The sequence below is a fragment of the Ruditapes philippinarum genome, unplaced genomic scaffold (genome assembly GCF_026571515.1).
Source record: "Ruditapes philippinarum isolate M1 unplaced genomic scaffold, ASM2657151v2 ctg538_1_1_1_1, whole genome shotgun sequence".
Taxonomy (NCBI): Eukaryota; Metazoa; Mollusca; class Bivalvia; order Venerida; family Veneridae; genus Ruditapes; species Ruditapes philippinarum.
In genome coordinates this window covers 152,813-441,170 of record NW_026867197.1, presented here as the reverse complement: position 1 = coordinate 441,170, position 288,358 = coordinate 152,813, and the positions used below count along the sequence as shown (strand labels likewise).

At 32.3% G+C, this 288,358-nt stretch overlaps 13 protein-coding genes and 7 long non-coding RNA genes across 20 annotated transcripts in view; 11 read left to right on the top strand and 9 right to left on the bottom strand.

Moving 5' to 3' along the window:
- The first annotated feature begins 38,854 nt into the window (after positions 1–38,854).
- Positions 38,855–61,531, top strand: LOC132735251 (dipeptidyl peptidase 9-like). The gene is given in 18 exon segments (XM_060722187.1): positions 38,855–39,096; positions 39,374–39,559; positions 40,333–40,435; positions 41,479–41,593; positions 42,071–42,182; positions 42,184–42,265; positions 44,510–44,620; positions 47,261–47,364; positions 47,891–48,065; positions 49,616–49,766; positions 50,099–50,169; positions 51,973–52,211; positions 53,208–53,319; positions 54,162–54,264; positions 54,810–54,859; positions 55,430–55,572; positions 58,083–58,194; positions 59,431–61,531. Coding segments are annotated over 18 exon segments (2,262 nt in total). The 5' UTR covers positions 38,855–38,896; the 3' UTR covers positions 59,524–61,531.
- A 7-nt stretch (positions 61,532–61,538) lies between these two features.
- On the top strand, positions 61,539–63,815 carry LOC132735229 (uncharacterized). Its single transcript, XR_009626425.1, has 2 exons — positions 61,539–62,840; positions 62,902–63,815. It is a non-coding gene; the product is annotated as an uncharacterized LOC132735229 (long non-coding RNA).
- A 3,338-nt stretch (positions 63,816–67,153) lies between these two features.
- LOC132735224 (uncharacterized) lies at positions 67,154–83,486 on the top strand. Its single transcript, XR_009626422.1, has 2 exons — positions 67,154–67,292; positions 82,701–83,486. It is a non-coding gene; the product is annotated as an uncharacterized LOC132735224 (long non-coding RNA).
- On the top strand, positions 67,693–75,415 carry LOC132735225 (uncharacterized). The gene is made up of 4 exons (XR_009626423.1): positions 67,693–68,069; positions 68,688–68,738; positions 69,503–69,613; positions 74,320–75,415. It is a non-coding gene; the product is annotated as an uncharacterized LOC132735225 (long non-coding RNA).
- Positions 83,487–88,415: 4,929 nt separating the features above from the next.
- On the top strand, positions 88,416–101,682 carry LOC132735222 (acidic leucine-rich nuclear phosphoprotein 32 family member A-like). The gene is made up of 8 exons (XM_060722161.1): positions 88,416–88,588; positions 91,786–91,929; positions 92,712–92,831; positions 93,702–93,858; positions 95,048–95,104; positions 96,471–96,631; positions 97,105–97,186; positions 98,095–101,682. The coding sequence occupies exons 1-8, from the start codon at positions 88,535–88,537 to the stop codon at positions 98,151–98,153; spliced, it is 834 nt and encodes a 277-aa protein (XP_060578144.1). The 5' UTR covers positions 88,416–88,534; the 3' UTR covers positions 98,154–101,682.
- On the bottom strand, positions 88,583–91,546 carry LOC132735223 (uncharacterized). The gene is made up of 2 exons (XR_009626421.1): positions 91,191–91,546; positions 88,583–90,390 (listed from the first exon to the last, which is right to left on the bottom strand). It is a non-coding gene; the product is annotated as an uncharacterized LOC132735223 (long non-coding RNA).
- Positions 101,683–106,185: 4,503 nt separating the features above from the next.
- On the bottom strand, positions 106,186–117,287 carry LOC132735220 (ras-related protein Rab-11B-like). The gene is given in 6 exon segments (XM_060722160.1): positions 106,186–108,167; positions 108,911–108,991; positions 111,339–111,532; positions 111,972–112,055; positions 113,746–113,857; positions 117,020–117,287. Coding segments are annotated over 6 exon segments (651 nt in total). The 5' UTR covers positions 117,060–117,287; the 3' UTR covers positions 106,186–108,027.
- On the top strand, positions 117,257–120,184 carry LOC132735221 (uncharacterized). Its single transcript, XR_009626420.1, has 3 exons — positions 117,257–117,394; positions 119,288–119,390; positions 120,017–120,184. It is a non-coding gene; the product is annotated as an uncharacterized LOC132735221 (long non-coding RNA).
- A 322-nt stretch (positions 120,185–120,506) lies between these two features.
- On the top strand, positions 120,507–131,905 carry LOC132735219 (zinc finger protein with KRAB and SCAN domains 8-like). Its single transcript, XM_060722159.1, has 4 exons — positions 120,507–120,614; positions 123,627–123,736; positions 126,157–126,371; positions 130,349–131,905. Exons 2-4 carry the CDS (start codon positions 123,643–123,645, stop codon positions 131,069–131,071), a joined length of 1,032 nt encoding a protein of 343 aa, XP_060578142.1. The 5' UTR covers positions 120,507–120,614; positions 123,627–123,642; the 3' UTR covers positions 131,072–131,905.
- An 8,160-nt stretch (positions 131,906–140,065) lies between these two features.
- LOC132735227 (CDC42 small effector protein 2-like) lies at positions 140,066–150,109 on the bottom strand. The gene is made up of 5 exons (XM_060722162.1): positions 149,946–150,109; positions 148,889–149,448; positions 148,362–148,475; positions 144,061–144,171; positions 140,066–141,120 (listed from the first exon to the last, which is right to left on the bottom strand). The coding sequence occupies exons 2-4, from the start codon at positions 148,949–148,951 to the stop codon at positions 144,061–144,063; spliced, it is 288 nt and encodes a 95-aa protein (XP_060578145.1). The 5' UTR covers positions 148,952–149,448; positions 149,946–150,109; the 3' UTR covers positions 140,066–141,120.
- Positions 150,110–163,942: 13,833 nt separating this feature from the next.
- LOC132735228 (uncharacterized) lies at positions 163,943–167,977 on the bottom strand. Its single transcript, XR_009626424.1, has 2 exons — positions 167,464–167,977; positions 163,943–164,139 (listed from the first exon to the last, which is right to left on the bottom strand). It is a non-coding gene; the product is annotated as an uncharacterized LOC132735228 (long non-coding RNA).
- Positions 167,978–184,299: 16,322 nt separating this feature from the next.
- On the bottom strand, positions 184,300–186,296 carry LOC132735233 (uncharacterized). Its single transcript, XM_060722166.1, has 2 exons — positions 186,167–186,296; positions 184,300–185,961 (listed from the first exon to the last, which is right to left on the bottom strand). Exon 2 carries the CDS (start codon positions 185,947–185,949, stop codon positions 184,438–184,440), a length of 1,512 nt encoding a protein of 503 aa, XP_060578149.1. The 5' UTR covers positions 185,950–185,961; positions 186,167–186,296; the 3' UTR covers positions 184,300–184,437.
- A 6,850-nt stretch (positions 186,297–193,146) lies between these two features.
- On the bottom strand, positions 193,147–194,673 carry LOC132735250 (uncharacterized). Its single transcript, XM_060722186.1, has one exon. The coding sequence runs from the start codon at positions 194,671–194,673 to the stop codon at positions 193,147–193,149; it is 1,527 nt and encodes a 508-aa protein (XP_060578169.1).
- Positions 194,674–198,411: 3,738 nt separating this feature from the next.
- On the bottom strand, positions 198,412–200,142 carry LOC132735249 (uncharacterized). Its single transcript, XM_060722185.1, has 2 exons — positions 199,572–200,142; positions 198,412–199,448 (listed from the first exon to the last, which is right to left on the bottom strand). The coding sequence occupies exons 1-2, from the start codon at positions 200,140–200,142 to the stop codon at positions 198,412–198,414; spliced, it is 1,608 nt and encodes a 535-aa protein (XP_060578168.1).
- A 5,697-nt stretch (positions 200,143–205,839) lies between these two features.
- Positions 205,840–209,582, bottom strand: LOC132735237 (uncharacterized). Its single transcript, XM_060722170.1, has one exon. The coding sequence runs from the start codon at positions 209,215–209,217 to the stop codon at positions 207,487–207,489; it is 1,731 nt and encodes a 576-aa protein (XP_060578153.1). The 5' UTR covers positions 209,218–209,582; the 3' UTR covers positions 205,840–207,486.
- A 624-nt stretch (positions 209,583–210,206) lies between these two features.
- LOC132735235 (uncharacterized) lies at positions 210,207–212,821 on the bottom strand. The gene has a single exon (XM_060722168.1). The coding sequence runs from the start codon at positions 212,697–212,699 to the stop codon at positions 210,984–210,986; it is 1,716 nt and encodes a 571-aa protein (XP_060578151.1). The 5' UTR covers positions 212,700–212,821; the 3' UTR covers positions 210,207–210,983.
- Positions 212,822–215,783: 2,962 nt separating this feature from the next.
- On the top strand, positions 215,784–217,520 carry LOC132735248 (uncharacterized). The gene has a single exon (XM_060722184.1). The coding sequence runs from the start codon at positions 215,784–215,786 to the stop codon at positions 217,518–217,520; it is 1,737 nt and encodes a 578-aa protein (XP_060578167.1).
- A 9,054-nt stretch (positions 217,521–226,574) lies between these two features.
- LOC132735247 (uncharacterized) lies at positions 226,575–241,587 on the top strand. The gene is made up of 6 exons (XM_060722183.1): positions 226,575–227,070; positions 230,754–230,838; positions 235,748–235,810; positions 236,089–236,259; positions 236,834–236,998; positions 239,378–241,587. Exons 1-6 carry the CDS (start codon positions 226,741–226,743, stop codon positions 239,620–239,622), a joined length of 1,059 nt encoding a protein of 352 aa, XP_060578166.1. The 5' UTR covers positions 226,575–226,740; the 3' UTR covers positions 239,623–241,587.
- Positions 241,588–263,656: 22,069 nt separating this feature from the next.
- On the top strand, positions 263,657–266,511 carry LOC132735240 (uncharacterized). Its single transcript, XR_009626427.1, has 3 exons — positions 263,657–263,903; positions 265,715–265,777; positions 266,363–266,511. It is a non-coding gene; the product is annotated as an uncharacterized LOC132735240 (long non-coding RNA).
- Positions 266,512–275,047: 8,536 nt separating this feature from the next.
- The window catches only part of LOC132735239 (CUB and sushi domain-containing protein 1-like), a 15,545-nt gene continuing 2,234 nt past the window's right edge, over positions 275,048–288,358 (top strand). Inside the window, exons 1-7 of the mRNA XM_060722171.1 lie at positions 275,048–275,539; positions 280,447–280,531; positions 281,387–281,560; positions 283,230–283,292; positions 283,968–284,138; positions 284,672–284,836; positions 286,484–288,358. The exon at positions 286,484–288,358 is cut by the window's right edge and continues 2,234 nt beyond it. Of these exons, the coding sequence (XP_060578154.1) occupies positions 275,192–275,539; positions 280,447–280,531; positions 281,387–281,560; positions 283,230–283,292; positions 283,968–284,138; positions 284,672–284,836; positions 286,484–286,728 (1,251 nt within the window). The 5' untranslated portion in view covers positions 275,048–275,191 and the 3' untranslated portion in view covers positions 286,729–288,358. The remainder of the gene's footprint in view (positions 275,540–280,446; positions 280,532–281,386; positions 281,561–283,229; positions 283,293–283,967; positions 284,139–284,671; positions 284,837–286,483) is intronic.

Genomic DNA, 288,358 nt, shown 5'->3' with positions numbered 1-288,358 from the left:
TGTTTAAGTAAGGGAAATCTTTTTTGAGTCACACATAACTAAAGTATATGGAACATTATATATAAGTAAGGGTAGCCTAATAAAATTAGACTCAATACATTTCCCTGACTTTAAACATTTTGTCTAATATATTGTGGCATGTGTGACTCAATTAGGTTTCACTTACTTATATAAAATTTTCTTTATACTTTGGCCATGTTTGACTTTATTTAGGCTAACACTTACTTATATATAAATGTTCCATTTACTGTGGTCATGTGTGTCTCAAATGGGTTTCCATACTTAATATTTAACGTTCTATATACTGTGGCCATGTGTGACTCAAATAGGTAATTGTTTTTGGCAATTTAGTGGTCATTAGCCCGACGTGACCTATGGAAATTAGTTGCTCCCGCCCGCCATCTTGTTTGAACGCGAAGATATCCGAATGAACCCAACATAATTGTATGACCACTCAGCGCATTGTCAAATGACTTGTGCACCGAACAGTATATCATCTGAACTGAACATAATGACGGTATCACACCACAGTTTGTGTTCACTACTGAACATAATGACCTCTGCCACCAAACAGGATATCATCTGAACTGAAACATAATGACGGGATCACACAACAGTTTCTGTTCACTTCTGAACATAAAATGACTTCTGCAATCCGAACAGTATATTATCTGAACTGAACATAATGACTTCTGCACCGAACAGTATATCATCTGAACTGAACATAATGACCTCTGCACCGAACAGTACATCATCTGAACTGAACATAATGACTTCTGCACCGAACAGTATATCATCTGAACTGAACAATAAATAACGGTATCACACAACATTTTGTGTTCACTACTTAACAGAATGACTTTCTGCCACCGAAAACAGTATATCATCTGAAACTGAACATAATGACGGTATCACACCACAGTTGCGTTCACTACTGAACATAATGACCTCTGCAACCAAACAGGATATCATCTGAATTGAACATAATGACGGTATCACACAAACAGTTTGTGTTCACTACTGAACATAATGACTTCTGCACCGAACAGTATATTATCTGAACTGAACATAATAACGGTATCACACAACATTTTGTGTTCACTATTTAACAGAATGACTTCTGCAACCGAACAGTATATCATCTGAACTGAACATAATGACCGGTATCACAACCACAGTTTGTGTTCACTACTGAACATAAATGACCTCTGCACCAAACAGGAAATATCATCTGAACTGAACATAATGACGGTATCAACACAACAGTTTGTGTTCACTACTGAACATAATGACTTCTGCACCGAACAGTATATTATCTGAACTGAACATAATGACTTCTGCCCGAACAGTATATCATCTGAATGAACATAATGACCTCTGCACCGAACAGTACATCATCTGAACTGAACATAATGACTTCTGCAACGAACAGTACATCATCTGAACTGAACATAATGACCTCTGCACCGAACAGTATGTATCTGAACTGAACATAATGACGGTATCATACAACAGTTTTGTTCACTACTGAAAAACAATGACCTCTGCACCGAGCAGTACATCATCTGAACTGAACATAATGATAGCACTATTCAACAGTTCTATTTCACGACTGAACAGTCTGAATAAAGCACCCAACAGCATGTCATTGCAACTGAAAATAAATAAAAGGCATCACCCAATAATACACTGCCTCAGCCAAACGAAATGATAGTACCACTCAACAGTTTATTTTCATGGTGAACCATGATGAGAAGAGGCTATTTTTAACCGAACATAACAACTGTCCATACCTACAACATATCTTTTAACTCAACATAATTGTGTTACCACATGCCTGTTTGTTTTAAGAACTGAACAGAACGACTTATGCACCCGACAATACATTGACTTGACTGAATAAAATGTAATCAGCACACAACATTACACTTCAATAACTGAGCGCATTTGGATTTCCACCCAGTATATTGGGATTTTGACCCAGTATATTGTATCTCGGACTCAACAGAATCACATTTAACCATGTATATCAGTCATTCTACACATAAGACAGTCCAGGCGTTCCATACATTTCGAATACTTAGCAAGTCGATAATGATCACACCATTCAGTGCATTATAACGATAACTTTTTTCGTATGTTATAATTCTGAAAAAAAAGATTTGAATAACAAGAACAAAACTAAAAAGTTTAAATTGCAAGAAAAAAGCCTACCTTAATAACGTCAGCCTGGTTATGTAATGGCCTAACAAGTTTGTTGTATCTTGTATCATTGAACAAATACATAAGTAGATCATTCATTTCAGTATACGTCTCTCCCCTTGTCATAGTTGCAAATACAATTAGCATGTATATCAGCCAAAGTCTATTCATTGCAAAAACTTATGAGAAAAATTAATATCTCACTGCAACTTTTTTTTAGAAAATGAGAAAAAAGTTTTGTCGTAGATCCAATGCGTGTTTCGATTTCTATGTTCAGTTGAACGACAGCCTAGAGCGAATCTATTTCTCAATAAATCGTAAATTACTCGTTTTTATTGATGTTTACCAGGAAACAGTTATTGATAATTCTTTTTTTCTGTTAAAACAAAACATAACCCTCTACAAACCCGTTTATTTTGTTGAAAGAAGAATTTTGTGATCGGTAAATGATCACGCAATTATATGATTGCAAAACATTTTAAAAGATTAACAACTTTTCTAATTGTTTAGAAAGCTTTTATGATAATGATATTTATATTTGATTGAATGTACGGATTGTGAATGCTTTTTGGTAATTAATAACAAGAACATTTTTTTAACTTCATTATAACTGAGATCATTATTTTATCTACATGTTTTACTTTTCAAATTGTACTTTAATATTTTTAGATAAATTGTTTATGGCACGCGGCAAAAGTATAATTGATTCTTATATGTTTATGTTACTCAACATTTAAGGTTATCATACATACATTGTAACATTACATTTTCTCTTTATTTCTATTTAAAAAAACGCAATCGTCCGGATCATTTTTATTTTAAAAAATAGGGTATCAAGCTTTGTTTTTGAAATGTATTCCCATTACCCCTTAAGCTATTAAGATAATATTTGAAATGGCAGTTGTAATTACTATAGCCACTGATAAAGAGATTCAATATCATTTTACATTAATTTCAAGAACTTGTTTGCAAGATTGCAATATTAGCTTTCCCAGCATTAAAGCTGTTAATTTCATAAACGCATTCTGATGCCGAACTATAAACAAGTATTTGTTTGATATTACTAGCCAAGAACGCTATGGTTTAATAGTGATCAGAAAATCAGAGAAGAAAAACATCCAGAAATCAAGAAACCTTACAACATTTCATTGTAGATTGCTTTTTTTGCTTCTTTGTTGAACTAAACCAATTTGTAAGTTAACAAAGACATTTCTGGAAGAAATCTGGACCGAACAAATGACAAATTAATAGGCTATTAGCTGCTGTAACAGTATTTTTATTTAATCAGAAAGGAAAAATTGGAAAATCTATTTGTCTAGAAACAGTTCCAATTAGCATGGCTTTAAATGTTTTCCTTGCAACAATGTGTTACGAAAAGGTTTGTTGTTTTATAGTTGATGGTGTATGACGATCTTTTCCTTCTTTATTTTTTTTAGTTTCCTCCCCTGAATAAGATTGTTTTACGATTGTATCCATTTGATGACCACAATTGCACCAAAAGAAAAAATAAGTACGGATATAGCAATAAACACTGACCAAAAGTAAATTTTATCAACAACTTCGGCAACTTCTTGTCCAGTAATATCGTTACAAATTACAGTTTTAGACGAATCTACTGCTTTTTCATTTAGCTCGACATCGCATTTCAGTGACGCGAGTACATCGTCAGTAACAGTTTCAGATTCAGTCATCGAACATATGGAAAATTTTCTTTTTTTCATCACCACCTTTAATATGAAGCTTGGAATTCTCTTTGTATCAACCCTTTTAACATTTGCTAAGTGAACTATAAATATGCTCCACCCTACACCGATTGTATTTATAAGGTTAATCATCAGAATTTCGTATGACATGTAAGGCATTTTCAGTGAATTATTTGGAAGTGTGCCAATCGCTGCAGTTGTCGCGAAAACGAGAGACAAATATAAAGTTACTGCAACCGATAGTCTTTCTCCGGAGTCTGGCCTGACATAGCATGTTGCTAAATTTAGACTTGACATAAGTATTATAGGCGCATATATGTTATTGATAATGAACGTCGGTCTCCTCTTTAGAGTAAACGATACATCAACCATGGGGACTGAAATATGTTCAAATCTTTCTTCTTCAATGCGAAGTACCGCTGCATTTGTATTTTCAATATACCATTCACCGTTTTCTTGTAGCTGTTTAGTGTTAATATTTGCTGTTGGTAATTGAATGATCAATTCTTCAATCCTATGATTTGACACAATCACTTGAAGGTGACATTGGTGAATATCAAATGGGTAAAGCGTGGTATCAACTTCACATCTTGTACGGTATGTTCCAATATGAATCAGTGTAACGTCTCCATTGTAAGAAAGCCAGGGAGTAAAGGCACCGCTGCTGTAAACTGAAGACTCGACTTTCACCGGTTGTTTTGTCAGTATGACCTCAGGCTTCCAGATCTTCCCATTTGGTAATTGAATAATACTTTTTTCGCCATATTGAGACGGATCCCACGTAAGATATTCATCTCTCCAACTGATTTCGAAATATCCTGTGATAAGCACCTTCCCGGTCGAGATGTCAAAATGTTCGACGCTTAGTAGATACTTTATGAAATTAACCTGAAATTTCAAAATGTTTACATCCATCAATGACATTTGTATCAAATGTGCATTTAGCCTTTGTATTTGTAATGCACTTATTAACTAGGTTTTTATATTTAAAAATACCTTGTTGTTACACTGGCGAACGGCAGGAGGACGTTCGGTTGTTTCGGCGGGCGTCAAACAAGTTGTTTTCGGTTGACAACTAGAGTTAGAAATGAGGAATTGGAATCAAACTTAGTATATTGCAAGCTTATGTAGAGACCTCGCTTGGGATTGCTTTGGGGTACCCTTGGATTAAAATTGTTGTTACTAAAAGAAGAGAAATGGTTTCCGGTCCTAACTTATAAGAATTAGATATTCTAACCACCACTCTTCTTGCTTAATATTTGGAGAAAGAGACCTCATTATGGATTGCTTTTGGTTCACAGTTTCTAATAAACTTAAAAATGATTTCCGGTCAATAATTTTTGAGTATTTTTGTCCCTTTTTTATTGATGTCAATAAATTCTACACTTTGGCACTTATTCTAAATAAAATAGTTTACGCGTATACGAAATGGACGCCTAGGAAATTTAAAAAAAAACCTCCAATACAGACATCAGTTCAAAAACATAAATAGACGATTTTCATCATATTCCTTTTCTTAATAGAAAAAGCTAGTTTGGAAAATATACACTTAGGTGAAAGAACAAGCATAAAGCATATGGTTACTTTATGAGGGTTTAATTCCGACCATCAAACGTATACTGGCATTGTATTATGCCGGATTGTACACATATACATCATTTGGATATAGGGAAAAAAGATCAATTAGCAGTTGAAACATTTTTTTTGAATTTTTATGTAGCCATTTGTTTGTCAATATTGTTTTTCAGCATTTCGGGTAATTTTGACAGATGTATAGATGATCATAGTTTATTTATTTTTGATGTTGCGTTTTCTTTTAAATTTTAGAAAATAATCTTACCTTTATCACGTTGGATTGGTTTTGCAATGGTCTTAGAAATTTGTTGTATCTTGTCTCATTGAACAGATGTTCTAGAAGATCAATTATTTCGGTGTAAGTTTGTCCATGCGCCAAAGTCACAATATTTAAAAAAATCCTTGGCTCTTCTGTTGCCTAAACAAATAATTATTAACATTGCTTACTCCTTGTACAGTGACTTACATTAAGAAATATCTTATACACAAGTAGAACAAAAATAATGTTATTTTGCTATTCATCTTCGTTGTTCTGTGCGAAAGGAAAACAACAAGAGCATTTTGTTAAAAGTGCTAATGGCTTACTAATTTGTCATTTGTATGGTTGACGTTTCCTCTGCGCTTCCTCTGAATAATAATTAAATGGGTTCAATATCACAAAGGATCTACAAGCAAATATTGTTATTGTGAAAAAAAAGGTTAACGTCCAAGATAAGTAGGTCACATGTTCTACAAATTAAACCTACCAAACGTAAATATTTGCCATCGGAATAAATTTAAAACAAATATGAATGTTTTGTAGGTTTAATTTGTAGAACATGTGACCTACTTATCTCGGACGTTAACCTTTTTTTGACTTTGTTTTGTAGCTAACATGCTTGTATTTCCTTTTCAACAAAATCAACATACCGTTATAAAAGCCTAATGGCTTACTGATTTGTCACTTGTATGGTCCGTGTTTCCTCTTTGTGATGAAAATACATGATAAATGGGTATAAATTAACAAAGAAAGCAAAAAAAGTAATCAACGATAAGACGTATTTCGTTTCTTAATGTACCCTCATTTTTGATAATATTACTCTTGTATGTTGAGCCATAGGTTTTATTGTTAATGAAATAAGTAAAGTAGTAAAGTTATTCATGTGACAAATGCATCTAAATGTGTGCCTAGAATTCATGGAAAGCTATGGCCAATAAGACGTTTGGCACACCTTTTATAAAATATTCAAGATATCAATTTTACACCAGCCGATAACGGGTTTCCATTAAACATATACGCTCCTGTAAATATATATAAATAACAACGAAAAGATGATAATAAATTAAAGAAGACACTGATATGTTAACATGTTCAAAATATGGCAGTTAACGGCTGCATGTACTCGATGGAGATTGATAAGCGGTCTCATATTTTTCTGGTTGAGCATACATATTTGTAAAAGGTGAACATCCGGCTAGTGACATTATTTAAAGTTTAACTTCCTATATTATTAATTTCATATCATCAGATAATCACGTAAGATAGCTAATCTTAATCACGTGACTGTTAAGCAAATATCTGAGATTTTCATTGTATTTTGATTCAATATTGAAATATCTATCTCATTACATTAGCAATATCAATATTAGAATCTACATCGGACAATCCGATTATGATTGGATGGAAAATATCATTAAATCTACAATTTTTTTCTTTAGTTTCTTTAATCTGAAACGGCAATATTAGTTATGAATGTGACAAATGAAAAATACAATGGTCGTTTAGAGAAAGGTTTACGAGTGAGGGTTGCGTTCATTGGGCGCCGCCCTTTCTTGTTGTTCTTGTTTATCATATTTTTACAGGATGTTCCACTTTTTCATTATCCCTCATGTACAGACTCAATCAAACCGAATCTTTAATTTTCATGTAACTTTGTTCTAATTAATGTATACAATAAATGTAAAACGTATTCAAAATGGCTTTCTTGTCTTTTTTTTCTTTTGTGTCAATATTCATAGTGATTTGAGTTTTGATAGTATGATACAACTAGTGTGAGAGTGATCTGTTATGAACGGGCATGTAACCTTCATGTTTTATTTACATTTTTATTCTTCGACAAACTTTCGGTCGACGAATGGTGTTTATATTTGTACTACTGCTATACGTTATACTCATAAAATGTGTAAACAAAACAAGATGTATCTTCGAATGTAAGAGAAATTGGTTTAAAACTATAAATACTAAGGTATAATTCAGCGGTTACTTTGAGTACTTGTTCTTAAATAAGCCAAGAAAGATGTTCAGATATTTTGTGTTTGCTTGTTCTGTGTAGAGGTGTTTGAGTGTGTTTTTTGTTGTTGTTTTGTTGTTGTTGTTGTTTGTTTTTGTTTTTTGTTTGTTTGTTTTGTTTTTTTGGGGGGGGGGGGTGGTTATTAATTTGATTTCTTCGTTTCTTCGTTTCCTTTGGAGTGTTGTAATAGTTAAGAATGTCGAACGCCCAACTGACTGTTCCCTTGAAGGTTCCAATTCTTTTTAATCATGATTTGCGTTAAAAAGAACAATCATGTTACGTGTATTAACTTTTATAAAATAATAAAATAACGTGTAAAAATATAATTAGAGTATTTGGCATTACTTGCATGTTATCAATACAGCATAAACAACTAAGCAACATAATTCCTCGTGGTTCTCAAAATCAGTAAAATTTAAATAATCAGTACAAATTAAACTTTATCGGAATTCTTTATCATTTGAATATCCGGAGACTTTGTTTTTATTTTTAATTCGGATCATTTTTTTTCAACTACAGTATATCGTAATTTTATACCATAACTGCTCCAAACAAAATTTTGTACACGGGTCTTAGGGTATAAGGGATTCTGGTGTTTTTTGTTTTTGTTTTTTTTGTTGTATTTATTTTGACATTGTAATACATCATAATTCCTTTATCCAAAAACAGTTGTCTGTACTATTCCTTTTAAGATCTAGATTAAACATCAAGAAATTTCTTACGTAAGTTGTTAAAATAAATGGCAAATATACTTTCAATATGGACTGATTGAATAATTGAATATTGTTTTATCTTTCCGCACATAGACTGACTGACCAAGTCCTTCACAAAGTATGATAACAAAAATCAACAAGACATACGTGTACCGATATTCTGTTACACAGAAACGGCCAAAGAGGCACCCAGTAGGGAACCGAACAACAAAAATCAGGAGATACCTCACTCAATAAGTTGATCATGAAGGGAGCGTTCCAGTTATTGGAATCAATTAACAACCTTTTTATAAAAAAGATATAAAAAAACTATGCTGTCGTATGCATTTATTTTATTTATCTAGACTTCCTTGCATCAACTTTTGTATATAATTTGTTCTGTAAACGTCAAAATGCAGTATGTTTATACTGATACAAAAGGATTTGAACGTTTATGTACATGCAGGCACACTAAGTGTGAAAACTATTGCTATCGACCTCTTTGGAAGTTGTGTTAATTCAAATTTACAATGTGACATCTGACGGTCGACAAAGGAAAAACATCTTATCATCACAAAATTTTGTTTAAAACGTAGAAATCCTGTTAATCTCCAATAAAATATTATTTAGATACAAGATAACATATGCTCACATACGATTTTTTAAAAATGTCATATGAGTTCAACATCGACATAAAGTCTATGGTATTAAAACTTTGTTGTTTTTCTTTGATGTTGTTGTTTTTCTAAAATTTCCTATGAAAATTGTTACTCACCTTTCTTGTGCATTGTGTGACATAGACTAAATCGAAAATGTAAAATAAAATATCATTATCTAACATAAGGTAAATAATAATACATTGAGTGGCGGCGTCACAGAGTGATAAACGCGTGTAACTAAGAATCTAAGGATTTCTGGTCGCATGGGACCCGTCCTTGTGTAAAATAAAATTATACACTCATAGAAAATTAAAGATTAGTTCCCCGTATCTATAAGATTATAACTTCCTACAACATCAAACTGAAACAAATGCTGATATAATCAAACATGAGGACGTACATGTAAATGGTAAAGCTCTTTCTAAATTTGATGGATGCTTGTAGCTGAACGAAAACTGAAATAAATTAAAAAAATAATATATAAAACGAGTTATTTCATTTATATTCATGCTCATCCAATACAGATCAAAACACATTTTAGAACATCGATTATCAAAAACTGAATATCGATACTAACAGACAAACTCGTGCGCCTTAGTCATTCCTGACAAGAAGTATATATCCACTTCAGACAAAAAACTGGAAATGCATTTTGCATTTTACATACAATAAAATGGTAATAAATTATTATGAAATGGCTTAAAGTCTTCATTGAACATGAATTAAAAACATGAATTAGAAGGAAAGCATTTTGAAACAGAAACAAACTTTTTTTCAAATAAATGCTTTTTTTATTTTGAATCAAACAAAAACAATACGATATTTAAAATTGTGCTTTTTATGTGCAAAAAAGGCAAAAGAAAAACGACAATGAAAAACATGTACCATTTTTATATTCCATTGTGCATTTACGATCGTGCCCATTGGACTACAACGATTGCAGCAAAAGAAACAAGAAGTGCGAATATAGCGATAAACATCAACCAAAAGTAGATGTTGTCAACTACTTCAGCAAGGTCATGTCCAGTTACATCGTTCCAAATTACTGTTTTTATCGAATCCGCATCTTTTTCACATTTCTCGTTGTTACTTTTAACATCGTCATCTGTCGGTAAATCAATTGATCCCCCCACGGATTCAACATAAGTTTCAATCGTTAAACTCCGGGTCATTTTATTCCTTTTTCTCACCATTTTCAGAAGGAAGTTAGGAATCTTTTTTTGATCGATGTTCTTTATATTTGATAGGCGCACAATAAATATACTCCAAGCCACGCCGATGGTGTTTATGAAATTAATCATTAGTATTTCGTATGACATATAAGGCATTTTCAGTGAATTATTTGGAATTGATTCGATCGCAGCAGTTGTAGCGAAAACGAGGGACAAATATAATGTTACTGCGAAGGATAGTCTTTCTCCAGAGTCTGGCCTGACATAACATGTTGCTATATTCAGACTTGACATAAGTATTATAGGAACATATATGTTATTGATAATGAATGTTGGTCTCCTCCTGAGAGTGAAAGATACGTCAACCATGTCGGATGAAATGTAGTCCTTTATTTTAAAACCTGTAGGAACAACTACTACCGTTACATTTGTATCTTCAATGTACCATTCACCATTTTTCCTGAGTAAGTCGGTATCAACTGCTTTTGTTGGCAATCGTATCTTCAGATCCTCAACGCGATGACTCATCATAATAAACTGAAAATTACATTGGTGAATGTCAAACGGATAAAGTGTTGTGTCAACTTTACATCTTGTCTGGTACGTCCCAATTTGAATCAATGTAAGGTCCCCATGGTAGGTAACCCAAGCAGAAAATGCGCCGTTGAAGTAAACTGTGTTTTCAGTATTCACCGGTTGTAACGTCAGTACAATATCAGGCATCCAGAATTTCCCTTCGGGTAAATGGAGAATTTCTTGACCTCCATATTCAGACGGATCCCATGTGAGATATTCATCTTTCCAACTTATGTCATAGTAGGCTGTGATGACTGCCTCCCTGGTCGAGATGTCAAAATGTTCTACGCTTAGAAGATAAGCTGTAAAATCAGCCTGAAATATTACGATATTCACATAGAAAGTTATTAAATCGATCGGTGATGTTGTTATTATTGTATTTATTATACAATTATAAAGGTTGATGGAGCTGATATGGGAGTTTTGAAAATGCATTACAACACTATTGGTAAACCATTTCATAAACCTTTCAATGTTCACATACTTAAATCTCCTTCCACTTAATATTGAAATGGAAAATCGATGCAATTTTTGTAGCATCAGTAGTTGGGATAATCAGCATTTTAAAACATTTATTTCGCAGATTTAGCGAGCGTTTATAAAATATATACAGAATTGTATAAATGTTGTATAAAGAGAAAGTCCATGAATTGCTATGTTACAAATCTAGAGATCAATTGAATGAAAGTAGTTGCTTTTGTTATGAAGTTAAAATATTCTAGAAGAAGAAAACTACTTTTTCTACCGATAGGTTTGTCTATTTATTCCATTTCATATTTGAAAAACATATCACAACTAAGATCAACTGATTAAACTCGTGGCCGAAAATTAAGTTTGAAATGTGAATCTATAAAAGTGAGTCGCAGGCAAATCTTTGACACAGTGAAGTTGAAAACGAATACATGTAAATAAAAACACCAACATTTAAATAAGGTGTATTTATAAAAAAACATACCAAAAACATACCGAAAACAATAATGATTATATTGAAAACAGAAATCAAATGATTGCTTAGGCTTAATCATAATTCAGTCTTCAAAACTTGCAGTGCAGCAGTCTATTACGGCAGTACCCATACTTCAGACTGCCCCGGGATTACGACCACCCACCCCATATAAAGACACGGAATTTTCTGTTCTTTCTTTTAATCATCAAACATCCAGAATTAAGTCCACTCCGCTTATCTTCTATAAGCCCACCTTTTCCATTTCCGTATGTTTTACACTTTATTTGACGCCGCTGTTAAGACCACTGATATTCTAATTAACAGGTATTAAGAACGTAAGAATGATTGTCGTTATATGATCTGCCAGAATGCTCTAAGGTATAAAATTTTATCAAACAAAATATTGCAACTATTTTATTTAATAACAGCACATAATGTGTCTATTGATATTAGGAAATAAACTTACCTGCAACGGGACGGACTGGTTATGTAATGGTCTAAGAAGTTTATTGTATCTTGTCTCATTGAACAGATGTCCCAGAAGATCGTTCATTTCTGTGTACGTTTGTCCGTACGCCATCGTTACGATGTGAATCACTATGTAAATAAGCTGAGGTGTATGCATTTCGACAACTTAATGATAATCGTTTTACAAAATATATTTTGCAATAAAAACTGTTTATTTACAAATAATATTGCAATGATTACAGTATTTGATAAAATACTGTGTGCGTTTTAGTCCTCCCTGTCCAGTGGAACAGCTGCCAAAGACAATTTGCGTTTTCAATATAATATAAATCACTCGTCAATACGAATTTCTGCTGATGGAAACGGTAGGTGGTGATTCATTTGTTGTCAAAACAAATAACAGCCGGTATATCAATGATGCTGGAACTTAATATTGAACGTTTGATCACGCAAAATTAAATAAGAAACATAATTACGCGCAAAGTTTAGTTAGCATGATTTAAAGCATTACGAAAATTTGCCCGCCTTATTTTTGCATAATGGGCGAGCAAATACGCACATAAAAAATGACATAAGTATTGCTCAGATACGGCTTAAAGTCACTTTGAGAGTCACTAGAGCCAACATTTACACCACGTGTTACTACTAGTCTTTCACGTGTTTCAGTATATGATGGTGTTCTCACTAGGATGTCTTGGTAAGACAATATCCTAACAGCTTATCTCGAACGACAGTGAATACAAATTAGTATCTTGTCAAATGAACTGGCTTGCAAAACCGATATTACAATTTATTAATTTTCAATAATAAAAAAGTGCTGAACTAAAAGTTGCAAAAAAAAACAAAACAAAAAACAAGAAAAACTGTAAGAATAATAGTATCAGACTATTTCTATAACATTAATAAAATACATTATAATAAAACAATAGTTTCAAAATTCATAAATCAGCTATTTTTTGTAATCCCTCTTGCAATCGAATATTTGCGTGATCATATCCAATACTAAGTTCCAACACCGTTGAAAATCCAATTTATAGCAATTCTGTTTAAAAGGCTTAAGTATGACCCATTTGTTTTTCTCTAGCAGTCCAACCATACAGATGTCTCATTAACGATTTATTGAAAAAAGAAATCACCGCAGTTGGTAGTGAGGAAAGGAAAACGCGTTGGTTGTGGCAAGTATTTATTACCATGAAATTGCAATTTTTCGGTCGGATGCAGTCTGTTGTTTTCGGTTGGACTTCCTGTAAATTTAAAGGGAAGAACTGAATATTATAAAATTATCATTCGTCATTTTAAAATTACAATCTGAAATCTCGGAATCTGATTGGTTATTGTAAAACAATGAAAAAAAGATAAAGGATTTTTTTTCTGATATGGTGTACTCGTCTAATTTTTGATTGATCTAAAGGAATTCTAGAAACGGTCTATCTACATTGATAAGTTCTTTTACTTTCAAGTTAAATGTCAGATACTTAAGTTCTAATTAACCATGCCTTCTCCTTCATATTATAAGTTCTATATCACCATACAGTCTGCTACAGATTGTTTTTCCTGCTTACATTAATATTGACCAAACCACTACTTAATTACGTCCACGACCCCCGTTTACTCATGCGCATGAAAATAGCGAAAACACGCACACAAAATTAACATGGTATGTACCAACATATAATATGCATATGATTTCAATACTTCAAAAATGTAAGCTTAAAATAAAATAAAAGGATCATTCTCATTTATAATCCTTATTATTCTTTTGCCGGCTCGCCACGGCGAGCCGGTATTACGTTAGGATTTTACTGAAAAACAACCTAAAACTCCAAATCCATCCAAAAATTTAATCGAAGCTTGGCTTCCAGCGTTCTTCAGAATTTATCTATCAGGGCTAGGATCCAAAACTATTTAGCCAATCAAATTTAATCTTACATAGCGTCAAAAAACCTTCAATTTTCACGCCATTTTTTTAAAAGCAGCAAGTATTATTTTGAGCGCAAAGATATGATGATGATTAAAATGTTTGTTTTCATGAATTCTTTTCAAAAAATCATATTTACACTGACTTTTGTTTTAGCGATCTCACCTGTTCCTCTGTAGTAAGTGTTCGTTTGGTTAATTAACATAAGTGTACATCTGGTTCTGTGCATTTTTTTCGTTTTCCTTTTTTCCGGTCATTTTATCCTTTATCGGTATTTAGTGTATATCATTACTGGCCGGGGTCCGGGAGGCCCGGACTGGCCGGGATCCGGGATCGTATAAGATATAGAGGAAAAACTAATAAACTATATTTGTTTTGAATATTATCGTAATGAAAGGACATTAAACGTTAAGTTTTTTATTGTATGTAATGAACGTTTAATTAATCAAACTTAGGATATAAATATATTTTTAATGGTATTTATTAACAAACTTAAAATGCGGAAATCCCAATACTGATAATTATATGCCTAATTAATTGGAAAAATCAAAGACTACATTCTTGAATTGGTCAAATCCCGGGATCCTTTTATGTTTTAATGCGATCCCAGCTTTTCTGAAAACTATATTCTTGAACTGGTCAATTCCCAGGATCCCTACATGTTTAAATAGGATCCCGGCTTATCTGAAAAATATCTTAGACTAGTCAAAATCCGGGATCCCTATATTTTTTTTAATAGGATCCCGGCTTTTCTGACAACTTGTGTTTACTTTAGGACTTGTGTCTCTCACTCATTCCAATACTAAATAACATATTACAACTTCACTTCGTATAAAGAGACATCTTTATGAATTCTACCTATCTAAGATTTTTTTGGTCAAAGTCAACAGGCCATACAGTAAATGTGCATAGACATAGGGACTTCATTCTATCTGTTTACATGCATATTCATATATACTCATATTCCTCAATGTTAAACTTAGAGAACTGGCTTCCATAACTTTATTTCACTTTTATTTTGATGTTCGCTGAATTCTTTTCAGCTAACAGAACTATCATTTTTACATTTAAACGCACCCCTGGGAAAAAATTACGAAGCGAGTCGCTACTAGCTTTTTTAAAAGCTAACCTTGTTCCATGTTACCTTAGATACGATATGCAAGTTATTGAACGCAACAAAAAAAACCTAGCTTTAGTTCAGCCGATTATATTATTTCTTTACAAGATACTTCTTGTTTTAAATATGTCACACATTTTAATTAGAAAAAGTACTCGTAGTAAGGTATTTTTAACGTTGTTGCCAATAAGTTGTTGGTGTGCATACCTATTGGCCGGCTTACAGACTCAATCAAACCGAGTCTGTAAATTTCATGAACTTTGTGATAAATGCTTACAAAGGATTACCCTTTTTTCGGATTTTTACAAATTTGCCTAATTGTAAAACTAACGCATGCAGACAAACAGTAATGAATGATCTTATAGGACATGGTTCAATTAGATAAAAAACAAGAAAGTTCTTGGACCATAACAAAGCCGACTTGAAAAACAAACTTAAATTAATGAACTAATTATGTATGTCAATAAATGTAGGCACTCAAATCTAGTTTTGTAATTTTCACATTTTATTGTCATTAATCTACTATATGTCAGTTTTTTTTTCTCTCTTAGTATTAAGTGACAAGTGTTGTTAAAAGGAGCTGTAAAATCATCTTAGAAGTGTTATAGTCTGGAGGTTCATGATTATTAGTTTTATCACTTCATGGGAAAGGAACTGTTACACGAAGGATGGAAGTTTTCTTATAGATGAAATTTCTTAAAGATAATGATCTATAAAGTAGTTTTTGACACATAATACAAGATATAAGGCAAGCTTGATCATTAACGTTTATTTTAGCACCTAAAACTCACTTTTTAGAGATGAAAATTATCATTTTTGACAAGTGTTTTTTTTCCAGTATACACAAAGTTTTCCGACGAACACCGTTGCAGTTATCACAAGACATCCTGACAAGTTATCATAAGAACTCCATCCCTCGTGTAACAGTTCCTCCCCTGTGTTAATCCATGCGTGATTCTAGCGGTCAAGTTTCTTTGGCGGCTAGCAAATGTACCAGATATGGTCAAACAAATTTGAAACGGTGCTTTTACCACAACGAATGTTGCGCACTTATATGTCGCAACGTCATTAAATATCACGTCAGTGGTATTTAATGACAATAAACATTGAGTAAATGTTTGTATATGTGTATCAACTTTGGGATATAAAGGAATGTGCTGATCCATCTGCCGACTCAAAATGAAAAATGCTTTTTAAAGTATATCGGTCAATGGGAACATTTTCAAGAATTAATTTCAAGTATTGATAAACACAGAAGAAACATATGAGCCGTGTCACGACAAAACCAACATAGTGGGTTTGCGACAAGCATGGATCCAGACCAGCCTGCGCATCCGCGCAGTCTGATCCGGATCCATGCTGTTCCCTAGCAGTTTCTTTACTTGTTATAGGGTATGTAAGCGAACAGCACAGGCTGGTCTGGATCCATGCTGGTCGATCCGCGCAGTCTGACCAGGATCCATGCTGGTCGCAAACCCATTATGTTGGTTTTGTCATGACGCGGCTCATTTCTGCCTACAATGGTAGCACTTTTTACTTCGACTGGGGTAGTTTGAACGAGCGTTACATTCTTAAGAAAAGACACATTGTGTTGGTATTTTATATCCGTGAAATATAATGGTGATTTGTAAAACTGTAATCTTTTTTTGGCAAAATGATATTAAATTCAATATAATAACTGTAATACCGATAAATCGTCACGTTATCATGCTTATAGGCTTTCATATCTTTATCATTAAACTTGACATGCCATTGCTTTCCAAAATTAAAACATAAACCCTTGCTTCAATATTATCATAATTAATGACATATGACACAAAATATAAAAAAAATCTGATCTGCAGAATAATCAATAAATGTTTTAGCCGTATCCAACGGTGCCAAATATTCATTGAATTCGAAACTTTGCATTCAGTGACAAAGGAGTTAAAGAAAAAAAATTATGTGAGGCAACATTAAAAAATAACAGAAAGTTAAACTAAGAAAGAATCGAAACGAGCTAAAATCAGCAACTTTTGTCTTGTTTATATAAAACATGGAAAAATACAGTAAAATGGGCTGCGCATATATGTTTGTATATGTAAGGTGAATATCCGGTCACTCGCATCTCGGAATACATTGCTTCATATCAGCAGATCAGTTAGCTTAGATTGAAATAATAATATGATATGTAAATCTAAGTCACGTTACTGTTTGTTGAGGAAATATCTAAGATATAGGTTATGTACTTTTATTTAATGTATAAACATTAATTTTTATCTCACTGATATATTTAAATATCAATGTAGGAATGTCTATCCCAATACATGAACAATATTGATATAGAAATACCTCATTACTTTATTGAATTTATCATATTGTCATATCAATAATAATAAGAAATATCAAAATATTTAATGCATACATTATATGTTGCGGATGCTTTGTTAAATTATTAACTCGAGGGAATTCTTTCATCAGTAATGACTTAACATCAGGACGTAGCTTCATAAAGGCCGTGTAGTTCATAGACTCACCTGTTTTTCCAGGAAAGGAAAATGATTGTTTACCTGAACGTTCGAGCAAACCTCTTAAAATAAAAAGCTGTAGCTGGAAATGTACTAATCTAATTCTATGTAAAAAAAACGCATTTCATTCTAGAAAAAACGGGTTTATAGGAGCGAGTATGCCCCCGCGACACCTCACTCCACCGTCCCCACCCTGCAACCCAAAATTGGTCAACATATTAATCTAAACCAAGCTTCACCTCTTGACAAGTGAAACACTTAACCGTTTTTAAAACAACCATCTTTCGCTCAATAAACTGAAAGATTATAACTTGACGTTAGAATCTCCGTCTTTTAAACAATAAAAATCGAAAATTACAATGTTAAAAGTTTAATCTTGCCATAAAAACATTGAACACGTGTAAAAGGAAAAAGGAGAACAAAAGCAAATACATTATTTTCTAAATGAAAACATGCATACTAGTTATCGGGAATAAGCTACAATTACACTGTTTCCATTGTCGCGAAAACTGAAAAAATTTATTCGAATGGCCATTCATAATTCTTTGTGACGGAATATTTGCAGTGATTTTTAGGAAGCATCGATTAACAGACAAAAAAAAATATAGAAAATTATAAAATTCTATTGAAATAGTCAATAATATCATAGAAAAACAATTAGAAAATGAGGATTAATCATTCAAAAACTAAAGATAATGTAGTCTGTACATCCTTGTGAAATGTTTAAAATTTGGCCTTTGATTAACTTCAGATTTTAAAATTACTTTTTTTCTCAGAATGGACGGATAAATATAAATCCTCCCTGACAAGCAGTAAAACAAAATCAAAATTAATATCTAATTATTACTATAGAAACGGAACTAAAGAAATATTAAAAATTTATGAATAGGGAACGGCTCCGGAGGGATTGAAGAAGTGGAAAGGTTTTATAATCTATGTAGTATTTCCTCAATTACACTGAAAGGGTGTCAATTAAAAAAAATGATAACAATACAAAATTTGTGCTAATTTCTGATATTTATCATAAATGTAAACTAAAAAATACACTCAACATTTATCATTAAAATCAATGTCCGATTAATATGTAAATGTAATACCCTGCTTGCATCTACTTGATTACTTTTGCTTATCATATTTGAATCATAAAGTTTTGTGTGTATAGAGAAATACACTATATTTCGTGGTTTTTTAATTTGTTATTAAAATCGTTTTCTCGAAGTCCACTTAAATGAAACATAATAATAGATAACTGATAAAGATAATGTCTGCAGTTTGAAAACTTCTATGACAGGAACAATGAAAATTGGACTCTATGCTGGAACAATTTTTCAAGTCAAAATTGTAGTCTGTTTTTAAAAGATAGAATACAAAAAGTAATATTTTTGCCGTAGTTGATCCGCAAATTATGGGAACTAGTCATCTACTTATCTGTCATGTTACTTTTGCCCCACCAAAACAAAGTACTTTACAAATTCCAAAATTCAATCTTATATTTAACACTTACAATCTATTCCGCTTATTACAAGATCGCTTTTAACGAGGTCATTTTGATAATACAAATATTGTTTTCGAAATTCCTTTGAATGGCACTTTCTTTGTAAAGAAATTGTGCGAGAACTGATTGGATAAAAGTGCAAAAATTTCTTTTGAAGTTATTCGATATCAATGTATATCATTTTATATATCACTTTCACAACAGTTACTGTCAATGTACTGCAGCATGCATGTAAATGAAATGCTCACATGCATATCTGGATATTGTTTGGAAATATATTGACCTGAGGCTGCTTAATTTTCGGGAGGTTTTTCGTTAGTTTCCGTAATACATTACCATTTACTCATTAATTTCTCATGAAAGTAAAGTTCTCAATACTTCATTTGCATAATTACGACCCGATAGCCTTGTGTTAGTAGAATGGCATTGTAATCGCGGATCGCGAGTTCGAATGCTCGTTAATCTCGTTTACTTTGAAATCCCATGATTACCGACAAAAGGTCATTAAATATGCAAATGTCTAAATTCAATATTGCCAAACAATATCATATAGCAAATAAAATTGACAAACTTGTTTTTAAAATTAAAACTTGTGTCGACTGTTTAAAACTAAGAGAGGTAACATTTTATGCTCAAAAATAAAAAAAAATATTTTGAATTCTCTCCCTGTTTGTTGAAATGTTACAACGTGTGACAGCGATTTTGTATTAAAAGAGAAATACACAAAGCAATTTTACTAATTTATTTAAAACAGATTACCACTATTGGGCTACAGTAAAATTAGTTCATTCTATAAGCGTTCACTTTCAACCTTCACTTACATCGTTCATTTGTCCGACTAGACTTACCCGTACTTTGGACTCCAAATAAAGGAAGGGTTTGGTATACTCGTACATATTTGTCCCGTTTATTTCCTTATTAATGTTAAACTACGTTAATTATACGTTATTAAATTAAGTATGGAATTGATGCATTTAACAGTTTTAAGATATTTTGCGGTGACAGTTTCAACCATTTTGTCCGAAATTTGCTGAAGTCATAGAAGTATTTTCACAAGTTTTGTGTCTTACTTAACTCCTTGCAAATCATGATCGTGCAACTGCAGAACAAGGTTAAAAAATGGGCCTGGAACCGGGGAACTACCTAAAGTTTGTGCTTTAATGTCCGAAAGAAGTTGTAGGCAAAGGTTTTAGCTGATCCTTTCTACACGATTTACAGAGTTATTTATGGGATAATGTTACATATTAATCTATTTTTTTTTCGAAAACCATTTCTGATTTTGAATATCCGTCGAAACTAGAAAAATATTAAAGAAATGACAAATATGTTCATATATATTGCACGTGTCAGTCAACAGAGAGTTCATCTCTGATCTAATTCGTATATTAATTGTACATTTAATTAAGTTTTTAAAGTAACAAATAAGTAATTTAAAAACATTTTGAAAAAAAATAAACTAAAACCAAAAATAGCAAATATGATTTTTATAACTTTTATTATGAAATTACTTGTTCTATAACTAGCAAAATATAACATAATCCATACAAATGCGAGTTTCAAAAGAGAATCAGAAGTAAAAGGTCATTCAAAAAGTTTGCCAATAATAAGTACATATATTTTAAACAACTTGAGAGGGTCCTCGTTGCACATGATAAGGCTTATAGCCCTAACCCAAGGAACATTTCCAGGAGATCTCCGCATGGCTAGGTCATTTTCCAGCTGTATATAAATTTCGGAAAAAAAAACATCAATTTAACGAGCCTACCGTTCAAAAGCTATTTGACCAATTCCAATGCAAATTCAATTTTGTACAACTTGAGAGGGTCTTCTTTGCACATAATAAGGGTTATAGCCCTAACCCAAAGAACATGTTAATAAGATTTCCGAATGGCTAGGTCATTTTCCAGCGATTTGCTTTTTCTGTATATAAATTTCGGAAACAAACATCAATTTAACGAGCCTACCGTTCAAAAGCCATTTGACCAATTCCAATGCAAATTCAATTTTGAAAACTTGAGAGGGTCTTCTCTGCACTGAAAAGGCCGAAAACCCTTAACCAAGTAATCAGTCCAGGAGATGATTTCTGCGTTGCTTGGTCATTTTTTTTTTGCACCGACGATTTGTTCTCTCTCTATGTAAATTTCGGGAAAAACATCATATTCACGAGCCTTCCATTCAAAAACCACTTGATCAATTCCGTTGCAAAATTGATTTTGTACGGTTATATAAATAAAGAACAAATTGCAGGTCAAAATAGCGGCTATTGAGCCTGGAGTAGTTGCTCTTGTTTTCATTGAGTTAAATCTCTGTGCCTTTAAGCCTTATATAGGAGTGAAGAAGATCCTTATTACAAATACAATCTATCAATCTTTTTTGTTAAGTACGTAGCGTTCATTTTGTAATGGCATGAGATCAATTCCTGCAGGATCGAGCTCTCGCGAAGCAGCGGTTTTTGTCACACCACCAGAATGAATTTACATGATAATGAAAGTTGAAGACCACTTTATGAACCGGTTGGCTAAAAAAAGTGAGTTCTTTTGCTTCGAAAATTTATCACACTTTAATATACAAAAGAGCAAATCGCGGTAATGACTAGCCATGCGGAAATCTCCTGCACATGTTCCTTGGGTTAGGGCTTTAAAACTTTAAACATGTACAAAGACCCCTAGTAATTTTACAACATCAATTTCCAAAGGAATTGGTTTTAAATTGTTTTTGAATAGGTAGGCTTCGTGAAAGAGGGTTTTTTTTCCGAAATTTTAAATTATCGAGAAAGAACAAGTCCCAGTGAAAAAAAATTTTAAAAAAACCCACGGGGAAAATTTTCCCCCTGGACAAAATTACTTTTGGGTTTAAAAAGGGGGGCCTTTAAAAAACAAACCCTTTGTTAAAGGGTGGGAACCCTTTTTTCCAAAAATTTGGGGGTTCCCCCAAAAAAATTAAAAATTTGAAAGGGGAAAATTTAATTAAAATTTAATATTTTGGAAAGGGTTAAGCTCTTGAAAATTTTTGGGAGTTTTTTTAAAAAAATTTTTTTTATATGGGGGAAAAAAACCCAAATGGGCAGTGCACAAAAAAATTTGACCAAGCGGAATTAGTTCAATGGTTTTTGAACGCTATGCTCGTGAATATGACATTTTTTTCGAAATTTATATAGAGAAAGAACAAATCGCGGTGTAAACAAATGACCAAGCCACGCGGAAATCTCCTGGAGGTATTTCTTCGGTTAGGGCTTTAGGCCTTAAAAGGTTCAAAGAACACCCTCCAAAGTTGTACAAAATCGAATTTTCAACGATATTGGTTTGAATGGTTTTTCAACAGTTGACCGAGAAAATGATGCGACTTCTGATGAAATTTCTTAAGACTTAATATAAATAAAGAACAAATCGCAGGTCTGGTATAGGTCCGAATACCAGCTATTGAACTTAGAGTAGTAGCTCTTGTTTTCCTTAAGTTAAATCTCTGTGCCTTTAAGCCTTATATAGGAGTGAAGAAGATCCTTGTAACTAATACAATCTATTACTTTTTTTTTTAAGAACGTAGCGTTCATTTTGTAATGGCTAACTGTACATGAGATCGATTCCTGCAGGATTGAGCTCTCTTAAGCGCGTTTTTGTCACACGCACCAGAACTGATTTACATTGATATGAAGTTGGAAGACCACTTTATGAACGGTTGGCTCAAAATAATGATTTTTTTTCTCGAAAATTTATACACTTTATATACAAAAAGAGCAAATCGCCGGAAAATTACCTAGCCATGCGGAAATCTCCTGCACATGTTCCTTGGGTTAGGGCTTTAAAACTTTAAACATGTCAAGAAGACCCTCCATAATTGTACAAAATTTAATTTGCAACGGAATTTATCGAATGGTTTTTAAACGGTAAGCTCGTGAAAATGATGTTTTTCCGGAAATTTACATAGAGAAAGAACAAATCGAAATGCAAAAAATGACCAAGCCATGCGGAAATCTCCTGGACATATTACTTGGGTAAAGGCTTTAAAACTTAAAACATGTAAAGAAGACTCTCCATAGTTGTACAAAATCGAATTTGCAATGGAATTGGTCAAATGGTTTTTGAACGGTAGGCTCGTAAATATGATGTTTTTTTTCGAAATTTATATAGAGAAAGAAAAAAGAACAAAAACTGCAAAAAACTGACCAAGCCATGCGGAAATCTACTGGACATATTTCATGGGTTAGGGCTTTAAAACTTTAAACATGTACAGAAGACCCCTCGTAGTTGTACAAAATCAAATTTGCCACGGAATTGGTTTAATTGTTTTTGAACGGTAGGCTCGTGATTATGATGATTTTTTTCCGTAATTAATATCGAGAAAGAACTAGTCGCAGTGCAAAAAAATGACCAAGCCACGCGGAAATCTCCTGGACATATTACTTGGGTTAGGGCTTTAAAACTTAAAACATGTAAAGTAGACCCTCCATAGTTGTACAAAATTAAATTTGAAACGGGAATAGTGAAATAATTTTTGAACGGTAAGCTCATGAAAATGATGTGTTTTCCAAAATTTATATAGAAAAAGAACAAATCGCAGTGCACAAAAATGACCAAGCCACGCGGAAATCTCCTAGACATATTACTTAGGTTAGGGCTTTAAAACTTTAAACATGTAGAGAAGACCCTCTGTAGTTGTACAAAATCAAATTTGCAACGGAATTAGTTCAATGGTTTTTGAACGCTATGCTCGTGAATATGACATTTTTTTCGAAATTTATATAGAGAAAGAACAAATCGCGGTGCAAACAAATGACCAAGCCACGCGGAAATCTCCTGGAGATATTTCTTCGGTTAGGGCTTTAGGCCTTAAAAGGTTCAAAGAACACCCTCCAAAGTTGTACAAAATCGAATTTTCAACGATATTGGTTTGAATGGTTTTTCAACAGTTGACACGAGAAAATGATGCGATTTCTGATGAAATTTCTTAAGACTTAATATAAATAAAGAACAAATCGCAGGTCCGAATACCAGCTATTGAACTTAGAGTAGTAGCTCTTGTTTTCCTTGAGTTAAATCTCTGTGTCTTTAAGCCTTATATAGGAGTGAAGAAGATCCTTGTAACTAATACAATCTATTACTTTTTTGACCAATTCCCTTGCAAATTTAATTTTGTACAACCATGGAAGGTCTTCTTTATATGTCTTAAGTTTAAAAGCCCTAATCTAAGTTATATGTCCAAGAGATTTCCGCGTGGCTTGATCATTTGTTCTTTCTCTATATAAATTTCGAAAGAAACATCATTTTCACGAGCCTACCGTTCAAAAACCATTTGACCAATTCCGTTGCAAATTTAATTTTGTGCAACTATAGGGGGTCTTCTTAAACCGGTATTAAGTTTTAAAGCTCTAACCCAAGGAACATGTCCAGGAGATTACCGCATGGCTAGGTCATTTTTTGCACCGGCGATTTGTTCTTTGTGTATGTAAATTTTGGGAAAACATCATTTTCACGATCCTACTGTTCAAAATCCGTTTAATCAATTTCATTGCAAATTTGATTTTGTTCAAATACTTCGTATACTTCTTCTTTATATGTTTTAAGTTTTAAAGCCCTAAACCAAGTAATATGTCCAGGAGATTTCCGCGTGACTTGGTCCTTTTTTGCACAGCTATGTGTTCTTTCTCATCGCGTTTTCACCATCGTGCCATCGCGCTCTCACCATCGTACTATCGCGCTTTCACAATCGTACCATCGCGTTTTCACCATAATACCATCGCGCTTTCGCCATCGTGCCATCGCGCTCTCACCGTTGTGCCATCGCGCTCTCGCCATTGTGCCATCGCGTTTTCACCAACGTACCATCGCGCTTTCACCATCGTGCCATGGCGCTCTCAACATCGTACTATCGCATTTTCACCATCGTGCCATCGCGCTTTCACCATCGTACCATTGCGTTTTCATCATCGTACCATCGCGCTTTCACCATCGTACCATTGCGTTTTCACCATCGTACCATCGTGTTTTATAATAGACTTTTGCAGCTTACTCCGATGCGGACTGCGGACGATGGACTATTGATCAATTTCAGGGGTTTTCTCAAAATAATAATACTGTATATACTTTAAAGTTAAAGGGTAAGTAAATGATAATAAACAATACAGTTTTCAAATTTATGTTAATATTTCAAACAAATTTCTTTCCGTCTGCAAACAAGTCCGGAACATACTTAACCATTTTCTTGAATGTCTCCTCACCTAGCTTATAGCACGGTAAGACATGAGTTTGGAAATTGCATGTTCCACGGTCACTCTGTATGATTTTACATACCTATTATATTTTCTATTATGTGACCAAGGGTATATACCGTGTATATTAAAGAAAATAATTTTACAAACCCAGGACAAGTGAAATAATGAAAATTATAAATGTTCATTAAAATGAAAATAAAGGTTGAACATTATGTTTCGGCTATAGAAATAATAAATTCCTGAAAAATAAATGCGATAAAAGTCCTAATTATATAGATTGTTTGTTTGTTGTTTTTTTTTTTATTTTTACGGCACGTCAACACATAAGTGGCCATATCGTGCCGAATGCTATAATAGGCTTAAAATGTTATGTAAAACTTTGTAAATGACAATAGAAATGAGCCAATTAGATCCTAGAATACAAGTTTATCTCTTTCAAATAATCAATTATGTTTTTTGATGGAATTGTATTAAAGAGTTCTTTGAGTGAATTTACAGAATAAAATCTATTACGGGCCTGTGAAAAATCATGACATTCAAGAAGAAAATGCTTGACAGTAAAATTTTCATTACAACCTACACAAAAAGGGGCATTGTCATTTGTGAGGAGATAAGAGTGGGTAATTTTAGTGTGTCCAATTCGGCATCGAAGAAGAACTGTTTGATCACGGCGGTTCGACAGAGATAGAGATGGTGACACATCAAAAGATGGGTTTATATCGTGAAGTTTATTAAAAACGGCATTGTCCCATTTTGCTTTCCATTCAGATTATACGGGTTTATTTATAGCCGGTCTAAAATTACAAGCAGGAAACAATAAGTCAGTTTTTTTAAAAAAAATAATGGTGGTTTAGCTAAAGCATCTAATTATTTAGATAACCCGGACTCAGCTCTGATGATGAATGAAAAAAATATATAAATGCACCATGTCAAATAAATTATGACAATAAAATGTCATATAAATAATAACGTGTTTTTGTCATTATCACCAGAATAATTGTAACTCTCGATAGGCCCATGTATAGATGAAATAGTTAAATGTTCTGAATTTGGATTCTCAGTTTACAACCATTTTGAGAAATTCCCCGCAACATTTGTTCGTTATCAGATGTCCACTGTCCGCGTCAGAGTAAGCTGCAAAAGTCTAATATAGCTTGATATACACAGCTGCTGTCAATATATGAAGAAATCTTGTTTTGTTTTTTTTTTTTTTTCTTTAAAAAAATTAATTCTGTTTTTATTTTGTATAAATATTTCTAACAGGTTTTATAACCGTATATAAACGTTGTTTGCAATTTAACATATAGGTTCATTAAACCTGTCAAATTTCTTTATAATGAAATATATATATTAAATAAATTTGTCATAATGCATGTACATGTATGTGAAATCAGACTCTTTATACGTCATAATTATCCAATGAAAGGCGACGTGTTTTATATACACGACTGCTATTTATTTATAAAGAGATCATTTATATATACATTATATTTCCAAACAACTGTTTATATACGATCAAATAACATGTCAAAATTCTTTATTACTATTAATATTGTTGCGTCCCGTGTAGATGCTCTTTATATAACTGTCGTTGACTGTGAGGCCATTTTGCTAGAGATCTACATGTATTTAATCTGTTTAAGTATATACTTTGTATTTATAAGAGTCTGATCGATGTGTAACAGTCTATAGGCTCGAAACCTTGCAGTATAAGAATTTACAACATAGGCACAGATATATATATGCTGTATTATAGGCATTGTTTATATATTATTGTCTACTTTAAACTATGTTCGACACTTAAACACATGCAGACAGAAAACGACCACAAATAATTAATAAAAGTACTTAAATATAAATCGGTCCCCTTTGAAATTCCTTGCGCATCCGGTAGATGAAATTCCCTGGGCATCCGATGGTGCATCAAGGTCAGATGTCTTGACTCCTAGTTTTCGCCGGGTATTGGTTTTTTTTTCAGTCAGGGTTGTGATACGCATGCTCTCTAAAGGAAATATAAAGACGTAGGGCACTATATAGAGGATATTCAAGTTTTTTCTATAAATACATGATTTATTTTCACCGAGTGGTATGAAAATAAATATTTCATGAGTGGCGGTAGCCACGAGTGAAATATGGTAATTTTCATGCCACAAGATGAAAATAAATCATGTATTTATAGAAAAAACTTGAATTTTCTGTTTATTATATACATTTTTCTCTTTTTTGCGATAAAATTTGAAAGACTTTCCCTTAAATTTTGTGTACTGGCAGAATTTAAAAGAAAGTAGTCCGGCAAGACACCAGTGAAAATACGGAAAATATGTTTCACTGCAGTGAAAAATAAATTTTTACAGTGAAAATACGGAAAATGAAAATACGCATTTTATTTCATCAATATTTCTCAATATTTCATTTATAAGTATATAATAAATATATATATTGTTCTTACTTTACAGCGAATTTTAATTCGAATGGTCAATCGGAACACCTCGGGCGACTTCAAGAACTTGATGGAGATCGCCGAGTTGTTACGATTGTCGAATGGTGCATTATTCCGCCAGAAAAAACTCAATTTCGATAATCGACAAAAATACTTTGGTATTAGAAAAATAAATTTAGTTTGTTGAACGTGGGCTATTCTATGAAAAAAACATTAATTGTATCTTCCAAAAATTTTTCAATTGCGGAAATCAGACATATAAGTAACGTAGTCTATTTGTATAAAAATTATATCGTTTGTTTATAATCCAAAAAAACACGTTTTTTCTTAGGTAAAAGTAAAAAAGAAGGTTGAACTCAATTGAAAAGTGCGATATATGTCAAGTTAAACGCTTAAAATTCATATCTTACATGTATTATAGAGATGCAATAAACAGAAAATCTATACATTATTCTTATGATAAGGTCGTAAGACAGGGCGGACCGTGAGACAGGGCAGACCGTACCAGGGCGGACTGTATGTTTGGACGGGGCGGACCCTATTTTGGGACAGGGCGGACCGTGCTTAATTTCAAATTTAACATTGTTTTTTCATGCCCCCACAAAGTGGGAGCATATAGCGTTGCACTTGTCCGTCCGTCTGTCCGTCCGTCCGCACAAGTGTCCGTCCGTACGTCTGTCCGTCCGTAGGTCCCGAAATCTTGTGAACGCAACTCCTCTTAAACGGGATGGCAGATTTTGCTTAAACTTACAGGGATGAACAACCTTAATGTGTAGATGGTAGTAAAGGAAGGAATTTTTGCTGCAACCAAATTTAACAGAATTATGGCCCTTTGTTTATTTTTTCACTATATACTATGTAGAAATTTGCGAACGCAACTCCTCTAAAACCGGATGGCAGATTTTGCTTAAACTTCGTTACAGGGATGAACAACCTTAATGTGTAGATGGTTGTAAAGGAAGGAATTTTGCTGCGACCAAATTTAACAGAATTATGGCCCTTTGTTGATTTTAAGTTTTCAACTTGTGGCACATGTAGTCCAAAAAATATTTGACCTAGATTCATAAGATTGACAGAACAGTGGTGTGTGGGGACATCCGTGTCCTATGGACACATTTCTAGTTTCAATTTTTTTTATCTTTTGATGTATGTTTTGTGATTGATATTGTACCTGTGTGTATAGTAGTAGTATTTTGAGTTTATTTATAGACCTTTTTACGACGCGGTCCGTTGCTATGAAAAATCTACCGGAATTAGAATTTTCTCGCGCATGCGCAATCTGCGTAGGGCAAGAAATCCTTCGCCCTACATAGAAATATAGTAAAAGTTCATAGATAATTCCGAGTTAGTTAAAGGTAAACGGTAGAAAATTATATAAAATGTGGCGAAGAATGCCATAAAATGGCACGAAAAAGATACTTGTTTAAGAATTTACGATCACGGAACTGACACTGAGATCATTTTTGTTTTAAAGAAGATGTTGAATATATCTGTTAGCAAATGAAACGTCAACTTATTTGCTGTTGAAATAGTTCATTTAAAAACAAAAAATATTATATAACATGAAATGGAGATTAATTATCATTTAGAAAAATATCAGAACAGATGATAATGCATTTTTAGTGTTTCCGATTTGCCTGTGATGCAAACAGAAAAAAATTAAGTCACATAAATAGTTTTTAAACAATTGTTGTTTTTTTTCCAAAATCTTGAGATGTTAAGATGGGTTGTTTGGAAAAGATATCACAGACATTTTATTCGCTTCTTCGTAATACATGCTATTTTTAATAATGCACGTGACACAATTTTTCTCTTCTCAAAATCCATTAACACTGATCGGTATATTTAAAAGTTACATGAATTGCCATTTTAATAAGCGTAACTGATTAACTAAATCACGACATTTAAACGTCCCGGTTCAATGAACAAACGTTCGGGTGCCAATCTGTTTGACACTTGCCGCCTGACCAATCCAGTTATTTAAAGGAAGTGTTCAATATAAATTGTGTGATATTATGTAATGCAGGGGTAATAAAATTTTATCTTAAACACCCTGCTGTTTCAATTTAAATTACTAATGGAAAAGTCGTCTAATGATACCTTGAACAAGGTGCCCGTTTTGATCATTGAATTATTACTCCCGCACATTTTCGTAGATTTCTTAAAAAATAAATTTACGTTTTCTGTACTTACCGCCTTAAGTCATCCCAAAATTAATATTTTTCGGGTGACATAACATGAAACAGCATCTATTAAAGCCTTAAAGTATGATAAACTAGCTGTAGACATCGTTATTGCTTTCTGTCCTACGCAGAATGCGCATGCGCGAAATGCAACATTCGTTGCTATGGAAAATCGTATTGTAAAAAGGTCTATACTCGGCGCCGGAATAACCATATGTCCGAGATCATCCTTGCCGGTCCACTATGGTAGTCTCATCGGGGACGTCTTTGTCAAGCAGAATCTTCCTGGTAGCCCATTCTTCGTTCGTTGATGGTAAAGGAGACGACAATACTGTCAAGGCATCATGTTCCTGACTGACGATAACAAAAACGGCTCTCAATAGCGCCAACCCTCCAGAGTTAGTCACGACAGGTCAACCAGTCACCTCTGGTACTTAAGATGAATTGGCCTTGACCTGCCGTGTGCCTTCTCCGCGACGTGCACGCCTCTGGAGGGACTTGGAGAAGCTGTGTGTATACCACCCTTACAAGAATGTATCTATTATGTAAATAATTATGCAAATAAAACAAGTTTCAAACATCGAAGAATATGTAAAATATGTACTGCAAATATTTGTGCACATTATATGTAATCAGTAAGTTATGTGCATTAATTTCTTATTGGAAAATTTTACTGAGAATTTATAGAAAATAAATTTCTAATTACCTCCCTTTATTTACATGAAATGTTAAATTCGGTAATATCTTTATAAGTAATGCTTATTGGAACTTGCAATATTGACAAATCTTAATTTGAGCATTATATCTAAGAAATAAAACCATAAAAAAATGTTTTACAGGATCTTAAATGTCATCCAAAACATGTCATATATTTAAGGATTTTCAGACTGAACAGATTATTATTAACAATTGGCCATGCAATTATATGTATAAAATAGGTAGCGTAAAATAGTGGGAATGGATTGGTAAATGTCACATGTAAAAAATATTTATGATCATAAAAATCATTATTTTTATTAATTAATTCGTTACTATAGGAAAACCAAGACATATATACATGTATATCAATTCGCTAAACCACGGATTTATATTACATAAAATAATATAATATAAATCCGTGGCTAAACAGACAGAATCTGATATAAATTATCTCGTCAAAAGAATCAATATTGAGAAGAAGGCCACCAGTATCATGCAGTCAACAAGACACTTTCCAACAAAAAAATGTCTCGATAGTTGCGCAAGCCTTAATGGCCGTCTATAATTGTGCATATAATATATCGTGTGAATTATATGAATTTATGTGTAAGTGTATATCAATCGATATACATACGGTTTTTTAATAATTTTTTGTACAAGTAGATATGTTTGTCCATAAATCCGTGGTTTGTCTGGCTTCGTCATTATGTTTTAGTATATCTGTAAAATGAATACATGTAATTCATCTTTTCTGTGTACAATATAAAATTTTGTTTCCCCTTTGTGTTCATTTTGTAATGTCACTCATCATCATTTTACGCTATTGTTTTGTATTGTGTTTCAAATGTTAAACGTGAATAACAAGCCTTTTCTGTGTTGTATTGTTAAATAAAATGCTACCCTCTTATTATTTAACAAAAAGTACATGTAGAATCTCAACAATTGGTCAATTATCACCTGCATAATGCCCAAATTTTTGGTGTTATATTAAATTACGGTCTGCCTCGTCTCAACTCACGATCCGCCTTGTCCAAAAATATGGTCCGCCCCGTCCAAACATACGGTCCGTGGTACGGTCCACCCTGTCTCACGGTCCGCAATTCTATGATAATATCAGGGTGGGGGGGGAAATCCCGGGATCCGGGACGCCCGGGATCCGGGATCGTATTAGATATATAGAGGGAAAACTAATTAACTATATTTGTGTTGATTACTGTCGTAATGAAAAACGATTTTTGTAAACGTTAAGTTTTTATTTTTATGTATGTAATGAACGTTAAATTAATTTAACTTAGGATATAAATTTATTTAGAGCTATTTATTAACAAAATTAAAATGCGGAAATCACAATACTTATAACTATATGCCTAATTAATTGGAAAAATTAAGAATTGGTTTAAATTCTGGCCGTATGTGGCAAATTGAAGAAACTGATGAAATAAACAAACTGTTTGTGAAATTTAAGAAGTATTATTTCTAACTGTAAAGTAGTTAGATAATAAAAAAAGACACTAGACCACTGGTTATTTGAATAAGATATTTGGATCTCATTTGCAAAATGTATATGTAATTTAAATTAAATTACTTTTAATGTAATCTTATTCAGTTATTGTTATAAAATATATTTTATTAAGCACTGAATTGCTTTGATATGTATATGCTTTGTTAATGATATATTGAAAATGAAAATTATTGTGATGAAATTTTGATGATGTATGATATATATGCATGCGATAAAATAAATTTAACATTAAAACGGAAAATAAAATAAATTTTCAGATCACTGGTAACCGAATGTTGTTTATTTTGTTTTATTTAAGTCATGATAGTACATAAAATGGAAAGCAGATGTGTGCAGCATAGGGAGATCTTGTAGTGTTCCAAATTTCATCAAGATACCTCAAAAAATAAAAAAAGTTATGACATTTTTACTGTAAGTTTAACCATATTTCTTAACGCGTCGGTTCCGCCGGCGCGGCGCGACTATTAGGCAAATAATAAGAGGTTAATACACGGCAGGAGAGGGCCGGAAGGTGATAATCGGCCCGCAAAATGAATAATGGACCCGAGGGCTTTAGCCCGAGGGCCATTATTCATTCAGGGCCGATTATTACCTTCCGGCCCTACTCTGACGTGTATTAATGTCTTTAATACACTTGGTAGATCTAATAGTGGTCTAGCATTATAAAAAAAACCAACTGTTCTGTACAGAGATGTTTACTGTTTGTGTGTTCAAAGCAGTAGAATCTAGAAGCAAGTTTTATTTTCATTTTTTTTTGGAATGAATTTGTCGTATTATTTCTTCAAATTTCAATAGTAACAAAAATGTGTTTGTACTAAATACTCTTAAGCTCTCATAATAAAAATAAAGCGATTCGTGCTGACAACCTACTTTCACATTTAAAGTTAACTGTTTGATGACGTAAAATATGACGTCATTGTTTCCAGTTTGTGCACGTGCACATGTTCTGCGGGCTGATAAAACTAGTTCTCGGCCCCGGGCCGCAAAACTCATAATAGGTCACGTGACACTCATAATCAGTTGAAATCATAGGCAATTTTGTTACTATATATAGTAACAAGTGTATTAATATGCGGAAAATTCTGAAATTTCGCCATTTTCAATGAAAATTAAAATTGCATAACTTTTTTTTTTCTTCATCAATTTTAAAAAGGAAAACTGTTCTGAAAAGGTCTTTTTAAGACCTTTATAATGGTTTTAATCAACTTATCATTACTGATATTTGAAAAATTAAGCTTGGGATGCTAGTCAAATCCCGGGATCCCTACTGCAGTACAGTATAATATGTTTTAATACGATCCCGGCTTTTCTGAAAACTTTATTCTTGAACTGGTCAATTCCCGGGATTCCTATATGTTTTAATACGATCCCGGCTTATCTGAAAAATATCTTCTTAGACTTGTCAATTCCCGGGATCCCTATATTTTTTAATACGATCCCGAAAATCATGAAAAAATACGTTATTTTTAAATATTTTTATAACTACTACAAATCAAACTTATTCAGAAATCTCTTCAAAAACATTCAAATGGTGATGATAATAATAATAATAACAATACATACCGGAAGGTTCTGCAGTGTATACATTCAGATTCAGATTCAGAATACACTGAGAGTAGGTGGTCAATTCCCGGGATTACTATATGTACATGTATTAATACGATCCCGGGTCCCGGCTTTTCTATAAGCGATCCGGGGATTTTCCCCCCACCTAATATCAGCGAATTCGTCAGAAGATTAGTGCGTCCCAAATTTTCTCTTCGATCTCCTCGGGTTTTATGGTCCGCATAGTGAATGACATTGACCAGTTTTCAGCTTTCGATTTTCTAAAACAATATTCAGCTGATTATGTAAGTATTTTCCCGATATGTCTTTTTTTTTTTTACATTTTAGTATTTTGTAATAGCAAAGCCTTCTGCTCAATAAGATCCAAAGGAGGCCAAAAATATTCTTTTAACTGCCGGTCCTTTTTCAGTTTTTTAACAGTTTAACAGTTTAAGCAAATCAAATTTCTGTCAGATTCATCTGAGTTCGAATTCATCTACATTTATACATTTATCTGTCAAACTTAACATTTCTTTAACGGTGCATAAGACAAAAGACGAATGAGAAATAAAATTGGAAAGACAGAATAAAGACACAGACACATAAACAGATAAAGACACGGACACCACGAAATACCCAAATATAGTGGAACCTCATTGTATCGTGCTATTCATTGTATCGATCTATTTACAAATCTTTCGATTTCTTTGCAAAATGCAGTAGCTACTGATTGCTAACATTTACAAAAGTGTCACGAAAATCTTTCGCATTTGTTTTGTGCCGTAAAAATGGTCAAAATCAGGTTTCCAGTACCGTCAGACTCTCAGTCAGACTTTGTAGATAATAAATGGACTTATAAATAGTGTATTCTTATTAAAAACACATTTACTGTGTTGAAAGTTCCTAAATTTATGCTAACATTTTAAAACAGACATCTTTGATTCTAATTGACTGAAAAATCTAGCATAAAGATGGGTCAGACTTCCAAAACTTTGATTAAGTGAGCGATTCTCACAATGCATCGCTATAATGGCGTGACCTAATTCTTCAACCTGTTTGACATATCTGTATATGTGTATATTCCAAAGCTAAAAACTATATATCAGTGATGTTTGCCATGTAATATTTATGACAAAAGAATCAAAATAAATGATACAAAATAAAGATTCAGGGAAATTTAATGTTTTTAACTGCTGTTGTGATTTATGGGTTAATAGATCGATACAACGGGGTTCCAGGCTACACCCAAATATAGCAATATTTATTTTTGTTTGTATAAAATATAGATTATAATGAGAAATGAATAAATAAATATTTATAAAATGATATGACTTAGGCTCACTTAGCCTGCTATAACTTTCATTCATTCCGTTGAAATGGCCAGTTAAGATGTTGTAAGAAAATAAAGTTGTGACATTTGCTTATCTACTATATCAAGGCCGTCATCGATGGTCTGTCCGGTCCGGCCTTGGCCGAACCAATATTTTGGCCAAAAATGAGTAAACAAAAAAAAAACACGCATTGCTGTTACTTAAGTATTCTCCTAAACGTGTCAGTCTCTTCGAAAAACTTAAGCAAGATCTAGCACCTGAGACGCTGGGTTTTAGAACTATGTGCCCTACTCGCTGGACAGTCCGTGCAGCTAGTCTCAAAAGTGTGATTGATAATTACACTCTGCTACAGGACCTATGGGACGAGTGTAACGCTAAGGACTCTGAGACCAGGGCGTGAATACTTGGTGTTTCTGCTCAGATGAGGACATTTGAGTACTTTTTCGGTGTAATGCTTGTACACGACATCCTAGCATTAATAGACAACCTCAGCAAATCTCTTCAACAAGTTTCATTGTCAGCATCCGAGGGCCAGCGGCTAGGAAAGCGGACTCTAGATACAGTAGAGAACTTGGTTTTGTTTGTGATTTCTATGGTAACGATAATAACCGGGACATCTTAGAGGTGCAGCTTCAGCTGCTACGTTCACATTTTGACATATCAGAAAATAGATCTGTTACTCTACCTGACGTTTTGAAATTTGTGTCAGAACAGTCGGTGCTAGAACGAACATTGTTCTCTGAGATTGCTGTGTTGTTAAAGATTCTGTTAGTAATACCTGCTACTAATGCTACAAGTGAAAGGAAATTCTCGCCGCTCAGAAGAATAAAGACACACCTGAGATCAACAATGTACACTTGAACAATCTAATGGTGTTACATATTCATAAGTACAGGACAGATTTACTCAACTTATTTGTAATTTCCGATGAGCTCATTACCACCAGATGATTTTGGAAAATTTACATAAAATGAGACTCTGTTGTGTAAGAGTATTGTGAACAAAATACAAGTTACTGCTAAACAAATAGTGGTTATTGTTGACTCGTAATGTACTATTCTTCCATCATGTCATCGATTGTTAATTGTGTGATTTATGTTAAACAATAATCCACGTACTGTGATATTTCTTGTAATTGTTTATTTGTAATCATCTGATAAAAATGCATCTAAAGAATTATAACAACATCAGTTATTGTTTATTTTTCATTTGCCAATTATCAGTAACGTGTATTAATCTTTTATGTACACCTATCCGTCCGTTATGCTTACCTTAAATGTCACCCTTAAAACTTACGACGCGTTTAAATCTGCGGCAGACTGATAAATGCACCAAATATACGGGAAAACAGCCTTGAGAGCATCCTAGAATAGAAAAATTTTCCGGGGGAGCATGCCCCCGTATCCCCCTAGATTCTGACTAAAACCAACCAAATTGGCCGAACCAATCACAAAATCGTGACGACGGGCCTGTATATAGGTTCTTTATGAATGTACTTGCAATTTTAAATCAAGATATGATATTTGTTGAAATTACCCTGTTACATTGTCTACACTTACATTTTAAAGGTGTAATTTTGTTGAAATTTCATATCATATACAAGTGTCCATGTTATTTTTAAAAAATAGCTTTAATGGAGTACATATGCTGTATTTTGGTTCAAAATACAATGATAGGAAAATATATATGGGTATGTTTGATTATATCTTGGTGAAAGTGTATATTGTATTCATGATTAAAACAGCACTTTTCAAGTATAAAACATTCATTTTTAGTATAATTGAGCAATATTTGGGTATATTTAGGCAATATTTAGGTATTTCGTGCTACCCCAAGGACACAGGTTTTGGTAGAAAAGGTTCAAAAGTTGTACACAGTTACTTTTCAGCCATCTACTCTAGGCAAGACCAATCGAGCTTCTTTGGCGTTGACCAGGTTCGAGACCCTGCTGGCATTGCTCAAGCCCTTTAATTGGAAGTACTTCGTAACTGTGCATGCAAGCCCGGCAATCTCCTGGATTATACCCCTATGTATATTTCAGAAGTAAAACTTGTATATAATATTCTGTAATGGAATGAACCTTTTATATACTCCTGGTTTGGACCTGGTTTTTTTTCCAGGATATAGCCAAAAGTCCCCTTAAAAAGGTTAATTTAAACAGCGCATTCCTGAAGGATGCCAAAGAATGAGCCTCAGCAACAGATGCTGGCAGGTTGTTCCACAGAGGAATACAAGGAGGAATGAAGCTGAACTTCGTAATGTCAGTGGACATTGAATACTGCAGGAATGTGGTACTGTGTGGCGACCTTGGTCTTGGTTTAGTTGGTGTTAAGAAATGGCCGGGATCTATCTCCACAAGTTGATGGATGATTTTGTATAGCATACTGAGTTTCAGACAGAGATTTTGCATTCTGATTAAGATTTGGAGCTAAATTTAATTATTGAGGTTAGAGCTGTCATCGATATCGACAATATCGATGTATCGTTGATATTTTTTTGTCGATCAATAATCGATACACATTTTAAAAAATCGATACTTTTGACTTATAAATTAAATGTCTAGAAATTATACAATTCACCCAAAATATATGCAGAAACAATTATTTATATCAAATGTGATGCTTTTGTTATATAGTGGAATTATTTCATAGCAATGGTAACAAAAAATATTGTCTAGAAAAAATCATGCAGTGGACAAGACACTGTACAGAACATGTTTTTGACTGAAATCATTGAAACAGGTATGAAAATGAAAGACAGACAAGTGAGTATAGGATATTATCGATATATCGGTGTATCGTTGATTTTAGTTTCTTGATATCGATATATCGTTGATATGCTTTGCACTGAATCAATGACAGCTCTAATTGAGGTCTTACTCTAGATAACAGTTTACTGTTAACTTGTTTTAGAAATGACTGTCAAGATTGTCATTGATATATTTTTAGCTCACCAGTCACAAAGAGACAATGTGAGCTTTTATGATCACAATTTGCCGCGCGTCCATCCGTAAACTCTTACTTTGAACCCAAACTGGGGGTTGTTGACTTTCCTCATATGTATAAAGTAAAAACTGAAAAAATCTTATTTAAAAAGAAGAAACAAAAGAGCTAGAGCTTAGATAGTTATTAAGCATGAAACATCTTCTAGTGAATGTCTACAAAGTTTGTTCAAATAAAAGCCCTGGTAAAATGCCACCCTTGGGGGGGTTTCATTTTGATTTTCCTTATCATACAAGGTTGACACATCTTTTTGAAAACTGCTTTTTCCCATTTAACAATGAAGAACCCAGTAATTGTTTTTACACATGACTATTTTAATACAAATTTATGAATTTGTGATACCTTAAGATTTCGGCTTTTTGATTATAGTTACATTATATTACTTTTCCTTGTCATGGAGGGTTTTTAACTATTTCAGGTGAGGATTTTAGGTTCTCATGGCCCGTTTGTTTTATATTCAATTATAATAGTACCATAAGTGAACAATGGTTTTGTAATAAACTATAACTCTCACAAGTTATAATTTTGTTGTCAACTTATTTTTAACAATAATAATCGAACCATTTAACTTATTTTAAGCCCTTGTATCTTCTTTAAATGAAAGTTAATGCAAAGGAGCTGAATTTAAACACTGCAAAAATTGAGAGACCAGCCAAGAAACTAAAAATGGCTTCCGAAATGTTGGAAAGTCCCATCGGAGCCTCTGAACCATTTTTTGGGGAACAGAACAAAGATGGAAATAAAACCTGGGAGGAGATGAAACTGATAGTGAAGGATACAAGAAAGATGGTAAGCTCACTAGCCAGTAAAGTGCCCTCAAATTTCCAGTTCCGGACACAGGAAACGCCGGATGGTCCAATAACAAGGTAAAATCTTTGTTTTTATTTATGAAGTTTAAATGTTATTTTAACAGTTGAGTTTATACAATATACTTTGAACATTATATGAGCCGCGTCGTGACAAAACCAACGTAATGTGTTTGCGACCAACATGGATAAAGACCAGCCTGTGCATCCGCGCAGTCTGATCAGGATCCATGCTGTTAGTTTATCAACCCTATTACAAGTAGTGAAACTGATGGCGAACATGGAGAGCTAATAATATCTTATATACCCTTTATTATTTGACATCATTCTTTTTCAGACTATACTTTCTTGGCATCCCACCAAAGCAGAGAGAATCAACCCTGATGTATGTCAATGTCCCATCAGTTCCTATGAACATTACACCAATGTTACAGTGGTGCAGTCTATTAGAATCATTTTCATCTACTTTGTCCAACAATGTACAAATGTCGAAAGAAGAACAACTGCTGAGGGAAAGGAAAAGGTAAAATACTTAATGACTTTTATCTGCCTATCCAGCATTGTTTTAGAAAATCTCCAAAGTTAAAGTATAGGTGTGTCTTGTATTAACAATAGATAAAATAATATAAAAAAGATGTTATTCATTTAAGGGGGAGCAAACAATTTACTTTCCCCCTTAAGGTCAATGGTTAACGTGGTTAAATAGGTTTTACAACATTTTTTTGCATATCAGGCCACTGGCGTTTCCCGTTGAGTTTTTCCCCATGGTCCGGAAATTCATTCTGGCATGGGGGGTTTTCCAGATGAGTTCGCTGCTGTACAATGGAACGTTGTAGTGATGACGTCATCTCACTTACCGTTATGAATGAAGTCTTGTAATTCAACGTGTTGTCTAAGAAAGTAGTTACGGTTTGCTAAATATAAAAAATTTCAAGAAAAAAATTTAAAAAAATTTTAAAAATATAAGGAATTTGATAGAATAGCAAAAAAAATATCTGACATATGTTTGCGGTTCGGATCGGAATATCCGTCCCTCGCTCACTCGCCCATGGGCGGGTCACCTCGGGATGGATATTCCATCCGAACCGCAAAATATGACAGATATTATTATTCTCATATTTCACTGATACTAGTTTTTTACTTATATGAAATTTAGTTTAGAGCAGATTGGTTTAAATAAGCTTTAAGCTTTTATCACACAATCAAGTTAACATAAATATGTTTAAATATACAAATCACTAAAGTGTGTTAATTATTCCTACAGTTTTTAACAGCCAGTGTTTGCTTCACTTTCAGGCTTGGGGTATTCGGAATCACATCATATGAGCTAACAAATAAAGGAAAGTTGGTGTTCCCAGCATGCAATAGTCTGTTTTGCTGTTTTGACGAAAATCTTGCGGTAAGAATTCAATTTTAATTTTGACATTTAAAATTTCTTTTAAGAAAATGAATAGCATTTGAAGTTAAGTTTAGCTCAAACTTTATTCTATGCACTAACTATGATTATGTATTATACAGAATATTTAACACTATAGAATGAATTGTATTTACCTGTCAGCAATTAAATTTATCCCTAAGTTCCCATTTTTAAAACCATTTTTCACTTTCATCAGTTTTTAAATTTTGGGAAAGAAAGCATCTGCCCATTAAAGGGGTTTGGGGGCGTTCATTTCCCAAACCCATTTTGCCCCTACTGTTGGGGGTGTTGAATTTTTCGACAGGGACCATTAACCCTTTAACTTGGGAAGCTTTTGCGGGCTACCCTACAAAACATAAATAAATTTTTACTCAGGTACCTGACATGCCTAAAAAAATCCCAAAAGGGGGGCAAACTGGGGGTTTAAACCCCTCCACCCAAGTAAAAGCGGGACAGTCACCTTTATTGATCTTTTCTTTTGGTTTGGACAAAAATCCAACCAAAAAAACCCTTTTTTTGAAATTCAAAAAAATTTTAAAAATGACCCGGGTGTATGAAAAAACCAAAAAAGTGGTTTTTGCGCCCCAGATAGACCCGACCACCCTGCACTTTCCGGAAAATTTTCTGTTTTGGGGAAATCAATGCTTTTTTGGCTATTTTTTTTCTCTACTTTGTTATTTTATTTTTTAAGGGGAACAGCATTGTTTTTGATGGGAACGGGCGCAAAAGGGCAAGGCGGGTTTGGGACCATCGGGTCGAAAACCCTTATTTTGGGTTTTTGTAATGAACGTTTGTTTTGCTTTTTTGGGAAGGGGAAAAATTTAAATTTAAAAGAAAATTTTTAATGGTAAGGGTTTAAAAGGGGTAAATGGATAAAAATTTTTCCTAGTTTTTTAAATAATTTAAAACATTTATACTTTTAAGAACATTTAAAACTTTTTGCTGATATCCTTTCATGTATTATGTGCTTTTTTTTTAAAAAACAGACCCCAGTTTTTCCAAACCCAGTTATAAAACTAATGTAGTTGGAGCACGTAATGGATCCCCAGATCTGCCCGAACAACTCAGATCTTGTAGCTTTTGTTAACTCCAATGACTTGTGGGTAGTGAATACAAAAACTGGTCAGGAATTTGAGACTGACACACTCAAATAAAGGTAAGAGCAGCAATTTAACCCCTACAAATTTAAAGTTAACTTTAATGAAAATGTCCAGAATTGTACAAATGTTGTCAAGTGTAGGAATTCAGTGTTTATTCTAGCCGAAAGACACTTACTTTTTACAGAGATAGCTAATAACTGGTTAAAAATATGCACAAATCTCTCTCTTAATTTGTAAGTAACTTTGTATATTTTTGGTCATTGATATATGAAAACTCTGTCATAGTTTGTCACTTGTGTAAAATATTTCAAAGTTTCACATTGATTTATGAATATTTATTTACATATATTTTTATTTTTAAGTTTGGGTATTCAAAGGTTTGGTCATGTGATCATAAAAGTAAGGCTTCCTTAATTATTGGTTATACCTACATGTAGAAATTAAATTCATAAAAAGAAATTTAATCATAGAAATAATTTATTATCATTGACATATAATCTCATTTTAAAATAGAATCTGTTTACTCACAAGGTTCAGGAAACCCCTAAAGAAGACCCATACAGTTCCGGAGTGCCATCTTTTGTTGTACAAGAAGAATTTGACCGTTACACTGGTTATTGGTGGGAACCCGGTGAACAATCAATCAACAGAGAATAAAACATACAGGATCTTGTTTGAGGAGGTTGACGAATCAGATGTTGATATTATATCGGTATTATTCATATTATAGCTATATATATATATATATTTTTATTATATGATCTAAAATATCTGATTGGTCCAAACAGTAGTTGACAGAAAAAAATGTAAATCATAATCATTGGGTGAAGTGTCATATTCTCTGGCTGAATTGGATTTTCCTGGTCTAAAAATAGATTGAGACTCGCATTTAACTACCATACATCTTGGGTTGATATCTATGCCTGTGCATATCAATTTGTCACTGTTTTGTTCTTCATGGCATATTTCTCAATTCAAATATTGTTATTTCACTATAATAATTAAATATTGCACAGTGATTAAAAGTATATACTTTAATAAATTTTGTTTGTGCAGTGTTCGCGAAACTGTTGAACGTCTGATGTTGTCTTTTTATATAATCAGTTCAATAAAAACAAACGCTTTTCTTAAGCTTTCGACGTTTAGTCTTCTTCAGAAAAAATTGGCGTTTATAACATAACAAATGACAATTTTTTTTTATTTTTTTTATTTTTTTTTTTTGTCTTTTTATGACATATATGTCATTTTGACATTTTCCTGAGCTTCCTTGAAAAACAGTAGAAATTTGCTGTTTTGTAATTCCTTATTAATGCTTTACTTTTTGTGATTCTTTAAAAATCATATGCATTCATATACTAAAACAATTATTGATTAATGAGCCATTGAAAAGATGTGATTTTCAACAGCAGTATATATTTTTGTCATTCTGTCGGTGGATATCACATCATATTCACTGGCCAACTAGTCAATAATTGTATAATATTTTTATGGCTATATAATGTTTTAAAGATTATAAATGTATTAGTGTACTCTACCAGGTATTAAGATTAATGCTGGGTTAATTGTGCCACAAGAAATAACATTAAACAGTTTTTTTATGCCACCGCAGCATCTGCGATGCGGTGGCGTGTGTGTTTGTTTGTGTGTGTGTTATAAAGATTATATAGTGAACTTAAAAAATCTTCTTGTGAAAAACCACTAGTTCAATTTCAATCAAACTTGGCAGGATTGTTCCTTGGGTGAAGGCCTTCCAAAGTTGTTCAAAGAATTTCATTCCATGCAGAATTCTGGTTGCCATGGCAACCAAAAGGAATAATAAGAATAAATTTAAAAAATCTTCTTGTAAAGACCCAAAAGGCCTAGAGTTTAGATATTTTGCATAAGGCATTGTATGGTAGACCTCTACCAAGATTGTTCAAATTATATCCCTGGGGTCCAAATCGGCCCCGCCCCGGGGGTCATTGATTTTCACAATACATTTATGTACATATATTAAAAACTTAAAATACCTTCTTGTCTGAAGGTACCAGGCTTAGAGGTTTGATATTTGATATGTGTTATTATCTATAGGTACTCTACCAAAGTTGTTCAAATTTTGCCTCTAGTGTCAAAATTATCTTTGCCCAGGGGGTCATAGGTTTCCCTTATATATATAGTAAAAACTTAAAAAATCATCCTCTCTAAATTGACAAAGGCTAGAGATTAGATATTTTGCATGAAACATTGTGTAGTGAACCTCTAGCAAGATTGAACAAATTAAAGCCCTTGGGTCAAAATTGGCCCCACCCCCGGGGGTCATTGATTTTCACTATGTACATATAGTAAAAAATTAAAAAATCTTATTGTCTGAAGGTACAAGGCTTAGAGCTTTGATATTTGGTATATGATATCATCTAAAGGTACTCAACCAAAGTTGTTCAAATTTTGCCTCTAGTGTCAAAACTAGCCCTGCCCCTGGGTCATAGGTTTTCCTTACATGTATATAGTAAAAACTTTAAAAAATCACCTTCTCGAATTGACAAAGGCTAGAGGTGAGACATTTTGCAGTAAACATTGTGTAGTGAACCTGTAGCAAGATTATTCAAATTAAAGCCCTTGGGTCAAAACAAAAAAAATGTGTTCCTACATTACTATTTTAGTGTTGTATTTATGCGGTGGCATAGCATTTTTTACAAATGCAATCTTGTTTTAAGGCACTTTTTATTTCTCTGTCAGTAATGAATGACGAGATGCTGTGGTAGTTTAGCACGGAGGAAGGTAGTCTAGTACTGGTGTAACACTCCAGGAACGATGGTTAGGGAACTATCAGCCTATATGACTGAAATACTGTTGGGAAAAGGCGTAAAATGAAACAAACGAACAAACAAAACAAGCAAAATACATGTATTTTAGCAGAGATATATTATGAACATATGTTACAATACATAGCTAAATGGTATGATTGAATTTATTTTAGCTTCATTCACCAATGGAGGGCGTTGACCAGTACAGATACCCACGGCCTGGAAAAACTAACGCCAGAAGTTGCCTGAAAATCATTGAATTCTCGCTTAATGATAAAAATAAGGTATTTACATTTAATGAAGTTTGAGATATTAAAAAAAAAAAGATATAACTTTCACAATTTTCAATGTAAATTGTCAATGAACAAAAATTATGATACAGTCGAGACTGTCATATGTGACTTTCCAAGGGATCTTCAGAAAAAGGTCGCATATGACAGGGAGTCTCTAAATACAGTCTCAATATCATCTATCTGTCTATATACCAATGTGACTTACAGAACCTGTATGTTTTGTGATTGATATTGTTACTGTGTTCACGTAGCTTGCAAAAAATATATATGGATCTAATTATGCAAATAAAACCATTTTTAAACATCAAAAAATATGTAAAATGTTTATTGCAAATATTTGCGCACATTATATTTAATCAATAAATTACATGCATTGATTTCTTATTGGAAAATTTGACTTAAAATTTATAGAAAATAATGTTCTAATTACCTCCCTTTAATGGCCTTTATTTACATGAAATGTTAAATTGGGTGATATCTTTCTAAATTATGCTTATTTGAACTTACAATATTGACAAATCTTAATTTGAGCATCATATTTATGAAATAAAACCGTGAAAAAATGGTGTTACAGGATCTTTACTGTAAACATATCCATATCCAAAGCTTTTTCTGATTTGGTATCAATATTTTTTTCCGTATTAATTATGCAGCCATAGTAAGGTAAATTAAAAAAAATGTTGCCTAAAAAATCTTCCGTGAGCACTCTATAATTAAAAAAAAATCTAACACAAGTCTTAACCCAGTTTACTCAGTACATTACACACACATCGATTACATCATGCTTCCCATGAACCGACGCTACGTCACTTGGTACCTGCATGTATCTACATGCTAACTGTGTAATTGAGATACAGGTGTGTAGACTTTGTTTGCTACAATGCTGGATTATAATTGGACTTGATTATTTTGGCCCTCTGGGTGTTATAATAGGTAATCTTTATCTGATTAACGGACAATTAAAAGGTGTGAAAGTCGTTTAAATCAGACAAAACATTGCATTGGGACCAGACAATTAGGGTCGCTTGTCACATATGACAGGGAGTCGTTTAATTCAGACCATTTATATAGGAAAATACGTTGGGAGTACTGAAACAAGGTCGGATAAGACAGGGAGTCGTTTAAATCAGGGGGTCGCTTAGGCAGTCTCGACTGTATATATTTTTTGGTCCATGGATGTTGAAATGTATGTTAGTACATACCTGTGTAGTTTGTGTGACATTGTTTATAGTACATACTGTATGGACATGCATATGTTTTGACATGACAACATATTTGCGGTATACAAACATAGCAGTAAGTCACACTATTTTAATTCTTGGTTTGTGATTAATAGAATATTACAATCAAATAGTGTCGTTTTTAAATTTTAATTGAACTTAGCGATTAAGTTGGTATTATTCTAGCCTATAAAATTCAATATCCTCTATGAAACTGATGTTGAATAGAAAACAGGCGAATCTAACACTTGCATTGATGCCTAGATAATCTTTTATTGTAACCAAAGCAAGGGAGAACACCAATATGGAGGCAAAATAATTTGATATATTCAATATTATAGCATAAAATCGGCTATTTTTCCCTCTTTTGCCCATGTTATAACGGGACCAAAACCATGTGTTAACATAGTCACGCGCTCTTGTTATAGCCCGGTTTCACCTATGCGCAATACATACAGGGCCCCGTAGACAAACAAACAAAAAATGACGATTTGGCCTGTTTGCCGAAGAGTCATGCGCTCTTGTTATATTGAAATTTATTGATTCGAGGGCCTCAGTCGCATATTCCAGTAACTATGCCGGAAAACGGCGTATAGACATCGGTGCTAATCTTGGTTGTCGCCCTTTCTTAGAAACGGACAGTTGTCAATGTAAACAAATACAGTAGAATCTACCTGTCATTCAGTTTAACACTCCGATTAACTTACAAAACTAGATAACACAAAATTCATATGAGAAAATGTTTTTTATTTATGTTAATGTTGATAAATGCTCTTTATATTTCTTTGAGAGAATAATGCTTAGTGCCTGATTTTTTTATAAACTTGTTTGCTTGAAAAAAAAAACGATTCTGATGTCACTGTCACTGATCTTTTTTCTACCGTCAATCTGAAATCACTCTAAGAATTTCTGAGGGTCATGTTTTGTCTTGGGTAGAGGGTAGAGTAATGTAACGGTTTTTTTTTCTTGAGATAATAAATCTCCAAAGACCAAGCTTTGTTAAATCAATTAAAATTCAAAATTTCGTTCGGTTCCTAGAATTTTCCAAGTTGTTGGCCCCGGAAAAATGAAACGCATACGTAAAACATAGAATTGGATAAATACTGTCCAAGCACAAGAATTTAATGTAATTGTGTTTTGTATAAACTATACATCACGAATCTGTTTGAAAATTTTATGCTATAATAGCGTCAACGCACGTTTATTTCGTGTTATAAAGTCTGCAAAGTCCCTCGGAACTGTTGGAGCCCTCGCCCTACCGGGCTCGGGCACCAACCGTTCCTCGGGACTCTGCAGACGTTATAACACGAAAAAACGTGCGTTAACCCTTTTTAATGATAAATGATTGATGTATGCTTTAAAAATCAGTATATTTCATGTATGTTACAAGAATGTTTTTTTTGTCTTACAGTTTAATGAGTCAGTGTTATGCAAATGTTTATACGAGTCATTATCTTCACTGTTTCCGTCCATGGAATATTTGCTTAGAGCGGGCTGGACCCCAGATGCTAAATAGTAAGTAAACCTACATCATAGTAAACTTGATATAAAACAGAGGCTTTTTCTGTATTTCATATGTTACAACTCCTTTATCTTTAGTTTATAAGAATTTACTTCTTTAGTAGGATTGTGTTAGAAAATCATGTAGGAATCAGATCCTAGCAATACTAAGCAATGGATGTTAAGTTTCTTTCTCAAGAAAGCAATGACCTACTCTTAACAGAGTTTGATAGTTGTTGCTCTTAACATAAGAGCATTTACACCATATGGGTTACTCTTTAGTTTTTCAACAACATCTCCCAAAGACTGGAAGGTAGATTTTGACTAAATTATCGTGTGATTTTGGTCTGATACATTATCATAGAAACTGGAGAAGAAAAAAAATCAAAATAAATTCTTAAAACATCCTGTCATCTTTTGTGTTTTATATGGTCAATGCAAAACTCCATTCGGGTATTTCTGGTAAATGATTTTCGATTTCACCAAGATTCACCAAAAATTATAAAATATAACTGAAAACAGTGATGTTTATTTTGTGCAGCGTCCATTGTCAACTGCTGAATAGGAAACAGACAAATCTAACACTGGCACTGATACCTTCACAATGTTTTGTCGTAACCAAGGCAACTGATGATGTAGATATGGAGGCAAGGCAATCTGAGAAATATCCCAATATACATTTGATACATGAAGACACATCAGAAATATGGGTCAATGTAAGTTTACTTTACTTTCTTTGTTTGGTTTTAACGCTAATTTTAACACTTGATTATGGTCATATTTTATCAGTTGATCCACCTAACTGCCTGTCCTGGAAAACTAACAAGTAATTATCAATATCTGCATAAGTGGCCAGCCATCTACTAACCCAAAATTATTTCTGAATCAGCAGTGAGAGGCAAATGAACCTAGACTCAGTTTCTAAGATCAACCGTCATTGAGCTTTTCAGCCTTGCCCGAAAATTGAAACAACAACCCCTAATAACGAATCTGATGCTATTTTAATGAGCTGAGCAGATGGATATCTCTTTACTTTCTTATCGACTCAAGTTGATTGATGTATCACTTTCAGTAGTGATTTGTTAAATTTTCACGGGAACAGCCTATGCCTTATAATTTGGGAAAATTTAGCACATTAATTATGTCTGTTTATTGCCAGCCAGATGAGGATTTGATCCAGAGTTGAAGATTCACAAATTGAACCATGACATACAGTAGAACTTCTATGAGTCGAACTTCGATTTTCTCAAATGTCGAAGTAAAATGAAAGTCCCGATTTTTTCCCTTATAATTATATTCCTTATAAAAACCTATTTATGAGTCGAGATTTTATGTGTCGAATTTTTCGATATGTCGAAGTTTTTTCATGGTCCGTATTAGAATAAATCTAGAACAATTTACCACAAATAAGTCGAAGTCCTTCGATTATTTTGACACGTTCGATCTCAGACATTTTTCAACACCTTTTCTGGCCACGAAGACGATTTCCCGATCAACTTTAGTGACAGGTGTTTAATTACACAGACGAAGTGTTCAAACAAGTCCTTTGTAGCGTTTAAATGTGTGAAAAAATGCTTAAATAGTTACTACTTTAATTGCCCATAGTGGTAATTTGAAAGTTAATGTAAACAGTAAAGAACTATCATTTTGAGTGCTTCCGTGACCGGTGTCGCGTGATAATCACACGCGAAATATTTACTATTAAGCTGGTTAAGTTATTGCCCCCGTTTGGTTGTTACACCTTTTGTAACTTCATTGTATACGTCAACAGGTAGTCCAAATCATTACCCTGAAAAGTTACTTAACAATGTATATTTATCCCATTCTATAATGTAAAAATATCAGATTAAGAATGAAAGAAAACATGAAAAGGTTACGTTATAGATTCTTACTAACTTAGGGCTAGTCACAGGTTGAAATTTTGTTATGAAATTCAGACCGATTCATGAGTCGAAGTCCCGATGTGTCGAAGTTTTTACGCAAGTCCCTCCAACTTTGACTTACTGAAGTTCTACTGTATCTAATTGTTCTAATACTAACTGAAATTACATTTTTAATGAAAAACATTTTAAATGGAACATAAAAAGGCATATAAAAAACCTCACATACCTCACATTTCTGCCATTATCAACTACACTTCCCTTGCTGTAGGGTGGCCAACGTTACAAATGACTAGTGCACGAATAATATGTTTCAACATTTGTTTATTTGCTAAAATTAAGATGTGTATGGTTTCATAAAAAGTAAATTACAAATTCTGTTGCAGGTACATGATGTATTACACTTCCTACCCAGTGATTCACAAAACGAGATTAATTTTATTTGGATGTCGGAAAGTTCAGGGTACCGACATCTGTACAAAATATCATCAAAGTTAACCACACAGCAAGAGCTAGGACAATCAGAGTTGCATGATGGTAGGAGAATTTCTATACTTTTTTTTTCCGGAGCTCTGCCTCGGAATTCAATCATTTCTTATGACTGAATATAAATCTGAGCTTTAGTTTAGACCTTCACTTATTAATATTTTAGATATTTTGTATGTTGGTTCCTTCTGTGAACCTGTACTCTTTAAGTTGGGCTTCAGATGGGGTCAAGGTCATTGATGATAAAAATAGATTTGCCAACCTTTCTTTAACTAAAGATTAAAATTTTGTCAAAGAATAGAAGGGGAGTATGAGAAGGTGTTATGTATATAACTGTTAATTTTTGTAATAACCTATATGATTTATCTCTTTTATCATTACAGATGTATTGAAGTGTGAATGTTCAACAGTAACTGCAATAACATCAGGAGAGTGGGAAGTCTCTCCTAAAGAGGTAGATACTTAAAGAAAATTCTTACATTTACCAAACTGAACTGCCTTGTCTGTCATAAACTGTTTAAAAGCATTACATATGACAGGTAATATAACGTTTGAAGCTTCTCATAACAGCATATGTTTTGAGACAGGAATAAAAACGCTTTCAAAAATATTCTCATATTTCAGTTAGCGGATGTTAATGATATCCGTCTGTTAAGGTCCTGTAACACAATTTTTTATGATTTTATATCATAAATTAAGATTTATCAATTTTGTAAGTTCCAAAAAGCATGATTTATAAAGATATTACTGAATTTAACATTTCATGTAAATAAAGGGAAGTAATAAAAAAATTATTTTCTATAAAGTCTAAGTCAAATGTCTCAATAAGAAATGAATGCATATATTTTAATGATTATATTTATATACAATATGTACAAATATTTGCAGTACATATTTTACATATTCTTCGATGTTTGAAAATTGTTTTATAAGCATAATTATATTATATATATAATTTCACTTGAGTGTGGTATACAATCTCAATTTCAACAAACAGGATCTTTTTTTTTCAATACGGAAAGCATAAAAATTTTAATTACAGGGGGTCGAAGGTTTGACCCCTTTGGGTTAGAATTTTTTCTCATGACATAGTTTAACATGTTAGTAGACTTAAATTTTGAACCCAAAATTAAAATAATTTGCCCAAGCTACCTTTAAAAGGTCACTGATTCTTTTTCAAATAAAGATGGAAAACTCTTTCCCTGGGGTAATACACTTAGAGAAAATTTATAATGTTTGGAAAGCACCATATGTCTTTCTTCTTAAATGGGTGGGGAATTTTACTACTCCCGAAATCAATTTTTTAATTTAAATTTAAATTTAAATTAAATTTTTTAAAAGGGGTTTTTAAAGCTTTTCATATATCAAAAAACATGTACATTTTAAATTTCTTCACTCGAATACCTCCCGTTTTTTAAAGTAAAGATACCAAAAAAAATTTTCCTTTTGGGGAAATAGGTTTAAATGTGCAAAAGTCAATAAATGATGTTTATAAATCCCCGGAAAAGGGCGAAATTTGAGTACAACGTTTACTGAAAAATTTTATTTTTTAAAAATCAAATTTGTAACATTGATTTTTAAAAATTCTATTTTTAGATATGGGTTATGAAAGCCCTCACTTTTTTTACTTTATTTCGAAATTTAAAGGGTACGCCATTAGAAAAATTTATTTGTTTAAATATAGGCAGGCCAATTTAAAGTTTCCCCCAGGGATCTCTGAAAAAAATGTTTTCGGCAAACTGCCCAAACCCTACTTAAATTATAAAGGGAAATTTTTAAAAAATTTTCATTTTTTTTTATTTCATAAAAAGATATTTTAAATTATATAGCTGGGTATAAATGGTTTTGGTGTGTCATTTTTGCAGTCTTTCCAGACTCTATATTGTTGACAGTTCAAGCTTATTATTTCAATATTGAATTATCCAATGAAAATCAAATTTTCAAACATGCAGAATTATATGAAACTTCATATGCCTACATTTGTCTGTCATCTGTATTTCCAAGTCTACCTGTTTAGTTCAGTAGGCAAGTAAACCAGGGGTCACAGGTTTATTCCGCAGGTCATACAAAACTCCTCTGTGATGATTGACCTCGGACATTGAATCAAATATTCATTTGTCACTCGCCACTGATTTAGAACTCATTTTGTATTACTAGTCTTGTATTTGTATTGAGTTATCCAGAAAACCCTTCAGGTGGATTGACCGCCAGCCAAGATATGAAAAAATATTGTGTTAAAGTCAGCTTAAAAAACCAGGATAAACAAATAAAGCTATATTTCAGATATGTAACCTCATATGACAAAACCAGCGAGCCAGTCAGATTAACGGAGCTAGGGTATTCTCATAGTGTCTCATTCAACAAGGAACGATCACTGTTTGTGTCAGTGTATAGTTCTGCTAAAGTTACACCAATGTCCACGCTATATCAGATTACCCACATAGACAACAATGTGAGAACACAGCCTATTGGAGTTCTAATGCCTTCATCACGTAAGTTTTATGCAATTCTTTTGATAAAGTTATTACAGAGATATACTGAAATCAGCTGGAATGGCTGTCATCTGGAGGTATTTTGATCATATCTTCAGTCAAAGAAACAAAACATTAAAAAGGGAAATTCCACCCTTTAAAAAAAAAAGGGGAAAATTTTTCCAAAAAAAAAAATTTTATTACTAAATATAATAAACATTGGGATTTTTCTAAATTGAAACCCCAATTTTTCCCCGTTAAATAAAATTTTTTGTTTATTTTAAAGCAAAAATCAAAATTGGGATGTCAAAATCAATGATTTTTTTTAAGTTCCCCCCTTTTTGGGTTTTTGTTTTTGGCCCAAAACCCGTTCTGAATACCAATCCCCCCGGAACTGTTTTAACTTTCAAAAGTTTAAAACGGGGTTTTACCATGTACGGAAAAGTATTATAAACCCCCACAACTTTTCCCAAACCCCGGTTTTTAAAAATCCCACTGTATTGTTCCGTTTACGGTGGCCCACATGTTAAAAGCTGGGGTCAAACTCTTTTAAAGGGGGTTTTTGTAAGTGGGAAACGTTTTTATTCAAAATTTCTTGTTAATAAGTTTTGTAGGGTTTTAAAACAATAGGGTTTTCACCATTTTTCCCAAATTTTTTATTACGACACTTAGAGGGCATTGAGAAAAAGCTTTTTGGGAACCGAACCTCTTCATTCATCTGGGGATTTTAATGAAATGATAAATATCCAGATATTTTCCCGGATATTTCCCAGAGCATATCTCCTATATGCATATCTATAATGCCTACATCTCTGTCAAAACCTTTTGTGACGGGTGTATTTTGCGACAATGTTGTCCTTGTTTTTTTTAATGACACAATATCCACCAATGAACAAGAATTTTGCCATTCAACCTTTTAATTGTTGTAGTTTTTAAAAACTTAAAAGAAAAGACACTGTATGAAAAAGTAGTCAATACATGTATATCATTATGCATTAATTTCTTTCTGTGCTATTTATAGGTTTTTGAGATTACATACGCTAGCATCTCAGGGCTATGCTGTTGTTCTGATTGATGGGAGAGGGTCCTGGTGTAGAGGACTGAAATTTGAAAGCCATATCAAAAATAGACTGGTAAGTTATTTGATAGCAAAATTTTGGTGCCAAGGCATGAAACTTAAAAGCAGTATCAGCAAAAGTCTGGTTACTTATTTAGACAGCAAAATCCTGTTTCTTTGGACATATTTGAAAGTTACACATCATTGACAGACTTGAATTCTGACACTGAGCTCTGAAATGTTTAGAAAATGGCAGAACAAGATTTTTTCTTCTATGGAGTTATACCATACTTTAATGAAGCACTCTTTTGAAGAAAGCTTAAATGTGGTTAAGGAAGTATGTTTAAAAAGAATCTTTCACTGGCTGCACTGGCTGCACTGGCTTTGGAAAAACTGTTTACAGCAGTAACATGGCTCTGCGAGTTTCTACTTATCAGATACCAGAGAGCTATGTAATCCTGCTTGTTTGGACAGACAGTGTTTGATTCTTTTTCTTGCAGATTACAGGTACCCATATTTCAGAAACAAACTATGAAAACTGATATTTTTATATAACATTTTATTCTCATAGTATTTTTGTTTGTTTGTTTTGGGTTTTACGTCACATCGACACAGTATAGGTCATATCACGACGTTCCAGCTTTTACTGGTGGAGGAAGACCTCAGGTGCCCTTCCGTGCATTATTTCAGGCACGAACGTGTACCTGAGTAGAACCACCGACGTTTTCATAGTATCATATTGATATACAGTTTATTTAAGGTCAAGATTACTTCATCCTAAGCATGCAGTTAAGTTATAAAAGGCACAAAGAAATGATATTACGGTAGTTAAAACTAGTAAATCAGTAAAGTTACATATGACATACCTCACTTTTGTTTAAATTGATTATTAATGTTGATCATCATGTTTTTTTTCAGGGCACCACAGAGATTGAGGATCAAGTTGAAGGTTTACAAAATTTAATGTCCATGGTAGATTTTATAGATGAGAACAGGATAGCAATACATGGCTGGTCATATGGTTGGTATTAAATTAGTTACCTCCCCTTATTGAAAACACGCCATTTGCATCCGTATAGTAAATATAAGCTTTTCGGAAAAAGTAACTTCTTATCGAACTATTCAATGTTAGTAAGGGACCAACTGGCATTTTTAACACTAAAGGTATAGGCCTCAGGTAGGTCACGGTACATCTCTGTAAAATTTGGAATAACTATTAACAATCTGTTTTAGTTATCTCCCTTTTATTGGTATGAGGACATTACAGATAATTTACTAAATTCAAAATAATTAAAATGAACGTCTAAAATTAACTATTTCATTTAATAGACTTAATTCAGTTTACTGCTAGGTTATTAATAATCCACATTAAAGGTGTATGGAAAGGTAAAAATATTCTAACATCATGACAAGTGTTAGTTAATTTTGTAATGTGGTTTTCAGGCTGCTTTATGTTTATATGTTAACCTAGGATATATGCCTTTAAATTGTGTAATAATGTAAATAATAGGTACAGATTACAGACTGTAATATTTTATGATTATAAATGTTTTACTTGTTTTATAGGTGGTTATCTATCATTGATGGGCCTTGCTCAACGTCCTGACATATTTAAGGTAATGTAGTTATTGAGTTTTTATTTCATAATGGATAATAATGCCATTTCTTTTATGACTGGGAAGTTGGAAAATTGGTTGACTACAAATGACAACAGATAGGTTTTATTGTAAATGAAAATTTGAAAGAAAATAGAACATTTAGTAAATAAGAATTTAAAGAAATAACAACAAAATACACTTAGAATGGGTGTCCATGGCTAAGTGGTTAAGGTCGATGTCTTTGAACCAATTGTGTCACACCACCAAGGGTTCATTATCCTGACAGGGACTTCCGATTCTTATTTTTGAGGAAGCTATCTAGCTAACTTGTGGAATGTCAGTGGTTCTACTCGGGTGTCCCTGCTCAAGTCTGAAATTATGTTTGGGACAATAAGGTCTTCACCTTACCGATAAAGCTGTAAAGTGGCCAAATGACTTTTAAAAGTGTTGATGTGATTTAAAACCCACAAAACAAACAAACTAATACTCCACAGAATCTGTTTTTGTATAAATAATGTTGCTTTATTTTATTGTCTCACTCTCAGCATACGAGATGTATTGATAGTTTGTTATATATGTTTATTAAAGGTTGCAATAGCTGGTGCCCCTGTAGTTGATTGGCATCTATATGATACAGGCTACACGGAGAGATATATGGACGTCCCTGAGAACAATACATATGGATATCAGCAAGGAAATGTTCTCAATTACATAGATAGTTTCCCCAATGAGTAAGTTTTGTCTTATTATCTGTAATTTAGAAGTGTCTAAGTAAAGGTCACCAACAATAAACAACTTGATCCTTACAGCATTGGGTTTGAATCCCGCCAGGACCTTGATTGTATCATGTGAGGAAGCTATCCAGCTTGTTTATGGAAGGTTGTTGGTTCTACTCAGGTAACTGCTCATGCCTGACAAGATGTTCCTTATTTCTTACACCACCAGTTAAGTGGGAAAGATGCCAGATGGCCTTAATGACATAAAAACCCAACCAGATGAGAAAATAAAAAGGAATCTAATCCCTTTCAATTTAAAGAAAAAAAGTTTCAATTACAGGTATTACACAAATATATGGTAGAGGTTTAAAGTAGAGATGATAGTTATGCCTGTACTTCATATATAGAGTCTGCATACATGTGACATCCCGGCGGGATTTTAAAAAATCCCGATATTTCAACACTGATCCCGATTCCCGATATTACAGCTTGAATTCCCGATATTTAAAAAAAAATCAACATAAAAAATCAAACACAACACCTGTTACAGTAGTGTATCTAAAATGTAAACCGTCCCTCCGGGCATTGATTGTTATCTGTCCATATCCTAAATTATAGCGGATTAAATGTTGAGTCGCTAATTGACAGCAAGGTGACGTAATAAACAGTTCCAATACCCAAAGTTATTCTTACATGTTTAACTTATCACGTGTTGTGTGTCAGTCAATTGACCTCTTGTAATTTGGCAGTAGGTATTACTAGATATGTCCTAAAAACACAATTCTTTTTTTCACTGTATCCCACTGTAACCTTATGTAACCCTTGTATCCCTGTATCCCTTGTGGGGGTGAAAAAGAATTGTGTTTTTGTGCCATATATGGGTATTACACGCTACGTCATCAAAACTACCCTGTAAATTTACATGTATGAATTCGGCTCAACCTTTGATTTTCTTTGATTAGTGCCGCACTGATAAAGATAAAAGGTGAGCAGAATCATTTAAAGTGGATCATTCAAAACCTGTTTCAGATGTCTAATTAACCTATTTTTAGTGAGTTGGTAATTTTTTGTTTTGTTTAGGAATTACACAATCATCGAGGCAAAAATGTGGATTTAATTAACGGAACGATTCTTGCATTTATTTTGAGTGTTCTACTTATGACTTATGTTACGTTATTTAACTGTCATAGTCTTATGTTCATGAATAGTTGTTGCACGTTTTCAAATAGCTTGTGTTAAATTATTGAATGACTGAAAAGACATAATTCTTCAAACTGAAAATAATGAAATGTGAAAGTGTGACTGTTTTAGAAATAGCCTGTATGACAACACTTATTTATTTATCTATTTATTTTTTTTTTGGTGAAATAAATTAATATTGATCAACAAAAAAATCATAAAAAGTATAATCATTTAATGATTTTGAGGGTTATATAGATTCTTTGAACCAAATGTGCCAAACACGCATTGAAATTCGAGTCGATAAAAAAATCCAGTTTTGAGCCTCAAAATCCAGCTGAAAATCCAGATTTGGCCCATTTCATTTGTCACATGTATGAGTCTGATATGATTGCAGAAATCATTACCATTTTTAGCATTAAAACTGCACGCCATATATTTCGATAAAATCAAACCTGAGAAAAATGTACTAAGATTTTAGGAAAGGTATAAAGGTTCAAAATTCTAGTAAAGATTAAAATGTTATGTGTGATTAATGTCTGAATTTTTAAATATTTAAAACTTTATTTCTACTGCATTACAAACACAGTAAGGACTATTATGGCATATATTGACCTCTTTATAGTAATTAACATAGATTGTAAGTGCCATTAATAATGTGTAAATTGCATTCTTTTGGTTACTTTACAATATTATACTGTTAAATACTTTTTCAAAAATTTCATGAATTAGCATGAATCTGGAGGTGTGCTGCTTTAAAAGATTTATCTATAATCCTAGTAGAAATAATCATTTACCTGACCGATTTTCATGTTTACACAAAATTGATAAAGAACAGTTGATAGCATGATAATTCTTGCATATCAGACAGGATTATCTACAGTTTACACCAGTGCTAGTAAACACTGTCTTACACCCCCATGTAAGACAAGTCGCGTTCTTTTAAATGAGGTCATTGCCGCGCACCTTTTATGAATGAATTTCGTTCTTAGGATGATTTCATTTTACCATTATGAATGAAGTTGTAATTTCATACGCTTCTATAAAAAAAAAATGTGTAATGAGATAATCTGATTTCCTTATTTCTGTTCTGAAATAATTGATCTGTAATATGCAAGAAAAAGAACCAAACACTGGCTGTCGGAACAGAGCTCTCGGGTAACTGTTTTTAGCAGAAACTCAGCAGAGCCTTGTTACCGCAATAAACAGTTACCCTCGTGCTAGATATTCCGGTCTGTACTGTCAGCCAGTGTAAGATTCTGATAGTCTATTTCAGAAATTCAGTAGGTTAAACATATTTGGGAAAGATAGACAAATCTAGCAAGTATTGTTTCTTGATATTTCAGAGAGAACCGTTTGTTGATAATTCATGGTTTGATAGACGAGAATGTACATTTTCAACACAGTTGTATATTAGTTAATGCCTTGATCAAAGCCTGCAAACCTCATCAAATTCAGGTAAGTCAATTACTATATATGTTGGTTAATTCAGATTGTCTGAAGTCTGGTTCACCTAGTCTGTACTTCTACATAGGCTGAATTCAAGGTGTCTGAAGTCTAAATTTTAGTTCACCTTGTCTGTAGTTCTATATAGGCTGAAATCAAGATGTCTGAAGTCTGGTTAACCCAAGTCTGTAGTTCTTCCTAGGCATAATTTGTGTCGTCTGAAGTCTGGTTAACACAAGTCTGTAGTTCTTCCTAGGCATAATTTGTGTTGTCTGGTTAACCCAAGTCTGTAGTTTTTCTAAGGCATAATTTGTGTCGTCTGAAGTCTGGTTAACCCAAGTCTGTAGTTCTTCCTAGGCATAATTTGTGTTGTCTGAAGTCTGGTTAACCCAAGTCTGTAGTTCTTTCTAGGCATAATTTGTGTGGTCTGAAGTCTGGTTAACCCAAGTCTGAAGTTCTTCCTAGGCATAATTTGTGTGGTCTGAAGTCTGGTTAACCCAAGTCTGAAGTTCTTCCTAGGCATAATTTATGTGGTCTGAAGTATGGTTAACCCAAGTCTGAAGTTCTTCCTAGGCATAATTTGTGTGGTCTGAAGTATGGTTAACCTAGTCTGTAGTTTTACATAGGCTGAATTCAAGGTGTCAGAAAAGTCTGAATCTTAAGTAAAAGCTGTGGTTTTATTTAGGTGCAAGATTTTGATTTAAAGATATTGCATGAATGAGGTTATAGAGGGCACACTAATGCCAGTGATAGCCAGTAAGACAATATATTAGTCACAGTAAAGATATATGTAAGTCATCCATATTGTAACACAAAACATTTTATATGTCTGTTAAAAATATATAATTACTCTTCTTGTATACAAACTGCCCGAGGAAGGTTTTGTTTAGAGTGTATAATTTTTTGACTGTCAACAGAAAACAACAATATGATGTTTCTTTCTCTCTAATTTTATGTTCTTTCAGGACTACCATTAATAGAAGTTGAAGAGTCATTTACTACTGATTTTGGCTTGTAACTTCCAAAATACAATACTTTTCCTTCTTTACCTATAAAACGTTACTTCCAATATCAGAGATTTTGCAGTCACTGACATCCCAATTTTGAAACTTAATGGAAGCCCTGTTCTTCCATTATTTACTTTCATACATGTGTATAGTTTCTGTTGTTTACTGCCATCTGTCATACTTACCATTTCTTATACGTTAATTGTTCTAATTTAAAAGCTAAACGTTCTTTTCATTACAGATTTATCCGAATGAAAGGCATGGAATCAGAAACCCAGAATCCAGTGAACATTACAAAACCTTGTTAATGAGTTTTCTACAAAAAAATCTCTAGGATTTCTTTTACAAAAATGTCATGTACGTGTTTTGAATATACAGTCCTTGTTATGAAATATTTGGGAAATATTTTTAAAGCAGTGTTAAATGTTCTCCAGAATGCAGACAACAAATCAAAAGTAATAATGTCTTAAATGCAGACGATTTTTGTCAAATAATGTACCATAATAAATCTTGTTAAAACATCATGTTGCAGTCAACAAATGGAAAATATACTCAGTAGCAGATAAGCCGTGAAAAACTTCAGTTCATAGAGGATGACATACATTATCATATAATGTACATTACCATTAGCTAGCTTACAGAACACCAGTGCCTGGTCGTGCCTGAAATAATACTTAGAGGGACATCTTGCATCGTCCACCACCAGTGAAGCTGGAAATTCGCCGTATGACATTTACAGTGTTTGGTGTGACTGGAAAACCAACCAATCAAACATGAAATAATGTTCAGTATGAAGAATATGTCCCTAAGCAGACGACATTCGTTATTTCTGTAGAACACAACATGTAAAACATTACAATGTTGCAGAAGACATAAAATATTTTTCCTAAGCAGATGACATATAAAATCTTGTTCATTAGCAGACATACTTGTGTATAATTGTTTCAAGCAAGTTACTGCCTGAAACTTACTGTAACATATAGGAACAAGCAGATTTTTAATCTGATATAATTTTGTTTTTGTTTAAATGATTGTATAATATCTTCATTCTATTGGTTTTAACTTGTTGAAGAAGGGTCGTCTGCAATATATTTGGTCAGGATTTACATACAAATACCTCTTTGAAAAGTCTTGTTTGATTTCTAACATTATTAAAATTTTCATGTACTAAATTGAATCCTCAGGAAAAGATAGATCTAATCATTAACTTGTGATACATGGAGTTAAAGGCTTGTAAGATGTGTCAAAGGCTACAAAACTTGAGAGAGAACAGTCTTCAAATTGTTTTACAAAATTGGTTTATTCTTGTCCTATTTTTAACTTGACTATTGGAAAGATAGACGAGGTGTAAGTTGTACTCACCTAGGCATCGGCACCATACTTAAATTTTGAGTGCATGTTGGTATCTCCAAAATTACTGAAGGGAATGGGTTGAAACATCACATACTTATTTCAGATCATAATAGGTCACTGTCCAAGGCCAATAACACTTACATGGATTTTGACAGGATTATGGCTATTTTTGAACCTTATATTTCTACATTATTAAGGTTCTTGTTTCACTACCAAGCATTGAGAATTATATCAAAAGTTAAGCGTGTTGTCCTAGTTACAGCTCTTGTTTATGATTTGATTTTGACCAGTGGGGAGATTTGGGTTTTTTTTATTTGTCTAGGTAACCAAATATTTAATGTGAGGTTGTTTGATTGGTTCATAAAATACTTATTCATTATAATTTGCAACTCAACTTCATTACCATATAGATACACAGTTAGTTGCATTAGATTAGAGTTTGTAATGAACCATGGCATCTGATTGGTTGAAGTTCAAAATTTGAATTTTAAACTTACCAATGAAACAAGTTCATTACAGACCTCATAAACTGCTTTCACAAAAGTTTAGGACCATAATAATGTAGGGGTGATTGTGAATAGTTTAAAGTTAAAAGATTTATTATCAATTACCATTGACAATATGCAGTAAAATAATTAACTGCTTGAGATTTTTTATGTTGCTTTTTGTTGTTGTTATTGTTGTTGTTTGCTCACTAGAGCACAAAGTGCTTAGCTTTAAGGATTGCTGACTGTCTGTAAACAAAGTATTATTGAACACTTATTTTTTTTTTAGTTAAAGTAACATTACAAATTATGACCATTACCAGTTAATACCTTCTGTAATCATCTTCTATTTATCACGGGTCTTACAAATATTTGAAAGACCCTGATTTCTCACAGATTTTTTATATTTTAAATAAGTCAGTGTTCAATTGTTTTGGTAACAATCACAAACAAAATAAAAATTAGAATAACTTTGACCATTTTTCTTTCAAATAATTTGATATGTTGATTGTGTTTTGATATTTTACACATGTCAAACTTACGCTGTATGTTATTATTAAGAATTACATAGGTGATCTAACAAATTTACAGTAGGGGCCACATTATCAAATTCCTTAAAATTGTTCAACAAGGCCAGTAAAGGGTATTGGATTGGGGTAAAAATTGTTTCAAGGCCAATATTGGATTGGTTCTTTGACAGTTTATGATAAGAAATCGTTGCAAGGGTCAGTGACAGACCTGGGGATGATTATATTGATCAGTAATTGATTGAATTAAAATTACTTTTAGGTTTTGTTGTAATTGATTAAGTTTGATTACTCAGACTTGCCTCTGTAATCAATTAAATTACAATTACTTTAAGCAAGTAATTGATTGATAATTGGTTACATTCAATGTAAAGTAGAATTCCTACTTTAGATCACCCTGGGCAGAAATAAGACCATCCAACTATTAAGACCATTTTTAAAAGGTTCTTTATGTCAATGGTCACATGATCCAGCATTAAGACCACCCGCTTATCCACTTACAAGACCACCAGATTCAGTCCAAATTTCTGTTTTATTCTTAATTTGCAACTGATATTAAAGTCAACACCTGTCTAGATCTTTAACTTGTTGTTATGATCTGGTTGAATCCTCTTTTACATGACACTTGATTTCACAAGGTGTGAAAAATAGTTATTATTGGGTTATTGTATGAAATAAGGTCAAAAAGTAAATTTTAGAGTGGTTTAATGTTGCTTTCAGCACATTTATTTTGTGAAGAATTGAATTATATTAAAATCAGACTAAAGAGGAGATAATGTTAAATTTCTTCAGAAATATGCATTCCTCTCATCACGAGTCATCAGATTAAATACTTTTATAGTGTTTTTATGTTGTATTTGTAGGTAAAGATACATATTGTTTATTCATACAAAATGACTTAAAATGGCCATAAAGTATGTATGCAATGATAAGATAATCACTTTGGTCAAGGCCCAATGGTGGTCTTAATTGAAGATTTTTAACAAAAGTTAAACTGTATCATGTAAACTTAAAGTTGAATTTAAATAGTTTCCTGTTAAATCTGAAAGTAATCAATGTCAATCAAAATGTAATCATAATTACTGACTGAATTTAAGCTGTAATTGATTAATTACAATTAATTTAATCAATTTTTGGGCAAGATAATCAATTACATGATGATTACAGTGTAATCATGTAATCAATTACAAAATCAATGATTGCGATAAATGATTACCCCAGGTCTGGTCAGTGAATGTCAAAGAAACTAATAACCTCATAGACAATACTAAATTAGACTAGGGAAGGTTTTTCTTGATAGAAAATAGATCATGCTCAAATTAATGAATCAGAATTAGACTAGGGAAGGTTTTTTCTTGATAGAAAATAGTTCATGCTCAAATTAATGAATCAGCATTGATTTTAGATAATTTAAGAACTTTTGCACAAGGCAGTGAAGATATATGTAATCAGGTGAGCATTATATAGCCATCTTGATGTTTATTTTTCGTTTGTGATATTTTGTACTTGGCGTGATATGTAACATGTAGTTAAATTGATCTGTTTGGTGTAATTAAACCATTTTTTTGTGAATTTAGTTGAAAATGCTGGTGCTCTTGTACAAGAACAATCATAGAAAAACCTGCTGCTATAAATAGATTTGTGTATACCCGAGTGAGTTTGTACATCCATGCAGTACTACTAGAGTTTATACTGTTGACTGATTTACCCTCTCACTACTTTCCTGACTGGTATATCTGTCCCACTCTTTGTTCCATCACTATGTGAACTAAACTGGTAAACCAGTCCCACTCTCTGTTCCATGACTTTGTGAACTAGACGAGTAAACCAGTCACACTCTCTGTTCTTTCACTTTGTGAAGTAGACTGGTAAACCAGTCACACTCTGGGTACCATCTACTTGCAAACAAGAAAAGTATACCCATCTCATTTTCGTACCAACTATTTGGTACAAAAATCGTTTCCCATGGTCTGCACTGGTCGCACAAGTAAAATCTGTTATTGCCAGCAGTCAAATGGTTACAGTTAAAAATAACACATCCATCCATGTAAAATATTTATTATTGATATTCTTATATTAGATTTTTAATACCTGGAAAGTTATTGTATCCAGAAATTAGTTTATCATGCAATGTATTTTAATTGGAAAATTTATTTAAATTCTGTGATTTTTCTGTTGAGAAAATAATATGTATTTGTTTTCAATGATGTAAATGTAGTACACTATATTATACAAAAGAACAATATATAAGATATTTTTAATCAGTTGTCATGTTTTATTCAACTCAAATGGCAATGTATAGATGACATTAAAGGCATATTTTCTGTGCATTGAAGTATTACTAAATTTTGTTTTTGTTGATTGAGAATGTCCATAACAGGCTCTTGTAATGTTTTCAATTGTGCTGTTTTTGGTGTCTAGCAATTTATCAGTACAAATTACATTCACTTTTGCAAGGGACTTATAACTTCTGTATATGCCAAAAATGACCATAGAAAAGATTTCATGATCAGCCACAACGAAAGTGACCTTCACTATATTGGAATCAAACCAAGTATAACCAGGTCACAGTACAATGCTCTACATATTGAGCTAACCGGATGGTCTGACGGCGGTGCCTGTGTGATATGATTATTTATAGTAGCCTCTTCAAGATTATATTATTGGTGACTCACTCTAGAAGTCTGGCAGTAGTTTAATTTTTCAGAGAAATGGTGAAACTGATCCATATTCTAAATGAAACAACTGATATTTCTACACCACCTTGTATTGCCAGTTAACACGTGGTCTTTTGGTACTGAAATCCTTTAAAGAAACAATGATGAAATCTCAATTCTTTATACAAATTAGCTGTGAAAGGCAGAAGCTTCCTCTTATTTTGTTATAATCATAACACATCTAACCAGCCATACATAATTAATAGTTACCAAAGGGATGTTATTATGTATTAAATTATCGGTATTTCTAAAATGTTAAATTTAACCCCACCTTTGTTATCTCCCTTTTACATTGAATAGGTTTGTGATATCTGTTGAACATCTTAAACAAAAGTTTCTCTGGGATATCTTTAAAAAATCTTCATTGAGATATCTTCAACATTTCTTTTTTATCCTAGGATATCTCTAATGAATGTTCTGTTCTGTAAGACATATCAACTGTTTCTCTGATATATCTTGATCAAATGTTTCTAAGAAATCTGTAAATAAACATCTCTAGGATATCTTTAAGAAATTTTTAACAAATGAGTTTTTATATTAGCGAATGTTTCTATAGGAAATCTGTAACAGATGTTGAATATTTTCAAAATATCTGTGAAACATGTTCTCTGGGATATATTTTACTGGTGTTGTGAGAAATGTGGTAACATCTTTTTCTCAGAGATGCTGGTAAAAATATATTTTGTAGAATTCTGGTAAATTGTGTTTTCTAGAATATTGTTGTAAATGTAATCAGTAGTATCACAAATAGATACATATATTCATGGGTATAGGTAACTCCTGTAAATCATTGGTTATCCGTATTTCTTTTACTATGAGCACATGCCTACAAATTCACCAGTCGTTTCATCCTATTTAAAGACAAGCGAAATTTTATTGATTTTTTTTAATTTTCCTAATTGGATCTTATTATCGGTACAAATGATGTCAATCGTGTCTCACGATGGTCCAGTTTTTAAAATTTTGGAAGGAGTGTATAATGTCTTGACAAAGATAATTTAGTCCAATGGTTCTGTTCTATACATCATCTATGGAATATATTCATTAATTCATACAAATTTGGAAGTCAATGTTAGTTACTGTCACTGTGACCTAAGTGCACTGACTACAAAGAAAGTGATAGTGGATGAGAAGAAAGAAGTTCTCATGGCACGTGTCCCTATGACACCCTCATTTCACATCCGCAACAGTCGTTTCCTAAAAGAGTACATGTATTGGTAATCGCCAATGTATTCCGAGATAAACATTAGTTAAATGTCTGTGAGATCTATATGAAAAAGTCTTCTAATATATAATACCTCAAACAGAGGAGTTTTGAATGTGCTTTTTGTTGATTAAATTATAAGTCCCGCATATTTTCGTATATATGTTATAATTATCAATTCACGTTTTTTAAGTCATCCCAAAATAAATTGTAGTCATCGTTATAACGTTTTTGCCCTACGCAGAATGCCCATGCGCAAAATGCAACATCCGTTACTATGAAAAAATCGTATTGTAAAAAGGTCTTCTTGTATACATTGTATATATTATGTGTATATAATACATATACTATGCAGAAAATCAGTTTATTTACAAGCAAATTTTTGTTATAAATGCGGCTGTAACCATATAGCTTGCGAGTTTATGTTGACAATAATACATGTACATCTTATGTGATTCGATTACTTATTTCTGTATTGAAAAACTATAGCATTTGGTCACAGGTGAGTGATCTAGGGCCACCTTGGCTCTCTTGTTATGGAAACTACAAATGTGTTGCGTCAATTGTTTTGAAAACATTCGACTTTTTAAATAGATATATTTATACCAAGAATTTTCCGAAACATTCTTAAATGGCAACCATTAATTATATCATCGTTTTAAGTGCCTATTCTCTTACATTGTTTTCACGTGACATCATTGATTAACTTCACGTGACTCGCCAACGTAATTTGCATAATCCCGCCCTTTGTTTAATCTATAGTATATAATAAAATAGGCAAGGAATTTTTCATTCATTTAGGACTGTCAATAGTTCTTGTTTTAAATATCTTGTAAATTAAGCATCGTTTGATTCAAATGTATATGTTTGAAAATCTTCGAAAATAAAGCGCGATTTTATCATTGCATGTAAAAACGTGACTGGAAGTTATAGAAAGTGTGTGACCGCATTTAGTATTCAATCATTTCATCGTATGTGTCTTTCAAGGACGTGAGTAAATTGTTTACTAGTATCATATGATGATGACTATATACGTTAAATCACGGCGGGCATTTGTTCTACATGATCGACTCTAAAAAAATAAATCTAAATATGTACATAAATAAAAGTTTTCATTTTTCACATAAAGTAGTTTAGAACAGTTTTTATTTCTTTGGAAAACCTCGATCCTGTCTGTAGTGTTTGGATTCGAAATAAATTAATTTAATTTCGTTGAACAATTAATGTACGATTGTGTACGATGTACAAAACCTGAACGTATAGAATAACGATAGAAGAAAAATTAAACGTTTCATTGCGAGAAAAAACACTAATCAAATATATGAGTTCAGAACATGACATTATGCACCAGTGATTTTTTTATTCAGAAGATAATCTTTCAGAATGATGATTTTTAGTTTGCACTTCTATATAGTATTATTTGTTAGGATGCACACATATGATCAATTCTAAATGTATCAATTTTAAAAAAATCATGAAGTTGAACGGCTTTTAACAACAGATGCTACTATAAAACATGCATGTAAAGTTACGTTTTATTATAATTATCTACAGTGACGTAGATAACCTATATTTACATCCCTGTTATCTATTAATTAATATTGAATTTGCGACCGTCTGCCGAACATTTTGTTTAGTTGCTCGCCGTGTATGTATCATCACGCGCACGTAGATCAATGTACGTACATTAAACATACAATGTAATCTGAAAGCTAACATATAACATATATATGTAGTTATCTTCATTAAAAGTTTGCACATGAAAGTATCATACTCTTATAGTATCTCTTAATTAAAACACATATCGGATTTAAAACGTAAGTACAGAATTTTCAAACCATTGTTTTTCTTGTAAACCAGGAAATGAATTTGACCATTTTTAATGCGCATTTTCAGTTAAAGTGTACTTTTAGTAAGATTTTAAAAGGAAACAATGAGCTGTATATAAATGTGTAATTTCATGTTGTCTATTGTAAAGCGGATACTTAGTACTTAGTGGAATGAAAATATAATGATAAGCATTTAAAATAAACGAATTAAATGTGAAAATAATGTAAACGGAATAGTTCATAGCTAATTGTTGCCAACATTTTTTTCGTTGGATATAAAATTTAAGATTAAAAAACACGTTTTTTTGGGTTGACAAATAATTAAACGAGTCTTGTCGTTCATATGCATTTTTGAAACTGGCAGCAGTTTGTCACTTTTTGTATTCATTGTGCGAAGCAGAATGAATACAGAGTTATAAGTACAATCTCAAAAAAAGGTAGGCAGAGTGGATTTGCTGAACAGCATCCATCCGCTTATACGTCCGTGACATAAAGTAGTTCATGATTTGCACTTAAATCGCTTTAAGCATACGCTAAGCGATGACTTATCTGTCCCAATGTTGCAAAAAATTATGTTAAAGTTTTTTCTACCCGAAAATCATGCACTTTATTCATGTTTGACATCTAAAAACATCGATAAAAATTTCCTGTATTTCTACGCTACAAATTATTATTAACGCATGCGCAGACTCACAATAATTTATCGAAGAGAACAACACGTAAGAGAAATTGCTCAGGAAAGAATCAACAACCATCGCACATATTGTAAGTAAATATATTTGAGTTATTGTTTTTTTTCATTGATTATCACTTTATATATTTATTCATTACATAACTTGACGAGTATTTTACGGGAAATTTGAATAAACGGCCAAGTTCAAAAACACTTTGATTGACTCGGCCGCTCGTCATTTTGTCATTTACGTAATTTTCCCTATAATTCGAAATGAAAGTGTTAGAATGTTTCGATTTGAGACCAACTTATCCACTGATTTTGATCATTGTCATGTTTTTTTGTTGTTTACTCGTGTGTCACGTAACTTGGTCATAACATAAACACAAACACGAGGTTGACCCACTTTTGAGAATTGGCCCATTGTTGACAATAGCGTGAAAGGCGTTTGTTATTATCTATTTCATCACTTTCTTTTCGTTAGAAAATGTGGTTAATGAGCTGCTTTTTAGAGTTTTGTATTTGGTTGTGAAATATTAACAAATTTCATTATGTAAGGTTCGCGCCATAAACATGACTCATACCGGAAGTTCCTTTGTTTGTTTACGACCGGAAGTCGCTTATGTTCAAAAATTAAATAAGAATCAAAATTACATGAAGGATTTAAAGTTAGATTGATGTGGTAAATGCTGTATAATATTTATTTCCAGGTTGACTGTAACCTTTTTGTCGTGGGTATTGTAGCGGATATTCCTTGTGACGTAAGTAAATCTATATACTGGTAACAATAATTTTTTATTATGAAAATTGCAGAGGCAGTCGGTGTGTGGTTTTGATACATAAAATGATCATGATATCTGCCACTTGCTTGATGCCTAAGTTTAAGTTCAATTTGTTTTATCAACATGTATATTGTTGTATCTAAGCTAGGACAGTCGTCTGTGGTTTATATTAGTAGAGGTGATTCAGCCATCTTTGTTTTTTACTAACTGGGTCTTGCTAAAGTGAAAGTATGCCAAAATTCATACAAGTTTAGATTACCAATATCTACATCATACTGCTTTAAAATTGTTAACGATTACTTTAAGTATACATTAAAGAGCCAGCTATGAAATACAAGGGAATCCAGGAACCAGTATTTAGCTTTTATTGAATAGACCCCTTTGTTCTTTTACATGTCTGGATTTCTGAGTACAGCTCTAGGTAGGTTGGAAACACTAAAAGTGTCTCTAAACAATCCCAAGGGTGTAACCCTATATTAAATCCAGGATCTCGGGAGTGATAATCCTTCACTTCCTAGGGCAACTCTAAAAGAATCCAAATATAGAAGCTACTGCTGTGGTCAAAGTAGCAGAAAGTGAGAAATGTACAGAAGGGAGGTAACTCCTGTACCAGAAATTATTGATAAAATTAATATGGCAGATAATCATCGTATGCATTCGCCCTTTAAATATTTTTCTTATTTAAACAAGTAAAATGGTTTTGGATGGTTTTGAAAATGAAATCTCTAAATTGATATTTTCAGGGAAATAAAAGATTATTTACTTTAATATTCACTTGGAAAGGCTGGTACATGTAGCTAGAAAAAGTACAGTATAAGATTAAAGAAAGACTAGAAGATTATTACAAACAACAGGTACTTATATAATATTTAATGTATATTTCACAAACCAAACTGTTTTCCAAAAAAAATGAATGAAAACATGCATTTTTACCAGTGTCACCACGGGTCAGATTAACAGACCCATTCCCAGTGGCAAATAATGCCAAATATGCTTTTTTTCTTTTCCAAGTTTAGAAAAAAATCATAAGTCAAAATTCCGTTATCAAAGGTGACAATTTTTCTTCATTCCATTTCAATCCAATATGGTACCAGACAGATGATGTTCAAAAACACATTCCATTGTCAATTTTTTATGTATTTTTTATGCTTTGAATGATATACAATTTGTTGGATTAACAACTTTGTACATGGTACTAAATATTTTTCCCAATCAAGATGCAAAATTTCTTAACCCATTACTTCATGAGCATTTTGTGAAAATGGCTGTTTCCATTGAAAAGTCTCCCGTTACAAGTTCAAATTGCTATAATACTATAAAAACTGCTTCAACACTAATCAAACTTGGCACAAATGTTGACTGGACCATTGCCCTTGCAACAACATGCTCAGGCTTAAATTTTCTGTTCCCATGGCAACGAGGGGACATCTCAAAATTGCCCAAAATCACTACTTTGCCTCGATTTTTTCAGTCAAAATTGATTTCAAAGTGATGCCACTTCTCAATGGATTGAGATATAGTCAAATGCTTTTCAGCATTGGTTACACGTTACCTTATGATCAATCTGGGGTCATTTACAGCCTCTCACAAGTCCAAAATTTTCTTGGCATCATGCTTAGAATGGTTTCACACAGGTCAGTAAGACCGGTGTACACAATGTACTGTCTGCACATATGTGTCAGAAAAAATATCACAAAAAAGGAATTTAGTATTACCACGGACTTTAATTGACAAGGATCGGACACTTCCGATTGGGCTTTAAATCGGGCCGCGCGCATGCGCGAGATCTTCTCACCGGAAGAAGATGAAATAATGGCGTAGACCGAGGATGACATGTGTAAACATTTGATAAAAAAACTCGGTTTTTGCTGTTGATTGCGTTGTTTATACAACTTTGGTACACACTATTTGTCAAGTAAGTATTATTGAATATGTTTACATTAAGTATTTATTTTATTTAGCTCCTTAAACAATCAAACTGCCGTGAAAGTTAGTATTGTAATTTTGCTTATTGTAACGGTAAAATTATTCAAGATGGCGGTGAACACGAACGAAAATAAGCTGATTTTGCTGCCCAAATATGACGAAACAGGAATTTATTTTATGTTTAAATTGTAATGTTTATACTAACATAGTATTGATTTGTGCAGTCAGATAAATGGTTTTCTTAGAATATGGCTGTAGAATACCGCAACATTAGATTTAAATCACCCCTCGTTCAAAGATGGCCGCATAAATAAAAAAAAAATCTCCGAAATTTGCTTCCCGTTTCATAGAAGGGAAAACTGTTGTTGTTCAAAAATTCGTTCTAATTATTATCACCATTGTGTGATTAGTGCAACAGAAGTAAAAATTTGGGAATTACTTACAAACTTCCTTGGTAATTTTAGTTTGAAATTTGTCTATTTTTGGTTTATTACATCTAAGTTAATTGTTAATATTCTGTTCATATAACTTAAGTTTTACCCTTTTCCTGAAGGTCATGGAGGATTCAATGACACTCAAAATACATGTAGAAATCCTGGACAAAATTTACTTAAAAAAATAGGAGTGAAGTCTTGAATTTTTCATTTTAATGATAAGTATATGACCAGCATTAAATTAATTTGAGCTGGGATATAAATATTACAGATTGCATGAGTGATGTTTTGGTTGCTGTACATGTATTTTGCATATAAATCTGAAACACAATCAGGGACAGCAAAATCAGTTGTTCAACAGGGTTGTCAAACAAACTCATTTGTGTTATTGTCTGACTCAGAAGCTGTGTTCAAAATCTTGAAATAAATGGGATGCAGCAAAGCAAATAAATATCGGCTGAATTTAGAAGAAAATATTCCTGCAAGACACAAGTGAAAATATGTTTCACTGCAGAAAAATATATTTTTAAAAGTGAAAAAACTAATTTTACTTCATCAATATTTCTCAATATTTGATTTGTATGTGTTCAATTTTATGGGTATTTTATATATATTTTCAGATTATTGATCCTGTTACAGTCATTTGGTGATATATCAACATACAATCATGACAAGAAAAAAAGGACAAATTGGTAGAAAAATGAAGCGAGAGAAACCACGGAAGCAACATTTGTCAGCAGATGTTCTGGCGGAAGACCTCTTATCAAAATCGCTTGGTGACACATTCTTCGTTAAGGATGGTACTACAGAAAGTTATGAAACACCTTTAGAAAGAGTTGAGTGCTTTGACAGTGATGGATGTCATGCTGACGAGTTTTTTGTTATTCTTGACAAGCCTTACAGATATTGTCCAGATACTGGTCTTGATGAGTTTGTGGAAAATGAATCATTAAGGATATTTAGTGAATTCCGTGAGAACTGTAAAAGGCATATAACAAATGACAATTTCACATACATGAAATCTTCAAATGACTTGAAATTCATACATTTGTTAGAATAATTACATATATAATTAAAAGAAATTAAAAATGTGTTCAAGTATGTAAATAAATGTTTTCAAAAAATCTACTGTTTCATATTGTAGAAATATAGAACACAAAATTGTGCTGGTAATAGCATTGATACTTAAGTACTGTTATTAACACTTACTACCTGAATTTTAACGTTCCTTCTTTAATCAAGAAACTTCAAAGAAATTTATTCTTTAATTAAAAAGTTTTAGGCACGTTAATTTTAATGAGGTGTTTATGTATAATTTACACTTACCAGATAAAAAACGACCGCTCAATACCGACTCAAACTGTGAATGTCTGTATCAATATCAATTATCCCAAAAATGTTATAATGACTTCCAAAAAAATAATAGGGCCTGTTTTTGTATTTAAAATATGATTGAAAAAAAGTCAAGTAAACGCCCGTGCTAACCAAAAAAACAATACAATATAGTTGAATTGTTCTACGATATTACGGAAAATAACTGCATCTGGAAAGTACAAATCCAACTATTACTCGTACATCCCTTAATAAAAGCAACTTCAAATTCGCTCATTAAATAATAGAAGCTGTGGAATAGTCTGAAATGGTATTTTTTTAAAATATCCGAAAATCAAGTTTAATGTTGTATTTGAAAAAAGAAGAAGATTTTAACCGTTTGTACACGGCTTTGTCTTAATCGTCGGTATGAAGGGAGACGGGCTAGTTATATATATATATATTATTATCTAATTGACACCTATATTTGTAATAAAAATAATTTTTTCTCAAATATAATCTACAAATTTCCAAAATTGGATAATAAATGATACGCCAACAATACTTTTTGTACTGTAGGTATCAATTTCGCACACCCCGAAAAGTTAACGGTTAACTACTCCGAGTTTTCTTCGTATTTAATTTCTTAATCGTCGGTATGGACAGAACATATATATTTTTTAAGATAAAAATAGATGATTGCAATTAGGGACCAATTTTCTCAAAATGTTCCTTTTAATTTTCTAAATAGGATTATAAATGTTAAAGCAGCAAGTACTGTAAGTATCAATTTCGCACCCCGAAAAGTTAACGGTAAATTACTCCGGGTTTTCGTCGTTTTCAATTTCTTAATCGTCGGTATGGACAGAGAGTATATATTTTTTTCAATAGAAATAGATATTTGCAATAAGGGGCCGATTTTCTGAAAATGTGTCTTTTAATTTTCAAAATCGGATAATAAATGGTTAAGCAGCAATACTTTTTGTACTGTAAGTATCAATTGCGCACCCCGAAAAGTTAACGGTAAATTACTCCGGGTTTTCCTTGTTTTCAATTTCTTAATCGTCGGTATGGACAGAGAGTATATATTTTTTTCAATAAAAATTGATATTTGCAATATAGAATCAATTTTCTTAAAATGTGTCTTTTAATTTTCAAAATCGGATGATAAATGGAATGACAACAAGACTTTTTGTAGAGAAGGTATCAGTTTAGCGCAGGTATTTTACGCTTAACTCCGATAAACTAAAAATTATTGATCGGTTTCCCGATATCGAGTGTACAGGTACACGCGCGACAAGATATTTTAACGTTTTATATGGGTTTACTAGGAGTGTCCGATCCCTGTAATTTAAATCCGTGGTATTACTATGAGTATTTATTAAAGAAATTGTATTTCAAATATCAGGGCAAAAACACCATTTTTGGGGAAGGGGCCTCAGCCTTTTTCTTGGGGAAAATATGCGTGATTTTGGCATACTTCGGGAAAAGGGGTCTCAAATTTAACTTAAACTTTTAACAAGTTCTTCAAAATAGAAAAGCAAAAAGCACTTGGAAATACTAATAAGGCAGTAAAAGACCTTAATTCAACAGGATCATTTAATTTTGTTCTAAATTCTAAGGGAAATTTCAAAAGACTGGGGAATTTTGAGGACCAAACTGGGGAAGAAAAAAGGCTATTTTGGTTGGGGAAGCAGCCTATATTCGGCCTCTACAAAGAAGGGTTTTTTGGCCCTGAATATATTTAAATAGTATTATTGAAAGTCATTTTGTATGACAGACACACAAATCTAGTGCTCTGCATTATAAATGTAAGAAGAGACAAATAAGATAAGCATTTTTTTGCAAATTATTGCACTTCATATAATTTTTATTGCTTTTTTTTTAAGGTGGACATGTGTCACTGTCAAGCGAATGAAGATAAGCATCACACTCGGTGGGAATCTCCAGTTTCCAGATGTAGTGATCATAACTGTATAGGCACCATTAACACTTTGGACTAGTTGGAGTATTTTAGAGGGCTAGTCTGAATTGAATCCCCTGTCAATAGTCAAGGCCAGTCATGAACATTGTGTTGAAGGAAAATGTTAAAACTCGGATTTTCCGCTTAACCAATCATTACTTTACCTTATATTCAGTGCGGTAATGTAGGAAATGGTTACTTTCTGGAACAGAGCTGTCAATTATTTTTAATTTATTAGCTTGTTAGTGTTATCGTCGGACAGTTGTGAAGTAAAAACATCATAGTTTGACTGTATACAAGTTGCCTTAAAGAAAGTATGTCGAAATCTTAACAGTTATTCGTTGATTTTGTAGAAATTGACTAGAATTCACCTTTGTTAACATGCATCGCTTGGACGTCGAAAACGACATGCAATGACATTTCAGTGAAATTTGGAAACTTGCTCGTATTTTGGAGCATTTTGTAGGATTTCGATGAAGTAAAAAGTGTTTATGATAGGATACATTATTCCTAGAGACAACCATAAAGATAAAATAGTGATCTGGTGTATTTTTACCGAACAGTTCTTGTTTGTTTTGCATGATATTTTTCTCTCGTTCGGGACCTTTAGTCTTTATATATAGTATTATGAGCATATATATGGGTAAATGTGGTATATAGTGCCTGTGGTTTTAACATGTATCTTAGCTTGCCTGGTGTAATGATAAGTAATAAACCTGAGAATTGAAACTATGAGAATAAATTGTTGTTATTAGTCCCCTTCTATTTTCATTAAGAGGGGACTAAAGGCTGACCCATTTCTGTATGTCAATGAAAGCTGAAAGCTGAATTTTGCTATAACTTAAATGGTACAAAAGTAAGGTTCATCATACTGGTATCTGATATAGAACTATACAGAGATTTAGCATGTTATTATAATTTATGCTCCTATGATTCTGGATAAATATCTGTGTTCATTCCATACAGACTTGTACTTTTGGGGAAAAAGGTTGCTCATGGGAGGAAAAGTGTTTTTAATGGTGTTTTTGAGATTTTAGTTGATAAAGGGAAAAAAAAACATAGTCTGTACTTAGGAAGACATTTGTCCTTCACACTCTTGTCCGAAATATGAATATAACTAGATATGTATTGAAGGGATTTTATGTAAAACTTCACAAAGTGATAGAGACTTTTAAGAGGAAGTGCAATGTTCAAGAAACATAACTCTACCTTGCTTCATGTTTTAATTATATTCCTTAAGTTAAAAATGCTTATTCCAAACTATCACTGAATCTACATCAACTTGAACGACTCGAATTTTCCAATGTGTCAAAGAACCATAACTCCATTCCTTAGTTTTTAGCTCACCTGTCACAAAGTGACAGGTCAAGCTTTTGTGATCCCTTTTCGTCCGGCCGTAAACTTTTACTTTAAATGACATTCTGCTCATAAACCACTACCCTAATTTCATCCAAACTTCACAAGAATGTTCCTTTGGCTGTCACCTTTAAAAATTGTGCAAAGAATTTAATTCCATGCAGAACTCTGGTTGCAATGGGAACCGAAAGAAAAAAACTTTAAATATCATCTTTAAAAAAACCCTAAGAGCTAGAGCTTAGATATTTGGCTTGAAACATCCTTTAGTGAGTGTCTACCAAGTTTTTTTTAAATAAAAGCCCTGGGGTCAAAATTGGCCCCGCCCCAGGGGTCTTTGTTTTCCCTATGTGCATATAGTAAAAACTTTATAAAAATCTCCTTTTAAAGAACCCAAAGAGCTAGAGCTAAGATATTAAGCATGAAACATCATCTAATGAGTGTTTACCAAGTTTGTTCAAATAAAAGGCCCGGGGTCAAAATTGGTCCTGCCCCAGGGGGTCATTAATTTTCTTTAAATGCATATAGTAAAAACTTTAAAAAATCTTCTTTTAAGAAACTAAAAGAGCTAGAGTTAAGATATTTAGCATGAAATATCTTCTAGTGAGTGTTTACAAAGATTGTTAAAATAAAAGCCCTGGGGTCAAAATTGGTCCTGCCCCAGGGGGTCATTAATTTTCTTTAAATGCAAATAGTAAAAACTTAAAAATCTTCTTTTAAAGAACCCAAAGAGCTAGAGCTAAGATATTTAGCATGAACATCTTCTAATGAGTGTCTACCAAGTTTGTTCAAATAAAAGCCCGGGGTCAATATTGGCCCTGCCCCAGGGGATCAATGATTTTCCCTATATGCATATAGTAAAAACTTCAAAAATCTTTTTTAAAGAACCCAAAAAGCTAGAGTTTTTATTATAAGTTGAAACATCTTCTAGTGAGTGTCTACAAAGTTTGTTCAAATAAAAGCCCTGGGGTCAAAACTGGCCCTGCTCCAGGGTTGTCATTGTTTTTAACAGTATATGTTAGTAAAAACTTAAAAAATCTTCTTTAAAAAAACCCAATAAACTAGAGCTTTGATGTTTAGCATGAATCATCTTCTTATGGATGTCTTCCAAGTTTGTTCAAATAAAAGCCCTTGGGTTAAAACTGGCCCTGCAGGGTGGGGGGGGGTGCTTTTTATGAATGGAATCAAGAGAGATGAAGTCTAAAATGTGATACTGTCAATGTGACTAACCTTGAAGTAAACAGATGACACAATGTTTTTTCAATGTCATGGGCATATAATGAAGAGGTACATGATTATTTGTATACACTTTTCCTTAATAAATACTTTCTAAATGTTTGACATGTTTAAAGGCCAACACAGGGCTCAAGGTTTATTTAAAATCTGTAAGCTTGGCACTTAGAGCCAATTGTATATTAATTATTTCAATATCTTTATTTATCATTATGCAATCTGTTGTTAATTTAGGAACAAAAGTCGATAGCAAAAACATTTTAGCCGTGTCATGCTGGTCGCAAACCCATAATGTTGGTTTTGTCATGACACGGCTCATTTGTGACATGTAATTCACTTAAATTGTATTTTATTTTGTATATATATTTCATCTTCAAAACAATTAAAGTAATGATTATAATAGCATTGATTTCATATTTGTTTGTCTTAATAATTAGCTTTGTTTTAAATATAACAGTGTAGTTTTTATCGTTGGTTTATCTTGTTTAAGATTTGTTTAAACCGATTACCAATCAGTCTATATAATAATTGGAAAGACAGAATATTGCTTGTTTTAGAGTGATATGCTTAATGAATATTCAGCAATAAGTATTTACTGTATAATTACCACTCTGACCTAGGGTAAACAAGATAAGCTGTCATAAAGATGTAAATTTTGTTTAATTTAAGAATTCTATTTATGTTGCTGTTAAAATGCGTATGATACAATTTTATTCCTGTTTTCTGTATATACACACAGTTTTAAGTAATTTATGCTTTGAAATGTCAAAAAATGCAGATACTTTTGTTAAATAAGTCAAATAATAAAAAGAATCAGTTGATAAAAAACAAGGCCTGATGAAAACCAAAGGCCTGATGACATTTTCTAAAACCATTTCATTAATAATTTTATCGATAACATTTTTTTAAAGTGTTGTATATATATTTACTTGTTTCAGTTCTATTTAAAAAAAAACACTATTTTAAAAAAAAAAAGAACTCTTCTAGGAAGGGATATTTAAGATTTGCAAGAATTAATGTAAGCACATATTTGGACATATACATGTATACTAATGTGAATTTATATTTTTTTTACCCAAGGTGTTAGAAATTTATCATTTTTTGTGGGACCAGACCTCTTAAATGATTGAAAAGTTCATTTGATGCCGGTAAAATTATTGTTTACAAAGCATAATTCAAGATTGTTGTAATATGTAAGCATTATAGTGGTATTATGCCTATCCAATGTTACTTGATGAACATTCAAATATTATTTTTCATCAAATTCTTTTTCAAAGGCTAGGGTTGGATAACAATTAAGTGGGAAAAGTTTTACAATACTTCATACTTAATAAATTTCTTGACTTTCACTCAATATATTTGTTATTATTCATCCTTAGTCATTTCATTATACAATCTTTTAATGACATATATACAGGTAATGCAACTATTATTGCAAGGGAATAAGCATAATACCTCTAACATGCATTTGTACTTTATTTTGTATATATATTTCATCTTCAAAACAATTAAAGTAATGATTATAATAGCATTGATTTCATATTTGTTTGTCTTAATAATTATGCCCCCATTTCGAAGAAAAGGGGGTATATTGCTTTGCACTTGTCGGTCCGTCGGTCTGTCGGTCCGTCGGTCCGTAGACCAAATGGTTTCCGAGCGATAACTAAAGAACCCTTAGGCCTAGGAACTTCAAACTTGGTATGGTGATTGGTCATGATCAGTAGATGATCCCTATTGATTTTGGGGTCAAGGGGTCAAAGGTCAAGGTCACATTGACCTTGTAAGCAAAAACGGTTTCCGATCAATAACTAAAGAACATTAAGGCCTAGGAACTTCAAACTTGGTATGGTGATTGGTCATGATCAGTAGATGACCCCTATTGATTTTGGGGTCAAGGGGTCAAAGGTCAAGGTCACATTGACCTTGTAAGCAAAAACGGTTTCCGATCAATAACTACAGAACCTTAAGGCCTAGGAACTTCAAACTTGGTATGGTGATTGGTCATGATCAGTAGATGACCCCTATTGATTTTGGGGTCAAGGGGTCAAAGGTCAAGGTCACATTGACCTTGAAAGCAAAAACGGTTTCCGATCAATAACTAAAGAACCTTAAGGCCTAGGAACTTCAAACTTGGTATGGTGATTGGTCATGATCAGTAGATGACCCCTATTGATTTTGGGGTCAAGGGGTCAAAGGTCAAGGTCACATTGACCTTGTAGGTAAAAACGGTTTCCAATCAATAACTAAAGAACCTTAAGGCCTAGGAACTTCAAACTTGGTATGGTGATTGGTTATGACCAATCAGATGACCCCTATTGATTTTGGGGTTAAGGGGTCAAAGGTCAAGGTCACATTGACCTTGTAGGTAAAAACGGTTTCCGATCAATAATGAAAGAACCCTTAGGCCTAGGGACTTCAAACTTGAGATGGTGATTGGTCATGATCAGCAGATGACCCCTATTGATTTTGGGGTCAAGGGGTCAATTGTCAAGGTCACATTGACCTCTTAGGTAAAAACGGTTTCCGATCAATAACTAAAGAACCCTTATGCCTAGGAACTTCAAACTTGGTATGGTGATTGGTCATGACCAGCAGATGACCCCTATTGATTTTGGGGTTAAGGGGTTAAAGGGCAAGGTCACATTGACCTTGTAGGTAAAAATGCTTTCCGATCAATAACTTAAGAACCCTTATGCCTAGGAACTTCAAACTTGGTATGGTGATTGGTCATGACCAGCAGATGACCTATTGATTTTGGGGTCAAGGGGTCAAAGGTCAAGGTCACATTGACCTTTTAAGTAAAAACGGTTTCTGATCAATAACTCAAGAACACTTAGGCCTAGGAACTTCAAACTTGGTATGGTGATTTGTCATGACCAGCAGATTACTCCTATTGATTTTGGGATTAAGGGGTCAAAGGTCAAGGTCACAATGACCTTGTAAGTAAAAACGGTTTCTGATCAATAACTAAAGAACGCTTCAGCCTAGGAACTTCAAACTTGGCATGGTGATTGGTCATGACCAGCAGATGACCCTATTGATTTTGGGGTCAAAGGTCAAGGTCACATTGACCTTTGTATGTTAAAAACGGTTTCCGATCAATAATAAGAGAACCCTTAGTCCTAGGAACTTCAACCTAGGCATGGTGATTGGTCATGACCAGCAGATGACCCCTATTGATTTTGGGGTCAAGGGGTCAAAGGTCAAGGTCACATTGACCTTGTAGGTAAAAACGGTTTCTGATCAATTTACTAAAAACGCCTAGGCCTAGGAACTTCAAACTTTGTATGATGATTGGTCGTGACCAGCAGATGACCCCTATTGAGTTTTGGGTCAAGAGGTCAAAGGTCAAGGTCATGACCAGTAGATACTTTATAACCCTTATTAATTGTTTGATCACTGGGTCAGAAGTCATGCATAATAACCTTATCACATGACTAATTGGCTGCTGATAGGGGGCATACATGTTTTACAAACATATCTTGTTAGCTTTGTTTTGAATATAACAGTGTAGTTTTTATTGTTGGTTTATCTTGTTTAAGATTTGTTTAAACCGATTACCAATCAGTCTATATAATAATTGGAAAGACAGAATATTGCTTGTTTTAGAGTGATATGCTTAATGAATATTCAGCAATAAGTATTTACTGTATAATTACCACTCTGACCTAGGGTAAACAAGATAAGCTGTCATAAAGATGTAAATTTTGTTTAATTTAAGAATTCTATTTATGTTGCTGTTAAAATGCGTATGATACAATTTTATTCCTGTTTTCTGTATATACACACAGTTTTAAGTAATTACTGCTTTGAAATGTCAAAAACTGCAGATACTTTTGTTAAATAAGTCAAATAATAAAAAGAATCAGTTGATAAAAAACAAGGCCTGATGAAAACCAAAGGCCTGATGACATTTTCTAAAACCATTTCATTAATAATTTTATCGATAACATTTTTTTAAAGTGTTGTATATATATTTATTTGTTTCAGTTCTATAAAGTTTAGTTCTCTTGTTTTTTGTTAATAAAGTTATTTATTGAATGATTTGTTATTGTAATTTGAACCTACAAGCCAATCAGGTTTAGAAAACATTGCTGAACGACAGACTTCCAGGGTTGACTGAGGTTGATCCAGCTCGCAATTAGCTTAAAATAGTTTTCATTTACTATCAGTTCCGTCAGATCTGTAAACACAATGAATACCCCAGTACTTTCAGTACTTTGATTTATTAAGCTCTTATTACTATTTTAAATTTACGTGTGTTTTTTTTTTTTTTTTTTTTTTTTTTTTTTGTTAAGTCAAATTGTCAACACTGCTTTACTGGTGGAAAGAAATTACTGGTGGCGGACATCAGGTGTCCCTCCATCAGGTGCGTATTAGTGTAGGCACGAGCAAGCATCCGAGTAGGACCAACAATCGTCCGTACCATAACTGGATATGTCGGGGAGTTACAGGCCAAATGGTTTAAGTCCGCGACATTTATCACTCGGCCTGAATATTTATGAATTATATAGCGGGCGTTTAATATATATTGTTATTTTTTTACAGAATTCTCAAACTATTCAATAAACATCAGGTCTTGGTAATACATGCAACATTAATTTTGTTTTAACTAGTAATGAATATTTTGACTGGTTATAATATTTTGGCTGGTTATATGACAAATTGCAATATAAGACGTTTGTAACGTCGATATCCATTGGATAATCATGACGTTAATATTATCCATATATGGCTCGAGTAAATTTATCAAGCGATTTTCCGTTTCCCTCAAATTAAGGAGTTGTCCTAAATTATAGATTCGTTATAAAGATGTTTAGACATGTTATATGGCCATGTGTGTAATATAACCCTCGTCTGGCGGCTTGGGTTACAAAAGCAACTTTTTTTATACTGGGCTATATTACCTGTTAATAATCTGTATAATATTATCTGAAAAATAAAGGTAATCTCAGTGATCAGTGACGTCAAAACCACCTGCTGATTCTTGCTTATGACAAAAGATAATATCAATTAATTAATTAAACAATTAAGAAATAATTGCACCAAGTGTACATGTAGAGATGTAATACCGGTACAGTTACCAGAAAACGGAAAACACGTAATTAATATAACTTTGTGTACATGAATATATATTGAAAATTAAATTTCCAAGCTGAATATTAAACGCTGATTGATTGAGAGATACCAAACATATGGATGTTTTATCATATAATATTTTAAAAAATCTTGCTGTAAGTTAAAAAATGTTTATTTTCTATTATTTTTCTTTCCTTGTCAATTTAATTGGTGAACTAACTTCTATATACACGCGAAAAGATGGTGGATTTCACGCAGGCGTATAAAAAGTGCACATGAATAACTTATTCCGGACTACTAAGTATTTTGTTTTACTGTTTAATGTCCAAGGGTTAAGTGAACATTACCCTAGTGATCGTAAATGTAAATAAGCCTTTTATATATTTAATAGATCTTTTATCATGTCCATATACTTTATTAGGAAGTGCTTATTAACAAAAAATACCGTTTGTTTTCATGAATTAATTTAATATTGAATATAATTAACTTATCACGGTTACTCATTTTCTTTGAAATTCCGTTTTTCGAGTGTTGCGCATACTTGACTAAAATAACATAGAACTTCCTTTTGAAGTTTTAAATGTACACTGATGGGTGTATTTAAGCCTAAATTTTAACTGTCTTGTTAATTTTATTTTTCAGCTTTTCAAAATGGGTCAAGGGACAGGTTCCGGGGACGGAGGTCCGAAATTCCTGTGGGGAATTCTTTGGTTTCTGTGTATATGGTTCATAGCGTGGCCGGTAGCGTTCTTTTTGGCTTGGCTCTACATTTTCCTACTTCCGTTCAGCGTCTGTATAGATCCATTAAAGGACGTTTGTCAGTTTTTACAAAAGTGTGTACAACTACCTTTAACGTGTGCTGAAAATATGGTCGCCATGAAACCCATGTGTTAGTTATTTTTAGAACAATTCATTGACAATGCACGTGACAGTTATTATATATCAAGTGAATAATTTTTAAAAACATGCATTGTGAACATTATTTTAGCGACGTCATAAAAATTACTGATGATTATCAACCTTTAAACCAATTTGAATTTAAAAAAAAACGCTCAGCGAAGATGCAGCGAGGACGTTGATATTTACAAATCTATGTGTGGTAATTATGTGGTTTACTTAAAAAGAAACAACGAGATTATTTCATTGAACAGAATAATATATTTTAAAAGTTACAACTTTCTTCTGGTGCGTTTTACATCTGTAACCCAAAGAAAACAAGGTGCAATTTTAAAGATTAACGTCACTTCACTTACTTCATAGCTGCAATGTTCAACTACATGTATTTATAATTCTGGTGAATATTATAGAATGTGCAATATTTGTGTTAATACGAGCTGAAGTTCGTGTAGTCGATATGATATTCAAATTAAACATATGTAAATATATGCATTTATCATGTAATTATATATGATACATTACATGAATATATATGTACATTTTTGTTATATTAAACATCATTTTGATACTAGTATTAACAAGTGTATTCTATATTTAATAGACTGTTTATAATAAAGCTTTGAAATTATCCTTGGATTTTAACAATAGATGCATGTTAATTCGGAACACTCCTTCATATTTCGCACATTATAACAAATCGCCCTTTACCAAGTATGTCGGAAAGGGTAGAAAAATTGCGACTGTATATATCTGTTTTGGTGATATTTTGATCTCTTAGAGCCCAAGAAAGACGATATATTTTAAGCTCGGCAGTCAATTCGATCGACGATATATAACAACTTTGTATTCTTGAGCACTACGTTCAAGTTTATTAAGACGTGAGATAACCGATTTAAAAAACTTGAACGTAGTGCAAGTTTATTAAGACGTGAGATAACCGAGGAACGCCGTGACTGTCTTATGTAATCAATGTTTTTGTTATCTTGTGAAACGATGATATTATTTTGTCGTTTGAGCATGTTATCATGTGCAATTTACATCATGTCTTGTCAAATGAACATGCTGACTTGTACACACAGCATGTTAACTTGTCAAACTATTATGATGACATGTGCAGACAACATGCTAACTTGTCAAAGTATCGTGATGACTTGTGCAAACAACATGTTAACTTGTCAAAGTATAATAATGACTTGTGCAAATGACATGGTAACTTGTCAAAATGTAATGATGACTTGTGCAAACGTCATGTGAACTTGTCAAATTATTGTGCTGACATGTGCAAACAGCATGTTAACTTGTCAAAATGTCATGATGACTTGTGCAAACGCCATGTTAACTTGTCAAAGTATAATGATGACTTGTGAATAGGACATGTTAACTTGTCGAACTATCGTAATGACATGTGCAAACAGCATGTTAACTTGTCAAAGTATAATGATGACTTGTGCAAACAGCATGTTAACATGTCAAATAACCATGATGACTTGTGAAGACAACATGTGAACTTGTCAAAGAATCGTGATGACTTGTGCAAATGACATGTTATCTTGTATCATGCTGACATGTCAAAAAGCACTGTTAACTTGTCAAAGTATCATGCTGACTTGTGCAAATACCATGCTAACATGTCAAAATTCAAGGATGACATGTGTAAACAGCATGTTAACTTGTCGAATTATCGTTATGACATGTGCATACAGCATGTTAACTTGTCCAAGTATCATGATGACTTGTGCAAACGACATGTTAACTTGTCCAAGTATAATGATGACTTGTTAAATGCCATGCTAACTTGTCAAAATTTCATGAGGACATGTGCAAACAGTATGTTAACTTGTCAGATCATCGTGATAACATGTGCAAACAACATGCTAACTTGTCCTACTATCATGATGACTTGTGAAAGCAACATGTTAACTTGTCCAAATGTCATGATGACATGTGCAAACAGCATGTTAACTTGTCAAAGTATCGTGATGACTTGTGCAAACTACATTCTAACTTGTCAATGTATCATGATGACTTGTGCAAATGCCATGTTAACTTGTCAATGTATCATGATGACTTGTGCAGACAACATGTTAATTTGTCAAAGAATCGTAATGACTTGTGCAAAACACATGTTAACTTGTTAAGGTATTATGAGCATGTCATCACGATAATTCGACAAGTTAACATGCTGTTTGCACATGTCATCATGAAATATTGACAAGTTAACATGTCGTTGCACAAGTCATTATGATATTTTGACAAGTTAACATGTCGTTTGCACAAGTCATCATGATACTTTGACAAGTTAACATGTTGTCTGCACATGTCATAATGATTATTTGACAAGTTAACATGCTGTTTGAACAAGTCAGCATTGTCTTTAGACAAGATATGATGTAAATTGCACATGTTTATATGCTTAAATGACAAAATAATATCATCATTTCAGAAGATAGCAAAAACATTGATAGCATAAGACAGTCACGGCGTTCCATACGATTTCCTATTATTATTGAAGTGTGTGATAAAACTCGGCCAATAAGAATGTCTATACAATAAAGTAAAGTTAACAAATTCAACGACATCACATGGAGCTCATCTTTAGGGATAGCTTGAGGAATGCACAACAATGACATCCGTTTACGTGAGAACGTGACAATTTCTTTTATTACTTGCCTGTCTCTTTCTGTCCAAACACGCAAAAACTCACCACAAAACTCACGTACTTAGATATGTTTAGTCCAGTTTAGCATGATCCGATAAAATCATAACCGCCCCGGTCTATATCTTAAAAAGAATATTGACTCCCCCACCCCCATCTCCACTACACTCCAAGTGTTACAAGTACAAGTTATGTTGTTGTTGTTGTTGTTTTTAGATAATGAATTGATAAAATTATGGTTCAATATTACACATAGAAATTAAAGGAGGCTTTATCCAAGTCGGAAGCGATGAACATGTGGTAAAGGTGTCTGGTCTCTCAATATAGGGATTATGGGTTCGAGCCTTACGAAGGTCAAGACTGTGTTTCTTCTTATTTTACCAGTACAGACTAGCTCAATGATACGGTCTTTATAACGGTTCCAATAAGCTTCAAGCATTCATAAAATAAATATGTTTCAACTAAGTTATTATCTAAACACGCCACCTTTATGTATAATTAACTAATACATGTACTGTAGTTTATCGACTGCATGCATGTGTTTAAGGTGTGATTAGGTAAAAATTTTGTGTCACAGTATTAAACAGAAAATGCTTTACTTGCTATAGAATTATTACCGAGTAGTTAGTATTCTTTAATGAAAATGACCCCGGTCATGATTTGTATATGTATATCGGCACCCCCGGTATAATAGTATGACTCTTATACACGAAGTAAAGTGGCCAGTCCTTGGAATAGTTACCATCTCCTCATTATCCCAGGAAAAAAAGCCCGAGTATATAGCACGCATAGCAATAGCAAAACATCTCACTCAAACTTAAAAATAATTTACGAAACACATATTTCACATGCATTAATTACTGCTCAAATTTATGGGGGAACGTGTTATACGAGTAGTTGTCTATAGTGAAATCTTAATGCTTCCGAAAGTACCATCGGGTACTGAATTTCCAGGACATAAAAACTAATATCAAATAATGATAGATATTAAGAGTACATTTTTGATAAATATAAAGAGCAAATATTTCTCTAATTGATTTTAAAACAATGAAGATTACATAACATGATCACCCGAGTGGACAAAATGACAGTGCTGACTGCTGTAAAATGTTCTGTACTTCATCTTTGTGTTGTCATATTTTGATTCCGTCTTTTACTTGCTGAATATTGAATACCGCTTAAACCGGTGCTGGAGGGGGGGGGCGTGGGGTGGGTAAGAGATGTTTCACTGTTTCATTATACCTAGTCGCGGTCAAACAATCAAAAATAGAATGTATGTCAGCCTCTGTAAAAATTTAAGTATGCTAATATAGACTTGAGCCTAAGATAAGGACTTACGTCAAGGTAATGTCGAGGTCATATAAAATGTCAAAATAAATGTGCTCAGCTTCCAGTGGTAATTAATCTGCAGTCCAATAAAACGGGGGTCAATAATCAATATTCTGCTGGGTTTTTAGGGGATCATTTCGCTTCAGAGGGAGTCTGTAATTTATAGAGAAGGGGTAATGGAAATGTTGTTTTTTCCTATAGAATATTGACCGGGGTCATTATTTTATGGAACTTCGTTCCATCGGCTCTCATAATACATACGTACAAAGAGAGTAAAAAGATAAATATCTAACTAACGTCTTATTTTCATACAAAACATAATTTAATGATAATGGATGCATGATTTATATAAAATAAAAAGTATAAAACCGCTCAAAAATGAGTTATGCTATTCAACAAATAGGGTATGTACATATTTACAAAGGAAAAACCTGGTAAGACAGCTTGCAAAAACCCATGATTGCAATAAGATTATTAAAAAAGCTTTAAATAATTGTTCATTATACCAAGATATAACAAAGCATAATACATAATTTTCAAGTGTTGTTAAACATAGTGCAATAGCCGGTCGTGATATTAAGATTTTACGATGCAAAACTCTGTATATCTTGCAGGCCTTCGTAACATCTCCCACGGCAAAATTTATGTATCAATGTATAAATAATTAGAAGCTATCTTACTATACTAAATAGACAAAAAAAATCAGAAAAATGGGACAGCGTTCCTTATTTCTAATGGAGAGGTGTTTTTCGACACTTTATTTAATTTAAGAAATATATATATATTTTCATCGCATCTCGGTTTAGTTTTTATATATCTATTTCTTAAATTAAATAAACGACAACAGTAAACAAACATATTTTTCTTTAAAATTACAACGGCATTATTAGTCTAAAATAAACTATAGCATGAAAATATCGAAGGGATAAAATAAACGAATGAAATTAATCTTAGAAACAGCCTATTGGTTATTATAGTTAAACGTAACTTATTAATTATAAAGTCAGAAAATGGAAAATTTTACACTGAAGTTTCTGTATAACTCAATATGACCATTCTTACGTGTATTTTGTGATTTAATTGACCCTCCAACGGCAACACATGTATACTGTATAGTAATTTGCTGAATAAGGGTAATAAAAATAGCGATTAAGATCAAAATACCTGTGCCATTTCCGGTGAAGATAACATAATTAAGCTCACCAACATTAATTAACAAAATAATAAAGGATTCTATCTGCACCAATTAATTTTTAAAGTAGGCAAACCGTATCAGCTGATTTTACTACAGCGTTTACTATTTTCATTGATAACAAAACCACGTGTTTCAGTGTGTTTACAATCAATTTTACAACAGCCCGCGCAGCTGACGTCACAGCAAACTAGCAATACTATTGGCTACAGGCGACCTTGCTTGATAAATATTCATTATATTGTTCACGCACAAGGCCAATTTTGATTGGTTAATCGGACTTTCAGCGATCAGCCCGCGCGGAGAGCCGATTTTTGCTGGTGTTTGCCTACATTGAATACGGTGTTGAAGTGACCCAAGCAGGATTTCAGGGCATTTATTCATAATTTCTTGCTGTTCAAGATGGAGATGGGAAAGAGGATCGAGTTGGAGAGACGAGGAAGGAAAGAGGACGAGGTACGTTTTATTCATAATGAATTTCTTGAGTTCTTTGACTTTGAAAATAATATTTGAAAGGGTGAAATCTTGTGGCATGTGTCCATTTTTTTCTCAAGTTCACTTCAGACTGGTGGCTTTTGACATGTTTAAAATGAAGATAAAGATTTATTGTGACAGCAAATGGAACAAGTTTTGTTTAGAAATGAGTTCGATGGACTGCAAACATTTTTAGTATTCATAAAAATGTATTTCAGGCATGATTTTCCATGGGTGAATTTCTTGGTCCTGTAAATTTCTATGACGTCGAGTTGCAGTTACCAAACAGTTTGCTGTCATCAAAGAAACAGAAAATTAAATGAATGTTAGATGCCATACAATACACCACAGTGAAGTGAACTTTGAAAGATTTTTAAACGGCTAATGTGTGATGTGCAGGACTTGTATTTCTTCTTGATGTTTGAATGTGTTGATTCATTTATTAGATTTATTTCTTTTATTTTAGTCTCCCGACTATATTATGTAGATCAAACTCTCTTGTCTTGCGGAATTGTATTCTTCCCCGCACTCAGATTTCTATACCAAGCTGAGGAAACACAATTAAAGTGGTTAAGTCCAGTCTCATATTCTGGATCTTCATGTACAGGGTCGCCATTTTGTGATGTTGATAGTTCTTTGTTCACAACGGTCTTCCAGTGTAACAACAGTCATATATAGCGCAAAATATATCCATAAGTTAATAATAACAAATTATTTTCACGAGTTGTACAAAATAACAAAGCAAAAGCCCGAGATAACTTAAAGTTAACCGATCGCCATCCCTTGTGCATCTTCAAAATAACAACTTGGCAGCCATGTTGAATTTCAAGAAGAAATTACGATTTACGTACGTTTATGGTTACAAATAATGATATCTAACACTCGGATATGTTAAAATAACTTTAACAGTACACATTTCGACAGTTGAGTCGAATTGTTACTCGCGGGATTAATGAATCTACGAAAAAAGTTGCAGCACGCTTTTGCGTCATTTGACCTACTTTTATCATGTTTGCCAAAATCGGTCACACATTTTGTAATTTAGAAGTGTTTCGGACCATTTCTGAAGTTTTATCTGCCTCCTGTTAACGTTTCGTGCCGAAGCATCTGTATTGCTATCGTTTTTAACCGTCGCTTCATTTGTTTTGTTTGATGCTATTGCAAAATCAAATATTTTAGTCAAATTTGTAAATTGTTTCTGCCAAAGTCCGCCATCTTGACTCTCGAGGCGGAAATCACCGGAGTGAAACGCTTAAAAGTATCCGTAAATTTCTGTAAATTATTCATCGCAAACAGTTATTTTATCCACTGCAGATGAAAATTAGTACTTTTCGTCACCTTTTACCATTCCTACTTTTCACCGATAAGCAGTCAATTAAGCGAATTAAGTGAAAAAGTTACACAAAAAATGGCGTACGGTTTGTTATGGCGGTCCGATTGTTACTTCACTGACGAGATCACTGGTAAATTTTATTTCTCCATCAGAGGCGGAGTGATACAATGAAATATAGATTTTGTGAGGATTGCAACAACAATTTATTAAACAGAAAACGGTCATATATTTGAGATGTGTCGTTATTATTATATCATTTGCTAAATGCTTGCTTGTTTTTGGAGGAAGTTTTGGACGATGCTTGACTGGAACTATTTTTTTCGGCTCATAACGTATTTTTCAAGTGGGTTATATGGTTTTATGCAAATTAGATAATGACGTCATAATGTTTACAATGAAGTGAAAGTAGCCAATATAATCATAGCGCGCAGTCACAGTTTGCATCATGAACCTTCTTCTTCTTCTTCTTCCAATACTGTACATAACCCACTCTGGGGCATTGACGTACAGGGTGTATGTACAAAGTGTTGTGCGGCGAATAAGTGCAGATTTAAAAGAAGAACATGTTAAAAATAAAATTGACTCCAGCATATTAGGGCCCCATGACTAGTCCTCCCTTGAAGGCCTCAAGGTTGACTGCTGTGGCTAGGTGCTCTGGAAGCTGGTTCCACAGGCGGATGGCCGAAGGTACAAAGGAGAACTTCATGGTGTCTGTTCTGCAGAATGGGACATGGAATCTGTGTCCGTAGCCATGACCACCAAGTGTCAGGGGGTGGAAGTACTGTGCAGCTGGGATGGCTATGAGGTTGTGCATGATCCTGTAGACCATCACTAGCTTGGCATTGGAGCGGCGGTGCTGTAGAGTTGGCCAGCCTAGGTCTGTCATCATTGCAGTGGTGCTGCTGGTAGTTTTGTAATCGCCTTTTACAAATCGGGCAGCTCGCCTTTGGACAGCTTCGAGCTGGTTGATGTTGGTGGCTGTGTGTGGGTCCCAGACTGTGCCTGCATACTCCAGGATTGGTCTAACAAGGGTCTTGTAGGCCTGGGCCTTGATGTCTTGTGGGCAGCTTATGATGTTTCTTCTAAGGAATGATAGAGAGTTATTGGCCTTCTTGATGGTAGATTCTGTGTGTATGTTCCATGAAAGATTATTTGCGATGTTGACACCAAGGTACTTTCCACTTTTGACAGATTGAAGAGTTGATTGGTGTACCTTGTAAGCATAAATGATGGGGCTTCTTTTCTAATAACATTACTAATGTAACAGAATGTAAACAAGCTGGTATTTACTTCACATTACCAATGGCCTGTAACAGTACATTAAAAATAATTTAAAAAAAAAACATTAAAAATAACTTTATTTGACAGTCCTTGATAAGGCAGTTTGTGTGAATCTGTGATATATTTTTTCACATTTTTGTAAATTTTGAGTATCAACAATTTTTTATCAACAAAGGGAGAAGTTAAAACATACTTTAATTCAGAGCATACTTGTACATACACATGATATACACATACAGTCAGCTATATATGCTGGGTAAAAGAAACCTAATCTTTATTGAACAATTTGTCAGAGAAGAAGTTTGAAACATTTAGAAATATATTTCTTACTATCATTTTTTGCAATTTCAGTAAAAAATATATTAGTTACAATTCATATAAAGTCTCTCCAGATAATTTCATCTACATAGCCATGAACGTCATGTCATATTCATCAGAGGTTTGGTTTGTTGTTTTTTTTAAAACTTTCCCAATACTGTTTTTTTTTAAACTTTCCCAATACTGACTATAAATTGTTGTTTTTTTCCCATATAATTTTAAAGTTTATCATTTCTTTTCTATATAGATCACAGAACTGAACCTGGACAACTGTAGATCACAGACGATAGAGGGATTATGTGATTCATACACAGCTCTAGAATCACTTAGTATCATAAATGTTGGGTTGACTATGCTGAAAGGGTTCCCCAAATTACCCAATCTTAGGAAGGTATGTATTATCAGTCATTGTTTTGCAACATATACTTACAGAATGGATGCTGTAGTAAAATAGTATTATTATGGGAACAAACAAACTTTTAAACCTTAACCTGCTCACTTTCTGTAATGTAGTTGCCCTCCTTTGATGTTCAAAAAGTGGTTTTAAAAGTTAAAGTTTTTCAATACAAAAATTGAGCTACCAACAGTGTAGACTCTAGTCAGATTGCAGGGTGGTAACCTGTCTCTATACTGTTGGTAAAATCTTACATCTTATTGTTCCAGCAGATTTAGCAAGTTTTAAGTTTTACATTATTTGATTGGTTTTTAATTGGATAAACAAACCTGCTTGATGATCTTCAGTTTATATGGTAATGTTAAAAAAAAATGCCCCTAAAGATTAAGTAAAATAAAAAAAATATGCATAAAAATTGATGTCTCATAGGAACTAAAAGAAATTGTTCTCCATTTTGAATATAGAATTAGCAATTATTTTCCTGATATATATTGTGCACATTTTTTTGTGGTTTCACAACAAGAAGAGTTCAAAAGAAATATTCAGATATGTATTTCTTTATACCATAACTAAGAACGTTTCCCATGTAGCATTTTGCACCTTGGGGTTTTCTCCATGATATTTATAGGCCATGTAAATGAATGTGTTACAGATAGGGAATCTCTAGTTATTGATATTAATTGTAAAAATATGGTGTCAAAATTCATTATTTGACTGTGTTTGCTACCTGCTCTATTTACTTGCTTTAAAACTAATTTAGTTTTATTTTACATTGACAGCTTGAGTTAAGCGACAACAGAATATCCTCAGGGCTAAACAATTTGACAGGCTGTGCCAACCTAACACATCTGAGTCTCAGTGGAAATAAAATCAAAGACTTTGAACCTTTGGAGCCACTTGTAAGTATAAATGAGCCGCGTCACGACAAAACCAACATAGTGCGTTTGCGACCAGCATGGATCTAGACCAGCCTGCACATCCGCGCAGTCTGATCAGGATCCATGCTGTTCGCTTTCAAACCCTATTACAAGTAGAGAAACTGATAGCGAACAGCATGGATCCTGATCAGACTGCGCGGAAGCGCAGGCTGGTCTGGATCCATGCTGGTCGCAAACCCATTATGTTGGATTTGTCATGAAGCGGCTCAAATATGTTTCTGTGTATATGTCAAATCAGTTAAAAAATCTTGTCTGAAGTGCCCAACAATGAACATGGCTTAATAGTAAATGTGCTTAACTTTTGAATCATTTGCTCAGAAATGCTTATGATTTCAGATTCTTTCAGGTGAAGAATCTGTTCAGCTAGTTTACTAACAGGTCATTGGTTCTACTCAGTCGCTGCTTGTAATTGAAGAAATGCACCTTAAAGGCAGGGCTTTTTTCATGGGTAGGGGCCTTACTATTATATCTGTGAGCAAATTACCTTTTTTGCAAAAGGGGGAGAAAAACTTTTGAGAATTGAATTTAAAAATTATCCTGAGGAAAATCAACCTTAAAACTGCCCCTGCTGTAAAAAGGAAAAAAAAGCCCTGCCCTAGCCAATATTTTCTTAGTGGACATCTTGTTGTGTATGACTGTTTAATAATATTAATTATTTGATATGATTCAAAATAATTTCAGTTGCTGACTGGTTTATTATTAGCTAATCAATTTAATATTGATTAATACTTTTCTTTTTCTAAGATAAATATTGTTTACTGAAATTGCAAAGAAAATTTATCAATTTTCATTTGTTGGAAATTGACAGTCTCACTCAAATTGTACTTACAGAAAGATTTAGCAAATTTGAAGAGTTTAGATTTGTTCAACTGTGAAGTTACCAATGCAGAAGAATACAGAGAAAAAGTATTTGAATTATTACCCAACCTAAAATATCTGGACGGTTATGACAGAGATGATCAGGAAGCTGAAGATGATGAGGATGAAGGTAAATATACTCTAATCAAATAAAGAGACCTTTCTTACCTACATACAAGTTAAATTGATATTGTGATCAAGTTGAGCTTTATAAGCTGTGTATTTCAAAAGATTGTAATTATAATGGTCATTCACAAAAAAAAAATGAGAAAAATATGGTTAGAATTAAATATAAGAATTGCCTAAATATATAAAATAAAAAAGACTGAGGGATTTTGTGTAAATATTTGCCTTTAGAAGTAATTTAATGACACTCCCTCCTAAGTTTTAATTATGTTTCTTTTTGAAGTTAGGAAATAAGAAGGTTATTTTACACTGGGAATTGGGGTCTTTCCCTTGTGATAGGGAAAAAATGCCCTTGGCAAAGTAGTTAAGGTTGTTGACTTCAAACCACTTGCCGGAACAGCCATGGGTTCGAATTTCACTAGGGACTTTTGGATTTTGTCATGTGAGAAAGCTATCCAGCTTGCGTTCAAAAAGTTGGTGGTTTAACTGGGCTGCCTATTTGTGCCTGAAATAATGCACAGAGGGGCACCTGAGGTCTTCCTCCACCAGTTACTATGGAAAGTCTCCATATGACCATTACAGTGTTGGTGCGACATAAAAACTAAAACGCAACAAAAAAGAAAAAAAAGTATACATTGACATGAGCTTGAAGGTTTAGGCCATCCTTAGAAAAATGTTTGTTTGTAGTAACCCGACCCAGAATTTTTCAAGGTGGGTAGGTAGGTCGATTTTTTTTTTTTATTATTGAACTGTACTCCCAAATAAACATGGAATTTCAAAATGCTGGACAATATATGCTTTGATAATCTGGTAACAATTAATAAATTGATAACTGAATTCTAATTTAATAAGACCTACATTTTATTTCTTCTATTAACCTTTAAAAGGACCAAAACAAAGCACAAGGCATAATTTTCTGATTCCAAAAAAAAATAATTTTTATCCAGACCATGAAAAAAAATTTTGAGTAGGGGCAAATTTTGTGAGTCGGTCGCATTACTGCAAACGAACATTTTTTTAAGGATGGCCTTACTTGATGTTTTTTTTATAAGTGATAAAAATTCGAAAGAAATGTCAATACATTTAATTTGTAAATGATAACTTTAATTAAAGTTAAATGACATTGTGTTAATGGTATAATAAACACATGATGGAGGTATAATTTATAATGGTATAATAATTCTGTTTGACAGATGGTGCCGATGACGAGGAAGATTTTGATGATGAAGAAGGTCTTGAGGATGAAGAAGGTATGTCACAAACTATAAAATTTATTCATTTAGATACTAAGGCTAGGTCAGGTGTCATGAAAATTTGCTCAGAATTTACCAATTTACCTCTACCAGTAGAGCTCGACAGGGAATTGGTTTTTTATGCTCCCCGAAAAATTTCTGGGGAGCAAATAGTCGGCGCCTTGTCTGGAGCATAACTTGAAAACCCTTGGAGATAATTTGTGTTAACTTCATACAGTGGTAGAGGGCATTGAGGGGGACTGCAGTGTCAAAGAACCATAACTCTATTTTGCCCAGTTTTTGAATTATCTCCCCTTATAGAAAAATCTTGTCCGGGACATAACTCTAAAACTATGAGAGATATCAACATGAAACTTTGTAGGTGAATAGATCTCAATGTGTAGATGTGCAGTGCATAAGAACTATAACTCTTTTTGTCCTAATTTTGGAGTTATTGCCCTTTGTTAATTTTAACACTTTGAACTTTGTCCGGGACATAACTCTAAAATTATAAGAGATATTAGGATGAAACATTGTAGGTAGATAGATCTCATTGAGTAGAAGTGCAGTGCAAAAGAACCATAACTCTGTTAAGCCTCATTTTTGAATTATCTCCTCTTAGAAAAATCTTGTCCAGGACATAGCTGTAAAACTATAAGAGATATCAACATGAAACTTTGTAGGTAGATATATCTCAATGGGTAGATGTGCAGTGCACAAGAATCATAACTGCCTTGCCTAATTCTGGAGTAATTGCCCTTTGTTTATTTTTACTTTTTGAAGTTGTCCAGGACATAACTCAGAAACCATAAGAGATATCAACAAGAAACTTTGTAGGTTGATAGATCACATTGACTAGAAGTGCAGTGCAAAGAACAGTAACTCTGCCTTGCCTAATTTTTTGGAATTATTGCACTTTGAACTTTTTCCAGGGACATAACTCTGAAACTACAAGAGGTGTACTTTCCTGTGTCCAAAACCTATTCGGGGAGCATCACCCAGGCTCAAACCTGGCTCTTGTTTTTGATATCAAACCAAATCATAGCTACATGTATATATTGGTGCCACTATAAAAAAGAATTGCATGGAAAGAAATGTCAAAACACAAGCCAATTAAAAACTAAATGTTTGCTATATTTTGTTTAAAAGAAATTAAAGCCATTTTAAATAAGGTGCTTGATTTTGGCATTCATTTGAAATTTGAGATGTATCTGGATTCCATTTGCCATTAAAACCTGGTATGATATCGCTTGTGTGTTGAAAATTACTTACCATTTTGGCTTCCAATTTTACACCAAATTTAATTTATGCCAGTTCTTCAAAGACAAATCTAAATGAGCTGTTTTTGTAACTCATTGGTTCAAATTTTCGTCTTATATTGTAGGTGATGATGATGATGACGATGATGAAGAAGGGGAACCCGATGATGATGATGACGATGATGATGAAGATGGATTGGATGATGACGATGATGATGATGTTGAAGATGAAGAGGAGGATGTTGAAGGATCAAACTTGAAACTTTTACAGTCTAATGATTTAGAGGTAAGTTCATTGATCCATTATTTACAATCTAATGACTTAGAGGCAGGGTGTTCACTAGCCATGAAATCCTGAGGGTCATTTTGACCATATACAAGGCAAATCACAATGATCTTAACAAAATTTGACCCTCCAGTTAAAATCCTGTGGGTCAAATCAGGTCTTTTTGAAATTTGAAGGGTCAAAGTGTCATTTCAAGGGTCTAACGGACACCCTGAGAGGTAAGTTCAAAGCTCAATGATTTACAATCTAATGATTTAGAGGTAAGTTTGTAGCTTAATGATTAAACAATCTAATGAGTTAGACGTAAGTTCGTAGAGATAAAAGTAAAATATGTGACAATGATGAATAAATTAATGTGTTAACACCAAAAGAACAAAAATGAAAAACCAACTGTCAATTAGCTATATTGATATGAAACAAAATCTGCATACGTGTAAACTTAAAAGATAAATGAGCATTTTGATGAATTTCAGGATGAAGAAGATGATGAAGATTTTGATGCTGATGGTGTAGAAAATGAAGATGACGATGATGTTGAAGATGAGGAGGAAGAAGGTAAATGTTTTACAAATAGCCTAGATGTTTTCTCATTTTTACCTCAACTATTGAGCTATTGATGTCACTTTAATATTTATTTTTTTTGCATGCAAGTAGGTATCTTCAAAACTTAGTAACTTACACACTTTCTCCCTGAAAATCTGACATGATGGTCAGAGGTACAATAAATCTGAGTACATTTTACAGAGTAATTGCCCCCTTTTTTCTGTCAAGCTCTGAGAATAGTCAAGTGTGCACTGCTGTCTTGTGAATACTTGGTTAATTGGCACAGTATTTTCCAAATACCCTAATTTGGATGAATTTTATTTATGGTTCTAACCCCGATTTAAAATTCTAATGAGGGCAAGGATATTTCAGAACCCAAGTATTGAATTTAGGTACTTGTGACCTATGTCGACATAGATTATGTAAAATTTCTTTTTATTCCCATCTTTCTCTTTACCAGATTAAAGCAGCATGCTTGCAGATTCATGCTAATTTTTATGAAAATTTGAAAATGTATTTAACAGTATAATATTGTAAAGTTACCAAAAGAATGCAGTTTACAAATTATCAATGGCACTTACAATCTATGTAAATTACTATAAAGAGGTCAAAATATGCAAAAATAGCCAAAACTGCGTTGGTAACGCAGCAGAAATATATTTATAAATACTGAAAAATTTGGTCATTAAACGCACATAACATGTACATTATATGTAGAATTTTGAATTTTTATACCTTTCCTAAAATCTGAGTACATTATTCTCAGGTTTGATTGTATCGAAATATTTTTTCTCATCTGGAGGTGTGCAGCTTTAAGGGAATACTTCTAGTATGAAATTTGGTTGGGCTATTTTAGATGCTGTTTACCTTGGCACCTTTGAAATCATTAATATTTTACTGTACTATTTGAAATTTTTTAGATGATTCAGAAACCCGAGGGACAAAAAGGAAACATGAAGACGAAGAGGAGGAATCATGAAAATGTTAACGTCATTTCATTGGACAATTGTCTTACATTGATGTCCATTACATCATTCTTATCCAATCATGGATCATGTTACATCTCATCAACTTGTCAAATTTGTATTCTATATGAGGAGGTCCATGAAAGCAGCAGTTTCATTGGCTGATATATCTACAAGCCAGGATTTCATTGGATGATAAAGTGCTGAATGTAAATGGCAACAAGTTATTGACTTTGTCATAGGATTCTATTTCATTTCTTTTGTTTTGATTTTTTTTTAATTGTACATTCAATTTTGCAGCTGTAAAACATACTGTGAAATCATTTATGAAATGGGCATTATTAATCCATTAAATCTATTTTGAATAGTGAAAATAGGTCCTCTGTTTGTAAATGGTGTCATAAAAAAATTGTAGAATATAATACACATTTTGATAGCCTTTAATTTCCCGGAGGAAATCTTTATTCATTAAAGTCACTATGATGTTAGGAAAATGAATTTACAGTGTGACTTGGGTTGCAAAACACTATGTAAAAAGAATAATTGTACATGTCATGATGTTTAAGGTAGAAAAAATTCAGGGTGAATCATTTCTTTGAAATTCAGATAATTTGATAGCAATATGGTAGATTTCTGTGTTTTCCTAAAATATAAAACTGATATCAAAGTAAGCAGATTAGCAAAACTGGTCAGTGTTGAATTTTAATCATGCTTCAAACCTAACATCCCTGCAGTCATGAAATGGACTTTTTATCATATATTTAGCGTAGAATGTTCAACTGTGATTATAGGGGTGATAGGTTTGAATTATGACATGAAAACAGTGCCTTAACAGGAAGATGAATAATGGACTGTTCAGTGCAATTTCTGCTGTAAAAAAGGATACAAATTGATTGAGAATGGCAGTAACAAATGTGTACATATGTATATTTTCTTTATAACTTTAAATTGTTTTTTTTTTCTTCTTTTTTTGGCGGATACATTAGTTATTTAAGAAATTGATACGAGATGTATAAACTTGCTTATTAAGACTTAATGAACAAATTTAAATATTGTAATATAATAACATCCATTTGGAATTTAGTGAAGAATGCAGTAACTCTTTTAGAATATATTTGTAAATTTTTGAGTTACATGTTGAGAAATAAACTTGTATTAAGGCTTTTCAAATGGTAGATGTAAATGATCATTATCTGTAACCAAAATGAATTACCAGTCTGTCGGACCAGCCCACCATGCACATTTATGTTGTATGGGTAGACTGTATTTTGTCAGCATTTTTGTTAATAAAATCCTGCACATTCAAACTAGTGCTAGACTGTTCCAACAGCAAAGTTGTTGTACAAATTTCAGGCAAAATTTAAGAGATAAGACAATTGGATAAAAAAACCAACACAAATTAAGTATCAAAACAGGTTTCGCTTTATTCAGCTTCCTCAGTTGATACTTAAAGGCAAAATTTAAACAATACTTAATTAACCAAGATACATTTTATATTGATAATATACAATTGCACTGTAAGAAAGTCAGCTTTAAATGAAAAGACATCAATGTGTAAGCTTCTGTTGGACAATAGATTAGGAGGTTCATGATCATATAAACATAGACACCCTCATATTATGAATGTAGATGCAATTAGACGAGTATTTTTCATGTATATTTCATGTTCAGTGAAACATTTTCAGGATCTCTGTAGACTTATTATAATGAAAATGAGATATTGTGACCATTTTTGTTAATATTTTGTAAAATAACAAAATCTCATGCCTGCTTCATATGTAAATTTCATTCATCCATTTATTGTTTGTAATTGGTGTGTCACTTTTTTTTTAACGATGACGAGGAAAGTTACAGGATTTTTATGTACGAAGGTATCAGTTTGTGTCTATAAAGGTCAAATTTATAAATTATTTATGATTGTTAGATAGGGTCCCAAAAAATTAGGTTATATATAGGATCTAATTTTCAATAAACGAGCCATTAATTTCATTTTCAAACAAATTGTTTTATGAAATTTATTTCTACATTTTATTTTTCTAAAGATTGGGCACTTAAGCATTAGATAAAATAAAACAGATTTTGGAACTGTACAATAAAATTTTTTTATTTTTTTTTTTGACTCTTCCAACAAATCCGTGACTTGCTAATTCAGAAAAGTTTGTATGTATATTGGGAGTACTATGTGAGCACTGATTATGTTAACACTTTTTTTTTCCGAGATCAAAACCATGTGTTGCGATGTAGTTGTTATGAAGATATATCACTTTATGTTTACATGTAATAAACTTAATATTTAGATTTTTACTAAATACTACAACCTTCAAAGAACAGTAAACAAAAAAGAATTATTTTTCAAGGGTCTATGATAACTGAAGATGTGTATTTTTAAATTGTGTATCTTTAAACATTGAACAGAATAAAGAAGAAAAAATTCAATTTGTATGATTGGCATTCAAAAAGTTTTTTTCTGTTAGATTTATAAAGATGATGTTATTTTATATCCAGACATTAAGGTATAGATGTAGATACACTGGTCTCGTTATTACAAGTCAATTTTCAATTTATAGACAATATGAAATGTCCACAAGATTGAAACAAAATTGCAGAATAAAGTAAAGTAAACTTTTCACCGATTGATTTTTCTTTGGATATTTTTATACACACCAGTGCATCACGTAAATTACTGACTCAAAAGTTAACTATGTATTTGTTAAGATATGATTTTCAGGTGTCTAGAAATATATCGCTACAGTCTTGTAGAGAATAAAAAAAACACATAATTATTGCAATATAAATGTTACCTCATGGCTTGTTACCATTGTTTTCATCATTTTCCTAAATTGTTGTTTCTTGCAGCGTTATGTTGTTTCTCATAATAGGATAGTTCAAAACTTGATATTTTTTTCCCCTCCTACATGTTTTACACGTGCTATGTATTGAATGTGCTCTGCCTCAAAAACTGATGCATACAAGTTATGTATTGTAATACTTGAGAAATCTTACTGCCATTTCTATTCATGGTACATGTGTATTGAAAGTAAAGGGGAAAAAAACATTTGTAAAAATAATTTTGTGCTTTATTTTTAAACCTTTCAAGTTAACATGTATAAGAAATTACATATATATTTATATTGTGATTTAGATTTTCCTGATTTCATTTATATTGTTATGCAAATATTTGTCAATTTAAACATCAGAAAAAACCAAGAGATTCCAAATGATACATTCATTGTCATGTACTTATTTATTACATTTTTTCATTCATTTATATGACAAAAGATGTGTTTGAGAAATGTAAAATAGTGTTCCCTGGCACAAGATCCTTCAGCCTTTATGCTTAATTATTGTAACATCTCAATTTATATACCGCATGTGTTAATTATTTTGTTTGCTTTAGTTTGAGGTATTGTTTGTATTTTCCTTATCATTTGTTATCTGGAGAATGGAATGATATCTTAATTTAATAAAGATAACAATTTAATAATACTATATAAACTGGTTAGTTGAGATGTTATAAAAACTATAAAAAGCTTTTGTGTTGAAGAGGGAAACTAAATTTTTTAACAGGCTAAAAATAGCAAAATTTTGGGAAATTTTGGGAAAAAAAAAAGGGTTCATGCTAAATTTTGAAAACTGCTAGATATTATGTTTGTGGGGATTTTTGCTTAAGTGGGGACACATGGGTTAATCTCCCAAAATTTAAAATTGGTATTTAAAAATTTTTTTTTATAATTTCTTGGAGGGTTTTTGGCTTTGTGTTTAAAGAAAAAAATAAAATTGATTGGTTTTGATTTTTGGAGAAGAATTGTACATTACAGACTTGTATGTGAGGTTTTGATTGTGGCAATATTCTGGCTTGTAGAGCTTTGAAAATAGTTCTGCTACAAAACAAAATGGACACTTACAGGTATTGAATTTAGAAATTGCAGCAATGATATAATGTTTCATATTAAAGACGTTTTAGCTGATTAGTTCTCATTGAATTAAAACCATTACTTATTTGTAATATTGACTGTAGTTGTATATTTTTAGATGCAAATAAAAGTTTTTAAATATGTATTTTATGTGTTGAGTTTTCTTTCATTTTAAATTGAAATGTGGCATGACCGAGTGGTTAACAAGTGGGACTAGAAATCTAAGTAGATGACTGCATGGGTTCAAACCCTGTCAGTGGCAACCTGTTATTTTTCTTGAGAGAAACTACAATCACCAAGGTTCAAGAGGGAGTCTATAAGCTTATACCTTCCTACTAATAAATTCTGTATAAACAAGTGCTTTATATGACATGGTAATAGATTATTATTTTATCCAAAAATAGACCAGGAAGGGTTATCACAAATTTTTTAAGGGTTTGCCCGATGAACTGTCCTTTTTTGTTTACCCCTATTTTTTAAAGGGGCATCTTTTTTTAAATTTAACATGTTTTTTAAAATAAACCTTTATTTTTTAAAGGGATTTTTCTTTAAATTTACATTTTTATTTTTAGGGCCCAAATTTCTTAACATTTTTTGTGTTTAACTAAAATTTGTTTTATTGTATAGGTACCTTCTGTTTCCTGTTTTAAACTGTCGAGGGCAGCGTATTTTTTAAATGAAAGGTTTTTAAAAAAAAAAGCTTCCCTTTCCCTTTTTTAATCGGGAGTTCCCCCCCAACCCTTTTTTGTCTGAAAATTTAAACTCGAAAAATTTTTCTAAAACCACCCATTTTATTTTATATTTTGTTTGAAAAATTTTAAATTGGGGGCCGTTTTTCCTTCCCAGGCCCCAGTTTTTCCAAAAATTCTTTTCCCAAAGGGGGAAAAATATAAATTCCTTGCAGACGATTAAAAACTGAAAAATTGAGGGAAGGATGAAAATATAACTAAAAAATTTTTAAGTTTCCAACATAGGATGAAAATTTTGAGCTTTGCTTTTTGCAACTAAAAACTTATCACATTTTTAAATTTTTATTTTTTCCATTTGGGACTCCATTTTTAAATTTATAAAATTGCTTTTAAAAAAATCCATCCAGGATAACAAATATGAAAGACGGGAAAATACCTTTTTAAAAAACATTTTTTTAAAATTTATTTCTTTTGTTTTAAAATTTTAAGAAATTGTTTAACCCTAAAAAAAAGGAAATTATAGTTTACGGGTACCAATGCTGTCCAAAAACGGGGCTCCATGGAACCAAGTTTTGAAATTTTAAATTTTCCTCTAATTTGCATTTTTTAAAAACCCTTTTTCATTTATTTTAGATAAAATTTAAATTTAAAAAGGGGATACTAATAAATATCCAAAATAATTAAAAATAAGAAAGTGACAGTTGGGAAGCTGGTCCAAGTGCAAAGACATACAGTTGTGTTAACATTCATTAGTCAGTTGCATAATGCAGCTAGTACAAGAGAGAGAAAAAAACTTTTTTTAAGACATTTGTATTTCATTATTTAACATGGGATAAAATGTACAGCCCCACTCTTTTCTGATTTAAAATTACATTAATACTTTTTATGCTTTCTTTTTAGAGAAAAAAAAAAAATATTTTTGAGCAAAATGTTTGGGAACTTTGTGTTTGAACTTTCAGAAATTCTTTTGCAGTTATTTTTTTGAAAGGGGTTAAAAAAATAAAAAACTTTTTTTGTAGGGTTTCCCAAAGGGTACTTTTCAAAATTTGTGTAAAGCCTTTTGTAAAATAATAAAAATTTACTTTTTGCCTTAAGTACTGGAGAAAAAATTTACTGGACCTTTATTTGTATTTATTTGCCCAATGCAGATTACAAATTACCCGGTATAGGCACACTGATACAGTTTGCTCTATAAACTTTCCAAAGTGGTTTGGCAATGCTTCTTCTTGACTTGTGAAATACGTACAAAGAACATAAAAACTTCTTTAAATATGTTTTATTACTGTATTATACGTAAATACTGTAAAATCATAAATTTTCTTAAGGGATTATATTTAACCATTTGAAAATACATGTATATCGCAAAAATAATGTTCGCCAGATACAAAATAAATTTAACAGAACTGAAACAAGCAATTTGTGATAATTTCACCTTGCCAATAAGTGATAAAAGATGAGTTTATTAAATTTTGACATAGTGGAAAAATTTATGATTTTACAGTTGAAAGCCACAATTATTATCAAATATTTTTTGGGTCAATATCTGCTCAAGTGTAGCTCATTCTTAGTACAGAATTCATTGCCAACATTTTTAATGAATTTTGCCCACAAAAAAAATTTGATCACCATTTTAAACAACAATCATACTAATTTAAAATCTTATTTTCAGCACTTAATTCATGGAAGCAGTTACATATGAATAAACCATCTTGAACATCTGAATGACTGTTGTGAACATAAAAGGTGGTCCAATCTTTCTACTAATACTGCATGTTTGTTACAACAATTTTCATTGGATGATCAAGGATTGTTTATATACTTTCGAAAACAGATGTACAAGTATGAACAGAAGTAATTCTTATTTTTTGCCATAAATTGTTTTATATTAATTTCGTATTTTTTTTTTACAAGATATATGGCCATTATTTACAATTCAACCCTTTTTAAAGCCGGATGTTTACATGGCTTAAAACGTAATTTCCCTGGTTTAATATAATCTGTTTTTAAAAAATTTTACATAAAAGGGTTTTTTTTAGGCCCTTAAAGTAGATTATTTAAATTTTTTTATTTATTTTTTTATCCGCTTTAAACTTTTCAGATGCTGGCATTTAACTTATTAAACCCCATGAAAAACCAAGCAAACAATGAGGGGACTAAAAATTTAAAAAATTTCTCCCACTGCTCACTATTCATTTTGAATAGTAAATTTAAAAACGGGGCTAATTTTGGTCAGTATTTATTTTGAAGTTTCCCCTAAAAACGGGATTGTTTTTTTCCAGTTTTAAAAAAAAGAAAAGCCCCCAAATTTAAGAAAAAAGTGTGGTAAGTTTTAAATAACTATCCACCCTTTCCAAAAAACATAATTTAAAAAGGAAAATTAAAAAAAGGAACACGGAAAACCAATTTAAATCCTTTTGAAAAACATCAATTTACTGTCAAATTGAGCAGGCAAACGTGACCTTTAATTACAGATTGATCTTTTATAGGTAAACAGTGGCAGAAAACTAGGTGATTTTTCAAAAAGAAAAAATATGGTTTCTAGGCAGATAACTTCAAAAGTCCCAAGTAAAATACTTTATACTTTCATGTTTAAATTACTGGACAGATATAAAAAACAAAGAAAAAAAAAAATTTTAGGAAAAATTTTTAGTTCCCTAATTTTTTTTTTTTGTTATTATACAAAAATTTAAATCATTTTTAACCAAAATTTTAAAATTTCAAAATTTTCAAAAATAGTAATGATTTCCAACAGACAGCAAAAAATCTTTAAACAAAAAAAAAAAAAAACTTTTGAAAATGTGACCCAAAAAATCTCGAAAATCTTAGAAACCCTTAAATTTGGGTTTATTATATTTTCCCAGAAATTTTAAATTCGAAACCCAAAAGGGAGGAAGGGTCCCTTTAAAAGACTGGTTTATGTACTTGCAAGACACCCATTTTGTTGGATGCACCGAAATTCTTAAATTTCATTAACTCCAGCGACAATATTAAAACACCTTTAAAATGTTACAAAAAAATAAAAAATTATCTATTTTAATTTTCATCTTGATTCAAAATTCATAAATGAACAATTTTGAAATTACAAGCTGGACTAAAAAATTCATTTAAGAAATTCAGTAGCAAAACTTAGGTTCAATAATACACTGCAGTAACTCTTAACCTTATAACCTTTACACAGTTCATATAATGCACTTGTCTGGCTCCGAATTTGGAACAGTCTATAGACATCTTACTTTGATGTCAATAGGTTAGAATTTACCAGACTGTTCAAACTTCCAAGACCCTACACCATACTGCTACTATACCTAAATCATTGTTGAAATATAGGTCAAATAAATGGTAAATGATTGATAATTTACTCATAAAGTCTGTTGTTTAGAACAAAAATATAACATTAATTGATATCCAATGCTAGTTGGTTTTTTTTATATAGTTTTTTAACAATAAAACATACAGCAAAAATGGGAACTCATTTCATGTTTCAAAATGAGAGCCACAAATATAAGCAAAAATGATGTTAAAATTTGATGTAAAAGAGAGAAAATAACATGTAAATGATCTTATTTGTTCACAAACTTCACTCATTCAAATTTCAATGTATCCTTAATGGTGTAATGTTCTTACAAGTTGTTTATGAAAATGTGTACATTGTTATGTTGAAATGTAGTATATTAGTAAGCTCTGATGACAAAAAATGTACAATATGATTCGATATATAAAACACCGCCTGAAAAAAATAAATGTAATCAAATGATTCTGCCGAGCCTATTTTGATTTTCGACCAACTTTACACTCATCAAAGTGACTTGGTTGATCGAGAAGCCACTAGAAAAATGAATGTTTTTATGTATGTCTTTATTTTATAATACTGACAAATACTATTGATTAAATACATTTCAATGGTATTGAAGTTTAAATATCGTACCCTTTAATTTATCATTTAAAACAAAAGCTATATGTAAAAGACATCTTTTATTCAAAATGCTCGAATCTGATTGGTTGGTTAGTCATTCTCTCCTATTTTCAAATGGCAACAATGACATGTTTGGATCCTGGCTTATATATTTTTTTAAATATTAATTTTTTTTCAAATGTCATTACTACAAGTATCCCAAAAATATTAACTTACAAAAGAAATATGGAGTTATCCCTTCCACGTACAGACAAACATATATATGTTGAACTGAAGATATAATGTACACAGAAACAAGTGCCACAAATGTAATAAGCAGCATGAAATCTATATATAGAAACATAAATCTATAAATAGATATGAAAAAAAAAATCTATTTATAGGCATGAAATCTATTAATAGACATAACATATATATCAGAATAATTAATAGTTTTATCACATCATATTATATATATTTTTTAAACAACAGTCACACAGTTATACAATAAAAATATTTCATTAGAAAGCAAAGTAGAAAAGAAATTTAAAAATAGACTATTTTAACAATGTTATATTGCATTTTAAGCGAGCCAACATGGTTTTTTTACATCTAAATGGCATATGATGGGCTGTTATTTTTTTTGTTCACTTAATCAACTGACCAAAAGTTTGTTAAGTAAAAAGTCTCATGTAACTTATATTGTATATAGATGAATACGAATAATTAAATTTATACCTTAGCAAAAAGTTTGAACACTTGACTATCAATTTTTTAAATGATCATCTTAATATCCATACATACAAATCTAAAGTTTAAAACCACCCCTGTATAAAGACTATGTGTAGATTCATAAATGCTACCATTTTACTTTGCCACTTCGATGTACATGCAAAATCATTTTTTCATAATTGACAAAAGTACACAAGAAATGTTCTAAATTTAAACCTCTGGACTGAAATTGTTAAAAACTGACAATAATGTTATCAAGATTTTTCTCTTAATGTTCATTCATACTTAAAAGTATATAAGCAATAAATATATCAACATCTTAAGAAATGGAAAGAAACCATAGTAAATAAATGCCGCTAAAAAGTAGAATACAACAGTTTTCTTGAAGCACAATGAAAATGAATACGAGAGAAAAAAAAGTTTCTAAATATAATCCACCATCCAGAGTATCAATCTCCAATCAAAATTCTTTTTGTTTTTTCTTATGTTTCATTCAATGTTCTAAATTAAGGTCGCTCAGCATTCCTCTTTATTTTTTAAATTTTCCCAGCTTTGTCCAGTCCACTGCCAAACGGCGCATAAAAAAATCCATTTGTCCACACACTCACACTCAAACACGTACCAATGTATCCACATTCATGAGCAGGCTAGTTACATTCGTTCAAACGTTGCAACATGACTTTTTATTTGTTACATTATTATCGGTCGGTGCAACAGTAATTGTCTGTACATTGTTACTTGGTGAATTATCATCATCTGGGTTGTCCCGTATCTGTTTTTGTGAAACTATTTTGTATATCTCTGAAATAAGATAGTAAAACATTGTCAATTCAATGTAGAGAAAAAAGTATTGTGAACTAGTATCATAACTAATTTTAAGGTTTTGATTTTGATTCCCTTAACAGAAAAGATTATGGATTAAATACCATTTCAAGCAAATTAAATATTATACTTTACAAAACTACATTTAGTAATACAATGCAATAGACCTTGCCTTTTCTAAATGCTTAACAATCAAAGAAAAGCCATACAGGAATATTCTATGTTAATGAAGGGAAATAATTCATGAGTCTTGGTCAATAACCTACAATTATGACATTAAAGGCATTAATGAAGTCTTCAGTCTTCTTTTTTGTTGTGGAGAAAGAACAAAGTAGGCAGGCCCTGTATATATGATTTGCACCCTGACTCCCTTATGTTACTTCATCAAATATATTTCACACAATATTTGCCTAAAAACTTGCCATGCTGAATAAGTGTAATAATACTAACTTGTGTGGCTTTAATATTTAGAATTGTACATAGACACTTTACAAGGTTTCAATATTAATTTCTTTATAACTGACATGCCCAAAAGTTTATACCCGGGTCAGTTTGCAGAGAGATATATAGGAAAAGCCTGGCTCTTAAATTATTGCATAGACTGGTACTAGAAAGGAGACTTACTCTGCCTAACAATTAAAAGTAGACTGGTAATCCTGGTTATAAAGGATAAAAATTGTGTTACTAAGGTAATGATAAAATGCCAAATACAATTTTCTTACCTGTTAATATATTTTGGAAGGCAGTTTCAACATTTGTGGAATCTAATGCAGAAGTTTCAATAAATGACAGTGTGTTCTTCTCTGAAACAAACAAATTATAAGCTATTACACTTTGCTAAAAAATCAACAATAAACTTAAATTTTATAAATGAAAAGATTTTTGAAACAGTGTATACATGCCATTTAACTCAATTTTATTTTCTAACAAAAAAAAAAAAAAAATGAAATTTTTGCAGAGAAACTGATAGAGATATTGTATATTTGTAAGGCCAAAAAAAAAAAATTGTTTGTTTAGGGTAACCTTCCCAAAATTGCTAGGTAGGGTAGGTAGGGATTTTTTTTTATTTTTTTTATTTTTTTTTTTCAAAATCAGTCGTAAGTTCAGAGTGTTTTCTTGCACATGGCAGTCTTTCCTACACTACTGACATTGCTTGACTTTGTATTATCATATTTTATCATATAAACAATAATTCTGATTAAAATCTGCATAGCTTTAATGCCATTTAATGTTATTTCAATATTGAATAAAGACAATATACCCAAACATGTGTTAATTTTGATGTTTGTTTGCTACAGGCACTACTTTAAAGTTTGACTCTAACCTGAACAGCAAACATTGCAGATTCTCATCAGCTTGCATGGTTGCAATTCTGCTTATCTGAGTCTACATTGGTTGCATGGTAGGAGTTAAGGACAATAAAAGACCTAAAATGACATGCTGTGATCTGGCTTTCAAAGTTTCAGTTAAAAAATCTAGACTTATTCTGTTTTTCACTATTTGATATTCATGCATTAAATACTGCACATTTCATTGAATTAACAATCTTGAAGCTCTTACAGTATTACAAAGTTTATATTTTGACACTGTGGTACAATTTAACAAAATCTATAATTCTGAATTGCACTTTTGATACACTGGTTCACATAAAAAGTGCAAACACTTCTATTTGTAAAATGACACCCTTGTCAATCAAATACTATTTATTTCTATCAGATACATGTATATCAACATATCAAAGACAATAGCCAAGCTTTTTGATGAATTGGCATTTTGTAGATGTCATTCAAAGTGTCGTCTCATAGTGTCCATGGCCCATCTGAAAAAAAAAGCAAAGACTAGGTCTCAATAACACATGGAAAATGGAAAACATTTGTGACGGTATGAAACAAAATGATGCACAGTAGAGTCAGACTCCAAGTCTGGTAAAAATTTGTTTCAGTATGCAAAAAGAGGATGAAAAATATACTGGAAAAGCTCTGCAGATCTCCAGAATAGCTATGTACATATGACCTGTGGCTATACTTTATACTCAAGTGCACTTAGTCTTGATTTTCAGTGGGACCAGGGTCTCATTCATTTTGAAGTGTGGCACAGGACATATCAAAACAGCTTTTCAAATTTTTAAATATTAAAAGAAATAAAAAAAAATAGTGGCATTGATTTGAACTACAATGTGTTAAACCTTGTTATTTATGCAATAAAATATCAATATACTAAAAAAAAAAAAAAAAAAATTTCACTGACAGGTATGCATGATCCGAGTACGAAAATTATGGGTATGTTCGTTCTCGGTGTCAAAATTTTCCACCGGCAGGTAATATCGTCGGATTTTCGCATGGAATCAATGCAATATATATTTTCTATCAAAATTGTCTATGAACAGATCCTTATTTACACGTAAATTTACCACAGTAAAGCCAGAAAGTCAGAAATCACCCAGGTCCGAAAGATTAGATCGTCATGACATGTACATTATAGCCTGGTATTTACGCTTGAAATACTAAACGGGTCGACACATGCTAACAACTGGATTTTACATACTTTTAAATGGTTTTATCCTCCACGAGTGACACTAAGTCCTATGTGCCTGTATTTTAAGAAAAAATCTTCATGTATAAGAAATTTCTAAATCGGAAGTGTTTTCCCGCAACACGTGCTTGGTACCCCGTTCCGCTCTATGTCAATGTATGTAAAACGGAAGCCAGAGAATACTTCCGGTAGGAATTACCTTCTAAAAATATCGTCGTCATGTAGAATTTTTGTTTCCAATAGCGTGATATTCATTGGACCGCAATACAGCACGAACCAATCAAAACACGTATAACTAAAAATGACCGATCCAAATCGTCTGAGAGTTTTACGACAGCGTCTCAAGCGTTCAATTCGCATTTATCCGCCCTTTGAAACTCTCTATTCGCTAACGAATATATATTTTTTTTGTTCAGAAACGGAAAAAAATAGTTAGGGTCGGCGCATTTTTATAGGTAGGGTCGGGTTACCCGAAACAAACATATTTTTTTTTTAGGCCTAAAGAATACAACAGCCTTCCATAAGCCTGTATTGCAGGCCCTCTGTGCAAAACTTTTTCTTTCAGTTTGTCAAATGCTACAATTACAGAATTTTTTTATTTTTTTATCTTATACATACCTGCATATGCCTTTGCCTCATCTGTTGGTACGGCTCTTAAATGTCGTAGATCACTCTTGTTGCCCACCAACATTATCACAATATTATTATCTGCATGGTCACGTAATTCTTTCAACCATCTTTCTACATTTTCATATGTTAAATGTTTAGCAATGTCATAGACTAACAATGCACCAACAGCCCCTCTGTAATACCTGTAAGCCAACAAAGAATATTTATAATATTTTAGATTTTTGTTAAGACCTCTACCTTTCAGGGCTTCCATTAGTGGAAGTTTGGGAGTCATTTACTCCTGGATTTTGGCTGTGACTTCAAAATAATGCTTTTCTTTTTTTACCAGTATAATATGACTTTCAATGTCAGATATTTGCACTCTCTGACTTCCAAATTTTGCAACTTAATGGAAGCCCTGTCCTTTAACTGTTTGAAATTATTGAAAATGTAACAAATTTTAAAACAGAGCAATGAACTGTCAATAGAACATAAGAAAGACAACTCTTGATGGAATTGGAATCAGCTATGACTGAAGTTTTTTTATATGAAATCCAAGTTTTCTTCTTGAGCTTACATGTGATGTAACAGTGTTTTAAACAGTAGAAAATATTTCAGAGCATGTGTAAATATCTAACTTACGCGCTAGTGATAGCCCTGTATCGTTCTTGGCCAGCTGTGTCCCATATCGGGGGCTTTGATTTTTTACCGTCCATTTAAAAACTCCTTGAAAAATCCCAAGATTCAAATCATCATTGATTGGATTTCAGTTGATAGGGGCCAAAAACATTTTAAAGGGTCAATTTTTTTAAATTTTGGGTTTAATCCACTATTTAATCAACAAAAATTTAATAAAATGTAAATTATTTTTTTCACAAAAGCTCTTTAAAATTTTGGAAACAATTTACATTTAAAAATTATAAATGAAACATTTTTTTTTTTAATTTAAATATTACCCCATTTGTTTTTGTCATTTTGGAAAACAAGTCTTTTCTTTTGCAAATTAAAGAGAAAAAATTTCAAATAATGGTTTTTTTTGAAATACCATCTAAATTCAGTTCTAATTCATACACAACATTGACTGCTTGAAAAAATTCACTCAATCAATGTAACAGTAACACACCATTTATCAATGTCAAGTTGATCATCGCCATCAAATATAGCATGAATATTGAACATATTTACCCCTTGTGGCAGTACATTTTAATCTACACAAGATTTTACATTTTATAGTCATTTACAGGTCATATTATAAAACATCCCCTCCCAAGTTTGGATACTTATTTTTTTTAAATTTTTTGCTAACAGTTATACAGCAATTTTCCAGCTTTACTGGTTGATGAAGACATAAGTTGCCCCTCCATGCATTACTTCTGATGAGTAATAAAAAGTAACCAGTGATCTCACTTAATTGGGAAGAGGCCTGAGCCTCTTGATTTTGGGAAAAATTATCGCTACAATTGCTGATTTGGGAAGTAAAAAAGCTGGTTTAAGTTCAGATTTTTGGGAAAACTAATTTTAAAGAAAATTTCAATTGGAAGAGGCCTTTTTTCGGAGTCTGTAATATAAGTAGGAAAATCACTGGTAACTGATAATAAACAAGCTTACCATATTATATTGAAGCAAGATTAAATTTTTTTCTTTTTTACCCTTTAAAACAAATTTAAAAATTTTTTATGAACAATTTTGGGGATCCCAAAAATCTAAAAACTGGGCAGGCACAAAATTTAAAAAAACCCGTAATTAATTATAGAAAAAATGTTGTTAAAAAAAATCCCTTATCTCTCATATTTCCTTAAAGTTTTGCCAACCCCTTTTTAAAACTGTAACTTTTTCAAATCAATAAAACCCCATTACAATTTAAAGAATAGAAAATTTTTGTTCTCAAAGAAATTTAGCGACTTTTTTTGCAAAAACCTAACAAAATTTTTTACTTTTGGCATGTTCAGAAAGCTTTTTATTTAAAAAATAAAAAATTTCTTTCCGTATACAGAAAAACTTCTTTCATTGCCAGGCAACAGAACAAAATTGATACAATTGTCCTGCCTGTAAGTTCAACCACTGTTTCAATAAAAAAATATTTGTACTATTTGCACCTTAACTGAAGGTTACGTTAGTCAGCAAATTTAGCACTGGCCCATGGGCAGTGAAAATTAGTTCAGACCAGTGTAAATTTTAAGAAAATTTAGTTAAATATTTAGTAGAATAAATTCAAAACTGGAATGCTTGCCAGTAAATTCAAAATCTTAAATTGAATGACTGAGGTTATATCAAGCACTTGAGAAATAAAGACAGATCACAAAACGGTCTACAAATTACAATTGGTCCATTTCAGGTAAAATTAAAGTAAAAATCACAATGAGCCAATCATATGCAAAAGTTTACTTGTAACTTCTTTACTTCAATTAGTTTTTACCTTGTGGCAAATTCAACCCCGATTGTACTCTTGCTTTCCAAGTTGAATTCATTTCTAGTAAATCTGGACAAAAGATTGGACTTTCCCACACCACTGTCTCCAATCAGTACAACTGAAACAGAAAAAAACAAAACATTTCATGAAAAAACTATAACAATTAATCTGATGAATTTCTTCTGAATTCCTTAAATTGACCGTTCCAGTTTTCATTTTGGGAACTGTCCAATATATATTTCTGGGAAGTTGATAAAAAAATTACACTTTTGTCAACAGTAAATAGCCTGGTCAGACTGTATGGATGTGCAAGCTGGCCTGGATGTATACTGCTGACAAATATACTGTATACTGTGGACATATATATTATAATGTATCAAAGATCCTGGATAACTTCCTTGTACCATTTACTTACCACTTGACATTTGACAAACCTTTCCTGGTTTAATATGATTATTATTTGATAATTTTCTACAAAAAAGGTACACCAACAGTATTTATCACAGTTAAAATAAACTCACTTATGATACTTATCAGTAAAATCATATTTCATTCACTTTTATTTTTTCCCTCTTTCTTTAAAAAGCTATGGTAATAATTTATAAGTAATATATACAGAAGCTTTCTTATCTAGTTGTAGAATGATACAGTGTATGGAGACAAGGGAAACATTTAGCTAGTTATTCAACAGTGGTGATGGTCCAACTGGCCGGCACAGTTGCTCAGTCAACACAGTTGACCACTCAAAGTATTCCTAAAGCAGTCTACAGGTCTATTTAATGTACCTCATAAAATGTCTTTCTTGTTTGTACTGTTCTGTTACATGTAATATTTTGTTTTTCTTTTCCACCCCAATGTAATAAACAAGTTATGAAATTCAATATCGTACAATGATACAACTTTTTAATTCTTAAAAAATATAAAGTTAAATATGATAGTTTCAATGAAACACCTTATCATATTTTGTGTACACTACATAAAACAAGTTATACAACAACAAGTTATACATGTACAGTGTAACATCATATTATATATACAAGAAGCATATGGCTTACAACCTGATACTTATGATACTACAAAAATCATAAAAGCATTGTGTAACCCTTGAAAATTACCTGTTTCCAAACTAGACTTTTAAGGGTACAACAGTACAAGTACATCTGTATTAGTTTTCGGTTAATCATCTGAGTATTATTTTACCCATATTCGAAATATTTATTTCTTTGGGATAAATGACTAAAACATATAAATTTATAAAACAAATTTAAATGTGTATATTTTTTTGTATATTAGAGTTCATTAAACATTTTTATACAGTCTCATTTTCAGTCATGCAATCTTTCATTTATTATTTCACAGAAAAATATCAGTTTTAGCTTAACAATTACAAAACCTAATCCTTACTGACTGGCAGGGTTTTTGGATACATTGTATGGGAGCAGCAAAATAACAATATTCTATTTAAGGCCTAACAAAGTTACAATATCTTCCTTAATTTGTTTAAAAGAAAAAAAAAGGTATTTTATCTAACTTCACTTCCTCTTCTAAAAACAAAAATTTACAAAAGCTATCATATTACATACAGAAGGTAACAAAATCCAGACTTTGTGATAAATGTATTAAACATGAATCCTATAAATACAGTATTCTTTCTGACACTGGCAACATCTCTTTTAAAAGAATATAAAAGATTTTAAAACAATTAAGACACTAGCTAAGAAAAATCAATCAATCTATATCATTCTAATAATATAAAAGAAACAAAAATTCACAAAAGAAACAAATAAAAGAGCTGGTCTATTATATGCCTGCAGGGCCTTTTTATCTTCTATAACAGGGGCCGGTATAGGGCTGCTTCCCCAAAGAAAATTTCTTTAAAATCATCCAGTTTTCCCCAGAAATTGAATTTACATCAAGTTTTCACTTCCCCTTTTGCAAATATACGTGTAATTTTCCCCAAAAATTAAGGGCTGGACTGCTTCCCCAACCTGTGAAAAAAGCCCTGGCCTGCAGTAGCAGCAACAATTAAACACCTGTGTTGCCAGTATACAACCAGGCCAGCCTAACAATTTGTGCCATTTCACCAGACTCTATAATGCCAACTATCCATTGCCTCCCACTAAGACTTAAAGCCAATATTGATTGATCAGGATTAACATACAGTTGTCTAGATGAAGTAATATGATAATGAAAGCCATTTCTGTTCCAAAATCAAAACCTAGGCAAATTCAGTCTGTTAAATAATGATAAATAATGAAAATAATCACCTTTGAAGATAAACGCATATTCATCCTTACAGTAGTGGCTGATCAAGTTCCTATGGGTACATTTGCATGTTTCATACATAGACATCTTAACAGATTATTTTGTTCAACTAACAAATTATAAAATATAAAAAAAGTTGTAAATCCTTCAGTATTAGAGGTGTGAATCGAGTTCCTGTGATGAAACAGCGGACAGATATAATGAAAATAATTAAATGACCATGAGCTTTATATACAAATATACATGCAAATTTTGTCAACAGAAAGTGATACAAGATCTATAAGTATAAAAATTTATTATGACTCATTCAAAGTAAATCACCAATTGAACTGAAGACATACATGTATGTGCTACATGAATGATTTTGAATATTACCCTTTGGTTACTGTAAGTAATTTTCATTGGTTTGAAGAAGTCAGATGTTTTAAATCTCCTTTCATATCATAAGGACATACTATGACACAATTTAATAATCATTTTTAATATGACTCAATGTTTGTAAACAACCTTTAATAGGCTTTATTCATATCTGCCAACCTGGCACTTCTAACATTGCAATGTGTTAATGTCTAAATATAGAGTAACATATTTTTGGGACAGTTCTGACAGACCTTTTTTTTCAATTATAATTTTATTCTTCAAATCACAACATATATTTAACAAAACTTTAATAGAATGGCTAGGTAGCTTTGCCAAATTTTATTTTGACACTTGATAAATTTGTATTAACTGAAATTTTTCCAATTTGAGAATTTCAACAGTTAGTTGTTGATAGTTTACCTTTGAAAAGTTTTCTTTCAAATTGTAAAGGGATAAGAGGGGGACAAAGCACCTTTGTCCCTTTTACATGACTCATCTGTCAAATACGTACAAAATTTTGACAGATCAAAAACACTAAAAGTGACCCCTCCCAGATTTACCTTTTTCAATATGTCATCAATCAGTCTATACCTATAGATAACTGCAGAATCTTAACGAATGATCAAAGGTAATAGGAAAGCTAAAACATGCATACCTTTAAAAAGATAGTCGTATTCATCATCTTTAGTACCCATTTTCTTTCTCTTCCGGGAAAGTTGTCAACAGTAAAAGATGACGGTTGGGAATATATTTCCCAAATATTCACAAAAAATAAAAGCAGCAACCTATTTATAAATAACAAACGTTGATTGTTGCAATGATTTGAGCAAGTATTCTTGTCCGATGGCGATGATATATGCAGATATTACTTTGTTTTTCGAGCAAATAGGCTCAAAATAAACAAGATGGCGGATCTAAACGCCCCTCTGAGGTGATTTGTGACGTCACCTGCTTGCAATTTGTCAAGCGCCTGTTGACAAAATATGATCAATAACAAAGAGTTTTGAAGTTTTACGATAATCGTCGTCAGGTATACAATATATTGAACTATATTACAGAATAGGTTGTTTTTGTGTAATCAAAGTATTTTGTTCTCGTAGTTGTTCCCTATCACAAATATTAATTGAGTGCAAATGGCCAAAAGCAGGCTCCTTGTGTTAAATTTAGTGGGAGGGGTAATCTGCCTTATGAACTGAAATGAATAAGGTAGCACTCCACAGTTAATTTCAAGTTCCTGCCGTCAATGTCCTACAAGCAATACGTCTAATAATTCTGATACCAAACTACACAACCTGGAAAAAGAAAACACATTTTGTTGAGAACATATATGACATAAGATTGCAAATCTACAAAGAAATTATGCCATCTGCAATAGGCAGGCAGTCAAAAAATTTGCCATTCATTCCGTTGAAGCCCAAAATCTACAGTGGCCCGAGACCCAAAACAACACATTTCGACCCTCTGGCAAAAAATATCTGCAAATATACAGGCTAAAGGAACACCGTCTCTGCTTTAGCAATACCCTATACATGCAAAATATCACAAAGAAACTAGTCCTCAACCTTGTAGATTTTTTGCTACTGCTAAAAGTTTGTACCCCCCTGTAAAATGACTTCTTTTTACCGTGCATGCTGTATAAAAGCAATGTTTACAAAAAATGGCGGCCTTGACATTCATAATCAACAGCATGTGATTTCTGGCCATGTTTTCGAATTTGCCAGTGATCATATTAGATGTCACAAAAACAAATTTTATGCTGAAAATGCATTTTAAAGACAACCAGTCATTTAAATCCAGAATATTCACTATATCCAAGAAATCCTCCCTGGCCATTCGAAGCTGTGGCTTACATTACTGTGGTGTGCTACCTAAAGTAACCAATATCACAGATATATAAACATTATATTTAGCTCCATGCCTATATTGAATATTCTTTAATATTTTTTTTCTTTACCAAGATTACTATATAATTATATATTTGAGTAATTTATGCACTGAGGTGTAAATTTATAGTTTGCATGGTATAGTCTTGCTTGTTTACTGCAGGGCATTTTTTGTCCAAATTGTGAAGGGGCCAGGGCCTGTTTATTTTGTGAAAAAAAGTGTGATAAGTCATAAAATTTTGAAGAAAAACAAATGACATATTACTTGGCATTTTGCGACATTTTGAAACCGGAAACGGGTGATTATAATTTACGATCTGTGTAAAATGTGCCTCAAGTTGGTACATTAACCCGCTTAAAATGTGCAAAAACCATTTAACTTGATTAAAACTATTTCTGTGTTATTGCAATTGGCGTAAATTACTGTTACACTCCTTTAAGTCTGTTGGGTAGTTGTTGTCCCTGGTATAAAATATAATGCTGTGTATATTTGATAAAGCTCAGGAATCGGAAATTTCATTTGTCAGCTTGTATTAAGGACTAGTACATTGTTTGCATTAACCGTTAACGATGGAAAACTGGAAACAAAGCTTGTGTGTTAGGTTATAAATATATAAATTTCGCAAGTTATAAAGCTCTGAATGCATTGTTAATTTGATATAGGTGTCATGGTTCAGAACTGTTCAGTATTTAGGGGAGAAGAATGATGTGTAAGCGGCCGAATAGCTAAGTCGGTAGAGCCGCAAGTCAGGCTTGTCAGACATACCGGTAAACTATAAAAAGCCTGTAACGTCTGATATAGGACTAAGCTGCGGTATGATGTTCCGAGGGTCCTGGGTTCGAATCGGGCTCAGGCTACACATTTTTTTCACCATGTGACATTTGGCACCCAACATGGGGCTGTGAGTGGATATAGCTCAGAATTTAAGTCTCTCTTGATTTAGGAAACTACCCGCCTATATGACTGAAATACTGTTGGGAAAAGGGGTAAAATGCAACAAAGATACAGTAATATTTGTATGTCCTTGTTTATATTGAAGGATGTTCATCATGAAGAGTGAAGAAACATTACAGAAATTACAAGAATCATCAGAATACAGGTCCATGTATAGAGAAATCATTCGTACTCAAATACAAACCTTGGTAAATATAACATCATTGCTTTATATTTGTTTTGAATATCATTTCCTACAATAGCATGAAAATTAAGAGAGAAGTCACTTCTCCGTTTTGGAAAAATAGGAAGAAGTTGTGAAATTTAAGAAGAAGTGATGCTTCCATGTAAAAGCTCAACAAATGAAGCTATAACATTGGATTTTTTTTTCAGCATAATGCCTGTGAAGTGATTATGTTAATTCTCATGTAAGAATTTGTATAGCAGATTGCCCTTCTTTGAATTTGGCACAGTCCATTCAAAGTTTAAGGGACATTCAATTTCAAAATACAAAACATAAGCATCCAACATTTTAGAGCCTGGCCTGACTGCACTGATGTGCATTTGCCTTGAATATGGAACAATCCATTCAAAGTTTAAGGTACTTCAGTTTCAAAATCCAAAAAAAAAATAACCAACATTATAGAGCCAGGTGAGACAGAAGGGATGTGGATTTGCTCAGCTCTTAAACAGATCTGTGACTTCTGTCATGGTTCATTTTCAAAATATGTTCTTACAATATAAAAATAGTGCATACCAAGATCAGACAGCACATCCGTTGCTGCCAGTTGACTAAGGGTTAAAGTTAAAAATAGTGAATGTATTTTCATTTTAGATTGACCATCTGGCAGTAGCAGGAGAAGAAAGTGTGTTATTAACAGCTTGTACTGAGGAAAATGATGTCACAGGAAAGTCAATAATTGTTGGGACCGAGCTTGGACAAGATTTTCTTACTCAGGAAAATGTGCTATGTAAATTTAAAGAATTTTGTTTGCAGAAAAAACAAGGTAATGTATGATTTATGAAATTTTCTTCAAAGATGTACAAATGTATTTTATTTGCACTGAAAATACTGTTATTAGATTGGCAAATTTTTGCAGACTTGCTGTGATAGTGCAAAATCAATTCTTTCTGTGTGTTACTTCTCTTACATTTGAGAGATCTTTCATCAAACTATTGTGAATATTGTTGAGGTTTTGAGATTTCATAATGGTTTGCTTGGAAGGCCATGTTTCACATTATGTTTAATATACAGGTACTTGGTGAAAATAATACACTTTATAAAGGTCAATGTTTTACATGATCTAATCAAATATTACAGGTGTAAATGAGAAGATTTGTGCGTCACAAAGTGTGCTCAGGTCAAGTGGTAGTCTAAACATTTCTGGTAAAAGAAAATTTAGTGAAATCAATGATGGAGATCAGGGAGAGAAGTAAGTATTGAAGTTCCAGTTAACCTGAGTAAAGTTTGGCCTCAGTTAACCTGAGTAAAGTTCGGCCTCAGTTAACCTGAGTAAAGTTTGGCCTCAGTTAACCGGAGTAAAGTTCGGCCTCAGTTAACCCAAGTAAAGTTCAACCTCAGTTAACCTGAGTAAAGTTTGGCCTCAGTTAACCTGAGTAAAGTTTGGCCTCAGTTAACCCAAGTAAAGTTCGGCCTCAGTTAACCTGAGTAAAGTTCGGCCTCAGTTAACCTGAGTAAAGTTTGGCCTCAGTTACCCTGAGTAAAGCTCGGCCTCAGTTAACCCGAGTAAAGTTCATCCACTTCATCGTTCCTTGGTAGGCTGTCATGCAGTTTACTAGTACTAGTTGCCTTTACTTTCGCAAGGAACTGATAACTTCTGTACATACCAGAGCAGGGGTACAGTGTGAATGACTGTAGAAAGGATTTCATGACCAATCATAATCAAAGTGACTTGCACCATCTGTGCATCAAACCTAATTCATAATTATTTTGATGCTCTACCAATTGAGCTAAGGGGATTGTAAAATTATTTTGTGTTCCTGGTGTGGTGTTGGTAGTTTTCACTCCGTATCACGGCATTAAGCCACATTGTATTTACCAGAGCACAGTTCAGCCACTGCATCATTCCTGGGCAGGCTGTCAAACAGTTTTACCAGTACTAGTTGCCTTTGTGGTTTGAATCCCGACTTTGGATTCTTTCATGTGAGGAAGCTATCCAGCTAGCTTACAGAACATTGGTGGTTCTACTCAGGTGCCCATTCATGTCTGAAATAATGCAAGGAAGGGCACCTGAGGTCTTCCTCAACCAGTAAAAGCTGGAACGTCGCCAATTGATATATACTATATACCAATACTGTGTCGGTGTGACATAAAACCCAATCAAACAAACAAAAAGACAAAGGTGTGCACTCATGCATAAAAATTTCAAACTGTTTCTAGCTGGTTGCAGATTCAAGTCATTATGATCAGTAGCGTTTAAAAGGTTGACATAAACTGGTTGTAAAATATTGATTAGCACTGAATTGGTACTAAAATTGTTTAGAAAAAGCAGTGCTAGTTAGATTTAAGGCCCATTATTGTTTTCATTCCTCAAAAACTTGGATTTTGATATTTTGTTATAGTTAATCATTGTCAAATTACCTGTATGTTTTTCCAAAGATACAACAGAAGAAAAAGATGGTATCTTTTTCTTCTGTTGTATCTTTGGAAAAACATACAGTTATAGTGATTAAGTATTTTGTATGGAAGTCAAAATATTGCTTTTGCTTAACTTTTGTTACATTCATCTGTGTTAACTTCCAGTGATAAACACATGATATGCTTTAAACCTATTTTTTAAATATCATTATTAAATACATAATTATTTGCACCATCTAATGAAGAAAAAAAATAATTATCTCAGAGGCATGTAAAACAAAATGATGAAAATCTTTTATATTGAGTAAATTATAAATATTTTTTTATATATAGAACACAAGATCTCAGTATAATAGCTTCAAGGCAAATTTAAATATTTTTACTTTTTTATCTGAACAATGTCAGTATATTTATTAGTCCCCTACCGGTTTACCGGAGGGGACTTTAGGTTTACCCTCCGTCCGTCTGTCCGTCTGTCCGTCCGTCCGTCCGTCCGTCAGTCCGTCCGCACTCACAGGAGAGTAATTATGTGGCTAGAGGGACAATAGGTAACTGTTCTTTCTCTTTGATGTCATTCATTCCGTAATGCTTTTATGTGGCTATTTTCTTTTGTGTGGCTAAAAAGAACAATAGAGAGAACAATAGAGTAGCCACATAATTACTGTCCTGTGAGAACTTCCGTCTGTCCGTCAGTCAGTCCGTCCGTCCACAAAACTGGATCCCGCGATAACGCAAAAAGTACTGAAAATATTTTAATGAAACTTGATATATGGATAGATGGCAGTATGGAGATTATGCACGTCTTTTTCTTTTCTTCCTATGTTGAAAATTCTGGTTGCTATGGCAACAAATAGACTGAAAATATGGCAAATTTTACACATAACCTGGATCCCGCGATAACGCAAAAAGTACTGAAAATATTTTTATGAAACTTGATATATGGATAGATGGCAGTATGGAGATTATGCACGTCTTTTTCTTTCCTTCCTATGTTGAAAATTCTGGTTGCTATGGCAACAAATAGACTGAAAATATGGCAAGTTTTACACATAACCTGGATCCAGTGATAACACAAAAAGTACTGAAAATATGTTTATGAAACTTGACATATGGGTAGATGGCAGTATGGAAATTATGCACATCCTTTTTTATCTTCCTATGTTGAAAATTCTGGTTGCTATGGCAACAAATAGACTGAATTTCAAGATTTCTGATTCTAGTTTTTAAGTTTTTTCACTATAAGTTCTTTATTTCTTAAGGTATTTTCTTCAAACTTTAAATATAAGTTGCTTGTCATCAACCACATCATATGTGACAAGGTTTACAACTCTAGCACAAAATTTATCAGAATTACCTCCCTTGAACTTAAAATTTTCATGAAAAAACATTGTTTTTTTTAATAACTTCTTTTTCTGAATGTATCTACTTCAAACTACATATAAATGTTTCTTATTGTCACTCAACATTTATGAGTGTTCAATACTCTAGCAAGACTATTTCCAGAATTATGCCCCTTTTGAACTTAGACTTTTTTTTGAGAAATTGGTAATTTTTACTCCAACTTCTTCAATCATGATAGGATTTTAAAAATGTTATATTTTGATAACAGGGATGTTTAAAAAATAACTTTAGAGTGTCCTTCAGTCCGTCTGTCTGTACATAAAAACTGTTTCCTGTGATCACTTTTAAAGAACTTTTTCAACAAATTTACTTAAAATACGAACCTAAGTGAATGGCCAATGGCCCTTCAGAATGTTGCTTGGGCTCTTACCGGTAGGGGACTTATGGATTGCTTGCAATACTATGATAATTGCTTGTTATTTTTAATTTTTTACGGGTTATTTAGTGCTGAAGTTGAGCAGATGACACCAAAAATGGAGACCAAAAGGTCAAGGTCAAGGTCAATGACACCTTCACTGAAACTAGTGAAAACTGAGGACGCTAGTTCTCCTGCAGGTAAGATAATAGTTAATATAAATCTGAACACTTGCAAGCGGTACAAACCAGAATATCACACTTGATGGTAACTGTTTTTAGTGGTAACAAGGCTCTGTCGAGTTTTCACCAAACAGTTGCCACAGAGTTTCTCATCTGTAACAACAGTCAGTCTTTCATTATTCATTTTTTGCATATTTTAAATCATATTTAAGAAAGAAACCACAAAAGAATTATTAGCTCTTATTTCTTATAGTAGTTTATGAATTTACAACTTTATTTAAAAGACAAATGACAGCATATTAAGCATACAATTTAAGAAAAAGGTGGGCAAGACATGGCAACTTGTCTTAGATCGGGGGTATGATGATGAAAATAAATTCTAATTACTCTAGTTATCTTGTCTTTCATACAAAAAACAAGATAATAATTTAGACTTATATTTACATAATTTAATGAGTCTGGGAAATGTTGCAAGACAAGCTTACAGTATAATGAGCTTTTTAGCTCACCTAAGCATGCTCAGGGTGAGCTTTTAGGATTGATGATTGTCCGTCCGCTGTCGTCCGTTCACATTTAGTTGTTAACACTCTAGCGGTCACACTTTTGCCTCAATCATCATCAAACTTGGTCAGGATGCTTATCTAGTTGATAGCTTGGATGAGTTCGAACATGGGTCATCTCGGATGAGAAACTAGGTCACAAGAGCTAAAAATAGAAAAACCTTGTTAACACTCTAGAGGTCACATTTTTGCCTCAATTATCATCAAACTTGCTCAGGATGTTTGTCTAGGTGATAGCGCGGATGAGTTTGAACATGGGTCATCTCAGATGTAAAAGTAGGTCACCGGAGCTAAAAATAGAAAAACCTTGTTAACACTCTAGCGGTCACATTTTTGCATCAATCATCATCAAACTTGGTCAGGATGCTTATCTAGTTGATAGCTCGGATGAGTTCGAACATGGGTCATCTCAGATGAAGAAGTAGGTCACTGGAGCTAAAAATAGAAAAACCTTGTTAACACTCTAGTGGTCACATTTTTGCATCAATCATCATCAAACTTGGTCAGGATGTTTGTCTAGGTGATAGCTCGGATGAGTTTGAACATGGGTCATCTCGGATGAAAATTGTCATCAAACTTGGTCAGGAAACTTGTCTAGGTCATTGCTGGGAATAAATCGAACATGGGTCATCCGGGATGAAAAACTAGGTCACAGGAGCTAAAAATAGAAAAATCTTGTTAACAATCTAGTGGCTACTGTTGTGATCCAAATATTCTGTTAATTGGTCTGAAAGTTTGTTTTGATGATTTCTAAGTCAAGAACGAACATGGGTCATCTTAGATGAAAAACTAGGTCACAGCGCCCAAATATGGAAAAACCTTGTTAACATTCTAGTGGTCACATTTTCGACTCAGTTATCATCAAACTTGGTCAGGATGCTTGTCTAGGTAATTGCTTGGATGAGTTCGAAATCACATGTGAAACTAGGTCACCGGAGCTAAAAATAGAAAAAATAAAAATAGAAAAATCTTGTTAACACTAGTTGCTACTGTTTTGATCCAAGTATCCTGGAAATTGGTCTGAAAGTTTGTTTAGATGATTTCTAGGTCAATGTTGGAGATGTGTCACCTGAGTAAAAAAACTAGGTTGCACTGCTCAAATATGGATAATCCTTGTTAACACTGTAGTGGTCACATTTTTGACTCACCTGTCATGTGACTTGGTCAGAATGCTTGTCTAGGTAATTGTTTGGATGAGTTTGATAAGTCAGGTGAGCGATCTAGGGCCATCATTGCCCTCTTGTTTAAAACGTTTTAAACAGACAATTTTAATGTTAGTAATGACAACAAATGTGAGATATTTTTCAGCATTATTTATTAATACAAAGCTTGAAAACTTTAACTTATCTAGGAAGTTCATGTCAGCCTTATGTTAAATCAGAATCTTCAAAACTTGAAAATTCAGTGAAATTGTACAAGGAATGTCATCAGTTCTGTGTATGATTGCCAGCTAGCACAGATAGTTTTCCTCCAGCACAGATCATTTTACTCTGGCAGGACTAGTGCATCAAATATAGATAAACCTTTAATTGTTTCTTTATAATCTGTGGCTTACAAATAGATCATCTGGACTTTTCTTAGGTAGATAATTTAGCTACAAATCAACATGGTATTCTAAATCAAATATTATAATTTAATTATACTCCTTGAATGATTAACAATACCAACGTTGATTTGTAGCTGGGCTATTCAAAGATGTTAAATGGCAATTTTCAAGATAACTATGTCATGTATTTTACCAAGTGAAATCTTTCTCTTTTTTTTTTTTTTTAATTCCTACGTTATCCTGACCTTTGTTTTACTATCAAACACTGAGAATAGTCAAACATGCTATCCTACTGACAGCTCTTGTATATATATTATTTCCCCTATTTTCAGGTGTGGACATACATGTACCTAAGGGATACAGCAAGTGTGGCATGTGTAACTATATGTCAAAGTTCAAGGCCAATGTGACACGTCATGAGAGAAGCATACATAAGATCAACATAGAGGGCAGCACCTTGGTAACAGCTCAGTATATGTGCGCCCTCTGTGAATATAGGTCCATGTACAGGGCAAATCTTGTTCGCCATGAGAAGACTGTACATAAGGTAACTTACCTGTTTGGTTTTACAATGAACAACAATTTACTAGAAAGCCAGGGTTCAGGACTCTTTATGGAAAACTCTGGTTATTATACCCCTTAAAACGAAGTTTGGGGGGGTATATAGGAGTCACCCGGTGGTCGGGCGGTCGGTCGGTCGGTCCAGACGTCCGTTGCATTTTCCTTGTCCGGAGCATAACTTGAAAACTAATGGTTGGAATTCAATATAACTACATACAATGGTCAAGCACATTGAGAGGAAGTGCAGTGCACAAGAACCATAACTCTATCTTGACTAATTACAGAGTTATTGCCCTTTGTTACTTTTCCTTGTCCGGGGCATAACTTGAAAACTACTGGTTGGAATTCAAAACAACTTCATACAATTGTCAAACACAATAAGGGGAAGTGCAGTGCACAAGAACCATAACTCTATCTAAAGTAATTACAGAGTTATTGCCCTTTGTTGCTTTTCCATTGCTTTTTTTTTGTTCGTTGCATTTTCCTTGTCCGTGGCATAACTTGAAGACTAATGGTTGGAATTCAATATAACTACAGACAATGGTCAAGCACATTGAGAGGAAGTGCAGTGCACAAGAACCATAACTCTATCTTGACTAATTACAGAGTTATTGCCCTTTGTTACTTTTCCTTGTCCGGGGCATAACTTGAAAACTACTGGTTGGAATTCAAAACAACTTCATACAATTGTCAAACACAATAAGGGGAAGTGCAGTGCACAAGAACCATAACTCTATCTAAAGTAATTACAGAGTTATTGCCCTTTGTTGCTTTTCCATTGCTTTTTTTTTGTCCGTTGCATTTTCCTTGTCCGTGGCATAACTTGAAAACTAATGGTTGGAATTCAATATAACTACATACAATGGTCAAGCACATTGAGAGGAAGTGCAGTGCACAAGAACCATAACTCTATCTTGACTAATTACAGAGTTATTGCCCTTTGTTACTTTTCCTTGTCTTGGGCATAACTTGAAAACTACTGGTTGGAATTCAAAACAACTTCATACAATTGTCAAACACAATAAGGGGAAGTGCAGTGCACAAGAACCATAACTCTATCAAAAGTAATTACAGAGTTATTGCCCTTTGTTGCTTTTCCATTGCTTTTTTTTTGTCCGTTGCATTTTCCTTGGCCGTGGCATAACTTGAAGACTAATGGTTGGAATTCAATATAACTACAGACAATGATCAAGCACATTGAGAGAAAGTGCAGTGCACAAGAACCATAACTCTATCTTGACTAATTACAGAGTTATTGCCCTTTGTTACTTTTCCTTGTCCGGGGCATAACTTGAAAACTACTGGTTGGAATTCAAAACAACTTCATACAATTGTCAAACACAATAAGGGAAAGTGCAGTGCACAAGAACCATAACTCTATCTAAAGTAATTACAGAGTTATTGCCCTTTGTTGCTTTTCCATTGCTTTTTTTTTTGTCCGTTGCATTTTCCTTGTCCGGAGCATAACTTGAAGACTAATGGTTGGAATTCAATATAACTACATACAATGGTCAAGCACATTGAGAGGAAGTGCAGTGCACAAGAACCATAACTCTATCTAAAGTAATTACAGAGTTATTGCCCTTTGTTGCTTTTCCATTGCCTTCTTTTTTTTGTCCGGACCATAACTTGAAGACTTCTGGTTGGAATTCAATATAACTACATACAATGGTCAAGCACATTGAGAGGAAGTGCAGTGCATAAGAACCATGACTCTATCTAAAGTATTTACAGAGTTATTGCCCTTTATTACTTTTCCATTGCTTTCTTTTGTCCGGACAATAACTTGAAGACTAATTGTTGGAATTCATTATAACTTCATACAATGGTCCAGCACATTGAAAGGAAGTGCAGTGCACAAGAACCATAACTCCATCTTGACTTATTACAGAGTTACTGCCCTTTGTGTCTTTTCCTTGTCCAGAGCATGACTTTAAAACTACTGGTTGGAATTCAAAACAACTTCATACAATGGTCAAGCACAATAAGAGGAAGTGCAGTGCACAAGAACCATAACTTCATCATGACTAATTACAGAGTTATTGCCCTTTGTTACTTTTCCATTGCTTTCTTTTGTCCGGACCATAACTTGAAGACTTATTGTTGGAATTCATTATAACTTCATACAATGGTCAAGCACATTGAGAGGAAGTGCAGTGCATAAAAACCATAACTCCATCTTGACTAATTACAGAGTTACTGCCCTTTGTTACTTTTCCTTGTCCAGAGCATGACTTGAAAACTACTGGTTGGAATTCAAAACAACTTCATACAATGGTCAAGCACAATAAGGGGTAGTGCAGTGCACAAGAACCATAACTCCATCTTGACAAATTACAGAGTTATTGCCCTTTGTTACTTTTCCTTGTCCAGAGCATAATTTGAAAACTACTGTTTGGAATTCAGTACAACTTCATACAGTTGTCAAGGACATTAAAAGGAAGTGCAGTGCACAAGAGCCATAACTCCATTTTGACAAAATACAGAGTTACTGCCCTTTGATACTTTTCCTTGTCCGGAGCATAACTTAAAACGTACTGGTTGGAATTCAAAACAACTTCATACAATGGTCAAGCACAATAAGAGGAAGTGCAGTGCACAAGAACTATAACTCTATCTTCAGTATTTATAGAGTTATTGCCCTTTGTTCTTTTTCTTTGTCTTTCTGGACTTATTACAGAGTAATTCAATTAAACTTCATCAATGGCCAACCACATTGAAAGGAAATGCAACATACATGAACCACAATTATCTTTAATTGCCCACAACCATAACTCTATGTTTCAATTCTTTTACAAGGTATTCTGTTACTAGTAACATCCTCATTTCCGAAGCAGACTTGGGGGGGTATTAATCACATTTAGTGATAGTTCTAGTTACATTAGTAAATGTTGAAAGGTCGGAGCCCCATGAGTGTAAACCAATTTCTTCCATGCACTTCTCCTTTTCACAAAAGATTTCAAATAAATTATAACAGAACTATCATGACCAAGTACCATTGTTTTTTTGTTGCTGGGTGGTGAAGGTTGTGATTTCATCATTGTTTGCCTTTTCTCACATATGTAATATACAAGTTTACTTGTTGAGAGGGATAATCTTCTGGAGATATTTTAACCAAATATTAAAAGAATACTTATACCATCATTAAGAAAATTAAAGTGTTGTGGGTTATATTATTTTGGTTTTAGGATTAAATCATTTTGGTTGAAGGGCTTTTGTTTATAGATCATGGAGGGTGGGGGGGCTTTTTTACCTGTGGTGATTAATATGAGTGCTGTATGTATGTTAATTAAATGATCCAACTCCTGCATTGTATGTGAAATAATGACTAAATGGATAAAAGTAAAAACTAAATGAATGATATAACATTATGACAAACATGTATAAAGTTACTTAACAAGTTGTGTGTAGTACAATTTTACACATACATGTACCTACAAATTTCTTATGAGATGTGTAATTGTATGCCATAAACCCATATAGCTGTGTATATTAATGACATATTCATTCAGATTGTAAAAATAATATGTATAAGTAAAGCATAATGCATTAATTTATAAGGGGGGTCCGTGGCCAAGGTTGTTGACTTCAAACCTCTTGCCCCTCACCGCTGTGTGTTCGAGTCCCGACAGGGACTTTGGATTCTTTCATGTGAGCAAGCCATCCAGCTAGCTTACAGAATGTCCGTGGTTCTACTCAGGTGCCCGCCTGATATAATGCTTGGAAGTGCATCCGAGGTCTTCCTCCACCAGTAAAGCTGGAATATCGCCATATGACCTATACTGTGTCCCGGTGACGTAAAACCCAATCAAACAAACAAACAAACATTAATTTATGTCTCAAATCTACATATGGTGTAGATTCATAAAATATAATTTTGACAAGTATGTTGGCAATAAGATTTATAGCATATTATTCATTTTCAGATCATATTAACATATTCTTATTTTTTTTTCTCTCCAGATTTCCAGTTCTAATGCAGACATAGAAAGCAGAAAAATTCAGGTTGTTCAAAATGGTGATGGTTCCTCATTTACTGATGCAGATGTGAATAATTTTGAAACAGAGACGGGGAACCAACTTTTTATGAATCAGACTGGTTCTGAGATAGAAAATATTGGGAACAAGTCTTTTGACAACATTAGGGAACCAGACCTCAGTATTTCTCAGATTAAACAAAATTATGATCTCTCTGATGCTAAAATAGGGTACCAGACTGTCAGAAATGATGGGAATGATTCTAGTACTGAAAGTTTTGAAAACCAGTCTAATATTGAATCACCAGTAGATGTTGATGGATGTCACATTTGTAACTATTGTCAATTACTGTTTAATTCTAAATCTAAACTTTTGGAACATGTTGATGATGCTCATTTAAAATCAGATCTGGTAAACTGTGAAAAAATGTTTGAAAGTGAGACTGGTCTGCAAACAAATACTGTTACCCAGAATGCTCCAAAACAGGAAGTTTGCAAATGTGGGAAAGCATTTCAGTATAGAGCCAGTCTGATTAGACATGAGAGAAAGTGTGAATTTTGGACAACCAGTGAGAAAAATAACAGCCCAGGAGAGCATCCTGAGATGTCCGAAGCTGATACAGTTAAAGTAAATGATGAGCATGACACAAACTCAACAGTGACTGAAAGTGGAGAGAGTAACATTGAACAGAACTTTGAGAAAATTTGAATTAATAAATAAGGATTCCAGGGTTATGTTTTCTTGACAGCAACATTCATAAATCAGTATTTTAACATTGTTTGTATTACGCCATGATTTTTTAACAAATGCGGACACATATTTTTCAAAAAGATTGCAAACATTTCTTAGATGTATTTAATATTAAGATATAAGTAATGTAATGATGATTTTTTTTCTATATTTATATGTCATAAATGTCATGTTATTAAAATGTTGGTTTTTTACATGTACTTTTATGTGATTTGAAACAGAACCTGTTATCTGTTCTACTACTATTTATAACCATTATTTAATATTCCAAAGATTTTTAATGACATGTTGCAGCTATTTTCCTTTAAATTTGTGACAAATATATATATATATTATATGTGCATTATTATTTTGTACTGTAGAACTGGTTTTATTCGCGTTGGATGATTTTTTTTTCTAATTTTTGCTAATATTTGCTTATCATTTTCTTCACGAATTCAAGTGTCCTAAATAAATATGATGACCTGAAATTAGGAATATCTTACTTTATTCAGGAACACTTTTGATTTTGAATATGATAATGAAGAGGATTGAAGACTTTTTAAAAAAAGAACAAACAATTGAAATATTGAAACTGAAAGTGTTGTATAGTATTCTGTTAAAATATTTTTCTACATTGTATATTACTGATAGGTATATTACCTATAAATTGTGACAATGATTATATACATGTAGCAGGTATACATGCTACTAGCTACCTCTAAGGATTACATGATGTAATATTTACAATATGCCTTATTCCCACCTGTGTGATGAATTAGAAACATGTGTATATAAAAATATTAAAATAGAGTTGGTTATTTTTTTATTTTTTATCCCCCACCCAACCAAAATGGAGAGGCATATAGTTTTTTGTAGCATTCGTCCATTCATCCCTCTGAGCGGAGCAATAGATACTGTACTTTCTGCTTGATGTTTTTCATTTCATAAGTCTATAATGTGACTATTTTCATTATGTGTCTAAAAAGAACAATAAAGGGAACAATGGACTTTTGTCATTCAGAGAAAGACTTTGTAATAACTTCGCTTAAAAAGTTGAACAAACAATTTGTGATGACTTTGTAGTTAAGAAATCAAGGTCATGCTAGGACTTCTAAGGTTTATATAGTTTCATAAAAGTACATGGAAGGTTATATACAGTCATTAATTCAGTCATCCATGAATGGATTTTGAAATAACTAGGCATACCTCTCTGGCACCAAAGGAAAACTTGTCACATGCAAACACCAGGTCAACAGTTTAAAGTACTAGTTTAAAAGGTGAAGGTTATACATGTTCTTCAATATAGTACATTGATGATTATGTCTGGTCATATCTTTGTCATTCATTCATGGATACTTTTTTGAAATAAGTGGTCTAACAGATTATATGAGAAAGTATTTGTTAATGTTTCTATATACATGTATGGTACTGGTAACACTCTTTTTATAGTAACAATGCCTTTGATGTAAGTCAAAGGTCATAGTTTTTCTACTGGGTCCTGTTTATGGGGCATTTGTTTGTTTCCAGTGACAGTTCTTGTTGTTTTTAGCTTTGCAGTTTAATTTAAAAGGAAGCGCCTTTTATAACTTAAAGATTGCTTTAAAACTTGAATACTTATTTAAAATTACCACCTTTACCACAGACTTTAATTGACAATTCCGTGCCATAACCCACTTAAAAGCCATAACAGAAGACTGTTTCATGGTTTATGGCCCCCTACTCACCTGATTATAGACTGGAAGTCGAGGAGTAAATGACTCCCAAACTTTCATTGATGAAAGCCTTGCACCACACTTTACTTAACCATGACTTTTACGGAATAACAACGTATAACCTTTGTCAACTTAGAAAATATAATGTTATTAAAGCAAAACCAGTCTTCAAAACTATTAAAGGTACTAGTATTCACTTGAAATTTTGTACAAGTCTTTAGGAACAGAATTGTAGGTCACAACCCAAGGCTTTAAATCTGGCATAGGTTATAAAAATTTCATACAGATTTCTATTGAATCAGTCCAAGAAATCATTGTATTTCTGTGGTGAAGTGTTTTCACTTTTTTTGTTTACTGGACAGCATTTTAACTTATTACTCTACAGCAGTGTTTAAGATATCATGAATATTAACTCTACAACTTTTCAGTTTCCGCCCTGAAATTCTTAAATGAACTTGTTGATCTGTCAATCTGGATAAATCCTTTCATCAATTTTAATGAAGGAAACGGTAAAAATATGTACTGACTGAATAGTGAAATGCTGATGTGCAGGTTAATCTCTGTCTGCGCTGGTCACATGGGTAGTTGATGCCAATAACAATAACCATCAACATGACAGTTAGTATATGTTATAATGTATTAGTATATGTTATAATGTATGTTGATTTATTTATAGAACTGCATAACATAATATTGAAGGATTGTAAAACAATGAACTTGCAAAATGCACTTCATAGTTGCACTTTTGATCTTTGAACAAAGTATTGAATAAGTCACAAAGAATTGTTTGAATATTACAGGGAAGATTATTAAATAAAACGTACCAAGTTCAATCTCAATGTTGGAGTTTTAAATTAACAGTAAAAAATTCATACACTAGTATCACATAAAATAGTTCAATTTACTGGTTTTTGTATGTGAATCCTACCATGCAAATTATCTTAAATTGAGTTTATCACCCTGGACAAAACCATAGTACATCTTTTTTTAGTGAAAATTTCTGAAGATTTAATGACTTAATATCAAAGACCAAGATCAGATGGCACAGATCCTAACCCATAGCAATTAAACTGGTATACTTGTTTGTTTGTTTGGGTGTTATGTAAATCTTAACATATTTTTACTTATATCTTTACTGTTGATCCACCTTACCACCTTTCCTGGGAACATCAATTTCTACACAAGTGAGTGACTACTAGTCCCACATAATTTTTTTTAATCAGAGTTGAGACACAAATGACCATTAGACTTGATGTCAGAGACCACTTCTCATGGAGAAATTTTTCCATTTTCAAGGATCATACCTGTTTCTATTGGTTCAAACATATCTATTCAAGCTTGATTGCGAAACAAGTTCTTGCAACTTAAATTAACAGGGTGTCCATTAGACCCATGAAATGACTCTTTGACTCTTCAAATTTCCTTATGGCCTGATCTGCCCCTCAGAATTCAAACTTGAGGGTCAAATTTTGATAAAATCATGGGATTTGACCTTGTAATTGGCAAAACTTAGTCCATACTGGTCAAAATGTTTGTTTGTTTTATTTTACGCCTTTTTCAACAGTATTTCAGTCATATAGGCGGGTAGTTTCCTAACCATCATTCCTGGAGAGTTACACCAGTACTAGAATACCTTCCTCTGCGCTAAACTACCAAAGCATCTCCCGGGGATCGAACCCACGCCAGAGAGGTAACTGGATTAGAAGTCATCGACTCTAACCCCTCGACCACGGGGGCGGGTCAAAATGACCCTCAGAATTCCATGGCTAGTGGAACCCCTGATTAATCAATTTCAAGTCCGCTTCCTGGAACCAACCAGTACTGGTGTCATATGGAGAAACATGGTCGTGACCTAAGTAGGGCTCGAACCAATGATCTCTGGGTTGAGAGGCAGACACCTTAACCACTAGGCCACCGCTCCCCGTAATACCTGTGACTATTGCGCTCAGCTGTCGGATATAGATAAAACACACAAGAATATATTAAAGAGCAACAAGCTTTATTATAACACTTTCATCAAGAAAGTTCAAAACAAGAAACATACTTCATAAAATTACACCTTGTACTGTTAAGTTTCTGACATTATTACATTAATAAGTACCCAGTACATTCTTTACATCCCTATGAATTAAATTACTTATAAACACTTATTAAATTAGTTCTTTATTATTATTTTTTTTTTCTTCTGTGAGTGGAATTTTATGATTTGCCTGTAAGTCATGGAGGGGTAAAGTAAACAACTACCATATCTTAGTTGAATAGAAAAATTTCCTAAGAAAGTAAATATCTGAACGATAAATATATCTGCTAATGGTATAAAATAACAATATTTGGTACCGGTCTACCAAAGCATGTAAATTACAAAATTCAAAATTATGCAATCAAATTCTCCAATTTAAGATGGCTACAAAAATCTCAGAGCCATCATTTTAATAAAGTAGCTTACCGGTATTAAGCAGTATAAAATAGTCAGTGTACATGGGAAAAATGCCAAAAAACTTGACAGTATAAGATAAATTTTTCAACATGTAACAATCATTCACTGATAAACCAACTAACATAATCTAGATATTCCATGATATGAAATACAGAGTATAATAATTATATTTGATCTGAGTGAATGTTAAATAATTCCCTTTAAAAAGAAAGGTATTTATATTTATACTGTGTTCCGAGTGAATATTTACTAAATCCTTCTGTAATAAAAATATGTGTATATTTCTTTGTCTGTTCTGGGTGACTATGAAATAAATCCCTCTCAAAAGTGAGATATATCAATAAATCCCTCTGAAAAGTGAGATGTATCAATAAATCCCTCTGAAAAGTGATAATCAATAAATCCCTCTAAAAAGTGAGATAAATCAATAAATCCCTCTAAAAGTGAGATAAATCAATAAATCCCTCTAAAAAGTGAGATATATCAATAAATTCCTCTAAAAAGTGAGATATATCAAATCCCTCTAAAAGTGAGATATATCAATAAATCCCACTAAAAAGTGAGATAAATCAATAAATTCCACTAAAAAGGGTGATATATCAATAAATCCCACTAAAAATTGAGATATATAAAAAAGTCTCACTGAAAAGTGAGATACATGTATATCTTCTCTATTTGTGAATCAATCTGTGAAATGTGCGATATATCAATTTTGTTTGCTCTGAATGAATAAGGAATAAATACCTTTGTTTAGTGTGATACACAAGACACTAAATGTATATCAATCCTTTTTGTTCAGAGTGACTATGGAAATAAATTCTGCTGAAGTGATTTTTTAAGGATATTTTAATGAGCTTGACTAGGTGAACATGAGATTGCAATATTGCATTATATTACCCCTTAAAATAGAAACTGAGAAAATTTTTAATTCTCTCTTCATTTTATTCAAATTTATGTTAATAAAATATTTCCACTGTTGAAACAAATATATTCAGTGGGAGATAATATATGAGCCGCGTCACGACAAAACCAACATAGTGGGTTTACGACCAGCATGGATCTAGACCAGCCTGCGCATCAGCCCAGTCTGATCAGGATCCATGCTGGTCGCAAACCCATTATGTTGGTTTTGTCGTGACACGGCTCATATATTATACATTTTTATTATGTATAAAAACGTCCATATTTCATTACTTAAAACCCGATTAGTCACAAAGGTTCACCAGAAACCTGGCTGTTTTTCTACATTTTAATCGGCTTGGACAATGATTGATTGATATCCAAAGACAGACATGGTACATACATGTCTTATTATCAATCCAAACTAAAAAGCAACATTTTGTTTATTATGAACTTAGAGTATCAGTATTGTAACAAAATTCCTGTAAAACATATCTGAATTAAAACAGTATGAAAAAGAAAATCAACAAGAAGTATTTTATTCATGACAGTTTGAAAATAAATGAAAAATTAACATATTGTATAAAATAACTGCCCCTCAAATATTACCATTATAAACAATTTAAATTTTTTGTTACCATAACAACAGATTTTCTAATAACATCAATAATCAATATCAAAATTATAATAAAAATTAAAGAAATAAAAAGGGGAAAGATTTTTACCTCAAATTTGTCTGAATTTTCAAAAAGTTAAGGGTGGGGATGTGGAATAATTGGATGTGTGTGTAAGGGGAAGAGTTCAACTTAAGGGGGGGGGGGGGGGGGGGGGGGGGGGGGGGGTGATGAACTTATTTGAGGAAGAACACTTATAAGAACAATACAATAGAACATTGTATTACATGTATATAATAATGTCTAACATATAACATAAACATATAACAATTTCTTCTGAACACATTCACTTTCATCATAGCATATTACATCAGTAGTTTTAACAATTAAGAATATTAAAAAGGTTATATCAGTCCCCTTTCCTGCCTATTTTGAGAAAATTACCCGAATGAGAAATATTGTAATAATTTCAAGACAAAATTGGCCAAACTTGGTTGAAAATTTGCATAAGCATGTACACTGGAGTTGTCAACTAGGGCATTATCAAGGTTTTCAATGAAACATAAAACAAATGTTGGGGAACTTTATCTCTTAGAATATAAATATTAGTTTTACTGACTTACTAAAAATTTCACTGACAATACACAAAGGGGGTTACACACCAACAAGATCAATTACTCAGCAAAGGTGCTTGCAGTATCTGAAATTTCATGCTGGATTTGGAATATTGGGAGAAAAAAATCTCCACATCTGGCATATTAGAAACTGTTTGCAGACAGGGGGAATAATGCCAATAAAATTACCTTATTACTGCATTGTTGCCTCCCTTTACCCAATAATAATTAACTAGGGGTGTGATGTTTATCCATTTAAACGGGTAGGGTCAGTTTTAGCTAAAAACTGGTTGGAAAATTCAATAACCAGTAACAGAGGTCAATATTTTTCAAAGAGGCTTTAAAACCTTCCAAAATATACATGCACACCAGTTGAATGACATTATAATAATCAACATTTGCTAGAAAGCTTAAAACTAGAAAGCATCTAACAGGCAAAATATGGCATGATGCAAATAACTAAATATTACAATTTGTCACATAATTTGTATAACAATATGTTCTTCTAACACAAAAAGAAACACTCTCAAGAAATCCATTTTTCAGAATTTATATCCTTTTCAGTGCTATTTAGGTATTGTTTCCAAGGACATCACCCAATGACAGTCCTAATTTAAACCTTAAACTCAAAAGGTCTTAATCCCTATAACAAACAATGACACTGTATGTGCAAGTTCATGGTGCATGTTGAATTATAACATGAAAATAATCCAATTGGGATCTCACTTATACATTCGATTATAAATATGGTTAAACATCTACATGTATTATATATGTGGTTCTTGGAGCCCATACTCTCCCTGCCCTTTTTTTTTGCAAACCCCAAATATATTTCAAGATAGTTATTCATTCCAACAATGTCCCAAACTGCAATTTGCAATAGAAAAATCAATTATGCAAATATGAACAAGAGATTAATATCTCTATAAAACATATAAAAATAATATATTTAACAATTCAATATCTAATCTCTGATCATATATCAACTATTATTTTTCATGATTCATCCTTGTGAGAAAATTTACAACCCTACTAACTTATTTTTTTAAAGTTTACTCCTCTGAACCACACATAAAATCTTGTCCTGGCCTTATTCTGAACCATAAATGAGCCGCACCACGACAAAACCAACGTAATGGGTTTGCCACCAGCATGGATCCAGACCAGCCTGCGCGTCCGCGCAGTCTGATCAGGATCCATGCTGTTCGCAGATGCGCAGGCTGGTCTGGATCCATGCTGGTCGCAGACACATTACATTGGTTTTGTTGTGATGCAGCTCAAATCTACATTCATTGAAGGCATGATAACAACGTATGATTTTAGTTTTGCAAAAAAATAAACTGACACACACACAATTTAACAGTTATCAATTAAAGCTCTATGATACATGAATATAATCCAATCAAGAAAGAAAAATCAGAGTTGTATGTAAAATATATCTTTATATCTTGGCTATCACTCCTGTATTAAACGACTGACAATTACCTTATCAACAAATATCATATCAAAAAATATTTTCTCTTCACAAATGTAAAAATATAACTGTGCAGAGTTAATATAATACAAAATATCTGAAAAAAATGAAGACTCAAGACATTAAAGATTAAACATTAATTTGAAAATCAGGTCGTATTAATTACATACTGTATTATTTACAATTGAGAATACCTCTCTTAAGGTCGGCCAGTTCTCTGTTTTGTTCAAGAACACATTATCTTCTTACATATTGCACAATGAAGTATCTCTTTAACCCTTTCAACACTGGATTTGTGGAATGGACTTGCCATGTTTTGACACTGGAACAGTCCATTTGAAATTTCAGGGATTTCAATATCAATATACAAAAGTTGTTAAAACTAACAGTATAAAGCCTGTAGGTCCAGATTACTGGACAGTGCAGGCTGGCCTAGCTCTGTAAAGGTGACAAAGGTTTATAACTTTCAGTTCAGGGAGGTTAAGGGTTAAAATTGAACCTTTAATATAAACTGTATTAAAAACTTGTTTTTGGTTTATTATTATTTAAGTGATATCTTCCAGTTTCCAGCTTTATTCGTGGAGGAAGACCTCAGGTGCCTGACTGTGCATTATTTCAGGCTCAAATGAGTACCTGAGAAGAAACACTGATGTAACATAAGCTGGATGGATATGTTTCATGCATAAAAGATTCCAAAGTCCAAGGTTAGACTTGAACCTACATCAGGAAGGGGCAAGTAATTTAAAGACTACCTTTAACCAATCAGTGATGGTCAACTATTAAAAACGGAATATAGATCACAGACTAAAGCCAACAAACAATTTTCTATCACTGTAAATTTTCAAACAATTTTCTATCACTGTAAAGTAATAAAGTACAGCTTCAGTAACAAAGTGAAGAAAAAATATTAAGGCACAATGATTGTAATACTTATTTCTTCAGTAACAGTCTTATGAAAAATCTAATCAGATAGGCAATTTAACTTATTGTTAATCTGTAGTAAGTCTAGACTGTAATGAAAATAAAAAAAAACACTGTAATTGTGAAAAAAAAATCAGTAAAAATCTAAATTATTCTAATGTAGTAGTGAAAACAATTTTTAGTAAAAATATTAAATATTCACATGTAATTGTGAAAACAATTTTAGTAAAAATATTGATTATTCCGATGTAATTGTGAAAACAATTTCAGTAAAAATCTAAATTATTCCAATATAGTAATTGAAAATAATGTGAATAAAAATCTAAATTATAACAATGAAATTTTGAAAATCTTTTCCAGTAAAAATCTTATAACAATCATATATATTATAATTATCTGTCTGGATAGCTGATAAATCTAGCTGACAATTCTAGCTGACAATTCTTACAATGACAGCTACAGATGCAGATAACTACTGCTGCTAAAACCTCCAGCTATTAAAAGCAACAAAATTCATGATGACAAATTGAAATCCTGATATCTGCAGATGCTGACAATTTCTGATGCTGACAACTGCAGATGCTGACAATTTCTGATGCTGACAACTGCAGATGCTGACAATTTCTGATGCTGAAAACTGCAGATGCTGACAACTGCTGACTCTAACCATGCTGATGATTAGAACACTGCATCTACTTAACAACAGTGCTTTTCATTTATAAATATACATTCCTCCATTCACACACATGTTCCACAGTTAACAATAATAATTATGATGACAGTAATGTTGATTATTTGTTCAGAAATGTGTAAGTAAATTAAATAATCTATTTTTAGAACAAGTTCCCTATTAGTATCAGAGGGACTCCTGTCATGTTAAATAAGATGATTACATATCCATCACTTGTGACTTATTTAATCATTTTATGTGGTTTATATTAATCAAAATTAATACCACTGGAATGGAATGATGACAACAATATCATAAAATCAAGGTTTTAGACAAAACCCATATGTACTTCCTGTCACAGATCAACAATGTCATGCTCATCAAAATGTCGTCTGCTTAGTATCAGATGATGTTTTTTTTTGGTGAACAATCAAGGTAAACTGTTCCAATCACATTTAATCTTGGGTAATTGAATCAGCCAGACTGATAAATAACCCAATGGCATTTCCAGATAAAAATAAACACTGGTGTACTTTATATAGTGATGACAACAATGTTGTATTTTACTCATTCAGCATTTTATAACACAGTACAGCACATGTAAGCCTGAGTAAAATGTTGTTGGAATTTGAAAGCACTTGAATATCTACATGATGACGATCAGACTTCAAAAAACAGGGAAACTGAAAAATAAATTAAGAATATAAATAAAATAATTTTATATAGAGGATATTTGTTTGTTTCAGTGTAAGATCGAAAAATATTTCACCGAGTGAACACCAGATGCAATATTTTCCACGAGTGGCGTAGCCACGAGTGAAAATATAATAGCTGGGGTTCACGAGTGAAATATTATTTGATCTTACATGTAAAACAAACAAATTTTCTGTTTATTTCATGATTTTTTTAATGATTTTTACACCATTTTACTGATTTTTGCCGCGTAACGTCATGCTCTTATCTTCATGACGTCATCAAATAATGACGTCACAATGTTGAAGCAAAATATAATTCCATGATTATTTTTAGATTTTAGATGTTTTTCAGCACAACGTTCGTAAATATTTACGAACTACAATTATCACGTACATTTTTTATTATGATTGACATCATTTCCACTGAAAAAAATATTCATTAATGATAAATATTTTATTTTTACGCCAAATATAGTTCGGCTACTGTGAAATTATATTTGGTAATCATTACTGTGAAATTATCGGAATATAATTAACCGTTATAATTCAGTAATCTACTGCAAAACATGTAATAAAATCCTTATTATTTATAATTCATAATAAATTGTTACCTGTATTTCACAAGCTTACATACATGTACAAATTTATTTGCAGAATACAATGATACCTCGACAGAGTAGCCCTCTTTAAAACAACAACCTCTTTACAAAAACTTGACAAAATATTTTATCATCTTGAGAGCATTGCATGAGCACCCCTCTCTCGGCAACACCCCAAATCTTTGCCTCACAAGGGGTGTTGCTCTGCTGCGGTTATGCTGTATTTTTCTCTTTCATATAATATAGCATGTTCCTTCCAATTTCACAAATATGAGATATTTATCAAATAGAGGCATAGCCATAATGTATCATACATGACCTTAGCCATTATAGAATCAGAAGCAGAACTCCTTCCCCAATATAAATTTATTTCAGTATATCCTGACAAATATCTGGACACTTTATAAAAGAAATAAATCATTCCATTTACTTGGTAACACAACTTTTTAAAGAACACATTCAATGTTAATAAGCATTATTATGGTCAGTCCATTAGATGTCAATAACAAAGATGCACATCAAAGGCTGTCCACCAGTCTAACTACAATGCTATGAGCCAATGGGCCTGATCTCATGCAATTTATGGCCATAATAATGAGCTGTATATGAACCTGATCATGGGCTATCCATAAGCATGATCATAAACTTTCTATGGGCTGTTAATAGGCCTGATAATGGAATGTCAATAAGTCTGATCACTAGCTATTATATTTCACAAGTATAATCATGAACTGTAAGTCTGAACAGTAACTCTGAACATGGGTTGTCATGAAGCATGATCATGAAATGTCAATTACCTGAACTTTATTTGTCATTTACTAGTATGAACATACATTGTGCATATGTGCCTGAACTCTTCATCAGCTGTCAATAACAAGCAATACAACCCAGACCATGAACTTTCAATAAAAATTGAAGAATTAAACCCCACTTTCTCTTAAAATGGTTTATTCAAAACTATAAATCACATGTTCATAGACAAAATGATGTCAGCAATGAATAGAGTTAAATCCTTATAAGTACAAGTTTTAATAAATCAAGTGAAGTAAGGAGTACTCTTGTTTATAAAACTGATAACAAATTGTTTCCTCTTCATGTCAAAACACGTTAAGAGAAGAACATGTACTTAATCAATCACAAGGCTGAAAAACTACCACCTACTCGTAACAGTTTTAATGAGCTCCACTTAAATCTATCATTATTTCAAAATCATATCTACTCAAGTTGAATCCCACATTAAGAACATTCATAATGTACAAGCATCATGAGTTCAAAGTTAATGTGGTAAATAAGTCTTCAACAATCTGTATTGGTTTTCAAGAATTTCCATAATTTATTTTTAAAAACATCGAAACAAGTCATTGTTTAATATTGGTTTCCACTTTAAAAATGTCTAAGTCCAAAAAATATACCGCAAGTATCACACTCAAAACCATATGACCACTTGTATAATTAATGTGTTTACCTAATATAGATATGATATAATGTAAATCAAGTTGTAGATTTTCAAATGCGGAGAAAAATATTATTGTCTTGGGAAAACCATATATAAATGTGTCAATTACTGAAAGAAAAATTGCATGTCTATGCTTTGTTTATTTTCCTAGTTAACGGCTATCTTGCTTTCCAGGATATTACTAACCAGTAATATTATAAGTATAATTTCTTCACAAGTGACACACGGATATTAATTTGCTGAATTTGTGGTGAAACAAAATGACCATTAGAGTCAATGATAAACTGTCATAGAAAAAGCTTGATTACTCAAGTAGTTTTGCAAAGTGATACTGACACACTACATACTCAATATCTGCCTAATTACTTAAACCATCTTCCATACGCCTTACACCTTGCCATTGTTAATAGAGGAAATTTTAACAGAGAACTAAATACATGTACATAATTGATCATTCAAATATGGAACACTTTAGTTAATTTAAGGTGTTTCAATATATGAAAAGAAATATAATTCAGCAGCAGGTTGTATAAAGGTTCAAATTGTCGAGTCTTCAAATGTCCATCGATCCACCATATCAAAATAACTACAGTCAAGCAACTGTCGGTATAAAGTCTGTTCAGACTACATGATGGTCAAGGCTAGTGTTTACATTTATGGCAATGGCAAAGGCTTCGTAACAAGAACAAAAGCTATGTTTGAATCCTCATCATGACCATTGACCCTGTGACCTCTATGTTGGTACAACTCATCAAGGTACATGCACTGTTAATTTTAAAAGGGCGTAGGCAAGAAAGACTTTTGTGTTAAGGTCAAGGTAAACAAAAAGCCAGATAATCCCATCGTGAGCTATAGATCCATAAAACCTCTTACCTACGAGTTATTACGGACAGGTAAGTCTATAACATTTAAATGTACAGCTACTGGACTGGCTTCATCGTACACTTCACCTTTCGATGACATTTGACCTTGAATATTACTTAACTGAAAATATGAAAAAGAAACATTTTTTGTTAAAGCACACTGTTTACTGGCTGTAAACCTCAGAAAATAAAAAACAAAGTTATATTTAAAAGCTTTGTTTGGTTGAGCACTTTGTGTTGATCCATATAAACAAGAGCGATCAGTAATCACATGTGTCGCCTCATGATGGCCAATTTCATGTTGGGACAAATTTTGTGACAGACGGACAGACAGACAGACAGTGCACAACTAGACTTGGTACTAATCATTCCTGTAAAGTTTGGATAAAATTGCACCAGTAGTTTATGAGGAGTAGTCAGGACAAGCTTTTGCGTATCTGGCAACACACAGAAAAAAACACTTTTTTATCAAAGGGCCATAACTCGGCCAAAAATCATTCAACCAGAAAACCCGTGCAATATGCACAAGGACTTGAGCTACAGATAAATCCTGTAAAGTTTTATTGAAATTGCTTTAGTGGTATAAGAGAAGTAGTCCGGACAAACTTTAAAAATAAAAATTATTAAAGGGCAATAATTCTGACAAAAATCATTGTACCGGAAAATGCTGACAATATGCACAACTAGACTTGGAACTGATCATTCCTGTAAAGTTTGGATGAAATTGCACCATTAGTTTATGAGGAGTAGTCAGGACAAGCTTTTGTGTATCTGGCAACACACAGAAAAAAACACCTTTTTATAAAAGGGCCATAACTCGGCCAAAAATCACTCAACCCGAAAACCCGTGCAATATGCGCAAGGACTTGAGCTACAGATCAATCCTGTAAAGTTTCATTGAAATTGCATTAGTGGTATAAGAGAAGTAGTCCAGACAAACTTTAAAATTATAATTTATTAAAGGGCCATAACTCTGACAAAAATCATTAAACCGAAAAATGCTGACAATATGCACAACTATACTTGGTACTGATCATTCCTGTAAAGTTTGGATGAAATTGGACCAGTAGTTTATGAGGAGTAGTCCAGACAAGTTTTGTGACGGACGGACGGACAGACAGACAGACAGACAAACAGACGACGGAGAAGTGATCCCTATATGTCGCCACTCCGTAGAGGAGACACAAAAATGATCTACACCTGATAAATATATATTGTGTATAAAATATTTATTTTTTTCTACTCTTTTTTTCTTTTACCTACCATAGTGAATAAGCCACCTTTATGTTGTATAACAGATGGAAATACTTGTATAAGTAATATGTACATACATTATAATTTACATATAAAATCTATACCATCTCTTGACACACTACAATTTTACTCAACACTTAAACTTAGAACAATATAGCTTGACGTTCTTAAAGACTCATCTCTATCTATGTTACTTTTTTAAAATTTTATCTTAAATTATAATATATTGTTGTTATTCTAAGTCATCAAACAGTTCTTTAATGGAAAAGCAGCTTATTATCAATGTGCATAATGCTCAATGATCACAGAAAGTGATTATGTCTGACAAGTCTGATTTGCAGTCTGCACATTACTGTAAGTTAGAGTGTGCCTTTAATGGTAAATAATGTTTTAGGTTTATGTTACATAGGAATATATACGGTAATACTTCATGTATGAAGTCATAGCTTGCCTTTAAAGGGTCAATATGATTAAGAGATTAATATGCTTAACTTACAGTTAGTTAACAAGAGCTGTCTGTAGGACAGCACGCTCGACTATTCTAAGTGCTTGATAGTAAAAGAGCCTTGATAATGTTAAATTTTTTAAGTTTACAAAAGGGCTATTTTTTTTTATAAATTCTTGTTATAGGCCTTAGAGAGAGTCTAATTAAACAGTATTGGCTTGACTATTCGGAAGGTAATGTCACAAGGGTGTTTTATTGAGTATAATAATACTAATTACCTATGAATACATAAATTTGACAGAAAAGGTACAAAGGCTTTGTTATTAAGATGTTTTATCAAGTAAAATCACTGCTTAATTATTATGAATGCATAAAATTGTCCCAAAAAAAAGGCACAAACCCTTTAGTAGTTTATTGAGATAACCAGCTTACAAATGAGTTTCTAAGTTGAAAAAGGGGAGAAAAATCAGCCTAAATGCAAGATAGAATTATGGATCTTTGTCAGTGACCTACAATTATGACCCTAAATGCATATGTGAAGTTTTAAATAAATATCTTTAATAGTTATTGAGATATGTAAAACTTGCATGTAAACATTAACCAAGAGACTAAGTAGAAAAGGGGATATGAATCAGCCTTAATGCAAGATAGAGTTATGGAACTTGGTCAGTGACATACAATTATGACCTCTCAATTATGACCTAAGTGCATGTGTAAAGTTTCAAGTAAATATCTTTGAAGACCTTTAACCAAAATTTCTAAGTTTCAAAGGGGCAAATAATTCTGCAAATATTGCAGGCAGAGTTATGCAATTTTGCAAACTGATGTACATTGTTACTATAAAAAAGTATTTTAATTTTCAATTGAAATATCTCAAGCAATAATTGAGATATTTGACTTTACAAAAAAAAAACTTTAAAACCAAAATTTCTAAAGTTCCAAAGGGGCAAAATTCTGTCAATATTGTAGGCAGAGTTATCCAACTTGTCAATCTGATGTACCTTGTTACTATAAATAAGTATTGTAAGTTTCAATTGAATATCTCAAGCAATAATTGAGATATTTGACTTTACAAAAAACTTTATCCAAAATTTCTAAGTTAAAAAAAGGGGCATAATTCTGTCAATATTGTAGTCAGAGTTATCCAACTTGTCAATCTGATGTACCTTGTTACTATAAATACATTTTTGTAAGTTTCAATTGAATATCTCAAGCAATAATTGAGATATTTGACTTTACAAAAAAAACTTTAAACCAAAATTTCTAAGTTAAAAAGGGGCATAATTCTGTCAATATTGTAGGCAGAGTTATCAAACTTGGCTATCTGATGTACCTTGTTACTATTAAATAAGTATTGTAAGTTTCAATTGAATATCTCAAGCAAATAATTGAGATATTTGACTTTACAAAAAACTTTAACCAAAAAATTTCTAAGTTAAAAAGGGGCATAATTCTGTCAATATTGTAGGCAGAGTTATCAAACTTGTCTATCTGATGTACCTTGTTACTATTAATAAGTATTGTAAGTTTCAATTGAATATCTCAAGTAATAATTGAGATATTTGACTTTACAAAAAACTTTAACCAACGCAGACGCCGACGCGGACGCTGACGCAGACGCCGACGCCGGGGCGACTACAATAGCTCTCATATTCTTCGAATAGTCGAGCTAAAAATGCATTGTACAAAAAGTCTGAAGTCACAGTGGGCCTTTAAAGATCAATAAAATTGTAGATCAATATGCCATCAGAAGTCTACGTCACAGGGTGTCTCTAACAGACAAAAACAGGTTGTAGATTATGCAGTAAGCTTCTAAAATCTTCATGTCTCATACACGGATGACTAGATCAACAACCAATTTAGAATACGTTGCTCAAAATAGTAATTGTATATCCTGGCATATCAATTTAGAGAACTAATTTCGCAGAAGCTTTACATCAATTCATTAAAATTCTGTCTGGGTTGGAATTCAGATATCGATGGGGAAAATGAGAAACAAGACAAGATTCTATTAGAGTTCTTGCTGCAAAATTTCAATAAGACACTTGAAAATATTTCCTTAATTTCTTTTTTTTTTAATATAGTTTTTTTTCCTGTCTGAATACCTACATAGCAAGTCTTGTAATTATTTTCAGCTGAATAAGCAAAATGTCGTTCTAGAGGATTGTGTACAAAGTTGACAATATTACAGACTTACATGTATTTGGTAATTTCCTTGAATAGACTCAAGGGTCCAAATTAGGACTATATATTGGGTATAAGTTTGATATATACACCTGTATCAGTAAGTTGGTTGTTAGGAGTACAACAAGATTACATTGCCAGATGTCTGCATATTATACTCCTATAGTTTTCTTATTAATATCAAACATTCAAAACAAACTCTATAACATTTTGTAATACTGTTTAAAGGGACTCCACTGAGGTTTTTCAACATGATGGGACTGGAAATATTTTTTCAATATATTTCTTGTATATTCCTTAGTTATATTTTATTTATATTTCTGTTATAAGTGCTCATGTTGATCTATGTGAAAATTTTATAACTTCAGGCGTATTAACCTCAGTGGAGTTCCTTTAAGAAAAAAAAATAACAACAAGAAACATCTTACGCTATTTGTTGAACTATTTGGAGTAAGGCCCACATCTCCAGACCCTACATGAGCTGTGTGTCTAAAATTGGTCGGATCTCCAATCATACTTCGGTCAATACGTCTTCTTCGTTTCTGTCAAAGAAAAAAAATTTTTGATACAATATTGATTTATTTCATATTGTTCAAGAAAATATTTCAAACTGTAAAATGCAAAGCCTGCTAAATACATTCACAATGTTGCAGAAATTGGATTTTCAGGTCAGTCATATGTAAACAGTTCTTCCATTTTATAGCTGATTGTGGTATGTCAATAAATATTATTACCTCCCCTTTATTACTATTACATTATTCTGAATAATCTCCCTTTAGCATTATATATATATTTTACTAATACTCCATTATTATAATAACATATTCTTGTAATATAATACTTTAATTATTACATTTTTAATAGTTAACATTTCATAGAAATAACAAATTTCACAAATTTCTTACAATTAAAATAGTACTGAATTACCTCCCTTTAATACAATAAAAATACTCACTGGTTGGGGCTGTTCTGTGATACAGCAATTAAAACAAACAAGAAGTCCCATGGCCATAGTCATTTGTTTGTTAGATTAATTAATTTATGGAATGTTTTCAATTCTGAGTATTCTAATCTTTGGTCAGTTTTTTTAGCAGAGTTTCTTCCCTTGATGAGTAAAGTGTACCTCAGTTACTTCCCTTGAATATTTTTTTTTTTCTAAAATATAATCCCTAGTTCAAAGTATTCTTTATAAAAAGGTAAACTTGTTTTTCCTGCCTGAATAAATTCTTTTCTTGTTCCTTTTTTATTTATTCAAGTGTCCCGCACTTTTGAATAAACACACTGTTTTTGTTATTTTCTAGTTTCACTTTTATCACAATATTATCAACTTATCACAGTATCTTTCCTTTCACTGGAATGTTTCACTATCTAATCCAATTGAAAAAAAATCCTCTCCCTCCAGAAAAATATATGTATAAGAAATATCAATAACGTTTAAATATATCTGTCCACTTTTTTATCTCTGACAGCTCATCAAATATGACACACACCAGAACACTGTTGTCTCCTTCAAAACTGAAAATGTAATCAAATATTTAAAATAAAATAAATTTCAATGCAATTTCACACAAATACTGTTAATCAAATACAAAACTGGCAAAATTTCAATGTTTATATTTTTACCAATCTCTATAACTGAAGTTTACAATAAGTTATGATAAAAATTAAGCTCTTGACAATCTAATATATCTTTTCACTTTATCTGACTAAGAAAAAAACTTTAATCGAGTGGGATAACGAAATGTTTATTTATATCTCGCAAATGTATACGTAATCACAATTACAGGATTATACTCTCATAAATCAGTGGACAAACGAAAGACGCTTTTTATATGATTTTATCAGTGTAGTGACTAATAGGGAAGATATCGTAGGCAACAATAAATTTCCTGTTCTATTTAAAGCGGTTTCCTGTTAACAATGTCACTTTTACTCTTCTTTTTTTTCCATAAAATTATCTCCCCTTTTGTTTATGAGAATTAAATCAATAAATTTATAATTCACAGACTTACTTTTTGTGAGATTAACTCCCTTTGGGTTTGGCTTATTTTCTCACACAGTACAATATTATATATCTGAAACTTTTACACACATCAGCTTTATGGTCTTCATGAAAAAGGGGCAGTTACTCTGTATGCAATAAAATGGAGGGTAGACAAGCTGTTAATGTGGGTTCCTGAAAATATAGCAAAAAATATTCAATAAAACTATAAACAATACTTCAAAAAGTGAATTTTTCATACTTGTAACTAATATAGATATATTACGACCATATAAATCCCAATTCTGAGCAAAACACTGCTAAAATTCCTGAACAACAGTTTCAAAATACCATGAAAAAAGTTAAACATAACCAGTTATTAATGATTTTATCCCATTCCTGAAACTGGTCCTTATGAATAGGTTTTTTTTTATAAAAAAAACTAGTATAGAATTATGTATAAAATGTACAAAACTGTACTTGTTCAAATTTCTACTATATATCACCATATGAATAAACAAGAAATATGTGTCCATAGGACATGGATGCCACCACATTCCACTGTTCTGTCTGGTCAGTGTGATGTTTAAGCGTAAAAAATTAAAAAAAATCTTTGTAAAAAAATAGTATTTCTTTTTTCCAAGAAGAGAAAAAAGTATACAAATATCTTGTTTAAATCATTATCATTTCATTCACATTATAAATTTATTTGTAACAAATTTTCATGCACTATGTAGGAAGCTTAGTGCACACTTGATTTCAAAATATTTTATTTTTACTGGTTTAACAATGTCTTCAAATGCCTGACAATCAAGTAGGTATGCACTTCAACAAATTTTGATTACAATCTAGACTCCTCACACATTATTTCAAGTACAAACCACCTCAGGCAAAAAGCTAAAAAAAAATTATCAAGATTTTTTTTATAACCCTTACATCTGCTAAATTTATGTAACATTAGAATTTGGAACATTCTACGTTATTTTTAGGTTAACAGTGTTAAGTATGGTCTGCTAGCGCATGTGTGCAGACTGACCCAACTTTAAACTGGTTGTTCTGTCCTTTTACAACTGATGCTTGCAGTATTAATTAAAAGCTCAAAGTTCATTTCTACATGCCAGTACAACAGTGTTTCTAACCTTTTTATCTTAAAAAAATCTTATATGTTAATAGTTAAATTACCTTTATCCTATACAATATACTAAACATGAAAATATGTTCTCCCCAATGGCAATATAAATAATCATTAATAGCATAAAATAATAATTTGCTTTACTTTCTGTTTTCATAAAATCTTACAAAAAAAAAATAATTTTCTGTGCAAAATATGCACCCATCCATTCAATATACTTCAAAATTTGCACTATATAAAACCTGACATATAAAAAAATTTTTTAAAGTGCACAGATTAAAATATATTTTTTATTACCAAAAATTTATCTTTATAAACAAACATCTTTATCTACCTCCAAATAGAAATAAAATTCCCCTGTATAACAGATGATGTTTACTTACAGATCTGATATCTCCACTTAATTATATGTATGACAAAAGGTAAACAGCTCACTTGGCAAATATTCATATGAACTGTCAGTCATATGTAAAATAAATGCATGAAACAAAACTTGGGCTGGTGTACCACATCCAATGTTTTTAGTCCTGACAAAATAAATATTAACAAGCACTTACGTAAATTGTAATTGACTTCTGTACTCAATTTAAATATTTAAATCTTTTACTGGTTTAACTATTTATCAATTGAGCTGTCCATAAGACATTGCCCTAGACTATTTTCAGGGCCTGACAGTAAAAAAGGGACATAACTCTGTAAAAAAGTAACCCAGAGTTATGGGACCCTTCTAATCATGTAAGATAATTACAGAGAACAAGTATTTGAAGTTTTAACCCATTCCCTTCTGAAGTTTTGGACTTACCCATTTGTACACAAAAACTTAACCAAAGTATGACGCCTACACCTGGTTGAAGTACAATAGCTTTGTCAATCCTTGAGCTTAAAATCACATTTATTAATTAATGTGGAAAATGTTAAACAAATGTGTTTCATCAAAATTTTACAGTTCAGTTTTCAAGTCGTATGGTGAAAATACAGACAGTTCTCTTGAAAAAGAATTTAAGCCTAGAGAGATTTTAACCTATAAAATGAGAGTCAATAGAACAGCTATCCGTCCACCTCCAATAAATAGCTGTGATTAATTTAAAAAACTATTTATATGAACCAGAGAATTGTTCAAAGGTGAATTAGTGCCTTGATCACACCATAATCCAGTGCAGTGGCCAGACCAGAAAAAACACCAGCGTAGATCTTGCCTGACCAGGGACATACTCCCCTTGAATTTTTCCCCCCTATTTTTTTCCCTAGGAACTATTCCCTGCATGCTTGAGAAGTATTATGTGGATCTAAGATATACCAAGAGTATCAATATTTGAACATACAATTTTATAATGATGAAAATGGTAAATGCACACAAAACACCAATGTAGTTGTGCCATAATGTAGCTATTCCTTACTTCCCACTCCAGCCAATGCTTTACAACATGCTCGAAAGCAGCATGATGTCTGGTTTTATCTTGTTTGTAAATACAAGATTTCTGTTTGCATGCTACTGTACAAATAAATCATCAAGTCAATAAAATCATTTCATATTTCCAGAGATAAGATTCAGTAAGACACCCTGCGATTGTTAAATGAGTATATAATAAAGAACTTTCTTCATGTTTTTTGTGGCTTTCTGCTAAATATCAAACATTAAAACTTTGCAAGTAGCTATCACATGGGGGGAGGGAGGCCTTCTGGTAATAGCAGTTGTCTTTTCATAACCTTGAAAATGTAGGGTCACCTTTCCAAAAAAAAATTTTTAGATCAAAGTTGTGTCTGATTTTGGCCAAGATAGATGCATATTTTTTTCATAATAAACCCTACCCCTTATCACCCCAAAACTATGTGACAATGTCTGTCCACCACTATGGAGTCAATATGGTAGAATTTCTTAGGGAGAGGGGTGGGAGGCAGTGATGGGTTGGCATCAACAGTGTATGTCCATATGTCCAATTTGCTAACTCTCAATAATATTAATATTTTTGTTTTGTTGTATTCAATTTATATATATGGAGTCAGTACTCTCTTTTTTTCCCATAGACAAGATGAAAAATATATCTAAAATAACTACAAACATCTTTACCCCTTCATATCTGACATGAATATTTGCGGTTTTTGTGGATTTTCACATTTTTATTTGTTTGGGTCGTCAGACCAAACAAATAATGGTAGTGAAATTTCAGACTCTAATGCTGTTAATTGCAAATGCCGAAAGTAGTCCGCTTTTTTGAAGCGGTTACTTCCCTTTATATGTACACTAACGGCCGAAAAATTCAGGGGAGATCACTGCGTAAAGATGGTCCGATGACAGGCGCATTAATTTTGAAGCAAAATAATTCCCGAATGGTCGAAGATTTCTAATATTCTTTCATTCTTTATATATATACATGCTTATAGTAAGCTCCATGATTATTTACAACAGTCAGCGTCGTTACAAACCCTAATTTAGAATAATGTGGTTTTCTTCAAGCCGTTAAACATATAACGAGGGGTTTGCGCGCTCGCTTAGGAAGCGAGAGGTCTGGAGTTCAAAACCCAGTTAAGGCAACTCATTTTTTTTCAAATTGTTACAAGTCAAATAAACATTGGATTGAATATCAGTGTTGCAATTAGTTTATTACAATTAAAACGCTGAAAAGCATTGGTAGCACTATACAAAAACAAATTGGTGTATAATCTCACAACCTGCACCTTTCTTACATTCTGAGACCCAAACAAATTCAGCACCTTCTGTGCTTTGATTTTCTATTCAAGCATCAATTAGGAAATAACCACTTTCTGTTTGAAGAGATTTAATAGCTTTCAGTGTCTCACTACATGATTTTTTTTTACATATTAAAAAAAAATGTATTTCAAGAGCAAGATAGAAAACACTTACTACAAAGCAAAATATCTAGCAAATTAATGCTTCTATTGTACATTGTAAATACAATGTATCAGTCTATAGTTGATGGGTTATTTTGGTTTCCAGGAGTCTTTCATCTTATTAATTTTGATTTTTTTACATCATATGACAACTTAAATGTTGCCAAAGGAAGACCTCGGGACTGCCCCTGCGTGTATTATTTCAGGCAAAAGCTGGCAGCTATGTATAAACACAAACCTTCCGTAAGCTACCTGGATGACTTCGACATAAATGAACAACCACATTTGTGTAAGCCATCTCTACCATTGTCAACTAAATTAAAATCTTATCCAATGAAAATGATTTACCTGAATCACGCAGGTTTTGATATATCTGACAGAAAAAGTTTAATAATATTCGCTATACATAACACGCAAGTATTTCTTTTCAGATTTCATTTCTTGCTGCAAACTCATTGCAGTCATTGGGCGATTAAAAGATTTGCTGAATAAATATACAGACATTATATTTGTCATTTGAAATACAAACACAATATTTTTTTAGATCATAACTACTAACCTTAACCACAATGAGAGCACAATTTATCACAATATATCTGAAAGAAAATCATTCTGTATAAACAAAATTGACAACAAAATTCAATTTACATGCCTCTTTCAAATGTAAATTTCCCGAATTTTGTAATCTATCAAAATCAAGGCTAGATGACTCATCCAAACATAAAAACTCAAAGTCAGCAAAAACGCATGATTCAATATCACAAGAAGCTTGCTTTTCATATGTTTTAAACTTTGTCACGATGAATAATAAAAATTTCTTCCTTATTCTTTTCAAGCTTCCCTTTTAACTTAATTTATATGAAAAAAAAAGAAGATTTAATAAACACAAGGTATTAATGTCACAATCATTCTGTTTCTTTCTGTTTCACTTCAAGGAAGTCAAGTACAAAATAAGTGCAAAAATTAGAACTGCATGTACTACTGTGAATAAATGCAAAATGCTTGTTTCACAACTGAAAAAGATGACAGGACATTTCAAACAAAAGTACAGTTGACCAAAGTCCATTCTAACCCTTTCATTTTTATACCATTCTTCAAACCACTTGCCCCTCACCGCTGTGGGTTAATTTGAATCCCGACAGGGACTTTGGATTCTTTTATGTGAGAGAGCTATCCAGCTAGCTTAAGAACATCGGTGGTTCTACTTAAATGCCCATTCGTGCCTGAAATAATGCACGGAAGGGCACCTGAGGTCTTCCTCCACCAGTAAAGCTTGAACATCGTGATATGACCTATACTGTGTCAATGTGACGTAAAACCCAAGACAAACAAAAGAAAACAAAATAATACCATTCATCATTTTTAGGGAAAATTAGAAAAAATACAGTACTAATGGAATAGCAAACAATGCACACCAATGATCTGACATCACAAGCTGATCTTGGTCTACACTGGTCATATGGGCCTGTTGCTGCCAACAGGACATGGGTCAAATAGAATACAATTAAAGAAAGGAAGCTTCACGAAATTCCCCAAAACTTTGAAATTTTACAAATCAACAAAAATTGAATACCCTTAACTTAAATTCACTTAAACTTTATTACTAGTGCTTATTATTGAAAAGCTGACATTCGATAAAAATTATGTACATGGATGTCGCACTGAAAGTTGGCTTGAAAAACAAGTTTGTAGGTTAAACTGGCACATTTTGCAGACTGGTTTACAGCTTTCTATTTTTTTAATTAGTGATTGCAGACCAGTCTATAAATCTAAAATCCATGATTGGATAATTTCAAATCCATGCTGAAATTCAACCAATCAGATCGCAGGATGGTTTATATTTAGAGGTAATGGCAAGAATGCCTGCTTTGGCTTCTCCAAATCCCTCCAGAGGCGTGCACGTCGCGGAGAAGGCACACGGCAGGTCAAGGTCAAGTCATCTTAAGTACCAGAGGTGATTGGTTGACCTGTCATGACTAACTCTGGAGGGTTGGCGCTAACGAGAGCCGTTTTTGTTATCGACCAGTATGGAGTTTGATGCCTGGCCAGTATTGTCGTACTCCTCTACCACCAACGAACAAAGAATAGGACTTCAGGAAAGACTCAGCATGAAAAAGACGTCCCCGATGTGACTACCCTAGTGGACCGGCATGGATGCTATATTCTCGGACAGATGGTTTAACCGGCGCCGAGTATAAATAAACTCAAACTGACTGACTGGCTGCCTGCTTTGGTAATAATACTTCTGATATACCATCAATCAGTACTAAACATTTTTAGAAAATTGATCCATTTACTGTTAAAATCATCAAGAGAATCATTTTGAAATGCTATGTACTTTTGTAAGGATACTCGATCAAGCAAAAACACAAGATTATTCTTTTTTTTTGTTTTACAATTGTAAATATAATATTTAGCAAAAAAGAGAATATATATGATATATGAGTTACATGTATGCAAATTTCTACTAACCATTTACGCAATTTATTCCAAAAGATTTGTGTTTAAGTTTCTATTTTCTTGTAAGATAATATTAAGACATCATGAAGTTAAGTGTACCAGAAGTTGAAAAACTGCACTTAAAACAAGTTCTGTCATTAGATGCAGCATAAGATTCCCATGAATTTTTTAGTACAAACTGTTACATTCTACTTGACCTTTGACAGGTGACATATTATATAAATTTTAAACCATTCTGTTTTAAAGTGGATATTGTTATTAGAGTCAAGTTTTCCAGATCAGTTGAACAAAAAAGCTTCCTTGTTTCTATTGTATTTTAACACTACTTAATTCCGTGCACTTTATGAATTTTCCATCATGTGATTTAAGATACATGATAAAATATTTCTTGTCAAGAAATTCAAATTCTGCACGTGATATCCTTTTGATTTAGCTAGGTGCAGATTGTGTACATGATTAGGATTCCACAAATATTTTAAATCATGTAATTAATATTCACATGTAGGGCCTCTGTCAATAAACAAGGTCATCATAAAAATTTTTGACAGTTTGACAATTAAATTTGAAAACAAATGAAATAGTGTTCATGTTAGGACACCATATGTTAATGCCCTCAGGTAAGTTGACTTTGACAAAGTCCATGGGTCAGAAAATCATTAAAAACAAGCATTTGATAGTATTGCGGGCAATACAGTAGTCCCCTACCGGTCCCTCAAAAAGTTCTTTAATTGTCATACACTCCTGTGTATTGCCATTTATAATGAATTTGAGGATGAAGTCTGTATTTGAAAATATCAACCACAAAACATAATAAAATAAGTTTGTCTATATCACAGTAATGTGTTAAGTTTCCATGCTTAGTAAGGAAATTATGTTTATACAACCTTGTCATATTATTACGATGTGGGATTTTAAAGTAAATCCTATAAGGAATGAAGAAGTTGGAGTGAAAATACCAGTTTCTCGAAAAAAATCTAAGTTAAAGGGGACATAATTCTGGAAATAGTCTTGCTAGAGTATTTAACCTTCTCAAAAATGTCGAGTGATAATAAGAAACATATATATGAAGTTTGAAGTAGATACATTAGGAAATAAAGAAGTTATTTAAAAAAGACAACATTTTTTCCCCTAAAAATCTAAGTTCAATGGAGGTAATACTGATATTTTTTGTGCTAGAGTTATAAACCTTGTCACATATGATGTGGTTGATGACCAGAAACTTATATTTAAAGTTTGAAGTAAACATCTTAAGAAATAAAGAACATATAGTGAAAAAGCTGAAAAATTTAAATCAGAAATCTTGAAATTCAGGCTATTGGTTGCCATAGCAACCAGAATTTTCAACATAGGAAGAAAAGAAAAAGATGTGCATAATCTCCAGACTGCCATCTACCCACATTTCAAGTTTCATAAAAATATTTTCAGTACTTTTTGAGTTATCACTGGATCCAGTTTATGTGTTAAATTTGCCATATTTTCAGACTATTTGTTAATATTTAAAAAAATCTAAGTTAAAGGGGACATAATTCTGGAAATAGTCTTGCTAGAGTATTTAACCTTCTCAAAAATGTCGAGTGATAATAAGAAACATATATATGAAGTTTGAAGTAGATACATTAGGAAATAAAGAAGTTATTTAAAAAAGACAACATTTTTTCCCCTAAAAAATCTAAGTTCAAGGGAGGTAATACTGATATTTTTTGTGCTAGAGTTATAAACCTTGTCACATATGATGTGGTTGATGACCAGAAACTTATATTTAAAGTTTGAAGTAAACACCTTAAGAAATAAAGAACATATAGTGAAAAAGCTGAAAAATTTAAATCAGAAATCTTGAAATTCAGGCTATTTGTTGCCATAGCAACCAGAATTTTCAACATAGGAAGAAAAGAAAAAGATGTGCATAATCTCCAGACTGCCATCTACCCATATTTCAAGTTTCATAAAAATATTTTCAGTACTTTTTGAGTTATCACTGGATCCAGTTTATGTGTTAAATTTGCCATATTTTCAGACTATTTGTTAATATTTAAAAAAATCTAAGTTAAAGGGGGACATAATTCTGGAAATAGTCTTGCTAGAGTATTTAACCTTCTCAAAAATGTCGAGTGATAATAAGAAACATATATATGAAGTTTGAAGTAGATACATTAGGAAATAAAGAAGTTATTTAAAAAAGACAACATTTTTTCCCCTAAAAAATCTAAGTTCAAGGAGGTAATACTGATATTTTTTGTGCTAGAGTTATAAACCTTGTCACATATGATGTGGTTGATGACCAGAAACTTATATTTAAAGTTTGAAGTAAACACCTTAAGAAATAAAGAACATATAGTGAAAAAGCTGAAAAATTTAAATCAGAAATCTTGAAATTCAGGCTATTTGTTGCCATAGCAACCAGAATTTTCAACATAGGAAGAAAAGAAAAAGATGTGCATAATCTCCAGACTGCCATCTACCCATATTTCAAGTTTCATAAAAATATTTTCAGTACTTTTTGAGTTATCACTGGATCAAGTTTATGTGTTAAATTTGCCATATTTTCAGACTATTTGTTGCCATAGCAACCAGAATTTTCAACATAGGAAGAAAAAAAAAAGACGTGCATAATCTCCATACTGCCATCTATCCATATATCAAGTTTCATAAAAATATTTTCAGTACTTTTTGCGTTATCGCGGGATCCAGTTTTGTGGACGGACGGACTGACGGACTGACAGACAGACAGACAGACGGACAAACAGACGGACAGACAGACAGACGGACGGAGGGTAAACCTAAAGTCCCCTCCGGTTAAACCGGTAGGGGACTAATAACCATCTGGTTTAAACTTTAGTTAACTCACAGACAGCAATCTTCTATCCATACTGAATTAATTAAGTTCACAAAATTTTAATACCTTTTAATGCTAGACTTGATTAGAATAGAATGCCACAAATACAGAGTCAGTCTCAGTCAGCAACCAATACTTAAGAGTCAGGCACTGTTTACTCAGAAGCAGACACAAATACTTAGTCAGGCACAAGTACTAAGAGTCAGGCACAAGTACTAAGAGTCAGGCACCAGTACGTCAAGTCAGGCACAAGTACGTCAAGTCAGGCCAGTCCTCACTGCAGTCCAGGCTTTCCTTTCAACAGATATTTTAAAACTGAAACTTCATCTACAAATGGACTGCTCCAAGTTAAGTACAGGATGAATCCATTATTTAAAATACAGAGGATATATTATTAAATGACATATACAATCAAGAACTGCGCATGATTAATCATTTAGTAGAGCAATACATTATTGAATGAACCTACAACTTTACTAAGAAGTTAATACACGGCAGGAGAGGGCCGGAAGGTGATAATCGGCCCTGAATGAATAATGACCCTCGGGCTAAAGCCCTTGGGTCCATTATTCATTTTGCGGGCACTGTTTACTCAGAAGCAGACACAAATACTTAGTCAGGCACAAGTACTAAGAGTCAGGCACAAGTACTAAGAGTCAGGCACCAGTACGTCAAGTCAGGCACAAGCCCTTGGGTCCATTATTCATTTTGCGGGCCGATTATCACCTTCCGGCCCTATGCTGACGTGTATTAATGTCTTTAATCAGGGCTCACGCTGTCGGTCGCCATAGTCGCCATTTGCGATTATTTTATAAGATTGGCGATTATTTTTGCATTTTGGCTACAAAATCTGGCGATTATTTTTTACTTCCAACAGTGTTTATATAAGGTGTGAAAATCGATAATGTATGCAGTAGACCCAATTAACACCAGCGGGGTGCATTTAATTGAGTGTCAACTTTTTACCGGTCACGTGCTGCTAACTATATTGCCCGAGGTGATAAAATACATGCGAGATGTATAATTGTATAAGTACTTTAAAGATATTGTCCAGCATTTATAATAGCCATCAAATATCCGTCAATTAGCCACAAAAATCGTTTTAAAATTGATAAACTGGATATTGACTTACCCAAAATTTACCGTGAATTGCAGTAATTGCATATTTTGATACATTTTTTGTTTTAAGCTACTTAACTAAATCGCCAGTGGAAAACAATGGTAAAATATTTAAAAAGTATAAACTTCCAAACAACTATTTGCACAACAACCAAAATTGTGAATATTTCTTCAGAAAACAGGAAAAATCTGATTGTCACATATTTTCGCGACACCGATAATTTTAATATTTATTTAAAGGTGAAATAAGCTCTGTTCTGTTTAAAAATCTTTACTACTATGGCAGAAAATTTGTATTACATTGGTGATGATGATATTTTTCAGTAAATTATTCAGAAAAAAGGCTGCATTCTTTGAATGAGTTTGCAAACTTGTGTCATTTCTATAGGCTAATATGACCTAGATCTACTCCAGTTCTGTGTGAAATGTGGAAATTGACAGTGGTTATGATAAGCTGACAAAATTTGATTAGAACAAACAAAAACTGTTGTCTGATAACAGCATTATGTAAAGTTATAATGAATCTTTAATATTATTGTTGTACAGTAATTATACTAATTATAACGTTTTTATTCTGTTCTGTAATAACAATTAAAGTTGTGGTTCTATTTTAAAAAAGGTAGTTATCAATATACACAACTGTGTCAGTTTATTTGAGAATCCTTATAAAACTGAAAAAGTTTTATATGTAATGTTTATTTAATCAACTGCTTATGTTGTTAATCGCTAAATCGTGAATAGTCCGCTGAACTTTTGGCTATTATTTTTTTAAGTTGAAAATATTGGCTATTATTTTATTTGAGCCAGTGTGAGCCCCGCTTTAATACACTTGGTAGATCTAATAGTAGCATTTAAAAAAAAAATCAAAACAAATAGACTTTGAAGTTCTTTCCTTGAAATTCTTGTCTACTCTTCTACTGTTCTGTACAGAAATGTTTGTGTGGTCAAAGCAGTAGAATCAAGAAGCAATTTTTATTTTCATTTTTTTCGGAATGAATTTTTCGTATTATTTCTTCAAATTTCAATAGTAACGAAAACGTGTTTGTACTAAATACACTTATAAGCTCTCATAATAAAAATAAAGCGATTCGTGCTGACAACCTACTTTCATTTTTACAGTTAACTGTTTGATGACGTAAAATATGACGTCATTGTTTCAGTTTGTGCACGTGCACATGTTCTGCGGGCTGATAACTAGTTCTCGGCCCCAGGCAGCAAACTCATAATAGGTCATGTGACACTCATAATCAGTTGAAATCATAGGCAATTTTGTTACTATATATAGTTACAAGTGTATTAAAACAAAATTCTGTCAACAAACAGTACTGACTGCAAATTAAACAGTGCAGACCATAATCTGATGGCACAAATATGCCGGGCTCATCTTGGTCTGCACTGGTTGCATGGCTTGGGTAGATTCAGTCACTGCATGCAGGCTAAGGGTTAAAACAATCAACATATTATGTGTGTATAGGAAAGGTTATATAAAATTTAATTACCGGCAATCATTTTCAAATGCATGTACATATGTATTTCCCACTTTGTCTTGTCAACACTTTTCCATTAATATTTCACTTATTTTTATCTCCAACTATTTTAGTCAAATGATGTGAACAAGTGCCAAAAAGAAAAAAATCAACGGATGATTGCCAATAATAAACACAAGACTGATAATGACTGTAAACAAGATTATTGCATTATCTACCTGGTCAATATCAGATTTATTTCCTGTATAGATTTCCAATAATAAGCTTCGAGCCAGTGATTCCACTCCTCATTAATACAGTGATATAACCAGCTGAAGGTTAATCTCCCACTGACAAGTGTTCATACATTCACAATGTGTGGGTTAAAACACTTTTTTCTTATTTCTGAATTTTCAGTTTTATAATTACTTGTGTAAAGGTAAAAACTTACAGATGTACAATAAAGGTAAACAGAACTCAAACTTTCGAAAAATGAACAAAACCTTAACATCCTAGACCTGATAGTGATTTCCTAAATTATTATCAGCATATAAAAGGTTTATCAATGATAATATCCTATAATGAATAAACTTCAATAACTAAATTATAATGCCATTATTGACAATTCTATATCTCCGCGTATCAAACATGTTGTGGTACATATGGAAGAGTGTGATGGCAAATACATGCATGTAGTCTCATTAAATAACGCCTTTATTATTATTATTATTATTATAATAAACATAACCTGCTGATTTTTTATAAAGGATTCGCCAAACTTTTATTTTCTGAATTGTTCATTATCAATTAATGGGGGATATAGTTCATAAATATTGGTCAAATCCTCTTGATGTGGTAGACATTTTTCCCAAGTAATTTAAAAAAAACCTCAATGAATGACAAAGTTACAGTTCACACAAAAGAAGTGGGGACGCACAGATGGACAGACGGAAGGACGGTGCTTTTTTAATATATACCTCCCTTTGGGAAGCATAAAAATTGGTCAGGTAACAGTATAGAACCTTGGTCAGACTGTACCAGTGTGTGGACCAGTCTGGCTTTATACTGGTGGCAAAGGCGTATCACTATTAGTTCCAGCAAGTTTAAGGACCCTTAAATAATATGAGAGTTGTTATAAGGATACAATCAATTTCAAACATGAGAAAGCCTAGAACTAACTTGCTCATGAAATCATGATTGGACACAAACACTTTTGAATAGTCATAAATTTGTTATTTTATACACAGCGGTGACAGACAGGTCAACAATTCATATATTTATTATATACATGTACCATATATAACATTATAGACTTGTCAGATATTGATCTACCTATCCAAATGATAACACAATTAACACTCATAAATTACTTTTTTTTGCCAATAAAAGCATACAACAGATTTTATCATTTATTGCTTTGTGGTAATTTATAAGGATTGAGTTAATATACTGTTTTAGATTGTTAAAATAATAATTATGTTCATGTAGTATCTAAGTCATATACAGGCCAGTTGTTACTTCTTCAATAATTTTTACTGCGATTAATATATATGTAATGGATTTTTTCTTTCAAAAAAACATTTTACTTATAAAATCTTTCACTGATGCAGTCAAAAAAAAGTTCTGGCTATCTACTGTTAGGCTGGTTAGTTTACCTGCTGGAACTGAAACTGGTTAACCAGGAAACATCTGTGCAGTCCTACAAGGCTCTATAATATTATACTGTTGGTAGCTCAATTAATATTATTATTAATAAACTCCCTTATATTTCAGATTGGGCTCATCCAAATTCAAAGCAGGGCAAATCCATTACACAAATTCAGGTGAAGGTTAATTTCACTTGAAAAAGTAAAAGTTATTTATAGAAGGTTCTTGGATGCTGTGCAAGTGCAGAAAATGTTGTGTTTTTTTTGTAATTTTTTATTTATTCTCAAAGGTCACCGAGTATTATTATTCACTTGAATATGAAGAGGATCAGCAGGAATTGAGACATCAGAAGAAAATTACACAGGGGAAAAAAGTGCCCCACTAAGGACTTAGACTTTGAGGCTAGATTTCATTAAAACACCCCTTAACATTTTTAGTTTTGTTTACACTCATTCTTTATTGTTTTATGCTTGAAAACAAAAAGAAAAATAGAAAAAATAAATTAGAAGAAAGAAAACAAACCTTCATTAAAATTCCTTTATATCATCATTTTAAATCCATTCCTTTCTTTCATTTCTGGGTCCGTTGAGTTAATTTTTCTAACTCCTATAAACTCCACAGATGTTCCACACCACCAGTATTGCTAACTTTTTTGTGGTTACTTTTTGTTGCTATGGCTACCAAGTAAAGCATCAAAGACCCATCCCTATACAAATATCTGAAAATACAGCAAAGAAAAAATAGCTTCTTAATACTGTGACATATCTTGGGAAATCAAAGAGATAATCTAACAAATTAGCTACTTTATCCTTTATCTAGCCTTGAAGATTATAGACCCAGAAACAACTTGGGATATCATTCTAAACTAAGAAAATCATTAATTTTGTAGAAGAAAAAATTTCATGTTATGTAGGTAAAATAATGGTAGACTATTTATATTATATTTTATATAATTCATATTTTTTTTTACATTTTCAGTGCTTATAGTTAACACAATCTTCTTTTTTTATCTAATATAAAATAAAGGGCCAGATAGGTTCGAAACCGGTAGATCTTAATTAAAATATTGTTCATAATTATTTAAATTTTATCTGGTGTTGATGTGTGGTTTCTTTGTATTCTTCCTTTTCAACCATATATAAAATAGATAAATGGTACTTTTAATTATTTTCATTGCACTGTTACTATATAAAAATATATATTCTCAAGAATTTATGTTTATTATTTTATTTTTCTAAGTTATATCACAAAATCATCATGTAAACATTTAAATTAACATAAAACTACCTTTAAACACAAAAACATTATTCCAAAACAATAAAGTTTTTCTCCTATTCCTAAACAAACATCTTCAACTAACATTAAAATCTTGTTTAAATTTAATTACCCCTCCCCACCCACTATGCACTCATTATCATTTTATGTTATAAATATATATCTGTATATACATTGTGAACCATTTATTTACATAACTAACACCAACACCCTGTGTTTTATTGGGCTAATTTGTCACATACATTATTCTTGGGACATAACAAATTTATTACCTCATGAACACATGTCATTTGGCCCATTATTAAACACCCTGACCTTACTGTTTGTCAACATAATATAAAACTGTATATAGATGGTAAATGTATGCCTAAATTGTATGGTTGTGGTAAGAGAGATTTAGGAACAGGCTGTCATTTTTTTTTTTTGTAATGTATTGCAGGCCCTTTCATGTGTACATTATTTTATTTGTAACTAGAAATGTGTCTATAGGTAACGGCTGCCTCCACTCTCCACTGTTTTTTTCAATTTTGGGCTACATGTGCCATAATTTGAAAAATAATAATCTTTTACTTAGTCAAGGGCAATAACTCTAGAAATGCAACACAAGTTGAAAATTGCAAATTTTTACTAAGTCAAGGGCAATAACTCTACATATAATATATACATCCACATGAAAATGCCCAAGTCACACAGCACAACTACAAAATTCATGCTGAGCAACATTCCTGTAAAGTTTCATGACCCTAGGTCAAATACTTTTTAAACTAAGTGCAACACAAGCTGAAAATTGCAAATTTTTAATAAGTCAAGGGCAATAACTCTACAAATACTAAAAACATCCACATGAAAATACCCAAGTGCACAACTACATATGCTGAGCAACATTCTGGTAAAGTTTCATGACTCTTGGTCAAATATTTTTGAGCTACATGAGACACAAGTTGAAAATCGCAAATTTTTACTAAGTCAAGGGCAATAACTCTACAAATACTAAAAACATCCACATGAAAATACCCAAGTGCACAACTACACATGCTGCTGAGAAACATTCATTTAAAGTTTCATGTCTCAAGGTCAATACTTTTTTATCTATGTGAGACACAAAATGATAACTGATGGACGGACGAACAGACAAGCGTAAATCTAAATGCCCCCCTATAGTGGGGGCACAAAAACAATATAATCATGTGTCTCAATGGTGGTGTTTGTAGTTTTTACTCCAGATCAGTAACCAACACTGAATTTACCAGAGCACAGTTTAGCCACCTCATTGTTCCTGGGCAGGCTGTCAAGCAGTTTACCAGTAATAGTTGCCTTTCGCAAGGAACTGATAACTTCTGTACATGCCAGAGCGGAGGTACAATGCTAATGACTGACTAGAAAGGATTTCATGATCAATCCCAATGAAAGTGACCTGCACCCTCTGGGAATCGAACCCGGGTCACCTGACTCACAGTCCAACGCTCTGCCTATTAAGCTAATCAAAATTGTGTCTCAATGCAATTTGAATTGGCTTTTATGACTGTTTTGATTATAAATCAAAATGCTTCTGCACATACTTTCAAACTAGGTCATATAATTATGTGGAAAACTTGTAAGATCCTATTGTTCCTTGATCCAACACCAGTCCTAACCAGCTGCCAACCACAGACTGATTCAGGTCATATGACATTCTATATTGTTAAAACATACTCTTTATTAAAAGTTTAAAGCAAACACAAATACTTGCTGCAAAGTTTAGTCAACATTGAACGATCTGAAAGGAAATTTAAACTTGATGTTTTCAGGGAGCTCATCTATCAAATATGAAGTGCAAACATCACTACAACGCCTTTCCTTCAAATCAACAGTTTTGAAAAACAAATTGTACAACCCAGTTGTTTGTATAAGTTCATATAAGGTTATGCAGGACTTTTTTAACTAGTGTTATACAGTGTGTGTGTCTATTTTACAGGCCAGCTTGAGGAATACCACAGATGTTAATATATATTACATACTTGTATCATGATATTTCACTGCATATATATTAAACAGCTGTTTCATAAGCATTTACATTTTTAAGTTGTTAATATTATGGCATGCCTAAAAACTATAAAGTAAATCCTTTCAAATGCTTAATCTGTAGTCAGCTGCAATAACTGAGTCTACCCATGTGAACAGTGCAGACCAGACCCTGTTATGCACACATTCAAATATGCTTAAGTCAGGTCATCAGAAATTTGAATATGCTTAAATCAGGTCATCACAAATTTGAATATGTTTAAATCAGGTCCACACAAATTTGAAAATGCTTAAATCAGGTCATCACAAATTTGAATATTCTTAAATCAGGTCATAACAAATTTGAATATGCTCAAATCAGGTCATCACAAACACTTTGTCAAGGACATCGCAACACTAAAGCACTCACTGTAAATGACTCTAAACACATAATGTATAACATGAACACCATCCATTTATAATTCGTAAGATAGGTAAAAGTTCCAATAAACCTGTCAATTACTTCACTATTGTATTAACATTTTATAGAAAATATCCATTTTTCAAACATTTTACACAAAACTTTTTTATTATTTTGAAAATCACGTATAAAATACATGTTCAAACGATAATATAATTCTGTGAAACCATCTGCTAAAAATAAATTTACGATTTAATAATGCTGCTTACAACGCCGATCTTAATAAATATAAACATGTACATTATTAAGTAACTTCCTAATACATTTTTTTTAATTTATGTCACCAAAAATGATAAATGAACATACAATTTACGCCTTCATTCAATTAATTCCTTCAACAAGATAGCCGTAATATACATATCAACACGAGCTGTGAATACTTGACTAAATACTCCTAAAGGATGGATGAATAATTTCTATTTCACTGATATAATACACTTAAACGTTTTAACACACGCATACTCAGGCCGTGGATAGGTGTGCGTAGCGAAATACAATAAATTTAAATAAATAAACGTCATCTGATAACAAATTTTTACAGTCAGTGAATATGCGTTAATTTACAGAATGACTGGATTTATATATTTCGAAATTTCAATTTACACAGAAGAATAACTTTGTATAACAATTATCAAGTTATCAAGGTATCTTTCACACATCTCATTTCATTCCGTCTCATTCATGTTAGTTAAACCAGCTTCTAAGATTTTCGAGATTCATTTTTTTTCAATTACTTCAATTACCTATAAGGGCATATAAAAACCCACTGTTCTGCTTTACAATTAGAAATGCATGTAGTTTATAACCTTGTCATTTTCACATTAATTAAAGTTTTTATAGAGTTTAAGATATTTCCTGGTCTTAACATGATTGTGCAGAGAACCAATTTTGTAGATATATTTTCAAGAAATGCAAAATGAACACTAATTAACTCAGGGTTTCCTACTTAAGTTCAAAATTTGGATGTGAGACTGCTAAATTTCTGAAACTGGAAGATTATTTATGTAACAAGGAAAAGCATTATATTTTGGAGTTCAAAAGCCAAAATCAAGCAGTAAATGAAACCCAAACTTTAAGTACATGAAGCCCAGTGTTAACATAATGAGGATGATAACATAAAACATGTTTGTTTTGAGCTCAGACAAATTGACTTTAAACCTACTACCCAAAATATAAGAATAAACACATAAATAAACTGTACAGTGTCTATAATTATGCGAGACGAGAAAGGACTCAAGGAGGAGGCAGCTACATGATGTATTATATTTCATTATGGCCTAAAGGTAAAGGTGCTTGCACCTCAAACTAAGCGATCATGAATTTCAGCCCTACTCTGGTCACAACCATATATCCTCATCTGATTGACAATTGAAACACATTCAGTAATCAGAAAACTTGTACCATATCCATGAGAGTGAAAATAAAAATGCACACAGACTGAAGAGTGTTAGCTGCTGATAACAATATTTTAGTACAATTGACAGTTTAACGCCAGATCAGTGTAAAATTCTCATCCAATGTGAGTAGATAAAGCACTTACGCTTTTATTAATTACCCTCCGTACTTACAAGGGTTTAGGCAAGACGAGAAGCTTCCTCCCGGAACTAAAAGGATGTCTAGTCTTGCCAACTGAAACAGTCTATGTAAATATTTGTTACTTTTTATTCAATTCATATTACAAAAACAATTTTTTTATGTTTTGCGTCTATATTTTATTTCTTATCTCCGTCACACACTGGATAACCTCTTGAACATATTTGTCAGGCCATACGGGTATTTCTTTAAAGATCATCACTATACTGAGTATACTCAGTATACAGTCACCAGTGGTAAAATCAATTTGAAAGCCTAAGAGGGGCAGCAAAATTGTTTATATTGCCCAGGTTGTCCCACACAGACAGACAAGTGAACTTTTACCAGTATTTACAAAATATTTCTTGCATCTCAGACAGGATTATCTACTGTTTACACCAATGATAGGAAAACCTGTCTTACTGTCCCATATAAGACAAGTCACATGCTTAAAATGACATCATTGCCACGCACCTTTTATGAATGTATTTCTAAGGATGATATCATTTTACCATTTTGATTCATATGCTACTATAAGAAACAATTGATCTTTAAAAAAGATAATCGGCGTAAATTCAGTGCAAAATGTCTCATAGCTTTAGAATATTTTCAAAATTAATGTTATTTATACTTTATAACAATATAAATGTCTAAATTGAAATATATTTGGTGGTTACTAGTATAATCTATGACAGTTGTCTAAACTTAGCTGAAAATTAGTCATGTTATTATAGATGCTAGAAGCTTTTTTGTCACCGTGACTTTTGACTACTGGTTTCAAAGTCAATATCAGATAATAACCAACCACACTACCAAATTTAGAGACTGCAAAGGCCACAATCAGCTGACAACTTGAATTTTATTGTTAAATAATATTAACTTATATGTATCTGACCTTCATTTTGTAAAAGCACTTCTGTGCATAAAATGCTGCAATTATTAGGTCATGATAATAACACCAAAATCTTTTGTTGTTTATATCTTTAATTTATGAAAGAATACAAACTGTAATAAATAATCAATTGAACATATCAACTCTGAACTATACTATTTATAAAGCCTTCTTATATCTATCTGGCAATGAAAATGAATAATTGAAGACTTAAATCAAAAGTTAAACATAACCTTACTAGTATAAGTTATAATTATGTATTTTATAAAAAAGGATTTCTATTAAAAATTGCACAGCTTGACTAGTATTTTGTATATACTAGGGGTATGAGGTGGAGGTACTAGTTATATAAGCCTACTGGTATGGCTACGTGTCGTACACCTACACAGGTTATATTTTACAATGTACTTTAAATGTGCAATGTAAAATATAAATGTTGTTCCATATATACAGAAAAATATCTATTTATCTTATAATAAGTACTAAACTCAATTTTGTATAACCCATCAATGACACTGATTATCAAGTGAGACAGTTTCAGATTGAGGTAGTCAATTGGGGTGTATTTCGGTAAATTTACCTACCGGTGTAAACAAACGCCGAATAACTATGAATAAATTAATTTGTTATTATTACGCACAAAACATAATACTTAAAGTTTTGCGATTCTTTATGATAATGTTGCATTTTAAATATATTAATTTTCGCAATTCATATCAGCTCTGGAGAATCTTTCTGTTGATCAAAAATATCGTTTATTTTCATAGAAAACAGAAAAGCTACGGCAAATAAAGTACGAGTGAGTAGTAATCGAATGTTTAAGTAAAGGCTGAAAAACAAAAAGTTGGGTTTGTTGTTAATATTATCAACAAAATAAATTGTACATGAAATCATATGTACTGTATATTTTTGTATTTTAATATATCTTTGTTTTGGTCATAACGTTGTGATATTTAGTTTACGATTGTATAAATATTTTTAATACAACTTTATTCTTAGAGACAAGTAAACTAAAGATTACGAATTTGTCCTTAAATTTCATAACAGCCAGTCTTTCCACCAATGAAAAACACCCTCTTTTAGCTGAAGATTTTGTAACTAACAATTTCATTTGTTACAAATCTAGGTCAAAATCCATTTTAATACAGCTACGCCGAAAAAGTGCGTAAGGAGAATATAAGTTTTTCGTGATTTCTGTTCTGAAAATAACTGGTATGAGATATATATATGCAAGAAAAAGAATCAAACACTGGCTGTTGGTACAAACGAGAATATCTAGCTCTAGGGTAGCTGTTTAGCGCGAACTCAGCAGAGCCTCATTACCGCCGTAACCAGTTACCCTCGAGGTAGATATTCTGGTCTGTACCGGCAGCCAGTGTAAGATTCTTATAAAATGTCCTCTGTACAAAGCGGACAAGTATGAAGTTAAAACGAGATTTTACTGGCCTAGATAGACATTGTTTTAAACATCTTAAGATAACGCTTTACTCATTTTAAACCAGTCACACTGATTGGCTGATATTTAACCAAGCCTTAAGATTTTAAACTGAATATAAATGGTAATGTTAGCTCCATTTCCTGTTTGGTCTCTAAACTGGCTAATTTAAATATTAAACAAAACAGTCCTATTTCACAGGTAGGGAAAGGGGCATTTTCCTTGACTTAGGTAGGAAATAATGCAAATGGGGAAGAAAAAAACTTGATGTAAGACTAACTTGAGGTAATTACTTCATGATTGAAAAGAATTTCGGGCTCTTTTAAAGAAGGGGAAAAAAGCTATGTAGAAACTATGATTATTTTTGTTTGTCCTTTATAATCCCCATTCTGTTAATTGGGGGGGTTCATAGATTAATATACATGTCAAAGTATTCAGTTCTCATGTAAAACTGACTGTGGAAGATAAGCAAGAAAACAAACATTTCATTGTTTTACTATACTGTCATATTTGATATCGAAATGTAAATTAAGATGGAGGGCAAAATGATTCAAATTCTTTCATGTGTAACAATAACATGCTTGTTGTTTTCTAAACATGAAAACACCTGTATTTTTAATTTCATTTTAAGATTACACTGATTAGCCTATACAAAAATTTAAATAAAGTTTTGTTTACAGTAAATATTACCTGTAAATTTTGTAAACTGTAGATAAGAAAGCAATTTTCTGATAAGCCTTGACTTCTAAGGTTGCTCACTGTTGAACAGCCCAACTTGTTTGGTTCAATTCCCAGTACCATGAACAGTTTAGAAAATGGTGCCAATTGCTGGCTCCATACTTTCGTTGTATTTTGAACATCTGTGCTAGAGTTATGGGTCTTGAAAAAAGATCCTCATGACTGTGAATACCCTCAATAACTCAAGAAGTAACACCAATGCCAGTCTTCAAACAGTCAAGTTAATCAAGGTGTACATTCTCAAGAACGCAGTGCCAGGGTGTGACCTTGAACTTTGACCTCAAGTCCTCTGAATGTGTCGGACGGGTAGAGCTCATCAACTTGTGCAATGCACCAGAGAAATTTGGAGGCGCTGCAGGTGGAAGGACTTGCATGTTATGGTCAAGTTTAAAGTTTTTGTAACAGACAGACCAAAACCTACATGCCCTTCTCATCTAAATACATGATCATAAATTAATTTAAAAATACCCCACAACTTAACTGTTTCATATACTGAATTATATATATAATACTACACTCAGAGGGGTTAATTTGTGAAGTTAATCGGGCCATGTGCAACTTAGTCATGTGTACTAAAACTGTCAAACTGTCAAAAAATACCTGTTAAGCAATTATTTATATTTAATATTATTTGTCCCTTAGATGCATGGGATAAAAATGATTACTCATGGCAGCAAATAATGTTTTCATATTGTAACTGTACTATTAGTTAATACTGTAACGGTACTAAGTTAATACTAACTTAGTAATTGATTAACACATCATCAAAACATTAAGCTGTAGATACCTGTACATGTATACAGGATTTATGCCAGCAGTGGAAACCACAAGAGTGGTACAAGTAAATAAGTTGAAGCCAACCCAACAGAGGTCCCACATCATTTTCACTGAGTTTCATTTTAATATCATTTATTTATAAAATAAAACAATTGATACATCTGTGATAGTGTACTTTCCATGTTATTCTTATCTACTCCTGACATTAGAATACCGGTAAACGAAGAAAAATTGAAAATGTTGATTTGGAACAAATCTCACCACTTAATAACATGCCATAAACTGCACACAGGATTTTCCAAATGACATTTTTAAATGGGATGAAAAGACCCCTTGTAGTTACTTATAGATATAGATGAAATTTGTCCATTTTAGTGGTAAAAATGCAAATTTTAGTGTGCCAGACACAGGTAAAAGCTAGCTGAAAATTAAAATACTATACAACTATCAGCCTTATCTATCCAATAAACACATTTGATGAACCATAAAAAAACTTATACTGCAATTAAGATAAACCTGAAACAAAATGTTTGAGAAAAAACACTGGTATTTTATTAGCTATTCTTTGTTAGCCAATTAAAACTAAATATATATGAAATTTAAAAGCTACATGCATTAATTGAAAACATTACATTCACTACACTACCAACCACATAATTATATCTGAACATTAACCAAACATGTACAGTTTCATCTTAAACTTTTGTTCATTAACAGCTGCTGCAAATGTGTCTATACAGACAAGATCAGCTGGCACTCTTGTCTGATTATGGTATGCACTGTTTATTTACAACTTAAATTTTCCCTAAAACTGATGAATAGTTTTATCCAGTTGAAATTTAACCATATGTGGGTCCCCTGGTCTAATCCTTGGGTACCACAAACTTTTACTGTTAAACAGTGAGTCAAGATGCAATACCTTTCAACATGTTACGCTTATTACCAATATAATTACCAAAATGCAATTGTAAATGATTATGCAGGCATTTTTTCCAGGATTTTGGGAACATAACCCACACCCATGGAATGGGGAACTTCAGCGATGTTTTGTTAAAAATTGGGGGAAAATGCATTAATTAACTTTTTGCAAATGTTAAATGAATGCAAAGAATCACTGTCTAAGATCGCATCTTCAAACATTTAAGCACCATAACAGTAAAGAGGCCCTTATTTTCAAAGATTTTAGAATTTGTTATTCAATATTTTAATTTTGTAACTTTAAATTGGGATTTTTTTTCCTGAGCATTGGAAAAATAATATACTATTTTCAATTGGGAATATGACCAAGTATCAGCTATAAAATAAGCCCAAAAATAAAATCCCTGGAATGTTTGTACCCCGACATCTACATGTATTTAATATACACAGCCGCCAAATATTACACTCTTAAGTTCAATTAGAAGGTCACACTATCCTAGCAAGTTCAACTTAACACGCAGTGAAGACCACTTTAAAAATAGACCAAATATTACTATATTTGGAGATCTCAATCTTACTTCCCTTCATATTAATACTTGTTGAAGTAACCAAGCAACTTCAAGGACTTGAAATAATCCACACTTCCTTGTCAAGTGAAACATTGTTTAGATTTTCATCAAAATTCATACAACTGAATGAATCAACCCGCTAAATTTCGTAAATGGACTTACCCAGCTATACAGTTTTTACTTTTAGAGCTGTCCATTATCAATTTTAGGAATATCAAGATGAAAATTTACAGTTACTCAGCGAACAATGTAGAACAAGATTGAACTGCTGGCCCGGCTTAAACTAGTGGAAAAGGCATGGTTCCTGGTCGGCACTAAATGAAGGCTAAACAACTATAAAAATATGAATTTTAAACATCATTATAAAATAACAGCCACTGTTAAAGATACTGTTTATATATTACTTACTGTTCAAGCTTGTATCCAAATTATACTACAAAATAAATCACCTTGCAATAGCTACATACAGTTGATCGTTTTGTGCAATTTAATTCATTCATTTACTTCGTTTAAAAGCTTTTCAAACATTTTAAATGCATAATAATTATACACATATTACTAAAGTTTATTATGCAGATAATTTGAATTAATGCAATGTTGTTGTTGTTTTTTTCCACCTGTATGTCTCGTTTAACAAATTTAAAGTAAAAGAAACCAAACCACATTTGCATTCAAACAACTTCAATACACTGTTTTACTGTATCAGGTATTTTGTATGCATTTCACAACATGCATTAGGCAAGACTATATTTCATGTCTGTTTCTTGTCCCATGGCAAGAAAGTAATTGTTTTTTGTTTCCTGTCCTTAGCAAATAAGCTTAAAATGTAATTCAACTTATTTTCCAGCACTTGGCACTTAAGCTTAAAATGTAATAACTAATTCAACTTATTTTCCAGCGGAATATTTCAAAAGGATGATGATAGCTTATCAATTTTCTTGCGATATTTATAACTGAGCACTGTAAATTTAAAATGGTGACTATGTCATCGAATTTAGCACTGGCCCGGTGGCCAATGGCCAGTGAAAATTAGTTTGGGCCAGAGTAAATTTTAAGAAAATTTAGTTAAATATATAGAAGAAATTAATTCAAAACTGAAATTCGGGCCAGTAAATTCAAAATCTTAAATTTAATGACTGCATAATGATAATGTTTTCTTAAATAAATTTCTTAGACAACCAGAAGAAAGCTTCATCCCTTTTTTATAACACACTGTTTTTTTTTCTTCTATAATTCACTGACATTTCTATAATCCACTGAAATTCCACAATAATGACTATGCAAAATTATAACATTTACTTCTCATGTAGAAGTATGATTACCTAACTAATACACAATAATTACTCTCAAATAGACAGTAATCAATGGTGTAATCTCCAGTAAATCATGGCAAATACATGGTAATTACAGGCTTAATTGTTTTAGCAGAGCAAAGTTCCCATTTACATAGGAAACCCTCATAACATTAGCTACAAGAAAAGCATTGATGCAAAGCATCAAAGGGCGTCCAAGCAAGAAATGCAGCAAGTGAAGATGAACTAGTACACATATGATGACAAGATATTCTTATAAACTACCAGAAATGTATACCACTTATGAATGAGCGGACGAAAGACATTGTTCATTATGAACTTTGATTGGCATGCTAGAGATTAGAATATTACTTGTTATTTCTTTATGATCGTGGTTATTTATAGCAACGGATATACATGTATGCAATCATTTATAATCCATATGTGTAACGCATGATCAACACGTACCACACATTTGTCCCTTATTATGTACATGTTATCGCTATTAGCGAAGACCCCTTAAAGGTATCTGTTCACACTTTAAGTTAGTAAAAATATGACACTGGTTATATTACCATGTTGATCATGTTGAGCATAATTGTTTATTATACAATAATTGTAATATCTATTAATTTTAATTTAAAAAAATACAAATTTTATGAATATTGTTTTCTTTTATTCTTTTTGTTTTATGTGCTATTTTAATACTGAGTTTTTACTACTCTTTTTTATTAAAATTGTAAAATAAATTTTAAGAATTCAATTGTCATATTGACCGACGATTATAAGTCAAAGCTTAACTGGAAAAAGTCAGTAAATTATGGTTTATCTTTCAATATATAATATTGTTTATTCTTAAACCATGTACATGTACATTGTATTTTTCTTTATCATTTTTAAATTATCAATCAATTGAATAATTCATAAAATCTAATTTGTAACTTTGAATAATTCCTCGGCATCTTTACTAAACACGGATAACAAATTGAATAATTAAATAAAATGTTTCAAAGTTGATAATGTCATTTTAATACCATAGAAAATGTACCTTTTCTCAATTATTGTACATATCACGGATTTATATTACATATAAATCCGTGTACATATTTATTGTTTTTATCTCATATAGATAAAATGAAACATGCTATTGTTGTTTTTTTCTAATTGTAACGATATCAAACATCTACTCCAAAAACCGGGAGAGACCGGACAATATAACGTGTGGTACTATTCGCCGGTCACTAGTAAATCCTGGTCAAAATAGACCGGAGAGACCGGCATTTACCGATAGGAGTGATAAAAAGATATATCTATAAATAGGTTTTTGGAATATTTAGGTCATCAACCTGATCATTCTAGGATACATGTACAACAATAACATACCATGACATGATAACCGACTGTGTACTACAAAATGATAAATAAAAAACCCCGAAGAGCGCGATTTATTGACGGAAAAGGTTATTTCATTTGTAAATGTTTGCATTGCGAAAATTCATTGTAACATATCGCGACATTTCATTCTTATTTAATAATCAAGCACCCTCATACCGATCGGAATTTTCGGCTTTTATTATGACCCACTAAAAGGCTCGAGAAGTTGCTGTCGCCCTTTCACAAAATCTGATCTCATTCCATAAGAGCGCCGCGCTTCGGCGCGGACGCCAATAACAGATGTACAGTGTGAATTTTATCACTTTTTGTTTCTTGTGATTTTCTGATATGAATACCTCAGAGAAAGTTCTGTTTTAACTTGTCAGACAGAATAAAAACTTGACTTTGACTGGATTTGTAAACTTAGGTTTGTTACGGTTATACCATTCGCCCTCTAAATTTCCTAAATGGACTTGCCATTTTCAGCTTCCATTTTTGGAATTGTTAATTATCAATTTTAGCAACACCATGTTGAAACAGCAAACAGAATAAAGCTTGTTTAGTGCTCAGACATACATGGTTTCTTCTTTCATAGATAAAACTACATAAGATAAAGTTAAGAAGGTAAAAAAGAATATTTTTAAAGAAAATACAGAAAGAATTCCAAAATTCCAAAATTCCAAAAGGATTTGTTATCTTTCACTGCAATATAAAAGCATAATGATACATAAGTTCAAACTAATATATCATATTTACTTACCTAGTTAATCATGGCATGGGGGTGTACCTGCTGACAGTTTAAAGAAACAATACTGTAGTTGTCATAAATTGCATGTGCACCGCATGCAGTCATGACTCATATATGTACATGTGTTTTGATAAACACTCATTATGTACATGTTTTATTTTAATGGTTTACCATACATTATACATGCTAATTATATATACATTCACCATTCATATACATGTAGTACCGATGTCGGATTTTTCAAAGATGACCTATCTAATGAGGTCACACAAGTGACTGAAATTCACTAGCCTTCACTGTGACAAGAATTTAAAGTACATGAATTTGGTAAATAAATATGATACAAAAAATTCAGATGTTTATTCATTAATTCAATCCCCTATTTTACATACACTAATTTATGCCATAGAATATAAATTTAAATACAGTTAATACAACAGATTCTCTATTAACAATGCTTTATGTAAATAAAATATATACATGTACAATGACAAAGAGAGGATTCCTATTCGATTGCATTGCATGAAAATCCTTCACTGGGTAATAATATCTACATTTATCCAAGATTTCAGGAACATGACCCATGGAATTGGGAATTTCAGCGATATTTTGTTAAAATTTCGGAAAAAATGCATGACTTAAATTTTGCAGTGATTAAATGAATGCAAAGAATCACTTTCCAGGATGGTATCTTCAGGCATTTAAGCACCATAACAGTGAAAAGCCCTTAGTTTCAAAGATTTTAAATTTTTTTATTCAATATTTTTATTTTGAAACTTTCAATTGAATATCATTCTTTTCTTCACAGTGTATTGGGAATATAATATAGTACATGTATTTTCAACTGGGAATGTGACTGAATATCGGCAACAAAATAAGCAAAAAAAAAAATCTCTGAAAAGTCTAGTGCTAAATTTTTCATACATCACTCAGTGGAACATATCAATGTTAATTGAGCCTGCTGGCTGCGACTATTTCTACTTATGCAACCAGTGCAGTCCAAAATCTATGCACCCTGGCCAGGGTCTGCACTATTAACTATTCAGTCATTTTTAGTATGGAATTTTCTCTGAAAATGATGAATGGATTTGTCCCAGAATGAAAGATGACAGATATTTCGAATGGTAGGAGTTAATCGTCATATTAACATCAGTTTTGCCCATCATTTAACTTGTCCAAAAACAAGTATACAGTCATTTTTCATACAGTACATTTACCTATCAAATTTATATTATACACTAAAGGGGAGGATAGTTCATTTATACAGGCTGGATAAAGATAGGCTGAGATTTTAGTGAACAACATAAAACAACTTGCAATCTTGACAATCATGAATGGTTGAACTTGCTGGTATTAAATTTAAGTTGGCTTCAAAGTCATGCTAACACTTAGTACATATCATTATGCCATGATTTGTTTCCCTTGTATTGATCAAGTCATAAACTTGAAGCAGGTCACACAGTGGGAAATGTTAAAAGTCAAATTAAATAAGCAGGCCCTGAAATAAGCTTGCAAAAAATGTAAATCATACAGTAATAGGAAGAAACAAGTGATTAAACTTACAAATTAAGCATACACATTTAGCAAGTTAACTGAAATTATATCGTAAATGATGCTCCACTACCTTGTAGCATAGAGTTAAGGAGCGTAAACAATGTTCTGATTTTAATGAGATTGACGTATGAAGTTTTAAACATATAAATATCTATAAGCAATAAATGAAACAGTGATTCCATTGTATACTTTGAGACAGCCTTCTGTCATGTGATCAATTTTGGTAAGATCAATTCGGGTCAGACTGTCCTGGTTATATATTATGATGGCAAAGGTTAATCACTCTCGGTTCCATCAGGTTGAGTGTTAGAATTCAATGCTACAATAATTGAACATATAAACCAAAGACCTGTCCCATAATTTTGTCTCTGATTACCAAGCAAGTGACATTTAAATACAATTCCAGAAACAGAAGAGAATCAGATATATAAAATCTATTCTTACCAGTGTCTATTCTAGGAGGGGGGATGGGGGGGGGGTTCACCCCTATTTTTGAAAATCCCCCGTATTTTTTCAAGGGCAGGGCCAGGGGGGAAAATTTTACAAAGAGAAAGAAGGAGAATAATCAACAAATGTAATAAATTCTCACTTTTTGATAAAAATCCCCCCTGTTTTTCAAATCCTAGAATAGACACTGTCTTAGACTCTTACGAGGCAAATTTCAAGACAACAAATTTCAAGATCTTCATCTTGAGGTGCGATGCACTCATCTGTTTTAGATTATAAGAATCTTACACGGGCTGCCGGTACAGACCGGAATATCTAGCTCCAGGGAAACTGTAACGGAATATCTAGCTCAAGGGCAACTGTACCGGAATATCTAGATTGAGGGTAACTGTTTTAGGCGGTAACAAGGCTCTTCCTCCTTGACGCCCTATGACGGTATGGAAATAGATCTATCTGTGTATTATCAGCTTGTAAAATTGATAGGTCTTGCAATTGACATAGTAATACGGGAAGTCAAAGTCCTGGGCCGCGAAGCGGTCCCGGGCTTTGGCTTGCCCGGCTATAGATTACACGTGTATATTTAAAAAGAAAAAAAAATAAAAAAAATATAGAATTCTATACCTATCAGCGAAATTTTCAGTGTCATTTCTTGTTGGGCACCGTAACGCAATGATAAACGGCAAGTAATCCGATAATTGACAAATCGCAACTTTTCGGCCCACAAGATAACGATAAAAACCGAGGAATTGTGGGCAGCCATCTTGGATGGGAACCATAATAAGACAGGAAACCAGAACAAACGGAAGCAGTGTATAAAATACCAAACAGCACTTTTAAAACGGAAAATGTAAAATAAAAATACCGACTTCCCCGTTCATAGGCTTTGCCTTATTTCATATTATTAATGGGTACAGTACAAAGTAACATAGATCAGAGACATATAATAACGTCTCTGCATACATACACATGTACAGTTTAGTTATACATGTATTCCATAGTTCAATAATCAGATAATTTGATGCCAGCTAGCCCCTGTAAACAGATAAGAGGAATCAAATGGGTGTGAAACTATTAGGTGGTCTATAGTATGATACCCATATAAATATCAAAATATTTCGAATTCCATTGTGTCACCAAAGTTCTAAAATATTCATTTCAATTTGTGTGTATATGTCATCCAATGTCTACAGGTGTGGTACAGTCATGGAAGAGTTCTTCCCCTTCATGCCCTTTCAAAAATAAAATCAAATCATTCGCAAATTTGATATAACTATTTTGATTGATTCTGTGTGTGACAACAAAACTAATGACTAATTAAGGAATGTTTTAATTAGTTAGTAAATAAAACGATTTTCACAGTTTTTAGTTTTTTAAAAATTATACGGAAGATTAGATTTTTAAAAGTTATTTACCTGTCAACCCGGAAATGTTGGTTAGACTGGTTACTTTTTAATTTTCTAACTTAAATCAAAATAAACACCAAAAAGAAAAATAATTCACACAAAGAGGAAATACACTTTCTAAAAATAAGGGTGATGTAAATGACCCTGATAATTATAGGGATATAACTATATTAAGTTGTTTTGGTTTATTACTTCTGTATTAAATAACCCTCGGAACAAGTATCTAGAGTCATATGATATTTTGTGTGAAGAGCATGCTGGTTTTAGAAAGCAGTACAGTGCAATTGGTCATATATTCTCTTTAATGTGGGTTGATTTTTATTTATCAACGACAAGAGGTAAAAATTATACTGTTGTTTAAAGAATTTGATTCTGTTGATAGAATTGCCTTATGACAGAAACTGCTCAAGAATAATATTAGTGGTACTTTTTTGAAAATTTTGCATAATATAATATGTTTGTTAAAGCAAAGTCATGTGTAATAAGCTTTCTTTCTTTGGCAAGTAATGCTGGCGTTTGACAAGGTGAAAATCTTTCACCCGTTATTTCTAAATGATCTTGCACAGTTTATGTCTGAAAAATATGTAGGTCTTTATACACTTGCTGATGATGTGAAAGGCTTATTAAGTAATGAGGATTTAGAGGTGTTTTTTTGCTATATTTTGCATACCTTATGTCCAAACTTCGAGATCAGTGATTTCCAATCTTCAAGCAAATGTTTAAACTAACGTTTATATAAATCAGAGTTTGTATTTAAAGATTATTTTAACATACTTCCCTGGCAACTGTCTTCAGCTTTGTTAAAATTTAGATGTATGAATCATAAAATGCCAACTGAGAAAGGTAGATTCCTAAATATAGAGAGAAATTTAGGTATATGTACTTTATGTGAGTCAAATCAACTAGGTGACGAATTTCACAATCTCTTTTATTGTTCACATTTTGTTAAATGTAGACGTAAATTTATTAAACCATATTATTATAGGTATCCTAATGCATTGAAATTTGGAAATCTTATGAATAGAAAAAAACAAGTCACATTTAAAAAAATCTTGCTTTATTTTGTAAAGACATAATTAGCAAATAATAAGTATAATGTTGTATCGTTAGTCTCCTTGAAATTTTGTTATTGAAGCATAAATTCCAGTTATTATTGAGAATCTAGTCATATCTTTATTTTATTTTATGGGTACACTTTGTTACTTATTCTCCTGTTTTTATATATTTTTCTGTGTTGCGATTGTTACATGTTCCCAATTTTGTATTTTATGTCACATGTTTTATGAACCATGACAGTATTGAATAAAATCTAAATCTAAATCTAAAACTATATTAAAGCCAGACACTCATAATATGTTATTGAATCTGAGAGAAAACTATAATCCAAATAAATGTAAAAGAAAATATCGAATAATATTACCTTCGCGTATCAATTTATTGACTAAAGTCATTATCATACTAAATATGATAATTCATCAAATGCTGTTATTCAAAGATCTTTGAATTCAATTGAGATACGTTTTTATGTACAGTATTTGAAATAAGGTAAATATAAATAACTTATTCTACTTCAAATATGAATAGTGAAAAATAAGCTGTAAGGTATGGTATTCATCTAATTAAAGGACACAAATGAATTGTTTCTTTAGTTTAGAAAATATGCGTCCTGATTTCAATTTGCTATTGTTTGAGAAACATGGGGAAAAATCATCAAAAACAATAATTAATTGAAACTTTTAGACCCGGTTTATTCACTAAAATGTGCAACATTTTCCATGCCATCAGAATTTGCCTCAGCGGTATTCAATTACCAACATTTAAATTATTGAAGTATCCTTTGAACCTTCGGGACCATTGAGTCCAGCACATTTAAGTGTTGAGAATAGAATACCGCTTAAGCCGGTGCTAGGGGATGTGAGGGGTGTAGCACTTTTTCATTATCCCTCATGTACAGACTCAATCAAACAGTCTGCAATTTTCATGTAATTTTGCTGCTGTTTTAATGCTTCCGGTGATCACTTTTTGCTGTGATACATCACAACAGCAGGTTTCAAGTGCTGTGTGGCATCCGTAAAAAAGTTTCCCCATTCTTCACTTCAGTGTCGTTATATTTTTCTGGTCCTTCGGGATCATTGAGTCCAGCACATTTAAGTGTTGAGAATTGAGTACCGCTCAAGCCGGTGCCAGGGTGCGTGAGGGATGTCGCACTTTTTCATTATCCCTCATGGACAGACTCAATCAATTCGAGTCTGCAATTTTCGTATAATTTTGCTGTTTTTAATGCTTTCGAGAGATCACTTTTTCCAGGTATTTATACATATGCATCACAACAGCAGGTGTCAAGTGCCGTGTGGCAGCCGTAAAAGTTGTTTCGTACTTCACTTCAATGTTTTTTTTTTTTTGTTCTTCAGGATCATTGAATATAGCAAATTACAGTGTTGAGAATTGAGTACCGCTCAATCCGGTGCCAGGGGGCGTCAGTGATGTTGCACTTTTTCATTATCCCTCATGTACAGACTCAATCAAGTCCAGTCAGCAATTTTCGTGTAAGTTTGCTGTATTTTAAGTTTCAGAGGGAAAAGGGAACAATAATTATTTTTTGAGGTGACTATATACATTTTAAAATGTCGAGAATAATATTTTTGTATTTACATATTTTCATGAAGTAAACCCTTCATTTAACAGGAGAAAGAGAGTTCAATTTGCAAAGGAACATTTGTACACAAAATACATGTATAAATACTTTTCTTAAAGTTATTTATAAATGTTTGACAAACATTTCGTGTTTCATGTCTACAAAGAAGTATTGGCATTTAATTTTATCTGAAGCGAATACAAATATTTCAATAAAGTAGAACCTTTTCAGTTGCCTAAATTCAATACTATCGGTATAGCTTCAATAGTTGCTGTTGATCAACTTATTTATGTAGTGAGCTCTTATCGTTTACTTAACGGGTACGATAAAGCATTGATTTTTTGATCGATACATTCATTGAAAGACATTAATAGATTTCCCCCATTCAGAGCAGTCCACATTCATATAACTCATGTTAATATATGATGAAAAACATTCATTAGATATAAATAATCTTGGTGCCCTTAACTAATAAAAACAGAAATAGTATGAAAAAATGCACAGATACGCATAGATATGTGTCTTTTGATGTGCCTTAATTGAGTGGTAACATAACAGACAAGTTAAAGCTCTTTGCTTGTATTTTTTTTAATCTTGAATACAATAACGTGATAAATAAGCATTTCATCTATTAAAACAAGATGAAACTGAATAAAATATGGCATTTAAGAAAACATTTGCAAAAGTCCAAAGTGCAGTTAACAAATATGAATGAACTAAACGATTTCCATTACAAATGAAATGGCATGCATCTATTAAGTCCAGCAATTACCATTTTGTATTCTATGTACTGACCACCAATGATTGTTAGCTGACTCTAGTATTACATAATGCATGTGTCGTCGTTTGACAATCACTTTATCACAGTTAATTCTGCAAATTTCATATATCGTAATGGTGATTCTTTCTCTACACGTTGCCATAAATTATGAAATATCCATTTCGTTTGAAATATCAATCGAGTTCTTTGTAACCTGTCGATGACCGGTTCGTTCTGATTTAACCACATTCCAAGCATAGTCATATCGAGTGAGACACTTGTTAGCCTCATTCAACATCTTTGGCTTTGTTAATAGCACCCTTCGGATGTAAACACAACAACCTTTCTTTACAACACTGTCAATTTGTGCAGTTATGTTCGAGTTACCTAGTAAACGATTTTCCCATTTTGAATTCAATGAACGAAACCCTTTGCATGACAGTTTATGATACATGATATGTCTTTTTGCGCGATGATTTGTCTGTACAGAAACTTCATACAAGGCTGGTACTTGTGTTTTGCCTTTGAAAATTTCCTCAGCTCTGTAGCCGCACCCGTCTCCTGCCCGAGCACAAGTAATTTTCAGTTGCTTCTGTTCATCTGGTGCAATAGCAATTTTCCAAGGAGACCACTGCAGTTCTCTCAAGGCAAAGTTACTCTGAGGGACATTTTCCCGACGTAATTTCGGTAAGTATTTCTCCTCGTACCTTTTGAATGTTGAAGCAGGCGTCGATGTTTTTCTCATTTGTTTCTTCTGTGTCGATTGCATTTTAGCTGGCGTAGCTCGCTTTGAGACTCTAGATATGCCTGGCTTTGAAATTGGTGATTTAATTCTAATTTGTTTCTTTGAAGTTGTTGTATTCTGCTTCAAAGAAGTTGCAGGTGTTTTAGTATTCTTAATGCCTTTGGATGTTGTATTACGTTTTGATTTTGATACCACCTGAGTGGAACTTCCAGCAGACATGGAGGCATTTGATGATTGTTTCCGTAAGACACCAAATAACTTATCTAAATCTTTATGAACCTTGCCATCCCTTGAACGAACTTCTTTCTCATAGTTATGGAAAAGATCGTCACCCCTTTCCCTATAGCAAACTGTCATCAAAAAGTCAAAGAGATTTTTGAAATCTTTCAACCTGAGATGTTGACCATCAGTTCTCTGCGCGATGCCGGCGTAAAAGTAATCTGCCGGTTCATAATCATCACACTGAACAGAGTATATTCGGACGCCAATAGACGCCAGACTGTCAGCTTCCTTTCTCCAATCCAGTTTTAACTTATTTTGGCGAAAGCTTGGTCCGTGTGGACCGTCATCACCAATTAAAACAAGTGCCCTTTGAGAACCTGGTGTCCAGGACAGTTTTGTCCGAACCTCGTGCATAACCAATTCATAACACTCCCCTCCATCTCCACCACCCCAAGTGTTTTTTGCATTTTTTACAAAATCAACGGCCTTAGCGACGTCATCAGTAAAGTCAATGAATTTTGTGACGTAAGCGGTTCCTTTGTCGCAATAGTCGCCATGCGCAAATATAGCTATTTTAATACCCGGTATATCTGCTTGAAGACGCTGTATCATGTCAGAGACTCTGCCACGAACTTCCTCAATACATTCGTACATACTTCCGGTTGTGTCAAAGGAAAAAACAATCTCCATCGGACCGTTAGGAAGCGCCATTTTTCTCGATTCCTAAACAGAAATTTGTTAAAAATTCATTAATTATTTAATTTGAAATAATTGAGCACATTTCATTTTAAGATTCGTAGTATAAAGAAACAAGCGGAAGATATGTTTAAAATTGTTTATCTACAATAAATTGTCTAATTAATTGATCTGTCAGAAACAAGTTTGTGGCATTATAAAAATAATATAAAAGTTAAAACAATATATATACCTTTTAAAAGAGCCTCCCTTGAATATTTATCAAAGTAGTTTATATTTTGAATATACAGTAGTATCGGTTAAAATGTTGAAGTGATATACTGTAAAATTCGCCGCGTTTATATACCGATCTATCGCATTTTGATCAAGTTTTAACATGCGCTCGTTGTCATACAGCGCATGCGTAAATATTTTGCAATGTAGATAATGTATTTATAGAATGACTATTTTAAGCTACAAGTATGTTCTAATTTTCTATTTATATCTATATATCATTTAAATATGCACACAAGATACTGAAAGTAAGAAGTTCTTCACAATTTACTGAATAAACACATTAATACATTAATGTTTATTATATGAGAATTTATGTATATACACTTGATATTCATTAATATATACTGCGTATAGGTCATGGTCATTTGTAGACATATTTCGAAAGGAAAGTACAAAACTATATGACGTTATGTACAGAATTGATTAAGATTATCAGTACGACAATGTCTGTCATAATCGGCATTTATTCATACATACTAGTCGCAAAGAAACTATCTAATTATACAACATTTACTGAAGAAAACTCTCGTATTCATAATAATAATGATAATTAATACACTTAAAATTCTAAAGAAGAGAAGAAAGTATTAATAACAACTATTTACTAAGAAAACTCTCGTATTCATAATGATAATACACTTAAAATTCTAAAGAAGAGAAGAAAATATAACAAATATTTAATTACTGCCTGGCAAATTGCAAAGCTAGTTTTGTATGTTTTTACTACATATCAAACTGTATCTTATTAAAATCCAGAATATTATGTGTAATGATCGAATAGCTCCAAACATAATAGCTTATCAAAAACAATTTTATACGTAGTTATGATTTTTCAGATAAAAAAAAAGTTCGATATTATTACATTCCAAAACTGGTCTACAAGCGTCCATTTTTTTTAAATATATCAAATATTGATGAAAACAATAGGTTTTTTTTTTAAATATGTCTGGAAAACAAAATGTTGATAGGTATCTAAAGTGATTTAATATGAACAGATATTTGATGAATGCTATTTTTTTTCAGAACACTTTATTACCTGTCATATATTGAAATAGCATATCCAATCATGAATTGAACATTTACCAAGAAAATCCATATATTATTCTTGCGAAGTTTGTTTTCATGTATGATTCTGAATACTATCACCATAATCTTTTACAGTATTATACAGACCTTCCATTATTTAGCATTTTGTTTACTGTAACATGTTTTTTTTTTTAAATCATTTCATTTTAACGCAGATACATTATATGACTAAATAAAAATGAGGAAACTTTCACTTAAACAGTTACTTTTCTAAAGTAAAAATATAAAGTATACATTTTCATAATAAAAATACATGAAAATGATCTAAAGATCATACTAAAATGTCTTTTCTTTTCAAAGTGACTGAAAAAGTTATTTTTTATAAGATAAAACATGCTGAAATCATACCAATTAGACATCAGTTAATTATACATGTATAATATGATCATGTTAATTTTATTCATATTAATCTTAAAATTATCACATACGTCGTAGTTTGAAATATCAAGGTGCTTAGTCAGTTGTACAGAAAGAGAACAACTATTCAACATACAATATCAATACAAATATTTATAACCCATTTTATAATTATGCATGTATAATATGTTTAAAAAAATGAAATCCGTTTGGAAACAAACATACAGTAAACTTCCAATTAGTTCGTTTGAATTTGTTTTCCGTAACAAGCCCAAATGCAAGCATCAGTCAAAATTGAAGAAACGGTCGGCCGTAAAACCCGAAATAAAAATCCATTTTAAATTTTATCACCATACATGGTATGTCCTTATTCTTAAGGTATTACCATCACAATGAATTACCTCCGCTTTGAAGGGTATTCAAATACGCTAGAAATACTGTCAGCTGCATTAAAACTTAGAACCGTTGGTTCAAAACCCCGAAGTCGATTGTTAAGAAACAAATAGTTACATTCAACCAACAATCAACAAAAGTCGAATGATTGTTTCTATTCAATTAAGTTTGAACGTCACTGTTACCTATTAATTACATGTACATTCTTTCCGAATATTTAAACGCATTACATTGTTTAAAACATCTGAATAAGTTCATATGACAAAACCAAGTAATACATCAAAACAAAACAAGTGAATACATAAAGGAATGTTCAATAACAAAACTAACTCGTATTTAAAAAAAGAAGATAAAAATAATCAAGGAAAGAAAATAACTCGCAGATTATCATCATCACAATGAGAAGTGTCTTACTGATCCACATTTTGATCTGATTGCAGTTATGTATTTCAATGACGACCTTTTATAAGCTAAATACACACAAGTTTGTTAATCTTATCGTTTTCAAACATTTGACTATATAATCTGATAAACGTGCAGATTGTTACAAATGTGTTTACATTAATTTATTTCTGAAATAAACTTTGAAACTTTGACATGATCTGAATAAGTGGCAGTGGGCGTCACATGCTTTTACACCTGGTGATCGTGGTGAAGGCAATTAAGGTTAACTGATACAAATTTAGAGCTGTTGTAACCGATTTGTTTGTTATGATAATATTGTTTATTTGCAGTCATTAGTAACGATACAAAGACAATGTCTTGTGAAATAAGTGAAATATGCAAAAGACAATAAATGACGTTTATTGCGTCCAACAATATAGATCTGGCACTTCTGCATTTGACACTAAAATCGGCATATTCGATATAAGTTACGATCTACTTGTAAACAATATGAATGTACATAACATGTTGTCAGATGGTGTAAATTAAGAAGTCATCTGAACGCAGTCGGTAAACTTTCACTTTAAGAATATCAGCCACTTCTATTTATATTTTATTTAAATTTTAAAATTGGTATTCTCTTCAAACTGCCAGTATGGATAGTACGACTGTCACTGTATTATAAACGCGCTGTACATGCTATAAAAGATAATGTAACGAAATAAAAAATGTACTTGTACATAAAACACTACTAAAAAGTTATCCTAAAAAACCAAATGTAGTAAAACGATTTCAAGTAAATTCTTTCAAGTAATTAAAACAAAAAAGATGTGTATCTTCAACATGGAGTTGGTAGGAGGAAGAACATGTTGAAATCATAACAGATTGACATCATATCATATAATCATGTTAATTTTATACATATTAATATCAAAATTGATACATACGTCGTTGTTTAGAGTCAATTGTACAGAAAGATAATAAATATTAAAGATACAATATCAATACACACATTTATAACATAGTTTATAATTATGCATGTATAGTTATTACATTTAAAACTAAAATACACAATGATATGAAACAAACATACATTTACTGTCCTAGGATGATAATTTGGACTTAACGGTACATGGGAAAGTCCAAAAACGGGGTTATCTGGATTATTATCCGAAATCGTGAAAGTTAACAGTTACATATACTATATAACATTATTCTTACAGTATCGATGGTGTATGACCGTTATGGCACTGCCGGTAGATCGAAGTTATTGGAACTTTTAGTGTTTTGTACTCAAAGGTTCGAACCCCACGTAGTGCCATTTTATAACCACAGTTTTTTTCTTCTTGCTCTGTTTTATTATTATTTATTTATTTTTCGTTTTCATTTTTGTTTTCTTCTTATAATCTATATTTTTATAGTATATATATATATATATATATATATATATATATATATATATATATATATATATATATATATATATATATATATATATATATATATATATATATATATATATATATATATATATATATATATATATATATATATATATATATATATATATATATATATATATATTTTTTTTTTAATTTCTATTCTATTTTCTTTTTGTATTTTTTTTATCGCAGTGTAATAAAATATTCGATCTCATATTCATGTATGTATATGAAAAAACCGGTCAACTTTTCTGCACAATTGACTCTTTTCTGAGGTAAAAATAGAAGTGTCTTACCAGTAGTCGAACTTCTGCCTGTACGGATAAAACACATTACTGAAACGGTTGCTCTACCTACTGCGCTAACAAGACATAAGATAACTTGTAGTTTTTTTTTCATTTTTATAGGTTGTGGCATTGATCTGCCTAACCTATTTTTCGCATTGTTATTGGTCTTTGTTATGTAAACAAAGGCTCAAGATATCATCCTAGGACAGTAACTTCCAATTATTGTTTGATTTTATTAACCTGTCAATTCCATACTGATTATACGGTCAATGCACAGAATATATTAATATTCGATAAATTTTCGGTTAATTCCGTGATATTTAAGCAGTAAGATATGATTAAATTCATCTGGTTTCTTTAAATTAGTTACACTGACCGTTATAGCGCAATAGGGTAAACTATGGGTATATAATTTCTAAATGTCCTACGTGTTGTAAGACCGAGACAGCGTATGTCCAGACATTTTTTCTAATTTAAAACTATTTTCAATATTTTTTAAGTTTGTTCTCTCTGTTTTAATAGGTTTTGCACTTTTTTGTTAATACTATCTTTTTGTATATAACATTGTTAAAGAATTAATATTCAAAATTCATTCGGATCAATAAATGTCATTTCAGTGCCGTAAAATACAATACAAAACGTGACAAGTCAGTGTTTCTTAGTTGTTTCATATCTGTGTAGAAAATTCTGAAAGCGCTTGATCATTTTCATTATAATATGCTTAAAAATAAAGAAAAAATAAGTCTAAAAATAAGTAACGTCTAAAAAAATGTAAAAAAAGGGATCGAACCTCGGACCTCTCATACATAAGGTAATCACTTAACCGACTTTGCTATTGCGGATGTTACGAGAACCTTCATTAAGCTAGTGGTAGTTTTCCAAACGTTAGCTATATACTCCATATTAATTCTCGTAAAATAAACGGACAAAACCGAAGTAGGGTCGAATATTTAAACGAGTGCTATAATGTATTCATAATTGACAGGTCAATAAAATCAGACTATACCTTATTCAAATTTGATTTCAATAACAAGCCGAATGCAAGCATCAATCAAAATAGAAGTCTGTAAAATCGAAATGAAAATGCATTTTAAAATTGTATCACCATACATGATATGTCTTTATACTTAATGTAACACCATTCTTATGCATTACCCCCGCTTTGAATGGTGTTCAAAAAGGCTAGAATAACTGTCACCAGAAGTTTTCTACTTATTTTTTGTTCCTTAAGATTATTTGTGCATTTCTCGTATACCTCTTAGAAAGAATAAAATGTTTAATTTTTGTATAGTCTGATTTTATTGACCTGTCAGTTATGAATACATTATAGCACTCATTTAAATATTCGATCCTACTTCGGTTGTGTCCGTTAATTTTACGAGAATTAATATGGAGTATATAGCTAACGTTTGGAAAATTCCCACTAGCTAAATGAAGTTCTCGTAACATCCGCAATAGCAAAGTCGGTGCAGTCATTACCTAATGTATGAGAGGTCCGAGGTTCGATCCCTTCTTTTGACATTTTAATAGACGTCACTTATTTTTAGTCTTATTTTCTTTATTTTTAAGTATATTATAATGAAAATGGTGAAGCGCATTCAGAATTTTCTACACAGATATGAAACAACTAAGAAACACTGAATTGTCACGTTTTGTATTGTATTTTACGGCACTGAAATGACATTTATTGATCTTAATCCGAATGAATTTTGAATATTAATTCTTTAACAATGTTATATACAAAAATATAGTATAAACAAAAACGTGCAAAACCTATTAAAACAGAAAGAACAACCTTTATTTCAAAAATATTGAAAATAGTTATGAATAAGAAAAAATGCCTGGACATACGCTGTCTCGATCTTACAACACTTAGGACATTTAGAAATTATATACCCGTAGTTTACCCTATTGCGCTATAACGGTCAGTGTAACTTATGCATTGAAACCAGATGAATTTAATCATATCTTACTGCTTAAATCTCACGGAATTTACCGAACATTTATCGAATATTAATATGTTCTGTGCATTGACCGTATAATCAGTATGGAATTGACAGGTTAATAAAATCAAACAATAATCGGTTGAAACAAGGTAAAAGTATTTAATACTTTACATGTGCAACCAATAAACTTGTGAGAAAACTTAGGGAAACTTTGAAATTAGTTCTTTTTTATTAGGCAGGAAAAATGGCCAAACAAGAGTTATAAATAGGTGGAGTAGAGTAACATTTTATAAATTGAGTAGAAATAATCCTTTAGCATTTGTGGACTGCTAGCTTAATGTTACTAACTATTTCAAAACAATAGTTAATGGGATAGCATTTTTATAAGGATCATATTATAAATTATTTAAAAGTTTCACATTTCTGAAAGTTCCACATTTCTGAAATAGAGTCCTTCTGATATTCAAACTGAAGAGAAGTGTACATAACTCGCGTATCGTACGGTAACATTGTTTTAAGTTTGCATGTAGATGTCCTTTAAGTCATATATCTGATTCAAGTTGTCAATTTTTTCAGTTCCTTATACATGAAATGCCCATACCTTAAGTGGTCATACATTAAGCACGCTATTCAAAACTTACATGAAGTAAGGAAATATATTCAATTTTGTCACCAATAAAAATGGAATGTCACCATTACCTTACTTTAAGTAGCTATCAATTACATAAACATTCATTTTATTAATTTAGAGCATTTCTAGTTACATCGTTTAAAAAACCTGAATAAGTTCATATGTCAAAAATAAGTAATGCATCAAAACAAAACAAGTGATTAAATAATGGAATTTTCAATTACATAACTAACTTGTAAATAAAACAAGAGAAAAAATAATAAAGGAAAAAAAATAAGCAGATTATCATTATCACAAAGATGATAAGTGTCTTGCTGACTGTCCACTTAACCCCATTTTGCTCTGATTGCTGTAAGGTATTTCAATGACCTTTAAGGTAAATGCGCACATGTTTGTTTATCGTATTGTTTTCAAATATTTGTCGGTAGAATCTGATAAACGTGCAGATTGTTACAAATGTCAGCACCACCTCTGCCACAACTGATCACCAATAGATTCGTTTCCCGACAAATTGCCAAGGCTATCGGGTTGCGTATACCATCCAACTCCAATCCAACCATTAAAATAGGTCTCATGTTTGAGAGATCGTCATCTAATTGATATACATGTCCTTCACTCCCAGTATTTGTAGTTACAAAAACAGACCCATAACCGCTTACCGCAAGACCCTCAAAGTATTTCCCCTCGCTTGTTTGTAAACCAGTGCCATGTCTCGAAAATCTTTTAAGTTTCCCATCTGTGCTACTAGTTACGTATATATAATTATGATCAGGGGTTAGGCCTACACCTCTTGGACCCATCACACAAGTGCTTATAACTTGCAACTCCTTTCCTTCTAAAGACATGATAACAACTTTTGCATTTCCTATGTCATTAAAAACTACAATTAAATTTCCTCGATCAAATTGTATATTTCGGCACTTCCCACCTGTTTTGATTTGTCTATCTTTTGCTAAACCAGATGATGTCGACAAGAACTGAATCAGTTTTTCATCTCTTAATGTCACGGCTAGTTTGTCTGGCGGCACAACTGTTATATCACGCGGACTTGAAGATAACGTAATTTCAGAAATCATTTTGCCAGCATCTGCATCAACAATTTTCACGTTTTTGTTTGCTTTATCTGCCACGGCTAATTGACCGGGACTCAAGAACGCTATTCCTGACACGAAGCATGTCTTCCTATCACTATTACCTTTGATGCTTATTAAGCATTTTCTCTCATCATGTACAACCTCTGATGCATTGCAATGGCTTTGTATTGCCTTTTGTTCTATATTTATTGTACCAAATATACTTTCTAATTCTGTTATGTCTGAATTAGACTGTAGTTCACACTCTTCTCTATTTAGCTTTGACAATGAGCCATACACTTGCGACTGAAATTCAGTAATCGTTGATTGTGCATTTTTGACATGACAGTAAAGTAAATTGAATTTTCTTTCAGTTTTCAACTGTTCCGTCTTGGTTTCCATTTCGTTTATGTTGTGTAAAATTGACTGAAATGATTCTTTCAATTCTTGCATTTTGTTAAGGTTTGTTTTCCTAAATTCACTGGCTTGCTCTTTCGATTTATTAACGATTTCATCAAGCTTCGCCAAGATTTCGATTCTTTTGTTTTCAATTGATCTAATGACATCGTCATATGTTGTTGTAACAGTAGCAGTATTCAGACCAATCTCGCGCAAACCAACATCACACCTTACCTTCAAAGTATCTAAGTTTGATTTAAAGCCTATATAATCATTTCCGTTTGTCAAAAATGTTTCTGATACGTCAGGTATATAATCAATGTCACACTGTTTATGTGAAACTGTCATACAAATGATGCATCCGAGATTGCCGTGTGTTCGACAGTACAACTTCACTTGTTCTTGAGGATGTAAGGAACAGCTCTGTAACTCACCACTAGACAGAGGTGTCGATGTAGTTGGCATTGTTATATTTACTACATGATGCGTCCCATAAATTAAATTGTGATCTTTGAGGCAGGAGTCGCATAAGTTTTCCACACACTCGTTGCAACGACCGACAGCTTTTAACGACCGTTTTCTTGACTTACATACTATATAACTGCAATATAAATATGTATCCTCTTCCGATCCGAATAGAAGTGTATCTGAAAGATTTGTGTTGAAATCTTGTCTTCCTGAAACCGCCATTTATATTGCTTGTTGTGCGACGAATGCATGCAATAGTAATGCTCGCGTCTTACTTATCACATAGAAGAATTATGCATATAGAATGATTTCTGATAATAGAAAAACGTCTTTCCTTTCCAGTTTATTGTTTGGAAACTATCTGTTTAAAATATAAAACCTTTGAACTAAATTTTGAATTACTGATTTGAACAATATATTTCTCGATAGTAGTTATACACAATTCTATTATATATTGATTTAATACCTCCAATTATACCATTTTCCCCAACTTCTTTGTCAGGTGTTCAATTTTAAGTTTAAGGTTGTTTTGCACATTCGATACATAACGTTGAGAATTTCCAGTTGGTAACTTTCAACTTATTTAGGGTTATTGAAATATATATATATATATTGGACTTAATGCGGATTGAAAGTAGATCTATTTCTACCACGTCGTTTTAGATGTTTTGACAATTAGAAGAGGTTGTAAACTTTTATAATGTATAACGAATGTAAATAATGAATTATGAATTATGATTGAACATATGTCTGACTTAAAAGTGCTCAATCACAACCAAATCCGAACAAATGGCAGGTAGAAATTTTGTACTTTAGGTTCCTACAACCATAATTATAAATATAAATATATATATATATATATAAATATATATATATATATATATATATATATATATATATATATATATATATATATATATATATATATATATATATATATATATATATATATTCACACATATCTTCACTTAAGGGGCCTATTATAAGACCGAGTTGAGTGACATTATTTCATGCAGGCAGTTTTTATATATGCCACTATGTAGGCATATATGACATTTCCAAACAACAGAACTAAGGGGTACTAAGTTATATATATCAACTATATATTTAATTTTACCATAGGTGAAAACATATTGACCAATAACATAAAAACCCCATTAAAAATATATACATTTGTGGGACATATATCATTTACTACTAAAACCGGCCTACGGGCACTATGTTAGAAGGGTAGCCTACGCCCCATACATTGTTTTAAACATGCCAGAGTTGCGAGGCCTTATGTATGCCCCACATTAAATATATACCCCACAAGTATGGTCTCAAATAGACCGATGCCCCGTAAATGGAGGAATGTGACTGCATATATATATATATATATATATATATAAATATATATATATATATAATATATATATATATATATATATATATATATATATATATATATATATATATATATATATATATATATATATATATATATATATATATATACTATATACTGTTATATCTGTAAATTTACTTAAATTATGTAGACTTTTTTCTTCAACTCCTAGCATTATATAACTGATTGTTTACATGTTTAGTTTCTTAGCGTAGTAAAAAAAGTACTTGTACGAGGGTTGTTCGGAAAGTTTTGAGACAATATGATTTTCTCTGTTTCTAATTACAGCTGCGAATATTATTTAATACAAATTATAGCTTAATATGTTATTTGTCCGAGTTATGTCTTTAAAACGTTGTAACGTTACTATACGGCATATAATCGTTTCCATAGCAACACCTATCTACGCATCCTGGCGCACGGACTATTTTCTTGTTATAATTTTTCTTACTGAATAAAAAGAGCCCCTAAAATTGCGCCAAACGTCACGAAAATTTTATGACGTCACTTCCAACTTAAGGATGTCATTTCCGCTAGTTGTTTAAGCCGTTACCGCAGATCATTTTAGCAATACGTGCGCGACAAGACAACGACTATGGAAACACCGTCAAAAGAGGAACAGCGTGTTTTTATTAAGTTTTGCGTTAATCTTGGGAAAACGCCAACAGAAACTAAGCAACTTCTAGAACAGGCAAACAACGGACGTACTGTTAGTCGACCATTGGTATTAAGATGGCATAAAGAGTTTCGGGATGGCAGAAAGTCAACAAAAGACAAGGAAACATTTAATGGACTTTTCCGTTTTTCCGGCCATCAAATCCGAACTACGAGGAATCCGGTTTGAGGACCTAGTTGAACTGCGCTCTAGAGTTATGAGCATTATTGCAACATTTAAATCTGACTGGTATAGAAATGTATTCGCCAAGTGGGTTACGAGGCATGAGAAATGTGTACGTTGTGAAGGAAGATACGTTGAAAAGGAGTAGCAGTTGACTTTTCTACGGTGACGTTAAACTCTGGAAATAACGGCAACGTCGAATAACGTCGTTGCGTGCGCCCGGTCACCGGTAGTGTTTGTGCCTAACGCTTTGTAGCTTTTGTATACATGAAGCTATTGTTATGAAATTTTAAACTATAGTAGATGAGGTATTAAAGTAATACATATTAAACTCTTGTTTGATTTTATCTTTTCCAACGCTAAATATTGACCCAGTCTCAAAACTTTCCGAACAACCCTCGTACCAATACGTTTTAGTGAAAATCAACTAATCTGTTTTGGGTAGGCTGAAAATATAATTTCTAAAAGATCTTTTAATTTGTGTAGAGCAGCCTTAAAGATTTAGGTAATATATGATACATTGAAGGTTATACTTCTTTTGTTGAGTGTCTCTGATCGCAATAAAATAACAAATAGTTTTGTGCAGTAAAGTAAAGATTAAACAGATTGCGAAACAAGATCTTGCAACTTGTATCAATCACATTCGAGTCACAGGTGGCAGTAGATCATGTTTGCATATCGCTGGATCATTCATTAAGATCAATAAAAATATTTAGAATTCCACAGCTTACCTAATTCAAGTCTAACAAATATTAATATTCTATCGATATATCTTTTTCACGGTATTTTTTTTACTTGTCTTAGCCATTTTGGTGTCTGATACCTGTGTTGTAATTAGCGATCTGATTGGACGGGCTAAATTGGACGTTTGAAAATTAAGAAATACACAATCTAATAAATATATTCATTGCAAGTAAGTAAAAGCACAGAATCGCTCAGTAAATACGAATCCATACAACAAGTTCAATAATATTTCGCTCGTCAGGACAAAAGTCATTTTGTGGTCGTTTGTTGGTTCGCTTGTCTCTATGTTTTAACGTTGATTTCAAGACATATCTGGTCATATTTCGGAGTTTGGTCCACCGTACAACTGTGTTACTACTACTCCAACATGATTTCCGAATCAACAGTGAGGAACAAATGACTATAAGATATAACTTTAAAGGAAAAGTGTCACAGATAAGTAGTTTTAACATCAGTGTTAGCATAATCAATAACCATTCTTAAGAACATTATTATTCGTTAATGATATCTGTCACATTAACTTATGTTGGAATAATGTCTGAAAATGGCAGGTTGAAATCACTTCCTTGAAGACAGATATATAGGCACTATATACAGATAGCTTGTACAGGCTTGCATAACATACAGTATTGCATTCTTATACAAGAACAAATAATGCTTAAACACATGACGATGATAATGATGGAATACTTTGCTGGAAGAAAAACCACTTCATTGTGTCGGAAGTTTTATTATTGACACCAGTGCTTGGACTCCAAACATATCATTATGCTATTTCTGAACTAATATCTATTGAGGTGTTCTCGTTTTTATGTTTAATCTTAAACACGTGTAATTTGTTAGAGACATCAGCATCATTGCTCCCACAACTCACATATAACATGTTCCTTGTATTAGAAATAGCAAGAGCTATTGGTGCTTTAATACCGTCAATGATCGTCAACACTGCTTCATCGTTTGACAGATCGTCTTGCATCTGGTATACTGAGTTACTTGACTTTGAGCAGGCGTATACAGAGCCGCCTGCGCTAACAGCAACACCCATGTACCTATGCCGACCGAAGGTGCCATTTACATTTCCCAATCTAGACAAGTTAAAGATACACATTTTACTTAAATCTGAAACATACATTCGACTGCTATCTGGACTCAAACCTATACATTTTGGTTCACTGAATATCATAGACCCAGACTCATTCAGTTGGAAAGTACACAGTACATCTCCGTTAAGTCTTAAGATTTCTATTTTTGGTCGCACCATACCGTCAAAGGCCACAATAAGTTTCCCGTCATCATGTTTTATTCCTCGGCAATTTCCATTTGTTTGTATTTGTTCTGTTTTTGTCAACCCTTTCAACGTTGTCAACAGCTGAATACGTTCTTCATCTCTAAGTGTCACGGCAAGCTGGTCCGGTGGTATTACCGTTATATCTCGGGCAGACGATGTTAACTCAATGTGAGAAACAATCTTGTCGTGAGATACATCCACAATTTTCACATTTTTATTGGCTTTGTCTGCTATAGCGAGATGATCAGCCGATAGAAATGCTAGTCCAGTTGCATAGCACACCTTCTTGTCACTTTCGGACTTGATATTAACCTGAGTTGATTCCCTATTGTCCAATAATTCTGGTGAGCTATATTGTCTTTGTTTCAAATTTTCAATAACTACTTTGCCAAAGATGGTGTCATCTTTGATATCTTTTGTAGTTGTGAGATATGACATGTCGTTAACAAGATTTCTTGCAGAAATTTCATACATCCTTTCCAAATGTTTGACCGTTACTTTGGCAGCATGTTTAGCTTCAATGAATAAAAAATTGTGCTTTTTTTCCTTTTTTAAATTGCTTAACACTTTATATGTGTTTAGCATTTCTGTTTCAAGCTGATTCAAGTCCGATTGAACTTTTGCCATTTTATCTTTACTTTCTTTTATGTACGCCTCAGCTTCGTTGCGAACTTTCTGTTCTTGTTCGTTTATGTACTCGATGAGTTCTATTTTTCTTGCTTTAATTGCATCAGTAGTAATCTGAAATGCTGTTTCACTGAGCAATAAGTTTTCTTTAACTTTTTTCAAATTTTGAGACAACCTTTCATTGAGACTCTGCATACTGACCTCTAAGTCTATATACTCGTCTAATGAAGCGTACTGTACCGATATATCAGGGATATAATCCGTTTCGCAACTCTTATGTGACAACATGCATGCAATACATCCTATTTCATCATGTCTGCGACAGTGATATTTCAATTCTTCATCTTCATGCTGTGGACATTTTGGTAAAGGATCCTTAGCTGGAATAGGAGTCGTCTTTTCCATGTCATGATAGACTGAACTTTTATCCGTTTTATGGCATCGATAACATTTACTACATAGGTGAATTTGACAGTTTTTGCAATATCCAAATACGCTTTCACGCCTCTTTGTAGCTTCACATTTACAACAGATTGGCACAACATTATCATCACTATTTTTCTGTCGTCCCGGGACGCTCATTTTTTAAACTTTTTATTCCTTATATACAAGATGTCAAATCAAATTAAATGTTTGAGATATCCGATGTTCAATATACAAGCGAATACTATGATTAAACGTTGATAAACAGAGACAAGTAAAATGTACACACTTTAAACTGTGAACTTCAAGTGGGTATGAGAGGGGTATTTGTTATCATCAGGATATCTTGATATGGAAGTTTGATATGACACGTGTTAATTTTGCTTTTGATAAACATATACATATACAACAGATATAGCAAAATATGTACATATATAATAAAATTCAATAGAGATAAATATGAAATGTGTTTCTTGTCGAAAAATTTAAAAACATAACTGTCATGAACATTTAAACTTTGATGAATATTTTTCCTCTGTTATCTTATCATGTAATAAGTGTTTCACTTTAAACCTGTCAACGATTATACACTATTTTGTTAAAATGTTGTATAAAATTTTAGTAGGAAATTATTTTGAAATAATGTATATATAGGTACATGTATTTTTTAGGCTGGTGAGATTGGACGAGTACACTGTGCAAAATAATTCTCGTCTGCAGAAATCTGAAGGGTTTGTTGTATTTCTCTTCTGGCTAGATGTTTTCATAGAAATGTACTTTTTCGATATACGTGCTGTCTTAGGTATCGTACAATCATAATGAATACTTACTTTTTGAACACCTTGATATTCTCGTTAACTGACAGATGCAGATGTGTATTGAAAACATGACTGATCTAATTTCAGTATAGAAATATACCCTAATTATTTTATCTATGATAATTCTGAATTATTTAAGTGATGGAGTAGTTAATAATTTAGATTGTTTCATGATATTTCATTGAATTTCATTTGTTTAACAGTTACCCCAAATTCTTCCAACGCTTCAATTATATAGCTGTCAAAATGGGGAAAATGAGACTGTTTGCTCCATAAAAGTTCAAAAACCGAGAACAATTTCAGACCACTTTTATTGACCATTGACAAGTTATCATGTTGGATTCCTTTGGTTCATACATAAATCAATGCAAACTAGATTCTTATTTGCGACTAACCACGTATATGTTTTAGGACATGTGTTGAAGCAGTGTGCTGTAATTAAACGAATAATCCTTAACGGATTATCTTTAAGCTATAAAAACAGTAACAATGTCTGATAATAAAAATAAAATATTTATCAATATCATGCCGTCATCCGTGTATATCGGACTGAACAATACAGGACAATTTTGACAAGTACACAGGTTGAGAAACCAGTTATTGGTTGAATACGCATACGGTTGCTAGGTAGACAAGGGAGGGTTCTCTTGGGGGAGTATTTGCATGGTATCTCGTTCCCACGACATAGTATCTCGTGGCCACGACTTAATTAACCCGTGGCCACGAGTTAGTAACTCGTGGTCATGACATAGAATCTCGTTCCCACGACTTAACTATCTCGTGCCCATGACTTAGTAACTGGTGGCAACGTCATAGTATCTCGTGCCCAAGAGATAAATAAAAACGCACAAATGACACCTTTGTGACACCGTAAGTATCTGCAATTAAATGTGACAATTATACACTGAGCCAGTGTTGGCCCTAGATCCCTAATTGTTTCCATTTTATCAGCATTGAAAGATCAATCTGATTTAGAATTGTCACGTAAAGAACGAAAAGGAAGGAAAAACATGTTAAGCTATTTTAAATTGTTTATGCTGTTCGCGAGTATACGTCTGGTATATCTACATCAATCTGCTTATAATGTTATAATTTCATTTAGTTTTGCGAGCGAATTTGAAAAGAAGAAAAAAATACAGACACAATGTATCAAAGATTTTAATAAACATAAAATCATGAATTTTTGTATCAAATTTCATTACACATATATCAAACATTTTGGACATTATCAAACGAATGGAGTCTTGACATTTAGCGATATGGAATCTTTTCTCATGAGGTAAAGTTTTAAAAAGGGTGTAAAAGGATAAATAACAGATTCCTTTTTAACAATAATGATGTATTTTCACACATGCTTAATATATTTTCTTTCCTAGAAATCGACTCATTTCCTTCCTTTAAAATACACAATAAGATGTAATTATATATCAAAGGGACATAACCAGTATTTCAATAAACACTTAATAAGTACGTTTTGCAAGTTATTATGTACCAAATATGTTTATGCATACACATTCAGTGTTTATAATTTCAACATTAAATCATACATGTTATTGCATTTTTATTTAGGGGGCAGGGGACATATTCGATTGATGGCCCCGGCCAAATTTTTTAATAATTCAGACATGGTGTTTTGGAGGTACTGGAAACTTCTGATATTTCTCTGTCATTGTAATTCTTTCTTGCTTGTGTGTAGGAAATGAGCAGTATTTTTGGGTTTTTACTCGAAACTAAGCATTTTGGTAGCTTTGTATGTATTTGTGACTCTCCGAATGGAGGTGGAAAAGTTAGAAATCAAGCTTTGACAGTTGGCGCCAAACAAGCAAGAAATTTCGGATATATTTTGTGAAAAATCTAAACGTATGACAGACGAGGTGTTTAGAGCCTATTTTCTGTCATTTCATTTATCGAAATGTGAATGTTTTACCCACCTTAGCCAACGACAATAAAAAAAAAACTTTCAAAAAAGACTACACCAAATGACAATATATAAAAGTAAATTGAATTTTCTTTCAGTTTTCAACTGTTTCGTCTTGGTTTCCATTTCGTTTATGTTGTTTAAAATTGACTGAAATGATTCTTTCAATTCTTGCATTTTGTTTAGGTTTGTTTTCCTAAATTCATTGGCTTGATCTTTCGATTTATTTACGATTTCATCAAGCTTCGCCAAGATTTTGGTTCTTTTGTTTTCAATTGATCTCATGACATCGTCATAAGTAGCAGTATGGAGACCAATTTCTCGCAAACCAACATCACACCTTTTCTTCAAAGTATCTAAGTTTGATTTAGAGCCTATATTGTCATTTGCGTCTGTCAAAAATGTTTCTGATACGTCAGGTATATAATCAATATCTCACTGTATATGTGGAACTGTCATACAAATGACGCATCTGAGATTGCCATTCATTCGACAGTACAACTTCACATGTTCTTTAGGATGTAAGGAACAGCTCTGTAACTTACCACTTGACAGATTTGTCGATGTAGTTGGCATAGTTATACTTACTACATGATATGTCCCATAAATTCTATTGTGATCTTTGAGGCAGGAGTCGCATAAGTTTTCCACACACTCGTTGCAACGACCGACAGCTTTTAACGACCGTTTACTTGATTTACATACTAATTAACTGCAATATAAGCATGAGCAGTGACATGACATTTCCAACATAGTGGTCAAATTTGACATTTTACTTTTTTCAAAGATTCTCAAAATGCAATCTTTTCTAAATCATCCAAGACAAATTTTATTATCTCCAGACGAAGAAAACTTGATTTATAACGCTTTTTAACATTATAAGTGACGTCGTTGTATTTGATGGATTTTAAATGCAACGTGAATAAACTGAATCATCGTTTTGCTTGACATATACTCCTATATACATGTATCTTAGCATGTAAATTATTATAACGACGAAGCTCATATTTTATTGTTAAAGAGTACCGTGTCAATTGTAGGCCATCTTAAGTACATGTAACGACTTGTTGCACGAATAGACATATACAAGTATATGGAAAGCCTTGACTGTCTTATTATTATAAACCTGAACGTTGTTATGTCCAACTAGCAATATATTGAGTCAACCTTTCCGTATACAATGTGCACTCATTAATATATTATGTGGATCCATCTTTATATGTAGTCAACTGAACAATATTTGATGTCAATGTGTCTTTATATGATATCAATATATCACGATGTGCATTTTTGAATATAGTATGTGGAACCATCCTTATATAAGGTCAAAATACTCAGGTAATGAATGTGCACTGAAATACCAACATTTATATTTCAAAATATTGCAGGAATAAATAACAAGAAAAATATTACATACATTCGTATCTTTTATAGGTACGATTGCATACTTCTTTTTGTGAAGACTTTTTATGTTTGCTGCATTAAAGGTGTTATGTAAAATGAACAAACATGTCATGAGATATTTTATGTCTTTAAACATTTTCATGGAATGTAATTAATGTATCATCATATTAAAATTGCATGCCTTCAGATGAGAAAAATGATTTCAAGGAAATCAAAATATGAAAAGAAAATTCACGGTCAATTGACTGCTTTGAAGCATAATCACAAAATAAAAATACAGGAAATTAAAATCCTTTTTAATACACTAAAGGTAGAATTTCATTGTAAATCATATACGCAGATTTGAGATATGATTATTTATTCATATTAACATCATTATTGGTTATACAATGTTTATTGATAAAAAAACCCGAAAGACACAGTTTGTAAATATTGATTACAATAAAATATGAAAAAGGCGTTTTCCATCCCATGCGACGCCGTTAAAAGACATATAACAATCTTATTTACAAATGAATTGATAAAACAACAATCCCAGGTGCATTTAAGATAATAACAATCATTGGAAAAAAATAAATGCATATAAATTGTAAATTAGTGTATGACAACTCACCCCTAAACAAAACAAAACATAATAGACTCAACCAAAACAAGCGTCTGCTTCTTTACCTAACTATGTAGTTGCATGACCATGATTAGCAATAGCAAACCAAATTTAAGAGCTATAGCTTTTGTAAAAATAATACTATGACCACAGCAGATTTCGTACAGAAAAATGAGATATCACTTTTTGAATACATTCAAGAATCATCTTATTTCCAAGACATGATATAAACATAAAATTTAAATACTGCGTAACTGTGACATCATATCCTCAAAGCAGCTTGCTCAAGATTTTTGCTCTAATTTTCATGAAAATTTTAGATATATAAAAAATGGCCCTTGCTGTGTTAGTAACACAGTAAAAATATGGTGAAAAAAATCTGAATGCTCAATCAAGTTTCGTAATATTCGTCTTCTTTGTTCTGGAATAATGGTCGATTAAAGGTCATCTGATAGGTTCTAGGACGGCGTTATTACCGTGAATAGTCATAATATAAACGTTTTACTCAAAAATGTGCGTACATGTAAATAGAGGATATTTAGTTGTTCTGTAACTATGCTATGTTATATCACACAAAGAAGTAAGAAAATTATTTTCACGAGTGCGTATGGACATGTTGATGGATTGTCACGTCGTTGTGTGATTATATAAATGTACATGTATACCATATTGAAAAAAAAGAACAAAAAGAAAAACAAAGCAATCAACAATATATTACAGTTGGGGCTATTTTACGTAGATTGTATGTGTAAACTGCTTCCTTTGTTCACTTCACAATATTGTACTATTAAATACATTTTCCGAATTGTTATGAAAATAAACATGGATCTTCAGGTATGCTGCTTTAACGATATCATAACATTATGTTTAATAATGAAATTTTAAAGAATTTATTGATTCAATACCTCAATACTATGTTTTTCGGGGTCATTCAGCACGTAGCTGCAATTTACTGAAATTATCCGATTTAGTCTGAATTCAGTTTTTATCTGATTATCATCCATTTCCGGCATCTTTCAACAACTTACGATGCCATATTGTCAGAGACTAAACTGGTATTGCAATAATTGTTATAAAACAAGACAAAAAATTATTACGTTTATTTTCTTCCCATTGAATTTAATATAAAGCAGGAATGTATTTCAACAACTTCAAGTGTCTTACTTACATTAACTTAACAGAACAATTGTCTCTTAATTATATACTCTTATTATTTTATGTCCGTTAAGTTAACAATGATACCAACGTAATGTAATATCTTCCTTATTTTATTAACATTCAAGTGTTTATTCTGATTTATATAATGTATATCAGCCCCTACATGTTACTATATACATGTATATGATTAAAGAGAAATACTTGGAAAACAACTTGACATTGGAAATAAAATAACAATCGAAAGACTAAATGGGATTATTGTCTAATTACTTAAAGTAAGTAAGCCCTGAAAGTGTTCACTGTCGCAAGGACAATATATCAAGTGTCGTTCAAGAACAGATGAAATCAAATTTGTCAACTCATAAATTTTCTTGAAATTCTCTTTTTATGGTACTTAAAATACGATTGAGCAAATGTCTGTCAAGAGTTAAAGGTTTCCCAAAAAGTTTATCAGCGCAGTTGTTACTTAAAAATGAGTTTAACAGCGGAATAATGTCATCATTGCGGAGGAAAAAGATTACTTTAGTGCAGTAATTGTCATTGAATCGAGAAATATGCTTTGAAAGAACAAGATACACAATACATATATAGGGAATCATAACTTAATACGTAGGACAAAAAAATCGGCAAAGCTATGTTAACAACACTATGAGTGATATACTCTGAATACTATGGGCTTTATATCACTACATAGAAACCCAGACTTTCATTTATAAACATAAACTGACAGAGTATTTCTTGCATATCAGACTGGTGTTTGCGTTAATTTTACCCATGCCGGATATTTCATCTATCATAGGGGTGCCAGATGAGTTGCGTGCTATACAATGGCATGCTTTGGATGACGTTATTTCGCCGTTGTGAATGAAGTTATTTCATATGCTACTGTACGAAAATAGTTAAGGGTGTAAGGATATAAATTTCCAATCTGATCGGAATATCCGTCCTTCGGGAACCTGCCGATTGGCGAGTCCCTTGGGGACGGATATTAAGATCTGTACAGCAACATATGACAGCTATAATTAATTTCAAGTAACAGCCCAAACTGTTGATAAAAATATCTTATCGTTAAGCAACAGTAATTCCGAAACACAGGTAGCTCAGTGGGCGGATTACAGAGGTAGTACGTTCGATTCCTAATTTATTAAAACATATTTTAAACAATATCTCTGTTTTTATTATCATTTTAAAACATCAATACGATAAAGAAAACAACAATGTTATATAAAAATTATCAGGTTTCGCCATAAAAGCAGAACACAAAACCTTTAACTGATCAAATCATCCATTGCAATATTTTATTATTCTCTGTATAGCCAAATGTATGATAGGACAATAAAACTCAAAATATGTGTACTTCAGACATGAAATATATGCTAAAATTGTGTAAATACATGTCTGCGGGGGTTTAACCGAATGAATAGGCAAACACAAATGGGTCAAAAACGAACAAAGTATACTTGACCGTGATGTGTAGTATATCTTTATACAGATAAAGAGATATTTGAATGTACAAGTATATTGCCGGACGCTTGCATATATCTGTTTTTGTGTGGGAAGTTTTATTATTGACACCAGTGCTTGGACTCCAAAACATATCATTATGCTATTTCTGAACTAATATCTATTGAGGTGTTCTCATTTTTATGTTTAATCTTAAACACGTGTAATTTGTTAGAGACATCAGCATCATTGCTCCCACAACTCACATATAGCACGTTCCTTGTATTAGAAATAGCAAGAGCTATTGGTGCTTTAATACCGTCAATGATCGTCAACACTGCTTCATCGTTTGACAGATCGTCTTGCATCTGGTATACAGAGTTACTTGACTTTGAGCATGCGTATACAGAGCCGCCTGCGCTAACAGCAAGGCCCATGTACCTATGCCGACCGAAGGTGCCATTTACATTTCCCAATCTTGACAAGTTAAAGATACACATTTTACTTAAATCTGAAACATACATTCGACTGCTATCTGGACTCAAACCTATACATTTTGGTTCACTGAATATCATAGACCCAGACTCATTCAGTTGGAAAGTACACAGTACATCTCCGTTAAGTCTTAAGATTTCTATTTTTGGTCGCACCATACTGTCAAAGGCCACAATAAGTTTCCCGTCATCATGTTTTATTCCTCGGCAATTTCCATTTGTTTGTATTTGTTCTGTTTTTGTCAACCCTTTCAACGTTGTCAACAGCTGAATACGTTCTTCATCTCTAAGTGTCACGGCAAGCTGGTCCGGTGGTATTACCGTTATATCTCGGGGAGACGATGTTAACTCAATGTGAGAAACAATCTTGTCGTGAGATACATCCACAATTTTCACATTTTTATTGGCTTTGTCTGCTATAGCGAGATGATCAGCCGATAGAAATGCTAGTCCAGTTGCATAGCACACCTTCTTGTCACTTTCGGACTTGATATTAACCTGAGTTGATTCTCTATTGTCCAATAATTCTGGTGAGCTATATTGTCTTTGTTTCAGATTTTCAATAACTACTTTGCCAAAGATGGTGTCATCTTTGATATGTTTTGTAGTTGGGAGATATGACATGTCGTTAACAAGATTTCTCGCAGAAATTTCATACATCCTTTCAAAATGTTTGACCGTTACTTTAGCAGCATGTTTAGCTTCAATGAATAAAAGATTGTGCCTTTTCTCCTTTTTTAAATTGCTTAACACCTTATTTGTGTTTAGCATTTCTGTTTCAAGCTGATTCAAGTCCGATTGAACTTTCGCCATTTTATCTTTACTTTCTTTTATGTACGCCTCAGCTTCGTTGCGAACTTTCTGTTCTTGTTCGTTTATGTACTCGATGAGTTCTATTTTTCTTGCTTTAATTGCATCAGTAGTAATCTGAAATGCTGTTTCACTGAGCAATAAGTTTTCTTTAACTTTTTTCAAATTTTGAGACAACCTTTCATTGAGACTCTGCATACTGACCTGTAAGTCTATATACTCGTCTAATGAAGCGTACTGTACCGATATATCAGGGATATAATCCGTTTCGCAACTCTTATGTGACAACATGCATGCAATACATCCTATTTCATCATGTCTGCGACAGTGATATTTTAATTCTTCATCTTCATGCTGTGGACATTTTGGTAAAGGGTCCTTAGCTGGAATAGGAGTCGTCTTTTCCATGTCATGATAGACTGAACTTTTATCCGTTTTATGGCATTGATAACATTTATAACATAGGTGAATTTGACAGTTTTTGCAATATCCAAATACGCTTTCACGCCTCTTTGTAGCTTCACATTTACAACAGATTGGCACAACATTATCATCACTATTTTTCTTTCGTCCTTGGACGCTCATTTTTTAAACTTTTTATTCCTTATATACAAGATCTCAAATCAAATTAACTGTTTGAGACATCCGATGTTCCGTATACAAGCGAATAATATGATTAAACGTTGATAAACAGAGACAAGTAAAATGTATACACTTTAAACTGTGCACTTCAAGTGGGTATGAGAGGGGTATTACTCATTTCCTTCCTTTAAAATACACAATAAGATTTAATTATATATGAAAGAGACATAACATGTATTTCAATAAACACTTAATAAGTACGTTTTGCAAGTTATTATGTACCAAATATGTTTATGTTTATGCAAATTCAGTGTTAATAATTGCAACATTAAATCATACATGTAATTGCATTTTTATTTAGCATAGCAATGATTCTCAGTTTTATAGTGCACTTTATGTTTGGATATGGAACTCTTATGGATCTTAATGTGTTGCAGCCATGTTCAACTTCATGTGTTGTTGATTTTCAAAGAATTGATAGGACACGGGTTTGTGTGTATGTTTAACATCAAAGCGGGTCAACAATGTGTGCTTTTAGGTGTTTAGAGCCTTTTTTCGTCCATTTCCTTTATGATATGTTAAATGTTTTACCCACCTACACCAACGACAATAAAAAACTTTCAAAAAAAAAGACTACAACAAATGACAATATATAATTTGTTACTACCGAGGTACTAAATAAGAGTCGAATATGATTCCATTTGTTTTCTATAATAGTACATATCTACAAAAGAAATTCAAATTTTTTCAAACTAACCACTAAATTCCCAGACATGGGAGTTAAACCAAGATATTTCTTTTATCGAAAAGCTGTTCGTTTATGTCAATGCTCCAGAATAGACATATTACCTTTGAAAATATTCAAGAATATCTTTAACACAAACCGTAGCCATATCAAATGCTTTCTGTTCTGTTGTTATCATGCCATGAAACACATCAGAAAACGAACGATGATTTTTTGAATATTTCTTTATTTGTAATCTACGAAATATCATATAAAAGACAATTTTTTCATAAAATTTATTGTTATCGTTTCATAGTATTCACATGGGAAGTATTCTGATTAATACATTCAGAGAAAGTAAAATCATATATATGCTACAATTATCAAAGTCCATACATCAATTATACAAAAAACACACTTAGATAAGAACTCCAAATTATTGTTTTCTGATATTTTGTAGTAAATCATAATAAAGTTTGTAAATGAAAATTTGAAAATGGTAAAACTGAAAACATTTTGTCGAAATAACAAATTTTAAACACATTTAATAAGGGTATGTTCTCATGCTAGTATCCAGGGGTTACTGGTTCCATCTTAGAGTGAGACATTATGTTTTCGTAACTATTGATCTTAGACCTTGAGTCTCATGTTCATCTGTATCTCGCCACTGATTCACTGATCGACTGCCGAGTTATGACAAAACTAAGTTAAATTTGATGAAAGTACACAAAAAAAAACAACAACAAAAAACAGCAACAAGAAAAGGAAAAAAAGAAAGAAAAACGTTGTACAATGTATTTTATGCGATGCAGAATTAAAATTTCATATAATTCCACTGAGGTGTTCTTACGAGGGATGTTTCAAAATTAATGCAATTTTACCTGTATCTTTTCTTGACAACTTATAATAAATAATTTACTTAATTCACAACAAATAACTCTTTCATGCCAAAAGCTTTCAATCCAGTGTAAAAGTTCTTTTCCAAGAACCTCAACATGTTTCTTTGAAACTTATTGTTGAATTTGATCTGAAACATCCGTCGTATTTATTTATCAGGTTTATGTTTAATCTTAAACACGTGTAATTTGTTAGAGACATCAGCATCATTGCTCCCACAACTAACATATAACATGTTCCTTGTATTTGAAATAGCAAGAGCTATGGGTGCTTTAATACCGTCATTGATCGTCAACACTGCTTCATCGTTTGACAGATCGTCTTGCATCTGGTATACTGAGTTACTTGACTTTGAGCAGGCGTATACAGAACCACCTGTACTAACAGCAACACCCATATACCTCTGTCTACCAAAACTGCCGATTAAATTTCCTAGCCTTGATAACTGAAATATACACATTTTACTAAAATCTGTAACATATATACGGCTGCTATCTGGGCTCAAACCTATACATTTTGGTTCACTAAAAATATTAGACCCAGACTCATTGTGTTGGAAAGTACACAGTACATCTCCGTTAAGATTGAGGATTTCTATTTTTGGTCGAAGTTTACCATCAAATGTAACAATAAGTTTCCTGTCATAATATTTGATGCCTCGACAATTGCCAGCTGTAAGTATTTGTTCTGTTTTTCTCATCAAACCCTTCCTGGTTGTTAGTAACTGTATTCGTTCTTCATCTCTAAGTGTCACGGCAAGCTGGTCCGGTGGTATTACCGTTATATCTCGTGGAGACGATGTTAACTCAATGTGAGAAACAATCTGGTCGTGAGATACATCCACAATTTTCACATTTTTATTGGCTTTGTCTGCTATTGCGAGTTGATCAGGCGATAGCAATGCTAGTCCAGTTGCATAGCACACCTTCTTGTCACTTTCAGACTTGATATTAACTTGGGTTATTTTTCTATTGTCCAAAAATTCTGGTGAGCTATAAGGTTTTTCTTCGGGTTTTCCAATTACTATGTATCCAAAGATAGTGTCATCATTCATATGTTTCTTTGTTGGGATATATGTCATGTCGCTGACAAGATTTCTTCTCGAAATTTCGTACATTTTTTCAAAATACTTGACCATTTCTTTGGCAGCATGTTTAGCTTCAACAAATAATGAGTTGTATTTTTTCTGGTTTTTTAATTTGCTTAAAACATTATTTGTATTTAACATTTCTAATTCCAAATGATTCAAATCTGATTGAACTTTCGTCATTTTATCTTTACTATCTTTCATGTACGCCTCAGCTTCGTCACGAACTTTCTGTTCTAATTCGTTTATATACTCAACGAGTGCCATTTTTCTTGCTATAATGGCATCGATGGAAATTTGAAATGCTCTTTCACTGTGAAATGAGTTTTTTTTCATTGTTTTCAAATTTTCAGACAACCTTTCTTGTAGACTCTGCATACTAACCTCTAATTCTGTATACTCGTCTAATGAAGCATATTGTACCGATATATCAGGGATATAATCCGTTTCGCAACCCTTATGTGATAACATACATGCAAAACATCCTATTTCATCATGCATACGACAGTGATATTTCAATTCTTCATCTTCATGCTGTGGACATTTTGGTAAAGGATCCTTAGCTGGGATAGGAGACGTCTTTTCCATGTCATGATAGACTGAACTTTTATCCGTTTTATGGATTTTATAACATTTGTTACACAGATGAATTTGACAATTTTTACAATATCCAAATACACTGTTGCGCCTCTCTGAAGCTTCACAGTTACAACAAAATTGTCCCAAGTTATGATAAACTTCCTCCTTTCGTCCAGGGACACATCCAGGGACGCCCATTTTACTTATTTCCACACCTGATGCCAGACAATAAAATGAACTAACGCAATGGGACACTCATTATATCCAGTTTAAATATGATCAAATCTCTACCTGTACATGTAAGGCACTCAGAAGATAAAGCGACGATGATAAAATAAAGCAAGATGTACACACTTTTACACATGCCCTATTTGTTCTAGATTATATGTGACATACCTACAGGATGTTAAGTTGTTCAATACTGAATTTATTGATAGCTTTTAATTAATTTGGTAACGCAAGGTATACAATATCAGATATTATTTGTTGTATTAATTACATACTCAAAATAAAAGCAGTTGAGAAAAAAAATCGAATTTCGTGTATACCGGTATTTTGGACGCGTTAACACTTTGACGCTTTTTAAAAGCTTACGCTTATGTTTGTAAAATGCGTAAAACGTTAGTCACGTAAAATATTAGCACATTCGTGCAAACGTTCTAACGGAGTCGGAATAATCATAAAGAGTATTTGATAAAGTAGGAAAGTTTTAAGATTATCTTAATAAGGAATGTGTGTTAGACTCCGGAGAAATGGCCATGAGATCTGATCAATATACTCTGAATTATCCTACGGTGAGGTCGTATTTGTCTATGTGATACTTTGGGTGTCAACTATGGTACTTATTGTTCTTCATTTAATTAATATTACTGAAGTAAAAAAATGTAAGGGGCTTACAATATCATGGAATTCAAAATGTTTTAAAGCTATATATATTTGGTGACATTAGTTTAAAAAGTTTTTTTTATTTTGAAAAAAAAAGAAGAAAAGATTAATTCCAATCTTCTATTATAAAAGAGATGTATATTTTCTTTTTTTTTCTTTCATTGCTAAACAGTTTAAAAATACTAATTTAAATAGCAGTATTATAATATTATTTTGTTCTTAGAAAATTTACTTTATTAACGTACATTATTCATGTGTATAAAATAAAAGAGACATTTTATGTTAAAATATAGTAAGATTATTGATGCAGCATCGTTTTATAAATCATATGAAAATATTTCATTAGATAAAGCTCTACACCCTTTAAGATTTCTTTAGTAAAAATATGAGGGTCTTACAAAAGAAGTGATAGAGACTTAACATCATTAGTGAAATAAAATAGAATGAAAGAAATGAGTTTGTTTTCTTCGGGAAATTATTAATAAATATATTTTAACACTTTCAATCTTTCAAAGTTGTATTGTCTTTTGACCAACGTTTAGAACTTATTATAGTGAGATCTGTGTAAACATGATAATTCAGATTGCAACAATGTAATTGAGATTATACACAGCGGTAATATTTGCATGAGGTTAATATATTCTGTACAATACAATTCGCTCGAAAGAAAAAATACATTTCTTTTTAATGGATTGGAATTTATCTTTTTGCAGAATTAAAAAAGTGCTTTTTCATTATCCTGTTTTAGTATCAATTCATTCCTATTGCATGAAATTATCCATTTAAGTACATGAAATATCATGCAAAGTCATGTTATTCTAATAATCTAAAGTAACAAACTTTATATTTATATAAATGAAACAACAGAAGAGATTTTACCTCTTAATTCTCCTTACCAAATTGCTACAGTGAATATCAGTTTGTATGCGAATAGCAATATATGTGTATCGGATTTATGTACCGAATATATTACAAATTAGCCATATTATTAAGATATCTTAGCTCCTCATAAGATAGTTAAGACACTTTTTGGACTTACGGGCACGGTTCCTTACGAGACCATGGTTCGAAAATTTCAATTTCTAAAAAATATTGTTACATATGTTTTAAGTGTATGCAGATAGATTTGTGGCATATCAATTTTTGCCCGGAAACACACTTCTTGCAAACAGAAAATAATTCATTGGCACACAAGGTTAAATGATATGAAACAAGCAAAATCATAGCTCTGATGTTTTTAATGAGTGTTTTCTTTTCATGGGCATGAGATTGATTTATTGTAAAGGTGGCGCGATAGCTCAGTTGGTTAGACCACTGACTGTCATTTCTGAGGTTCCGGGCTGGAAACTGAGTATCACCCTTGAAATTTTTCAGAAACACTTTTAGTGTTTCCCACCTATCTAGAGGTTTACTGGTCCGAAACCCAGGTAATCTTCGCATGTATCAGTGATATACACTGGGCATGTAAAAGAACCAAGGAATCTATTCAATAAGAGCTTGCAACTGGTTCCCGGAATTCCTTGTATCTTCAGTCTGCCGAGGTAAGGACCCTACTGGAAATAAGTGCTTGCACTTTCGTAGGTAATCATTGAATGCCCGGTCTAAATAAAATCAATCAATCGATCGTCTGTTATTAGGATCCCAAACACAAGTTTTAAACCTAGCTCTTTTGAGTGAACTTTAACAATATTTTTATTTCTTCCGCTAAATGCTATTAAGAATTATTTTAGCATAATTTTTCACATCACAGATAATAAATATGGCTAAGCAATGTATACACAGAGTTTAAACACTTTATTTGCACTATCGACTTAATTTATACTTCAATTTTAATATGTAGGAATGTTAAGGGATTCAGGTTTAAAGAACACAATGACTATACATAAAGAACTGTTGGTTCTAGTTAAAATTATGTTGTTGACTAACATTATATTGACCTTTCTAGGAATTATATTTTGTTATCTTTATATACAGATTTACTAGTTTCCAATATGGTAAATACACTTTTATCACGGGAACCCAAATGTTTATTATATTAAAACACAGTTTAACAATTAAGGTATTCTATTTTATAAAATTTGTCAATCTATTGTATTAATATATGTTTCATACATAATCAAAAACTAACCAAAGATCAATTATTGTTTTAAATTTACACGTTTACTTTTTTTACTAAATACACAGTTATTTTTGAAACCGTTTGTTTTGTCGTTATAAGATCTTAAACTTTACAGGTTAATTATGAAACTCAATCATCCATATTATGAAATAAGCGGTGTTTTAGGTTTGCGATAAAGTATTCGTGACAAAGGAATGGTTTTAACATAGCCTAGATTTTATACAATGTACATTCCACGTTTAAGAAAAGTTGTTGTAACCCGTTAAAAAAAGACAAAAATGGATGTTTCGGGGAGAAAATTTAATGAGGGAAACGTTCATGGACATATCTGCAAAATTTGTGGGGATAATGATTACCGTATTCAAGCATTTGGATTTTGTCACAACTGTAAGATATATTTGTGCAGGAAATGTTTTGAATCTCACAAAAAAGACAAGAGATCAAGTTTTCATCATGCGGTAAAGAGTGACCCAGTCAACGCAAATGATCCTTTGCCGCCTTGTTCGAAGCATGAAAACGAGGTTATTAAATTCTACTGTCGTGCTCATGAAGATCTTGGATGTAATGTCTGTATGTTACAGCACAAGAATTGTGAAACAGACTACATACCGGATGTTTCAACACAGTTTACCAATTTTGAAGAGTACTTAAACATTGAAGTTTGCATACAAGAACTAAAAGGAAAGATTTCCGAAGGCTTAGACAAATTAAAAGAAAATGCACCACAATACAAAAAATCCTTTCAACTAGCTACTGAAACCTTTAGGGCAATAAAAAGAAAGATCACAGAACATCTAGACAAGTTCGAAAAAGAACTCGAAGAAGAGGCATTATCTTATATAAAAGCAAGTGATGATAAGTTGGCAAAATTAAAATTTGATTTGGATGTACTTGAAAATGAAGTATCTAATACTGCCGATTTGATGACTAACCTGAAGAAACAAAACAAAAACAATTTGCAATTTCTTGAAGCAAAACGTGCTGAAAAGAAAATATCAGACTACTTTATGAGGATTTACGAAATATCGACACGAAATACATTTGACAATATCATTTTTAGTCCTTCAAATCGGTTGAGTGACTTCATAACTTGTGAAAATGTACTGGGTACATTAAAGTTGGTAGGCAGCGAATTAGGACCTTGTAGATCTTTGGAAATGCTGGAGACACGCAAACCAAGTTATATTAATATAAAATCTGAAAGTGATAGAAAAACCTGCTATGCAACTGGACTAGCATTTCTATCGCCTGATCATCTCGCTATAGCAGACAAAGCCAATAAAAATGTGAAAATTGTGGATGTATCTCACGACCAGATTGTTTCTCACATTGAGTTAACATCATCTCCACGAGATATAACGGTAATACCACCGGACCAGCTTGCCGTGACACTAAGGGATGAGGAACGTATTCAGCTACTTTCAACAAGAAAAGGTGTGACTAAAGCAGAACAAATAAGGACAGCCGGGAATTGTCGAGGCATCAAATATGATGACGGGAAACTTATCGTTGCGTTCGATGGTAAAGTTAGGCCAAAAATAGAAATCTTAAGACTTAACGGAGAAGTACTGTGCACTTTCCAATTGAATGAGTCTGGGTCTATATTTACTGAACCAAAATGCATAGGTTTGAGCCCAGATAGCAGTTGGATGTACGTTACTGATTTAACTAAAATGTGCCTGTTCCGTTTATCAAGGTTGGGAAATGTTACCGGTACATTTGGAAGACATAGGTACATGGGTCTTGCAGTAAGCGCTGGTGGCTCAGTATACGCCTGTTCAAAGTCTAGCAACTCCGTATTTCAGTTACCGGATGATCTGTCAGAAGACGAAGCAGTGTTGACCATCAATGACGATATTAAGGCACCGATAGCTCTCGCTATTTCCAACGTTAAGAAAATGCTATATGTGAGTTGTGGAAGCAGTGACGCTAATGTATCCAATAAACTGCATGTTTTTAAAATAAAGCCTAAAACTAACAATTATTCAGCTGATAACGGATCTGATAGTATCTGAATGTTTAAAGTATTATTTATGTGTATAAAGCTTTGGAAAAATGATCTCTCTTGAGCCTGTACATGAGGAATAATGGAAAAGTGTAACAAGCCCCTTTCAACCGGCTTGAGCGGTATTCAATTTGAAACACTTAAAAAGTGCTGGAATCAATGATCCCGAAGGACCAGAAAATAGAACAACACTGAAGTAAAAATCGGGGCAACATTTTACACTTACACAACACTAAAGTTGTATTGTTGTATTGTAGATGATGCATATAACTTTTTTAAATATGCAAGATACTAATTCGAACATTTCAATTCAGTATTAACACATTTTAAATGTACGTAAAGTTTTGTAAACTATCCCCCGTGGGTTTGAAAACAACGAAAAAGACTATCTCTAGCTGTTTACACTTTCCAAACTTGCAGACGACAGTAGTTTCCGGTGTAAAATGATTTGACATGTGGTAGGTTTAACAGTTTATTTAAATACTTTTTTATCAACACATGTGATGAAGTATATATTGTGACGAAGCTAAGATCCAAAGCTTTCCGTTGGTTTAATAAATTTTAAAATCATACATTTAATCACAGCATACTAGCAGTTTAAAAACGGTTTAATTTGTATTGATTTAGCATAAGAGATAAAGATAAGGGAAACAACACGTATTTTTTCACTCGGTATTCCTCGTTTATTTACGTAGATCATATGGAAAGTGTTTATGGGTTTGTATTAACAAAGTTTTTATAGGCTATTATTTTTTCTTTCTCCTTTTTTCATTATAGCTGCTTGCATTTAATTAAAGATGACACAGTTTATAAATAGTTTGTTGATTTTATATCCATTATCCTTAGATTGCCCTACTTTGAAATGACATCAATATGCTTTTAATCTAATTTCTATGTTTACAAACTGTTTTCTTTTCTAAGCTGTAAAATTTTATTATTGTTATGCATACATTGTTAACATTTCTATGTGTATGGAAGACTAAGAAATAACATATGCAAGTTTAACGTCTTGTTTATTTTGCGCATATTGTTATATTGAGGTATTCCAAAACGAGAAAAACAAAATGAAAATAAATGTTCACTGTATCGGTGATGAATGAATGTGTTAAGATATAATGAATTCCATATGAATTTATCATAAATATAATAGTTTCAATGTCCACATTCTTTTGCATATCATATATATTTTGTTAACATTTTTATACATTAATTAAGATGCCTGTTGAACAGGATGTAAGAATTCAGTAGTTATGTACAGACCGTTGTCATGGTAATCCTAACTAACATTGTTAAATTGACAATCCCTGATACTTACACAGAATCATCGCTTAAATAACAATTAGAAGGGTAGCATGCACATATGGCAGAGACTGTGTACGTTGTATGAAAGGGAAGTCGAAACATCATTTGCTGAATGACATACATTCATAATTTTAAAAGTGTGTGTAAACAAATATACATTTTTGACCGGACTATATTTTGTACAGATACTAGTACATTTATTTGAAATGTTTTTGTAGCCTTAAATAGCTTTAACAGTCGATGCCAAAAATAAGGGCATACAAAGAGCAAAACATTTTGTGCCACTGTTATTTACATGCCAAAAAACAAAGGTATCGTTGATTTAAAATGTTATTTTGAGAATATAAACGGAATTTGATCAACAAGGTAATTATGACGTTACTTAATTTGGACCTTTTTAATCTTGTCATTTAATACCGAGGAGTGTTTATCTAAGCGGAATTTGGATGTCATTGACATTATATATTCGCATCTTAAATTTGAAATGTGTTTAAAGGTTAAACATGCATTACTAAACTAAGGTTTGTTTCAAAGGGACTTCAAAGTAGGAGTATGTTAAATACTCGTCACCAGAAGTATGTAGCGCAAAATTTGAAATTTTCCGTCAATTAAGTACCGAAATGTAAACAAAATAGTATTTTGACCTCCATACATGAACAATGAATCACTATAATTGTGCTAATTGCCTTAAATCAGCAGAAGCGAGATATGATTCATGGCCTTGTATTCATGTGTAACTTTTTGGAAGTTATAAGAAGTCAAAATAATAATGAGTGTCTCTTGTATTTTGTGGAAGTATCGTATGGCAAAGGCTTCCAAGGTCCAGAAAATATTCGCGGCAGATACTAAAATATATCTTATGTTGTATGAACAAAATAATCTTGAAAAATAAAATCTTAAAATTAATGTGTTTGTGCTTTGCTTTTCTGTTGTACTTTTGTTGATTTTTAGCACAATTTTCTTAACAGTTGCTATTTTTACGCAGGAAATTATAACAACACTATGTAACTTTTAATAACTGCCATATGGCACTTGACACCTACTGTTATGAAGTATGAAAACCTGGAAGAGACTTAAGTTTTTTTACGTTGATTTTATCTCCTCCATCCTGTCTACTGATTGTCTTGCCGTTTTAACTAAGTATGTAATCTGTTGTGTAGTTTTTTAAACTATCAATGATATTGACAGTTATAGAAAATGTGATTCCCTGAAAGTACACCATTGTTAAATGAAATCTCGTTTCAAGATGTAATGATTTGCAGCTGATACTGTTGGAACTTCTCGGCGTTTGACCTATCATGACTTATATGCCTAGCTCCAGCAATAATATCCGCTTACAGTTCTACTGAGTGTACCCATGTAGCTGTTTACAGACATGCATTTTAAAATAAAGGAAAATAGTACAATAATCAATCATGACAGCTTTGTGATCTGTGTATGGTTTAGTAGTATAAGCCATAAAGAGGCAACAGAAAGAAGTTTATGACAGGACCACATTTGTCGCTAGTGTATCTATATATAAGGAAACATTATGACAGAAAAACTGCATTAGGATAAGGTAACATTTCCAAGTCCGCTAGGTTAAGACCAATTAAATGTATGGACTAACGTGATTTAATTACCAATTACCTGATTTCAATTAAAAAAACGCTTGAGTAATTAAAATTGTCGTAAAAATGTTTCACTTTCAGCATATGATAGAAGGGGGCGGACGCCGGACAAGTTGGCTGGCTAATATCAACAAAACCACTTTAACCACTTATCTCTAAATATTTGGCTTGTTGCTCACCCGCAGTGTAAAACGACACAATGGTCGTCAGTAACGCCATTATTTGAACAATACTGATAAAATGCTTTTTGGGCAAATATTGATACCCAGAGAGACAATGCTACAGTATAATAGATGCATTGATATTTCGAAAAAGCAAATAAAACTAAAATTAGACTTATTTGTTCCCCTATTTAATAATCCATTTTACCGTTCCGATGCGTTGTACATAGGACAATAAGTCACTTTTTTGAAACAACTATTCAGAGGGAAACCTAAAATTGAAAATTATTGAATATTTTAATTGAATGAAATTGATTGATAAAAAATTGATGACAAAGAAATTTGTAAATGATCTTCTTTCAAATCATCAAATTATAAATGAAAATTATTAAATAAATTAAACAAAAAATAAATAAATAAATAAATAAATAAATAAATAAATGAATGAATGAATGAATGAATGAATGAATGAATGAATGAATGAATAAATAAATAAATAAATAAATAAATAAATAAATAAATAAATCGAATTCAGTCTTTAACAAGAGGTCTACAAGAATTGTAAAAGATTTCGCTACTGGATCCTCGTCAGTATATTCAACCTTATTTACCACATTGGTTTCATCCAAAACGGAAGACGGACAAAATCCCGCACGTCAATGCCCCACACCTCAAAATTTCATAGAGTGGACAAAACCCCACACATGAATTTTATAGAGTGGACAAAACCCTACACGTTTGATTTTATAGAGGGGTCATAACTCTGTGTTTCCAAAAACATATCCTCTCCGGTCTTTAAATACTCTATTTTTCCAAAAACATATCATCTCCGGTCTTTAACAACTCTATGTTTCAAAAAACAAATTCTCTCCGGTCTTTAAAAACTCTATGTTTCCAAAAACATATCCTATCCGGTCTTTAAATACTCTGTGTTTCCAAAAACATATCCTCTCTCAGTTGTTTTCCCTTTTTCCTCGTAGCTTTAAAATGCGACTTATCAAGCTAAAACTTTTTCATCGCCCCGTGATTAGATCGTAGACTTTTACAATGTTGTTCAGAATGGTATTGATTTAGATAACAAACATATTTGTACAGATCAACACTGTGATTGTTTACCTGGTAAAATTTTTCCTTCATTGCAGCATCTCGATAGAATCTCTCATTTTTTTACAACTTTAAACGCATTGTATATAGATGTATAATAGTAAAACTCTCATGTTATGACAATATAGATTTCTTGTTGTTATTGTCATCATTTTAAGTATTGATCGCCATCATGTAAAGAATTCATTGCCATCGTGTAAAGAATTCATTGCCATCATCATAAGTATTAATTGCTATCATCTAAAGTAATTATTGCCATCATCTAAATATTGCAATCATGTAAAGAATTTATTGCCATCATCTTCAAAAATGTATTGCCCTCATCATAAGTATTTATTGCTATCATTTAAAGTAATTATTGTCATTATCTAAATATTGCCATCATGTGAAGAATTTATTGCCATCATCTTAAGTATTTATTGCCATCATCTTAAGTTTCTATTGCCATCATCTAAAGTATTTATTGTCATTATCTAAAGTATTTATTGCCATCATCTACAATTGCCATCATTTAAAGTATTTATTTCCATCCTCTAAAGTATACATTGCCATCATCTTAAATATTTATTGCTATCATCTAAAGTATTGATTTCCATCATCTAAAATTTCCACCATCAAAAGTTTGTATTGCCTTCATCTAAAATATTTATTGCCATCATCTCAAGTATTTATTGCCATCATCTAAAGTTTTTATTGCCATCATCTTAAGTATTTATTGCCATCACCTAAACAGAGAGTAAAGGATATTTAGGACGGAATCTACAATCTGAATATTTTTCATGCTGCAGCAATGGTGGAAAAGAGCATATACAATATCTGAAAAGTTGATTGTTCTTATTATTTTTTTTAATACTGATATACCGTGAATATCTTTAAATCAAAACATAATTAAATTAATTACCCAAAGGCATTATCATTATGTTATAAACACTACTTTACTTATTTAATAATTCTCTTAAATCATATTGTAGTTCCGCATATGGAATTTTATAATGAAATATGGCCTGTGCAATGTTCCAAAAGATAGCTTTGTCCTTTGTAATGAAGTAAACATTAATTTGTTTCTGAGACGAAGTGTGCCTTTAATTAAAAACATGAATAATTCATTTAAATCGTTATTATTGCCAGAAGTTCTGAGGACAGATATACTTGGTTTTTTAACAATCCATTAATTTTTCTCGATTGACAACCATACGATATTGTTTGATTGTTTGACTTCAATATATCTTTTCAACCATCTGAATACTATAGTAAAAAAGGTAATTGTATTACACTTACATACAAATGTGTTTTTAGGTAGAACGCGACACTTTGCGAACTATCGAGCAGGGTCTTGAAAATTGGCATGCAAAATTATGACCATATTTCTGATTAGATTCTGTTATTTTTATTCCAATAGAATCAGCTAATTTTTGTTCACACGACGTCAAAGTTGACCGTCAAAGCCCGTTTTTTGATCATTACGTTGCGTATCCAAGGCTATTACATACATAATTATATATTATAAAAATCACCAATTTTATTAATTGTATTGATAGGAAAAGCACTATTATTCTGTGGCAAGATATCAGTCAGGTGTAAGACCAACTCACGAACTCCCTACCCCCCCCCCCCCCCCTCGGGTTCGGTTGGTTAGGCTTTATGTCACACCAGAACAGTTTATATGGCGACTGCCCAGCTTTACTAATGTAGAGAGGTCTTAGATGACCCTCAGTGCTTTATTTTAAGGCACCTGCGGTCACCTTAGTAGAACCACCGACGTCTGTACATTGGACTGGTAGCTTCCTCACATAAAATAATTTAATTGCAAGAAATACGTTATGAGTATTTTATTACAACTTTCCAATACTTAAATAATAAAATGCTCTTTATTTGCATTTTTGGTAAGTTGCACCGAATGTAAAGCTTTTTTTGGTACTTTCAACGAAATGCAATATACTATTTTAAATATTATTCAAATGAATATAAATTATATGTTCTTCGGTATTAAGCAGACTAGTAGTTACAATAGATTTAATTAACTCATGAAACAAATGTATGTACGCATCTGCAGCTAGTGTTTTTCACCAAAACAAAAATTACGTATAGTTTTTACAGACATTATACTTAGAATTGAAGCATTTTTTTACGATAAATCATAAGGACATGCTTTACATTCATGTTTTTAAAGGCACATTATGCTTCAGAAATCAATAACTTTCTCATTCTTTGGAAAGGTCAAATAAGTGTTCAATAGTGTTTTAAAAATGAATTTAGAGCATTTAAGATGTTAAACAACTTAAGAGAGTAGCAAAGAATGTACAGTAATATGTTGTAAAGGTAGCAAAATGTAAAGCAATAGTATTTTGACTTCTATACGAACTAATGAATTACTATAATTTTATCACTTACCAAGGAGAAAAGAAGCAAAAGATAGTCAGTCTTTATGGCCAAAGTGTAACTTATTTGGAAAAGGAAACAAGATAAGTAAAATACAATTTCGAAACATAAAAATGATAGCATTTCTGAAGCTTAATGGGTCTATCTAATGTAGTCAAAGCCTGGGTGTACGACAACAATCACGCCGCTTTCTGTATCTAATGTAGTCAAACCCTAGGTGTACGACAACAATACGTTGCTTTCTGTATCTAATGTAGTCGAAGCCTAGGTGTACGACAACAATCACGCCGCTTTCTGTATCTAATGTAGTCAAAGCCTAGGTGTACGACAACAATTTCGTTGCTTTCTGTATCTAATGTAGTCAAGTCCTAGGTGTACGACAACAATCACGCCGCTTTCTGTATCTAATGTAGTCAAAGCCTTGGTGTACGACAACAATCACGCCGCTTTCTGTATCTAATGTAGTCAAAGCCTAGGTGTGCGACAAAAATCACGTTGCTATCTGTATCTAATGTAGTCAAAGCCTAGGTGTACGACAACAATTACGTTGCTTTCTGTATCTAATGTAGTCAAAAGCCTTGGTGTACGACAACAATCACGCCGCTTTCTGTATCTAATGTAGTCAAAGCCTAGGTGTGCGACAAAAATCGCGCCGCTTTCTGTACCTAATGTAGTCAAAGCATAGGTGTACAACAACAATCGCGCAGTTATCTGCATCTAATGTAGTCAAATCCTAGGTGTTCGACAACAATCACGCAGCTATTTGCATCTAATGTAGTCAAAGCCTAGGTGTACGACAACAGTCACGTTGCATTCTGTATCTAATGTAGTCAAAGCCTAGGTGTACGACAACAGTCACATTGCTATCTGTATCTAATGTAGTCAAAGCCTAGGTATACGACAACAATCACGTTGCTATCTGTATCTAATGTAGTCAAAGCCTAGGTGTACGACAATAGTCACGCTGCTTTCTGTATCTTATGTAGTCAAAGCCTAGGTGTACGACAATAGTCACGCTGCTTTCTGTATCTTATGTAGTCAAAGCCTGGGTGTACGACAACAGTCACGCAACTATCTGCATATAATGTAGTCAAAAGTCTAGGTGTATTTTTATAGATATGTTCTTTATAGAACAAATTTATAGAACAAAAAGCCTTGGAAAGTGCGTTGGATAATTAAAAATGTCTGTTTTTAACGTGAAATTGATCTATTATTGTCAGACAATATCAATAAGACTGGTGTAGAGTGCAAATCTTTTGTCAATTATGATGAAATCAATTTAATTTGTTGATAGCGTTTCTGGCGATAATGATTATATTCATGAATTATTCAAGTTGTAATTTAATGAACGATGAAAACAGCATTGGAACATTGAGCTTACCTTTTAAATATCTATGATTTATTTAAATGATTTCATGTTGATATGCCATAGGTCCAATTTATTTTCAAGAATTTTTTTTTAAAGTTTTATAACTGTCCTCTTCATAAACGGAAAATTTTTGTGAAATTGTGTTAAAGGCACATCAAGTCTAGAAATGATTTTTCTTTTTTCTAAGGGCAAACATATTCAAACTTTAAGAAATTGTGTTAAAAGCACGCCAAGCCTCAGAAATAAATACATATTCCATTATAATAATATAATAATTGATTTAAAACACCACACTCGATGCATACTACTGCTGAATGGGAAATTATTTGAGCCGCGTCACGACAAAACCAATATAATGGGTTTGCGACCAGCATGGATCCAGACCAGCCTGCGCATCCGTGCAGTCTGATCAGGATCCATGCTGTTCGCTGACCAATCCTATTACAAGTAGAGAAACTGATAGCGAACAGCATTGATCCTGATCAGACTGCACGGATGCGCAGGCTGGTCTGGATCCATGCTGGTCGCAAACCCATTATGTTGGTTTTTTTCATGGCGCGGCTCATTCGTGACATAGTTAGCTAAATGTAAACAATTTATGCCAAAACAATATAATTAATCATTTAAAGTGTACTTATTGCGGAAAAAGAAAAATATACATAAGGCTTTTTTTTTATACCACATGTATTACAAAACTGAAGAAGTGCTGTTTCTAAAGGGACTGAACTGATTTGTTTGTTTGTTTGTTTTTGTTTTTTTTGTTGTTTTTTTTTGGGGGGGGAGGGGGGGGGGGCATGACGGGACTAGAAATATTTTCCCGAGATTTGTAAACTCCATGAAGCTATCCTTAAAAATTTATTTTAGAATGGTAAGAACTATCCTTTACATTTTATTTCAGAACAACAAATGAGATTCACCGTTTGCAATTCATTTTAAATAAGTCATAGTTACTGAATCGTTTCGGGGATAAAATGTATTTTATTTACATATTCATGGAATTTTTCCCATTCTTTCTGATCTTTGTCTGTAAAAAGATTAAAAACATAAACCCGGTACCCGAATGATAAGGTTAAAAGGAATTAATTGATTTTAGAGATTAGCAAACAACAAGAGTTATTACGGAATAATTCTGATTTTATTGTTCATGCGTTATATTACGGAAGGTTTCGTATTAATAAAATATTTATTTGGTACGGAATTGGAGCGTAAGAATCAGTTAATGTGATGAGTCGCGTTATAAACTTCTCGCGAAGTAGCAGACACTATAGGAATAAATGATTTAAATTTATTTTAAGTAATAAAAACATGCCGGGAGATATTGCCAGTTCGTTAGTTGTTTTGTTGATTGGTTACTTGAAGGTGGTCGCTAGTGAAAATTTGGGAACGTGTAATCCGTTTCAGTTAAAACGAGAGCATCTGAATATTCGTCTTAAAGAGCACATGATTCACGAGACAACAACTGACCACCATAATTGTGCAAGATTTTGTTTCTACCTGACGGCTTGTAAATCTTTTGATTATGACAGACAGACGAACGCTTGCAAACTGAATGATGCTGACAGTACGGATGTACAAACGACAGAGTTTGAGACCAGTGTACACTCAATCTATTCCGATATCACCGGGTGGCCACAGGTTTGTTTTCCTAGTTTTTATTCCTAGAAAAACAATTGATATGTCAAGATTCCAGTCAAGCCGAATCTGCAATTCAAATAATTGAATTTAAATTTCAGAAGCTATACTAATAAATCTACCCATTCTTTCTTTTTACTTTTGATGTAGACATGAATATAAGGGCAAATGTGTTTTCTTGGTTTGTTGACAAATCAGGCGAAGAACAGATTAGAACAGAACAAAACATTAATTTTATTTACAGTTAACTTTTTTAGAAATGAAACACAGCCAGTTAGCTTATCGCCCATAAAGTCTAATAGAATTATTAGTATTGCTATAAAATACGGTAACAGGCAAGTGAGTAACAATCATAAAAGATTCAAGTATCTATAAAATAATCTGGCTAATTGCCAAGTATTTTACATCAAAAGCTAAAATGAGCAATAACATGTTTTGTTATATTTTCACAAATTTATACCTATCACATATTAATATGGAATGAAATTCATCATCATCGTCGCCTATTTCACACACCTTACACACTCCCTATTTTGTCACTGTATTCTGTCATTCTAATATCAACCAGTCTGTATTTCCTTGACAATACCGTGCTAGAATATTCATAAGATTAAAACATGGGCGAGATAATCGTAGATTTCTTTCACAATACAAGGTTTTACCCCGCCCCCTACGTAGCACTGTATTACTAAAAAACTTAGCAACCAAATAACACACATAGAGTATTTTCAGTGATGTCGAAATTATTCAACATGAAATCATATTCCTTAGTACTTCATTAAAATTTCTTTTGTCAAGTTAATTGTCCGTTGTCTTTAAAGCAGCACGCCTCCAAATTCATGTTATTTTTCATGAAAATTTTAAATATGTATTTGAGCGTAAAATATTGTGAGGTGAACAAGAATAGTAATTTACATACTGCAAGTGGCACTTACAATCCAAGAAAATTACCAAAAAGTGGTCAATATATGCAAAAACAGCCCTTACTGCGTTAGTAACGCAGTAGAAATATGGTGATAAAACACTGCAAAATCGGTTTTAAACCGCACATTTACGTAAAATATACCTTGGATCTTGAATATTTTACCTTTCTTAAAATAGTAGTATATTTTTCTCAATATTATTTTTCATGAAATAGTGTGGCTCATCTGGAGGCGTGCAGCTTTAAAGACATTTGATAACTGGACCATGTTAAGCCATATCTAATCACATTATCTTATTTTACATTGAAACAATTGGCGGGTAGCATATATTGGTAATCATGTAAATAATATTGTATTCCAGTAAACAGAACATTAGAACCGAACTGATTGATTATGATAAAAGAATCTATTTATTCAGATCGGTCGATTTATTTGATTGAAGGGTCAATGCATATTTATTTTGCATTAACAAATGCAGATGCACAATGTCTCATTTAAAGCCCGAGCGAGGAATAAGAAATACTGATAACGAAACGCGGTGTTACCTATATAGAAGTTTATTTAAGTGGAGCGACAGTTTGCCGGGCGTGTATAAGGAAGCCATGGCGTATACTATGCTTTACACGTGTCTTTAGGCAGTTATGTTTTGATAATGAATTTAAACTACCAGGGCCGTTTTTTTTAAATGGGGCCCTGAGTCACGCATATTAAAAAAGTGCAACAATGGCGCGAGCCCTTTAATGCATGTATATAAGATGCTACAATTATTTCGATAGCGCTAGATAAAATGCAAATAGTGGTCTTCTATTACTTCTAAAGATATTGTATGACTGGAAAAATCTAATCGATTTTGAGTTTAAAACTTGCAGTCATTTCCAACTGATGCATCAACAGAAACATTAAGTGCTTTAGATGCCGCTCCCATTGACGCTTTCATCGAACATTGACAATTGCAATTCCTTTGTCAACTATGTAGACTCCCTGATGTGTATCTTGCTGAACATGTTTTCAACAATCGTTTTGTGTGCTACAATAATTATGATAAAATATGATAACCAGGCTTATGGATAAAGTTTTGTAACTTATGAATATTATAGCACGGTAAATGTTTTAAGTGTGAACGGCTGACTGAAGACATATTGCAACACTTGATTTATTTATGTAAATTTAACATGCAAATTCTTGAACATTTGTTGAATTCGATAATAGAAATTCGTGGTCACAGTGAATACACGTCGTTCGTTCTGATTACTCCGTCTGAACAGATTGATTTTCTGTTATAATTGATGGGGGCATGTTTAAACATGTACAGTATACTATATTTATTTGCAAATTGTTGATTTCGTAAGACATAGTAAAAATGTATTTGTTTCCTTTGAAATACTCAAATTATATTATGTAATGTAGTTCTGTATTAAATCGTAATATGTTTATGAAAAATCTAACATATTGCTCCATAACTTATATTATACCGGAAGTGTGCAGAAAAAAAATCTATTCATTTTTGTACCTAGAAATTTGTACAAGTGGACTATGTCTATTGTCATGCTTAATTGTTACAATGATGCTTTCGACCTACCATTCCGTTGATTACAACAACTTGAAGATTCTTTTGTACGAATTTGTTTTCTTGACTTATATGTTCATACATGGCAAAGTGAATTTTTACTGTTTTTATTTTTTTATGTTACATGTTTTTTTTTGCTCTTCAGTGTTGGAGGAATAAAAGATATCAATTATTGTTACGATTTGTCTTTCGTTAATGTATCCCTGCGTGGCAGTTTTTATGCAAGAGTAAAAGATCATCTATGATATCACCAAACTATCCGTATAAAAAGTCTCCTCTACTGTGTTGCTTATAAATTGTTCATCACCAAGAAGGCGTGCGTCAGAAAAGCACTATTTCCTTGACTGCTACATCGTCATTAAATGTAGAAAATATTAATGCCGTGTTCTAGCATATGTGCTTGTTACAAATGCATATGTTGATGTTTACGCATGTTAAAATATGCATGCTGAAAATCTAAAATTGAAATAAAATCAATTCAGAAAACTTATACGACACTTTAAATTTACATAGAAACATTACTGTGGCAGTAAATGTATCAAATTGATAACGAAAACGTACTTGCAGGGCACCGCGTTTAGATTTCTTACTATAACAGATTGAGTTTGATACATACGGAATTTTGCATGACTAGAGATGTATCAAAAAATTAATTATGTTCGTTTTTTTATGACAACCACACTTTATCCCTGCATATCTTGGCCACTTCCTTAAATAAGTCAGATTTATTTGTGTAATACGCTCTGAAGTATTCGGTAATCGACATAGCTAAAAATAGCATTTTCATTGAATAAAATCATATTCATCCGCGTAATTTGTGATTGTACATTTATTGACAATTCTATAAGCTAACGCTACTTTTAAACTTTAAATGCGTTGTAATTTGTCGGATACTTGTAACTTCTTTTACATCGCTAGTTTTAAAGCTGTTTTGAGAACTACTTGTTGTTAGGTTTGTCGTTAAGCGCTGTGCCAGAGATTGAATGTCAGCATTGTATTTTCTGATCTGCGATCAGAAAATACAAAAATGAAAAGATTACTGAATTAGATCGAAAAGTTATGACAGAATAATGATACAGAAACAATCAGAATCAATAATATTGATGCAAAAAATCGCTCAAACGGATGCATGTAAACAAAGGTTTGCTCAAATGTGATATAAATTCTTTCAAACGAAATAATTTGATGTTTTCCAGGGAATTGCAGGTCCCTGTGGATCCCGGCCTTGCGGCCTGAAACAGCGTTGTCTGCCAGCATACCCACCACGATGTTTAGAAATTAGTATGTATATTATAATTCAAGCTACGAATTTTTTTTTTTTATATTTACCCCTTTTTATTTTAAAATGTTATGCAGAAAATTTTTCATTTTCGTTTGCTTTTAAATATTAAAAACCAATCGTTTGATTCTTTTTTTTTCTAAAAAATACCCAATAAAAAAATTTGACAAAATTTTATATCCCTTTGGGGACCCCCACCCCTTTGCAAAAATATAATACAAACATTTTACGGGAAGCCTTTAGAAATTTAAAATTAAAAACGTAAAAATTCAAAAAATTAATTTTACAAAAACCATTTATTAATATTGTTTTAAAATTATATTTTTAAAATTTTTCATCATTTTCATTTTTTTTGGCATATTTTGTTTTCTTTTTGTTTTTCTTTAATACGCGTGATACAAAAACACAGCAACAGATTTTATAAGATTTTCATTCCTTGTAGTCATAATTATATTAAACTTATTCAAGTTTGCTTGTTTAAAATATGAACATAATATGAAAATTTCAAACTCCTTGTATTTTTTATTATTATTTATGCATTTCTTTCACTGATTTATGTTCAAAATCTAATTTGAAGCTTAATTTGATCTCTCGTGATTCTTTTATCTTAGTTTGATCTTTTTCTTTCAGCTCACAACTCATTTTTCTTGCTTATTGTTTCCCTAATTGCCTAAAAGAATACGGCGGATGCATCTTGCAATTCATTTATCTTGATTTTTGCAATTATTTCCTTTTACATTATGCGTCATAATTTGACGACACCATAAGGAAAAATATCTTACCTAAAACAATTGTAAAATCTCAAAGGAAAGATAATTACCTGAAATCAATGATTATTTATGATTAGAATTAAACTTGGAATTAAAGTGATTCTTGCGATTCGATGAATACAACTTAATAGATCATGTAATTTACACTTTTTTCTGTTTTCTTTGCTGCGTGAATCGAGTGAATCTTGTGAATTCAATTTCAAATATCTTTTTTAATATATATTTTACCCTTATTGAATGCGGCGGATGGATTTTGTGACTTGTGTTTCTTGTTTTTATTTTTATCTTTCCCTTATTTGAATGCAGCTGGGTGTATTTTGTTATTTTTTGTCTTGTTTTTATGTTTACCTTTCGTAATTATTCTGGTTGGATCAAGTAAGTTACCTTTCTTGTTTTCTTGTGTTTTTTTACTGCTTTATGAATATCTTGAATCTTGATTTTTGCAATTATTTCCTTTAACATAATGCTTCATAATTTTACGAAACCATAAGGAAAAATGTCTTACCTAAAACAATTGTAAAATCTCAAACGAAAGATAATTACTTGAAATCAATGATTATTTATGATTAGAATTAAACTTGGAATTGAAGTGATTCTTGCGATTCGATGAATACAACTTAATAGATCATGTAATTTACACTTTTTTCTGTTTTCTTTGCTGCGTGAACCGAGTGAATCTTGTGAATTCAATTTCAAATATCTTTTTTTAATATATATTTTTCCCTTATTGAATGCGGCGGATGGATTTTGTGCTTGTGTTTCTTGTTTTTATTTTTATGTTTCCCTTATTTGAATGCAGCTGGGTGTATCTTGTTATTTTTTGTCTTGTTTTAATGTCTCCCTTTCGTTATAAGGCTGGTTTGGATCAAGTAAGTTACCTTCTTGTTTCTTGTGTTTTTTACTGCTTAAATGAATATCTTGAATCATGTTTTCTTTTATTGTTGCCCTTCCCCCCTCAAAATCCCTTGTTGGAAAAAAGGGTTTTGGGGGTTTAAAATTTTACTTTTTTTTTGGAAAACACTCTTACAGAATTTTGGAAAACTTTGAACCCAGTTTGAAAAAGGGAAAAAATTAAACCCTTTTAAATACGGGAGAAAAATAAGTTTTTGGTACGAAAAAATTTGGTTTCCAATTTTGGATATTCCCTATTGAAAAACCCAAATTAAAAAAATGTTTAAATTGCAGACTTTAAACTCCAAGCCTGACTGCGTGAAATAAAAGGAAATTTGAAAAAAATTTTTTAAAAAGAAACATTTTATAATTTATGCCCCTCTTTAAGAAATTTTAGATCTTATCACTTAAAAATTCTTTTGGTTTGAATAATTGACGGAAATTTTCAAAATTTCCCCAAAATTGTATTTTTAAAAAACTGATTTAATTTTTTTCTGTTTATTATGAACTTGAACTGTTGACTTTGTTATTAAAAAATGGATACATCCCTGTAAAAAGAAAAATTGATATTTTTGAAACAATACACAATACACATTTAGAATTGAACTGTTTTAGTGTTTATAAGTCAAAATAAGCGTTTAACGTATTGATTGAATCATGGGTGATTCTAACGCTCATTGCAAGTGATGAAAATGTCTACCAACAAGACAACACAAATATTTACAAATTACAAATATATTCAACAGCTAGTAAGAATTTTAATTAAGACATTAATAAATAAAAAGTAATATTTTCACCCGAGTAGTTCCCTTCTGCTTCGTCAACAGCATTTAGCAAAATTATCCAGCCTAGTCATTTAATCTTGATTGTCCTTACCTTTGTGATATTTTCTATACCCTTGTGATATTTTCTAAATGAGATTTTTACGACAATTGTGTAGCTACCTAATTACTCACACATTAAATTCTTTAATTGAATTAAAATTTAACAACAGTTGACCGAGGAGCACAGCGCTCTATATTTCTCAAATGAAAACGAGGGATAAAAGTGGGCATATATTTTATTTAGAAAAACTTCATGACAGAATAATCTGCCTTGAAAGTAAACAATTATTTCATGCTTGAAGTGAATATCTGTGATGGGAAAAATTAGAAAATACAAAAATATACAAAATGGAGGGCATTAAGCAAGCAAACTAAAAGCTGCATATGTAACTCCTCTTTAGCAATGCATGTTATAACACAAAGTGAACACAGAGACATGTTTATAAAAAATGTACGATAAATAAACAAAAAACGTATTTCTTTTGCCAAGGCATTTAGAATTTTTTTTGGCACCATCATGGAAATTACGAAACAAAAAGTGTATTACATAGTGCTAATAACTTGCATTTTTGCTTAATCTCAAATAAATACATGTAAATTCATAACGTTACTTGCAAGACGATATTTTTAGATTTTACTGAAAACTGTTTTCTGCTATGTATAACACAATTGTCACTCTGTCGTTTTTAGGTTAATGTTCAAATGCAAATATATCAGTTTCTAAGTCGAAGTTTGGAAAACAAATTTCATTTCATTCTGAATAAAACTAACCAATGGAACATATTTCAAGTTGATTTTAAGAAAAAGGGGCTTTAGTGTGAATATCTTTGCCTCAAAAGATAAACTAGGACAAAAAGACAAAGAAAACGGTCCTTCTAATCTGGTGACATATTTTGATAATGAACAAATAAAATAGGGCAAAAAGACAAAGAAAATGGCCGTTCTACTCTGGTGACATATTTTGATAATGAACAAATAAACTAGGGCAAAGGTCAGAGAAAATGGCCGTTCTATTCTTGCGACATATTTTGATAATGAACAAATAAACTACGACAAAAAGACAAAGAAAAGGGCACTGAAGATGAAAATGACAGGTAGACTCATCAAACTGCATACACATGTAAAGTTTCTAATAAAATAGGCTTGTTAATTTTTTTTAGTTAATGGCCATCAATAAACACTACCAACAAGGTTATCTTATGCCGACGCCAACATCGATGTCGTCGAAAAAGTATTGACAATAGCTCCGCTAAATCATGAAAAATGGAGCTTAAATCATTACGTGGTATTTAAAGTAATGAGAATATTCATGTTTATATTTTTCAGATTAAATGAACGGCACAAGCGCAAAATGCTAAACCTAATAGAAATAGCATATGAGAAATATGTTTTGTAACACTTTGTTGCGCTTTCTTTTATGTGCGTTAATAAAGTAGACAATATGTGCCCAATATCTATCCATAGAAGGACATTAGAATTAAGTAACAACCTTATCATACACACATAAATATCTTAATAGTTTGTCAGTTAAAGCTTTAAGCTATTTCATTATTTACAATACGATTGATAAGGTATAAAGAAAGTAAGTCAAAAGAGAGCAGCGGATAGTAAAAGACCATTTAAGCGCAGCAAAATACAATCAGTTCCAGGTTATTAAGTTCCAATACATAAAAAAAGAAAATAATCAGAAAAGGCTTTTAGAAAGTCATTCAGCAACCCCGCCTCATCGATCGAGTAATTTTTAAGACCCTTTAGTTTTTACAGCGTTTGCAGATCTTTCGAATGCAATTTAAATTTCCCCCAATTAACCATCTTGTAATTTGTGACAAAATAATGCAAACACATTATAAATGTTTGTATATAAGCCGTTTAAATTCTGTTAAGATAGCACTGACAACTTTTTATTCCCGTTTCCGGAAGAATGTGATATAGTTGAAAATGTTGAATACTAAATATTTGCTAAAATTTTGATGTATAGATGATATCAATAAAAGCTAAATGACCGAATGAGCATTTGAGTTTGTTATTGATATTGAATCATAAAAATAATAGGTGGAAACAAAAATCATTTAATATCTTAATAAACATATTTTAAAACCGATACTTTCTTTCAAAACATATCTACGCTGAAGCATAACAATTAATATTTCAATTTAAAGCAATCCATCTTGTGTCAGTAGAGAAGACTTATAAGTAATACCGATGAAAAGTAAGTCATTCCAACAAATAATCAAGGTAAAAAGCCATCAAGTAATTCCAAGAATAGGCATGAGTAAAGAAAGACAATTAGAACATTTGAAAGTATACAGTTTCACGGATTACTGACATTTTGATAATGTTTAACACTTTAACCGTATTTTTAAATAACATTTCCACGTTTTAAAATGGTCAGCATTTTGTTCATGAACACTAAACTTCCTTTACAGATACGTCTACAGTTCAATGTCACATTCAAGGTGTATGGGAAGAGAAGGCATGCACCCCTAAAGGTAGGAGGCGTTCAATATTTTTTTAAAAATTGTATCATTATCATTTTGATACAAAATAATCTCTTGTTAAAATTTTGGTGTTGTTTAAAAAAAAAGGAGAACATAAAAAACACTATAAAACCCAAGATTTTTATAGATTCTAATTGGTTATTCTGCCTTATTTCTCTTTTTTTTGTGTGACCACCACTGAAACCGATGGAATAGTTCAAATAAAATCGAGCCTGCAACATTAACATTTTTGTCCGAAGAACCTTTCAACCAGTTTCTTTTTATTTCAGATTGTGGTCAACCTACGACAGAAAATGGATTTGCAACATTGCTGGACTCGTCTAATACAACATATATGGCACTAGCTACTGTCACGTGTAACGAAGGATACGAGACGAACACATTACATGTCAAGTGTCAGTCAGATGCAACCTGGTCAGCAGGAAATTGCGCAAAAATTAGTATGACTTTACCTTAACTTTAAATAATTTTTTAATGATTATTTACATTAGGCTGACTTTTTGATTAGCCCATACAGGTTCTTTTGAATCATACATCATATACTAGTAGAAGTACATTATACTAATGTGGTAATGGGTAAATAAATCATTTTCATACAATACTATATTTTAAAAAGGTTAGATTAGTTTATACAGATTTATTTTAGTTCGATTGTGTAGGAAGCTATAAATTTATAGACACACTATTGAATTCGTTCCTGGAACTATCAATACGAACAATTGAGTGTAAAGTTTCTTGCTCAAGGAAACAACGACTTGCCCCTGACGGGGTTTGAACTCACGCGACCAGTGCGCATTTGTTTAATAGTGCGACTCTTTAACCTTGTCGCCACTTTTAACCACTACACCAAGCTGCCTCTTGAAAGATTGAATCTACCACTTATTTAAAGTTTGGCGAGCTTATTTAATTTGTCTGGTGTTTGCTTTTGTTGTACCAAAGATTTTGTTATTCAGCAATTGATGTGCTGTAGGAGATAATGCTAATTCGTATACAGACATCACAATGTCTTTTCAGGTTGCGGTTCATTACCAAGTATAGCAAATGGTGTCGCGACTCTTTCTCTACCAGGATCAAATCTATATCTAGATACTGCTACACTGGAGTGTAATTACGGGTATACCGCTACTCCAGCCACGTTTAAATGTTTGTCGTCAAAGTCATGGGAATACTCGCATTGTGGTAAGATCTTTTATTTGATCAATCGAGGTCATGTTCTGTTATCAAAATGACGATTAGCAGATGATGTCCTACTTGAACGAGATGATCATTTAACATCAATTTTGTTTTAATGTACAATATGAAATGACATAATGCAGTTGTGCTTGTCCGGACATGTGAATATCGCTTACTATTATGTATATAAGCCTGATGAACAGGTTATACAAAAAGCTGGAAAAAGGAATGATCATTATGAAGCAATGAAAACAATATTGTATAAAAATGGTCGACTCGTTATTGTTTAGAGATTGAAATATAAAATAATACGTTAGACAAATAAAGAAAATGTTTTTGAGAACAGCATATATTAAGATGTGACACAGATTGATTAAAAGAGCCAGAGCTAATTCACATGATATTTATAACTTTCTTCCTTTAAAAATGTTTATTTTACTATCATTTAAGAAAAGAGCTTTCATCAATGCCTTTCCAAATTCAATCTCATTCCCTTGGGTGACATGTTTGCAAAAAGTAACAGGGCATCAACAAATTATTTCCAGTACTAATGGCGTGCAAATTCGATTAATCAAACCAAAGATAAACTGCTACTTACTACCTGACTTATGCCACGGAAGCGGTCTACAAAGCGGAAGAGTGTAGGAGGGTGTTTTTTGAGAGCCTTCAGTATGGTTTTATGTCTGACACCCTTTATCAGGGCCGAACCACCTTGGTATAATGTCATAGGTTTCGTTTCTGTACATTCTAGATCTTGTCGGGCGCTGTATAGTGACCTACTTTTCAGATAAAATCATTTGTTTTGCCAATACAACAAAATAACACCACTTTCAACTGATTTCTCTCTTACTTTATTCTATCTATTCCAACTGACTTTCAAAAAAAGAATTGATGCCGAGCATCATAGGCAACGACAAAATATATTGCTATATGAAAAGTATTATCTATTGTGTACTAATAAGTACCAGTGTTCACATTATCTTGAACTTAATAAACACTAACATCAAATAAAACCATAAACTGTTGGCTGTAACTGGCTTGAGTTTTGCACTTCCATTTTGCTCATCAATTAATGGATAGACAAAAATAGTATTGTTTACTAATGAACAATGCAAATTGAGATAAGACTAAATAGACAAGTAGGCTTACCTAAATCAGCATTGACCAAGTTTACCCAAAATGTTTAGCATTTTGAGGATGAAAAAATAGTTATTAGAAAAAAACCTGACTCATTTTGTAAGGTTAGTAATAGTATATCAAATTGTTTAAGAATTCTCACTCCTGTTTACTCTCACGTGTCTATGTATCAGTGTAAGTTTCTTATAGCATTCAATAACAATCACACAATCATTTTCTTATACATTTATTCCATATAAAACTACACAAATTACTGGAAGTGAACTTCCTTAATCTTGGTCAAAGGTGAGGAAAAGTAAAAACAAGTTCGAAAATACTAATTTTTTATAAAGGCAGAAATCATTTTAAAATAAAAAATAAGCAAACACATCAAAATACAAGAAGTAATACTGTGCCCGAATAATTTTTGATGACGCCCTTGACCCTTTGAACTAGTGATTAAAGATATTGCAAAGGCAGAATACTCAGCAACCATTATTTTGAAGTATCATTGTAAAATATTTAAACCGAGACCATGACTTCATTAAACTTTTAAAGACAACATGTGTTCAAAAAACAGTGATAGACTAAAAACGCGAAAAGCAAGAATTAGTTTTGTTTAATAATCCATTATACTTCAATCCAAACCTGACCCAAATTTTTAACATAACAGTACATATAACAAAACAATAAACAATGCATAACACACACAAAAAGAATAAACAATGAAGACCATAAAAAATCTCAATCTAAGAAACATGTACGTAGAATAGTACTGTATTGTACTGTACTCAAAGTACTGTTTGTTGGACTAACCAAACTGAGATTCTTGCATACCTGTTTGCAATCATGCTTTAAAATTTGCACAAGATTACATTATTAACACGCACTAATTAACAATTCTTCATGGATCAAAAATCGGAAATGAAAAAATAATTACCTTGGCCAATTAAAAAAAGAATTCTTCTTGTTATCACATGAACTATAGAACTGCAAAGTATTTGTTTGAACTAAAATAAATAAAATAAAATAAATAAATAAAATAAAATGAATATTAACTGTTACCAATTCACTGTACTATATATGACTGATGAGATTTTATAATAAAAAAGGAAAACAGAAAAATGCTGATAAACTGATATTATGAACAACAAATTTAATCATGTGATAGAAATAGTCCTATTACCCAAAACATGACTTCAACTACTGAATGGAGATCTGATAATGTACATAATGGTATATTGATCTCAGTATTTTATTTTATTTAAGCATGTATGCCAATAAGCAGCTATCAAGGGACTCTCAGTAGCACTGTCGACGGATTTTATTGTCAGAGATGGGACTCACAATCTCCACATGGTCATACTTATACTAACGCTGCAACTTACCCAGACACATCTGTATCAGCTGCGAATAATTATTGTAGAGCTCTCGGAGAAACCTACCTTTGGTGTTACACTACCAACATAGGTAAACGATGGGACTATTGTAATAAGCCGACGTATATTTGTTAAACATTCTGTCAACTATAGGCTCTGTTCAGTGGCTTGGACTGACCTCTTGGTTCCTATTTTACAAGAGCGCTGTCAGGAGAATGTATGCACTTCCTGACACATAATATAACGATTTACGATTGCATCTCGGTTTTATTCAACATGAACGTAACGTGTTTACATGAGGAAAAAAAAATTCTTGAACATTTCAAATCAAACTACAGAAAATACAGTGTTATGTTTAGACAACCATGGTGTTCGCTACATGTAGACTTTGAAAAATCTGCAAAGCGACAACGCGCCTCTCAATTACAATTATGTTAGAAATAAAAAGTAGTACGAAGTTTCACTCACCCGATAACTTTTCTCGTTTTGTCGGACCGATAATACCTTCCTGGTTTTAATGTTAACCCGCTCACACTATTCTTCAAAGTAAAAGAAGTTATGATAATTCAAAGAATATCAACAAAGTAATATTGAACTTTCTTTTAGGGCATTATTTTTTTGCAGTTGTCGAACGGCCATTTATGGTAATTAATCTGTTTAATTAATTTGTTTATTTTGTTCTGTTTCATGATTTTATAATGTGACAATCATCTTAGACGAAAGAACATTGTTGGAAGCGCACCTGTTACGCTACGGTCATTCGAACAAATCACGTGATGATGGTACGTGAAACATAAACCATATTATTGAGTATTTAATAAAGGAGACACGATAAATCTCTTAATATAAACGGCCGATAGGTTCTTATCGAATATCTAGTTTGCCAGATTAACTAGTTTTTTTAGTCCCCTACCGGTTTATCGGAGGGGACTTTAGGTTTACCCTCCGTCCGTCTGTCTGTCAGTCCGTCCGTCCGTCCGTCAGTCAGTCCGTCCGTCCATCTGTCTGTCCGTCAGTCCGTCCGTCCACAAAACTGGATCCCGCGATAACCCAAAAAGTACTGAAAATATTTTAATGAAACTTGATATATGGATAGATGGCAGTATGGAAATTATGCACGTCTTTTTCTTTTCTTCCTATGTTGAAAATTCTGGTTGCTATGGCAACAAATAGACTGAAAATATGGCAAATTTTACACATAACCTGGATCCCGCGATACCGCAAAAAGTACTGAAAATATTTTTATGAAACTTGATATATGGATAGACGGCAGTATGGAGATTATGCAAGTTTTTTTCTTTTTTTCCTATGCTGAAAATTCTGATTGCTATGGCAACAAATAAACTGAAAATATGACAATTTTTACACATAACCTGGATCCAGTGATAACGCAAAAATTACTGAAAAAGTTTTTATGAAACTTGACATATTGGTAGATGGCAGTATGGAAATTATGCACATTCTTTTCTTATCTTCCTGTATTGAAAATTCTGGTTGCTATTGCAACAAATAGACTGAATTTCAAGATTTCTGATTCTAGTTTTTCAGTTTTTTCACTATAAGTTCTTTATTTCTTAAGGTATTTTCTTCAAACTTTAAATATAAGTTGCTAGTCATCAACCACATCATATGTGACAAAGTTTACAACTCTAGCACAAAATTTATCAGAATTACCTCCCTGGAACTTAAAATTTTCATGAAAAAACATTGTTTTTTTTTTAATAATTTCTTTTTTTCTGAACGTATCTACTTCAAACTTCATATAAATGTTTCTTATTATCACTCAACATTTGTGAGTGTTCAATACTCTAGCATTTCCAGAATTATGCCCCTTTTGAACTCGACTTTTTTTTGAGAAATTGGTAATTTTCTTCAATTATGATAGGATTTTCTTCAAACTCCCACATCATAATCATGATGACAATAATATGACAAGGTTTATAAATCTAGCATCCATATTTCCAGAATTATCTCCTCCTTAAACTTTTTATTTTTCCTATTCGTTCTTTTAACTTTCATTTACTTCAAATTCAAAATAAACATTCAATATTCATACCTTCATTACTAATTGTTCTTTGTAACACTCACATCATGTATGACATCGTTATCTCCTTATTTAAAAATTTTGCTCTAAAAATGTTATATTTTGATAACAGGGATGTTTAAAAATAACTTTAGAGTGTCCTTCAGTCTGTTTGTCTGTCTGTACATAAAAACTGTTCACTGTGATCACTTAAAATAGAAACATAAGTGAATGGCCAATGGCCCTTCAGAATGTTGCTTGGGCTCTTACCGGTAGGGGACTTATGGATTGCTTGCAATACTATGATAATTGCTTGTTTTTCCAGTTTTGTAATGGTTAAGCTCTAAGAAACGGCAATTTAGATCATATTGACTATCTTATTTCCCAGGAAACACCGCAATGGTAAAAAGAGCGTTTCGAATAATTATTTTTAAAGATCCAGTATTATATAATTAAGGTTGTTATCACAATCATATGAAATTTTATATATGAATAAAATCATGCTTTTAAAACAATTTTCCAACTTCGAAGAATATGTATAAAATATGTACTGCAAATATTTATTCACATTATATGTAATCATTAAAATATATGCATTCATTTCTTTTTGACTTAGACTTTATAGAAAATAAATGTCTAATATAATTGATACCCCCCTTTATTAACATGAAAGTAATTCGGATATATTTTTACAAATTAAGCTTTTTGGAAACTTACACATTGACAAATCTTCATTTGATTATATTTATGATATGAAAACATAAAAAATGAGTTACAGGATCTTTAATAAAGAAAAAAATGTATATTTTCATAGATATTCTTTTATGATCTTTTAAGTTGTATATGAAAAAACGACCTCATATTATCGTACATTTTCAACTATTCAGAGGTATAATCTTGGCAAGTAACGAAATATGTCTCATAATATTTTCCTACATTCAAGAAATAGCACTAGCACACAGTTTATTGATTTGTTTTTGCTAGAAAACAGCTTTTGGCACTGTCAGTGTACAGAACTGTTACAACCAATACTCTGAAGTTAATTCTTTTCATTGATTTAGTGAAAAGATTTGTTTAGCCATTTGGTTACCAGCAAGAATCAGTACCAGGGTAAACATGAACTTATGTTATTGTTTGTATCCGTAGATATTGTAAATAATTATATGCTTGGTTAATTTATAAAAAGGAAACAATTGAACACATTTAGTACGCTATAGCCATGTAAGATACGCCTTTACGTTTGATTTGCCTCAAAATATGCCGCAGTATTATGATTAATTTTAGACTTGAAATTTGCTTGACGTGTGTTTCTATATGAACTCTTAATCATTTAACATTTTGCTTCAAAACCTGTCGTGTAGTTCATGTTTAGGCCTGTGTTTATTCACTTTAGGAGGGGGGGGGGGTGGAGGGGTTACACTTCTTGAACATCATACATGGGCTACACACGGTCATACAATTAGAATTTTCTGTCATCAAATAATTAAATTTGACCTGTGCTTATTAGACAATGTAATATAAATTACAGCTATGTACATGACAAACGAAAGGCAATTTTCGTTTAGATACTTATGATTGTTAATTAGTAATGTAAGGGCATCTTGGTATTGAAAGTTCATCAAGAGTTTGGGCAAGTCTATCAGTATACTTAATATTGTTATATAGCCCAATTGATCATCGTAATCTTATGTAAGTGATTTGGCAAAATAAAATTTACATATTATTTATTGTTTTGTTGTAAATATATGTGTGATTTTTATAATTAAGTGTGGATAGTTAAACAAAACAAATGGCACCCGTGCACTTTCTCTCTCGAAAACATATAAAAGCAAACAATTAAAGGGTTTTATAGCAAAAAATGTAAGATATTTTTTCCTTTAAAAATTCAATAGGTAGGTATATCACACTTGTTGTTTTGTCCAAGTATGAATCATTTCCACAATGTCCAAGGATCAATTTTACATCTGAGACAGTGCATATTGTCCAAATTTCATAGCTGTACAGAAAAGGAAAAGAAAGAAGGTCACTTCCTCTACCTCAATCTACGTCAACTGATATCAGAGTTCAATATAACAACTTAACTTATGCACATGGCCCTAATTTCATAGTTTAACATTTAAGGACATGAAAGTTGGACATTTCGTCAAATTATTTAGATCAACTGCAAACAATCCATTCAAAAATAACAAAGTTATAGCCACTTATAGAAAACAAATCAGCGCAAATTAACATTTGACATTTGACGTTAGAGGTCAAGGACATTATGAATGAAGGTGAATGTTAGTCTAGTCTGGTTGAAGTTCTGTCCCAATTGTTGTTGCGGCCATGTGTGAAGGCAATAAAACTTTTGAAATGTTATGATCGATGTTAGTGTCGGGGAAGGCAAAGATTTGACTTAAGATATCGCATAAGAAAACAGGGAAAGTCTTTTCACAAACAATAAAGTGCTGCTAGTCAGTTGCTTGCCGTCCTCTGTTGGCTAGTTTGATGAAAAGACAAGTGATTGAAATCAGAAAGATTATATCAACTACACATGCGTTTTTACCAATCAAATATTCTGAAGAAAAAACGGAGATAATTGCATTAAAACATATTTAAATTGTCAAGGCTATGAGGTATATACTGAACAAAAGTTCCACCACTAGACCGATTGGTTTTGGCGTAAGAGAGGAAGTATTTTGATTATAAAATGAGAGTATGGACATTAAACGAAAATTTGTAACACATTCATCAGTCTAAAAACCAATTAATCTGAACTACCAGAAAAAAAGTCGCTTTAATATATTGCGTTATATCCACTTTTCAGTAATAATTTATCAAATTCGATTTCAAATTCAGCGAATATGAAATGTGAAATGCTTGTATCGCGAACAATTTTGTTACTAAACTTCAAGAATCTTTTATTACGCATAATAGTCCTGTCGATCTTATGAAAAGTTGGCAAAGAAATTAAAAAATTTGCAGTCAGACTGATACCGCAGCAATCCGAGAAAAGGTTTTGCCATTAAACAAGATAAAGAAATGCAATAGGTAATATGAAATTTATAAATACATGCCTGATATGCATATATGCAATGACCTATTAACGTAATTTACTTGTCTCGGATTTCAATATATCAAATATCGCTTAATGATTGTCGCAAGACAACAGAACAAATACCTAATTTAATTGAAAGTGAAGCAATCAGTTTAATTTTGGATGGCAAATCTTGCGAGAATGATTAAATTCATGAATTATTCAAGGTTTTTAATTAATGGACGATGAAAACATCTATGGAACATTTCCTTTTCTTTTTATAGATATAATTCACTTAGAATAAGTTATTACCATTTCAATTGCATTTTGAAATTCCATATTTATACCCAATCATACTTTGAGAATGCATAACATTTCAAAGCTGTTAAGTAGCAATTATCAAAACAACAACAATGATTCATCATCATCATCATCATCATCATCATCATCATCACTATTATAATTGTCATCATCATCATCATCATCATCATAATCATCATAATCATCATCATCAAAATCATCATCATCATTTGTCATCATCATGTTATTCAATGATATACAATAAATGTTGCAAGAAGAACAAAACAATTATTCATTAAATTGTTGTTTAAATTGTTATTTCACGGTGACAATAAATACACTCAAAATGAGATATTTCGCTCTTTTGTATTTTTCACTAGTCCATGTACACCATAAACAAAGAATATGATTAAATGCTAAAGAAAGGTGTTTAAAAAAATTCTATATGAAAAATTATTAGTTCCTGTTTACTTGTGTTCTAATCCCAAATGATCTACAAAAACAAAAACAACATGTAGGCCAACAATATTTTCCTATTTACGATTAACTACTTGACAACAGAGATGTTATACATCACGGCTTTATGATTAAGTCCGTAACGGAACAATAAAGCTGCTTTTTGAGATTTGTATGAAATAATTGGTTGTTTGTTTCATCATACCGCCGACATACTTTTTTCTCTCACCTCTTAATTAGTATACGTGCACTTTTTTCAATTCATTGTGTCCCGAATTAGGATACGCCTTTATTTATTAATGTCAAATATTTCTGTTCTTCGTAGTGCTAAATGACCTGTTGCTATATATGCATCAGCAGGTATCATCAACAGTTGATTTAACTATTCATGGATGCTCTAAACCAGAATAATTGTTTTCCAGTAATTGATGTGAATTTAAAAAAAATGTTATGCCATTGGATTGGAAATAAATGATATAGAAAATTATTGACTAAAATTCACATAGTAGACCAGTCGCGTAATTATTCTAAGATAAGCCATGACCGTCTGATTAATTTGTTCCAGTTATTATACAGTTATTATTTTTAGCACACCTGACCACGAAGTGGTCACAGTGAGGTATAGTGATGAGGCTATGTGCGGCGTCCGTCGTCAAACGTCGTTCGTCATCAACAATTGGATTGTTAACAGTCTAGCAGTCACATTTTTGACTAGACCATCATCAAACTTTTTCAGAATGTTTGTCTCATTAAAATGCAGATCGAGTACGAAGATGGGTCATCTCTGTGTCAAACACTAGGTCACAGGAGCTAAAAAACCCAAAAAGGTTGTTAACACTGTAGTGCAGTTTTGATCCAAATTCCCTGGAAATTTGCTTTGATGATTTGTAGGCCAAGTTCGCATATGTGTCATCTCCGGTCAAAAACTAGGTCACAGGAGCTAAAATTAGAAAAATCTTATTTACATTCTAGTGAGTGCAGTTTTGATTTAAATATTCTTGAAATTGCCAGGAAGGTTGTTTTGATGATTTCTAGGTAAAGTTCGAAGATATATAGATAGATTTATTTCGGCAAAGGAAGCATATACATAGTTAACAATATAACATAGGATAAAATAATGAGCATTATTAAATACTATATCACATACGAGTAAAACTATGACATGCTCACCAAAACCAAGGATAACACAAAAAGGGCAAAAAAGCTCTTATTTCCATTGTGGTCCTTTGTATTGGCGGCATGACATAGGGAGGCAAACCTAAATATAATCATGTTTAAAAATACTAATAAATCATAAAAATGTATATCACAGTCAAATCTTGAGTTAATGATACTCCTGTTTACAGCTAGGATCTAAAACACATTACTAAAATTGTAAAAAGATAAATAGCAGACAATTTAAAATATTTAAAACATGTTTAAATTTTTTTTAAATACTGTTCATAAGATGACTTTTGAAGGCAACCTTAAAGCTTTGTAACCTGTCGATCTCCGTTAACTCTACAGTTATCATTCCATAATTTAATACCAGAGAAAGCAAAGGATTTAGAACCCTGGCCTTTGACCTTAGGTAGACAATATCCACCCTTTTGACTAAGTCTTGTACTATAATTATGTATGGAATCTTGTGAAATAAAGTGTTCAGACATGTTATCCGGAGATAGGCCATTTTATATCTTAAAAATATGACACAACATTATCTGTTCAACTCTTTTGTGGACCGGTAACCAGTTAAAGGACTTAAAGTGGGATGGGTCAATGTCGGCTCTGGAGTCTAAGTCAAGTACAGATCTCATTATTTTGTATTGACAAGTTTGTAACTTATTTTTTAAAGACTGTGTCAAGCTATTATACCAAACAGAGCATGCGTAATCATAGTGACACTGAATAAGAGACATAACCAGAAGAAACTTTTCTTGTGGTAAAGAAATTTTAACCGAGAGTTGGCCTTCTTAAGAACATGAAGAAGGGTCATCTCCGGTCATAAACTATGTCACAGGGCTAAAAAAAGAAAAAGCTTGTTTAAACTTTAGTGTCTGCAGTTTTAATCTAAATATTCTGGAAATTCGTCAGGAATATTGTTTTAAAGATTTCTAGGCCAAGTTTGAATATGGGTCATCTCCGGTCAAAAACCAGGTCATATGAACTTAAATTTGACAAAAAAATGTTAACAGTTTAATGGCTGCAGTTTTAATCCAAATATTCTGGAAATCAGTCAGGAAGGTTGTTTTGATGACTTCTAGATTAAGTTGAAATATGGACCATCTCCGATCAAAAACTAGGTCACAGGAGCTCAAAATAGAAAACTCTTGCTAACACTAGTGGCTGCAGTTTGATCCAAATATTCTTGACATTTTTCTGGAAAATAGTTTGATGATTTCTAGGTCAAGTACGGAGATTGGTCATATCGGATCAAAACCTAGATCACAGGAGCATCTTGCTAACACTTTAGTGGCTGCAGTTTTGATCCAAATTCCCTAGAAATCAGTCAGGAATGTTGTTTTGATAGTTTGTAGGTCAAGTCCGAATATGGGTCATCTCCGGTCAAAAACTAGGCCACAGGAGCTAAAAATAGGAAAGAAAATGTTAACACTCTAGTTACTGCTGTTTTGATAAAAATTTCCAGGAAATCGGTCAGGAAGGTGCTTTTGATGATTTATAGTTCATATTTGAGCAAAAGCTAGGTCACAGGAACTAAAAATAGAAAAAAAACTTTTTAACACTCTAGTGTCTGCAGTTGTGATCCAAATATTCTTGATTTTGTCAGGAAGGTTGTATTGTTGTTTTCTAGATTAGGTTTGCATATGGGTCATCTCCGGTCTCAAACTACAGGAGCTAAAAATAGAAAAAGCTTGTTAACACTTTTTTGGCTGCAGTTTTGATCCAAATATCCTGAATTTTGGTCAGGAAGGTTACTTTAATGATTTGTAGGTAAAGTTTGCATATGGTTCATCTCTGGTCAAAAAATAGGTCACAGGAGCTTAAAATAGAAAAATCTTGTTAACACTCCAGTGGCTGCAGTTTTGATTCAATCAACATCAAGTTCGAAGATGGGTCATTTCGGATCAAAAACTAGATCACAGGAGCTAAAAATAGGAATAACTTGTAACACTATAGTTGCTGCAGTTTTGATCGAAATTTCCTGGAAATCTGTCAGGAAGGTTTCTTTGATGATTTGTTGTTCAAGTTTGATCCAAATATTCTGGAAATTTGTCAGGAAGGTTTGATATTTGTAGGTCAAGTTCGCACTTGGGTCTTCTCCCGTCAAAAACTAGGTAACAGGAGCTAAAAATAGAAAAATCTTGTAAACACTCAAGTGGCTGCAGTTTTGATTCAATTATTCTGGACTTGGTGAGGAAGGCTGTTTTGATGATTTCTAGGTCAAGTAAATAGATCGGTCATCTCCGGTCAAAAACTAGTTCACAGGGGCTAAAATAGATTGATGATTTGTAGGTCAAGTTCGCATATGGGTCATCCTTGGTTAAAAACTAGGTCACATGAGGTAAAAATAGAAAAATCTTGTTAACAAGTTCGAAGATGGGTCATCTCCGGTCAAAAACAAGGTCACATTGGCTAAAAATAGGAAAAACTTGTTAAAACTCTAGTGACTGCAGTTTTGATCTAAATATTCTGGAAATTTGTCCAATTCTGATATAAAATGTTAAGTAACAGGAAAATATGATAAGTGCTTCATGACGTATAATTCTGTACAAAAAGTTGTGCGTAAAACATTAACCGAAGTGTTAAACCAAAAAACATACAAAATATAACGAATTAGTATGATTAATAAAAATATAGATTAATGATTAAATGACAACATAAACAATAACGACAACAAGTATATCAAATATCATATTGAAACTTTATAGGTGGATTCTCATTTAGTAGTAAGTAGTGCAGTGCAAAGAGTGATATTAAGAATAATTTGACTTATTGCCTTTTTTCTCCGTAACTCAAAAGGCATTATAAAATTTGACGGTGAAATGCCTCCAAGTGTATACGTTTTGATCGAATAGATAGAAGTCTCTTGTGGGAGAAGTAATTAAGTTATCATGTCAGTTGGAAGAGTGCTGCAGCGTTAGAGTAAATGCATGCATGGTGTTTTCAAGCAAAGTGTAAGTAATATAACTTTAAGATCATTGCGTTCATATGATATAAACAAGGAGACCAAAGCTCAAGATTGGTTATCCCACGTTAATAACATATCATTATAAATAATAAATAATGTATTTTTTGTTGATCCACATTTGTAACGGATCATAAAAGTAACACATTTTACAATTGGGATCGCATTCGTAACATGTGTTGCCAAATATAAAAAGTTTTGGCAAACAAAATAAAAGCATTTCTGGGGCAAAATGGGCCTTTGGGCATGAAAAATAACGAAGGGAAAGAACGAAAAGAATTATTAAGAGTAGTGTAGTAATTTTTTCCAAAAGTAAAAGAAGTTATGATAATTCAAAGGGTATCAACAAAGTAATATTGAACTTTCTTTTAGGGTGCTTTTTTGCAGTTTTCGAACGGTAAAGGTTTATGGTAATTAATCTGTTTAATTAATTTGTTTATTTTGTTCTGTTTCATGATTTAATAATGTGACAATCATCTTAGACGAAAGAACATTGTTGGAAGCGAGCCTGTTACGCTACGGTCATTCACACAAATCACGTGATGATGGAACGTGAAACATAAACCATATCATTGAGTATTTAATAAAGGAGACACGATAAATCTCTTAATATAAACGGCCGATAGGTTCTTATCGAATATCTAGTTTGCCAGATTAACTAGTTTTTTCTAGTTTTGTAATGGTTAAGCTCTAAGAAACGGCAATTTAGATCATATTGACTATCTTATTTCCCAGGAAACACCGCAATGGTAAAAAGAGCATTTCGAATAATTATTTTTAAAGAGCCAGTATTTTATAATTAAGGTTGTTATCACAATCATATGAAATTTTATATATGTATAAAATCATGCTTCTAAAGCAATTTTCCAACATCGAAGAATATGTATAAAATAGATACTGCAAATATTTATTCACATTATATGTAATCATTAAATTATATGCATTCGTTTCTTTTTGAAAACAAAATGACTTAGACTTTATAGAAAATAACTGTCTAATATTGATGCCTCACTTTATTTACATGAAATGTAATTCGGTAATATTTTTACAAAATACGCTTTTTGGAAACTAACACATTGACAAATCTTCATTTGATTATATTTATGTATGAAAACATAAAAAATGAGTTACAGGATCTTTAATAAAGAAAAATATTATATTTTCATAGATATTCTTTGATGATCTTTTAAGTTGTATATGAAAAAACGACCTCATATTATGGTACATTTTCAACTATTCAGAGGTATAATCTTGGCAAGTAACGAAAGATGTCTCAAAATATTTTCATACATACAAGAAAAAGCACTAGCATACCGTTTATTGATTTGTTTTGCTAGAAAACAGCTTTTGGCACTGTCAGTGTACGGAACTGTGACAACCAATACTCTGAAGTTAATTCTTTTCATTAACTTAGTGAAAAGATATGTTTAGCCATTTGGTAACCAGCAAGAATCAGTACTAGGGTAAACATGTACTTAGGTTATTGTTTGTATCAGTAGATATTGTAAATAATTATATGCTTGGTTGATTCATGATAAGGGAAGAATTGAACAAATTTAGTACGGTATAAACTTGTAAGATACGTCTTTAAGTTTTCTCTGCCTCAAATCATGCCGCAGTATTATGATTACGATTAATTTTAGACTTGAAATTTGCTTGACTTGTGTTCCTTTATGTACGCTCAATCATTTAACATTTTGCTTCAAAAACTGTCGTGTAGTTCATGTTTAGACCTGTGTTTATTCACTTTAGGGGGGGGGGCATCAAATAATTAAATTTGACCTGTGTTTATTAGACAATTGAAAATTCATCAAGAGATTGGGCAAGTCTATCAGTATACTTAATATTGTAATATAGCCCAACTGATCATTGTTATCTTATGTAAGTGATTTGGCAAAATAAAATTTACATATAATTTATTGTTTTGTTGTAAATATATATGTGTAAATATATATATGTGTGGATAGTTAAACAAAAAAAAAACCGCGCACTTTCTCTCTCGAAAACATATAAAAGAAAACAAATGAAGGGTTTTAACTAATTTTATAACAGAAACAGTAAGATATTTTTTCTTTTAAAGAATTCAATAGGTATTTATTTTATTTTTTTATTTATTTATTTAAGTCTCAATAACATATATGTACATATCAACCAATATAAAATACAAGATAAAACAAATGGCATACATATATGAAACCAATCAAATGTTTGATTTGCTAGAGACTATTAAAAAACTATACATTTTCAATTTCTTAAAAACTCTATCACATATTTTAATGACTACTCACTTAATGTACATATACAGAAAAAGAAATCAAATGAAATGTCATCTGAGTTTGTTCTTAATCATAGCTTTGTCAAGTCAAAGATCTTGGCAAGTATTCATATTTGAGTACAGTTAGAATTCAAATTACTCTGTCTATTCCATAGAAAAAGGCTGAAAGATTTAATCATAAACAAAATAGTTCAGAAAATTGTTATGTGCTAAACTGTATGAAGACCCAAATATTCATGTTCTATAACAACAGTGGTTGTGTCAAAATTATGACTTGGCATTGATTTGTATAACCAAAAAACAAACCCTCCTTATTTTTCGGTTCTAAACTATATTACTTTCTTTACCATATATATACACATATTCTAAATGCTATGACCTAGAAAACTCTTCTTAATGATAATCTGTCGTTTTGTTTTTTTATAAATTAAAACCGTGAATATCTTTAAAAGGAATAGTTTATAAAGCTCAACATTACAAAATGGTCTAAACAGTAAAAGCACAGGACTGATCTAATCAGACATATGAATCATTAATAAGGTTTTCTAGAGCGAGATAAATATGTTCATATACTAAAACAATGTTCATATACTAAAACAATGTTCATATACTAAAACAATGTTTATATACTAAAACAATGTTTATATACAATAAAAAATATAGTACAGTTTAATATTATCCAGTATACAAACTATCACGACGCTTTTCTAACATTTGAAAGCAGGTTTTGGCACAACAATTAACAATGGCCTCCTCATTCAGAAGTATCCTTATCTTTTCAACATCATCTACATTATCAAAATTAGCAAAATGTTGACAAGCCTTAAAATATAGCTGTTGTCTTAAATCAATATACAAAGGACAGTGTAGTAACACATGCATCTCATCCTCAATTACATTAATTCCAATATTGTGACAAAAAGAACATTTTCTATTCTCTAACAAGACATTATTATATCTTCCAATCTCAATATTGATTGGGGCTGTTCCACTACGAAATTTTGCAAGTGCACCTCTATGTGATCTATTTAACACTAATTTACAGTATGGTTCAACATGAAAAGACGTTTTGAATAATCGGTAGAACCTAAGTTTATTTCTACCATTTCCTCTCTGTGCATTAACACGATTAACATCGGCATGCCATGACATGACATATTCTTCATATAATTTTGGAACAAGTTTTCCACATATTTCATGCTTAGACGCAAACCTGCTAATATGTACATGTTCATTTAAATCATACTTCAAAAACATGTTAACAACTTTAAAATTCCAATTTTTACAGTTTCTATTACTTGCATTATTTGACCAAACAAACACTTTTCTGTTTAGTAGGTATATGATTTAGGTAGGTATATCACACTTGTTGTTTTGTCAAAGTATGAATCATTTCCACATTGTCCAAGGATCAATTTTACATCAGAAACAGTGCATATTGTCCAAATTTCATAGCTGTACATAAAAGGAAAGAAAGTAGGTTACTTCCTCAACCTCAATCTAGGTCAACTGATATCAGAGTTCAAATTAGCATCTTAAATTATGCACATGGCCCATATTTCATAGTTTTACATTTAATGACATGCAAGTTGGTCACTTCGTCAAATTATTTCGGTCACCTGATATCAAAATTCAATTTTACACCTAAAAATGTGCACATGGTCCAAATCTCATTGCTAAAGGAATGCACAAGAAAATTTTATTTATTTGACCTTGAAGTTTAAAGTCAAGCAAAGGTCAAGTTCGCATCTAAAGTATTCAATATGTTTGTTAGTTTGCAAGTTTTTTGTCTTTGTCTAAGTTTAAATCAAATCCGTACATAAATAAAAAAATTATGACAATTAAATAGATTTCAATAATTTGACCCTCACAGTCGAGGTCATTTAGAGCTCAGGATCATAGTCCGTTCAACTTTTAAGAAAGTCTTGTCCAAAAGGTTGTTTTGTCCAAGTATAAAAATAATACATTTGTTAATAACCAAGTTAATAATATAGTAAATTATAGCAAAAATCAGTGAAAATTCAATAATTTAACCTTTAAGATGGTCCAGATAATAAATGAGCCAAGGTCAATTTGAGTTTGACAAACACCAATGTCTTATCCTAAAGCTTGATGTCGCATAATAAGAAGTCAATCCATTAGTTAATATCAAAGTTATAGTAAAAGCAAAAATGAGAGAAAAAGAGAGAAGCTATAAGGTCAATAATTTGACCTTCAAGGTCAAAGTCATTAATGAGTGAAGGTCAATGTCTGCCTTGTTAGCTTGAAGGTCTTATCCTAGAACATTGTTCAAGTTTGAAGACAATATATTTTAAAAATAACAAAGTTATATCCATTAGCAGAAACAATCAGTACAAATGTAGCAAAATGTAGACATTTGACCTTGGAGGTCAAGGTCATTTATGAATGCAGGTGAATGTTAGTCTAGTCCAGTTGAAGTTCTTGTCCCCATTGTTGTTGTGGCCATGTATGAAGGCAATACACTAAGAACTTTTAAAATGTTTTGATCAATGTTAGTTTCGGGAACGCCAAAGATGTGACAAAGCTTATGATATCGCATTAGAAAACAGGGAAAGTCTTTTCACAAACAACAAAGTGCTGCTAGTCAGTTGCTTATTGTCCTCTGTTTGCTAGTTTGATGAGAAGACAAGTGATTGAAATCAGCAAGATTATGTAAAAGAGTCTCGATCGACAACAACGCATGCTCTTCTACCCATTAAATATTCTGGAAAAAAAACCCAAGAGGATTGCATAAAAAACTTGTTGTAATTGTCAAGGCTATGGGGTATATACTGAACAAAAGTTCCATCACTAGACCCATTAGTTTTGGCGTAAGAGGGGAAGTATTTTGATCATATAATGATAGTATGGACATAAAACGAAACTTTGTAACGCATTCATTACTCTAAAAATCAAATTTCGTTATTTCATTATCTTTAATATATTACTCAATCTGAACTACCGGAAAAAAAGCCGTTTCAATATATTGCGTGTCATCCACTTTTTAGTAATAATTTAACAAATTCGATTCAAATTCAGGGAATGTATAGTGTGAAATGCTTGTATCGCAAACAATTATCTAACTAAAATTCAAGAACCTTATATTACAACCAAACGTTAACATAATAGTCCTGTTGCTGACAAAGAAATCATTAAATTTGCAGTCAGTCTGATACCGTAGCAATCCTAGAGGAGATTTTGCTCATATATAAGGTAAAGAAATGTAATAGGTATTATGATAGTAAAAAATACATGAAAACATGCTGACATGCATACATGAAATAACCTGAGTAATTGAAATTTGAACGTTATGCACTTGTCTCGGATTTCAATATATCATACATCGCTTATTGATTGTCGCAAGAAAACAGAACAAAAACACAATTTAATGGAAAGTGAAGCAATCAGTTTAATTTTTGGATGGCTTATCTTGCGACAATGATGAAATTCATGAATTATTCAAGGTTGTTGATAAATGAACGATGAAAACTTCTATGGAACATTGCGTTAACTTTTTATGGATATAATTCACTTTAATAAATTATTACCATTTCAATTGCATTTTGAAATTCCATATTTATATCCAATTATAATTTTGCGAATGCATGACATTTCATAGCTGTGAAGTAGCAATTATCAAAATAACAACAATGACTCATCATCATCATTATCATCATCATCATTTTTCATTATTATTTATCATCACCATGGTCTTTTTCTTCTTCTACTTCATCACAATCATCACAATAATCACTGTCATCAATCTCTTATCATCATCATCATCATCATCATTATCATCATAATCATATTTAATCATCATTTATAATATTAAATCATCATTAATATTCATCATTTGCCTTCATCATTTATAATCATCATTTGTCCTCATCATTTATAATCATCATGGTTGTTTAAATTGTTATTTCAAGGTGACAATAAATACACTCAAAATTAGATACTTCGCTCTGAGGTATTTTTCTCTAGTTTCTGGACTCCAGAAACAAACAAAAAATAAGAATTAAATGCTAAAGAAAGATGTTTAAAAATTCATATTTTCTTGAAAATTTATTAGTTGTTGGACGTTGACATACCCTGTTTATTTGTGGCGCGAAATGTATTTCTAATCCCAAATGATCTACAAAAACCAAAACCATGTGGGCCAAGATGTAACATTATTTTGTTCCCTCATAACCACAAACTACTTGACAACAGAGATGTTATACATCACGGCTTTATGATTATGTCCGTAACGGAACAATAATGCTGCTTAATGGTGATATCTGTGAAATAATTGGTTGTTTCTTCAATCATACCGCCGACATACTTTTTTCTCTCACCTTTTAATTAGTATACATTCTCATTTTCAATTCATTGTGTCCTGAATTTGGATCCACCATGCCTTTCTTTATTAATGTCAAATACTTCTGTTTTTCGTAGGGGCTAAATGACCTGTCGCTAGGCAGACTTCGATAGTCCTCAGGTGATTATTGCTTTAAGTATTCATGAATACCAGAATAATAGACCGGAATAATTGTTTTTCAGTAATTGCTGTGAATTAAAGAAATGTTTTGGAATTGGATTGGACATGGTCTAGAAAATTATCGACTAAAATCTACGTGCATATCCGCAGATAAATATAAATAGTAAATCAGTCGCGTAATTACGCTAAGATAAGCCATAAAGGTCAGATTAATTTGTTTCAGTTATACAGTTACTTTTTTTAATTATGATATGGTTTAAACATACGAATACAAAATTAAATGATAGTTAAGTGGTAGTTACCAAAGAAACATGTTTACGTACATACATGTAGAAAAACAAGTTTTGATAACGCAGTACGCTACATGAGTTTTCTCATCATTAAAATATAAACAGAATTACACACATATAGCAACATTCATAATAATTATAATAATAATAATAATAATAATAATAATAATAATGATAATAATAATAATAAAAACAGAATCTGTAAACTTTTCATTATATGGTCATCGTCAAACATACAGCGTAAAAGACTTTTATCTTTACTGCCGATAGTTTACAACCAAGTATAACTGGTACAAATTGTCAATCATATATAAAATTGGTTACAAAACGCCAATTACAATAGCTTAGTTATTAGCATATTATCTGATCTGTGAAATAGTAATTTTGTAATTATTGTACATATATAACTGAAAGAATTTTCTATTTCAAATTCATGTTTGAATTTGACAAATATAAATGACAGTATGCCATGATTGCTTGAAGAACTTCAGTTTAGTTTATCATAAAATTACCTAATTTATCTGACAAACATCACTGAACTTTTACAGACGATATTCTTCACTGACAAAGTTCAGTTAGTAAAAATCATATGTACATCACCACATCATCGTCGTCGTAATTTTATTACTTTGACATAGTTTGTTGGCTGAGTCCCAATCGGGGTCCTTACTTGTCGAGTCTTGTTTGTAGAAACTTTTTAAAAAGATGGCGGTGTTGGTAGTTGTCACTCCGAATCACGACAGTAAGTCATTTTGAATTCACCAGAGTACAGTTCAAGTTACTTATTTCTGCCTTTTATACATGACACACTCAGTTCAGCTTGAATCGACTGTGTTTGTAGGGTTTATTTTATTTTTTCCCCTAATTTTGCGAGAAGAGTATAAATAAACAACCTCTTTGTCTTTCGTAACAAACATACATTGTCTTTATATCCGATTCTATGACTATATTTTTTGTAACGTAGTATTTAATGGCGTTGTTCATCCGTATGTCCGCAGACGATTCGTTAATATTTTGCAAGACTTCTTTGATACAGATCATATTTGTCTTATGATTGCACTTTATCAATGTACAGGTTATTGTTGAACACAATGATGTGATTGGGGTTAATTTATTGAGAAATGGTTCCGGTAAAGACATGATGGATTATATTCATTTAAAATCTATAATATCAAAACTCAATGAAAAGTTTTCACAATTTACTAATTAGTATATAAGCTAAACACTTGGCTAAAATGATAAAGATTTAATAATTGAGTAGGTAGATATTTGATATGCAATTACGCGTATGATATATTAAAATAGAGTATAACGGAATCCCTCAAGAACGCCCAAAGCGACAAAATTGAAAATGTTGCAGGCTCGGTTTGATTGAGCCTGTTCATGTACGTGACTGGAAAATGCAAGTTACTGTCTACGCCCCTAACACCGGCTTCAGCAAAATTCAGCATTTAAACACGAATCTTGTGAAAGTTTGATTTTAGAAACATCCGCAGATGTGTTCATATGGCGGTCATCATGGAACCTTAATTCAACATGACACGTCAGTACCATTTTATGAAAAGCGGCGTTAGATCCCCAAGTAAAAGAAAGCGTGTCCCCTAAACGAGAAAAAATGGACGGAAAACATTTTTAAAATTTATAAGCGACTCATGATAATAGTTTATGGCCCTTTTATATGCAAATTGTTTAAAATGAAGTGTCTACTGGATAACCTTTGAAAAATCTTTATTGACTGGACAAAACTGTACATGTATTTACATTGTTTTATTTCAAAACACGTTGATTGCATGTTTAAATTTAAGGCCTCACAGTTATATTTTCGATTTGAAACAAAAGCGTTTATAACTAGTATATTGGAACAACATTGACAGGTAGTATTACTCAAGGATAAAATGTGGTCAGCTAATATAACTAAAGTCACTAGGCGATTGTTGCATTTAAAAAAATATATTTTTTTTATATTTCCTCCCGAAATGAGTGTTAACGGGGGGAGAAATTAACGGGGGGAGAAATTAACATATTTATTTTGTATTAAAAATACTACATTCTCATTCATCTTATTTCTTTAATACCCTGCTGAAACAGTGGAATTAGACGAGGTAGAAATTTGTTGCAGCTAGCGTAAATGCATGCATGATGTTTTCAAGCAAAGTGTAAGTTATATAACTTTAAAATGCCGGATTGTCTTTCATTGCGTTCATATGATATAAACAAGGAGACCAAAGCTCAAGATTGGTTATCCCACGTTAATGACATATCATTATAAAAAAATAATTCTAATGTTCAGGGTATATTTACGATCAATTAACAAAAAAAAAAACTTTCTTGTGTGATATTGCGACATTATTCTCGCAATTGCAATGAATTATTTTAAATAATGTAATTTTTGTTGGTCCACATTTGTAACGGAATATAAAAGTAACACCTTTTACAATTGGGATCGCATTCGTAACATGTGTTGCCAAATATAAAAAGTTTTGGCAAACAAAATAAAAGCATTTCTGGGGCAAAATGGGCCTTTGGGCGTGAAAAATAACGAAGGGCAAGAACGAAAAGAATTATGAAGAGTAGTGTTGTAATTGGTTTGCAATGCATCACTTTGCATTACGTTTTATTCACCAATAAAGTTTCAAGTAAATAAATGTATTTCCGATACTTATGCCTAGGTCACAAATAAAACGGCCGCCGCCCGATTTAACGATTTTTACAAAATCGGCGGTTTTGACGATTTCGCGAACGCCGGGCGATTTTAAATCTGATACCTTGCGTGGTCATGAATGAAACTGTCGCCGGGCGATTTTTTGCCGAATTGATGTTACAGACAGCATTTAAAGACCGGGCGGTCGCCGCCCGATGTCCGGACGGCGTCTGTGCGATTTATAAATGGATCGGACGGTCGCCGCGTGGGCGCCGGGCGGTAAAGGCTTGGCATTTTATGATATTCTTTTAAAAATCAGTCAGTGGTCAATATGCCAGCAAAGAAGGCAGTTGATAGAGACAAGATGAAGACCAAGCAAAAATTGCAACAATTGTATTTTGCCTTTACCTAAATACTAATCCGCGTAGACGTTCTTGCTCGACAATTAAGTTTATGTTAAATCCGAAAGAATTCACAGATACATTAATAGACAACTACAAAAATTAAAAGCCGTAATTATAACAAAATAAACCCGCGCGATTGCTGTACGACAAAACGATGTCCGCTCGTTGCCTGTGCATGAATCGTCCGCGAACCGGGCGATACGCGTTCGCTAACTGGTGTGTATTCGCGCGACGGTCGATATCCGGGCGGAGCCCGGGCGATGTCCGTCCAGGTGCATTTATAATCGGACGGTGTTTTTGTATAAAAAAAACAATCGTTTTGTTTGGAAAAACAGACGCCGCCCGGCGGCAGTTTGTCATTTGTGACTAACGATGTTGTAAGTCAAGTACAACTTTATAGATTATGAAATTAAAGGGTGTCATGTTCATTAAATATTAATGTGGTTGAGAACTGGGGTATAAAAATGAGCAAAGTTGATGAGTCGCGCATTAAAGATATGATTATGTAATGGAGATGAAGATAGGATGAATATATTCTAAATATCTGATAAAAAATAAGCAAGAAAACAATTTAATTGAATTTCAGTGATAAATAGATATAAAAGATAAAAATGAAATACAAAAAACATAGAAATAACTTCGTTTCCTTAGCAATATTGTTTATTTTTAATTTGAGGGAGATCGCAAGCGAATATACTGGAACTTGTAATCCGTTTCAGTCAAAACGAGAGCACCTGAATCTTCGTCTTAAAGAGCACATGATTCACGAGACAACAACTGATCTCCATAATTGTGCAAGATTTTGTTTCTACCTGACGGCTTGTAAATCTTTTGATTATGACAGACAGACGAACGCTTGCAAACTGAATGATGCTGACAGTACGGATGTACAAACGGCAGAGTTTGAGATGAAGGTACACTCAATCTATTCCGATATCACCGAGTGGCCACAGGTTCGTTGTTATTGCTTTTATTTCTAGATAATTGTGTAATATTGAAATTATTTGAAGGCTATTAACCCTTTCACTGCCTGTTATTTTCGGCGTATTTGCCATATGGACGGCTTTTGCCATATGGATGTCTTTTGCCGTTTTTAATAATAATAATAATAATAATCTACTTTTTTCTAACATGCTCTAACACTATTATTTAAACGCTTTACAATTCATGTGTGCCCTTTTTGAAGAAAAACAAAATATTCGTTTCCGAATGTTCCTTTAAATATTACAACAAACATTAAATATATTATAAATAATTGTTTTGAATGATGAAAACATATTAAATGAAATGTTCTAATTGCCAAAATATTTCAATAGTTAAATAATTGAAATTTAATCAGAAAGTTCCGAATATTTAATTATGCTTGGTCATCCATTTTTGAAACAGTAAATAACTATCTATTTCACAAAGTGTATCAAACTTCAACGTTCCGATGGGTTAAACCCCTCTTTATCAAGGTGTTTGCTATTAATTTTGCTGTTTATTTTCCTTTTTTTCTATCATGAGAATTTTTGTATCACATGTGCAGATCAATAGTCTATGTATATTGTGCATTGTTGTATTTATATATGAAAGATTCTGTTTTTATTTGACAAGTTTTTATTTCCGCGTTAACGTCACATTCCGTTAAGCATATAGTTCAAACGTCTTTTTTTTCTGAATACTCAGAACGTCGAGAGCTAAAGAAAAGGGTTTGTTTTCATTGAACTGATTATATATATGAGCTTGATCAAAACGTTTTCGGCCCGATGTACTTCCGGTCGTCAGAGTCTACCTTTTAAATATAATTGCCCTTTACATCAATGCACTTTGCCTACCTGTGCTCCTACTATTTTAACCCTTCAAAATAGAACTCTCTATTTTGGTTCTCAAAGAAGTCATTTATCGCCTCCTTGACACCTTCATTGCTTCCCAAACGTCGACGAATATGGGGGGTTGGGGAAGAATTTCAAAGCCGCAGTCAGTTTCGGCAGCCATTGCAACTTGGGATGTATGAGTAGACGCATTGTCGTGCAGGAGCAGAACGCGAAGGGTCAGTTTGCCCCATCATCTTCCCTGCTGATGGCACCCTCTTGATATTCTTCGGAGTGGGTGAGCCAGGGTGCTTCCACTCCATGCTCTGTTGCTGTTGGTTTTTTTACAGGATTGAAGAACTGGACCCATGTTTAATCCTGAGTTGCGATCCGGTAGATAAAATCAACTTCATCCTCGTAGCGAGAAAAAAGATATCTTGAAATGTCACGCCTGGTCCGTTTCTGGTCGTCAGTTAAATGTCTGGGGACCCATCTGGCGGAAATTTTTGACATGCCATAGACAGTCAGAATTGCCTGAACTGAACCAAAGCTTATACCCACTTCCCTAACAATGCTTCGTAGGTCTCGCCTTCTGTCGCACATGACCAGATCATGCACAGCTTCGGCAGTTTCATCGTTGTTGGCCTCTTTGCCGCCTAGGCCGCTCATCATCCCCAATGCTCTCCCTGTCCCTCTTTCAGCAGCCCATTTTTTTCACAAAATTTGAAATCAGAGCCGTCATTTAGTTCCTCTGTAAGACAGGGATGCCCCCCAATGAAATCAATGAAGCTTTCATGGATACACTTGAGAAGGAGTCTCCTTCACATATAGGTAGGAGACTCCTTCTCAAGTGTTTTCATTAAGTCTTCAATGATTTCCTTGGGGAACATTCCTTTCTTACAGAGGTGCATGTACTTAATATGATTTCAAATACTGATTTCAAATTTTTCCATTTGGTCTAAATGACACACCCCTCTTATGATCAAAGGGTGTTTTATGTTACTTAATCTGTGTAAAATCGCGTGTAACTCGGTCAGTATATCAGTATCGACGTATCGTGTGTAAATTTCTGTGTAGTGGCTAGAAGTATATCACGAACATTTTTATCATACCTCGTACTGTTAATTTTCCAAATAACATATTGATCTTCATTTTTCTAACACTGATACCCACAAATCAATACAGGAAAAAAAAGAAGAAAATAAACAGCAAACTTCTTGATAAAGATGGGTCTATCCCTTCGAAACGTTGGAGGTGGAATAATTGACCAAACTTTATAATGAATTCTCACTAGAGCGAATTCAGTCATTTTGCGGAAAATTACATTTTGAGACAATGAAATGGTTTGGAAAGTATGCTTCTCAATGTACTTCTAGTTGTTAAAAACAAAAGTAATAAATAAAAAAACATAAAAAAGAAAAACATAAAATGTGAATATGAAACAGAAACAGACGTAGATAATATCTATATATATGCAGTCAAATAATAGCAAAAGTGCTGAAAACGAAATTATCATATTTGTTTTTTTTTCAGGGAATTGCAGGTCCCTGCGGATCACGTCCTTGTAGTCCGAAACAGCGTTGTCTACCATCATACCCACCACGATGTATAAACATCAGTACGTAAATAAATATTCAAGTCATAATGGTTTATCTCTACATTTATTTCAATCTTGAAGCCAATGAACGACAGATTCTTGTTACTTTTCGTTCTACTCTTGGTGTTTCAAGCAACCTGAATACTTTTAGAATAATTGTTTCTGAAAGCATCGAATTCATTGTATAAAATATAAGCAATTCTTATTGTTTAATAATGTATTTTCATATCTCTCTTACAGATTGTATGCAAGTAAAAATTGCGATTTATTTTGTTCTCCTTTTAATGCTTCACCTATACGGCTGGCTGGATATTGTGATTTACCACAATTGTTTCCGTTTCTTAAAACGAATGAATGATCTCACGAGTGTTTTCCACGAGTACATCGGTGTATCTTGTGAATAATATTTCTTTCTTTTTTGTTTACGGTATTTATCCCTTGGTGGAGTTTTTCTTTTAGTTTTTATAGGTCTCCTTAATGAATGCGGTGGGTGGGTCTTGTGACTTTTCTTATTTTGAACCTTCATGTACATAATGCGACTTAGTATATCTTATTATTTTTGTTTTGTTTTTTTATATCTCCATACTGAATATGTTGGGATGATCACATGACTTAAGTTTCTTGTGTTTTTTTTTAATGTTTTCCCTACTAAATGCGGTGGATGTTGTGATTTAATTATCATTCTAGTTTATGTTACCATTATATAATGCGGCTAGGTGGATCTGTTATTGTCTTCCTTCCAGAAATCATAAGCGAGTAACGCGTGACTTAAGCTACTTTTTCATTCTTTCCTTACATAATGCGACTAATTTGATCATATGATTAATTTCTTACGTTTTTGTACACCATTTAACAGGATGTGGTGACGTTGAATCAATTGATAATGGAAATATTGAACTAGCAAATACCGGGGACGAAGCCTATGTTGTTTGCAATATTGGATATATTGTCGAGAATCCAGTTTTGAAATGTTTAATTGTGGATATCTTTTCAAAGGCTGAGTGTGTTTATACAGGTATTGTTCAAAAATATTTCATTTACTTCTTTTGTCACGAAAGTCATTGGTATAACATATTCACACGTTATATAGAACGTTATATTTAGATCCAATGACTTACATAATATTATACATTATGGTATTTTGAACTTATTAAAGAGTGACTAAGGCATGAATAAATTATGAAACAATCTAATCATCTCAGTAAGTTTTTGCTGGTTCATCAAAAGAATTAAATTAAAAATTTCCGGTCGTTCCCCCTAAGAATCCGGTCCCGTGTGATAAGTTATAAAACAGTTACATTCTGCTATAATATAATAATTATACAAAAGCATAAAACCATGTCAGATGAGGTTAGATCCATGTAAGCAATTAACAAATCAATAAAAATTGACATTACTGCAACATCAATCAGTTATGGGATATAATTCCCATCATTAAAGTGACTTTAAAAAGTAATAAGGATAATTAAGAAAGACAATTAAAAAGCCAACTCAGCCTTTACATATGTTACGCTTCCTTTGTTATTACAGTACAGGTCGATCTTTCTAATGCATATTTTATTTATTCATCATAATTTACCAAAACCTTTGACGAAATTCAATATATGTCAGCTAGTTCATTCACTAGTTTCAAATGCTTTAATGTAATCACGTTTTATCCTGTGAAGATGGAACTAACAAATTTTCCATTTGTGACAGAACTTTAAATAATTGAAGTAGTTGAGTATTAATTGTTTGCATTATATATCATATGTAGAGATGAAAACAAAAATGATATGTTTTAGAAAACAAATTTTCGAGACAGTATATATCGACAGTATAAAAGGAAGGGCTTGTTCATAGTGACCCATAAAAGTAATAAGTGGAAGTAGGTCTACAAAGTTATATTGAACACTGTATTCTGATAGACATCTTTCTCTCCATAATTGTTTTAAAACATTATCTTTAACCAAAAAATATGACCAACCGTGCTAGAAGAATATTTTTCATAATGTCTAGAATGTGTTCATGTATATAACAAATGAAACAATAATCTAGAAATGATAACGTTTGGTTAAAAAGAACACCAAGTCCTACCAAGAAAAAGATACACTAAAGAATGAAAAATATTTTTAAAAAAAGTACTCTTACACCAAAAATGGTTGCCTTAAAATGCAAAGTGATACACCAAATAATAGTTGCATTAAAATGAAAAGTGATACTAAAAATAGTTGCATTGAAGAAAGCAAAGTAGGATTCATACCCAGAAACAGTAAAATTAAGAATGCCAAAAACTTGTAGTTATAGGATCAAGAAATAGTAAAATTAAAGAGTACCAAATAATCTTGATATCAAGAAATAGTAAAATTAAAGAGTACCAAATACTCTTGATATCAAGAAAAAGTAAAATTAAAAATTACCAAATACTCTTGATATCAAGAAATAGTAAAATTATAGAATGCCAAGTAATACAAATAAAGTTTAAACTTTCCCAGTCTCGTAAAAGTAAATAATTCAAAGAAATACCAAATAATAATGAAAGTACAAAATCAATACAAAGTAATATAAAAAATAGAAATCAACAGTACCTTCTAACTAAGTTCAAAGAAATGAAAATTAAATAAAGAAGGCAGAGAAACTGAAGAGAATTATTGATATTCATGTACTATTGTTTCACTTTATCATTTGTGTCATGTACTATTGTTTCACTTTATCATTTGTATTTGAAACTCGTTGCTTTGAAAGTTTATCTTTTACTTTTTTACAGGACAAATTCATTATAAATGACTTTAAACAAGATGAACTGATTATTTTACGTTATTTTTTAACAAGCAAATATCTTTGCAGATATCTCTACTGTCCAATGTCATGTTGAAGGAAAATGGGAAGAAAAGACATGCGACCTAATAGGTAAATTACGTTCAAAGTTTTCATAGTTTATCCTGTGCGAATTTTTGAGTAAGACATATATTGATAAAATCATCTCTCCAGTTCCGACAAGAGGAAACCAAACACAGAAACAGACAAAAATTATATATTAAGAAAACAAACAAACAAACAAACAAACAACAACAGCAACCAACCAACCAACATACAACTCAGTTTTACTGCAATAAAACTGTTTCGTATATCCACAGGTGCCCTGTCGCGCTTCTTACTTATAAAGTCAGCCAATTATCAAAATTAAAGAAGAAGCATTTAACAAAAAGAAGAGAAAAAAAAATCGTGCCACTCACGAAATATTTATTTTCAAACCATTTTATGGAAACAAATCCAGTCTTAAACTATAGACAAAACTGAAAATCATATATATATAACACCATTTTACCCACTTATCCTTTTTACCTCAGTTCTAATATTGTGCAAGTATTATCATTTGTTCACGACTGATGTGCGTGTATTAGGTTAATGAAAACATAACATGTAGAATTGATATTTTTGTCATGTTAGACGACTTGTCAATGGTGACCTTCTCATTGTTACTTTATATTTCAGATTGTGGTCAACCTACGACAGAAAATGGAATTGCTACATTGCTGAACTCGTCTAATTCAACATATATGACACTAGCTAATGCCACGTGTAACGAAGGATACGAAACAAATATATCACATGTCGAGTGTCAGTCTGATGCAACATGGTCAGCAGGAAATTGTTCAAAAATTAGTATGGCTGTCTTTTTTTGTACCAACATATTGAATAATTATGTAATATCAGTTTTCCTTTTACTTATAAAATATATCAATTACTTGTAAAAACATACAAGCGCTCATATGGCTTATGTCAGTGGGGTGGGTAATGAACTCAGCTGGAAACTTCACATTTGATGGATGTAATTAAGAAGGAAGAAGCGAGCTGGTTTAGAACTATAACTCTTTCGTTACTAATGTTTGATATATTGCATTTTGTAACAATAGCATCTGATGTGAAAAACCAGCACAGTTATTTAAACATCTTTCGATTTAATAAGCTTCATCAGTTTTTTTATTCAGATACCTTCATTTATACTATTAATAATTGAATATGTTATGACAACAGTTTTCAAAATAGTGATCTAAGTATGACTTTTGATATAATGGTACTTTGTGAACATTATTAAAGTTAAATTCAATAAAGTTTCACCTCTGATGATTTTAATTTTCTAGATTTGACACCCTTTCAGGTTGCGGTTCATTACCAGGAATTGCAAATGGTACTGCGACTCTTTCTCTACCAGGAGCCACTCTTTATCAAGATACAGCTATACTTGAGTGTAATTACGGGTATACCGCTACTCCAGCCACGTTTAAATGTTTGTCGTCTAAGTCATGGGAATACTCGCATTGTGGTAAGATCTTTTATTTGATCAATAAAGTAACGATTTAATTAATTCGGACTTAATCTAACTCATGTTATGTTGATAAAAAGTTTAAGTAAGGTAGATGCTGATGAAATGGACCAGACAGTCTGAAGGTCAGCTTTATCTGCTGTCTGCATCAATGTGACATGATTTTACCTATGACCGGCATTGACGTTGTAAGTCGGGTTGTTGACTACTGTGCTTTGTATATCAGTGACTTCAAGGTGCAAGTGAATTCAAACTCTTCTTTAAGTTCAAAAATTGATTTTTGGGTAACAACTTGAATGATGGAGTCAGTGCGTTATGTCATGTTCCGAGTTTGACATTTAAGGAAGCAACTTTATCATCAAACCGAGTCTGCAATTCCCTTTAATTTTGTTGTGATCAATGCTTCCGAGGGATCACTTTGTTTCCAGATTTTTATTGTTGTGTTTTCCTCACTTACACTTGATGGTTATCATTATGTATAGCCAAGATAATCTTCTTCAGCATTTTTACAGTAACGTCACTGTCTGGGAAATGTTATATCGAATTAAACAAAGCAAAAGTACAGTTAACATTAAATCATCTTCCACACGAGTATTCTATTTATGAAAAGAAGGTCTTTCGTACGCACCAAGATTTGAAAAACATTTTAAAAAAAATTCAGGTAGAACAATGGGGAAAACCGCGACTTTTATATATTTAAGGATAAAAAAGTCACATTTTATTCATATCATGCTTATTGTAGTTTCTTCGATATAAATTATGATTTTTTTCTATAAGTTATAATACGCTTGTTATATATCTTTCCTTTTCATCTCACATCCCCTAAATTTGGTTTGCATGTTTGCGAAAGTATCTAGAGCATCGACAAATCATTTCAATCATTTAATGCGAAGATAACAAAACAATGCTAACCAAACTTTGTAACCTATAGATAACCCGCCGTTATTTCGTCGGATGTAGACAGAATGATTCTGCAAGGCGGCAGAAATGACGAGAGCGTTTTTGAGCCACAATTATTGATAAAATGACTCGAAGGTGTTGTCATTTGTGGGCATAATATCACTTTTACTACCTTTTTATATTAACACAGGCAACTTAACTTTCGCTATAGAATAACTTACTTTTCATTTAACATGACGATGACATATTCGGGGACAATGTCGATAGCGTGATTCTATGTTTTGTAAGCCTAGATTTGATACTGCTTTCCCAATTGAAGCAGATTACTTGACTGTGTTTTATCTATCAGTTCTTTCTTCTTTTAATTATTATGATAATAATCAACTTTTTCAAGTTTTTCACAATATCAAATATCATGTGCTATACCACAGCTGTAAAAAGTTTCCAAGTACCTGATGTTTAAGTTGTTAAGTTTTTTCTGATCCTTTTTGGATAAACCCGACATGTATTTTATTTGAAAAGTTCCAGTGTTAGAAACAACAACTGCTTTCGTCGGCATGACAAATGATGCATTATGTATTTATCATTTAATAGAAACAAAATAATTAAAATCGAGTTTTAAATTTATGTTTTCATTGCCTTTAAAGGACCTCTTGTTTTTAAATTTTCTCAGTGCCCAGCCATATCAATTTTATCATCAATGATTGCGGTTTATCTTTTCATAAATTAACTATATTTAATCATTATTTTTATCATTTTTTATCTTGATCTTTATTTCTTTATTTCAATTATGGTGTATTTTTACAAGGATATTCTTTGACATGGCCTGTGTTTAGAAATATTTGTCTTAGTTTTTATGCATAAATTATCTTACCAATTTAAAGTAACCCACTCTTTATATGTTCATAAACATAAAAGTATGAAGTGTAGTCCTGTTTTTATGCGAATCATACCGGGATAGCCACGACTGAACCATTAACATTTATCACATGTTATGCCATGTGACATGTTAATCAACCGTGGGTATCCGACGATGAACATTTGTATCAAAAGTTGAATTTCAATCTATATGATATGGTTTTTTCTCTCTATTTTAGCATGTATGCCACCAAACAGTTACGCTGGGAGTCTCAATATCACCAAAAACGGAAAAAAATGTCAGAGATGGGCTGCCCAACTTCCTCACGTGCATTTGAAAACTAATGCCGCACTTTACCCAGATACAACTGTAAAGGCTGCGAATAACTATTGTAGAGCTCTTGGAGAAACCTACCTTTGGTGTTTCACTAAAAACATATTAAAACGATGGGAAAAATGCAATAAGCCGATGTATGTTTGTTAAATATTTGAAACATGTTAGTGTCAAACTTTATTTGTCATCGAATGAAAACGCTGTATTTCTTTAAAAATTCTCTGTGTTAATTTTCATAGAAGAACAAAGGTCGAAATAATGTCGAATTCCGTCCATAGTCGCCTAATATTTTTCAAAGTCCTTCATAGAACCACGTGATGACGTAATTAAGTGAATAATAATGAGGCCAAATAAAGCTTGACACTAAGACTGTAAGTATTCATCCATAGCTGTTTTACAGAAATTAGAAACATTCTCATGTCACTATCGCTCCCGTCGAAGTTTCTTATTTCTGTAGAACAGCACGGATGAACACTTACTTATACATAGGCTTATGTCTGTCCATTGATCCGGGCTGATTTGTAATGCAATGAGGCTGCCCAGTTGTATATATACACTTTCTGACAAATAAATATGTAGGTATACAACTCATTTTGATTTATTTTGAACAAAACGTGTTTCCTCTATGTCAGCATTCCTACAACATTTCAAGAAATACTGCAGATAATGCATGATCATGTTATGGCAACAATGTTTTTTTTTGTGAAGTGAAGGCTTTAAAAAAATATTCGTTATCAAATTAATTTAAGCAACCGACAAGAGGTCAATTTTCATAAAAGGTTTTGTTTTATAAAAAAAATAAGCAAACCATCTAATTTCGAATTTCTAAAAATTTTACATAATATATAGGAAGAAACAGCCACACGAAGGCAGACGACATAAGATAGTGTTTTGTTTTTCTTCATTGTAAAGTTGGATCTGCCATATAGCACTTTGTCAGCCCGTTCCTGGTTTTCTTATGAAACGACAATAGGGACACCATAATCTTGTGATCCGATGATTCCAATATTTTGCCTTTCGACGCTGCTAAAGTGCTGCTCATCGAAAAGTAATTTTCATTTTAGATTTACACCTCATGTTTATAATCGGAATCGTGTAAATACATGTTTAAACACTGTATAATATTCTATATTGTCACATTGATGTTTTATAAAGTAGATATATGATGTACATTTTTTTCTTTAATTTTTGTGTAGAAATCCATATAAAATAGGCGTGGGTTTTCAAACTCCTTAAGTATAGTATAATATTTTGAATAATGACTGAAAACTATGTCTTTCGTCAGCAAAATACTTAGTCGAAGAAAATATGACTTATGAGACAATCTCATATAACAAAATTGTCACGGTAATTATACCGGGAAAGGGCAATTTAGACCGTCTATTATCCCAGAAAGCATTGCCATTTTGAAAAGAGCATTTTGAATAACTTATTTTTTATACTGTATTATTATATTATATTAAATGAAAGAAACTATCGAAAAAACAACAAAGAACATTGCACATCTTAAAGAGCACTTTGAATAAACATTCTTAGTAAGTTGTAAACCTTTAATGTTCTACTTGTAAAATTGATGAATTATTTTACTACATGTATATTATACGCTTGCTTGTACAGTAAAAACTCTAAAACCCGGACCCTGTCCGGACTTGACAAAAAGTCCGGTTTTCAGAGGATTCCGGTTTTCAGAGGTTTTACACATTTATTAATAATTATAATGTGTTTGAACAATGACTTTGTTCAAACATTTTGTATTCATTTTTCAACCCTTTTGTCTAAGTCATATTTTAATTTCGTTTTGCAATAAATGTCTTTTAGTAATTGTTTTATGCAAATCCATGAATATAATTCTGAAAATCAGAAGTTAAAACAACACATTGTCTTTAATATATCTTTTTAATTGGTTTTTGAAATATGTAATTAATGTAATTTAGTATTACTATTTTAAGCAAAACAGGAATCATTTAACAATAGTTCCCCAATTCTTTTAGACATTTTATATTAAAAAAAACACACACAACAAATTTAAAACATTTTGAAAATCATACCTATACAGAGAAAAACACAATTATGATAAAAAAATGCTTTAATTTAGTTGCCAATAAGAAATTAACACTCACTGACAAGTGTTTCAACACCTGCATAGATAAGAAAGACATGATCATTAATTGGTAATTGAACACGTCACCTGTTAAGATTATGTTTAAATCTACATTAAAATACACAGAACATTTACACATAAAATTGCTGTCCGGTTTTCAGAGGATTTTTGCACACTTATTTTAAATAACATCGATATCCTTTATGTTAAATTAGATACGCTTTTACGATGTCTTAAATCATACGTGAACAAACAACTTCACATTATTGCACTTAGAGTCAGGAACTTGGCCAGCAAAATAGATTTGTCGCACCCATTTTTCTTGCATCTATGAAATATCACAGAACACAGAGACATACGGTTTAACATTTACTGGTTATACAATTCCAATGTACATAACTATGTCAATCAATTATCTGGAGTTATTTGTTCTTCCTTTCTGAGTGAATAGATACACAATTTAAGCAAGTTAGTTACCAAAAAGAATCAGTACCAGGGTAAGTGTGTTGACTAAACATGTACGTATGCTATTGTTGACCTCATAGACATCGTATTTAATTGTTATTCAGGTGAAATTATGATGAGACTGCTATTTATACATGCCACAGTACTATAACCTACTTTGGATTGAAAATAAAATTGAAATTTGCACTATAATAGATGTACGTTTATATTATTTAAAGAAAAGGGCGGGAAACTAATTAAAAATCAAACATGAACTATAAAAAAGTCATATAATAACAAGTTCATCTAATCAAATTTAAAAAAATAAAAGTAATAAACATGTGGTTATTTAGACAATGTAATATAACATTACTGCTTTTGAGATGACAAAGATCTAGGCAATACCAGTATTCACAAAAGACGCATATGTTTGTTTACTTATCATTTTTTGGAGATTTTTGTATTGAAGCTTCATCAAAATGTATGGCAGGTTTTGAGTTTATCAATAAACATCAACGTTAACAGCCCATATGATTAGTCATTCTCTTTATGTCAGTGATTTAGCAAATAAAATTTACATGTTGATTATTATTTTGTTGTTAATATATCTCTTTGTTATTTGTTTTTATCAGAGCACTGCATTTCTTTAGTAAACATTTGTATTTTTGTCAGTAGTTTTTGTTTTTGAACCAGACATTCAACTTCATCCCAAAAGATATCTAATTGAAAAGAACGTTTTTGAATGTCCTTTTATTTATATTATTTTGATAACTACGTCGCAAATGGAATAATCTACTTAATAAAAAGTCAATGGAAAGGAAAATTCCGACTGTAAAAGAATTGTGTTCTTTCCAAATCGGTTCTAATGTATAACAAGAAAAGTGAAAATACCAGTAAGAAAACTTTGAATCTCTGTTCACCTGAGTACACAAGTTCAGTACCATTTGTTGCACATGATGTGTGACCCCATCGTACATATGTTGAACCACATTCTGAAAAAGTAAGCTCTGTAGACATCAACTCAACTTTATTTAAGCAAATAAAGGCATCTGGTCCAAAATACACATAACTATCAGTCTATAGAGGATATTTGTTTTGCATATAAGAGTGAAATATATTTCACAGAGTGAACACCAAATGTAATACTTTCACGAGTGGCGGATCCCTCGTATTGAAAACAAGAGAAACAGCAATAGCCCATTTGAAATTATAACAGCCCAAGAAAATATGGATCGTCCTTGGCTGTGTATTTAAGGCCATTGACTTCAAAGCATTGGCCCCTCACCGTTGGGGTGTTCGAATCCTTTCACGTGAGGCAACTATCTAGCTAGTTAACGAAACGGGTGTCCTTTTGCGTCTAAAGGAGCACGGATGGGGTATCTGAGGTCTAAGTAAATAGGAAAGTCGATATGTAACAATTGCAGTAGTAGTGTGGCGCAAAAACCAGTAACGATTTCAACATCATGAAAAGGTGGCAGTGTTGGTAGTTGTCTCTCCAGATCAAGACAGTAAGCCATTTTGAATTCACCAGAGTACAGCAAAGCCACTTTTAAAAAGTTACTAGTTCTGGCTTTTATACTTGTACATGGCACGATTCAGCTTGAATCGACTGTGTTGCGACAATGTTAGTGGCGTTTATTTTATTTTCTTCTTCTAATTATGCGAGAACAGTATAAATGAACAACCCCTTTGTCATGCATTGTCTCTTTACCAGATTTTATGAATATATTTTTGTGACGTAGTATAATATGGCGATGTACATCCGTATATACAAATACAGGAATGAGCGACCTCCAAATATTATCATTTAGACATGTATTAAGTTTTAAGTGAATATGTTCATAGTTACGACAGCAGATATTGCCAATAATTTTTTAAGTTAAAAAGGGCTATAATTCTGTCATACGCTATGTAAGTGTTATAGACCTTAGAAAATTACCTCCAATTACGATGTAAAATATGTGAATAATATTGTACAAGAAGTTGTACGTAAAACTTTAACCGAAATGTTTACAAAAAAAACATACAAACTATAACAACTTAATAGGTATGATTAATAAAAATTTAGATAAATGATAAATTGACAACAACAACAATAACGACAACAAGTTTATCAAATATCATATTGAAACTTTATTGGTTGACAAATCACAGTAAGTAGTAATAAGTGCAGTGCACAAGAGTGATATTTAGAATAATTTTGACTTATTGCCTTTTTTCTCCGTAACTCATAAAGCATTATACAATTTGACGGTAAAATGCCTCCAAGTGTATACGTTTTGATCGAATAGATAGAAGTCTCTTGTGGGAAAAGTAATTAAGTTATCATGTCAGTTGGAAGAGTGCTGCAGCGTTAGAGTAAATGCATGCATGGTGTTTTCAAGCAAAGTGTAAGTTATATAACTTTGAAATGCCGGATTTCTTTCATTGCGTTCGTAATTATTATATAAATAAAGAGGTGCTGGCATGGCGTCGAACTAGTAATCTCATGATCTCTAGCCGCATGAGTTCAAACTCCGTCAGGGGCAAGTCGTTGTTTCCTTGAGCAAGAAACTTTTCACTCATTGCTCAGTAATGGTTTGTTCCAGGAACGGATTCGAAAGTGTGTCTATAAGCTTTTAGCTTCCTTCACAATAGAACTAAAATAAAATCTGTATAAACCAAACAAGGAAACCAAAGCTCAAGATTGGTTATCCCACGTTAATGACATATCATTAGAAAAAATAATTCTAATGTTCAGGGTATATTTACGTTCAATTAACAAAAAAAAACTTTCTTTTGTGATATTGCGACATTATTCTCGCAATTGCAATGAATTATTTTAAATAATGTAATTTTTGTTGATCCATATTTGTAACGGATCATAAAAGCAACACCTTTTACAATTGGGATCGCATTCGTAACATGTGTTGCCAAATACAAAAAAAAAATTGGGAAACAAAATAAAAGCATTTCTGCGGGCATAATGGGCCTTTGAGCATGAAAAATAACGATGGGCAAAAACGAAAATAATTATGAAGAGTAAAGTTGTTGTTTTTATGCAATGCATCACTTTCCAATGAGTTCTATCCACCAATAAAGTTTCAAGTTAATACATGTATTTCCGATACTTAGCACGTTATACGTCAAGTAATCTCTATAGATTATGAAATTAAGGCTGATATATTACTAGGTGTCATGTTAATTAGATATTAATGTGGTGGAGAACTGGGGGCATAGAAATTAGCAAACTTGATGAGTCGCGCATTAAAGTTATGATTATGTAATGGAGATGGAGCTGGGATGAATATATTCAAAATATCTAATGAAAATAAGCAAGGAAACAATTTAATTAAATTTCAGTGATAAATAGAAATAAAGATGAAAATGAAATACAACAAACTAAGAGATAACGTTTTTTCCTTAACCATATTGTTTATTTTAAATTTGAAGGAGATCGCAAGCGAATATACTGGAACGTGTAATCCGTTTCAGTCAAAACTAGAGCACCTGAATCTTCGTCTTAAGGAGCACATGATTCACGAGACATCAACTGACCTCCATAATTGTGCAAGATTTTGTTTGTACCTGACGGCTTGTAAATCTTTTGATTATGACAGACAGACGAACGCTTGCAAACTGAATGATGCTGACAGTACGGATGTACAAACGACAGAGTTTGAGATGAAGGAACTCTCAATCTATTCCGATATCAACGAGTGGCCACAGGTTTGTTGTTATTGCTTTTATTTCTAGATAATAGTGAAATATCAAAATTATTTCAATTTCTTTTTTCGGAGGCCATTAATGAATTACTGAAACTATACTGAATTCTAGATTTTCATGTCCGTATTATGCCAATGTGTAAACTTCTTTATTTGACAAATAATCAGCCGTTTATTCCCCTTTTATTCTTATACCAAGAAATAAGTGGCAATGGCACACATAATGTATAACTGTGCTTTGTTTAATAAATAAGTAGTAAGAATTGATTCAAGTAAGAGCATTAGTTATTTCTCCCCTGTATATGTTTCACTATGAATCGATGTACATTATAATATATCGATATATAATGCATCGATATATGATATATCGATATTACATGTGTTTTATCTGAGTTTTTGCATGTTTGAATATAAACTGTAATTATCATCCAAATACATTCATATATCAGTTCTTTTAACACTATATTTTACTGCGGCTGTTAGAGGTATATTTCGTTACAATGTATCGCCATTATCAACAACACAACAACAACAACAATGTATTATTTGGTTTAAACATATTTATTTAAGCTCGATTGCGAAACAAGATCTTGCAACTTATATTAATCACTTTTTAGTCCGCTTCCTGGAACCAACCAGTACTGGTGTCATATGAAGAAACATGGTCGTGACCCGAGTAGGGCTCGAACCCATAATCTCTGGGTTGAGAGGCAGACACCTTAACCACTAGGCCACCTCTCCCCTTAACAATGTATTAAACTTACTTTAAAGTGATAAATGATTAAAGTAATTTGAATGATTAAACAAATCAAGAACAAACATACAAAAAGCAAATTAACCCTCACAAACACCAAAAAACCCAAAACAACTGTACATGTAAAGAAAACAAACAAAACTGATTAATAAGGAAAAAGAAAGTAAAAGAAATAAATAGGAAATCTAAAAAAGTAGGAATAGTTCACACGCAATGTCAAAAGGGCTAAATATTAGGAATATTAAGAATAATTCCCATCATAAAGCTATGTTTTTTTTACCATCACAACCTTGGTTAACTACCATCACCACTTTGATCAATTATTTTTTCATTTATTCCAAAACATTAGGGCCGAAATGTATTATTTTAACAACAACAACAACAACAACAAAAAACCCACATACTAACAAACTAAAACAATAAAAAACAAAACACTATAAAGACAAAAACTGATTAACATAAAAACGTAAAAGAGGTAAGTAGGAATACTTCTTAACAATTGAAAAGGGCCGAAAGATTTCTTTTTTAAAACTGTTGTCAACAGCTTAACCCAAAATTCTAATTGCTCAAACCATACTATTAAGATATTAAAAAAGACAATTGTATATTAAACCAGTGGCAATATTATTTGATAGAATAAAATTTGTTTTTATAAATTTATTTTTAGAAATGATATATTTAACATAACGTAAATGCAAAATATAGTTTTATTCATGGTAGCCTTATGAGTGATGTACAGAGCAATTTTTGAGTCACGGACATAGAATACTTTTCGGACCACCATGTTGCAGGTACCAGACGTTACGTCTTTAAAAGATAATTGGTTTAACATATCTTAAAAGCCCATTATGCTTCAGAAATGCTTTTATTTTTATTTCTAAAATGCTTTTAGTTTTGGGTGTACGTTTCTTGTTATTCCTTATGCAATTACCTGAACCATCTTTTTCTTTTGATGCTTTTGGCGATTAGTACAGTTATAGTTATTTGGTATTTTATATGGAAGTCAAAATACTTCTTTGTGTATATGTAACTACTCCTGCGACAAATTATATAACGTTTAGTGCTACTTTTTTCTAACATGCTCTAACACCACTATTTTAACGCCATACAGTTCATGTGTACCCCTTTTAAAGAAACACAAAATATTCGTATCATAATGCTTCTTTTAATATTACACCAAACATTAAATACATTATAAATAATTGTTTTAAACGATGAAAACATAAATGAAATGTTTTAATTGCCAAAATATTTCAATAGTTTAATAGTTGAAATTTAATCAGAAAGTTGCGAATATTTAATTATGCTTGGTTATCCATTTTTGAAACAATAAATAACTATCTATTTCACAAAGTGTATCAAACTTTAACGTTCCGATGGGTTAAACCTCTCTGCTATTAATTTTGCTGTTATTTTGTTTTTTATTTCTATCATGAGAATTTTTGTATCACATGTGCAGATCCATAGTTTATGTATATTGTGCTTTGCTGTATTTATGTATGAAATATTCTGTTTTTATTTGACAAAGTTTTAAAGTTTTTAATTCCCCGTTAACGTCACATTCCGTTAAGCGCATTGTTCAAGTGTCATTTTTTCTGAATATGACAAAACGTGGGAAGCTGAAGAAAACCGTTTGTTTTCATTGAACCGATTATATATGTGACCCCGATGTCTTTCTTGGTCTTGTATAAGAAAAGAACAAAACTGAGGGTAATACTAGTTCGTCGATTTAATTTGTAGTGGAGACTATAAATAACAGGTTACAAAGTACATCTCCACATCAGGCATCATATATCATACAAAATACAGTACACATCATCACAGTTACATCACAGTTACATCACAGTTACCAAGCCCTGAAAGTATAAATACCAAACATTCCATACCATCATGAAATATATAGTTTTATACATTTGTATAAACTACAGTACCTTAAATATACTTAATCTAATATTCTATCAACAGATCAGTCTATATGAATAGTACATTCATTTTATCTCATTTAAATAAATTATGTTCATATTAAAGACATCTTTAAATGTATTACATCACAGTTAATAAGCCCAATTGTGGATCAGACTCTGTAAATATACATGTACCTCTGTCACTCACACCTGTCTCACTGTGCTGTTAATTATGCTGTAAACTGTAATTTAGAAACATCAGTGCAATACAAATAGAAACAGTGATTTCTAGGAATAACTATTAGATAAGAACATAATGCTGCCATCTTGAATTCTAACACTCAAGAACAATACGAATTTTTCAAAATAACTTTTATCAAATCCACAACTGTATTTAATTACTATAAGTCTTCATTTAGTTGACATTAGAACTTTTAAGAACAAATGAATAAAACATACAAATACCAATTCCTCAATCCAAATCCTTATCTATAATATAATTCTTTTATAATAAGTAAAACCAACACATCTACATGTCACAATGACCAACAGCTTTTCTTAACACAAAAGAATGGCCTCAAGTGACCTTAACTTGAGAAGGGAAACGTTATGGTTGAGCAAATAGCAAATGTGGTCAGGGGACACACAAAGTTAAGATTAAAATCAAACGAGGCCGACAGAGTTACGTTTCTTGGGAAGTAGCAAAAACCTTAAAAATAGCACTTGGTTACACATATATGAGGATTGATCAAAAAGTTCTCGGCCCAATGTACTTCCGATAGTCAGAGAACCCAACTTATGGTCTTACTTTTCAATAGAATTGCCCTTTACATCAATGCACTTTGCCTACCTGTGCTCCAACTTGTTTAACCGTTCAAAATAAAACTCTCTATTTTGGTCCTCAAAAAACTCATTGACTGCCTCCATGACACCTCTATTGCGTCCAAAACGTCTACCACGAAGCTTTGCTTTCAGTTTCGGAAACAGGTAGAAGTAAGAGGGGGCCAAGTCCGAAGAATATGGGGGGGGGGGGGAATTTCAAAGCCGCAGTCAGTTGCGGCAACCATAGAAACTTGGGATGTTTGAGTTTACTCATTGTCGTGCAGGAGCAGAACGCGTTGGGTCAGTTTACCCCATCATCTTCACTGCTGATTGATATTCTTTGGAGAGGGTGAGCCAGGGTGCTTCCACTGCATGTTCTGTTTTTTTTTATTCTGGATCGAAGTGATGGACCCATGTTTCATCGTGAGTTGCGATCCGGTAGATAAAATCAGGTTCATCCTCGAAGCGAGACAAAAGATATCTTGAAATGTCAAGCCTGGTCCGTTTCTGGTCGTCAGTTAACTGTCTGGGGACCCATCTATCAGTCAGAATTGCCTGAACTGAACCAAAGCTTATACCCACTTCCCTAACAATGCTTCACAGGTCTCGCTTTCTGTCGCACATGACCAGATCGTGCACCGCTTCGGCAGTTTCATCGTTGGTGGCCTCTTTGCCGCCTAGGCCGCTCATCATCCCCAATGCTCTCCCTGCTCTTCTTTAAGCAGCCCATTTTTTCACAGTGATATAAGAAGGAGGCTCCTTCTCAAGTGTATCCATGAAGTCTTCATTGATTTTCTTGGGGGACATCCCTGCCCTACAGAGGTACTTAATGACGGCTCTGATTTCAATTTTTCCATTTGGTCTAAATGACACTGCCCTCTACTGATCAAAGTGTGTTTTATGTTACTTAATCGGTGTAAAACCGCGTGTTACGTGGTCAGTAATCTTCAATAAGATATCGGTATCGACGTATTGTGTGTAAATTTCTGTGTAGTGGCTAGAAGTATATCGGGCCACGAACATTTTTATCATACCTCGTACTGTTAATTTTCTAAATAACATACTAATCTTCATTTTTCTTACACTGTTACCTACAAATCAATACAGGAAAAAATAGAAAATTAACAGCAAACTCCTTGATAAAGATGGGTTTAACCCTTCGAAACATTGAAGGTTGAATAAATGACCAAACTTTACTGGAGCGAATTCAGTCATTTTGTGGAAAACTGTATTCTGAGACAATGAAATGGTTTGAAAGGTATTATACTCAATGTACTTCTAGTAGTTAAAAAAGTAATAAATGAAAAAAAAATATAAAAAAGAAAAACATAAAATGTGAATATGAAACAGAGACAGGCGTAGATTCTATATATGCAATCAAATAATAGCAAAAGTGTTGAAAACGAAATTATCATATTTGTTTTTTTTTAGGGAATTGCAGGTCCCTGTGGATCACGTCCTTGTAGTCCGAATCAGCGATGTCTACCATCATACCCACCACGATGTATAAACATCGGTACGTAAATAAATATTCAAGTCATAATGGTTTATTTTTACATTTATTTCAATCTTGAAGCCAATGGACGGCAGATTTATTTTTTCTTTTCGTTCTACTCTTGATGTTTAATCAACCTGAATACTTTTAGAATCATTGTTTTTGAAAGCATCTAATTCTTTGTATAAATTATAAGCAATTCTTATTGATTTATAATGTATTTCATTAAATAATAATTTAAATGGTTTTCAAGATTCGATTATCTTGTGGTAAATATTTCTCTTACATATTGTAAAAAAATTGCGATTTATTTTGTTCTCGTTTCAATGCTTCACCTATACAGCTGGTTGGATATTGTGATTTACCACAATTGTTTCCGTTTCTTAAAACGAATGAATGATTTCATAATCTATCTTTTTACTTTTGTGTTTTTCACGAGGACATCGGTCTATCTTGTGAATTTTTTGTTTACGGTAATTATTCCTTGGTGTTAGTGATTTCCTTTTAGTTTTTATAGGTTTCCTTATTGAATGCGCTGGGTGGGTCTTGTGACTTTTCTTATTTTCAACTGTCATGTACCGGCTTTGTAGATCTTATTATTGTTGTTTTGTTTTATATATCTCCATACTGAATATGTTGGGATGATCACATGACTTAAATTTCTTGTTTTTATGTTTTGCTTACTGAATGCGGTGGATATTGTGATTTATCATTCTAGTTTATGTTACTATTATATAATGCGGCTAGGTGGATCTGTTATTGTCTCTTTCCAGCTAAAAACGAGTGACTTAAGCTACTTTTTCAATTTTTTCTTACATAATGCGACTAGTTTGATCATATGATTAATATCTTATGATTTTGTACAACATCTAACAGGATGTGGTGCCGTTGAATCAATTGATAATGGAATTATTGAACTAGCAATTACCGGAAAGGATATGTTTTTGGACGAAGCCTATGTGGATTGCAATATTGGATATATTGTCGAGAACCCAGTTGCGAAATGTTTAATTGTGGACATCTTGTCAAAGGCTGAGTGTTTTTATACAGGTATTGTTCAAAAATATATCATTTAATTCTTTTATCGTGAAGGTCAGCGGTATGACATATTCAAACGTTATACACTTTAGATATCATGACATGTATGGTATTTTGTACTTATTAAAGTGTGACTAAGGCATGAATAAATTATGAAACAATCTAATCACCTCCGTAAGTTTTTGCTGTTCGTCAATAGAATTAAGTTAAAAAATTCCAGCCTGGTCGTTCCGCCCTGAAATCCGGTCCTCTTGTGACAATTTATAAAGGAGATACATTCTGATATAATATTATGTTTTTACGAAAGCATAAAACCATGTCAGATGAGGTTAAATCCATAAAAGCAATAAACAAACCAATTAGAATTGAAATTATAGCAAAAACAATCAGTTATGGGATATAATTTCAATTCTTAAAGTGATTTTAAAAAGTAAAAAGGCAATTAGGAAGGCAACTCAGCCTTTACATATGTTACGCTTCTTTTGTTTTTTACAGTACAGATCGATCTTTCTAATGCATATTTTATTTATTGATCATAATTTACCAAAACCTTTGACGAAATTCAATATATGTCAGCTAGCTAATTAACTACTTTCAAATGCTTAAATGTAATCACGTTTTATCCTTTGAAGATGAAACTAACAAATTTTCCATTTGTGACAGAATTTGATAGAATCTAAGAAGTTGAGTATTAATTGTTTGCTTATATATCATATGTAGAGATGATAACAAAATGATATGTTTTAGAAAACAAATTATCGAGAACAGTATATATCGACAGTAAAAAGGGAAGGGCTTGTTCATAGTGACCCATAAAAGTAATAAGTGGAAGCAGGTCTACAAAGTTATATTAAACACTATATTATGAAAGGCATCTTTCTCCTTACAATTGTTTTAAAACATTGATTATCTTTTACCAAAAAATAAAAAATAAACAACTGTGCTAGAAGAATATTTTTCATGATGTCTAGAATGTGTTCATGTATATAACAAATGAAACAATAATCTAGAAATGATAACATTTGGTTAAACATCAAGTTATAACAAGAAAAAGATACAGTAAAGAATGCAAAATAACTCCAAAAAGTACTCTTACACCAATAAATAGTTTCATTAAAATGCTAAGTGATACAAAAATAGTTGCATTGAAGAAAGTAAAGTAGTAGTAATACCAATAACCAGTAAAATTTAAGAATGCCAAAAGCTTGTAGTTGTAGGATCAAGAAATAGTAAAATTAAAGAGTACCAAATACTCTTGATATTAAGAAATAGTAAAATTATAGAGTTCCAAATAATCTTGATATCAAGAAATAGTAAAATGATAGAATGCCAAATACTCTTGATATCAAGAAATAGTTAAATTATAGAATACCAAGTAATACAAATAAAGTTTCAAATATCCCAGTCTCGTAAAAATAAATAAGACAAAGTAACACCAATCAATAATGAAAGTAATATAAAGAAATAGTAAATTCGAAGAAATGAAATGAATGCAGAGAAACTGACGACTATTATAGATATACATGTACTACTGTTTTCCTTTATCATATGCGTTTGAAACTGGTTGCTTTGAAAGTTTATCTTTTACTGTATTTTTACAGGACATATTCATTATCATTGACTTTAAATAAGATAAACTGATTATTTTACGTTATTATTTAACAAGCAAATATCTTTGCAGATATCTCTACTGTCCAATGTCATGTTGAAGGTAAATGGGAAGAAAAGACGTGCGACCCAAAAGGTAGAAAGCGTTCAATGTTTTCATAGTTTATCCTGTGTGAAAATTTTAACCAGACATATATTGATAAAATCATGTTAATTTCGTTCCGACAAGAGGAAACCAAACACAGAAACAGACAAAAATTATATATTAATAAAACAAACAAACAACAACAACAACAACAAAAATATTCCGTTCTATGTTTTTGCATATACGACCTAACGTATCAAGTACTCGCCATTAAGAATGTCATCATTAAATGGGTGTCTACATTTCTTTCCTGAAGTTAGAACAAAATGGAGCTTACATTTACACAAATCATTATATAATAAAGAGCAGATTTTAAATGACTGTAGGTCAAATCAGGTCACCTCATAATATGTGCACGACCGTATAACTCCGTTTTCATCTCACTGAAACATTTTTTTCCGTTATGAAAACTAGTGTCTCACCGGACTTCTTACTATTTATTTTCAAACCATTTGATGGAAGAAATCATCTATATATAACTTCATTTCACTCATTAATCATTTTTATCAAAGTTCTTCTAATATTGTGCGAGTGCTAACATTTGTTTACGACTGATGTCCGTGTACATGTACTAGGTTAACGATAACATAACATGTCGAATTTATATTTTTGTCATGTCAGACGACTTTTCAATGGTGACCTTCTCATTGTAACTTTGTATTTCAGATTGTGGTCAACCTACGACAGAAAATGGAATTGCTACATTGCTGGACTCGTCTAACACAACATATATGGCACTAGCTACTGTCAAGTGTAACGAAGGATATGAAACGAATATATCACGTGTCAAGTGTCAGTCTGATGGTACCTGGTCAGCAGGAAATTGTTCAAAAATTAGTATGATTGTCTTTTTTTTGTTCCAACATATTGAATAATTATGTAATATTAGTTTTCATTTAACTTATAACATATATCAATTATTTTTAACGCATATAAGCGCTCATATGGCTTATGTCAGTGGGGAGGGTAATGAACTGAGCTGGAAACTTCACATTTGATGGATCTCATTAAGAAGGAAGAAGCGAGCTGGTTTAAAACTTTCGAACACTTTCGTTACTAATGTTTGATATATTGCTATTTGTAACATGAGCGTCTAATATGAAAAAAGATCACAAACCTCCACAGTTATTGAAACATGTTTCGCTTTAATAAGCTTCATCAGTTGATATGATAAAAAATTAACATATTATTCAGATACATGTACCTTCAATTATACTATTAATAATTGGCCATGTTAAGACAACGGTATTCCAAATAGAGATCTAAGTAGGACTTTTGATACATTGGTACTTTTTTAACATTTTGAGAGTTAAATTCAATTAAATTTCACCTCTGATGGTTTAAATTTTCTAGATTGCACACCCTTTCAGGTTGCGGTTCATTACCAGGTATTGCAAATGGTGTCGCGACCCTTTCTCTACCAGGATCAACTCTATATCTAGATACAGCTACACTTGAGTGTAATTACGGGTTTACCGCTACTCCAGCCACGTTTAAATGTTTGTCGTCAAAGTCATGGGAATACTCGCATTGTGGTAAGATCTTTTATTTGATCAATAAAGTAACGATTTAATTAATTCGGACTTAATATAACTCATGTTATGTTGATAAAAAATAAGTTAGGTAGATGCTGATTAAGTGGACGAGACAGTGTGAAGATCAGCTTTATCTGCTGTCTGCATCAATGTGAAATGATTTTACCTATGACCGGCATTGACGTTGTTAGTCAGGTTGTTGACTACTGTGCTTTGTATATTAGTGACTTCATGGTGCAAGTGAATTCAAACTCTTCTTTAAGGTCAAAAATTGATTTTTGGGTAACAACTTGAATGTTGGAATCTGCGCGTTATGTTATGTTCCAACTCCGACATTTAAGGAAGCAACCTTATTGTTGCGCTTTCCTCATTTTCACTTGATGGTTATCATTTAAATCAAGATAATCTTTTACAACAGTTTTAAAGTAACGTCACTGTCTCGGAAATATAAGATCGATTTATCTGACAGACAGGCGTTCTCCATGTTGCTACTTCATTGTTCTTCCCATTATTCTTTCGCCACATAACAGCTTTAGGCCATATAAAATTCTTACTGAATGAAAAGCATAAAAGGAGATTTATTGTTATCCTATAGTCACTAGAGTATCAATATTTTGAGGCAAAATTATGGATAAAATGACTCGAAGGTGTTGTCATTAGTTGGCATAAAAACACTTTTACTACCTTTTTTATATTATCACAGGCAACTTAACTTTTGTGTATCAGTAGTCGCTATACAATAACTCACTTTTCATTTCACATGACTATGACAAATTTGAGGACAATGTTGATAGCGTGATACTATGTTTTGTAAGCCTATATTTCATATAAAGCAGTTTACTTGACTTTTGTCCTTATCTTTCTTTTTTAATTAATTAGTTTTTTCTTCTTTCAATTTTAACAATTTATAACCATCAACTATTTCTTGCTTTTCACAATTTCTATATTCACATTATCAAGTGTTATCCAATGCTATGCGACAGCTGTAAAAAGATTCCAAGTACGTCACGTTAAAGTTGTTAAGTTTTTCTGTTTATTTTTGAATACATGTATTTTATATGAAAAGTTTCAGTATTACAAATAACAACTGCTTTAGTCGGCATGAGAAATGATGCATTATTTATTATTTCATACAAATAAAATCATTATAATCGAGTTTTAAATTTATGTTTTCATTGCATTTAAAGGACCTTTTGTTTTTAAATTGTTTTTCTCAGTGACCGCCATGTCAATTTTATCATCAATGCTTGCGATTTATCTTATATTTTAAGTTAACTATATTTAATCATTTATTTTAAAATACTGTTGGGAAGAGGAGTAAAATGAAACAATCAATCAAACAAACATATAATCATTTATTTTATTATATTTTATCTTTTTTCTTTATCTAAATTATGGTGTATTTTTGCAAGGATATTCTTTGACATGGCATGTGTTTAGAAACATTTGAACAAGTTTTTATGCATACATTATTTTACTAATTTAAAAGGAAAGCACTCTTTATGTGTTCATAAACATAGAAAGTGTAGACATGTTTTTAAGCGGATCATAGATGATTTAAATAGTGAGCCTTTGTTAATATAACATTTTTATTTAAAGTTAAATTTAAATCTATATGATTTGGTTGTTTTTTTTCCTTAATTTTAGCATGTATGCCACCAAACAGTTACGCCGGGAGTCTCGGTAGCACCACAAGCGGTAAAACATGTCAGAGATGGGATTCCCAATTTCCTCACAGTCATAAAAAAACTAGTGCCGCACTTTACCCGGATACATCTGTATCAGCTGCGAATAATTATTGTAGAGCTGTTGGAGAAACCTACCTTTGGTGTTACACTACCGACATATTTAAACGATGGGACTATTGTAATAAGCCGACGTATGTTTGTTAAACATTTGATCCATAAAACACTTTAGGCTTAGATTTGTCCATTGATTCGGGCTGACTTGTCGGTTCCTATAATGCAATGAGACTGTCTGTTGTGACAAATAAATGTGTCGGTATACAACTCATTTTCATGTTATTGCAACAATGTTTTTTTGTGAAATTAATCTTTGAATAAAAAATTTCGTTATAAAATTAATTTAAGAGACCGACAATAGGTCAATTTTCATGAAAATTCTCGTAGATTTGTTACACAAATGTACAAACCATCTAATTTGGAATTTCTTAAAATTTTATATAATATATAAGATTACACAGCCACACGAAGGCGACGACATAAGATCTTGTTTTTTTCTTCTTCATTGTAAAGTATAGATCTGCCATACTGCACTTTGTCTCTCCGTTAAGGGTTTCCTCATGAAACGACAAGAATCACTTCAGGACGCTCTAATCCTGTGTTCCGATAATTCCAATATTTTGCCTTTCGCCGCTGCTTAAGTGGTGCTCATCAAAAATGAAATTTTTGCATTTACGCCTAATGTTTATATAATCGGACTTGTGTAAATATATTTTTTTAACATATTGTAACATTTTATATTGTCATATTGATGCTTTATAAAGTAGATAGATATATGATGTACATTACATGGAATCTTTTTTTATTTATTTTTGTGTACAAATCCTTTTTAAATATGCGTGGGTTTTCAAAGTTCTTTTGTATTTTGAATAATGAATGAAAACTTTGTCTTTCGTCAGCAGAATACTTAGTCAAAGAATATGACTCATATCATTGAGTATTTTAGACAAACTCATACAACACAATTGTCACGGTAATGCTAGCGGGGAACGGCAGGGAACGGCATTTAGACCGTCTACTATCCTAGAAAACGTTGCAATTATGAAAAGAGCATTTTGAATAACTTATTCTATATACTATATATTATATCATATTAAATGAAAGAAAGTACAGAAAATAAAAACAACTAGGAACATTGCACATCTTAAAGACCACGTCGAACAAACAACCTTTAGTAAGTTGTATTTATACATTTAAAGTTCTACTTGAAAAATGATGTATTATTTTACTACATGTATATATACGCTTGCTTGTACACTTATATTAACTGATATCGGAATCCTTTATTTCAAATTAGATATGTTCTTACGATTTCTGAAATTATATCTGAACAAACGACTTCACATTATTGCACTTACTTAACAATGGTCAGGAACTTGGCCAGCAAGATAGATTTGTCGCTTCCATTTTTCTTGCATCTATGAAATACCACAGAGCCATACAGTTTAACATTTAACTGATTAGACACTGCTAATGTACATAACATAACTCTGGAGTTATTTGTTCTTCCTTTCTGAGCGAATAGATACACAATTTAAGCAAGTTGGTTACCAACGAGAATCAGTACAAGGGTAAGTGTGTCGACTAAACATGTACTTAGGTTATTGTTTGACCACAGTGTGTCGACTAAACATGTGTTTAGGTTATTGTTTGGCCGCAGTGTGTTGACTAAACATGTACTAGGGTTATTGTTTGACCACAGTGTGTCGACTGAACATGTACTTAGGTTATTGTTTGGCCACAGTGTGTTGACTTAACATGTACTTAGGCTATTGTTTGA

Coding starts and splice junctions, on each gene's coding strand:
- LOC132735222 (XM_060722161.1), top strand. CDS start 88,535: ATGGAGATGGGAAAGAGGATCGAGTTGGAGAGACGAGGAAGGAAAGAG. Junction 91,930..92,711: donor AATTACCCAATCTTAGGAAG/GTATGTATTATC, acceptor TTACATTGACAG/CTTGAGTTAAGCGACAACAG. Junction 96,632..97,104: donor TACAGTCTAATGATTTAGAG/GTAAGTTCATTG, acceptor GATGAATTTCAG/GATGAAGAAGATGATGAAGA.
- LOC132735219 (XM_060722159.1), top strand. CDS start 123,643: ATGACACCAAAAATGGAGACCAAAAGGTCAAGGTCAAGGTCAATGACA. Junction 123,737..126,156: donor GGACGCTAGTTCTCCTGCAG/GTAAGATAATAG, acceptor CCCTATTTTCAG/GTGTGGACATACATGTACCT. Junction 126,372..130,348: donor ATGAGAAGACTGTACATAAG/GTAACTTACCTG, acceptor TTTTCTCTCCAG/ATTTCCAGTTCTAATGCAGA.
- LOC132735227 (XM_060722162.1), bottom strand. CDS start 148,951: ATGACTATGGCCATGGGACTTCTTGTTTGTTTTAATTGCTGTATCACA. Junction 148,476..148,888: donor TCACAGAACAGCCCCAACCA/GTGAGTATTTTT, acceptor TTTCTTTGACAG/AAACGAAGAAGACGTATTGA. Junction 144,172..148,361: donor CAAATAGTTCAACAAATAGC/GTAAGATGTTTC, acceptor TCATATTTTCAG/TTAAGTAATATTCAAGGTCA.
- LOC132735233 (XM_060722166.1), bottom strand. CDS start 185,949: ATGGCGCTTCCTAACGGTCCGATGGAGATTGTTTTTTCCTTTGACACA.
- LOC132735250 (XM_060722186.1), bottom strand. CDS start 194,673: ATGCCAACTACATCGACACCTCTGTCTAGTGGTGAGTTACAGAGCTGT.
- LOC132735249 (XM_060722185.1), bottom strand. CDS start 200,142: ATGAGCGTCCCGGGACGACAGAAAAATAGTGATGATAATGTTGTGCCA. Junction 199,449..199,571: donor TGAGGCGTACATAAAAGAAA/GTAAAGATAAAA, acceptor TATTCATTGAAG/CTAAACATGCTGCCAAAGTA.
- LOC132735237 (XM_060722170.1), bottom strand. CDS start 209,217: ATGAGCGTCCAAGGACGAAAGAAAAATAGTGATGATAATGTTGTGCCA.
- LOC132735235 (XM_060722168.1), bottom strand. CDS start 212,699: ATGGGCGTCCCTGGATGTGTCCCTGGACGAAAGGAGGAAGTTTATCAT.
- LOC132735248 (XM_060722184.1), top strand. CDS start 215,784: ATGGATGTTTCGGGGAGAAAATTTAATGAGGGAAACGTTCATGGACAT.
- LOC132735247 (XM_060722183.1), top strand. CDS start 226,741: ATGCCGGGAGATATTGCCAGTTCGTTAGTTGTTTTGTTGATTGGTTAC. Junction 227,071..230,753: donor ATATCACCGGGTGGCCACAG/GTTTGTTTTCCT, acceptor GATGTTTTCCAG/GGAATTGCAGGTCCCTGTGG. Junction 236,260..236,833: donor AGGAAATTGCGCAAAAATTA/GTATGACTTTAC, acceptor ATGTCTTTTCAG/GTTGCGGTTCATTACCAAGT.